At 39.0% G+C, this 288,358-nt stretch overlaps 1 protein-coding gene and 1 pseudogene across 4 annotated transcripts; one reads left to right on the top strand and one right to left on the bottom strand.

The window, feature by feature from the left end:
* Window positions 1-109,861: 109,861 nt before the first annotated feature.
* Window positions 109,862-265,894, bottom strand: AKAP7 (A-kinase anchoring protein 7). 4 transcript variants are annotated; one of them, XM_003255709.3, is made up of 8 exons: window positions 265,477-265,894; window positions 256,540-256,671; window positions 241,328-241,467; window positions 232,562-232,698; window positions 228,520-228,680; window positions 194,097-194,209; window positions 175,193-175,340; window positions 109,862-111,873 (listed from the first exon to the last, which is right to left on the bottom strand). In XM_003255709.3, the coding sequence occupies exons 1-8, from the start codon at window positions 265,742-265,744 to the stop codon at window positions 111,677-111,679; spliced, it is 1,296 nt and encodes a 431-aa protein (XP_003255757.3). In that variant the 5' UTR covers window positions 265,745-265,894; the 3' UTR covers window positions 109,862-111,676. The 4 variants fall into 4 exon arrangements, with proteins under 4 accessions (XP_003255757.3, XP_030665545.1, XP_003255756.1 ...); XM_030809685.1 differs by having other exon boundaries at window positions 109,862-111,012; XM_030809687.1 differs by lacking the exon at window positions 109,862-111,873 and adding an exon at window positions 193,183-193,345 and having other exon boundaries at window positions 175,276-175,340.
* LOC100602456 lies at window positions 212,619-213,784 on the top strand (annotated as a pseudogene).
* Window positions 265,895-288,358: the final 22,464 nt, after the last annotated feature.

Here is a 288,358-nt window from a genome sequence, read left to right as displayed (position 1 = left end):
TTTCAATGTCCATGACCTCCTGATCTAGGAAGCTTGTCTAAGACCCTTCATGAGGAGAGTGAAGTGGAGTGTTCCTGCAAGGTTCAGTTTGAGTTCTGGCAAGAAGCCCTGCCCCAGTAGCCCAGTGGTACCTGGAATCCCTTGGAGATTTGAAGGCTTTTCGACTTCACAATAATCACAATAACCCTCTGAAGTACATACTACTATTATCATCGTTTTACACATAAGGGGTTAAATAACTTGCCTAATGTGATAAGATCAGGAAGACAGAAAGCAAGAAAGGCATTTAAAGTTCCTCTGAGGCCAGCCACGGTGGCTCACACCTGTAATCCCAGAACTTTGGGAGGCCACGGCAGGAGGATTGTTTGAGCTCAGGAGTTCAAGATTAGCCTGGGCAACACAGCAAGACACTGTCTCTTCTTTTAATAAAGAATAAAAGTAAATAAAAATAAAGCTCCTCTGAGTTACAAAAAGATCAATCAGATTTGTTAAGAAAACACTTTGTGGAGGAGATGAAAGCAAGTGACAAAAGACAGTTTCTTCCCCCACTTTCCCCCAGATTCAGCTTTGAAGAATCACAGGGCAGCATAGCAAGGGATCTTTCAGAGCATCTGTCTGAACCTATTATTATTATTATTCAGCAAAGAAACTGAGTCATTATCTAATTTACCAGAATCAAGTAATGGCAAGAATACAGAGGTAGAAACTCCAGCCAGTGCTGATGTTTGGGGGTCTCAGGAGAATAAGCGCATACTTCAAAACATGGAGAAACTTTACCTTATGGTCTTTTTAGCTGAACTTTCTATAACAAGGACTCTCAGTTAACAAGGAGCATAACTACCCTTAAAATCTGAATAAAACAGATAGTAATCTAAAGAGTCTTTGTGTGTGTGTGTGTGTGTGTGTGTGTGTGTGTGTACAGATCTAGAATAGTCTTTTGCTTATGGTTGCATATTCTGCTATCTTAGCCTTTATGGTTTTCCAGCAGTAAAAATCCACTTCATCCTGATCTATAGCTTCGGATCCTGATACCTTCCTTTTCAGGAGGCTGATTCTCCCCCACCTTACCTCATCAGCTGACAATAGCTCCAGGGAAGGGAACAGGTCAAATATGACCACAGCCAGGAGGAGCATTTAATGTAGGAGAGTGTTAAGCATGAAGGAGAGAAAGCCCATCCCATCTGATTTCTGGTGACTTGTAAGAAGACAAAGAAAGGAAAAGTAAAGCAAATCTAAGGTGAGATGTGAGGCTTTGCCCACCTCTCTGGCCAAAGTCATGGAAGGAAGAGGCAGGAAAGAGGGGACATGAAGGGCAGAGGCCATTGCCCAGTTCACATTTGGAAGTGTAGGAGAGGTAATCTCAAAAGTAGTTCCCACAACCTACTGAGATTTGTAGACAATGAACTTCAGTTTGGCTCTCCTAACCCATTCTCAGTTTCTAAAATGGAATGGATGAGATCCCAGAATCTGCCGAATATCCTCAGAGGGTATTCTGAAATAAGTGAACATTTGGCTAGACATTTGCTGGAGGAGATCCCTGTTCTCATGACAAAGACTCTGTAGCAGAGGAATGCACCTTTAGAATAGGAGACAAAGCCAAATTTTGGGGGCCCACAGCATAAGCAAGGGCTAAGGAAGGTCTGGGTCAGTAGGCAGGGCTTACCAGACTAGTTTAAACCGCAAGAGAATAATCCTCAAGCTACACTAGCTGCAGGTTTTAGCAATGAGTGTCAGAAGGATGCTGAATTGATGTAAGCCCTCTAAATTCCCAGACATCATTTCGGAGAAGAGCAGTGATAGGGAGCTAATCTAAAATACTAAATCTTTCATGGTATATGAATTATGTGATCAGCAGAGATGCTTTAAACCATTGGAGGGTACTGCATGTACTGTGTATGTCTAAAATACAGTTTTCCTATTACCCAGGAGTAGGTATTCCTTTTGTAGGAAAAAGCAGATCTATTTTAAAGATGAAAAGTGTCCATGTTTTCTGCACTTATCTGACTGTAATGTTATAATTTTTTAATGTAATGACATCAGCTTAAGTGGAAAGGGAAAAAATTAAAGTGATACCTGAAAAAGCCTGGATATAGTATTTGAAGCCATCTATGCATCTACCCCTCCTCTCTCTCTAGAGATCTCTAGATCTAGGCATCTACCCCTCCTCTCTCTCTTTCTTGTCTCTCTCTCTCTCTCTCCCCAGGTCCATATGCATATGAGCATATGTGTGGCCAGCAGAGAAGAATATTATTCAATCTCAATCCCACTCCTAAATTTATTGGGTCCCAGAAAACAAATATGGCAGCTGGGGAGAGCATCTCCTGGGGGTTGTGGCATGGTTATTACAGAATTGAGATCACTATCATGCCTGTCTGTAAGTCTTTTTCTTTTTAACTTAACATTAACATTTTCCCATATCATTAACTATTTGTGAAAATATTTAATATGTGTGCTTAACAGTCTACTCTCCTCTTGTTTATGATTTAGTTTTTACCCCGATGTTTTTCTAGTATTATATAAATAATACTATGTTGAACATCTTAGACTTATTTTTGTGCCCATATATATTTCCTTAAGACAAGTTCATAGACAGGAAATTACTAATTCCTAAGGATCTGGACTTTCTAGCTGTCTAATAGTGAAAATTCTTAAACTACTACTGTTTATAAAATATCACTTATAAATACGTCATTCTTAAAACAAGAATATTCAATATATTTGTTCTCTTGCACACACACTGAAATTATTACATTAGTTAGGAAATGTAATTTAGTGCAAGTTGATATAGTTTTCTGTTTTGAATTGAATAATATTTTAGATTTGTGGTAGTGTTTTTATGACTGTAAGTATGACAAATATCAAAAGCTGAAGCCATTCGTTTACATACTTTTTTAAATATTGGAGTAAATTCTTTTCTAGACTTTGCTATAAATATCTGCAAATACAATGCCACATTAGTCTGTGACGATGCTCAGCTGAGCTTTCAGAAAGCATCTTCTGGAGTAAAGCAAATTTTGTTTAAGATGGAGTTTACAGTGCCTAAGAGAATAAATGATTCACACATTTGGAAATACAAATACTTCAAGCAAGATCTATCACAAGGCATATACAAGCCCCAAAGGCAAGCTCAGTATGTTCAGGAAGGAGAGAGCACTGCTACCAGTGGATTGTTATTCTAATGAACCACTTACTGAACAATGCTGTAATCATTTGCTGACACCTCATATTTCCCCAACTAGAGAGGCATCCTGCCTTGTCTATCTTTCTTAATCTTGCAACTAGAGTGCGAATTCAGTGTGTGTTTGTTGAACTGAATGGTAGGGCAATAAATAGATAGATCTATGAAGGGATGGTAATCATTCATGAGGACCTAGGTAGTGCTCCACAATGAGCTGGGTGGCTACTGAATTGCTCAGGTTCAGATATAGAGAGGAAACCTCGAAGAGAAAGAGGAAGTCAGTGCCACATCTTCCAAACCATTCCTTCCACCTTTGATCTCAGTGGTGGAAGCCCAGTGGATTCTTCTTACCCGCTGTACAGATAAAACCAATTCACTGCACAGATAAAAACTGAGACAGCAGTGTTACAGCAGAGAAAGAGTTTAATTACCACAAGGTAGCCCAGCAACAGGACAGGAGATTTTTCTCAAATCCACCCCCTCAAGAGATCAGAGCCTAGAGTTCTTAAAGATACTTTGGTGGGCAGTAGGTTAGAGAATGCTGCTAAGTGGTTAGGGATGAAATAGGAGTGTCCAAGCTGTCTTCCCATGCTGAGTCAGTTTCTGGGTATGAGTCATAGGTCTGGGTGGTGTCAGTTGGTCTGCCAGAATGGAAAAATCTGAAAAACATCTCAAAGACCAATCTTAAGGTTTTGACAATAGAGATGTTATCTGTAGGAGCAATTGGGGAAGTTACAGATCATGTTACCTCTGGGTACATGACTGAGCAGTAAGCTATTATAGAAAAGCAATCTAGGGGACAATGGCTGGTTATCATTTAACTAGCCTACATTTTAGCAGAATTCAGCCCTTCCCATAATCCTAACCTTGTGGCCTTTCATTAGTCTTACAAAGGCAGTTTCAGTCCCCAGAGGGGGTCAGTTTGGGGAGGGACTATTATCATCCTTGCTTCAAAGTTAAACTATAAGCTGAATTTCTCCATAGTTAACTTGGCCTACACCCAGGAATGAGCAAAGACAGCTTCTGAGGTTAGAAGCAGGATGGAGTCGGCTATGTCAGACTTCCTCTCTCAGTCATAATTTTTGCAAAGGTGGTTTCATTGGAAGAAATCAACTATGCTACTAATAGGACTGGTAGAAACTAAATTTCTCCACACCCTCTGTATATCTATTACACAGACTTACATTGTGTATTTGTTTATTTATAGTGCTGGTGAAAAAAGTCAGGCTCTGGATCCAGCAGTGTAATCTTTAACCTCTAAGGCTCTAAGCTTCATTGCAAAATGGGGATAATGGTGGCACTGACCTCAAAGTGCTCTGAAGATTGAATAGGAGAAACATATAAAGGACTCAGCTTTGTGCCAGGCCCATAGAGAGCCATCAGCAACCATCAGCCTTCATGATGTTGAGAATGTTAAAGCAACCTAAATATGGCCTGAGAAGGACTCTGTACTTCTGTATTTGAGTCCTGGTGGATGAACTGTAATCTAGCTTGATAGGCAGACAAAATTGAAAACCTAACTTAGTGGTATGCTGTAACAATAGCTATGTCTTGGCCAATCCCAGTGGCCATACTTCAATTCATATACTGCTGAGCATTCAAACTGTGTTCAAATAAGGCATACGCCAAGCTGTAACCAATCCAGCCATTCTGTACCTCACTTCCAATTTCTGTACGTCATTTCCCTTTTTCTTGTCTGTAAATCTTCTTCCACCACGTGACCGTGCTGGAGCCTCTGTGAATCTGCTATGATTCTGGGGGCTGCCCAATTCACAAATCGTTCATTGCTCAAATTAAACTCCTTTAAATTTAATTTGGCTGAAATTCTTCTTTTATCAAGAATTAATGTGGTCCTTGCTCTACCAGTTACTACACATTCAAAGTTTGTAAAATACTTTCAGCCTTTGTCAGGTTAAAATCCCATACTGACTCAACTGAAGGACATAGATCAAAAATGGAAATGTCATTTGATAAATGTGCTTGTCTAAAATTCATGAACTGCTAAAAATTAACTTCTTAAAAATCCAACATTTCTTTGTGACTAGATTCAGAAATTCACCCAAGGTAGAATAAAAACCTCTAGAAAGGTGAAGTACCCAGGGAATATTTCCTGCCCCTAAATCTTTTTTTTTCTTTTTTTCTTTTTTTTTTTTCAGACGAAGTCTCGCTCTTGTCCCCCAGGCTAGAGTGCAATGGTGCAATCTTGGCTCACTGCCACCTCCGCCTCCCGGGTTCAAGCAATTCTCCTGCCTCAGCCTCCTTTGCAGCTGGGATTACAGGCGCCTGCCACCACACCCAGCTAATTTTTATATTTGAAGTAGAGACAGGGTTTCACCATGTTGGACAGGCTTGTCTTGAACTCCTGACCCCAGGTGAGCCACCCACCTTGGCCTCCCAAAGTGCTGGGATTACAGGCATGAGCCACCGTGCCTGGCCTCCTGCCCCTAAATCTTTTGAAGAACACTGCAGCTTTCCCATTTTGTTTACACCTGTACTCCCTAATACCATTATTTGCTTGTACACATAGCTATCCTATTTTTTTTTGTAAAAAGGTAAACCTCTACTGCTCCCATATTTTAACCAATAGCTTATTGGATATTCTATGTAAAGTCTATATCAATTTCCTTCTTAATAAAATATGAATCTGGGCTTCTAAGGCAAATAGTGGTGGGCTACTCTCCTGTTAGTGGCACCTCATGGAAAAAATTTCTAAGGGCAAAGTAAATGAATCAAGGTCGTCAACAGTTTTACTGATCTTTACGCCTCTTTTGATGCCATGGACTGGTACCAAGTATGAGCTAAGCTCTTTGAATTCAACACATAACCCCAGCTATTGATTTTAATAGAGAACTAGCTCCTTATCATTAAACGAGTGAGGGTCTGTGGGAACCTTGTTTATATGGGTCTGATAACAGTGCTTACTGGAATTATAAGGGGCATACCCTGACCCCTGCACACAAAGAGTTTCAGATTACTTTTGGGTAAATTGAATGCATAAAGAAGAAAACAATAAGCATTCCTCCATGCGCAGGCAACATGATTCATCGCCACACAACAGTAATTATAACAGAGCCTGGCCTTGCTGTCTATTTATAGTACTATCAGAAATAAGAACTGGAGCTCAATGTTTTCAAAACAAAAGCTATAATTTTTGAAAATGACTTTTAACATTATATTTGAGAATACAACTTTCTTAGTTAACTAAGGGTACATTTTACAGTACCAAAAGTACTGTAAAAGAAGTTATATTAATTAGATTTTATCCTTCTGAGAGTACTTTAGTGGGAATTATTTTAATGGCATGAGAGAAATTTGCTAACACTGATTCTGAATTTTTTTTAAATGAAAATAGGTCTGGGACAGTGTTTCTCAATCTTGGGTTATGAGTAGACCATCTTTTAAAATGTGTAAACTATGTTATATTGAATACATACAAAAGAATATATATCATTTATAAGCAAGGTATGAAGTGTGTGCATGCGTGTGTGTGTGTGTGTGTGTGTGTGTTTTCAAGACAGGATCTCATTCTGTCACCCAGACTGGAATGCAGTGGTACAATCATGGAGGCTGTTCACTGCAGCCTCCAACTCCTGGGCTTAAGCAACCTTCCCCTCTCAGATTCCTGAGTAATTAGGACTACAGGCATGTGCCACCTTGCCTGGCTAATTTTTATTTTTGTAGAGATGAGGTCTCACTATGTTGCCTAGACTGGTCTCAAACTCCCCTCAAGTGATCCTCCTTTCTTGGCCTCCCAAAGTGTTGGGATTACAGGAATGAACCACCATGCCCAGCCAATGTTTTCTAAATGAAACTATCACCTAGCTTAAGAAGTAGGACATGGTCACACAATGATGAAACCCACTGTGGACTCCCTTTCTTCCATTCCAACCCCCTGAAGAATCCACTAGCCAGTTTTGAGCTTAGCTTTACTTTGTATTTCCAAAAATACTTTTACCACGTATGAACCCATCACTGAACAACATACTGTTCAAATTTACTTTATAAAAATTGCTTTATACACTCTGTAATAGTCTACAGCTTGCTTTCTTAACTCAATTTTGTTGCTATAACTCATTCCTGTTGTTCCTTATAGTTCTCATTTGCCTGTTTCAACTGCTCTATAATATTTCATTGTGTGAATATACTTCAACAGATCGAGCTAGTCTTCTGCCTACAGACATTTTGATTATTTCCTGTTTTTTTCACCGTGATGATGCTGCCAGGACCACTTTTTTCTTTTTTTTTTTTTTTTAGAATTTTTATTTTTATTTTTATTTTTTATTTTTTATTATACTTTAGGTTTTAGGGTACATGTGCACAATGTGCAGGTTTGTTACATATGTATCCATGTGCCATGTTGATTTCCTGCACCCATTAACTCGTCATTTAGCATTAGGTATATCTCCTAATGCTGTCCCTCCCCCCTCCCCCCACCCCACAACAGTCCCTGGAATGTGATGTTCCCCGTCCTGTGTCCATGAGTTCTCATTGTTCAATTCCCACCTATGAGTGAGAACATGTGGTGTTTGGTTTTTTGTCCTTGCAATAGTTTACTGAGAATGATGTTTTCCAGTTTCATCCATGTCCCTACAAAGGACACGAACTCATCATTTTTTATGGCTGCATAGTATTCCATGGTGTATATGTGCCACATTTTCTTAATCCAGTCTATCGTTGTTGGACATTTGGGTTGGTTCCAACTCTTTGCTATTGTGAATAGTGCCGCAATAAACATACGTGTGCATGTGTCTTTATGCAGCATGATTTATAGTCCTTTGGGTATATACCCAGTAATGGGATGGCTGGGTCAAATGGTATTTCTAGTTCTAGATACCTGAGGAATCGCCACACTGACTTCCACAATGGTTGAACTAGTTTACAGTCCCACCAACAGTGTAAAAGTGTTCCTATTTCTCCACATCCTCTCCAGCACCTGTTGTTTCCTGTTTTTTTAATGATGGCCATTCTAACTGGTGTGAGATGGTATCTCACTGTGGTTTTGATTTGCATTTCTCTGATGGCCAGTGATGATGAGCATTTCTTCATGTGTTTTTTGGCTGCATAAATGTCTTGTTTTGCGAAGTGTCTGTTCATGTCCTTTGCCCACCTTTTGATGGGGTTGTTTGTTTTTTTCTTGTAAATTTGTTTGAGTTCATTGTAGATTCTGGATATTAGCCCTTTGTCAGATGAGTAGGTTGCAAAAATTTTCTCCCATTCTGTAGGTTGCCTGTTCACTCTGATGGTAGTTTCTTTTGCTGTGCAGAAGCTCTTTAGTTTAATTAGATCCCATTTGTCAATTTTGGCTTTTGTTGCCATTGCTTTTGGTGTTTTAGACATGAAGTCCTTGCCCACGCCTATGTCCTGAATGGTATTGCCTAGGTTTTCTTGTAGGATTTTAATGGTTTTAGGTCTAACATTTAAGTCTTTAATCCATTTTGAATTAATTTTTGTATAAGGTATAAGGAAGGGATCCAGTTTCAGCTTTCTCCATATGGCTAGCCAGTTTTCCCAGCACCATTTATTAAATAGGGAATCCTTTCCCCATTTCTTGTTTTTGTCAGGTTTGTCAAAGATCAGATAGTTGTAGATATGCAGCATCATTTCTGAGGGCTCTGTTCTGTTCCATTGACCTATATCTGTGTTGTGGTACCAGTACCATGCTGTTTTGGTTACTGTAGCCTTGTAGTATAGTTTGAAGTCAGGTAGCGTGATGCCTCCAGCTTTGTTCTTTTGGCTTAGGATTGACTTGGCGATGCGGGCTCTTTTTTGTTTCCATATGAACTTTAAAGTAGTTTTTTCCAATTCTGTGAAGAAAGTCATTGGTAGCTTGATGGGGATGGCATTAAATCTATAAGTTACTTTGGGCAGTATGGCCATTTTCACGATATTGATTCTTCCAACCCATGAGCATGGAATGTTCTTCCATTTGTTTGTATCCTCTTTTATTTCATTGAGCAGTGGTTTGTAGTTCTCCTTGAAGAGGTGCCAGGACCACTTTTTAACAATGAAAGTTATTTTTTTCTGAGATACTTCATCAGTGCTTTAGATTTTAGCTATTTACATAGGTGTACAGTGGCATCTCATTTTTAAAAAACATGCAATTCCCAATTGACATATGAGATTGAGCTTATTTTCAGATATTTTTGCATATGCATATTTGCTACCTGAATATCTTTTTTCTTGGGGTGTCTTCTGATCTTTTGCCCATTTTTGTTAAACTGAGTATTCATTTTCTTATTGTTGAGTTTTCAGAGTTCTCTATGTGTTTTGGATACAAGTCCTACGTCACACGTGTGTTTTGCAAAGATTTTCTCCCAGTCTGTAATTTGCCTTTTCATTCTCTTAGCTGTGTCTTCCACACGGCAGAAGTTTTACATTTTAATGAAGTCCAACTTATCAGTTTTTTTTCTTTCACGGATTATGCTTTTGGCAGTATATCTAAGAACCCATTGCTAAACCCAAGTTCACCTAGATTGACTCCTATGTTACATTCCAGAGGTTTTATAGTTTTGCATTTTACATTAGGCCTATGATTCATTTTAAGCTAATGTTTGTGAAAAGTGTAAGGTCTGTGTCTGGACTCATTTTGTTGCATGCAGATGTCCAGTTGTTCCGGCACCAGTTGTTGAAAAACACTTTTTTTTTCTCAATTGAACTGTCGTTGCTCCTTTGACCAGGGTCAGTTGATTATATTTGTGTGTGTCTGTTCCTGAGCTCTCTATTCTGTTTTTTGATCTGTTTGTTTATTCTTATGCCAATATCACACTATTTTGACTACTGTGCTTTATAGTAAGTCTTGAAATCAAGTAATGCCAGTCCTCTGAGTTAGTTCTATTTCTTTAATATTATGTTGGCTATTCTGAGTGTTTTGCCTTTCCAGATAAACTTTATAATTAGTTTATCAATAACCACAAAATAACTTGCTGGGATTTTGATTTGGATTGCATCAAACCTATAAATCAAGTTGGGAAGAACTGGTATCTTAGTACTGTCAAAACTTCCCATCCATGGGCATAGAATATCTCTCTATTAATTCAGATCTTCTTTATTTTTTTAAAAATCAGAGTCCTTGTGGTTAAAATTTTGCTATGAATTCACTTTCTTTAACAGATATGGAACTATCCAGTTTATCTACTTCTTGACTGACATTTGATAGTTTCTGACTTTCTAGGGATTTATTAATTTTATATAAATTGTCAAATTTATTGGTACAAAATTGTTAATAATATTCCTTTATTATACTTTTAATATGTGCAGATTGTGTAGTGATGCCCCTTCTTTCATTCCTGATGTTGAATATTTGTGTTATCACACCCCCAACCCCTGTACTGATTAATCTATCTAGAGGTACATCAATTTTATTTATCTCCTCAATGTACCAGCTTTGTGTTGCATTTACTTTCTGTGTTGCTTATCTGTCTTCTATTTCACTGATTTCTGCTCTGATTGTTACTATTTTCTTTCTTCTGCTTACTTTGTGTTTCATTAATCTCCTTTTTCTAGTTTTTTAAGGTGAGAGCTGAGGCCATGGTTTTGAATCCTATCTTATTTTCTAACATAGGTGGTGAGTGCTGTAACGTTTCCCCTAATTATTGCTTTAGCAGAATCCCAAAACATTTGATAGGTTGTGCTTTGCTTTCCATTCAGCTTAAAATACTTACTAGGAGAAGCACTTGCAAAATGGTAAAGTTAGTACTTCTCAAAATCTGCCCCTTTGTAAAAACAATGAGATCACTGGCAAAAATTGTCAAAATTCAGAATTCTGGCAATTAACCAAAGGCTTGCAACCATTTAAGGAGTGTTTATTCAAGAACATCAGATGAACCTCAGTAAGAGCAGTGACCTTTGTGGAGTGAACCTGTCCCCATCCTTTGCTCTATAGCTCCATGGTAGCCTTGAAAACCTATAGCCTCTCACTATAGTAGCTATGAAAACCAGCAGCCTAGCAGCCACGGGAGTGGGCAGAATGGATTTGGAGCTCCCTGCAAAAGCCCTATCCCCAGAGAATTGTCATATTTGACATCTCTGGAAGCTCTCTGGAAAAGCTCCATTCTCAAAGCTTGTCTTTATTTTATCTCACTGAGAGCATGTTCCATGTAAACAATCTTTTCACCAGAGCATTTGTAAAAATCAATGAATAGCAATGGTTTAACATCACCACTGCTGGAGGCAGTATGAGGCTGACCAAAAATCTTAAAAGGAAAAACTGGGGAGTGAGATATCCATAAAGGGCTTTGAAAAATTCCAACATATTTCTGAGATTCTAGGAGGCCACACCCATGCTTAGGGTTGTGTGCATGCCCAGGAAAGAATTGAGAAGGCTCCAGTTTCTCACCTCAGGCTGATCTTGAGGCTCTGTGCAAAATTTGGTTTTAGAGATGCTAAAATTCATCTTTAGGAAGATTAAAGCAAAGTTGTAAATTGCCTGCCAGATCACTGAAGGCATGCCTCAACATACACCTTAGCCATTTGGCAAAGGTTGGAAGACTTACTGGTTCAAGTTCCTTAAGGAAATCTCTATCCAACCATTACCCAACCACTAAGCTAACTATAGAGACTTCAGTGGTTACATGCAAAAAATATAGACCTTATAGAATTATGAAGAAAAGACACTAAGCAAACAAACAGCAGCAGCAACAATAACAGCCACAAACAACCCCACACTGGGAGAAGGGGAATCTGATTACCAAAGTCGCTACATTTTATTATGTAAAATGTCCAGTTTTCAAGAACAACAAAAAATGAGCCATGAAAAGAAGCATGATGATATGGCCCCCAAAAAGGGGAAAAACAGCCAATAGAGACTGTCCCTGAGGAAACCCAGATGTTGGACTTACGAGACAAACAGTTTAAATATGTTCAAAGAACTAACGGAAACTATGTCTAAGGAATTAAAGGTAATTATGATGTCTCATCAAATATCAATACATAGAAACTATTTTAAAAACTAGCTATTTCAAAGTATAAAAAAACTGAAATTAAAATTTAGTAGAAGAGCTCAACAGCATATTGAATTAGCAGAAGAAAGAATAAGAAAAATTGAAGATATGTCAATTGAGATGATCTAGTCTAAGGTACAAGAGAAGAAAAAAAGAATAGAGAAAAAAAGACCCATGGGACACCATTAAGTTTACCAACATACACATAAAGGAAGTCACAGAGGAGAGGAGAGAGAAAGAGAAAGGAATAGAAAGATTATTTTAAAAAATAATGGCTGAAAACTATCCAAAGATAATTAAAAACAACTACACATCTAAGAAGCTCAATTAATGCCACATAAGATAAACACAAAGAGATCCCCACATAGATACATCATAGTCAAACCTTTAAAATACACAGAGAGAATGTAAATGCAACAAAAGAAAAATGAATCATCCATACAAGGGATTATAATACTAAAATTAACAGCTGACTTCTCATCAGGAACCATGGAGGCCACAAGGCCATGGGGTGACATATTTGAAGGGCTGAAAGAAAAAGAATTCACCAAGAATTCTATATTCAGAAAAACTAGCCTTCAAAAGCTAAGGGAAATTAAGCCATTTCCAGATAAACAAAAACCAAGAGAAATTACCATTAGCAGACCTGCCCTACAAAAGTACTAAAGGGAGCCATTCAGGCTGAATGAAAGAACACTAGAAAGTTACATGAAAGCACACAGGAAATAAAGAATATCAGTGAAGGCAACTGCATATGTATATATAAGAGACATCATAATGTATATTTTATGAAAATATAATTCATATGCCAAAAAATTCATTCTTTTAAAGTGTACAGTTCAGTGGTTTTTAGTACATTCAGAGAGTTGTGCAACCATCACCACTGTCTCATTTTAGAACATTTTCATCACCTTTAAATAGAAAAAAAGATGGCAACCTCCCCATGCCTTCTACTTTCATCCCCTGGCAACCAATAATCTACTTTCTGTCTCTATGGATTTGTCAATTCCTGCCATTTAATATAAATGGAATAATAAAATATACACCTTTTGGACTGACTTCTCCCACTTAGGCTAACTTTTTTAAGATTCATTTATGTTATAGCATGCATCAGTATTTCATTCCTTTTGATAGCTGAATCATATTCCATTATACAAATATACCACATTTTATCTGTTCATCAGTTGAAGGACACTTGGATTGTTTTAATTGTTTGGCTTTTATGAATAATGCTGCTATGAACATTCATGTACAAGTTTTTGTGGATGGACATATATTTGAAACTCTCTTGAGTATATACCTAGGATTAAAATTGCTAGGTCACATGGTAACTATGGTTAACTTTTTGAGAAACTGCCAAACTGTTTTCCAAATGGCTGCACCATTTTACAATCACATCAGCATGTATAAGCGTTCTAGTTTCTTCACATTCCTGTCAACACTTGTTATTGTCCATGATTTTCGCCATCCTAGTGGGTATGAAGTGTTATTTCATTGTGTTTTTTATTTGTATTTTTCTAGTGACTAATGATACTGAGTATCTTTTTCCTGTAATTATTGGTCATTTGTATATCTTCTTTGGAAAAATGTCTGTCCAAACCCTTTGTTCATTGGTAAATTGAGTTATTCTTTTTTTATTGTCAAGTTGGTAAGAGTCATTTGTATATTCTGGATACTAGACTTTTATCAGATATGTGATTTGGAAATACTTTCTCCATTCAGTGGGTTGTTTTTCACTTCTTGATAGTGTCCTTTGTTGTAAAATGAGTTTTCAATTTTGATGATGTCCAATTTATTTATTTCCATTTTGAAACTGTTTTAACTATTTTTTTCATATGCTGCATTAGTTTAGGTAGCAAGAAAGTACTTTATTTGTCAAACTTAAAAGATATAACAGATAAGACTTTTCAGTCCTCAAATTTTAAAAAAAATTCTGATTTTTTTATGCTGATTGATTTAAGTTTTTTTAAGGGCTTCAAGTTAATTTCAGTAATTTTTTTCCTAACATTTTTTATCTTAAAGGTTTTATATTTAATCATTTGTATGAATACCTAAAACTGGAGTGGCTTCTTTGTGGAATTAATCATTCTATAATTATTTATTTATTTTGCTATTCAAATTTTCTAAGCAATGCTTGTTTATTCCATAAAATATTTTTATTGATGTCTTGAGTTTCTATCAACCATACTGTAAGTAACATATATTTGTATTTAGATTTTAAAAACAATCAAATATTTTCATTGCACTATACCCTTCATGACATAGCTGTTAAATTTGCCCTAACTTCAATCATTTCATTGCATGCTCTTTATTTTTTTTATGCTGAGTAGTTGACTAGTTGACTAGTTTTTTCATCCTAGCAGTTTTATTTGCTTTCTGCCTCTTGATGTACAGACTGTATTTTACCTCCTTTTATTTTCTGCACTTTTGCTTTGCTTCTCAGCAAGTTTTCATACATTTGCTCACGGTCTCCTTGAAACTCTTGCTTCCTTCATCATCCATGAAGTGACTTTTGTCCACGTGTTTCACCTTCCCTCTAGCACTTCCTCTTCAATTCTCATAGTTGATTTCTTTCTTCTTTCCCCTTTTTTTAAAACGTTGATGTTCTTAAGAGTTCCTTTTTTCTTCTTAAGCAACTTTTCTTGGGCCATTTCATCCCCTTCCTTGGATTTAAGGATCATCCATATGTTAACAATTCCCAGCCTTTTAGGTCTATCCTAGATCTCTCTCCTGAACCCAAGCCCATAGATACAACTGACTACTAGATATCTATATTTGGATGTCTCACAGGCACATTAAACATAGCATGCTCAATATGGCACTCATCTCTTCCCAAGTAAACCTGTTCTTCTGCCAGAATCTTCCTTTCAGAAAATGACAGAATGTCAATCCGAAAGCCAGAAAATCTGGGAACATCTTTAACTTTTCCCTTTCCGTCAGCCTTTATATTTCTCATCTGCATCTTTCCATATTCTTGATTCTGTATTCTACATAGCTATGGAATTCAATTTCCTCTTCCTCTCTCCATAGCCCCTAACCCAGTGTAAGTGACCATGAGCTCTTCTCTGGAACCCGCAAAAACTGCCCAATTCATCTTCATTCTATCCTTCCTCCTGAAATTAAGGGAATCTTTCAAAATGCACATCTGATTGTGGTACTCTTCCACTTAAAACTCTTCAGGGGCTTTCCATTACCTCTAAGTCAATGTTTTCAGGCCTCCTTAATCTTGGCCCCCTCCCTTACCTCTACTGCCTCTTTCTGAGCACTCTCCATGTCTCACTGTACTCTCCAGCCATACTACATTTACTTCAGTTTCTTGAACATTCTGTGTACCCTGTGGCAGACACTGTTAATTGTCCCATTATCCATTCTGCCTTTCTTCTTTTTATTAACAGAACCCATCCCATTCTCATCCAAATTTAGTGGTACCCATGCTGCTAGATGTGACCTTGTGACTGGGTTCTCACCAATGCAATGTGAGGAGGAGTGATATATCCAACTGCAATGTTACTCCATAAAAGGAAATTGATTGTCTTTTGTTTCCTCTTTGCCCCTTCCCTATGACTGGAATGCAGATGTGGAACTAGAGCGCAATCTTTATGTGGATGAGGAAATGCACTAGGGCAATAGAAGCCTGTAAAATGTTGTTTTGGTTTATTTTTGAGACGGAGTTTCACTCTCGTCACCCAGACTGGAGTGCAATGGCACGATCACAGGTCACTGTAACCTTCATCTCCCGGGGTCACTCAATTCTCCTTCCTCAACTTCCCAAGTAGCTGAGATTTCAGGCGTGCACCACCACACCCAGCTAATTTTGTATTTTTATTAGAGACAGGGTTTTACCATGTTCTTCAGGCTGATCTCAGACTCTTGACCTCAGGTGATCCACCCGCCTCAGCCTCCCAAAGGGCTGGGATTACAGGTGTGAGCCACTGTGCCCAGCCAAAGGCTATAACATGGAAGGAACCCAGGACCCTGAATGACCATGTAGTGAACAGTATATTCTGGTTGTTCACTGCAGCAGTTTAGCCTGTGTATTGGTCAGGGTAGTCTATGTTATAGTGCAGTAATTAATAACCCCCAATGCTTAGTAGCTTAGCACAATAAGCTACTTACTTATTTTTCACTCATACTACATAGGTTCAGCACGGATCAGCAGAGTGGCTCTGCTCCTGTAGTCACTTGGGGATGTAGCCTAATGAAGAGCTTCATCTAAATATGTGTCTTATGTGTCTTAATGAGCACACAGGAGAGAAAGGGAATTGGCAAACTGTATACTGTCTTTTAAAGCTTACAGCTAGAAGTCAGCCACATCATTCCACCCACAGTCCATTAGACAAAGCCAGGTTAAGGGTTAAGGATATGTAGTCCTACATGTTCCCAGAAGGGAGAGAAAACCACCATATTTATGACTAGTCCCAAGGACTATTTCTGCGGCTTCATTAATACGTCTTAGCTTGTGTTCCCCGTAGAAAAACAACTTCTACTTGTTTTGCTCAACTGTTTGTAGGATATGTTTCAAAATTTATATTTCAAGAAATTCACAAGACCATACCTTCTCATTAATTCTTCCTGCAATCATTATCCTTGGGTTCCTAGACTAGTTCCTTTGCATAATGACTCCCAAATATGTAACTAAATACCTGAATTCTCTCCAAAGTTGCAGTACTGGATTTCCCACTGGCCACTGCATGTCAAACTTCACAAGCTAAAAAAAATTGAATGTATTACTTCCACGTCCCCCTCTTAAATCTGATCCTTTTAACTGGTTTTATATTTAATTTTGTTTCCTTTTGTTTGTATCTTTGTCCCTAGCCCCTAGAATAGTACCTAGCATGAGAAGGGGCACTATATACAAATTGAATTAATGAATTAATGCTGTCAAAATTTGATAATGGTTCCCAAAAGTGAAAAACTCCATTCCCCTCCTTACCAGCCTGCTTTAACTGTTCAGAGCCTGCTGTGTCCGCCTCTGAACTCTCTCTTGCAGATGATCCTTCTCTTTTACCTGCCACACTTGGCTGTTCAGGAGCTTATTGCCTATGAAGCAGACTCTTCTGATAGCTTTCTGACAGTTAGTCTCATTGCCAGTTTTTCTATTCTCCTGTCCATTTCACACAGCACTTCCATGTTAATTTCCTTGAAGCGTATGACTCATTTTGTCACTGTTCCACAGTCCTATAAAGGGCACATATAGTATGCAAGTGATGTGCTACATTCTGAAGAGAAAACAGGAACCAGGTACGGTCACCACCCTTGAGCAGCTCGCCACCTCGTGGGGAGACAAATGTGTCTAACAGATTCAGAGCAGAGACAGCTGTGTCAAGATGGGAGGAGCACTGACCTGGGGTGACAGAGGTGACAGATGCTGAATCAGCCACGGAGCCACACAAGAGCCGTATTTACCCCATGTCTCCACAGACAATTAGACATCTTCCAGGACCGCATTGGACAGAAATAGGAACAGATTCATCTTTGGAGTCAAGAGGAAGGAAGGAAAGGATAGGCACTCACTGAGGTTAGCTTAGAAGTGGGGACCAGGGAAGAAAATGGATGGTGATTAGATCCAAGGACTTCTGTTTTCTCTGATGGAGGAGGCGAGTTTATTCCTTGAGGAGGACAAGCACTACGCTGTGGAGTGATCCCTAAGATCTGGATGTGCTGTCAGCTGGTGGCTTTCAGTTCCCAGTCCCTGCTGGAAACCCCTACCTGTGTCCACGGCATGCAATCTAATACTACAAACATGTACTAATGTGTTGGGCATAGTGTTTAGCTATATTAGGAAGCTGCTGTTCCCCTTCTTCCTTGTAAATTTCTACCATGGAAGCCATAGTTTAGCTTTCATGACAATGCTTAGATACACACTGTTCTCCAGGGGAGGGAGCCTGAAGTCAAATGAATTGCTGCATGGATTTTGTATATTCATAGCAGACCCAATTGCTTGGAAGCCATAGTACTTTTTATTTATAAAAGCCAGGCTTTTTTGAGAGAAAAAAAATAAAAGAGCTTTTTTATTTTTTTAAGGGGAAGGGGATATTATTTTTGGAATTCTAAGAGCTTAACTTTGAATATAGAGCCAAAGCCTGGAAAATTGAAAGCATATATTTTGCAAATAAGCCACAGAAAAGGGAAAGATGACAAAATAGTTTTTGCCAGATGGCATCCTCCTCAGCACTTTCTCCACCCCCCTCATCCCCGCCCCACGCACACACTCATACCATCAAAAAGAATATCAGGCAGGATGATGCGGAGTTTTGTAATTCACTTTAAGTGCCTCTTTTGTGCAAGGCTCTTGGGGAATAAAAGACAATTCCCTTTCAGAAAAGAATCATCTAATCTGGCGAGGGTGATAGACAGGCCCTCTCCACAGACACGTGAGGAGTGTCATTTGTCTTCTTCATATTGGCCATGACTTTGCTGATTCCTGGCTCTGTGCTTGCACTTCCAGAGACCATACAGCCTCTGATAGGATCTTCTAGAAATTTCCATGCACCTTTGATGAATTTACAGGATGACTAGAGAAGCAACTTTATAGTATAGGCAGGTTGTTAAGATCACCTAAATAAGCTTGCCAATGTTGGGGCTCAGAAACCAATACCCCAGAATCTGACACTTTCCCATGCTGAACTGAAGAAGCCACAAGGTCTTTCTGACCTTCCCTCCCTCACTCACTCTCTCTCCCAAAACACTGGATGCCTTTATCTGCCTAAAGCAACCCACCAGAAGGAACAATTGTTTTTGTTTTTTCTTCCTCTCCCTGTAAAACCAAGACTGTAACTGTTACAGTAGGTAGCTAGTCAAGCACGAGTGGGGTGGGAGAGGGCTCCCCCGACCCACCAGGAATGTCACACTGCCTCTCTAAAATGGTAATTGATCAGAGCAAGTGCAGGGAGAGGCAATTTCCCAATAGACACAAACTTGAAATTGGTCATTGGCAGCTTCTAATAAAATCTCAGGAATCGGGCAAGTGGGCTCAAGCATGCCCAAGAAGAGACGAAATGGCAGTGTATGGCCTTCTGGGGGCATTTTACCAGAAAAGGGAAGAACACCACAGGTGAGCATGCATACAACTCCAGCACACACACTGCGCATGTTCACCTCCCACGTGTTAGCAGGCCACCACACACGAGGGCGGCCCACTGCAAAGAAAGAATCAGGGAAAAGGGATTCAAGACTCCAGAAGTATGCCAGCATATAAAACTCAAAAGTCAAAAGGTCAAATGCCACACTCGTCCTTCCAGTCACCCATGTGGGTCTCTTCCAAGTGTACTTTCCTTCCTTTTGTTCCCGTTCTTAAGTTTTTTTATTTTTTCCTTCTTTTTTATTTATTATTATTATTTTTTAGACAGTCTTACTCTGTTGCCCAGGCTGGAGTGCACTGGCGCCATCTCAGCTCACTGCAACCTCCACCTCCCGGGTTCAAGCAATTCTCATGCCTTAGCCTCCCAAGTAGCTGGGACTACAGGAGTGAACCACCATGCCCAGCTAATTTTTGTATTTTTAGTAGAGATGGGGTTTCACCACGTTGGCCAGGCTGGTCTCAATCTGACCTCAAGTGATCCACCTGCCTCGGCCTCCTAGAGTGCTGGGATTACAGATGTGAACCACGGCACCTGGCCACTGCTCTAAAGCTTTTTAATAACTTCCACTCCTACTCTGAAACTTGCCTCTGTCTCTTTTTCTGCTGTATGCCTGTCAGTCAAATTCTTTCTTCTGAGGAGGCAAGAATTGAGGTTGCTGCAGACAGGTACAGATTCGCTGCCAGTACCAGTAACTTGGATATTCACTGCCCCTAACATATTTTGGTGCCATGTGAATTGCACACTTTCTCCCCCTAACCTATTCACACCTGAACAGATCCATTCACAAGATAACATACAAGTTAATCTCTGCTCGCTGATCCATTCATTCTCCCCAGATTCCTTCAGCCAAATCCTCCCTGCTCCCCACCTGTTCTGCTAGGATGATACACATGCATCTGAACGACCTTGCAGGGTGGGCAGTCACTCTGGGATTCTCCCATATGCATGTTGTGTACACATTAAGTAAATCTGTATGCCTTTTCTCCAATTCATCTGCCTTTTGGGAGTTGAGTTTTTTAGTGAACTTTGTAAAGCAAAAATAAAATTCTAAGCCCCCTCCCTCCACACAACTATCTGAATGAACCCCTCCTCTCAGCCAAGGACATTCTGGAGTAAACCTGAAAATCCAGTTCAGGTCATAATGGAAGAGGGGTTTAGACATGCCTCATTGTACCCCTCCAGCATTAATAGCAACACAGACCTTAAGCCTGATAAAAAACACTTACAATCTATTTTCTCTGAAGCCAGCTACCTGGAGGCTTCATCTGCATGATAAAACCTTGGTCTCCACAACCTGTTACCTTATTTATTTATTTATTTATTTATTTATTTATTTATTTATTTATTTTTGAGATGGAGTCTCACTCTGTCACCCAGGCTGGAGTAGAGTGGCCCAGTCTCGGCTCACTGCAAGCTCCGCCTCCTGGGTTCACGCCATTCTCCTTCCTCAGCCTCCCAAGTAGCTGGGACTACAGGTGCCCACCACCACGCCCCGCTAATTTTTTGTATTTTTAGTAGAGTCGGGGTTTCACCGTGTCAGCCAGGATGGTCTCGATCTCCTGACCTCGTGATCCGCTCGCCTCAGCCTCCCAAAAGTGCTGGGATTACAGGCGTGAGCCACCGCGCCCGGCCCACAACCTGTTATCTTAATCCAGACATTTCTTTCTACTGATAATAAATCTTTCAACCAGTTGCCAATCACCTATGACCTGGAAAATCTACCTATGACCTGGAAGCCCTTCTGCCCACCCCCTTCAGGTTGTCTCTTCCTTCCAGATTGAACCAATATAAATCTTACATGTATTGATTGATGTATTATGTCTCCTTAAAACGTATAAAAGCAAGCTGTACCCCGACCACCTTGGTCACATGTCATCAGGACCTCCTGAGGCTGTGTTAAGGTCACGTCCATCACCTTGGCAAAATAAGCTTTCTAAATTGACTGAGACCTGTCTCAGATATTTTGAGTTCACAACTCTCAGAGGGGGAAGGGGAAGCTCCCCCTCAGCTCCCCTACACCAAACACCCTCAGAAATAGGGGAATGGATTAAGCTGAATTCTCCCCATCATTTGATAGATAAATAGAAAAGAGAACTGGAGGCTTTGAAAAGAGAAACCTAAGCCCTTCAAATCAAGCAGTTCTTTTGGAGGGTAAAAAATAAAAATAAATAAATAAAGTCCTTCACAGTTCTTCAGGGCACGCTTCAGAAAAGACTTCATAGCTAAATAATGATTATTAGGCAAATTAATTTTAAAAACTTTTACATTGAGAGCCACGTTATTCTATTTTACACTGAGAACTAAAAAGGATTACCTTGAAATCTCCTTGAAATAGGTCTAGAATTGCTTTATTTTTTTTAAAAAAAAAGAGTATCTGAAAGGCAGAAGGTTTTCTTTCCTTTTTTTTTTTATTTTTGTGGGCAGATTTGTGAGAAAAATGAAAGCCATGAAACTAGCTTTTTCTTCTCAAAGGATAACTAGCCCCCCTACACCTTTTTTTAAATACTGAATTTTAGTATTGCTCAAAAGGATATGGGCATGTCAAGTGCCCTTTGAAAAATCCTTCTGATAGAAAGAAAAATAATCTAGACAGACCGGAGAACATCACAATTCATTTAATCCTTAATAATTACCGGAACTGAGAGAAGAGCTTAGAGTATTATTAAAATTCCCCCAAGGAAATGTCAAGCTCTCACTAGAAAAGGCTTTTTTTAATCAACACTTAGGACTCCAAGAGAAGAAGAAACGCGAGGAATTTCATAAGCTATTTCAGTTACTTGAAATTTTGTGAGTCAAACAGAGCCAATTCTGAATACATGTGGAGTGGGTGCAGCCGGCGCCCCACCCAGATCCTCTCCATCTGGCTGCAGTTACTGTGAGTGTTGGCCCCTGACTACTCACACCGCCCCCTTCCCCAGAGCAGTGCCCTCAGCTGAATGGGAGCATCCTTGTCTGGAAGGTTGCACCCCACTCAGAGACACAGGATGGGGGCAGCTGGCAACTAATGACTGCCTGACACAGAGATACAAAAGGTTGGCCTCTGCCTCCGGATGAGACAAATTGTGGGGCGGCTATGGCCCAGAACTTCCCTGTGGGGCCTGGCTGTGGCAGAACTCATCCTTGCTTAGCTTTCGTCCCCTGTCAGATCTTGTTTTCGCAATTCCCTTTCTCCCAAGAACATGCCTTCAACAGACCTCTTCACCAGAATCCCTGTCTCAGGCTCTGTTACAGGGAACCTAATCTTAGTGCAACTCAGGAAAACCTGGGGCCCTCTTATGCCATTTTTACAACCTTCCTTCCTTCCTCAGAAAAGAGTCTAAGAGCTTCAGACAATATTTATAACATGTTAGGTCTCTCTCCTGGGGTATTTGCATTTTAACACGACACAAAGAATGTGACTGGAATTAAGAGATTCATTGTTAGTGGCTAAAGAATTTTGAGAGGGTTAACTTTTTAGCACCTAAACCAACACATCACAGGTCAGTATATACTGTGCCTAAATACAAGTTTCATCCTAATTAGAAAGTGCTAGTTTTGTTTTGTTTTTCTGTTTTTTTTTTTTTTTTTTTTTTTTTTTTTTTTTGCAAAATTATAACCTCTGCCATTGCCATAAAGACTCCAAGGGGCCCCTTCCAGCTTCTTCCATTCTCAGGAAGGCACAGAGGGGGTTCTGGAAGCAGGAGCCAGGGGTCTCTCTCTTTCTCCACTCCTGCATCTCATGGCCTCATTCTCTCTCTAGAATCTTGGAATATTAGACCTGCTGGCTCAACATTTCCCAAATAATTTTGTGTTCAAGCACCTTTGGGGAACATCATTTATCTTATCCCCATTTGGGGGGAGTCACAATATCGTTAAAATATTAAATCTAAGAAATATCAAAGTAAAGAATCCTATTTAACTTATTGAACCCAGACTTTTCTAAACTTACCCGTAGAATCCTATTTTTGTGGATCATAGTTGAGGAAACACCAATCTGGTCCAATTCCTCATTTTAACACTGGAGGCCCACGGAGATGAGCTCCTCTGGGCTGCCAACTCCCTGAGTGACAAGCCACCCCAGCTTGACAGTAATTTGTAGTATCCTAGTGACAGTGCCGCTCTCTGACTACACTAACGACATGCTGCGCACCATCCCCGGGGTTCGCTGCTTTTGCCAATCGACAGACCAGCTGCACATTCTCCCTTCGCAGGGTGACTTTTCACGGTTAACGACTCCGTGTTTGACATGCGAGCTTCAGACCTCCTGTTACATCTGTACAAATAGATAAAATTGACCCAGACCCAAGTTGACTAAACAAGAGACCTGTTTGTTTTTATTGTTTCTGTGGGGCTCAAAGCTGCCCTTTGAGGTCTTGGCGTGTGGGATCTCACCTGTTTGAATTCACGTTTGAATTCACGGTAATTCTCTGTTCCATCAGATCTCAGTGACTTTGATGACTCCAGGGCTCTGTTTCTATCTGCAATTTTTTTTTTAAGGCAATTCGTATTTTATAAACACTTAGTAATTCTAAATACTTTTCCCTCCTGGTTTAGACGATCAACAATCACTGTTTAATAACAGTTTGGCTTTTTGACCAATGAAGTCAAATGGAAAGGCTCCCATTCTATGAAAAAATGAAGTGTTTACACTCAAAATAATTTAGGCCTGTCTTTCAGTTCTAAGCATATGAAGAGGACTCACGGTTCCTCAGAGATGTGTCCTTACGTCTGTAGTCTGTATTTTTATAAATAAACTAGAGCCATGGGGTGTGTATGTATTTAGAAATAAGCCCTCAGGCTTCATGCGGCCTTTCCAGCCCAGCTGAGGGAACTAGCGAACACCCTGTAGCGCTGGAAGGAAATCAGCCATTTTATACCCGGTTTAGTGTTCAGCCTGTTATCCGGGTCTAAACATGTTTATAAAGAAACTATTAGGACAGCTTGCTTTTTCAACACTCAAATCACCCGATCAGCCAGAATGGCCCTACAATAGAGAATCCTAACAAGGTCAGTCTGCCCTACTGCTCCATTCCACTCAGAGAAGCCCTCACACACTTCACAAGTTCAAGGAGGGAAGCTAAATGTGCGTGTCTGTGTGGGCGCTAACCACGGTGCTGCAGACATCATGGCAGCTCAGCATCGGCAGCCTAAAAATCCATCTGGGAAATTAGGGCCCCTCTCCCTTCCGATATCACAAACGGGAAATCTCCTGACTTCCTGACATATCATCTTCCTGGGTTATTCTCCCTACACACTGCATGAGGAGAGAAACAAAGCAAACTGAATCTTTCCACAATTAGATGGAAAAACATAATAAACTGAAAGAGGACCTTGTGTGCTTTGCTTTTTTCTTCCAGGCAGGCATGCCGTCATCTCATCTCTCTTCCTTTGCTCCTGGAGCAAGTGTGGTTTGTAGCCATTAGCAATGCAGCCTTTCCCTTAGTACAACTTCAGGAGTTATTTCAGCCTACACACACACACAGTCTCACACACACACGCACACACACACTGACTTAGGGAGTGAGAGTGGAAGGCAGTATGACATGGAAGGGAGAATTAAGGACAGTGATGAATCCAGTCCAGAGTCGGTTGTGTGACACTTTGGGTCCAATAGGCTGCGCCAGAAGCACCATGTTTCTGTGCATGAGAGGCCACTGGCTAAGGCACAACAGGCCCAACAGGCCCCAGCTGGAGCGACAGCTGGAGTGGCTCCTCCCCTCTCCGCACTGCTGAATTTCCTTCCTGCTCCAACACAGACACGCCAACTCCCTTCACTTTTAATTACAGAAATGTAAAGTAAGTGCACAAGCATTTCAAGAAAATCGCTCAACAACTAGAGGAACAGATGTTGTAGCCTGAAAAGGAAGTCGTCATTTTGGTAAAGTAAATCTGTGTGTGTGGCCGGAGCTAATGCTCAGCAGGTGTGGGTACTGACCTCTCCAGGAAAATGTTTGTCTTCCTTGTGTGGAATTATTGATGGTTCCTGAGGAGGGAGATTCAGTTATTGGCCTGAATTTGTTTGCTCGGGTGGCCATAACAAAGGGCCACAGACTCGGGGGGTTAAGCAACAGAAATTTATTTTCTCACAATTCTGGAGGCTGGAAGTCCGAGACCAAGGTGCTGGCAGGGTTGGTTTCTTCTGAGGCCTCTCCCCTTGGCTTGTAGATGGTCATCTTTTCCCAGTCTTTTCATAGGTCTTCCCTCTGTGACTATGTGCTAATTTCCTCTTCTTATGAGGACATCAGTCTTATTGAATTAGGGCCCACTTAGTAACCTAATTTTCAATTAATTACATCTTTAAAGACTTCATCTCCAAATACAGTCATATTTGAGGTACTAAGCATTACGTCTTCAAGACATTAATTTGCGTGGGTGTACAAATCAGCTCATCATATCACCTGATAGATATCGATTGATAGGTAGATTTTTTTCAGATTTTTTCGAGAGGTAAGGAATAGGAAAGAATCCATCAAGAACTGAAGCAAAAACACAAAATAAGTTGGACCAGGCTCATGGCATCCCAACCTAACAATGAGGAAGAGAATTGATAGTCACTTCTAAATGATGGTGTTAGTCATGACCAAAATGTACTCTTGTTAGACTATTGTATTCAGAAATATTTTTCCTGTTGGGGTACATTGAGTGAGGATAACTTTAAGGGTAAAGGATGGGGATTCACCTGAAAGAATAGAATGTGCCCACTGCCAGTCATCTGAGGAAGTATTTTCTTCTAGAACATGAAATAAAATATCCAGGGAAGCAAACCACAGAGTAGGAGATTCTTATGAGAATTCAGTCTGAAATCAAGATGCAGACCAAGATTTACCACACTCCCAGGGATGAGTCAGCCCCTGCTACGTGGACACAGCCCTGTAGCATTTATGCTATTTAAGCCACTGGTTAAGAGAGCCTAGCAGCAGCTTCAATTTAGCCACTGGACGTATTTGCCCAGTTGGTAGCATGGGGTGAGCAGAGAATGAGGGATAGAGGCGGGGCTCTGGACCATGGGAATGCCAGCTCCTCTTCTTCATTTCATCCACTTTCTGAGATAACATAGCTTTTACTTATTTTTCTTAATTTTTAAACATTTTAAATTGTGACAAAATACACATAACATAAATGTTGCCATCTTAACCATTTTTTGAAAGAGACAGGGTCTTGCTATGTTGCCCAGGCTGGAGTTGAGTGGCTATTCACAGGTGCCATCACAGCACACTACATCTTTGAATTCTTGGCCTCAAGTGATTCTCCCCTCTCTTGAGTAGCTGGCATTACTGGCATATACCACTGCACTTGGCTTAACTGTCTTCAAGTATACAGTTCAGTAGTGTTAAGTATGTTCACTGTTGTACAACCAATCTCCACAACCTTTTTATCTTGCAAAACTGAAGTTCCACCCATTAACAAACACTCTCCATTTCCCTGGCCACCACCATTCTACTTTCTGTTTCCAGAAATTTGACTACTCTAGAGCTCTCATATAAGTGGAATCATATAGTATTTGTCTTTCTGTGACTGACTTGTTTCACTTAACATAATGTCCTCAAGTTTCCACCATATGTCAGAAACATATGTCAGAATTTCCTTCCTTTTCAAGGCTAATACTCCATCGTGTGTATACACCACATTTTGTTTATCCATGCATCTATCAATAGACATTAGGTTTCTTCCAGCTCTTGGCTATTGTGAATAACTCTGCTATGAACATCAGTATAGAAAATATCTCTTCAAGACCATGCTTTCAATTCTTTTGTAAATATACCCTAAAGTGGAATTGCTGGATCATATGTGTATTCATTCTCAACAGAAATAGAACCCATAGGAAGGAGGGAAAGAGATGATTGATAGACAATAGATAGATAATGGATAGGTAGATGATAGATAATGGATAGATGATTGATAGATGATAGATAGATAGATAGATAAGATGATAGATAGATAGATAGATAGATAGATAGATAGATAGATAGATAGATAGGAGATAGGTAGGCCAGGTGTGGTGGCTCACTCCTGTAATCCCAGCACTTTGGGTGGTAGAGATGGGTGGATCACTTAAGGGAGTTCAAGACCAGCCTGGCCAACATAGCGAAACCCCATGTCTACCAAAATAAGTTAGCCAGGCACGGTGGTGCATGCCTGTAATCCCAGTTTCTTGGGAGGCTGAGGCACGAGAATCACTTGAACCTGGGAGGCAGAGGCTGCAGTGAGCCGAGATGGTGCCACTGCACTCCAGCCTGGGTGACAGAGTGAAACCCTGTCTCAAAAAAAAGAAAAAAGAAAAGAAAAGACAAAAGACGAATAGATACTACAAAATCAGTTTGCATGATTATGAAGACTGAGAAGTCCCACCATCTGAGAGCTGGAGACCCAGCAAAGCCGGCGATGTGATTCTAGTCTGAATCCAAAGGCCTGAAAACCAGGGAAGCCGAGAGTACAAATCCCAGTTCAAGGGCAGGAGAAGACAAATGTTCCAGCTCAAGCAGGCAGGCACGGGGGACAAGAAAGGACACACTTCTCCTTTTCCATCTTTTTGTTCTATTCAGGCCCTCACTGGTTAGAATGATGGCCACCCACACCGAGAAGGACAATCTACTTTACGGAGTCCACCAACTCCAATGCCAGTCTTATCCGGAAACAGCCTCACAGGCTCAGCCAGAAATAATATGCAATCTAGGAACCCTGCTGCACAAATTGACACATAAAATTAACCATCACAATAAAGTAATTCTGTTTTTAATTTTTTGAGGGTATTTATTTTTTAAACCAGATAATACATTCACTTGATTCAAAAATCATAATGCTATAAAATGCTTTACTCTGAGAAGTCACAATTCATAACCTTTGCCTCATACTAATCACCAACTACAGCTAACCATACACACACACACACACACATATCTATTTCATATCTCTCAAGTGTTCCTTTATACAAATGCATACCTATATACTCTCATTTTCTGAGGCCAGAGGCCACTGTGGTAACAGGACTGGGGCCCCCGTGATCTTCACTCCTGATACCGTGCTGTGAACAGGTTATATTACCTGGCAAAATAGACATGGCAGGGGGAATTAAGGTTATGTCTCCTAAAAGAAAGAGATTATCCTGGATTAGAGTGGTAGGCACACGCCAATCACTCAGCAGAAGGAGAGGCAGGAGAGAGAAGGCAGAAGTGGAAGTTGGAGATTGAAAGCACGGCAAGGACTCAGCCCACTGTGGCTGGCTTTGAAGAAGGAGAAAGGGGAGGGTGAGCCAAAGGATGCAGTCTGCCTGCAGATGCTGGAAACAACACCCTTCACCCAGACAGCCAGCAAGGACACAGGAACCTCAGCTCCATTCATGCGTGGAACCAAATTCGGTCAACAACCTGAACGAGACTGAAAGTGGGTTCTCCCTCAGAGCTCAGATAAGAGCCCCGTCTGTCTGACTCCTTAATTTAGGCCTTGTGAGACTCAAAGCTGAAAAAACCATCTGAGCCCACCAGACATCTAACTTCTAGAACTAGCTCTGGCTACTGCAGCCTGGAAATAATTTTTTACTGTGTTTCATCTGTTTTTAACTCTGTCCATAATCCCTTTACCCGACAAACACACACACTGTGTATAGCACTCACTACTACACTCTCACAGCTTCTGCTCCCTCCAGGGAGGTCCAGGCCAGGCGCCTCTCTCCTCTGTGAGAAGCGCATGCTGTATCATCAGGCAGACGTGGCCACCATCACTTGCCTATATCCAGCCAGTTCCATGTCCGCAGCCCTCCCCAACACCTGGACTCACCTGCAGCCTTGCCCTTTCTAGATGCCATCACTTTTAGAATCAACATCAAACAGTTTAGCATTTCCTCTACTCTATACTTCTTTATGTCATTGATTTTCTTTGTCCAGTGAAATTAGGTCAATTCTTACTCTGTAGTTTGACCACCCAGAGCAACAGGCACAGGAAACACAGTGACGCATATTAGGAAGTTCACTAAACTACACCAGATTTGTCCTATCATCTTTGTCTTGGTCCTATGCTTTCCTTATTTATAAAGTAAAAACATTGGTGTAAGTAAGGGTGATCAATCATTTTTTCACCCTAATACATTTGAAGGATATGAAACAATCTCATTGACAACAATGGGAAAATATAGCATGATTGTTAATTGAAAAATTTTCAGAATCTCTGAGGAAAGGAATTACGTGACATTTGAAAAGGTCCCCCTAGACTGGGCACGGTGGCTCACACCTGTAATCCCAGCATTTTGGGAGGCCGAGGTGTGTGGATCATCTGAGGTCAGGAGTTCAAGACTAGCCTGGCCAACACGGTGAAACCTCGTCTGTACTAAAAATACAAAAATTAGCTGGGTGTGGTGGTGGGCACCTGTAATCTCAGCTACTCAGGAGGCTGAGGCAGAAGAATTGCCTGAGAGGTGGAGGTTGCAGTGAGCTGAGATAGTGCCGTTGCACTCCAGCCTGGGCAATAAGTGCAAAACTCTGTCTCAAAAAAAAAAAAAGAAAAAGAAAAAGAAAAGGTCCCCCTAATTAGGATTGCCATATAAACTGCAAGGCATACAACTAAATTTGAATTTTAGATAAACAGAAAATAATTTTTAGTGTAAATATCCTAAATATTCAATGGAACATACTTATACTAAAAAATTATTCATTGTTCAGCTGATACTCCAATTTAATTGGGCATCTAGTTTTTTTATTTGCTATGTCTGGCAACTTACCCCTATGTAACTCTAATTCTCTTTTCTTGGGATATGAATGGCTGAGAATCACTGTATGAATTTCATTCAATAAAAATATTCTGACTGCCAGGCACTGTTCTCAGGGATAGGAATAGAAATTAACAAGCAGTCCTTTCATTGTTGTTTTTAAATCTTACAGTGCTTGCATTCTCATAGGGAGCTCAGGGACACAGAGACAATCAAAAATATACATATAAAAATATATAACGTGTTATTGAGGAAAACAAAGCAGGTTATGGAAGTGCCAGTGGGCAAGAGGAGGGATGTTATTTTACATAGGGTGGCATTTGCACAGACACCGAAGGAAGGCTTATTTGGGAACCAAGATGATACTTTTTATCTCAAAGTTCTGCTCCAGTTCATTACTTAATGACTCATCAAATGTTTATTAGGTGCCCAGTGTGTATCCAGCACAAACTAAGTAGTGATGATACAGAAAAAACAATGTGACATAGGCATGGTCTCAGATCTCCTCTGTCTTTTAGGATTTTATAGACTAGAAGGGAGAGATTGGCAAATAAACAAGTAATTATCTAAGGATTTCAATGTGCTTTGGGCAGAGGTCCATAGGGGAGAAGGGATATAGAAAAAATATGATCACTCCTCTGAAAAAAATTCCCAGAAAGCATCACTGGAGCTGAGTCTCACATGAGAGTAATTGTACGCCAGGAAACGGGAATGGACATTCCCAGCTTCAGGGAGCAAACTGCTGGAGGGCCAGAAGCTGGAGTTCATTCAGCAAGGATGGGCAGGAGCTCCAGAGGGGCTGAGCCAGGGGCAGAGGCTGGTCCCCAAGTGAGAAAACTGTGTGTCACACTGAGAGTTCCAAATAACTTTAAGTGGAACAATAGGACAGTAACAATTACTCAAGCAACAAGAACGGAGGCTGGGCTGGAGGAAGCCAGAGAGCAGAACCTAAGCAGAAACTTCCCTTAGCTTGAATTGCCTCCAGATTAATAATATGGATGGAACCAAAATGTGAGACATTTATTAGCAATATTGAGAAACGATTATGTAGGGAAAAAACTGTTGAAATCCAGTGTTACAGTTTTTCTTCTTCACTTTGGCTACACAGATTTGACCAAGGATTCATTTAAATCTACAATTACCTAACATTTCCCATCACTGCCAATTATTATGTCATTACAGTTACCAAATGAGAATTCTCATGGCTTTAGTTCTCAGGTAATACTCAATGGATAGTTTCATCAACTTTGGCCTCTTCAACAAGAGATGAACGCTAAAGTGTATGACATCCATAGAAAGTAGTTAGTCATTATTTAAGGGCTTTTTCATATTGAAATGTGTCCTTTCTGGAACAATTTGCTTTGTGTCTATAAAAAGTATTAAGCATCAGTGCATTTCACACTTGATTATTGGTTTTCTCTTGGCATGACCTTCAATCTGCTACTCAGCAGAAGATACCTCCACTTTCAATTGTAAGATGATGTTAGGGACACATTTCTGCTGGAAGTGGCAGTTACAATTGTTTCCACACTACTCAACACACTGAAGCTTTGTGACAAAGAACACCATTTGCAACTTTGACTCTTACGTTAAGTTATGTTTTATGTCATTTTGTTTTCTTTCTCAGAAAGAGACTCTTTCAAAACCCATAGGTGAGCAAAGCAGGTTGAGGAATCCATGATGTGGTATACATTCAGGTATCATTGACACTTCCTACCTCTACAGATGTGAATGTGCTGAAACTAGTGTAGCTCTTGCCTGGGCCTCTCCCAAGGCCCTGTACCTAATTTTATGTTCATAATTTTCTATCCTTGATGAGGGCCTCCCAAATTGTATAATATTCAGGCTCTATAAAAGCTAGATGCATGCTTGAGCCTAAGTCAATCAGACCACAACAACCTAGGAGCAAGGGCAGAGACAAAGAGTATTTTTTTGATTCCTTGTTTTTTTGTTTGTTTGTTTGTTTTTTAGATGGAGTCTCGCTCTGTCACCCAGGCTGGAGTGCAGTGGTGCAATCTCAACTCACTGCAACCTCCACCTCCCAGGTTCAAGCAATTCTCCTTCCTCAACCTCCTGAGTAGCTGGGATTACAGGTGCACGCCACCACGCCCAGCTAATTTTTGGTTTTTTAGTAGAGACGGGGTTTCGCCATGTTGGCCAGGCTGGTCTCGAACTCCTGACCTCAGGTGATCCACCTGCCTTGGCCTCCCAAAGTGCTGGGATTACAGGCATGAGCCACCGTACTCGGCTTTCTGATTCCACAGCAACTTGTCCTGCAGTCACTCAGTCTCCCTGAAATTCCTTCCAAGTATCTCCAGGAATTCCCACAAGTATTTCATATACGTTTCCCAAGCTAATTCCCTTAGCTACGGCAGTTGTCATTTGACTCTGCCTGTTTTGCTTCACAATAGAGCAGGTCTTGTCACTGATGATAGGAAACGTTGCAACTTTGCTGTTGGGATCAGCTTCGCTGCTGACACCCACCATGCCTGAGTCAAAGCAACTAGGGCTGGTACTGAGCAGACAGACTCCAACACTGGGTGTTGCATCTTCCTACCCTTCCATCACCATCTCCTGCAACTGATAGAGGTGCAAGTGCTTCCCCTGTCGCAGCCCTTTTCAGTTTTGCAGGCAATACATTGCAGTCTGATCACCAAATGTCTAAGGCACAATGCCCCAAGGGCCAATCTGGAAGGTAATCTGAGAGACAGACCTGAGGCATTCATTTAACCAAACTCGGCTCTTCCCTCTCCTCCTTTGCCTTCTTTCTCAAGAGGACCATTAGTCCCTCAGGTAAAACACACTCTTGGAGATTCCACTTGAAGGGCGACAGGCTAGTCAGAGATGACACTGGTGGCAGCCAAGAGATCTTTATTGGAGAGGCAGAGGTCAGGTCGCACGGGGGAGAGAGAGAAGAGAAGAGAGAGAGGAGAAGAGAAGAGAGAGAGGAGAAGAGAAGAGAGACAGAGAGAGAGCTGCTGGTGTGCTGGGTTTTACATCCCTTGGGCCTACGTGGGGCGGGCCCAAGGGAAGGTGGGAGATGCTTCTTTCTGATTGGCCCTCCTTGGGCGGGTTCAGACAGTGCCCGGTCAAGGAGGGGAGAAGAACCGGGAACCGGCGCCATTAAGGCACCCCTGTTACCTAACACCACTCCAACGGACTTACCCAGACGTTCCTAGGCATGGAATCAAAGAACAAAGGAAAGCTATGAAACAACTGCAGAGCCATGCAGAGCAGTCACAGGCGAGGCAGTCTATGGTGGCCAAGAGTGCAGGCTCTGGACTCAGACTGTCTGAGATCTCACCCTGATGCCGCTATTTAATAGCTCTGAAACCTTCAGCAAGTTATTTAATCTTTCTGTGCCTCAGTTTCATCACCTGTAGAATGAGGATAATAGCAGCATTTACTACATGTGGTTGCTATAAGAACTAAATGAGTAAATGTATATAAAAGGCTGGGAAATGGTACTTTATGAAAAAGTTATAGGAATGTGGGTCACCTGGTTGAAGCATGGAATAAATGCCTATCTTGAAATGGTATCTCTGCCATTTGCTCAGTATTTATTTACTTTTTAGAGTAAAAGCAATACATACACATAAAAGAATTTAAGGCATTCAAAACATATAGAGTGATCGAAGCATCTTTTCACCCTGGCCCCCAGCCAGTCAGATCTCCTCCCCAGATGCAATGTCACCATCAGTTTCTCGTGTCCCCTTCCACGGATACACTATGTAATTGCAGGCATCTATGTAGGTTTAACTTGTTAACTGACAAACTCCGGACCTACAAAGGTGACTGAGAGGGCAGTGATCAGCTCTCCTACAACTTGCCTTTAGGGAATGGACCATCTGGAGGGGGAGCCGATGAGCAACAAAACAGGGCAGAAAGGACACACGGCCACAATGAAGGAAGCCAGAAAAAACAGAGTGGGAGGAAGCAGAAGCAATTCTGACTGGTGGAATCATTAGTGGAGAATGTCCCTGAGCCTAAACCAGTGATTACCTCCTTTTATGTGTATGTCTGTGCTAAGAAGTTTATTTAGAGTCTCATCCCAAAAGTGTAAACTTCACAAAAAGCTTTACATAGCCAATATGATGGGGCTCTATAATGTTGGGTATATGCAAGTCACTATTATTAAAATTCAAATTATTTTACTTTTCTAAACTAAATTAAATGGAGCACTGTGCCCAGAGAACGATGCCTTAAAAAAGACCCTTTGTGACTACGGTCAATAATAATTTACAGTTCATTTAAAAATAATAACTGAAAGAGTATAATCGTATTGCTCATAACACAAAAGGTAAATGATTGAGGTGACGGGTACCCCATTTACCCTGATGTGATTATTACATATTCCATGCCTGAATGAAAATTTCCCATCTACCCCATAAATATATACACCTACTATGTACCCACAAAATTTAAAAATTAAAACAGAAAAAAAAGAAAAAAAGACCTTGTTATCCAGGCTGCCACAGTCTTAGGAGATGCTCTTTGTCTTGGTCCACTTACCTGAAGCAGCCTCACTCTCTCCGGGCTCTGGGTCTTGTTCATGTCACAAACAGACCCCATACTCTATTCAGGACCCAGGCCACCCCCATCTGGGCTTCTCCCTGCACACAGAACCTGAATTCCCCCAACCTGCAAACACGCTAAAACCCTTAACCCCTTCCAGTGCAGACTTGTCTCCAGCCTTGACTCCTTCCAATCTGTTTTCCTTGTTGCAGCCAGAGTGACCGTTGTCATTTTTATTTGTCTGCTCGCTTGATCTTTAGTGAGATTTACATTAATTTAACATGGTCTCAAAATGACATTCATATTAGTTAATGCAATACAATTTATTTTAAATTACCTGTGCAGTTTGAACCAAAAGTTGTCCATTACTTTAGGTTTAAAACAAAGAGGATTTGGTGTTTGTTTCTTTTTTAATCTACGACAAATGTGTAAAACTCCTCTGTCAAATACTAAGGTAGGCAACACGAACCATGAGAAACTTACTTTTGTTTTACTTAGAAAAGAAAACTATGTAAAAACTTAAAATTGTACCAACAAAGCTATTTTGTAATGTTTCCTTGCCAGTCTAAAATATTTCAATAATTGTAGTGTAGTCTTGGAGGTGGGAGCCCATTTGCACCCTGAATTTGTTTTTCATGGCTGCCATAACAAATTACCACAAATTTGGTGCCTTAAAACACAGAAATGTGTTCTGTCTCAGTTCAGGAGCTCAGAAGTCCAAAATTGAGGTGTCAGCAGGGCCTCTCCAAAGGCTCTGGGGGAGAATCTTTCCTTGCCTTTCTCAGCTTCTGGTGCCTTCTAGCATTCCTTCACTTGCAGCAGCATCATTCCAACCTCTGCCTCTGTCTTCACACGGCCTTCTTCTGTCTGTGTCTCTCTGTGTCCTGTCTCTCCTTTCTCTTATAAAGACATCAGTCTTTGGATTTAGGGCCCACCTTAAATCCAGGATTAATTTATCTCAATATCCTTAACTAATTACATCTGCAACGACCCTATTTTCAACAACGACCTAGGAAACAGTCTCATTAGCTGACCGTCTTTAGTTAGCATTGCATGTAGAGTATGTGCCCGCCTACACCAAGATCCAAGTAATTTCCTTAATGAGTTGACACATCAGTTCATTTCATCTGCTGAGGTCAGTGAGAGAACTCAACACATTGGCTATCAATATTTCTGATTTTTATTTTTTTAAAGACATTCTTATCCTAGTTACTCCAAGTCTAGAATAGGTAATTAACTAAAGTACTAACAAGTGCAGGAGAAGTTAAAATTTACCTCTCCCAATCTTAGATCTTAGGTGGGAAAGAATCCTGTATCAAAAGACCCATTAACAAGAAAAAAACAAGTTTATTAACAAGTTTATTAGTTTATTAACATGCATTATAACACATTATTCAGGAGACACCTCAGTGAAAAGTAACTCAAAACGGTGGTTTCAAATTCCACTTATATATCATCTTCAATAAAGAAAATACATTTGTAGAAAAATAACAGGATGAAGGAAAGTGGATTTAGTCTTCCAAGGTGGGAAACTGTAGGACAGTAAACAGATGGAGAAAACTAATGCAATAAGGTTGGTTTACTGATTCCTCTGGTGCTGTCTCTGAGCTGCTAAGGGTCTACAGTTGTCTCCAGTAAAGGAGAATTTATATCCCGTCTTTAGACAAAAAAGGGGGCGTATATAGAGTGCTTTTTCTCCAGTTGCTGCTTCTTATCTTTAGCTTAAAAATTTTTTATCCCAAAGAAGCATATTTTTGGATGACATATTCTGCTTTACCTCACATGGATACCTTCTGCTTTCAAATGTGCATTGAATGGCATGCCAGGAAGTCATGGAGCCCAGGTTTCAGCTCATAAGCAGAGAATGATTGAAGGGTGGCAGAATATGCCACCTCAAGGTATGCCACTTTGGCATAAGGAATATTTTGAGCTAAAGGCACATAAAAATAAAAGCAGCAGGTACAAGAAGGATGCTCTGACCCTACCTTTTTCTTCCAAAAGCAAGAGCCAAAACCCCCATATGTGCAATTCTTATACCAGGAGAAAAATAACATTCTTATCAAGGACAGGAAGTTGAAAGTGAGGAAATTTTGTAAAACAGACCTTGTTAAACTCATTCATATCTTCCTTTAGCCTTTCCACATAGTTTAGTTATTGTTCCACAACTGCCACTTTATTCAAGCTAGTATAAAAGCATTTAGGTTTTGCACGTTGGGTTTTCATTTCCTTATGAAGCACTCCCATATCACATAAAACTTATATTAAATAAATGTGTATGCTTTTCTGTGTATCGGTCTTACGTCAGTTTAATTTGCAGGCTCAGTTGAAAAACTCTAAGAGGGTAGAGGTAAATTTGGCCTCTCCTCTAAGATCTAAAACAAGTTTGGTCCTACCACATTGCTGCAAAAACCTATTGATGACCTATAGGCTCACTGCTCATAGGACAAAGACCTAACGCTAAACCAGGACCTGCATGGTCTGGCCCTTGGGTCTGACTCTAGTCTCATTTCTGGTCACAGCCTCATTGGCTGTGTCCCAACCACCTACAGCTTGTTCCTCAAAGGTGGCATGCCATCATGCAATCCCCACCACAGGGAAACAATCACTTTTCTCTGTCAAACAAATGCTACCCCCCTACTCCTTTCTCCTTTTCCTACCCTGCAGGTCTCAATCAGTCCTCATTTTCTTGGGAGGCCTTCCCTGACCTCCCGGCCAGGCCAAATCCCTAATGACGGTTCCCACAATCTCTTGCACCCCTTCTTCATGGCCCCTCTCACAGTCATGCTTGTGTGTCCATTTGAGCAATTATCTGATTAACATCAATAAGCCCAATGAGGGTGGAGATCCCGTCTCTTTTGTCTTCCATTGTGTCTCCAGCATCCAACACAGAGTCTGACCCACAACCAATATCCAGTATACGTATTTGTTGAATAAGTTAACAAGCACAATGATCACCCTGCTCGTCTGTGCTTTTTTATCTCACTTTGTTGGGTGGTATCCATAGATACAGTCACGGGCATACCTGCATTGGATTCAGGGCAAAAATCCTTTGGTAATCTAGGCAGCTTTGTTCCCACTGAGAAAATTATAAACCTGAACAAAAGCTGAGGTTTGAGAAACGAGGACAAACACTGCTTTTCCACAGTCAATAGAGATTTTCACAGCATGTTCTCACCCTTTTTTTTTCCCCCTTTAAAAAATTAGTTCTCTGCTATTGCCCAAGTAAGAGGTATGCAATGGAGAGGAACAATGAGGAATTGGGCAGAGGGCCATGCTGAGTAGCAGGATATGATATCAGGTAACAACTTGTGAGCCATGTCCTCAGAGTCCCTCTGCCAGGCTATATCTGAATTGGTCACATCTTCTCCGAAAGCAGGCGTCCCCCTTCTGTGCACGCTGACAGAGCCTGGTGCTTTGCAGAGCGCCTGCCAACTCCCGAGGAAGGCTTTGTTGGCAGAAGCACCAGGAAGTCTTGGTTTCTTAAAGGCAAGCAACCCACTGTTGAAATTTATGTTGGCCTTCAACTGCCACAAAGACAATCTGCTGAAAAGTTTATTTCAGGTTGAAATGAAAAGGAAATGTCTTAAATGAATCCAGCTGTTTGTTTCAGTTCTCATTTTTTAACTAGTTGAGCCCAGCACATTGATTTTCAGAAAAAAATAAGATTAAAAGGCTGCAGATGTATACAGCCCAGGGTATTGATTTTGGGGGGAAATTCAGTCAAATAATCGAAACGTCATTTCTGGATAAGAGTCCCCATCTTTTTGGATTTTAACAGGAAAATAACGAAGCCCTCCAGCGGACTGGGGAGGAAATAGATGGTAATTCTGCTGCTTGTGAGCAAGTAACCCATTAGAAACTGGACGTAGAGAAACCCCTAAGGGATTTCTTGTTTTCTTCTTTGCTTGTTACTCTCCCGTGTTTTCAGTTTTGAGCTCTAGACTGAGAAGGAAAAGTAGAAACACTTTTTTCATAATATTAAAAAACTGTAATGCAATAATTCTTAAAATTCAGATTTTCAGGTCTCCAAACTATGAGACTTTGATGCAGTTGGTCTGGCATGAGAGCCAGGAGCCTGCGTTTTATTTTATTTTATTTTTTGAGATGGAGTTTTGCTCTCATCTCCCAGGCTGGAGTACAATGGCGCCATCTTGGCCCATTGCAACCTCCACCTCCCAGGTTCAAGTGATTCTCCTGCCTCAGCCTCCTAAGTAGCTGGGATTACAGGCACCCACCACCATGCCCGGCTAATTTTTGTATTTTTTTTTTAGTAGAGACCGGGTTTCCCCATGTTGGTCAGGCTAGTCTTGAATTCCTGACCTAAGGTGATCCACTGGCCTCAGACTCCCAAAGTGCTGGGATTACAGGCATGAGCCATCACACCCAGCCAGGAGCCTGCATTTTAAACTCGCACTGCACCTAGCTCTCTGAGAGCTAAGGAAGTCCTTCTGAATAGGTATCTCAATGATTCCCAAAACTTTTTCTTGCCATGGCACACATTAAAAATTATAGACTTTGCCTAGCATACTGGAGTAAACAGATGGGATAGTTTCTAAGGGTTAACTGAAGTTTTTGAAGGCCTTGATTATCATGGTAATTATACTGATAATTAACTGAATTCTACAGAGAATGAAGCAAATAGGGACTTTGCCAGAGGCCAGGACTTTGCCCCCTTCTTTCTCCACCGACTCCCTCACAGGCTTCTACACCCACAACCACCCACTAGCCAAGCACCCCTGAACTGCCGACTGAACCTGGACTAGGGCTAAAGCTGGGCCAAGAAAGGGAAGGGACTAGGCCCCCCAAGAGGAAGACAGTGAACCACCTTTTTTTTTTTTTTTTTTAATGAAATGAGATCTGGTTCTGTCACCCAGGCTGGAGTGCAGTGGCACAATCATGGCTCACTACAGCCAACCTTCTGAGCTCAAGTGATCCTGCCACCTCAGCCTTCTGAGTATCTGGGATGACAGGCATGCACCACTACACCCAACTAATTTTTTCATTTTTATTTTTGTAGAGATGGGGTCTTGTTTTGTTGCCCAGGCTCATCTCAAACTCCTTGGCTCAAGCAATCCTCCCACCTCAACCTCCCAAAGTGTGTGGGCCACCATGCCCGGCTCAACTTTTTTTGAAGGTAGACTTTTGATCACCAAGTTGTCATACAGTTACAAAGTTGTTAGCAATTTCTGAAAGGGTATTATTGCTTAAAATAAATCACTCTTACATAAATAATACCTAGTACTTAACTGGGACATATGGTATGCAGACCAGGAGCAGGCAGATGAGGGTGCACACCACTGATTCTCAACCAGGAGTGATTCTGCCTTCCCCCTGCCCCACTCAGGGGGACATCTGGCACTGTCTGGAACCATTTCGATGGTTGTTACTGGCATCCAGTGAATAAAGTTCAAGTCTGCTACTAAACACCCTTCCATGCAGACCAGCTCCCCACCACAAAGAATTATCTAGCCCAAAATGGTCACGGCGCTGGGGCTGAGAAACTCCGCCTTACATGAACGTGTGAGAGGAGAGAGTGTGTCTCAAAGGAGTTTTTCGTTTCTGTGAACGACAGTGTCTGGCTGAAGAGATCATATTTTGTTAAGGTGAAGTCTGGAAAGAAATGCAGGTTTAAATATTGTCTGTAAGTCAATGTTTACATCGGGTTTCAAGTTCAGTGCTGCTGGTAATTGTTTGGACCTCTGAATTGGTGACTGTGTCAGCCTAACTGCACACCATTCCCATGGGGACCTGAGTACAACGGCTCTTAGGGCAAAATGCAGAGCCACATGAGCAAGTGGCAGTACTGTGACAACTTTTTGTTTTTTTTTTAAGAAACAGCAGCATTTCATAGGAAATAAGCATTAAACTGGTTGGAAAGAAACTGTTTTCTTTGCACTGACTTACAACCTCATATTTATCCCACACTAGTTAGTGCTACCAAAAGACATTATGGAATTCTTTGCTTTTAGAGTGAATACATAATGACTGCAAAAGAAATTTGCCAAACAAAATCCTAGTTGCTAAATGAATTAACAAAATCAGCCATATAAATTCATGGGAGAAAGGCAAAAGCCCTCAATTAGACTTAAAATTTCCAAATCGAAACCTTGGACTCTGACCCTCGTGCATCTTCCAGGTCTTTCTGTCCACCTGGAGCACAGTTACTGAGACGCTAGCATATTCCCAGACAGGCCTCGCCCTGCCATGGGCAACCAAGGGGTCTCAGGGAGATATACTGGGTCCTTCTCTCTCTGGTGGCTAATCGCACTGTGCACTAAGCTTTTTTTTTTTTTTTTTTTTTGAGACGGAGTCTCACTCTGTCGCCCAGGCTGGAGTGCAGTGGCGCGATCTCGGCTCACTGCAAGCTCCGCCTCCCGGGTTCACGCCATTCTCCTGCCTCAGCCTCTCCGAGTAGCTGGGACTACAGGTGCCCGCCACCACGTCCGGCTAATTTTTTTGTATTTTTAGTAGAGACGGGGTTTCACCGTGGTCTCGATCTCCTGACCTCGTGATCCGCCCGCCTCGGCCTCCCAAAGTGCTGGGATTACAAGCGTGAGCCACTGCGCCCGGCCGCACCAAGCTTTTTTGACGTGGCTACTCAGCACAGGGCTGGACCAGCCTGCAGGAGAGATTTCCTTTACAGCCTGAGCATAAATAGAAGCAGAAGACCTTCTGTTGCTGGGCTCATCCACATCCCTTCCCCTTGAATAGATGCCAAAGCAGGTTGAAGGAGAAAACGTGAACTCCGCTCCTTTTCTTTGCTACCACTTCCGTTTTTCATTTTTACCCCTCAAGCCAGAAGGTGCAGGCTGTGCTTTCCTTTCCGTCTTTTTTTTTTTTTTTTTTTTTTTGGAGATGGAGTCTCACTTCTGTCCCCCAGGCTGGGGCAGGCAGTGGCACAATCTCGGCTCACTGCAAACTCCGCCACCCAGGTTCAAGCAATTCTCCTGCCTCAGTCTCCTGAGTAGCTGGGATTACAGGCGCACGCCACCATGCCCTGCTAATTTTTGTATTTTTAGTAGAGATGGGGTTCCTTTCCCTTTTCTATCCAGATGAACTTCCTCCACTAGGCCCATGCCAGGAGGACAGGCACAGTGCCTTCTTTCTTCATCACTTCAGCCTCAAGGCTAAACTTAAGGACATACACACAGTACAGGAGACAGAACTCACAAGAAGACCTAAGGAGAAAGATAATTTTTAATACTCTACTCATATTAGGTATGATCATCACCTTTTTACAGCTAGGAAATCAAAGTGAAAAAGACTTAAATTACATAGTAGGTGGTGGCAGGATTCTTTTTTTTTTTTTTTTTTTTGAGATGGAGTCTTGCTCTGTCCCCAGACTGGAGTGCAGTGGCACCATCTCGGCTCACTGCAACCTCCGTCTCCCGGGTTCAAGCAGCTCTCCTACCTCACCCTCCCGAGTAGCTGGGACTACAGGCATGCGCCACCACACTCAGCTAATTTTTGTATTTTTAGTAGAGACGAGGTTTCACCATGTTGGCCAGGCTGATCTCGAACTCCTGACCTCAGGTCACCGGCCCAACTCAGCCTCCCAGAGTGCTGGGATTACAGGCATGAGCCACTGTGCCCAGCTGAGCATGTGTTCTTCTATGGAAAAACACTAGTGGGAGAATTAGAGTCGTCCTTTCATTAACTGTGTGACCTGTCTTTGCCTCAGTGTTTTTATCTATGAAATGTAGATGATTATAATGATGCCTGCTTTCTGGGAATGGTCTAAAGATCAACTGAGTTAGTACATGACAGCATAAAAGCATGATGCAAATGTCAGGAGGAATTATTTTTGTGATAAATTTGGTACCCACCACACTGATGAGAGAACTGACTCTCATATTCAGGAACTACTGGTTTTTGTGTTTCTTTTTCTCCTTTGTTTTCAGAAATTATGCTGCCTAATTAAAATCTCCATTAACTGTGTATGAATGATTAGCCTCTGTAGTTATTACCTAAAGAGATACTGCTTTAACAACTTTGACTTTTAGACTCCAGACTGTTTGTTCAAAAAAGAATATTCATTCCTAATAGCTGCATGTTGGACTGGTCTAGTCACTGCAATTACCACTAAAAGCAAATGTCATAAAAAATTAGTCTCTGTAAGTAGAGTGTGAGTTTTCTTAAAAGGAGATTTACTTTACAATTAGGCTGTGTTTCATCTATTATTAACAGGATTTCATATTACCCTAGTATGTGTCATCACCCACCTTCTCTGGAAACTCTGATGGCAGTCCCATTATTATTCCTTTCTTTATTTTGCACTTATCATCTATATTGCAGAGTTAATACTTAGGTTACTGGCACTACCCCACATAGTGGACACCTAATAAGACCCCCTTCCTTCCTCAATACTTCTTCTATTAATAAGACACTTCTTTATCAAGGGGAATCATTTTCATGTGGTTAGAAAGGAGCTGAATCTCCAAAGAGCCAGATCCCCTTCCAACAGTGACTGGTTCAGGAACAGGCACACGGCACAACCTGGGGAATAAGGGTTTTTTCCAGAGACTTTTCTGCAAGAGCTTTCCAGGGAAACATCTCCAGTGGGTTCCTAAGTCGTAGAATGTGAGCCTTTGATTTGTGGCAGCCATCTGCCCAAGTACCTGAGGAACACCTGCCCAAAGAATGAAGCTAAGCAGAGACAAAGTGCTATGTTTTGAATGTGTCCCTTCAAAGTTTATGTAATGGAAACTTAATCCCCAGTGCAATCATCTTGAGAGATGAAACCTTTAAGAGGTGATTAGTCTGTAAGGGCAGAGAGCTCTCATGAATAGATGAATGTCATTATTGCAAGAGTGGGCTCATTATCATAAGAGTGGATTTGTTATAACAGTTTGGCCCTCTCTCTCTCTTCTCTCTCTTTCACACATGTGTGTATGCATGCTCTCTTGCTCTTCTGCCTTCCACCATCAGATGACACAGCAAGAAGACCCTTGCCAGATGCAAGCCCCTTGACCTTGGACTTACCAGGCTCCAGAATTGTAACAAATAATTTTTTAAAAATAAATCCAGAAGTTTGTGATATTCTGTTATAGCAACACAAAACAGACTAAGACACGAGGTGAGATTTAAAAATGGAACCAGATCTCTGAAAGAACATCAAAGCTCTTTGAACTCACCATTGTTAAAGCTAGCTGGCCCTCTACTTTCCAGTTACGTATCAATATGTTTTGCCCTTGCTTTTAATTTGTTTATTTTGTTATGATTTGGGTTGCGTTTCTGTCACTTGCAACTGAAAGTATCCTGACTAATTCACAGCCCAATTGAAAATTTGATTTTAATCTCTGTAAAAGTGATGTACATGTGTAAATCTTGTGCCTAATGTCACAGACATAAGTACAGGAAGTGAGATACTGTCAATGAGGATGGTCTCAATGGTTGAGGGGCTCCACAGGCTCATTACCTGCTGAAGAAGAGGCATGCTCCCTGGGATTATTAACCAGCCCTCACAGTCCTTCTTCCTCTAACTCTTTCATGGAGGCTAACCTTGGTTTCCTCTTAGATTTTGTAAGCTATTCTGCATTTTTACAGCCCATTGGAACTAGGAGACCTGAGTCTTTACTCCTAATTCTTTGTGTGATATTGGAAAAGTCACTTATTCTCTCTTGGCTTCATTTTTTTAATCTATCAAATAAAATGATGGACTAATCTCAGAAAATCACATGTAATCTTACGAAATCACTATGATTATTTTGTTGTAATTGGTCCTTACAGTTGTCTCATCTTCTTCCCACATAAATCGTAAGCTCTTCATATACAGAAATAACACTTCAGTCTTCTTTTTGTATCCTCCGCACATTTGCTTTTATGTCACTCAGAATACTTCAGTTGGCCAGATTTAAATGTTTTTGAAATAAATTTATATTTTGTTAATAAAACAATTGACAGTACAGTGATAAGAAAGTAGTGCAATTCTTCATTTCTCCCAGAGAAAAGGGAATTGAGAAATTCAGAAATCTGCAGTTAATAGAGTAAAATTTCTCAAACTGGCACTAGTAGTTGGAACAGAGATCCCATAAAAAACATAAAGGCATAAACCACAGAAGAATAATCAAGGATCATAATTTCTTAGCACAAGATTACTTAACATATTTGTTTTCAAAAACATATTCATCTTTCCTGATTATAGAATTAGCAACAATAATTTTTTTAAGGTTTGAGAAAGAAAAAAAGAAAAGAAAAATCTTTTGTAATAATTTCACACAGAAAAAATTAATAATTATATCTATTCTTTTTAGTCTTTTGAGGGATAACTACTATTTTTGGGGGGGTCCCCAAATTGGGAGCAAATGGTATGTCTACAGTTTTTTTCATTTAATATTGTGAACACTTTTTCATATCATTAAATAGCCTTTGAAATCATGATTATTGATAGTTGCAAAATATTCCACCATGTGGGCAAACCATAATTTATTAATGAAGTTAACACTTAGGTCATTTTAAATTTTTTATTATTATAAATAATACTCCATTGAACTTCCTGGTATATAAAATCTTTGTGTGCATCCTCTCTTATTTCCTCAGTTGGCATTAATTGTAAATACATTACTCATGAAAAAAATTAAGATATTTAATGGCCAAATTTCTTGAAAAGAATTTCCTAGTGAATGCAGAAACTGTATCAATGCTGTTTGTTATAAGGACCCTAATTGAAAGCCAAGTGTAGAATGTTAATGTGCAGCTTAGTTAAGGCAATTTCAAGGGAGGCATCAATGATGTATTCTTTGTCATGTACCTGAAAAGTCTGGCAGAAATATCCTAAGGATTAAATGTCAGACTGCTATGGGTGTTCAGAGGTATGCTGTCTGTTCAATGTTCATTCCTACAAAAGTTTCATCATGTGATTTTATTATCAAAAGACAATAAGTATTTCACATCTATATCTTGCTGTATAATTTACCAGGCACTTTCATATATGCTTTATGACTCCTACAACACATGTTGTAGGAGGCGTATTTTAGCTCATTCCTAAGTAAAGTAACCGAGGATCACCATTACCTTTCAGAAAAATAAATCTGATTATGTCAAATATCATCCCCTCTTTTTGAAAGTTTCTGTGATGGAACGTTGTATTGCATGTATTTTTACCTTCATCGTAAAATCTTCCTTTGGAGAAGCACTCTCCAGCAAACAGCCTAGGAACCTTCCAGAGCTGGCTCCAAGCCCTATCTCTTCCCTCTCTTCCCACCTTACCAACTTTTTCCTGCCTTCTGACCCAGCCATACTCTGAATACCACCCCATGCGCACTTCCTCATGCCTCGAAGGTCTCTCCCCGACTTGCCTGATAAACTACTACTCAGGTTTGTAGATTGTTTCAAATGGTAATACTGCAAGGAATTCTTTTGAACTCGTGAAGTCACCGTTTTTTAATTTAGAGTCTAGAGCCCTCTGTTCATATTATTCCCCTATTATAGCACCAACTATACCACCATTGTAATGTATCTGATTACCTGTACTTTTCTCTAACCAAACTAAGCCCCTTTGGAGCAAAAATCATCTCTTAATTGTCTGTAATCCCAGTACCTTGCATGCTACCTGGCACACAGTAAGTGCTTAACAAATATTTGTTGAATGAATGAGTTCAGGGACAGGCTTCATCCTCAAGGTCAGCTGATGTACTCTCGGGATCTAATAGAAGCCTCAAACCATGGCAAGAATGAAAACATCTGGAAAAAAAGCACGGATACACAAATGCACACATCCGAGTTATTCTGTTTATATTCTCCTTCCCTACTTAAAAAGTTTTATAATTTGTTTTTGTTTTGTTTTGTTTTGTTTTTTGAGATGGAGTCTTGTTCTGTCACCCAGGCTGGAGTGCAGTGGCATGATCTCGGCTCACTGCAACCTCCGCCTCCTGGGTCCAAGCAATTCCCCTGCCTCTCCCCAGTAGCTAGGAGTACGGGGCATGCCACCATGCCCGGCTAATTGATTTGCATTTTTAGTGGAGGTCGGGTTTCACCATGTTGGCCAGGCTGGTCTGGAACTCCTGGCCTCAAGTGATCCATCCACCCCTGCTTACCAAAGTGCTGGGATTGCAGGCATGAGCCATTGCGCCTGGCCCAAAAGTTTTATAATTTGAAGCAAATTTGCATTTTTATAAAGCTGAGTCTTAAAGGAATTCTCTAAAAGAATAAAACTAAAGAATAATTTCACATGACATATGGTAGAAAAAACCCTGGGCTGGAAGCTGTGACACCTGGTCTTTGTTTTGGTTCGGCCACTGTTAAGCAATCAATTAATTAATTGTCAAGCACAGCCCCTCTCTAGGCTCAGAACAAGGAGCCTGGATTAGGTGACTCTAAAATAGCTCCCAATTCTATTAACTGACTACGAAAACACCCTGATCTGTATAAAATATAAAATTGATTCATTTATATTCTTTCATGATTTGGGTTTTCTCATTACTTTTTGTCACCACAAACTTTCATTAAAATTACCTAATTCATATTTGTTAAGGGTTTTTCTAGATCTAAATGACAAAAATAAAGTATTGCTTCTTGGAGTCTCCTTCAGAATGGCTTCCTCTCTCTAAATTTCTGTCTCCAAAGCATTTCCCTCTGCTCAGGCCAGGAGTGTAGGACTTCCAGCTTAGGTGGGTGTGAAGTGGATCAGGCATGGTTTGGAAGTCCCCTAATGGACAAAGAATTCCTTGGAAAATAGTCACTTTCTCTGTGTTTTAGCCAGATTTGCCAACCTCATATGTTGTAACAGAGCCAGTTCTAGGCCAAGTTGGCTCTAGAGCTGCCTAGGGCACTGATCTACAAACGCTATTAAATCATAAATAAATTAATAACTTAAATTTAGTAAATGTAAATATGCATTGCCAGGCATCTCAAGCTCCAGACATGCTTCCCTACATACGTGAAGACATCCAAATTGGCTCTACCGTAACTTAAGTGGTCAGTGCATTTATATGAGAAAAAATAAATTGTCCACCAAGTATTTTTGCAAGGCATAAAACAGGCTGCTCTGCAGGCCTCCCCATCTGCAGGCCTCGCCATCATTGTAAGTCAGGCAGTAGACGGTTACCTGAGGTCAGCAGAGCCATACAGTTGAACTTCTGAAAGATAATAGTACATGATTCTGTACTGTTTACGAGAATGAATCACTTATTTTAATATCTCAATTTTAGACAGTTTACTATGCCCCCAGGTAGTGTGTAGTTTGGAAAGCTTGCATGTAATAAATTTATCTTGAACATTTAAAAAGTATACAACCTCAGTAAATGTAAAATTAATTTCTCTATATGTAATGGTTAATTATATCTATTGACTTGATGAGGCTATGTTCCCCAGTTGTTCTGTCAAACCCCGATCTAGATGTTGCTGTAAAGGCATCTTTCTGATGTGATTAATATTTAAATGGGTAGACCTGGAGTGAAACAGATTACACTCCATAATATGAATGGGTCTCATCCCTTAAGGTGAAGTCCAAGGAGCAAAAACTGAGGTTACCCGAAGAAAAAGGACTTTGGTCTCAAGACTAGAGCATAGAAATCCTGCCTGAGTTTACATATGCTTCCTCACTTAATTCTCACCATAGTTCCATGGGGGCAGGGGAAGCATATTATTCCATTTTTTACAAATGAAAAATCAAAACTCAAAGAGAGTTAGTAATTTGCCCTGTGATGAATATGTTGGAAGCAGCAAATCCCAGGTTCAAAACCAGGTCCCCCTGACCTCAGAGTTCATGCATTTTCCAACCACTATGTGGCTACCCTCCTACAAACAAAATGTACAGAAGAGCACATTCACAACTTACTATTTGTATTTAGTGTTCAGAAGTTTGACTAGGCTGTGTCATGGTATGGATTTCTTTGGGTTTACCCTGCTTGGAGTTTTCTCAGCTTCTGGAATCTATAGATTTATGTCTTTTGCCAAATCTGGGAAGTTTTCAGCCATTTTTTTTTTTACTATTTTTTTCAGTTTTACCCTCTCTCTCCTCTCCTTTCATACCTCCAATGGAAAAAAAAAAGTTACATCTTTTATTATAGTCTCCCAGGTTTCTGAGGCTCCTTTCAATTTTTTTTCCTATCTATTTCTGTTAATAAGACCAGGTAATTTCTATTGTCCTCTGTTTGGTTCACTGATTCTTTCCTCTGTCTTTCCCATTCTGCTGTTGAACCTATTCATTGAATTTTAAATTTCAGTTATTACATTTTTCAGTTCTAAAATTTCCATTTGATTCTTCATTATACTTGCATTGCTTTGTGGAGACTTTTATTTCTTTACAGAGACCTGCAATTTTTTCATGTTTCAAGTTTGTTCATAATTGCACTTTGAATCATTTTTATGATGGCGGCAGTATAATATTTGTCAGATAACTCTAAAATTTTTGTCATCTTGTTGTAGACATCTGTTATGGGCTGAATTGTGTCCCCCGCTTGAAAATTTTTATATTGAATTCTCAACTTCCAATACCTCAAAATGTAACGGTACATGGAGAGAGAGTCTTTAAAGAGCTAATTAAGATTAAATGAAGTCATATGGGTGGGCCCTAATCCATGTGACTGTATTTGGAGATAGGACGTTCAAAGAGGTAATTACATTCAAATTACACCAATAGGGCAGGACCCTAATCCAATATAATGGTGTCCTTGTAAGAAAAAACACATGAGGGATGCACACTCACAGAGAAAGGCTATGTGAGGGCACAGCAAGTAAGAGTCACTTGCGAGCCAAGGAGAGAGACCTCTGTAGAAACAAAATCTGCCAGTACCTTGATCTTGGATTTCCCAGCATCTAGACAGTAAAAAATGTGTTTAAGCCACCCAGTCCATGATACTTTGTTATGGCATCTCTAGCAAACTAATACACCACCTATTTATGGTCTTTCTTCATTACATTTGAGATCTTCCTAGTTTTTGGTATAATGAGTGATTATCAATTGAAATCTGGACTTTTCTGGTTTTATGTTACAGGACTCCAGATCTTAGTTAAATTTTGTATTTTAGCTTGCTTTCATTGATGCACTTCTAGCAAGGCAATGGAAGGTTCTGCCCCATTACTGCCTGGTAAGGGAGGAAGTTTAAGTTTCCTCCTTGGTCTCTGTGATAGTTGATTCTGGATGTCCATTTGACTGGATTTAGGGATACCCATATAGGTGGTAAAGCATACATTATTCTCGATGCTTCAGTAGACATTGAGCTCATCCCTCTTCTGCTGAAAGGGAAACCCAGGTGGTATGTTATTTGATTAGAATGATTGGGCTCCCCCAGGTGTGTCTGTGAGGGTGTTTCTGGAGTAGATTGGCGGGTGAGTCTGTGGACTGAGTGGAGAAGATTTACCCTCAATGTGGGTGGCCACCATCCAATCAGCTGGGGGCTCAGGTGAAACAAGAAGGCAGAGGAAAGGTGAATTCTGGCTCTCTTTTCCAAAGCTGAGATGCCCTACTTCTCCTGCCCTTGGATGTCAGAACTCCAGGTTCTCTAGCTTTTGGATTCTGGGACTTGCATCAGTGCCCCTTCACCCCAGGATCTTGGCCTTCATCCTCCCAGTGAGGTTACACCATCAGCTTCTCTGGTTCTGAGGCATCCAGCCTTGGACCAAGCCACACTACCAGCTTCCCTGGTTCTCCAGCTTGCAGATGGCCTATTGTGCGACTTCTCAGCCCCCATAATCAACTTAGCCATTCCCCTAATAAATCCCTTCTAATCTTTTTCTCTAGGATATATGTCCTAGAAGACATATGATACATATAGAGAGACAGAACATATACATATATAATCCTATATTTATATATATCCTATATTTATATATTATATATCCTATATATACTTATATAGTATAGTATTTATAAGTATATATGCAGTATATATACACTTATATATCCTATATATGATATATATACACATATATACTTAAATATATCATATGTTTATATAAAAATAGGAGATATATATATATATATAGAGAGAGAGAGAGAGGTATATAGAGAGAGACTGAACCTATAGAGATCCTATTGGTTCTGTATCTCTTTCTATATAGAGAGAGACAAGTTCTATTGGTTCTGTCTCTCTGGAGAACCCTGACTAAAACAGCCTCCATTGACATCCAAGGGGTCTCTTCGTTACTGCTGGCTGAGGCAGGAGAACTAGCTCCCCACTAGGCCTCCACAGATACTTCTGTAACTGGCAGATTTGTGTGCCTCATTACTTCTTCCCATACAGCTTCCACTGACCCCACAAGGAAGTGAGTGACCTCGTTTCCGCTGGGCCGTGGTGGAAGTCCTGTCTCTTTACCAGGCCTCCTCTGATACCACCCCAGCAGAGGCGGGTGCAGCGCCTCTTCACTGCTGGGTTGTGGTGGAAGTCTAAGCTTTCCACATGATCTTCAGGGATACTGCAGTGTGAGGGGGTCTCATTACCACACAGTGGGAATGAAAGCCTTGTTCCCTACCCAACATTCTCAGACACCACCTTGGTGAAGCGCTTGGGGTTTTGAAGATTGACAAGAGTAGAAGTCGGGATGCCCCCTTAGCCCTTTGCTGGTGTGGGTGGGGGTGTGGCCACAGATTTTTCTGTAGTGTTTGGCTGGAGTAGAGTGGACATTATGTAAATGTTTCCTGTTTTGCGAGGCTGCCCCTTTCCTGGTTCTTTGGCTAGAGAGTGTGGGCTTTTATCAGGGCTGTTTCATGTGTCCTTGCAGGCGTTTCTAAAGTGCCAGCTTCTTCCCCTTCTAGACTGGAATTTATGAAGCAAAAAGAAAACCTGAAGAACTCACCACAGTATCATTTCTTGTGTGCAGAGGTCCCTATGCAGTATGCCGCCTTCTCCCCACCTTTCACAGTCGTCTTATGCTTGTTTTATATATTAATAGAATATCCAGGGCTTTTAGTTGTACTTAGCAAGAGGAATAGGGAAAAATATGTCTACTCCATCTTCCTAAAGGCAAAATGGTTGGATCCATTTTTTGAGCACCCGAAAAGCCAATTTATCAAACAATTTTGTAAATAACTTTAAATGGAAAAATAATTACTGCAGATCTTCAAAATATTTTTCAACCCATATCTGTGGGCACTTTGACTTAACCTAATCCCAGCCTACCACCATCTTTTTGGATTTCTCTCTCTTTTTTCCACTTCTTTTCACTGGTCTTTCTCGTTCCTGTTTAGAGAAAATCCAACAAATTATCTTCCCCACACTTCCTTGAAATCTTAGTGAAGTTTATCAAGTGTCTGCCATGTGCCTAGCTTGGGAGACTGTGTCCTGCTGAAATTTTCCTTCACAGAAGGAGGGAAAGCTGCTGAGAAAACATGGAAACACAGAAAGGGGAAAGTAAAAAGTACCCAGGGAGTCTCTGAGTTTGTGTGTGCACGTGGGTGAGGTTGCCAAAGGAGAGTAAACCTCCCACTTCCTGCAGCTCAGATTACTTATCAATCAGAAGTAAATCTCGGCTCACTGCAAGCTCCTCCTCCCGGGTTCACGCCATTCTCCTGCCTCAGACTCCCGAGTAGCTGGGACTACAGGCGCCCGCCACCACGCCCAGCTCATTTTTTGTATTTTTAGTAGAGACGGGGTTTCACCGTGTTAGCCAGGATGATTTCGATCTCCTGACCTTGTGATCCGCCCGCCTCGGCCTCCCAAAGTGCTGGGATTACAGGCGTGAGCCACTGCGCCCGGCCGGATGTGACTTTTTTAACCAAAAAGAGGGTAATGCAACTCTTTAAGTATGGAAAGCCGGGCGCAGTGGCTCACGCTTGTAATCCCAGCACTTTGGGAGGCAGAGGCGGGCGGATCACGAGGTCAGGAGATCAAGACCACGGTGAAACCCCGTCTCTACTAAAAATACAAAACAATTAGCCGGGCGTGGTGGCGGCCGCCTGTAGTCCCAGCTACTCGGAGTGGCTGAGGCAGGAGAATGGCGTGAACCCGGGAGGCGGAGCTTGCAGTGAGCCGAGATTGCGCCACTGCACTCCAGCCTGGGCGACAGAGCGAGACTCCGTCTCAAAAAAAAAAAAAAAAGAATGGAAAAACATTATTCGTTGAGTGCAATGACCCTCCCATGTGACCCAACTCCTTTGTCATCCTTTCCTCAATATTAAAATCCTCATTACTAATGTGAATATGATTAGCATTTTAATTATGTACTTACCTAAAAACTGTGTTTTTCAGGGTTGGGCACAGGGGCTCATGTCTGTAATCACAACGCTTTGGGAGGCTGAGGATTACCTGAGGCTAGGAGTTCAAGACCGGCCTGGACATCATAGTGAGGTCCCCTCTCTACAAACAATTTTTTAAAACTGCCAGGTGCAGTGACTCATGCCTGAATTCCAGCACTTTGAGAGGCCGAGGCAGGAGGATCACTTAGCCCAGAAGCTTAAGGCCAGCCTGGGCAACATAGCAAGACTCCATCTCTACAAAACATTTTAATAAATTAGCCCAGCATAGTAGCGCGTGTCTGTAGCCTCAGCTGCACAGGAGGCTGAGGCAGAAGGATCACTTGAGCCCAGGAGTTCAAGGTTACAGTGAGCCATGATCGCACCACTGCACCCTAGTCTGGGTGACAGAGGGATACCCCGTCTCTAAAAAAAATTTTAAAGACCCCATTTTTCAGTTTTTCCCCATCCAGTTTTCAGTATTTAGAAATCCTGGCGCTGAGGGTCAGGCCCTGAAAACTGCTCTGGGCCCCCCACCAGCTTTATTTACAACCCCACACAGTTCCCACACAGCCACAGATGGGTCCTGAGGCCTTAGTCTACCACGGATTTCTTTCTGGAATGCATGAGGAGTGACCCAGATTTTTCAAATGCCTACAATCTCCTTTGAAATAGCAGCTGCTTCAAAGGAAAGATCTATTATAGAAAATACAAACAAATATTTCAGCTGGGTGCTACTTCGAGATTTTATAATTTGCCGCTTACTAGGATTTTTTGCATTGGCAAACAGAAGGCATTCTGCCACCGTGAAGCATTTCAATTGATTAGAGTTCAGCATCACATAGCTAAAAGGTAAAAATAATCTTACCATTCATCTAACTAAGTAGATCAGCCAGAACGCTTTACAAATACAACTCAAGAGAGCTAAGCAAGCTGTGATAGGCGATAAGACCTCTGTAACCAATTGCAAACACTGCTAATTTTTCTAAGCCTTTGGTCAAATCATTTTTTTCTAGGTATCGTATTAAAGAAAAAGCCCTATTTCTAAATTTCTTCTGGAAGTGTGATTTAAAAAAAAAAAATCCATCTTATTGAAAATTTCTTGCTGTTGTAGGCTGTTCCTGAGACACCCCCTGACTTCGAACAGAAGAATATACCCTTAAGACAGATTAATTTTATAAACTATGACTTTTTAATCTTTATATACACAACTGCACTGGGAATAGTACCTTGAATTCATTATGTTTTTCAAATTAAATTTAAATTGATGAATTTCTCATGCATGCTGCACAAAACCATCTACTCCATAATACTTATTTGTTAAATATTTGCACTGTGCTTTCTGGACATCACAAAAGGCAAGGTCGTTAGTTTTGACTGGCGCCAAAAGATTTTTTAAACGAAAAATTAAGATTTAAAGAGACCAATAGGAAAAAATAATTATTCCCATCTGGAACTCAAGTCCACAGTTGGTATGTAAACTATATTAAAATCAAAATTCAATCCATCTTTAGTATACGCACTTTCAAATTCTATTTACTATTTTATATAAATGTTAATACTTCTAACAGCTTCATTGGGGTAGAAAAAAATCCTTCCCATTATCTGGCAGTGGCAGGTAAAAAAAGCATGTAAAATTTGCATTTGAAGCATCATCTACCTGCGCACTTGGTGACTTTGCCTGGGCACTCAGCTTCATGAACACAGAGCCAGCATTTTAACCTCTGTCTGGGAATGTCACAACTTGGTTCTCCTTTCTGGCTCCCTCCTTATCTTGGCATCACCCCATCTGCTCCACTGGCTTGGCTTAGTCTTAGCCCAGTGGGCTCTCTGGTCCTCTTCAGGACAGGATGTCTAGGACACCACTCCACTCCACCCCAACTTGACCTTGACCTCAGTCCCTGGATGTATTCCCTCTCTTTCCGTCAGAGTGGGCCTCACTCAGGGCTGCAACCTCCACTCCCCTCTCTCTGCAGCCACCACCCTCACGCAATGGATAGACCACTGAGAAGCAGGTAAAATTCTAGAAAATGAACAAACAAGCACTTTAGATCAGAGAGACTGACAGGATCAGAAATCGCTGGTGTATATTTTTTTCTCTGGGATGAGAGGTGCAGATTGTTGAATTCTTCACACTCAGTTCACGACACATCATCATCAAAGATCTCTACAGGGTTCCCCTTTTGTGTTGTTAAAAAAAAGTAAATCAATTAATTACTTTTTATCTTAGTATCATAACCAACTGCTTTTCCTCCACTCCTTTATGTAAAACCATTCTGACATGTGTACACGATTTTTTTTGTTAAGTGCATTGCTACAAAATTCTCATTGGGGGGTGTGTGTGTGTGTGACAGAGAGTGTGTGGGTGTGGGTGTGTGTGTGACAGAGAGAGAGAGTGTGTGTGTGTGATAGATCTCATTCTGTTTCTTTTCTCACTTGGGATTATTTTTAAGCTTCATTATGTAGCTATGTATAACTCAATCTGTTACTTTTAACTACTGCACAATACCCCATGTGCACATTCCCCACATGGATTCTACTCACTCTCCTAGTGATGGTCACCCAGCCTGCCTAGAACTCCTGCCATCACAAATAACATTGCAAACATCCTCACGTCTCCCAAAAGAAATGTCGTGATCATTTCTTTAGGTTTATACTTGAGTGGATTTCCTGGGCCATCCTGGGGAGTAGACGCTATCAGTGCCATACCCACATCTCCTTGTCTTATTGCAGACCAGGCCTCCTTAACTGCCAACGGCGAGCACCTGCACTCTTGTTCTCAGCAGCCCTGAGCCAATCGTGAGGAGCCTTGTATATAAATACCCCAGCTCTTTCACCTCTTGGATGGGAAAATTGGGAGGCTCTTGTTCTACACCAGCTCCTGGAAGTCCCCAGTTAAGCTCCAGTGACTCACAGTAGAACTTGCTTGAAAACATGCCCTTACTGAGTGCCTTCCCTTCCTACCAGCATATCCTGGCATCATCTCCTGAATAAGCCACTTCCGCTTAAATCCTACCTAAGGAGCTGTTTCTGAGAGAACCCAAACCAAGACATAGAGGGTATGCATCTTTACCTTGACTCAGTAGTATCTGTTTGTTTAACAGAATGACTGCCCGGATCACACTCCCAAATGCAGTGAGGCGGGTGCTGCCCAAGTCCCTCATCCTGTCCAACACCAACATCATCTAGCTTCTCCATTTGTGCCCATCTAACTGGCTTACAGTGATATCTCACTATTATTTTCATTTCCATTTCTCCGATTGCAAACCCTTTTGAGCTTTTCTTTATTTGGTGTGCTTCTATCTTCACCTGTCTGTGAAACCCTTCTGCAATGGAGACAATAATAACAGTGAACACTTAGATCATCCTTGCAATACTCACACCACATTCTTTGACTCACTTAATCATAGCAACCCTAGGTACTGTTCTTATCGTCATCTGCATTTTGAAGATAAGCCAAGGCGCAGAGATGTTAAGTGACTTGCCCAAAGCCACATGGCTACTAGGCAATAGAGCTGGAGTTTAAGCCCAGATTCAGGCTGAGAGTCTGTGCTTTGAGTCTTCTCTCTCTGCTGCCTTTTCCTAAGCAATATTTGAAAAGCCTGTCCCTCTTCCATCCTTCAGAGTCTCCTATTCCCCTTCCTGGTAAATGAAGAATGCAAGGAGTGAGTCCCAGAATTGGGCACGGAACCTCTGCAACTGCACAATGCAAAGTATACCTGGTCAGCACAATCAGTACAGAAAGAAATATTCTGCTTAACTAAATACTCTGGCTAATGGAAGATGATGTGACTATCAAACTGGGATGTAAAAAATAATACCCTAAAGAGATACGGTCGATATTCATTTTCTGTTTCTGCTGTAAAAATTACCACAAATTTAGTGGCTTAAAACAACACAAATGGATTATCCCGCAATTCTTCAGGCCAGAAGTTTACATGAGCTCAATGGATTCCTCTGCCCTTGGTCCCAGAGGTTGACATCAAAGTATCAGCTGGCCCAGGCTCTCATCTGAAGGCTCTAAGGGAGAATTTGCCACCAAACTGATGCAGGTTGCTGGCAGAATCATGTTCTGAATTCTTGTTTCCCTGCTGGCTGAGTTCTGATCTTCTCACTGGCTGGGAGATGTGGCCTCTGTCAGCAACGTAAGGCCACCTACGCTACGCATCCTTCTGCAACCTCCGTCCTCAAGCCAGCAACAGTGCATCCCATCCCCCTCACACCTCTAATCTCTCTGACTTGTGCTTCTGCTGCATCTCTCCTGACTTCAGTCACAGAACGTCCTCTGTGTTTAATAGCTGTTAAACACAGCTGTTTATTAGATTGGCCCACCTCAAAAATTGATTAGATTGGGTCCACCTCAAAAATCCAGGATAAACTCCCAATTTTATGGTCGGTTACCTTAATCACAGCTGCAAAATCCCTTTGGTATGTCATATAATATATCCATAGGTCCCAAGGATTAGGACATGGACATCTTTGGAGGGCCACTGGGCCATCACAAGGTTCTAGTAGGAATCTGGGGTCACCATTCCAAATTTCAATGGGGGTAATAATAATACCTACTTAGAGGATGATTATGAGAATTAAGTAAGTTAATGTTTGTAAAGTGCTTAGAACAATGTCTAGAAAGTACTATATAAGTGCTTGTGGAATGGACACAAGGATGGATGAATGAATGAATGAAATGCTTGAATAAATAAAGTTCTGAATTTACTTTAAAGATTAGAAGTATAGGTGGCTAAGCTGAATCTTTTGTCATCTAACAGCAAAAATGGGACACATTAAGTAGCTTACAGAACTAATTTACTTTAAGGCCCAGTTAGTCAATACATCTCTGCTCTGGCATGGGCTTTGGGATAGATAATCCCACATGTCACATCATACACTGTGCGTTGTTTGAGAGCATTTACGGCCCTTGCCTTCGTATCCGTAGAAATACAGACTTCCTGGAAGTTGAGAAGTAGATACAGGCTTTTGTCTACACTTGATGGAAACTCTTAACTTCCATATTCCCATAACTTTCCACAGTCCCTTTGCTGTACTCAGGGCAGAGATAATGAACAAAGAGACCATAAACAGCAGGCTATTTTCTAGTTTCAGATTGCTTTCATCTCCTGAAGAAGCAGCATGATAAAGTGAATTTGAATCTTGCCTCTGCTATTTACTGGCTATTTGTTTTTGGAAAACTTCCACATCCTAGATGCAAAATGGAGTCAGTAATAACTGCCGCCAGCTGCTGTTAGAACTATAACCAATGTAATCTAGGTTCCTAGTGGTGCCTGGCACATGAAATAGGCACTTGGTAAATGGCTACTATTATCATAACATTATTTCTAGGCATGCCAGATAAATATATGATGTCAGTTAAATTTGAATTCTAAAGAAACAATAAATACTGTTTTGTACGTCCCAAATACTGGGTGGAATATAATTTACACTGTTTTTGTTTGCTAAATCTTGCAACTCTAATTATTTCATTTGACCCTTATGACACCATGGAAATACATATTGTTCCCACTATACAGGAGAGGAAACTGGAGCTCAGCAAAAGTGTTACAAAGTGATCACAAATACATTGAGTGATAGAACCTGTTTTGTTTTTCTTTTTAACCAAGATCTTGCCCTCCCCTCTAAAGGAGACTCTGTTGCTGTTCTCTCTTTATCTTCATCCCACCTCCAAGGTGCTTAACGCAGCCACCTAAACATAGGTGCTCCATACATAGACTGTTGACATGAACAGACAAAGGAGTAGCATGGAACTGTTGTGCTACCACAGACCCTCCCTCACTCCAGACGGGAGTGCTGCAGCCTCTCCAAACAGGAGAACTGACTTGAAACAAATGGAATGAGATGAGGTGAATGCCAAAGAAAGATGAACATTCATTCTACTCTTAGTTCATACTGATAGAGTGTTATCTTTCAGGCAATATTTATTAAGAGTCTGCTGTGTGTACCCAGAAATGCGCTTGCTCCCTGTAGGTGTGAAGTGGGTGGACAGGGAGATATCTCAGGTAGATCATTAAGATCGTCAAGGTCAGGAGCCAGGACATTTTCTTGTGTTTTGCATTGTGGCCACATATCCCCAGCTCCCACCTGCATTATCTTAACTGCATCTTGTTCCTTGTGTCTTATTAGTGTCCTCGCCAAAGAGTGCACAGAGGAGCTAAAGCTCAAACTAAGTATTGACGACTAACAAGTCATTCCGGTTGAGGTTTAGGTTGTCTGTGAGATTTCACTAAGCCAGGACAGAGTTATAATAGCCATCAAAGATTTGGCCTTATCAGTAATGATATCAAGAAGGAGGTGGAAGAACTTTAAACTCAGCTTCGAGTTACTCTCTTCTGGAGGCAAGCCAATTTAAAAGAAGTCACCATGAACCTAGAGTTCAGGGATAAATCTCTGAGATCCTATAGTAGGCAAACTGCAGGAGAGGTGTGATTTCCACCAAGTATCCTGTCTCAGGTCCTTTTTCAGTCTCTTTGGAAGAACTCAGATTTCTTATTTCTGCAATCTCACGCAAAAAAATTGTTTCCTATAGTTAAGTACATACTCAGAAAGAAGAACACACTAGGGCTGAGGGCTTCTGGAAGGTGTTAACTCACGTGGCTACAACAGGAACCCTTCCGTAAAGAGAAAGGAGGCCTTCAATTGCCACTGCCCCCAGAAGGCTTTCCCTTCTCTTTCTACCGTGCATTTTGCAGACTTTTCACAACTATTTCCACAGCCTTTTTTTTTTTTTTAACCATTGCAATGGTGCCCTTTTCTGCCTATTTTAGCTTTACTTACATTGATTTACTTGGTTTTGTGGGAAGGCTGAATTTGGAGTATTATTTTTAATCCTTATGAAAGAAAGTTCCCATTCCCCCTTTCTATGTTTATAACAGTCTGATCTGGCATCTCCTCGAGAAGGAAATCTCTGCACGGTGTGAAAGTGCTTACAGCAGCCCAAAGAGAGCCAGGCCAACTGGGCCAAAGAAACTGCTTATTGACAACACCTGTATCTCAGCTCATTTCTACACACATAGGCTGGAAACGTCTGCCATGAAATTTCAATTGTTTACTTTTTTTTTTTTTTGAGGCAGGGTGTGGCTCTATCACCCAGGCTAGAGTGAAGTGGGCATAATCATAGCTCACCATAGCCTCAAACTGCTGAGCTCAAGCGATTCTCCTGCCTCAGCATCTCAAGTAACTGAGACTACACGCATGCACCACCACACCCAGCCTCAATTGTTTACTGTCTAATAATCAGCAAATATTTAGCTCAGGAACTCAAAGTGGAGCCATGGACCACCTACATCAGATTCACCTTGGGGTTCTTACATAAAAGGCAGACTTTGGGGCTCCACTCCAGACCTACCACCAAGTCAGGCTTTTAAATTAAAAGCGAGTTTTTAAAACCTTGCCTTAGAGAAGGTATTCTAAATGTGATTCTAATTGAACTATATGACTTATTTCCTCAAGTGTCTAGCTAGTATTGTCTAGGTAATAACCACCTCTGACTATATCACTTAATTACACTCTCTGGGCCCACGTACCTAGGTCAAGAATGGATCTAGGAGCCGTATAGTGGCCACATCTGAGAGGAACCCTGGGTAATGCCAAGGATCCACCCAGGCTGGGTGGGGTCAGGCATCTGTTGCAGCACCAAGCTGCATGATCTTATGATTTCTCTATAATGTGTTCAGTACCTACAGAACCCTCTAGACTGAGACAGCCTCCATTTAATCTACTTTGGAGGAGAGAAGATAAGAATGTGTAATGCCACACAAAGGAAATGAGAATAATAGAAAGCAACTGAAGCAATTTTAGCAAGAATATATATGCTAATATACTGAAACTACAAGTTGAATCTCCTGTGGTTTTTCTATTAACTTTCAATCCCCCCTCACTGGAGATTAGTAAAATCATTAGCCGGATAGAGTGAAAGGAATTATCTTTTTTCCTGTTCTGGTCTGGATGTTCTTTCTTTGTCTAGCATCTGCATTGTGTCCTGCTTCTCTTCTGTTTAGACTGCTCTTTGCTGGAATGGTCATTCCTCATTATTTGACAATACCAGCGTTCAAACACTTCCAGACTCCCTCTAATGTTCAAAGTCCAGATCCTGCATGCTGAGATGGCATGAATTGGATTTCTGTGCTCTCTCTCACTCTCTAATCAAAGTACTTCCCCTAGAGTCCCAATCCCTCTGAAAAACATGTCTTTTCCTGGAGAAAACTACGCAGTTCTCAGTCTGCCCTTCAGCTCCGCGCCTCCTAAAGGTTTCCTGTCACTGTCACAGGAAGACTGCAGGTCTCTTCACTTTACTACGTGAGTAGACATTCTAGGTTGAGACCCTCTACTCTGAAAAAATTCCCAGTTGCACAAAAACCCTTGCATTTTATCATGTTTCCTGTTACCAAACACTCTCAAAGTCACCTGAGGTCTTTCTACCTCTGTCAGGTAGGCTATATGCCCCTGACCTGCATAACCCTCCCAACCTGTCTGCAGGTAAAAGAATGAAGTGAATTCTGCCTTCCTGAGGGGCAGAGTACACAGGTAACCAGTCTATGACATTCTCCTTTTGGGAAAAGCAGAAGTTGGTGGGAAGCTTCTTTGTCTAGTGGGTGTTCTGCCATCACAGAGCAGCCCACGAGGTGAGGCACAGGTTCATCCATGTGGTTCGTGTTACATGCAGAGATGTTCATATGTTATATGCAGAGACGATGCTGCTCCTGTTTACTGTGTGCGATAGAACAAACTCACAATCCAGGAATGTTCGTAACAGGAGCTTTGGATGCATGAGAAAGAGGCAGTAAAGTTGAAGGAGGCTCTTCTATTCTCCTCCCTTAGGGATAAGTTTAGTTAGTGCCCATCTAGTTCAAATAAAGATAATAATCATGTAAGTATTAACATTTTTATTAAAATTTGAGCTATTGTTGAAATTAGATGATAATAATAATGAGTAGAAAGAGAATTTTACTTGATGCTTTATAGGCATTGATGGACTTAAAATGAAGTCCTCTAAAGTAGAAGCTGAATTTTAAACTGTCCTTGGATTTTGTTCAAATTCAATTTTAAAAGAATGAGGTGCCACAATTTTTTAAATCACTCCAGAAGATTAGTCTTTCTCAAAAATTGACTATTCCTTAAGGAAAACATTCTATAATGAAAGGCAATAAAGATCTATAATTGCGTGAAATGAGACTTTTCTTATCAATTTGGGCAGGGAACTGAATCAACTTGAAAAACCTGGGCTGCAAATTTTTGATCCTCCAACTAAATAAAGCACCAATAGAGCCACTTATATTTGCTGTCGTTTTTTAACCAGAATTATTTTGAAAATAGAAATTACATAGGACTAAATTATCAAAATAGGCTTGATGTACTAGAACCACCTTCCTTGGGAAAGAACAAAAAGCATTATTCTTGATTTTTAAAATGGATTTAGCTGTAGAAATATCATCTCCCACTATGCAGGAAACAGAGACATACATAAGTGTGACAACGGATCCAAGACACTCATTTATTCATTCAACAGATATTCATTTGTACCGAGAACTTGTCCCGCCAACACATGTAATGGCCATTTCTTTTCTTTAGTCTTTTGGATTAGATACCAATAATACATGCTAGCAGAAACATTTCCAAAGATAAAGATGTTTATAAAGTAAAATTGTTCAGCTGGGTGCGGTGGCTCATGCCTCTAATCCCAGAACTTTGGGAAGCTGAGGCAGGCAGATCACTTGAGGTCAGGAGTTCAAGACCAGCCTGGCCAACATGGCAAAACCTTATCTCTACTAAAAACACAAATTAGCCAGGCGTGGTGGTGGGCGCCAGTAATCCCAGCTACTCAGGAGGCTGAGGTATGAGAATCACTTCAACCCTGGAGAAGGAGGTTGCAGTGAGCTGAGATTGTGCCACTGCATTCCAGCCTGGGGGATACAGCAAGACTCTGTCTCAAAAAAAAAAAAAATTGTTTTGCTTCCAATCTCACCTCAAAAGAGTGTTAACAAAGCTTTGTTAATCCCACTGAAAATTTCAAATGAATTCATCTGTTCTTCTTCATTTACTTAAAAAATCACATGAACAAATATTTTTTCATTTTCCTTATATTACATATGTTATAAACACAGGCATATATATATATATGCATATTACTCGATAACTTTTTCCACTTTATTATATGTTGATATATGATTAAGACAACATGTAGGGATATACCTTATTATTTTACTTAACTACATGATGTTCTATAGTCTAAATTTCTATAATTTAAAAAACGCATTACCTTATTGAAAGATCTTCCATTTTTTTCTTGCTTTATAAAAAAGAAAATTGCCACAATAAACATTCTTTAATATATAAATTTGTATGCCAATAATTTTTCTACAAATATATGCTCAAATATATACATAGTATATCCATTTTTAATTTTCATAAAAATGCCAGATTACTTCAGCATGAGCTATGGCAATTTATAAGCAACTCACAATGTGTGTGAGTTCTTCACATCCAAGCCAGCACTTGATATTATGAAGGAGGAAACATTTTAGGTTTTCCAGCTGGAGCACTGTAAAACTAACTGACAAAAGACAGATGAACTAGAGTAAAACAGAAGTTTATTAGCATGTGCATCACTCATACACAAGACAGCACTCAGCAATGAGTAACTCAAAGGGGTGGTTAGAACTTGGGCTTAAGTAGCATCTCAACAAAAGAAAAAAAATTTTAGAGAAGTGACAAGGAAAAGGAAAAGGAGTTTGAGTCTCCAGGACCCCAAGTGGTGGGAAGGCAAATATATGGCAGAAACAAATGGAAGATACAGACTAGTTAGTGTCATTTGTTAAGTAGATTCCCCTAATGCTCTGATAAAGGTTTAGAGTTGTCTCCAATGATTAAATTCTGTCCTTCCTGGTAGAGAGGGGCAGGAAGACACTGTGACAAATTTATATCCTGCTTTTAGGCAAATAGGGAAGGGCAGAGAGCTTTGCTTTGCTTTTTCTCAGTTGTCTTCAGCTCAAAATAATCCTTTGCCAAAGTGGCATATATTGGAGTGGCTTAGTCCACTTCAATATTAGCAATTATTTTGCCCGGGTGCAGTGGTTCATGCCTGTAATCCCAGCACTTTGGGAGGCCAAGGCTGGTGGATCACTTGAGGGCAGGAGTTCAAGACCAGCCCAGCCAACATGGCGAAACCCTGCCTGTACTAAAAATACAAAAATTAGCCAGGTTTGGTGGTGCACGTCTGTAATCCCAGCTACTTGGCAGGCTGAGGCATGAGAATCACTTGAACCTGGAAGGTGGAGATTGCAGTGAGCCAAGATCACGCCACTGCACTTTAGCCTGGACAACAGAGCAAGACTCCATCTCAAATATATGTATATATGTGTATATATAATCAATGTTTTAATGGAATGCAATCGTTTAAAATGGTAGCTTGTTTTTATTTTAATTTGCATTTTCCTGGTGACTAATAGAGTTCATATATTTACTGAACCTGACGGGGCTCAGAACACCATACCCCAGAGTATGGTGCCTTGGCATGCCAAGTATTTTGACTGAAGGAGATTGGAGGCTGCAGAAGCATGCAGGTCTCTCACCTTCTCTTGCCCTCCTTTCTCCCACCACCCTTGCTCCCCTAAAGCAAGTCATGGAAACTAAAATTCCTATCCCACAAAGTAAGCTATAAAACTTACAAAGGTCACTCTCTGATTTCCTCCTTTCACCCCTGAAGATCCTCATGTGACAGGTGTCCTGCCCCATGGGGACAAGGGATATCATACAGAGACACAGGAAAAAATCTGAATAAACAGACCTAGCTAAGTCCTCCACCCCATTCCACTCCCCTGTTTATTACTATTAGATAATATCTCTTTTTGTCCAATTATCTTTCTCCACATCTCCACAACTATCGATTTCTTTCATCAGACTAAGCATAGAAATTCAGTCTTCTCTGGGTCTTTGGGTCTTCATTTCTAAGTCTTCAGTGTCACATAAAACTTTGATTAAATAAATGTGTTATCCTTGTCTCTTGTTAATGTGTCTTGTGTTGTAGGGATGTCAAATGTGAACCTTGCGATGGGTGCAAAAAGTATTACTTTTTCTCCCCTACAGACATTTTCTCTTGTCTGTGGCCTGCCTGCTGATTTCCTTGGCTCATTTTTCTACTGAATTGTTTATAATTTGCTTGCACATTTGCTAGAAGCTCTTTGCAGTACAATCCTTTGTTATGTGTATTGCAAATGTTTTCTCTCAATCTATTTGATTGTCTTCTGTTTTTGTGTTTTCTTTTGCTGTGCTAAAGCTTTTAATTTCTGTGTAAAAAATTCTGTCAATTTGTATTATTTATGGCTTTTCTTCTGTCTTGGTTAAGAAGGTTACCCCCACTACAATCTCTATCCGAAGGAAATATAAAAATTATCTGCGTTTTGTAGTCTTTACAACTGTAGGTTCCAATATCTTTCAGAGCCAGCCTTTGCCTGTGTTTGTTTTTCTAGAACCATTTTTTTGTACACTTCTGAATAATCTCTTCCTATGCTGCATCCTCTAAATTGCCCTGGATTTAGTAACAGGGGTTTGTTTGTTTGTTTTCATTTGTTTTATGGTTTTGGTTTTGTGTCTTGTTTTTGTAGACTTGATCTGTCAAAGAAGAAATCAATATGGGAATCATTAGCAAGGGCAGCTTCATTTTCAAACGGCCTAGAGAGAAGAAAACACATGATACGACCCTCATTGCTCAACACTTCCTGCCACATATCTCTATGCCCACACATTGGCACATTACATCACCCCCATACAACATGGCAGGGCTTCAAATTCTTCTCAGTAACACACCTGTAACAGACTGTTTTTCTCAAAGACGTCTGCAACTGTACCTCCTACCCCAGGTGCTTTCTAGAACCTTGCTACTCTCTCTTTGAGAAGTGGAGTCTTATTTCCCTCCTCTTGAGTCTGAGCAGATTTGAGGCTCACTTGTAACCAGAATATAACCAGGTATAGCAGAAGCAACTCTGTTGGCCTCCCAAGATTAGGTTATGAAAAATAATGCAGCTTTTTCCTTATTACCTGAAATGCTCACTAATAAGGATAAAATACATGCCCTTGAAGTCTTTAGCTGCCAGGTAAACAGTTCAATTACCCTGAGGCCACTATGCTGTAAGGAAGGCTAGCCCTATAGAAATAATATATGTGTGTATATATATATAAATTTGTGTATATATACATATGTGTATATCTATAAATGCATATATAGAGAGATGCCAACCCCCAGCTGCTCCAGACCCCATTACACCAAACCACTGTCTGACAACTACGTAAAAGACTTTGAACCAGAATTGCCCAATTGAGCTCTTTCTGAAATCGTGACCTACAGAAACCAAGAGTGATAATAAAGTATCTACTGTTGTTTTAAGCCATGAAGTTTTGAGATATTTTGTTAGCGAGCAATAAATAATTAGAATGCCATGCTAGATAGAAACAGCCAATAGAATGGAGTTGGCCATGAGTTCAAACCTATTTACGTCCTTTGCCTAACTAGAAATGAAACTTTAGGCATCTATAAGCAAGATATGTTTCAAAAGAGGGCTTTTATAGGTTCTGAAATAACTCCATGATTTTGTTTCCTACTCGGGTATAATTCTGGTTTTGCTACCTTTCAAGAAAATTATTCCCTGCACTTCTGCAAAAAAAATTAAATAAATAAGAAAATTGTAGAGAACTGAGGAATAGGGCCACATAGAACAGCTGTCTACCACCTTCTGGTTCATTTCTGCCCCTCACTCGACATGCCTAGATAAAACTTCTTTCAGCAATTCCCAAGGGAGTGTCTGTGTTAAGATGCTCAAAAGTCTGAAGGGGAGTTAATTTCTTAATATACCTTTTGATAATCTTACAAACATTCATAAATGTGATCAAACAGATGCTTCATGTTATTTTTTCCTGATTCCCACTTGCCCTCTGCCACCTCAATTCCCCACATACACACCATCTCCAAGGTAACCCATGTCAGCAATTATATCATCCTTCCATATAATCCTATACAGCCAGACATGCATGTATATGACTGTACAAAAAAGCTGAAGCTTTTAAACTTGTCAGTCCCACAGACTGTGTTCACTGCTATGTGGCTGATAGCAAACTATGCCTCCCATGCCTTCTTCTTTGCCTCCTACTTACACCTTTATAAAATTCCCACTCCCTGATCTTCTTTCTCACAGGGATTACTTTAATTTAGATCATTTGAAGCCCTAACATTGCTGCTTATGCTTTCATCTCTCCATCCCTCTTTCTCTCCTACCATTATGTTCTTTCTAGCAATGTTTATTGCTATTCTTCTGACCTCTTCTCAGGGAATTCAGGCACTAAAACAGATGAAAGGCTGGAAATGAGCATTACTCTTGAGAAGGGTGGTTGACAAAAGCCTTGGTCCTTCTTGATTTGGAGAACAGACAATGCCTCGCCAGATGGGTTCACTGACCTCTCCCTTTACTGATCGCCTTGCTGTTGCTTCCACATCAGCTACATATTCCAGTAGGCAAGTTAGAAAAGCATTATTAGCTTTTCCAGTTATCATTCTCCTATTGTCACCATAGTGACAGATGTTATATGAAATCAACTGCTTTATTGTGAAAACAATGTCGGTTGAAAACTGGCCTTGAGGAAGTTGTGAAGATGAGATTTAATTTTGATATACTCCCTATGGGTTTTCTTTTCTATATTACTTTTTTAAAAATATACTTTATTGCAGTGTAATAATATAAAATAAAGTGAAAAGTCAAAAGGTCATCTTTTGAATTTCTTCAATGGTCCCTTGATTTAATGGTATGAGAAAAGGTCTTGGAGGAAGACTTGAAAACAAAATCAAATATGTACAAATTCACAGAACATCAGTGCAGCAAAAGAAACCATAATGAAATGTGTTGTGTATTGAACACTGGCTGGAGTAATTTTATTCTTCTGAATGTAAACATGAAATTCTATGTCTGGATCAAAATCGGGATTAAAAACACATACATTTGGAATCTGATACCTTCCCATTAACTAATTAGAACCTGATTCATTGGAAATGAGACCATTTAGAATCCAGATGGTTCCGGACAAATCAAGTTAAATAATGGCACAACTAATGTTTTAATCATAAATAAGATATATAGAAATCCAGGATGGAATACTACAATAAAGTGAAAATAAAGGAGTAAGAAGTTCATATTATTATCACCAGTTTGTGCTGACAGTGAATTTAGGAGACATGTCACCTAAGGGGCATCTTTCTACAAATGGCTGGGGAGCATCATTCATTGACTAAGCCATCAAGGTTCAAAAGACTTTGAACTAGATTTGATTTCAAAGACATATTTAAAAAATGCCTGACCCTTGGCACAAAATTACCCAGGATTCTGTCAGGCATATGACAAGTAAAGTGATATACACCAACTGCAAGAACCAGGAATTAGAATAAAATAATTAGATGGTGGATAGACACAAGTGTAGTTTCAGTGTCTAATCATGTTTTCATAACCACAAATTAGAATTTAGGTATATTGCAAGACACATTTATGAGCTTCTTTAAAACACTATGAATATCAACTTGAGTAACTGCACCATGTATTAACCTATTTCTTTGAGGCTAAACATCATAATATATAGTAATTCATATAGACAGAATTTTCAATTAGGAAATCAGAAAATTTTGAAAACTAAAGAATGAGATTTAGTTCATGTCAAGGAAAGGTATGCCTATGTTTATGTGTTTATTATACTAAATCTGGCTAAGAGGACTTTCTGGGAATAGAGGGCATTGGTATCAGAAACCTAGATCCAAACTTGGATCTGCCTCTTTCTAGCTATGTGATTTAAATGAATTCCTTAACCTCTAAACCTCAGTTTTCTCATTTGTAGTATCCACCTGGCAATGGGTTGTAAGGATTCAGTGAGTAAATGCAAAGAGCTTATTTCAACTCTTAGGATATGGAACTATTATTGTTGTTAGTATTATTCAGCTGTGCAATCCACCAATTTTAACACCTATTTTTCAAACATTAGGAGTTTAAACTAATAGTATACATTTTTAAAGCTAATTTTATTCGTGTCCTTATTGAACTGGTACAAAAAATATATCAGTTGCTCTTCACATTCACGCTGATGCTAAACAAGCCTCAAATATACATATTCCATCATCTGATATTTCTGACCAGGATTAGAAATTATATTAAGAAATACATCTGCAAACAGTTTCCCTGGAGAGTATACAATAATCAGAGCTGTCAGAATAAAATAGCCCAAGAAGTAATGAGAAGAAAGGAAATTGGAAATAAACCGATGTGCTTAAAATACTTACTGCCATGATAAATATTAGCCTTACATTTGCAGTATCACATTAAAAGATTATAAATGTCAATTTATTTGTAAACTAAGTTGCCTAGGATTCAGATCAACAAGCTAATGTCATGAGTAAATGGGCCCCTTCAGCAATCTGAGGCATAAGAAGAAAAGTAATTGGGAAACAGTGAAGGATTATACAATTATATGACATTTGTTAAATCTAGTGAATTTGGCAGATAACTATTTACCTCTGAAACTGGCTTCTGGGAAATGAAAAGAACACAGGGAACATGTAGAAAAATCAAATTAGGTTTGGATAAGAGCTTCTGAAAAGGCAGTGTACTTCTGTTCAGAAAGCTACACCTATCTTGTGCCTTGTTATTTCAGAACAAGTTGCAATATCTGAAGTAACATGATTTGGAAGCAGTGGGTCTCAGATCTTTTTAATATTACAGTTTTTTAAAGAGCTTCCTAAATGTCCTCTGCATCAAATCTCCCAAGCAAAAGAAATCATCTTTGGGCCTGCAAGGTAGCTTGTACCTTTAATCCCAGCACTTCAGGAGGCTGAGGCAAGAGGATCACTTGAGGCCAGAAGTTCAAGACCAGCCTGGGCAACATAGCAAGACCCCATCTTTACAAAAATAAAACTTAGCCAGGTGTTGTGGCACATGCCTAAAGTCTCAGCTACTCATGAGACTGAGGCAACAGAATCACTTGAGCCCAAGAGATTGAGGCTGCAGTGATCTATGTTCTCACACCTGCACTCCAGCCAGGTGACAGAGTGAGACCCTGACTCAAAAAGCATATATATGTTTTTTTTTTAGAAAAAGAAATCATCTTTGGTATTTTCTTCAGTTGTCATATCAGATCTTAAAAGCAAGAAGAGAAGACTTTTGGGGAAGAGCCTGGAGACCATGGTCCATCTCTAGCTCATGGTGATTACCCAAGATCCTTTACAGCCTCCACACGTGGTGGCCTAGGGCTGCATCTTCCCCTGGCTAGCACTGACCAGAGGCGCTCTTCTGGATTCTTGACCTCAACCTCCAACCACAGTCCTCTTCTCCACTACTTCAATCTGAAAGGTACCATTTAGTTTCCAGTTTCCTTCTGTCACGATTGTTTCTTATGACTTGGAAGGCAGTATAGTGTAAGGCAACCATGAAATTAAGTAATTGACCAACTGTGTAGAACTAAAGTTAAATCTGATGTCTGACCTAGAAGCAAACAAACTGAGAAACACATTGTAAGTGAGACAAGTGATCTCAACTTCTATCACCTCTCTCCTGGCCTAACTAACCCTAGGACAAATAACTATATTGAAAAACCCCCAGGGTACAGACTTCTTGTATATACAGTCACCCTCCGTATCCATGAGCTCCATATCTGTGGATTCAACCAACCACAGATCAAAATTACTTGGGCGGGGAGAGGTTGCCTCTGTATGAATAAGTGCAGATTTTTTTCTTGTCATTATTCCCTAAACAATACAGTGTAATAACTATTTATGTAGCATGTACATTGTATTAGGTATTCTAAGTAATCTGGAGATGCTTTAAAAGTCTAAAGAAAGAAGAAGGATGTGTACAGGTCATAGGCAAATACTACAACATTTTTTAAATCAGGGACTTGAGCATCGGCAGGTTTGGTATCTATGGGGATTTCTCCCATTCAGAGAAAGCCTCCAGGAGCCTGAGTTGACCCAGTGTCTCCTCAGAGTCTCTCTTCTTATGACCGTTGTACAGTTGTGCTTCAGGCAGGCACTTGAGTAGCAACACCCTGCAGACCCCAAACTGTCAGTGCCAGAATTTTTCTCTGGGTTTCCCAGGCCTGCCTGGCCCACCTGAGACTATATACCCAAGAGGTGGGCTGGAACACTGGGCTAGTCTGTGGGAGTGGAGAAATGAAGCATGAATAGCAGATTCCTGTGACAATGACCTTTAAGGAAATGGGATTTCCTGAAGGAAATCACATGGAGAGGCTTGGGGCATTATGCTGGGCCCCCTTTCTTCAGTTAACATGTTTTTCTTGGGAATTCAGGTTTACAGGGTACTTGCAATTAGAGCTGCTGTGGAAGGTATGACTTCCTTTTTTTCAAGTGAAAGTAAGTATATCAGGAAAGTAAAGAAAGAATGGCTACTCCACAGGCAGAGCAGCAGCATGGGCTGCCCGACTGATCACACTTACAGTTATTTCTTGATTATGTGCTGAACAAGGGGTGGATTATTCATGAGTTTTCTGGGAAAGGGGTGGGCAATTCCTGGAACAGAGGGTTCCTCCCGCCATTCTTAGACCATATTGGGTAACTTCCTGACATTGCCATGGCATCTGTAAACTGTCATGGTGGTGGTGGGAGTGTCTCTTAGCGTGCTAACACATTATAATTAGCGTATAATGAGCAGCGAGGACAACAAAAGGTCACTTTCATCACCATTGTAGTTTTGGTGGGTTTTGGCTGGTTTCTTTATCACAACCTGTTTTATCAGCAAGGTCTTTGTGACCTGTATTTGTGCTGATCTCCTTTCTCATCCTGTGACTAAGAATGCCTAGCCTCCTGGTTTTACCCAGCCCCTAGTCAAGATAGAGGCACTCTGGTTCAACCAGTTCTGACTTATTTCCCCCATCCCTTTTACAAGGGAATCCTTAATCCTAAGGATTGTAGAGGGATGAAGATCTATCTTCTGTAACTTCTTCAGGCTGAATAGGGGCAACGATAGTCCTACCTAACTATTAGGGTCTGTTGTATTCAGAGTAGAGAGAAGCTCAGTCAGAAAGCATAGGTATGTCAAGGGCCATTCATAACTCATGAGTTCCAACAAAAGGTGGTATCTGGAAGATTAATAAGTATTCAATTTAAGAAAACATTGAGTAAGCTTATCTTGCATTCCTACACTAAGAGTACAACAGCAATTACATTCCACAACAGTAAAGCAAAATAAACAAAATTATCCCAAATAAACTAAATAAGAAGACGTTTCATGAACTGATCAACTGTTGGCACCAAACTGACATGGGGTTGCTAGCTGATTCCAATACATGCCCAGAATTAGAATATCGATCCATATTTTTACATTACCCATCCCTCTTGTTTCTTCTGGGCAGCAGCCAGAGATCACTGGTTGATTGACAAGACTAAGCAGACTCAGTCTAAATTGTAGAAAAAAAACCCTCAAAAACAACTGATAAGTTTAGAATTAATAACAGGAGTACCACAGTTCTTGAAACATAATTTTTCTCTCTTAAGTCTCCTATTTTTACTAAAGACAAATCATAATAGGACCGATTTGTTTGCAAAAATAAGCTTTGGTCTTTTACTTGGCCTGATTATTTGTATAAAGTGCAGCAAGAATAACTATTTTTCACAAAGGCTTTTTAAATTGGCTTTGATGGAACTTCGTTGCATAAAAGGAATCTCAGATAAGACTTTTTTAAAGCCAAGCCCAGCCATGGTTTGTTGCCATCAAATACTTATGAGTTGGGTAAATTACTCTCCTCTTGAGGTCCCAAGATAATCTAGGGCTCCTGGGCCTGTGAGAAAGTGACATTCTTTACTTAGCATAGGTCAGCAACCTGTACTGTGACTGTGTAGGTAAGGTGTGAAGCCACTGGAAGGTATTACTTCCAAAGTCCAATGCATGTTTGCTCACCGGCCTAATCTGTTCATTAATCACATTAAAGCTATGCTCATGTGTTCTAAAATTCTGTTTTCCCATAGGGATAATGCAGATTCCCTAAACTCTCTTTGCCATTTAAGCTTTGTTCTGAACTCAATTTTAATTTCTGACTAGACTTGTCTCTTTGTCTTAAAATACTCCGATTAGAAGTAAATCTTTAATATCTCAGACCTGAGGTCTGGCGCTTTTGCCAAAGAGGATATTTTTAAGCTAATTTCCAAGAAGACCTCTTTAAGGACACCCATAACCTATGCTGAAGCAGTTAGGTTTATTAAAGTAAATGTCTGGTAAATATCCCACATCGGGATGTTTGAGTACTGAGGTTAACAATGTTGGTAACCCTTTTGTTATTGCTCACCTTAATGGTTATGAAAACCTGGAACATGTTTAAGGAATAGAAAAAAACTAAGTGCTTTTAGCGGAAATTCAGTAAACACAAAAGAATAACTCATAGTTGCTGGAATAGCATAATGAGGGTGGATTTTTTTCCAAACACAGGTCTGATATTAGGCTACAGATTTGTGGAGATGAGAGCAATGCTCCCTGGAATCTTCGGTGATCACCTGCTTACCCTGTTCCTCCTCTCTGCCTGCTTCTTACCTTCCTCGTGAATCCCAGACACTGGGGGCAATGCTGCCTAATTTACCATCAAAATCTTCTTTTTCATTTTCCTGAATGGGTTTGCTCATATTCAAGCTTAAGTATATTAATGAATTTATACCAACTTATATATATATATTCCTCCCAACTTGAGACCACCCTGAAACTAAATGGAAAGCTGAGAGGTGTTCAAGACAAGTTTTCAATGTATTGGAAATTCTTCGGTAGCATTGGAAATTCTTGAGTAGCAAGAAAAAAGACCATATTTAACTTGTTTCTGGAAGCGGCTCCCTGCATCTGCCCCTCACCCTCCCTGGCCCATCCCTCCTCTTAGTTCTTTGAACCTTAAATAGATTTCTAGTAACCCACACTTTGTCTGGACTTACTGACATCCTTCATTAAATATTAAAACAAATATATATAAAGTACTTAAAGTTTGCAAAACTAGTAGATAGCAGGAATGTTACAGGTATTGTTTTCAGTTAACTTTAAGAAATCACAAGTTTAAGGAATTTACATCTTAATGCCTTGTAAATAGAATTAAGTTGTATATGGATAAAATAAAGGAAATTACCGTGTTATATGTTTTTCAAAACACGTATTTGCTAAAATCTTTTTCAATTCACTCAGCTTTTTTTCTTTTGTAACTTGAGAAAATAAGTTTTAACTTTTATTAGAAAAATATATTTATATAAAGAAAGTTATATTAGTTAAAATTGGATAATCTCTGGGCTGTTTGTGCAAGACAATAGGTGAATATTTTCCACACTGAAATTAATGTTGTCATGCTTTATGACATAAACCTTTAATTACTCATTTATGTTTTGGGGAACCCCAGGTAAGTTTTCTGGAAAAGAAGGAAGTAAGAGAGGGAGAAAGGAAATAATCCATTGCCCCATCTTTACACAAAGCAGAATTAAACAGCCATCCGGGCACCTTAGTTAGACTTCCTAACAGTTTAAATATTGTCAGCCCTATTCAGTTTACTTTCAAATCATATGATCTCCCCTTCATATGTAATGCAATAAATTATCTCCAAATATGTTATCTTTTCTCAAAATTTCAGTTATACTTTTTCATCAATTCCTCCTTTTTTATTACCCGTGTGAGTCACTCATAATGGGAATAATCAGAAAATAAAAGAAATCTGATGAATGAAAGTGGGCATCCTTATATTCAGCTGAAGTATAAACTGACACAAACTTTCTGGAAGATACCCAAGCAAGGTCGACCTAAAGTTTTTAAAATGCGAATAGTTTTGACCCAGAAATTCCACTTGTAGTATTATAATTAAACAAATGCAAATGTTTAGCCACAAAATATTGAATATATATCATTTTTTTCTTAAAAGGAAAAAGTATTGGAACGAAACTCAATATCCTATAATGGAGGAATAACTTGAGTGAATTGTTTGTAGTTCATAAAATAGAATAATATTCAACCATTAAAAGGTTATCATGTAATATACCTAGTGTTAGAGTATGCTTTTTAAAAGGTTTAAAAAAAAAAGAACATGTGTCAAAGGTTTTGTTTAACTCATTAATTAATGAAAAAACAGTAAAACAGGTTCAAATGGCATTGGGGAAGCTAGGCATTTATAGGTAATTTAATAAATAAATGTTAGGGTGAGATTGCTGGGATAGGAGCAAAATTGGTTACTGTCAAGATGGCAATGAACTACAACCTTTAAGATTATCACCACACCACACACACACACACACACACACACACACACACACACACACACACACACATAAACCTACCGGCCCACTGACCTAATAGAAATTATCTACATCTTGACACAAATCTATGTTAACCTCTGCATCTACAGAGTAGTAAAATAGTCCAGGCAACAGAAAATCAAAGCTGCAAGCTCAGTAATGCCCTGAAAAAAAAAGCCCAGTTTTTTGTTTGTTTGTTTGTTTTGTTTTTTTACCTATTTCTACATTTCAGGTAATTTTTTCACATCTCCTAGCACTGGTATGAGAACTGTATGTGTCAGTACATGCAAAGCACATAGAAAAGTGCCTGGCGCAGAGTGATTATTATCTACCATCATCAACACATAGCTGTACTTTTGGATTTTTGTTTATTAATTAAAAATCATTTACTTACAGAAGGAAAAGAGACAAAGTGGGTGACAGAGTAGAAACTCAAGTTTTCTAGTGAAACCATGCATAATATATTGGAAGTTGAGAAAAAAAATCATCATAGACCTGGGTCTTTTCTAAGAGAGGGTATTGAAACATTCTTAAGAAATGCCATTTCACTCTATTTGTTTCTAGAACATTGTGGGCTTGGGAGGTTGAAACTGACAACTTCTAGTGTCAAAATTTAAAAGGTCTTGATCATTTGAGCCAAGAATGAGAAAAGCTAGGCAGTGGGAGGCAGGAAAGGGGGAGAGCTTTTTGGAATGCAGATTATCGCCAGCAAAGCAAAATGAATTTGAAAGGAGCTCAATGGGAAAGGATGAATATGTTTCTCTGGAGCTAGAAATAATAAATGGAAATTAATTCTATAAGGTCTTTAATTTAAAAGATGGGTTTATAAGATGTCACTTTCACTTGCTTTATTTAATGTGCTGCCCCAATTATATTGTTTTTATAAGTTAACAACTTATTATAGTCACTTTCACAGTTTCACTTGCATCCTCAATCCTCCCAACTCTGTTTTCCCATAAGGTCTTAGGTTATCAGTCATTAGTTCTTTCACTGCAATGATTTCAAGAATGGTTTGGCATTTGTACTTCAGAGTCTTTGCAAGGGATCATAGCTTTAAAATCTCTATTCCCCAATTTCCATTATAAACATTTGTTGCAAGATATGGTCCTCATGGAATCTTGGCTAACAGGCAGCCTATTTACTCCAATTGTTCATTCTAGCAAAATAGACTGCTAAGAATCTGATTCATGTTTTGGAACTCCTCCCTCAAAAATGTACATATGTTCATAGATATAATATTTTGCATATAATTTCAGGAGGGTTATTGGGCCACTGAAATCCCTCTATGGGTTGGTTGAGCCTGTATTAAGAACTACTGTTTTGGTCTTATTTGTTTGTTTAATCTTTTATTACAGAAAATTTCAAACACACCCAGGAGTAGACAAAATGATATAATGAACTCTCATGTGCACATCACCCAAACCCCACAGCCATTGATCCCATGCCAATTCTGTGCTCCTTCCATTTTAAATCTGTCCATAAATCAAGCTGGACCATCAGATAACCATACATCTGAGATAGATTATTAGTCCTAGAGGCAGCTCTCACCAAATTATCCTTAAGCGTGATCATAAGTTTGAAATGCTTTGATAAATTCTTGAAGTGATCGCTAGAAAAAAGTTGCTTTTGTACCTCTTACAAATTCATGTTGAGGGCCAGGCATGGTGGTTCATGCCTGCAATCCCAGCACTTTGGGAGGCCAAGGTGGTTGGATCACCTGAGGTCAGGAGTTTGAAACCAGCCTGGCCAAGCTGGTGAAACCCAGTCTCTAGTAAAAAAATACAAAAATTAGCTGGGCGTGGTGGCACACACCTGTAATCACAGCTACTAGAGAGGCTGAAGCAGGAGAATCACTTGAATCCAGGAGGCAAAGGTTGCAGTGAGCCGAGATAGCACCACTGCACTCCAGCCTGGGCAACAGAGTGAGACTCTCTCAAAGAAAAAAAAAAAAAAGTTCACGTTGAGGATGTTATCTACTCCATACCATTCCACCCCTCCTAGAGCTCATTGCTGGAATAATCTGCACTTCTCCTCAACTGCTTCTTTGGGGGTATCTTATGAATACTCTGAATCTCATGATTGATCATTTATTACTCAAGATTTTTGATGGATAGTTTAAATATTAATAATTATTGCAATTGTGAGTCCTACTTCTGTTTCTTTTATATTTAAACTCACTTCTGGCAAATCATTTGATTGTTTTGGTGTGATTATCATGTACCCTGCCATTTCATTGACCTTTAAAATTAATTCCTAGAATTTTTCTGTGGAGTCTCTTGAGTTGTCTGTTTATGATAATGTATGATAAGTGTGTGATAATGTCATCCAAAAATAATAAAGTTGAGACATCTTTTCTAACATGTATTTCTATTGATTCAATTTCATGTCCTATAGCATTGACCAGAAATTCTGGAGTGTGATTAAATAATAATATTGGTAAGGGATTGCCTAACATATTTCTGGTTTTAAGGGAAATATTTTTGAGTTTCAGCATTAAATAAGCTCTATGTTGTTGATTTCAAATAGATATACTTTGTCACATTAAGGGCTATTTCTTCCATTTTTACTTTAGAAAGAAATTTATTTTATTTTAAACAAAAAATGAGGAGATTCTCTCAAATACTCATGTGACCTACTTTGAAATAAACATAGCCCATTCCTAATTTATTTAATAATGTTATTTTTGTGGTGAATTTCATAATATTAGACTTAACACCATTATATTGCCAGAATAAATCCCATTGCACAGGGCAGGACATTATTTTACACACTACTAAATTCTATTCAATCCTTTGTTTATAATTTTTCATATATACATATAAGTGAGACTGTTCTATGGTATCTTGTCTGTGTCTATTTGATATTAGGGTTATATTTATTTCATAAAATGAGGTGCGCAATATATAATCTTTTTCTCTATCCCAGACTCCTTTCTATAAAATTGAATTAACTGATTCTTAAAAGAAGAATGTGGTATGAGTTTAATGTCTTTGGAGAAATATTGATAGCTTTCTCAATTCATTCCATATTTGTGTTTGCGCAATTAAAAAATACATTTTTTTAAACTTGAACTTCTATTTTATTTATTTATGTATTTATTCATTCATTAATTTATTTTGAGACAGGGTCTCACTCTGTCACCCAGGCTGGAGTACAGTGGTGCGATATCAGCTCACTGCAACTTCCACCTCCCAGGTTCAAGTGATTTTCCCACCTTCCAAGTAGCTGGAACTACAGCTGCATGCCACCACACCCAGCTAATTTTTGTATTTTTTTGGTAGAGACGGGGTTTCACCATGTTGGCCAAGCTGGTCTTGAACTCCTGACCTCAAGTGCTCCACCCATCTCGGCTTCCCAAAGTGCTGGGATTAGGGGCTGTGAGCCACCACGCCCAGCCAACTTTTATTTTAGATTCAGGAGTACATGTGCAGGTTTGTTACATGGGTATATTGCAGGATGCTGCGGGCTGGGGTATGAATGATCTCATCACCCAGGTAGTGATCATAGTACCTAATAGATAGCTTTCAATCTTTGCACCTCTTTCTCCTTCTCCCTTCTAGTAGTCCTCATTGTCTATTGTTGCCATCTTTATGTCCACATGTATCCAGTGTTTAGCTCCCACTCATAAAGTGAGAACATATAGTATTTGGTTTTCTGTTCCTGCGTTAATTCAATTAGGATAATCATCTCCAGCTGCATCCATGTTGCTGCAAAGGACTGGTATCACTTTTTTTTCTTAATCCAGTCTACTGTTGACAGGAACCTAAGTTGATTCCATGCCTTTGCTGTTGTGACTAGTGCTACAATGAACATATGAGTGCATGTGTCTTTTTGGTAGAATGACTTATTTTCTCAAAACAGTATTAATAAGTGGTTTTACCTTCTAACATTTTCATTTTTGTTAAAATATAAAGACAAATTATTTCCTTAAAATTGGTTAATTTTATAATATATAAATCATACTTCAATTTAAAAAGTGAATTTGGAGTTGGGGGGAAGGCATAGAAGGAAAAATCAGGATTCACTTGGATTTCCTAATTCTTAAAAATATTTTTAGCCCTTACATTTAAAGGTAGTTTGATGGTGTTTACAGATAGTTCATTTATCTTCTATGATTATGAGAATTCTTTTCATTTATTCACATAATTTTGGTGTCCTATTGAGGAAGTTATTATCAAAACACTGAGAAGGTTGTCAGTGGAAATAGACAACACACTGTGAATCACTCAAAGAGGAAGGACATCTGAATTTGTTCTTTCCATCATTAATGCCAAATCATGAAAAAGAGAATTGATAACCAGACTGTACAGAGAGCAGAATTCTAAATAAAATAAATTATATTAACTGTGTGCCTGGTGCAGAATTTCATATTGAGTCCCTGCTCACTCTAATAGAATCCAAGCCTCAATCATGATTTAAGGAGCCAGAGAGGAGCATTAAGAAAACATTTCAAAGATCTTTGAAGGCTTCTGAGGACTGGTCAGAGATGACCTTCAGCATCACCCAGACAGATGAACTCTTGCTGCCAGTGTAGTCTTGGTAACCGAATCGTTATAGAAAACATACTCCGTAACAGATGGAGATGTTTCCTAATCTTTGTGACATCTTTTGAAAGGCTCTCTGCTAAAAAAAAAAAAACAAACAAACAAACAAAAAAAACCCTCTACTTCCTTAACATTTTATAACTATGGCAATGCCCAACAAGATTACTCAATTTACTGAAGGGTCGTTTACACCTTAGCACAAACTTGGCATCTGAGATTAAGATCAATTGACATCAAACTTACTTGCCCAAGGATCTGGGCAAACAGGGCCCACCAGAGACCTGTATCCAAATGCAGCAGGAAAGAGCACCTCTGGGAAAAGGAAAATGAAGGTGGCTGGTTAAAAAGAGAGCATCACGTAAAAATGGGGAAAACTATAGAGGAATGATCTTTGAAACTCAGACCTTCGATGCCTTCTTCAAATCATCACGGGACACTGACCTATAATCACCGGATTAGAGGCCCCCGGTACAAGTTACCTGAGTTTTTGTAATCCTGTTGGCTTGAGCCTAATCAGTAACTGCATTTTTACCACAGAGCTACTGCAAGCTCTCTGCCCACAGTGTATTAGTCTCCAGACTAATGGAGACCAATAATGAATAAAACATTATATGTTCTGTAGAGGACAAACTATGTTAACAAATACTCAGGCTTCTCAGAGCATCACATGGATATCTGCAGTACTGCAGACTCAGTGTCTCTGGCATAATCTCACAGTTCTTGGTTGGTTTGTGACTCAAACAGGCTGTTCATGCAATCCATCCCTTTGACATCTAGGGAACCCATTTCTTTAGAGATACATTAGGAAAACCTCAGAATATCACTAACCTTCCTGTCCCCGCATAATACAGCCAGGGTTTACAGTAGAAGAGTGTCCCCTTCACCTAAGGCCAATTCATCTACTTGTGCTCCATATCCCATATGTCAACTATCAAGAATTCTATCCCTTCTCTCTTCTGCATCTTTAACCTCTCCATTTTGTCTTTTCCCATTAGGAAAGGGAAAAGAAAATCAACCAATTTCATTTCTGTCCTAGCTCTGGCTGCTAGAACAAAATACAATAAATTGGTGGCTTAAACAGCAAGCATTGATTTCTCACAGTTTTGGAAATTGGAAGTCCGAGATAAGGATGCCAGCAGGGTCAGGTTCATGGTGAGGACCCTCTTCTTGGTTTGTAAACAGCTGTCTGATTGCTGTGTCTGCTTATGAAAAGGAGAGTGAGAGAGCTCTCTGGGGTCCTTTTATGAGGGCACTAATCCCACTCATAAGGGCTCCACCCTCTGACCTAATCACCTCCCAAAGCCTCCACCTCTTAATACCATCACATTGGGGGGTAGGATATCAGCATATAAATTTTGGAGGGACTCACTCAGCCCTAAACACTCCCCATCTATTTTCCCCTCTCTTTTCTTCTTATCATAACCAAATTTCTCAAGATGGTGCTCATTCTCACCACATCTGTGGCCTCATCTCCTGGACAATTCTCCACCCACTCCGCTGTGGCTGTCACCACCACCACTCCTTGAAAGGGACCTCACTTGAGCTCCACAATGTTGCTAAACCCAAAGGACACTTTGAGACTGCATCTTACTTGCCCTCTCAGCTGTGGTCAGCCCCTGAGCCAAATCCTACCCAACCCAGCCCCTCAGTCTCTGCACTCCAATCACATTGGCTTCTTTCAGTTTCACCAGTTTTACATTTTGTACTTGCTGTCCTTCCTTGAAATAAGCCCTCTACTAAGAGGGCTTATCATTAACTTATGATAATTTTCCAAACACAACTATTTTGTTCACTCTGTACCCCTAGGCCTAGCATAGCCAAGGCATTCAATATATCTTGCTTGAACAAATATTTTAAGTTATAGCACTGTTAGCAACAGTCGTTATTCTAGCAGTAATTTCTTTGAGCACCCTCTTTGCTCATAACTCTTTGATCTCTGCAAACCCACCATCATAATTTTACATGAAATCTCAGAAAAATAGCCTTTGTGCAATTTAAAAGAGAATGGTGATTATGCAACATAGAATTACATCAAAAACTCTGAAGCTAAGAAATCCCAAGAAGCCATCTAATACAACTCACATCCCATATGAACATTATTGGTCACCTGAGGAGAATACTGAAGTCTGAAAATGTTAACTGCATTATGCACAGTCTAACAGATACTGTGTGGCTGAACTGAAGCTAGAGACCAGCTACCCACCCAGGGCTGGTTCCAACATGCACATACCTAATGATGCTATGTGGGTGATGGACCACTGGGACTGGACACTGGCACAGACATTACATTGGCAGTCACTGCTTGTTTACCCTTGGCTGCTTTGATTCAAAACTTGATCCAACTTCAATTCTGTATGAAAATGAGATTTCAAATATGAAGTCAGCCAGGTGTCATCCACAAAACACAAGCCAGACAAGAAGTCTACATTTGGCTCTTCAGCACCATTTGTTGAAAATTTTTATCTCAAGATTTTGCTGGTAAGCTGAGGAGCATTGATTTGTCTCCAGGTCTGCAGCCAAGAGCCTTAATTCTAGTTTTGCTTCACTCTGCTCTCTACGTGATTTTAGACTTATTACCACAGTTTTCATTCACCCACTCATTCTTTCACTCATGTGTTCACTTAGTCCTCTTTTGAACACTTGTATTTGCAGGACATTGTGTTGTGTGCTATGGAGGACACAATGATGTGTGGGATGTTGTTTAGTTTTCAATAAACTTGTAAAACAATTGAGAGGAAAAAATAATTTGGATACTTCAGGATGTAAATGAACAGATATCTGCAGGAAAAGGCAGTAAGGCACAGAAGAGAGGAAATCCTAAGAAAGAAGGAAAAACTACTCACTGAAATGTATTCATTCTGGATGAGTAGTTATTCCAAAGGATTGGGTCATGTTGGTGATGTGACCTGAGAGTAGTCCTTCAACTGTGTTGAAAGACAAAAAGCATGAGAAAACTAATATTGAGTGTCAGGGTTTCTGCACACTGATATTGTACCCTTTCGGTCAATCACCTAACCTCTCACAGCCTCAGTTTCTTCTGTAAAACATGGTTAATAATAAACTACTTTACAGGATTGCTGTAATATATGTGAAGCAATCTTAAAATTCAAACAAGCATGTACATGTATTATTTTACACCATACTCTACTTTCCCATAGGATATTGTTAGGGCTAACTTCCAAAGAGTCTGTTAACTACCATTCATTGATTGCTCTTACAATATGATATCTATAGTTTGAGATTCAGGAAGAGTGTGCACTGGTGTTTTATTTATTACTTAGGTGGCCTTGAATAAGGCACTAGCCTATGAGCCCCAGTTTCTTCATCTGTAAGATAAGAGTAAGAATATTTATGCTTTCAATATTATTGGCTTGACATGAGAATCAAGAAAACATATTACATATTTGGAATGCTTTAAGAGTATATAACTGTTCTTTATTAAGGAATGGAAAGAGATTCATAGACCAGGCATGGTGGCTCACACCTGTAATCCCAGCACTTTGGGAGGCCAAGGCAGGTGGATCACTTGAGCCCAGGAGTTTAAGACCAGCCTGGCCAACATAGCGAAAACCCATCTCTACCAAAAATATAAAAACTAGCTGGGCATGGTGGTGCACGCCTGCAGTCCCAGCTCCTAAGGAGGCTGAAGCAGGAGGATCGTTTGAACCAGTGGGGGCGGAGGTTTCAGTGAGCTGAGATGGCGCCACTGCACTCCAGCCTGGGTGACAGACCAAGACTCCTTTCCAAAAATAAAAAAAAAATAAGAAAGAAAGAAGGAAAGAAAGGAAGGAAGGAAGGAAGGAAGGAAGGAAGGAAGGAAGGAAGGAAGGAGTTTTATAAATCTGTCTGCGTCTAAATGAGAAATAGTTTGCTTCCAGCTCCACTCATTTTCCCCCTAGAATCCCAACACCATGACATAGTGCCATTCACACTTTCATGGCCATACTTTCATGAATCTCATTATTCTATAAAGCCCCTCACACATCCCCTCCACACACACATTTATTATTCCACATGAACGGATGTTAACAATATGTGAGGTTTCTTAAAACACAGTCACATTCTCTTCATATATGACCCTTCCCCAAGTAATCTTTCAATAGTCAACTTGGGCTGTATTGCCTCTGTTGAGCACCTCATAAACACTGCCCCACAAGGCTAAGTTTAGTCCCTACCTAAGAGGTACACAAAAAAATTTAAATGATTCCTTTCTAAATTGAAAGGCATATTATAAAATTATTTTCATTATCTATATCTAAATAATATGTGCAGACTTCACCAAAGCACATGTAATAGTATCTATATACAACCTAGGAATACATCTATCCAAGGAGATAAAAGATCACTGCAGGGAGAAGTACAAAACACTGCTAAAATAAATCATAGATGCCATAAATAAATGAAAAAAAATTCCATGCTCATGGATTGGAAGAACAAATGGTGTTAAAATGGCCCATACTGCCCAAAGCAATCTACAGTTTCAATGCTATTCCTATCAAACTACCAACATCATTTGTCACAGAACTAGAAAAAACTATTCTAAAGTTCATATGGAACCAAAAAAGAGCCCAAATAGCCAAAGCAACTGTAAGCAAAAAGAACAAGGCTGGAGGCATCACATTATCCAATATCAAATTATACTATAAGGCTACAGTAACCAAAACAGTGTGGTACTGGTGCAAAAACAGATATGTAGACCAATGGAACAGAATAGAGAACCCAGAAATAAAGCTGCACACTTAGAGCAATCTGATCTTCAACAAAGTCAGCAAAAATGCACGATGGGGAAATGACTTCTTAGTCAATAAATTGTGCTGAAATATCTGGCTAGCCATATGCAGAAGAATGAAACTAGACCCCTACCTCTCAACATATACAAAATTTAACTCAAGATGGGTTAAAGATTTAAATGTAAGACCTCAAAATATTTGCATCTAAGAAGAAGACTGAAGAAACACTATTCTGGACATCAGCCTTGGGAAAGAATTTATGACTAAGTCCTCTAAAGCAATTGCAACATATGTAAATATTGTCGAGTGGAACCTAATTAAACCATAGAGCTTCTGCACAGCAAAAGAAACTATCAACAAGTAGTTTATGAATTTTTTCTCCCATTCTGTAGGTTGTCTGTAAGCACTTTTTCCCATTCTGTAGGTTGTCTGTTTATAGAATAGGAGAAAAAATTCACAAACTACTCATTCAACAAAAGTTTAATATCCAGAATCTATAAGGAACTTAAACAATTGAATAAGCAAAAACCAAACGATCCTATCAAAAAATGGGCAAAAGACATGAACAGACATTTCTCAAAAGAAGACGTACAAGTGACCAACAAACATATGAAAAAACGCTCCACATCACTAATCACCAGAGAAATGCAAATCAAAACCACACTGAGATACCATTTCACACCAGTCAGAATGGTTATTATTAAAAAGTGAAAAATAACAGATACTGTTGAGGCTGTGAAGAAAAGGGAATGCTTATACACTGTTGGTGGGAAAGTAAATTAATTTGACCACTGTGGAAAGCAGTTTGGAGATTTCTCAAAGAACCTAGAACTATCATTTGACCCAGCATTCCCATTACCAGGTATATGTCTGAAAGAAAACAAATCATTCTACCAAAAAGACACATGCACTCACATGTTAATTGTAGCACTATTCACAGTAGCAAAGACATGGAATCAACCTAGGTGCCCATCAGTGGTGGACTGGATAAAGAAAATGTGGTACATATACACCATGGAATACTATGCAGCCATAAAAAGGAACAAAATCTGAGCAAATTGATGCAGTAATAGAAAACTAAATACTACATGTTCTCACATAAGTGGGAGCTAAACATTGGGTACTCATGGACATAAAGATGGCAACAATAGGAACTGGGGACTACTACAAAGGGGAGGGAGGAAAGGGGACAAGGGTTGAAAAACTAATTATTGGGTACTGTGCTCAGTGCTTGGGTGATGAAATGGATAATTACTATCCTAAACCTTAGCATCATACAATATACCCATGTAACAAACCTGCACATGTATCCGCTGAATCTAAAATAAAAGTTGAAAAAAAAGGTACCTATACATAGTCAAATCAAAATGTAAGGCTTGTGAAACATCAATAATATGCTAATTGAGACTAATTCTTTATGATTATCTTGTCAGAGGAAAACAGTGAATAAAACTTTTGGTGATTTTACATAATAAGTTTAAGAAGAAAAGTTGTTCCAGTGAGATTACAATACTATTGGTGACATCTCTGCAAATTCACTCTTACTCCAGAAAAAAATCTGCCAGCCCAGATTAGCTGGGAGTGGTTTTAAAGAAGAATAAATATGCTGCCCTTCTAAAATTTTAATGTACATAGGAATCCCCGGTGAATCAGGTTAAAATACAGATTCTGATTGAATTGAAGAGGGGGATGGAGATTGAGGTTCTGTATTTCTAACAGGTGTCCTGGGTTTGTCTATTTTTCTGACCTATTTTCTACCCTTTGAGAGGTAAGGCAACAAAGAATAAGAAAAGATACTGTAATTGCTGTCAACTATATTTCCAATGACAATATCCCAAGTCCTAGATCAGCATGAACTCAACCACTGCCAATTGAGACTCCAGTTATTGGACCTGTTTTGTGAAAAAGAGTAACAAAGGTATATTTTCACAATTAGTTGTAACAGCAACCCCAGATGAACTTGAAATAGCTGTGCTCAAATACTTATTACTAGTTCACACGCCCTTTTCATTTCTGGAGTGGTTTCTATGGAAAACTAATTTGAAACCAGGAAATCTCACAAAATTTAATTTTGAAATATCATCACCTTTGCTACCAAAGAAAACATCCCATCCAGACAAACATGTTTCCAGGATATGAAATTTAACGGAAGAACAAGTACAAAAAATATCATGTTCTACATGCTGCATAAACTCCAGGAAAACTGACATTCCAACTCAGCAGAACATAGGAATAAACCATCTCAAAGAGAACTCTCCCCTGGCCTAAAGTAAGAGCAAACTTTACCCGAAAGGATGCGTTGAACCCATAGATCAATTTGGAGAGAACTGACATCTGAACAATATTGAATCTTCTAATTCATTAACATAAATCTCTCTATTTATTTAGGACTTCTTTAATTTCTCTCAGTGATGTTTTAATAGCGTTCACTCTTCCAATCTTACACATTTTTTCCTGTTTTTCATGTTTTTAGATACTATTGTAGATGATTTAAAATTTTCATATTCAATTGCCATTGCAAATACATTTAAGATATAATTGAACTTTGTATACTGACCTGATATCCTATGACCTTGCTAAGCTTTTATTAGTTCTACCAATTTTTAACAGAGTCTATAGGAATTTCTTTGTATACAATTATGTCATCTGTGAATGAAACCTGTTTTAATTATTCCTCTCTTGTTTGTATTCCTTGAATTTCTTGTTCTTGCCTTATTGTACTGGCTATACCCGTGAGTAAAACATTGGATAGAAATTATGAGAATGGGCATTCTTAGCTTATTGTTGATCCTATGGTTAAAGCCTTCAGTCTTTCACCATTAAGTATGACATTAATGATAGGTTTTAAACAACACTTTTTATCAGAAAGTTCCCTGCTTTTCCTAATTTATTGAGATATTTAAAAAATGAAATGTTCTTGAATTTTGTCAAGTGTTTATGCTACATCTCTTGAAATGATCATATGGTTTTATCCTTTATTTTGATAATGTGGTAAATTACATTGATTTCTCAAATATTAAATCAAACTTTCAATCTTATGTAAACCATACTTGCTCATACTTGATACACACACAGAGACACACACACACAGAGCTAGTTTTTTATTTGCTAAGTTTTTCTTACTTATTTTTGTGACCGTTCATGAGTAATATCAGTCTGTAGTTCGGTGTTTTTTTCCTTGAATTGTCTTTTCTTTTGCTGTTAGAGTTATGCTGGCTTCGTAACATGAAGTGAAAAAACAATGTTGCCTCTCTTCTATTATCTGGAAGAGTTTGCATAAGGTTGGTATGACTTCTTTAAATATTTGTTAGAATTCAATAGTGAAGCTATCGGAGCCAGGAGTTTTCCTTGTGGGAAGGTTTTTAAATTATGAATTTAATTCTACTAATAGGTAAAGCACTATTCAGTTTTCTATTTTTTTTAATTAAGTCTGTGCTGCTAATGTGTATCTTTCAAGGAATTTGCCCATTTCATCTAAGTTTTACTTTTTTTCAATTTTCCTTTATTAGGTTTTTAATATCTGTAAGATTGTAAAGATCTCTCCTTGTTCACTTCCTGGTATTGGTAAGTTTTGTCTTCTTTCTATTATCTTGATTAGTATTTGTTGTTTTTAAAAATTTCTCAGTTTTGTGCCTATTTTTATTTCACTGACTTCTGCTCTTATCTTTATTGTTTCCTTCTACATACTTTGGGTTTAATTTCTTTCGCTTTTTTCAGCTTCTTAAAGTGGAAGCTTAGATCATTGATTTGAGATCTTTCTTTTTTCTACTATAACATTTAAAGCCATAAGTTTCCCTCCATTCAGCACTTGAGCTGTGGCTCAAATTTCAATATACTCTATTTTTATTTTCACTCATTTCCAAATAATTTATAATTGCACTTGTTGATACATGAATTACTTGCAAATCTGTGTTTAATTTCCAAATATTTAGGCATTCTCCAGATAGCTTTCTCTTATTTCTTTCTAACTTATTTTCTTTATGGTTAGAGAACATACTCTGTAATATTTCAATCCTTTTAAATTTATTGACTTATTTTATGGTCTTATAACAAAAAAAAAAAATATGGTTTGTTTTGGTGAATACTTCATATGCATTTGAATACAATGTTTATTGCATTGTTCTTGGGCAAAATTGTCTATAAATAACAATTAGGTCAAGTTGGTTGACAGTGTTATTCAGTTCTGTCAATTTTTGTTTCATGTATTTTGAAGCTACGTTATTGGGTTTATGCATAGTGAATCAGGTTAAATACACTGGGTGTATTTAATGGGTGAATTTTCCCCTTTTTCATTATGAAATAATCCATCCTATCCATGACAACCTTCCTTCTGAAGTCTACCTTGTGTCACAAAGTAGCCATGCTAGCTTTCTTAAATGTAATGTAGTGTCCACACGGTATATATTTTCCCAACCTTTTACTTTTAATGCATGTCTTTATAATTAAAGTAGGCTCCTCATAGACAATATATAATTAAGCCTTACTTTTTAAATCCAATTTAATAATATTTACCTTTTAACTGGAAAAAAATAACTTTTACGTTTACCCAGGCATTTGCCATTTTACATGTTCTTTACTCCCTTGCACAGGTCTGAATTTATATCATTTTCCTTTCACCCGAAGAATTTTATTTAACAATTCTTGTCACGCAGGTCAGCAGGCAACTAATTTTCTCAGTTTTGTTTCTGAAAAGGGTTTTTTGGTTTTGTCTTAATTTTGGAAGAACATTTTTGTTGGTTATAAAATTTTGTATTGACATATTTTTTCGGCATTTTAAAGATGCTTGTGTAGCTTGACCAGAAGTCTGCCGTCACTCTTATTTTGTAACTGGTTTTCAGAAATTTGGGTATGACTTGGTGTAGGCCTGGTTGTGTGAAGGTACAGATATGTAGATGTTTAACGTTGTTGAAATTTGTTGAGCTTCTTAGATTTTTGAGATGTAACATGTTCATCAAATTAGGAAATTTTTCAGGAACTATTTCTCCAAATATATTTTCTGTCCCTTACCCATCCACAGTATCTTTCTTGGACTCCAATTTTAAGTCTGTCAGACTCTTTGACATAGTTCCATAAGTCATTAGGGCTCTTTTCATTTTGTCTCCAATTGTTTTTCTTTCTATTTCATTTTGGATAGATTTTACTGCTATGTCTTCAATTTCACTGATCTTTTCTTCTGTGGTGTCTAATCTGCTGTAAATCCTATACAGTGAAAATTTTATTTCAGATAATTGGATTTTTCATTTCTGGAAATTCCTTTTCATCTTCCTTGTCTCTTCTCATTATTTTTGTTTTCCTTTAAACACTTTACATAGCTATAATTCCTGTTCTAACCATTTTATCTACTAATATCATCATCTCTGACATTTTGGGGTTCATTTCTTTTTGCAAATTTTCTCCTGGTCATGGGTCACATTTCCTACTTTTGATAAGCTTAGTATTATTAGGGTGTTGAGTATCTGGAGTTTGTTGCCTTTTTTAAAAAACAGCATCAGTCAGCCAGGCGCGGTGGCTCACGCTTGTAATCCCAGCACTTTGGGAGGCCGAGGCGGGCGGATCATGAGGTCAGGAGATCAAGACCACGGTGAAACCCCATCTCTACTAAAAATACAAAAAATTAGCCGGGCGTGGTGGCGGGCGCCTGTAGTCCCAGCTACTCGGAGAGGCTGAGGCAGGAGAATGGCGTGAACCCAGGAGGCGGAGCTTGCAGTGAGCAGAGATTGCACCACTGCCCTCCAGCCTGGGCAACAGAGCGAGACTCTGTCTCAAAAAAAAAACAAAAAACAGCATCAGTCTTTGTTTTGAAAGACAGCAGATCAGTTTGATGCCTTTGAGTTCTGTTTTAAGCTTTGCTAGAATGATTCTAGTGTAGCCTTCATTCAAGAGATAGTTCAGGGGCTGGGCATAGTGGCTCACGCCTGTAATCCCAGCACTTTGGGGGGCTGAGGTGGGTGGATCACTTGAAGCCAGGAGTTCAAGATCAGTCTAGTCAACATGGTGAAACCCCATTTCTACTAAACATACAACAAAAAAAAAAAAATTAGCCAGGCATTCAGGAGGCTGAGGCAGGAGAATCACCTGAACCCAGGAGGCGGAGGAGGTTGCAGTGAGCCGAGATCATGGCACGGCACTTCTCCAGCCTAGGCAACAGAGCAAGACCCTCTTTCCAAAAAAAAAAAAAAAAGATAGTTCAGATCTATTATTAAGGCAACATCACTCTGAAATCTCTCCTGGATACCTCAGAGGTCTCAGGAATCTCCACGTTGCCTGGCCAGAGTTCAGACGTCACCCTGACCTGTGTGAGCTCTGGGAATTTTTCTGCTTATGACACCCCAGGCTTTCTTTGTGTTGTGGGGTTTCACTCTGCACATGGGTGGCCTAGCACTTAACAAAGACTCAATATAACCCTCATACATATTTCTGGAATTCTTTTTATTTTTAGCATTCCCTTTTCCAGAACTCTGTCCCACAACTTCCAGTCATCTCAGCTTCCCTGAACTTTGATCTCCATCTTCAACTCAATGATGCCATGAGGGATTTGGGGGCTCCCCTACCGGTCTGGAATTGGCCTTTGGGCTGAAAGCTGAGATATTTAGGGCTTTTTCTCTTCTCTCAAGGATCACAACCTTATGCCGCCTGCTGCCCAGTGTCTGAAAACAGTTGTGTCAGTTATTTTATCCAGTTTTCTAGTTGTTTATGGAAGAAAGGGCAGTGATGCTTTTCTTTCTTTCTTTCTTTCTTTCTTTTTTTTTTTGAGGCAGAGTTTCACTCTCATTGCCCAGGCTGGAGTGCAATGGCGCGATCTCGGCTCACCACAACCTCTGCCTCCCAGGTTCAAGCAATTCTTCTGCCTCAGCCTCCCAAGTAGCTGGGATTACAGGCATGCGCCACCATGCCCGGCTAATTTTTTGTATTTTTAGTAGAGACAGAGTTTCTCCGTGTTGGTCAGGCTGGTCTCAAACTCCCGACCTCAGGGGATCCGCCCACCTCAACCTCCCAAAGTGCTGGGATTACAGGCATGAGCCACCGCGCCCGACTTGTCATTGCTTTTCTTATCATGGCCAAAAGTGGAAGTTTGTAGTAGTTTTCCATGAATGGCATTTTGAGACTAAGCCATGTGTTTAAAGGTCTAGATGATAAAATATGCCACAATACTGAAGTGAGGGGAATGCTCTCCATTTCTGTGAGGAACAATCATGGCCCTACCTAGTGAGGACTGAAGGGATGGCAGTACCATTTTGTCACCTCAATGGTTTTCTACTTTGGGGATGGAGCAAGTAATACCACCCTGCTCAGGGCAGCATTCTTCCAAAAGGGGCATGCATGGCAGAGCAGAGAAGTGAGTATTTGACTCTTAGAAGGTGATGCCTGGGCAGCGAGGGCATGAGATGCTGGATGAGGCCTTTCAGAAATTCTTGCCTGTGGAATAGGAAGGGATGACCTGGAAATGACTGGCTTATTTTTAGAGAATACCAGGTCTCCAAACCTTCATTTCCAGTGCTATAATGTATTATCTTTTAAGTCTAGAAAAGCTATGGCTCTCAATTCATAAACATTTTTTCAAAAACATTGATTGAGGCTGGGCCCGATGGCTCATGCCTGTAATCCCAACACTTTGGGAGGCCGAGGAGGGCAGATCACTTGAGGCCAGGTGTATGAGACCAGCCTGGCGAAACCCCATCTCTACTGAAAATAAAAAAATTAGCCGGGCACGATGGTGCTCGCCTATAATTCCAGCTACTCGGGAGGCTGAGGCACAAGAATTGCTTGAACCTGGGAGCTGGAGGTTGCAGTGAGCCGAAATGGTGCTGCTGTGCTCTGGCTTGGGCAGCAGAGTAAGACACCATCTTAAAAAAAGCCAAACAAATATTGGTTGAGCTCCTTTGCATACATTGAAAAAAAAAGTCCTTGTAATTGAAGTCTTCCAAGACACCTGAGGGAAAGGCAGCTGCATTAAATTAATGATTATGACTATGTTGAAGGTGTAATGAGAGCATACTCAAAGAAGAAGCATTCACTGCTGTTTGGACAGCAGCTGAACATGTACAATTCAAAACAGATCTTTCATTGTACCATTCCTGACTGCAAAAGAGGGTCTCCCAGCCAACAGAAATGTAGTCAATTTCATTTGCCCAATGAGGTATAGACAATGCTCTACTATTTTTTAGTCTTTAGTACAGTACTTTATTCTTTCTCCAGTGTGAAACACTAACCACTGGAGAGTTGTTTTTTTGTTTTTTTTTTTAGACGGAGTCTTTGCCGCCCAAGCTGGAGTGCAGTGGCATGGTCTCGGCTCACTATAGCCTCCCACCTCCCAGGTTCAAGAGAGTCTCCTGCCTCAGCCTCCCAAGTAGCTGGCATTACAGGCGCACACCCGGCTAATTTTTGTGTTTTTGTAGAGATGGGGTTTCACTATGTTATATTTTTAGTAGAGATGGGGTTTCACCATATTGGCCAGGCTGGTCTCGAACTCCTGACCTCAAATGATCCACTGGCCTCGGCCTCCCAAAATGCTGGGATTACAGGTGTGAACCACTGCACCTGGCCCCAGTGACGAGTTTTCTAGTATGCTCAGCATAACAATGATGATAGAAATATGTTTCAATGCTCGGTTTAGTTATTGGACTAGTCTGCTTCTTAATCATAAACATTTCATAATTTCAAACATTAAGTTTTTAATAAGCAAATAAAGAACATGGTCAACCTCAAAGGAAATGCAGTAGAAAATGAAAACTGAAAACAAATCCATTTGGAATTGTAACACATTTTAAAGAAAACCCTAGGAAGTACAGAACTGAGCCCACTGGCAAAGTGGATCGATTCAAATAGCTTGATATTAACCACTTGAACAAATCAAGCAAGTTCTCATTTAGGTATTATCTAGGTTCAGTGGTACATTTTATACATCCCACAACACATTTGCATACCATTAAAAATGCAACAGCAAACCAATTTGCAACTGGTTATTCTATCCAAAATTGCAAGCCACTTCTCCCCAACCCCCACACAACACATGAGTGTGAATGTATGTGTGCATGTGTGTGTGTGTGCGTGTGTGTGTGTGTAGGAGAGCTGGAAATGGGAGTCGCTGCTTTTATTTATCAACAAGTATTAAACCCTTCATCTGCTAAATATGTTCACTTCAGTGAGAATTCCAAAGCATAATATTAATTCTCTCCCTAAATAATGGTTTCCAGCATGTGAAACAGTAGAACTCTGTGCAAAGATAATATATTACTTATAATGGAAGTGGCCACACATTGCTGGAATCTGTAAATGTCCCTCAGGCAGTAAAATACAAGCCATGCCTCTTCTCACCTCCTCTAGATCCAACTCAACTCACAATACACAGCAACTCTGTATGCTGTGCAGGCAGAAAAACCCGTGCTGAATAAACCTGTGACTGTTTGGAAGGTCAGCAGTTTTCCAGCAAACGAGGCAATGTGCTGCCAAGGATTATCTCACTAGCAAGAGAAAAAGCTCAGTGCCCAACTAACAAAAAAATTTTAATTATATATGAATAATTGCGTTTCCATATGCAAAGACTCAGGAAAGTCTGTAGGGAGGTGAGTTTTCTTCCATCATGCCTCCGGAGGACATATATTTTGAACATGCTCAAAATAGAAAAGGCAAATCAGAATACATATGCTTTAAATAGAGTAAGCTCTTGTTACATGAAGGAAAACAGTGTTGCAGCCGTGCCTCATATATTTCTCCATTTCTTTTAGAATGTCAAGATGGTATCTGTGTAAGTTCTGCAGTCACTGAGTCTTTCCTGCCCTCTTCCCTTATCTTGTAGTCAGCAAAGATAAGTATTCTTTTAAAAATAAAAAAGTATATATTATGCAAGCAAAAGAACCCAGCCTCAAATATGCACATACTGTATGGATCTACTCATGTGACATTTTGGAAAAGGTGAAAATGTAGGAACAGAGGACACATAAGTGGTAGCCAGGGGTTGGGGTGGGGGAGAAAGGGTCTAAATGCACCAGGACAGGTTAAAAGTTCTCTTCAGCATGCTAAAATTGTTCTGTGTCTTGTCTATGATGGTGGTTACAAGAATCTATTTATGTATAAAATCTCATAGGATTGTACACTCCCCAAAATTGCATTTTAATTGTGTAGAAAATGTAAAAATTGATTTGATTTAAAACTTAACTAGAGTGCCTATTTTGTACCAATACAACAGTAAGATCTTCATTGCTATAATGATGCTGATATTCAGCATGTCACCCATAGTGCTAATCCGCATCATTAAAGCATTATTACTTCAGCATTGTTAGAGCATTGTTACTGCACTATTATTTCCAGCATTATTACAACATTATTACTTTAGTGTCACCTAAGCTTCCTAAGCTTCTTAACCAAGTAATATAACTCAAACTACGGGAATTAATCGTTGGTGTGAAGCATCCACCTTTCCAACTTTCTTGACTTTCATTTCATTTCTCTAGCTTTTGGGCCACTATTTTAAAATACACAATTAGCAAGGCATATAAAAAACAAGATATGTTTGTTCTGCTATGCCAAAAATCTGTGCTTCATACCACAAATTCCCTTAATTTTTCCTTCACTCTTTCTTCTTTAAAAGAATAACCAGAACTTGTACGAAAATTTTATTATTTGCTCACTTTTGAGAAGTGGTTTCTCTTGTTTTTTTTTTTGTTTGTTTTGTTTTTCAGTAGAGATGGGGTTTCACCGTGTTAGCCAGGATGGCCTTGATATCTTGACCTCGTGGTCTGCCTGCCTCGGCCTCCCAAAGTGCTGAGATTACAGGCGTGAGCCACCCCGCCGGGCCCAGAAGTGGTTTGTCTTGTAACTGGGTATCAATGATAGAGTCTAAAGAAAACTTTCATAGACTGTTCCTTCCCCCATTCTCTTTGGTTTCCTTCCCTTTTGCTATTTTCAAGCAGTTAATGGTATTTTATTTTTGAACACACACTATTGCCATATAGAGTGTTGTCTTCAAACTCAGAGGCAACATTAGAGAGTAAGGACTTCCCACTTTAGCTTATTATAGATCCAGATGTCCAGAACATTCTAATGCCTCCACCTGAAAACTGTTCCTGGAGTGAACATTTTCTATTTTGTTGCATTTCTGGAAATGGGAGTAATCCAACACCATGTCTTCCTTAATACCTGTAAATCCTATACTAACTGCAAATGCCTAACATAAACCTTAGGGGGATGTATTAGTCCATTCTTGCATAGTTCTTGCTATAAAGAACTACCTGAGGCTGGGTAACTTATAAAGAAAAGAGGTTTAATTGACTCACAGTTCTGCAGGCTGTGCAGTAAGCATGGCTGGCGAGGCCGCAGGAAACCTAAAATCACGACGGAAGGCAACAGGGAAGCAGGCACATCCTCCATGGCTGGAGCTGGGGGAAGAAAGTGAAGGGGGAGGTGCTCCATACTTTTAAATAAGCAAATCTCATGAGAACTCACTCAGTAGCATGAGAACAGCAAAGGGGATATCTGCCCTCAGGATGCAGTCACCTCCCATCAGGCCCCTCCTCCAACACTGGGGATTACAATTCCAGATGAGATTTGGGTGGGGACACAAATCCAAATCCTATCTGGGGAGAAACAATCTTCTCATTGTGTGTCTTGGGATCTCTCATTAAGGATCTCTGGACATTTGTCACAACTGGCTCTTAGTGCTTAATACTGCATCTCTATCCTTGAGAACAGTGTATTCCTACCTCTTTTCAGTTGTCCTTCATCCCCTGCTATCTTGTCTTTGTCCATCATGGTGACTCTGTTTGTCCTCTATATCAGAGATTGAACTTTTCTTGAAGGCTTCCCTGTTCTAACCTCTGTTTTCAGTTCCCTAGGCCCTGACATTGGCTGAGTCCCATGATCTGAGACTCCTCCCTGGAGACTTTGCTTACATTTCCCAGCATGCGCTAATGAAAAGTGAACCTGATTTTTCTTCCAGATCCTCAGTTACATTCTCTAGAGGAAGCATCTTCAATGATTTCTTGGGTATCCTTCCAGAACTTTCCCTGTATATACATACTCTATACACATACACCTTTCTGAAACACCCTTATGAATAGAAGCATATTATTCCTATGATCTTGTGCTTTGCATTTTGCTTTATATGCTTATTGATCTTTGTATTTCAAAATAACTACATCCACGTCATTCTTTTTAACAGCAGCATAACTGGTATGTGCCATAATTTATTAATCAAACCTTTATTGCTTGAGTATAAGTTGTTTTCTTCTTTTGTTGTTGTTGCCTTCATAAACTATGGTGCAATGAAAATCCTTGTACTTACGTTTCTGCAAACACATGCAAATATAACCATTGAAAATTTTTTTGAAATGGAATTAATTGCTGGGTCAACACCTTCATTATAGATTTCACCAAATTCTTCTCCCAAAATATGGTATAAATTCCTATTTCTACCTGTATTAGTCAGGGTTATCTAGAGGGACAGAACTAATAGGATATATAAATGTGTAAAGGGAAGTTTAGGCCAGGTGTGGTGGCTCACGCCTGTAATCCTAGCACTCTGGGAGGCTGAGGCAGGCAGATCACTGAAGTCAGGAGTTCCAGACCAGCCTGGCCAACATGGTGAAACCCCATCTCTATTAAAAGTACAAAAAATTAGCCAGGCATGGTGGCGGGCGCCTGTAATCCCAGCTACCCGGGAGGCTGAGGCAGGAGAATCGCTTGAACCCGGGAGGTGGAGGTTGCAGTCAGTCGAGATCATGCTATTGCACTCCAGCCTGGGCAACAAGAGCAAGATTCCATCTCAAAAAAAGGGGGGAGTTTATTAAGTATTAATTTACAAATAAAAAGTTCCCACAATAGGCTGTCTGCAAACTTGAGGAGCAAGGAGAGCCAGTCTGAGTCCCAAAACCGAAGAACTTGGAGTCTGATGTTCGAAGCCACGAAGCATCCAGCACGGTAGAAAGATATAGGCTAGGAGGCTAGTCAGTCTCGCCTTTTCACATTTTTCTGCCTGCCTTGTATTCGCTGGCAGCTGATTAGACTGTGCCCACCAGATTAAGGGTGGGTCTGCCTTCCCCAGCCCACTGACTCAAATGTTACTCTCCTTTGGCAGCACCCTCAGAGACACACCCAGGAACAATACTTTGCACTCTTCAGTCCAATCAAGTTGACACTCAGTATTAACCATCACACTACCAAAATGATGTGACAGCTCCTGTTTCACACACCTGCACCAAGCTCATGTATTATCACACCTTTAAATCTTTACTGCTCTGATAGGTTTTTAAAAAGCTACCTCATTATTGCTTTAACTCGTTTTATTTAATTATTAGTGAAGTCTATATATCTTCTTTTATTTATTTATTTTTTTTGAGATGGAGTCTCCCTCTGTTGCCCAGGCTGGAGTGCAATGGCACCATCTCGGCTCAGTGCAACCTCCGCCTCCCGGGTTCAAGCGATTCTCCTGCCTTAGCCTCCCGAGTAGCTGGGATTACAGGCGCCCACCACTACACCCAGCTAATTTTTGTATTTTTAGTAGAGAAGGGGTTTCACCATGTTAATCAGGCTGGTCTAAAATTCCTGACTCCGCCCGCCTCGGCCTCCCAAAGTACTGAGATTACAGGCATGAGCCACCGTGCCCGGACTGAGGTCTACATCTTTGTATGTGGTTTGGGTCCATTTTTTTTCTCTTTCTGGAAACTATGTTTTTTGCCTATTCTGTGATTGATGGAGATCATCTCTCATGGCACTTCGGGTCCTCAGAAATCTCAGCAGGCAGTGTGGCACAGGCTCTCTTCTGCCTTCTCAAGCCCCAACAAGCCCCACCACCCTTTCCGCTCTTACAGCTGACCTCCAGGATAGCAGCAAGGGTCACTTCCATCCCAGACTGGCCACCTCTCTGGCACTTCTGTTGTAGGACCCTTTCCTTAGTTCAACTAAAGATGGGGGTCCTCATCACACGACCATAAAAAATTAGGCTAGCAGAAAATTTGAAGGGTGAGAAGGGCAAGGTTTATTGGGTGAAAAGGAAAAGAGGGAATCAGGGACTCTCTGCAAGGCCAGAGTCCCTGCTAGTGCGCTTCCCGCCTCGCAGATGTAATCCCAGGTACCACACCCTGGAACAGGACAGGCCAGGCTCCTCACCACTGGAAAGGGCGTGAACTTCCCAGGGCTCCACACCAGAGCGCACTCCCCATGGTGCGCAGGTCATCAGAGGTTCTGCCAGGGAGCCCTTCCCACCTGGCTGTCTCACTTCCACCAGCAACGAGGCAAAAGATCTCTCCATTTTCAGGTTTCCCAAACTTTAAGGAGGGTGGAGAGTCCTAGTTTCGCCTCCAGCCAACTCCCCAGAGCCAGTCAGAGGAAGCATGGGAGACACAGCCCTCCCCCCATGCCTAACTCACCTCGCCAAGCTCCTCTCCTCCACTCCCTCCTAGGTTTGAGGTTCTTATCCAGCCTGGGCAGAGGCCATGGGAGGCTAATTCAGTCAGTCGTCTTGCTGTGACCAGTGTGTTGAACAAACAGGACTCGTGACGTTATCCAAATACAGCTTTGTTTATGTCTCCCTCACCTAACTTTATTCTGTGAGGATAATCTTCACCCGGATAAAAATTCTTGCAGTTCCTTGGATTTTTGGCTTTCTCTGTTGTATTATGTACATATAGTCACAAACGCCATCTGCTTTTTCGGTCATCAGAATGTCCAGTCCTGGTGACAGTCAAAACCCAACGCTGAATCCCCTCCCTGTAAGGCAGGGAGGAGACGTGAGAGGTACCGTGGTTGAGTAGCTTCAGGCTCTCAGACCTGACACTTCTTGAGAAAACAAGCAATTCAAGCGTCCCTTCTTTGTGCATGCTCCCAGAGGTCCGCTAAAGCCTTGTGGGCTCGCCCTTGTAAACCAAAAAGTATCTGAGACAGGTCTCAATCCATTTAGAAGTTTCTTTTGCCAAGGTTAAGGCCATGACCTGAAGACAGGTCTGTGTCTTTCTCCAAAGACGATTTTGAGGGCTTCAGTATTTAAAGGAGAAAAGCCGGCTGCAGCGGAAAGAGGGAAGGTGTGGTCATGTGACTCAATCCACGTGTTGCAAGGGAAAGGGAGCAGGTAGGGGAAGAGTCAATTGCGTAATTGTCGGCCGGCCACAGTGGCTCACACCTGTAATCCCAGCACTTTGGGAGGCCGAGGCAGGCGGATCACCTGAGGTCTAGGAGTTCAAGGCTAGCCTGGCCAACATGATGAAACCCCGTCTCTACTAAAAATACAAAAATTAGCCTGGCGTCGTGACGTGCTCCTGTAACCTCAGCTACTCGGGAGGCTGAGGCAGGAGAATCACTTGACCCCAGGAGGTGGAGGTTGCAGTGAGCCAAGATCCTGCCACTGCACTCCAGCCTGGGCGACACAGCGAGACTCCATCTCAAAAAAATAAATAAATAAATAAAGTTATGTATTTTTCTCATGCTCAGTAAATCGGCACTTTACATAAGATAAGGTGAACCTGTTACCTGTGGAGATATTTAACCTTTTATCTGCAGCTGTCTGTTTGGAAACAAAAGGAAAGACAGCTTTTTGCATGACTCAGCTTTCTGCTTAATTGTTTTTCCTTTTGGCAGAGCGAATTGGGGACCCAAGTTTTGATTTTCCTTTCACACACTTGACCCCAGAGGATATGGCTCTGCTACTAGGGGCCTGTGCAGTACCTCCTCAGGCCTCCCACTCTTCTGGGTGAGAACTTCTTAGGCCTCGGCCATGCCCCTGCAAGTCAGCCTCCCCTCCCCACCACAAGGGAGAGTTGTCCACTCTGCGCTGTGGGCAGGGCCCCATGCAGTAGCATCCACGCAGGCCCGAGGCCAGATTTTCAATCCCCCTAGATCCACAGGTGGGAGTGCAGCCACCACCATTCCCCTTGGCTGTCTCCCAGGCCTCAGGCATCAGTCCTCTGCATCCTTAACCACAGGAAATACAGTCCCAGGTTCTCCGTGTGGTCCTTAAAGCCTCCATCCATGAAGCTCGAGGTGAAGAGGAGGTGCTTATCAGAGATAAGCAAGGCTTGGCATTGATGAAAGTGGGAAAAGCAGGTGATGGGCTTCGGGGCATACTATCCCAAAAGGTAGTGCTTTGACATTTGAGAAAACTGCAGTAAAGGAGACTTTGTGACCTTCTCCCATGCTTCTCCCCCGAAGCAGGCATGAAAGAATTCTTCTGAACTTCCTCTGAAGTAGGTCATGAGATCCTTGCTGGAGACGTATCTTCCCCATCCTAGAAAAAACTGTCCTTGTCTCTGAAGAGATAGGGACACAGGAAGAATCTGAACACGCAGGCCTTGCTAAGTGTCCTCCAGCTAATCACTATTCCATCAGACCTTTTTTGTCCAATCATATTTTTCCTCAGTGTTCCAGGTCTCCATCAAATCTAACATAAAAATACACAGGTTTCCCTGTTTCTTTGGCTCTTCATTTCTGAAGGCTCCTATGTCATGTAAAACTTACACTGAATACATTTGTATGCTTTTCTCTTGTTAGGCTGTCTTTTGTTACAGATGCCTAAGCCTTGAGCCTAGTGATGGGAAGAAAAGATGTTTCCTTTCCCCTCCACAGGTTTTATTCAGGAAAGAGCTGAGCTCCGTTTCACTTTACACAGAAGTGCCTGGGCGTTTTAAATAGAGAGTGAAGAAGTAGGGAGGGGAACAGGCAGGGCCTTCAGTGGAGTTAGGGCAGTGAAAAATACAAAAAGCCAGAAAGAGAGTTAATTCAAAATAAATGTGTTAGGCCATCTGTGTCTGCTAACTGGCATTTATGGAATTGGGGCTTCTGCCCTCCCAAAGGGACAGGAAGACAAAAATCCTATCGTTTCTGATGATTACATTTCAAAGGAATGACTTTCAGGTCCTTGACAAAGGCGCTCTTCTGTTGTAGCAGATTTATAATACTTCTCAAAGGGACTGAGGAAGGCTTTACAGTTCTAAGCTTCCTAAAAGTAAGTGTGCTAAGAAAGGCAGGTCAAGGGCCCATGGTCAGGTGTTGGCTAGAACAAATAGTAAATTCTTTTGACAGCCTTGGCCTTTTCCCTGTGGAAACTCAAGGTGGGGGAGGGAAGGAGTTGTCTTAGGGACGTAGCCTTAGGCTGCCAGAAGCTATGGCAGAGTTTGAGCAAGTCCCCTAGTGAGGATTTGGATGGATTCCTTCCTGCTGAGAATTTTGCAGTTCTTAGCAGACACTCCCCACCATGGAGAAGGTAAGGTATAAAGCACAGCTTGCTCCAAATACAGCCTCCTCACAAAATTCTCTTTTACCCCTTTCTTGTGTTCTTGACCTCACTGAGGCATCTGGGTGTCACTCCCTCTTTCGTGTAACTGTGGCAAAGGGTCTGTCTCACACACACATCCGTGTTCTGTATCTAGCTTGCCGATGCTTCAGTGGAAGCAGAGCCCAATCCCAACATCTTGTTACATTGCAAACTGATGATCATACCAAAAGTTGGCCATTGGGAGCTCGAGAGCCAAAATATATGAAACTCAGCCTCTTTGGTCTCTCTATTTTGGTTAGTCTCTCGCAAAAGCAAAGTCTTATTTGAAATTAGAGAAGTGATGGGGCAAGCAGAGATTACAGAGAAAATAATAAATACATCTATATCAATATGCCATGTATCATTCTGATAGATGGGTCTTTTGCATACTAAGCACCTAGCCCAGTATCTGACCCATAGGAAAAATAAATGCAATGAGTGGACTCTGTTTCTGAGTGATGCAGTCTTCATGCAGTATTTATGGCTGAGATGCAATGAATTGTCTAATATCTGGCTATATTCATTTTATTTTGAAAATGTCATTTGCAGTTTGATTTATAACAGTATTTATTATGTGACATTTTGAAAATCCTAAAGTGCATAAATTAGGAAGCAAACTCACCTGTAATCCTACCACTCAGAAATCATCACTGTTAACATTTTATATGCATATAAGCATACGTTACTTAAAAACAAAAATATTAAGCTAAATTATGTAATACTAAATTTTTATGACCAAAAAATGATATGTACTCAATGGATGCTATGGCCTTTTTTTTTTTTTTTTTTTTAAGTATAACTTTGCTCACATTTACTGATTTACTGTCGTGTTTCAGTTTTCAGTTTGACTTTTAGGTCCTGCCCTACTCAGTTTTGCCACAATAATGCTACATAACAACCAACCATCATTTCCCTCTCACTCACATGTCTTCAGGGGCAGGTCTGCTAGTGACAATGCACGTGGCAGGGCCTGGCTTCTGGCTGCAGGCCTGATTCAGATCTGTTTCACATGTCTCCGTATTTCAAGTCTTTGCTTGCTTCATGTCCACTAATATCCCATTAGCCAAAGCCAGTCACATGGTCAAGCCCAACATCAACAGGGCAAAGAAATATATAGTTATCCTTTAGTATATATGGGGGATTAGTTTCAGGACCATCTGAGTATACCCAATTCTGTGCATATTCAAGTCCCACAGTTGGCCCTGCTGAACCCAGATATAGGACAAGTCGGCCCTTGCATACTCAAGTTTCACATCCCAAGAAGACTGTATTTTTTATCTGCATTTGGTCGAAAAAAATTTGTGTATAAGTGGACCTGCACAGTTCAAGCCTGTGTTGTTCAAGGGTTAACTGTGCTCTGCCTTTGGTGAGATTAACTGTAAATTACATGGAAAAGGCAGTCACATGGAAAAGGAAACACAGAGGGATAAAGAATTGGGAACAATAATCCAATCTACCTCAGGCATAAACATCCCTATTTACCATTGGTCCTCAGAATCTAGGAGTTCCACATGAATGATTCAACCAACCAACGATCAAAAATAGTTGGGGGGGGGGGGGGCGGAAAGCAAAAAAAGTTAATACAAATAAAAGACCAATACAATATCCATTTATAGCCTTTACATTGTATTAGGTAGTATAAGTAATCTAGTGATTTAAAATATACTGGGAGGATGAACATAGGTTTTATGCTAATACTGCACCATTTTATGTCAGGGACTTGAACATCCACATATTTTGGTATCCTGGGGAGGTCCTGGAACTAACCCCCCCAAAATACCAAGCGGCAACTGTGCATTGTTTTTATTGCAGTTAGGTCTAGAGTATTCACTGATTTTCATTATGCTTAACAACTAACTATAAGATTTATTTAGGATGGGCATAAAAGACATTCTGAATGCACTAAAGTCTGGTGATTTCTGTGCTAAAATAAAGTTTGAATCCTCTACATCTGTACTCAATGTGATGTGCTCACTCTCTTTTTCGTCTGCTTACTTCATTCCTTTGATTTGAATGCTCCCTTGAACTTCTCTGTATATTTCCATATATGTCAATCAGGAGTCACCTTTCTCCACGTGTTAGTACAGCCAAAATGAATAGTTCTTTCCCATTTCTATCTAAAACATTTCTATCATGATTCTCAGGGAAAATTAACATTTTTTCTTATATTAAAATACTCCTATATTTCTAACATATAACTAATATTTCTTATATTGAAATACAGTAGTCCCTCCTTACCTTTGGTTTCAGTTACTCAGTGTCAACCTGTTATCGAGCAAATGGGGCTCCCTGCCTGATGTGCTAGAAGTCAAAACTGACACCAGATTTTTTGAGAAAAGAAAAGCTTTATATTGAAAATCGACTCTCAAAGAGACAGGAGTCAAGCTGAAATCTGTCTCCCTGTGCTGGCCTTAAGGCAGTAATTTTATTAGAAAAGGTTTAAGGAGAGGATACTGGGATTAGCAGGTGGTTGGTGGAAGGAAAGGGGAAGTCTGGAAAGTCCGTAGGCATGCTCAGTTATCTCTTCATGCCACTTCATGGGTCCTGTGTGCAAATTCAGGGGGAGTTAGTATGAAACATGCAGTGGGAATTCAGGCTATGACTTCAGCAGGCTCATTCTGCACAAATGCCAGTCTGCTATCTTAGTTCAAACAGATTTCAGCCAGTTCTTTTATCTCATAAACAGAGCAAATTTCAGTGTTTCAGCAGGTTGTTTCTTATCTGCCATCATGAAAACTCAAGAATTTCTGATAGACATTGGTTGTTAGTTTCTTTTTTTTTTTTTTTTTTCGAGATAGAGTCTTGCTCTTTCGCCCAGGCTGAAGTGCAGTGGTGCGATCTCAGCTTACTACACCCTCTGCCTCCTGGGTTCCAGTGATTGTCCTGCCTCAGCCTCCCGAGTAGCTGGGATTACAGGTTAGCGCCACCATGGTCAGCTAATTTTTGTATTTTTAGTAGAGACTGGGTTTCACCATGTTGGCCGGGCTGCTCTCGAACTCCTGACCTCAGGTGATCCACCTGCCTCAGCCTCCCAAAGTGTTGGGATTACAGGCGTGAGCCACCACACCCGGCCTGTTAGTCATTGGTTTCTCTAACTCTTTGGGACACAGTTACAAACTAAGTTCTGGAAATAAGTGAGCACAGTACAATATATTCTGAGAGAGAGACCACATTCACATAACTTGTATTATAGTGTAGTATTACAATTTTCTATTTGATTATTATTGTTAATCTCTTACTGTACCTAATTTATAAATTAAACTTTATCATAGGTATATATTAGAAGTATAGAATAAACTTACCTGTGTACAGAAGAAAACAGTATATATAGGGTTTGGTACTATCCACGGTTTCAGGCAGCCACTGGGGATCTTGGAACATAACCCCCATGAATAAGGGGGGACTACTGTACATTTATTATAGACTTTTCCTCTTAAGCATATAATGTAAAATATTTTAACTTCCTTTTTTAATGAAATGAATATGAAATAGCCCTGTTCTATTAAGTGACAGCATGTTAATCATGTCATATTGTTTTAAAATTTGGAGGCCATCTTCTCTATTTCACTATCTAAGTCTACCCAGAGAATCACACAAACCAAGAAAATTCCTGCAACAATGGCATCATAACTGTCATCACAACTGATTCTTTCAGTCGTTTTCCAAGTGCAGTAACTAGGTGTTTTGATCCATGTCACATAAACTATGCCGGTGGTTTCATTTTCCTGTTTTCTATCCCAGTTCCTGATAATGTGTGTACAGAACCCCAGTGCGCATGTGCTCTTCGAGACTAAATTACTTCTTGATAATAGTGGAGGTGGGAAGGAGCACTAACTTTAACACTGCTGGGAGAGCACTATTTAATAGTGTACTCCTCAACTGGGGGTTGTGCGACCCCTGTCTGAAGGGGATTGGGAAACGTGTGGGGCACACTTTGTTGTCACAATAACAAGAATCTGCTACTGGCATTTAGTGTCTGGATTGGTAATTTACTAGGCACAGAACCATCCCACGCTACGAAGAAATCTCCAACCCAAATGCCAGTTGTGCCTTGTGTTGAAATACTGATTTAGTGAGTAGTGCCTTTATTAGTCAAGATTTTTAGCTGCAAATAACAGAACCAACTTCGGCTAGTTTAAATGGAAAGGGAACTAATTAAAGGATATTCAGTAGCTCACAGAATCCTTGGAAGGTCCAGAAAATTAGGCTGAGTGGCTAGAGCAGTAGGAATAATGCCTTCTTACACTGCCAGCTGCTCTGGGAGAATCCAGCTGGTGCTACTTTTTTACCAGCTTGCAATTCTTACACAGAATAGGGATACATGGGATGTGGGACACCCCAGCCAGGTAGGGCCTTTGCCGCTACTGCTTCTGAGAGCTAGCTATCTCTCCACCATCCCTGCCAGGATGAACTGATTCCATGCAGGGTTTCCCTGTTGCTTGGTGGAGCCCAGGTCACATATCTGAACCCCAGTGACATGGAAGGCTGAGGGTGAGTTCTTGGCCTCCACCTTGGGGCCTCTGTCCTGGGGAAGCAAGGTTCACAAGGTAAAAAGCTACACGAAAATAGGAGAGGAGTTCAAAAGATACTGGGCAGTCACCAAGTTTGACAAATGCCCACCAAATCATCAAAGGCCCTTGTTACCTCTCCCTAAAGACACTTCTTGAGCATGGACCTGGGAAAAACAGCTTCTAAATTTGTCTTCCAGAATCTTGAAAAGATATGCTTAGTATCTCCCCACTGTTGCATATTCATTCTATTTTCTCTACTTCAATTAGCATATCAGATATTCTTTGGATTCGTGCATAAGTATCATTTCGTTTCTTTCCTCAGCACTGTAATTCCTGTCCAGCTGTAAGATTAATTTCTTTGTCCTCTCACCTCCTACAACTTCATATATCCCACATTAGTGGTTTCAAAATAAGATTTTTTGAAATTATGGGTAAGATAACATATGTGGCTAAAAAAAAAATCAGTGAAGACAATGTCTTTCGTTCAAAGACATTATCATGGCAATATTGTGCCCGAGTGGTTTTGGGCTGGAAGTATCAGGAATAATTTAAAGCACTGTACCAGGCCAGGTATGGTGGCTCATGCCTGTAATCTCAACACTTCAGGAGGCCAAGGTGGGAGGATCACTTGAGGCCAGGAGTTCAAGGCCAGCTTGGGCAACAGTAAGACCCTGTCTCTACAAAAAATTTTAAAATTCACTGGGCTTGGTAGTGTGCCTCTAGTTCCAGCTACTCAGGAGGCTGACGCAGGAGGATGCCTTGAGGTCAGGAGTTGGAGGCTGCAGTGAGTTATGATCTGATTGCAGTGCTGCACTCCAGCCTGGGTGACAGAGCAAGACCTTGTCTCTAAAAATAAATAAATAAAGCATTGTACCAATTTACTGTGTTTACCCAAGAACAAGAGCTGCTTCGGCATATACCAAAAGTTGGCAGGACTGCAAGCAGGACTGTGTCACTTTTCTCAAATCAGTCAAAGAATGTAACACGTAAATATATAGGGCAGTGTCACTGAATAGTAACTTTTCAGAAATAATGTGAACCATTACAGGGAAAGCAACATAGATTTACTGAAAACAATGAATTTCTTAGTTTAATTGTTTCTTTGATGCTGTAATAGAATTTCATGGTCTTCCAATAAATGATTAAATGATGCAGAGGAGTAAATATTGCAGTTTACATTTTAAAATAATCCCAAATCACCTAACTTTATCAGTTACACTTAATGGATTCAAATAAGTAGTTTTGAGCATATCACCTTGGAGATGATAATAGCACCTTCCTCTTTAGAAGCTCTCAAATTACCTTATAAATAAGCCTTTATCCTCAAAACCGTGATGCAGAAATGAAGTGCTGTAGTTAACATCACAATTTTAAATTCACTGACTCTAAGTGAACTGCTTTAATATTCATTTTCACTGTGAATGAAATAATCTAGGGACTTGTCTCATTAGCATCTGTGCTGCTATCAAATTCATATAGGGACCTAAAAACTATTTTTTAAAGTACACCAAGTTTATTTATTTTTATATGAAGTCTATCTACCTAGGAAAACTGGAATTTAGGGTTGTATCTACAATTTGTTTAAAGTTAAAATTATTACAGGTGAGATTTGAAAGTGTTGAAAACAAGGGATGACGAAAGGTGATCTATTCATCAATTTATGTGTGGAGATACTAAAAGTTTTTATAGCATAAAATCTATAGCTTGTATAATGAAATAAATCACTATCTTGATTGTATAATGAAATAAATTCCTAATTTGTTACATGATATGATAGATGGTTTCTGCATCTGTGATCGAATGCAGAGAAGCAAACACATCTGTTTGGTCACATGCCTGAAATAATGTCCAGAACATGAAGTCAAACTGCTTTAATTACCTCCTTATGGGAGTGCCTGGCTGCTAGGATGACTGGAAGGTAACACATTTGGGGTTTTGGAATGAATAATTTGAATCTTAAAATTATTAATCTTAAAATTAAGATTTTTTGTCTCTAAAAATTATTAATCTTAAAAAAATTAAAATTTATTGAATATAAATCTAGTATATCTCGAAGGCCTATAAAAATAAATACTTCTATGCTGAGAAGTAGACTAATACAATAATAATCTAACATTTTATAAATGGGACCAAGTTCAAAGCTGACAGAATTTTGTCCTGCTGTTGAAAATACTACTTTTTCACATTCCTAATTCATGTAGGACATATTATTTTTCCAGTGACTGATTCTCAAAAATGTTGGCATTTGTTGATAAACATGAATATGTGCCACTGGGGCTTCCCTACCCGAAGCTGACAACCAACACAAGTCAAACAGAGTGTAAAGTCTTCTAGAACTCTAAGCTCTTCCTGCCAACAGATGGAACACCGTGGCCCCTTCAAGTCCTCACACAGCAGTAGCTAACTGAGACAGCGGTGTCTGCATGAGTAGCATCATGGTGTGGTCACAAAGAGCACTGTCCTAGATCCTTGAAAATCACTCGGCCAAACTCTTTCCAATTCCAGATTGGGCAGTGAGGCTCAGAAAAGTGAATTGGTTTGGTCAAGATCACGTGTCAGTGGTGGACCCAAGTCTAGAAGACACAGTCTAGAAGGCCCAAGCCAGCACTCTGCTGCCAACCATGAAGCTTCCCTGTCACAAGACAAGGCTACATAACATACAGTACCGACTCAGGACAAGTCACTCTGCCTATGTGACCCAAAGAGCACTTATTCTGTGACTGACTAATGGGAATAAAGTCACTTGGAACATTTTAGATCCCAAACATAGAGTTCTGCAAGTTAATGTCTTATTCGCTTTTAAAAATGGAAAATAAAATTTTTTATTTTATACCTTCCATTTTCTTCATGAACCTTCTTAAATGGAGATTTCATTGGTAAGGATTAGAATCCTTAATCCCTATATTAAGTATCTGGGTGATGTGTTTTTCCGTTCCATCACATCAGCTGATCACTCTCATGTAAGTTCAGAGAAATTCAGGGCTGCAAGGAAGCTGATTTAGTCAAAAGAAAGTGACTTTCCTTTTCTTACACTTTTTAATTTGTCAAATATATCATACTTGGTGGAGAGAAGAAGTGCTGCATTTTGGAAAAGTGTTGGCTTTGAATTAGAACAGATCGTAGTTTAAATTTGGCCTTACCTTTATTAGCTTTATAACCTTGGGCTATTTAACCACACAGGGCCCCTGATTCCTAATTTGTAAAAGTACTAATTACTTCCTAATAGGGTCACTGAAGGGAAGAAATTTAATCATGAGCCTAAATCACCTGGCACACAACCTGGGACTTAGTATTTAACAAAAATCATGATTTTAAACTAAAATAACGGTAAGACATGTAACCCCAGATTGCAAGAAGTATATACTATTTTAGCCTTTCAAATTATCTAGATGGATTGGGAATCGCTCCCAGAGGATATCTGTAGATACATGCTGAGAAGTGCCTTCTCTCCAGAAATACTGTTCACTTAGATTATGGGGTGGTCAGGATAACACCAGGGCATTGACATAGAGCCCTGGGTGACAGTTCAAGTCCAGTTCCCTGACAGCAGTGGGGCCCTGGATAAGGCATGCCACCATTTGGAGTCTGTTTCCTTGTTTGAAAAACAACACAAGGCCAAAACTATCTTTGCTTTCTACCTTAAGGATTTACTTAAAGAAGCCATTCACAGTCAAGCCCTCTACCACTGAAAGGGGTTTCATGGCAAACAGCTCCCAGGATTCTGCACCTGGATGGACCTCCACTTTTCATCTTTACTAGGATGTCACACCAGTGACCCATTCTTAGCTGTTTATAAGATGCTATTTAGATTTTCTTTGAATTTAAGGTTCTGTTGTTAATTCTCTGTGAAGCTGACTGATTTGATATGATTTTAAAGGGTAAAGTTGAAGGTGTTTTGACAACTGTGCTCTCTTAGCATGAAGGACGGGATCATAAATGTGAAGCAACACTGAAACTATCGGAGCTCCGATTTATGACTTCGTTACGCCAACATAGATCCAACTACTCTCAAGAGTGAAAAAAAGAAATGAGGAAAAGCAACAAGGGAAAACAATGTGTTTATTAAGAGCCATGAAAATGCATAAACTCATTTGTAAATAAATGTAGTATAATTTACCCAGTGAAAAAATAGCTAAAATCCATGAGTAAACTGGATTTTATATTTGAAATGATTTTACATATTTGATCTCCAGTGATTTCCCCTCCATCATGATCTACTGGTAGCAGCAATTTTGCAATGACTATAGAAAAAGTTGTTACCAACAATCATCATACCAGGGGAAGTTTTTCAAGAATGCTCTTTCAAACAGACGCAGTGCAAACAAGTTCAGATGACAAGGGATACGATAAGACCTGGAGCTTATCTTCGGACATGTAAAAAATAAAAATCCCAAACATGTATTCCTTAAGAAATGAAAAAGCAGAACCACATTTTGATCAGTGAAAAATATTATAAGGATATATAAAACATTCTTAACCAGTGATCGCAATAATTACATTTATAAATGTTCATTCAAGTACTATTGTTCAATAAACATTCAAATTCTCATTAAAAGTAACACTAGATGTAGACACACCTGGACAATGCTTCTTTTTATTTAGCAACAATCATGTCAACAGGCGGCAAGTGACCCTTAAAATACTGTTGTTGGCTCTGTTTTATTCTATTTGTGAAAGATTTGTTCACAGTCTGTATGTTTTTTTCTGCAAGGACCGGAGGAATATCTCACAACAGCTAATTAAGAAATCATTTCTATAAAATAACTCTCAATATTACAGAAACAGACATTCTAAAACACAAGTGTAGCTCAAAAAATAATTGGGCACAATCAGTTTTCTTTGGCAAGAAATTGCTAATTCCTCACCAAATGTTGGTTTGCTGTTGTGCAGACACTATCAGAAACTTCTTTGGTGTTTACCAAAGAGCTACTTAACAAGCTGAAAAGATTTCATAAGCTATGTTGTCACAATCGCAACGCAGAGCTTATGTCAAAGTTGTGCTGAAATCAACGTCATTTGCTGAATTACTGTTGTTAATAAGTCTTTCTTCAAAAAGCTCCCTCCTAATTTTGGCCTGAGTCTCAGGCTTTAATAAAAGTTCCTTTATCTGTTTCACTTTGGACTTCAGACCCATCGTTTCTCGATGCAAAGCTTCATTAATTAAGTCACGAATTCCAATAGGTTTCTTGCCTAAGAAAAAAAATTATATAATACATTTCATTAAATATGGCATACTGACTTATCAAAATAGGATTTTAAAAAAACTTTAAAATGTTGCCCACATTTTATAGAAAAGGTTGCATTTCACCAAAAATATATCATTTACATGAAACATAATTTACTATAAATAAAGATCACTGCATAGCAACAGCACACTTAGGACAAACGTGAAACATTATGGACTAATTGTACAGATGACAATTTCAACAGTGATTATTTTAAACTTAGCACTTGATAGCTGTGTGTGAGAGTTCTGGCCTCAGATAAAGTAGTCAAATGCCCTGCTAAGCAATATAAATGGCAGTATTCCACTGATGGCAAGGCCTCTTTCTCGGCCTTTAATTTGTGTCCAGGAGGCATAACCCAAAGTTCCCTTTCCCTTGTGCATGGCTGAGGGCGAATGAAACTTGGGCCATTCTTCTTTCATCAACTAATTTCCTCTGCCAGTCCCAGCACTCCGTTTTTCTTCTGTTGTGTTTCAGAAATGCGAACACATCGTTCATGAAAAAGTATTAGGCAATCTTCACAGATTGAACCAGAGAAACTTAAACAGCACGCTGCAAGTCAGTCCCTAGCCTCAGCAGAGAGGAGCAGGGAGGCTTTGCACAGAGACATGGGGGCCTGCGTTCCGGCCTCATTTCCTGTTGTTCTCATTGTCATTGCCATTCTGATCAGCTGCTTCGGTTTTCACAGAGCTCCCCTCCCCCGGCTTGTTTTTATTCTGTGTTTCCTCCAGATACTGCTGGACAGCCTTGAGCACCGCGTTCTCCACCAGCCTCTTACTGAGCCTTACTAGTTCAGCGTCATCGGGCTCCCCTCCGTTCTTTTCACCTACATTCCACAATAGAGAAGAGAGGTCACTGAGATCACATTGCCATAGAAACTTGGCATGCAGGGGCCGGCTAGTTCCATTAGTTAAAAAGACCAACTGTAAATTGGATCTATAAATTCAAGAACAGTGGGTTGGCTTTTCATTTGGTATTTGCGGAAGCCTGAGCCTGTCTATTCCTGAAGGCTTCAGATTGAAAAGCAGTTCATTAGTCCCAATCTAGACAAGCTCTACCTACCAATGCCGGATGTTTCCCATTTATATGTGAATTTCTGTTCTTCTCTCATCCAAGGCTAATTACTACTACTAACGTCCATGTCCCCACCACGTGGAGTCTCAGACATGTGAATTCACTAAGTAGGCCTATGTCTGCTTCTCATTCTTGAATATCAAATATCAGGTCATCAAGATTTCCCTAGCATCTCATTACTTAAGATCACTAATTTAAAAATGCTTGGCCTATAGGTTGGTTGTTAATAAATGCTCGGCGCTGCCATAAAGATAAAGGCAGTTACTACCACTAGGAATTGGTTTAAAGTAAGCTTGTAAGACTAATATTTTTTTAATCCCAGTGCCATCACTGCAATTTAAGAAATAGGAAATTCTTCAAAGAAAAATTAGGATTATGATGGTAAATTACTAGATGTAAATATTTTATGGTCATTTTACTTCCCTGAGAGTGATGATCCAGGTCTAATTATTCCATCTTTCATTTTACTCTAAAAGAGCTGGTTCCCAACTATTCTCATGCTACACATTTCCCAGTCACTCTCTTTCTTGTCTCCCTTAACTGGGAAAAGGAACTAAGAGGCTTCTTTCCCAGTTAAGGGAGACAAAGAAGAGAGTGACCATTCAGTGCTCAATCTACTCCCATCGAGCTGGGGACCCAGGAAAGAACAAGGTTGGAAGCAAAGAAGTCACAGGATGCTCGCACATTAAGATCAGCTCAGTTTTGGAAGATTACCCATGAGTTCTAGAAGGCAAAGCCAATGAGTGTTGCACTTGCATCTCTGGGTCTGGGACAGGCAGATACAAAGGGTGTGAGCTGGAAGATGGACACTGTTTCCTGTACTCACATATAATAGGGATTGAAGAACAGAAGCAGGTATGCCAAGGGTGAGAACTGGCCCCCAACCTTGCTTCAGAGCCCCCTATTTGTATGTAACACCCATCAAGACCAATTGCGCTTATAACCATCCCCATCATTCCTAGCAACATCCTAAGCAGAAGAGAGGGTGGGATAAGACCCATCTAGAAACACTAATAGTGGGAACCCTTAGCAACTGCCTTCTCCTCAAATATGGGCAATATGGCACCCCAGACCCACGATGAGATGTCCAAGATAGAACATTTGCAGTGCAAAATATGTTTAGAATTGAGTAAATGTCAACTCAGTAATAACTAAACAGAACTTACTAAATAATGATATTAAAGAAATTCATTGGTAATGTATTTAATATTAAAGTAAAGAAATTCATTGGTAATGTCATCTTGGGTGGCAAGTTAAGACTTTTTGTTTATCAGTAAGAATGAATGAATATATTGCCTAATATTCAGGGATTTTATCTCAACCTTACAACACGGTGTTTATATTCTATAGACAACATCTCCAAATGCATTACCTGGAACTGTTTGTATAATGACTCTTCCCATTTAAAAAGAAAAAATCCAACTGCAAACAAAGGAATACTTTTTAAGTACCCTCCAAAACACTGTAAATGACTGTCTATATCTGCCATCCTACTTGTGCTCTGTATCAAGGCCAGACATTGCACCCTGGGGGCTGTTCCTGAATCTAGTCAGCTTTCTCATCAGCAAGATGACAGGGTTGAATTTGAGTCTAATGAATGGCTAAACCTCCAAATCCCTTTTGGGTCTAATGTTCCATGCTTCTGTGATTTCTACTAGTCCACAGTGAAGTGTCCCTATTATCTTAAACACAAGAATCTTCCTACAAAAAGCTAATTTTGGCCAGGCGCGGTGGCTCACGCCTGTAATCCCAACACTTTGTGAGGCTGAGGCAGGTGGATCACCAGGTCAAGAGATTGAGACCATCCTGGCCAACATGGTGAAACCCCGTCTCTACTAAAAATATAAAAATTAGCTGGGCGTGGTGGCATGCACCTGTAGCCCCAGCTACTCAGGAGGCTGAGGCAGGAGAATCACTTGAACCTAGGAGGCGGAGGTTGCAGTGAGCCGAGATCATGCGACTGCACTCCAGCCTGGCGACAGAGTGAGACTCTGTCTCAAAAAAGAAGAGAAAAAAAGTGAATTTTCCCTGCTGATGTCCTATTTTTGTTTATGCTGTTACTATTATTCAAGGCAGTCAAGCTCAAAACAAGATTGTAGCCATCTTTGATGCCTTCCTTTCCCTCATTAACCCCCTTAATTACCAAGCTTTGTCAATTGTGCTTCATGATTTCTCCCGTCTTCAATGCGCCTGGTATAAAACCTTTAGTTATTATTTCTAAAACATCTGTCACTCTTCACTCTACAGGGAAACATCTGTCTGCCAAGGTTTTCCAAAATTTGCCTTTCCAGGCTGACTGCCCACCACTGCACACCTCCACTGTCAGCTTCCAACATCTCCTCAGAGGCTTCCACACCACTCCCAATTTCTAGATGACCCTCCCTCTCTTTCAGCAATTAGAATCCCATCTACTCCATGAAACCTTTTCTGATTAGCTAATATAATGTGGCTTTGTGTCCCCACCCACATCTCCTGCGGAACTGTAATCCCCAATGCCAGAGGAAGGACCTGGTGGGAGGTAACTGGATCATGGAGGTGTGTTTCCCACTTGCTGTTCTCATGATAGTGAGTGAGTTCTCATGAGATCTGGTTGTTTAAAAGTGTGTAGCACCTCCCCCCTTTTCTCCCTTCCTCCTGCTCTGGCCATGTAAGATATGCCTGCTTCCCCTTCACCTTCTGCCATGATTGTAAGTTTCCTGAGGCCTCCCCAGCCATGCTTCCTGTACAGCCTGTGGAACCATGAGCCAACTAAACCTCTTTTCTTTACAAATTATCCAGTTTCACGTATTTCTTTATAGCAGTGCAAGAATGGACTAATACCCTATCCTAGCTGGAACTGATGAGCCTCCACTGGATTCTAATAACTCTCACTGCATGCATAGTACATGGCCATTTGGTCATTCATTCAACAATTGTGTACTGAGGATCTATAAGGATATAAAGCAGTGAACAAAGCAACATCCCACTGGGTTTTTTTCTTAATTTCTTTACAAATTATGAGAATCATTTATTAATGTACTTATTCAACATTAATGATTCAGTATCTGCTCTGCTAAAGACAGTCCTAAGTACAGAAATTATATCCTCGGCTTCTCAGTTCTCTCTCCCTCTGCTAACATAGGACACCAATTATTCATCACAATAAGAGCTCAATACATATTTGTTAGTCAAGTGAATTGATGACTGAAGTCCTTGAAACCAATAGCAACATTTTAAAAATGTTTCTATCTTCCTATAAGTACACCAATGACCAGAAATTTAAATTTAATACTAAATTTAAAACAAGAGCAGAGAATTCTGGAATCATTTAAATATCCATGTGAAAAATCTACCTCCACTTCGCTTGATGAACCTGGTCAGTAAGACAAAATATCTGACCATGGGACAAATATTAGCTACTTATAATAACTAACCAACCAATCAAAACAATAAATTTAGAAGCCAATCTTCTAGATCTGTCCTGGACTCTGGCCTCCCTTTATGATTTCCACAAAGTATCCTCAGACTATGACCATTAGCCCAGGGATAAGTCTACAGGAAGGCTTATCACCGAGCCCTGCAATAATGCAGCAATTCAAAAAATAGACATTTTCCTCCCTATGAGATCTCATTTGTGTTCCCACTCCTAGCAGACTTAATTCAACTTAATTAAAAAGAGGGATCTTAAGATTAGAATTATGCTGTATTTTTCTTCTGCCAACTACCTGACAAGCATCTGTCTCTCAGTGAGCTCTCAGACAAATGGCTGCACTCATTTTAACTGTAGGTCCTTCAACAATGGCAGTTCAACATGCTGGTGCAACATACACAAACTATCTTTTGATATTCCAACAGAAGTACATATAAAAAATATTGCCAATGTAAGCAACACACACTTGATAGGAATATTCTTTTCTGGACTACAGGGTTAATTAATATTCTACCTAATAAAATGACAGATAAGCCTTTGTCTTTGACATTGTTATTTTAGAAATCCCCCAGAATATCCTTGATCAATTTCTTAGAATAGTAAAAATACAAAAGAAAAGTCATGAAAAATCTTTTAAGCACATCAAACACAGCACTGGCCCTAAAAATACAGACTTAAGAAACTTTTCAATCAACTTCAGGTAAGCAATTCCACTCTCTGTAGGAGTTGTGGCATCATTCATCCAGGGTTTGTACCTATGATTCTGTTTTGTTTATATTAACCCAAGATCTCTGACACCAAATCAGTACAGGGATAAAATTTATATCTGTGGTTATTGAAAAGAAAATAAATGACTCCTTTGTGGTAGCAAAAATATTTTACACCTACTGGGAAAACTGAAGGTCAACATTAATGTGCTTCAGCTGGTCTTAAGCGTGAGTTGACCCAACAACACCTTAACTGATGTCACATGAAGGGCTCCAGAAACCATCACCACACCCTGCCCATTGCCAATATCTAGGTGCCTATTTGTCCTGAAAATAACAAATCAGGCTAATTTTTTGGAAAAAATTTTTGGAAAAGAAAAATCTTCATTACAATACAATTTAAGATAGAGTGCAACCATGTTAAAATAATCGCATTCAAACACTAAACATGAAAACATTAAAAGTTCTCACTTGCTTACATTCTAAATATCAAAAACCTCATTTGGTATCTGAACAAAAGCTTCCTAAGCATCCTCCCCTTCACTGGAACTTCCTGTTCCCGATGCATAAGGGTGTCCTCCTTAGAAGTGGATTTTTTTTTTTTAACTGAGCTTACCTTTTCTTTTGTCCATCTAACTAAAAAGAAGCACTAAATATAGATCTGTAGGCTATTCAAAAAGTTAGGATGGCATACTCGGCTGCCTTGCACACTACCTGCAACTGATCTGTGAGGAAGGACAGGTCAGGAATCATCCTCAAGTGCACATTTAAACTGACACTGTCCTGGGACCCTTATCTGCCAAAAGTATTAGCTGCAGTACCCCAGGAAACGGAGTTCCTGCAAATACAGCTCCCCTCCTCTTGCCAAAAACCAAAACTCACCCCCAACACATACACACCAGAAAATTTTATAATTAAAACACTAAAACCGTCTTTTAAAACATTTTCTATAATGTAAATTTCAAAAGGGAAGAAACCACGCCTTTGTAAGGTTTATTCTAGATTCAGTAGCACAGAATAAATAGGAAAATGATGTTGCTGTATGTACAAAAGGACATCCCCACAGGGGTTTTGGAGACCGCTACACTGTATGTCCCTCCACCCAACTCCACCCTCATCATTTTTACACTGGGGATGGTAGGGGTGGAATGCAGCTAAACTGAAAATCAAGAGGAGCCTTGAGAGAAGAAACGAGGGGGAGACAGAGTCTCAACAGGCATTTGGCCTACAGTCTGAGTGGGCAGGGGTGGTGATTCCAGCCTCAGCCAAAGTGTCATAATGACAAAGCATTATGAACCCTTCAGGCCTTTTGTAAACACAGCAAGTGCTGGCACATTTGGAAGCTTCATTTCTTTCCGCTGTTCCCCAAGATGCTGTCTGAAGCCAGCCCCCTGATCCACACATCCTTGTAGGAATCCCCAAACCACATGGTTCAGGATGAGCCCTATGACTTGGCTCCTCATACGGTCACATCAAAGATGGCAGCAGACATGCAATGGATGTTTGTAGGCCACACAGCCCACCTAAGAACCCTCCTGCTTCCCCTTTCCTGATATCCCAGAACAGCCCCATAGAGACTTTTCTCTGTCGGTCTGTGACATCAGTTCTCTGACTCTATATAATGATTCTCACTGCTGTCTATACAATTTCTGCAGATAGCTGTCATTTCTTACTAGAAATCTTAGAAAATACTGATGGTGATATGACCGAACTCCTAATATGTGTGCAAGGAGAGAAAAGCAAAATATACATTCAAGTTTGAAGTCAAATTTTGGCATTTTCTATCTGCACAACCTTGTCTGCGACCTCTCTAAACCAAAGTTGGGGTATCATGGGGATGACAATACATACATTACATTGATGTTATAAGGATTAAAGATAATGTATGAGAAGTGCCTAAAATGGTGCCTGAAACATAGCATGCTAAAATGTAGGTTATGATTAAATCTGAGTTCAACTTATTTTAAAAATAACATGCCCAATACCTGCTAAATGCCAATTATTTGTTTATTCAATCAACACTTTAGTAAGCACCTATTATGCACCACTACTAAGTATGTAAAAATGAATAAGATACAGTCTCTGACCACACACAAGTCAGTCTAGGAGGATGACCTAGTTAATTGCAATGATGATTGCAAAACAATAGATTAAGTGCTATAACAGAATACATTCAAGGTCTAGTGAAGTTGGGATGGGATAAAAAGGTAAGTTTTAAAGGAGAGGTATTTCAGCTCAATGAATAAGAGTTTCCAGGCATGGAGACAGGGATGATGGAGGGGCAGGGAGGTTTCCAGACATAAGAAAGGCACGTGCATGTGCACAGAAGCATGAGAAAGCATGATGCATTGGTGTACTGGAAGTATTCCATATTGCCAGGATAAAGAGTTCAGAGAGTCATGGGTGAGGTGAGGATGGCTTAAGGGGAAAGAAAGCTAGAAAACAGGTGGGGATAAAGGGACCTATGTACCATGCTGTGGACTGAAAAGGGGCAAATATACAGGCAGAGAGCTGGGTGCAGTGGCATGCACCTGTAGTCCCAGCTACTCAGGAGGCTGAGGCAGGAGGATTGCTTGAGCCCATGAGCTCAAGTCCAGTCTGGGCAACATAGTGAGACCACATCTCTAAAAACAATACAGGGAGGTTTTGCAACAGACAAAAAGAGAAACAATGAGGATATGAACCATGGTAGATGCAGTAGGAAAGTGAGGTACATATTACAACAAGAGTTAAATAGGAATACTAAACCATGGCACCAATTTAATTAGGGAAGGAAGATAAGGAAAGAGAGGGGGAGTGCAGAAAACGAATGCAGAAATAATGGCCAAAAATGTTTTAAATTCCACAAAAACTACATACCCTCAAATTGAGAAGCTCAAAGAATCCCAAGAAAAGTGATTCTTGAGAAGAAATGTGAAGTACAAGAAATGTGAAGAAAATCGCACCAAGGAATATCATGATCAAATTTCTGAAAACCAGTATTAAAAGAAAATCTTAAAACAGCCAAAGAAAAAAGACGCATTATATACAGAGAAAGAAAGACAAGAATGACAGCAGATTTACTCATTAGAAACAATGCAGAAGAAAAGACAACAGTGCAACATTTTAAAGTACTAAAAGAAAAAGAAAAGGTGAGCTGAGATTGCACCACTGCACTCCAGCCTGGGCGACAGTGCGAGACTCCGTCTCAAAAAAAAGAAAAAGAAAAGGCAACATAGAATTCTTTACCCAAAAATATTATCTTTCAAAAATGAGGGTGAAGGATGACTTTTTCAGACATGCAAATGCTAAATGAATTCATCGTCAGCTGACCAGCACTAGAAGAAATGTCAAAGAAAAAACTTGAGGCAGAAGGAAAATGATACTACAGATAAATTTAGATCTACTCAGAAACAAAAAGAGAACCAAAAACTGTACATATGTAAGTAAAAATAAAAGACTTTTCTCATTCTTAATTTCTTTAAAAGAGAAAGAACTGCTTTAAGTGGGTATTATAAAATATGTAGAAATAAAAGTTATGGCAACAATAGCACACAAAGATTGGGAGAGGGAAAATGCAAATAACTGTAAGGTTCTTCTGTTAAACATGAAGTGGCATAATATTATTTGAAGGTAGATGTATATTTTAAAACCCTACAGTAACCACTAATATAAGAATAAAAAGAGGCACAGCAAATAAGCCAATAATGGAGAGAAAATGAAGTAATAAAACTCCTTAATACAAAATAAGGCAGTAAAAGAGGAGAAAAAGAAGCAAAGAGCAGATGAGACAAGCAGAAAACAACTAGCAAGGTGGGAAATTTAAACTCACCCATATTGATAATCGTATAAAACATAAGATGGTCTAGACACTCCAGTGAACAGTCAGAGATGTTGATTTGGATTAAAAAATCAGAATCAACTATGATGTCTACCAAAAACAAATCCACTTCAAATATGAAGAGACAGGAAGGTTAAAGGTAATAATAAGGAAAAAGATATGACACACTAATGCAATGGAAAGAAAGCTAAAGAATCAATATCAGGCAAAGCAGATTTCAGAAAAAGTATTACCTGGAAGAGATATTATATAATAATGAGGGAATCAATTCTTCAAGAGGGCGTAAAAATCCTAAATGCATATATGCCTCTTAACAAGAGCATCAAAGCACCTGAAGCAAAAACTGATAGAACTAAAAGGTTAATAGATGATAGACAATTACAGTTTGAGATTTCAAGACCATTCTCAAGAGCTCATAAAATAGAAATTCTGTGAAAATACAGAAGACATGAACTACAGTACTAACCAAATCCACCTAACTGAAAATTACAGAACCCTCCAGCCAACAACAGAATACACTTTCTTTTTAGTGTATAGAAAACCTTTGCCAAGAGACCACATTCTGAGCCATAAAACAAGTCTCAATAGTTAAAAATACTGAACTCATCCAATGCATGTTTTTGATCCACAATGGATTCAAATAAGAAATCAGTAACAGAAAGATACCCTGAGAATCCTTTAGTTATTTATATTTAAACAATGTTTCTAAATAATCCATGAATCAAAGATGAAATCAAAAGGGGAATTAGAAAATACCTTTAACTGAACGTAAATTAAAACAAAACATACCAAATTTGTGGAATGCAGCTAAAGCTGTATTTTATACCACTAAGTGCTTATATTAGAAAGTAAGAAAAGGTCTCAAGTCAGTTATCAAAGCTACCACATTGAGAACATAGGAAGAGAGGATCAAATTAACCCCAAATTAAGCAGAAAGAAGGAAACAATAAAAATAGTAGGAGAATGAAATAGAAAACAGATAAACAGTAGAGAACATCAGCGAAACCAAAGGGTAATCCCTTGAAAAAAAATCTATAAAATTGATATAGCTGTATCCAGACTGATCAGAAACCAAAAATACAAGATGTATATTGCCAATATCAGGAGTGGGGGCAGAAACATCACTATCGATTATACAAACATTAAGAGGATAATCAGGAAATATAAACAATTTTATGTGAAGAGATGCAACAAACTAGATGAAATGGGCAAATTCCTTAAAAAAGACACAAATTATCCAATTGCATTCAAGAAGAAATAGGTAACTTGAATAGCTCTATACTTAATTTAAAAATTGAAAGTATAGTTAAAAATCTTTCAACAAAGTAGCCCGGATGGCTTCATTATTAGTAAATTCTACCAAACATTTAGGAAGAAATTTTACCAATTCATACTCTTCCAGAAAATAGAATAGGGAACACTTCCCAATTACCTAAACCAGACAGAGTGAAAAGATAAAATTATAGACCAATATTCTTCACAGAGACACAAAAATCCTTAAGAAAGTTTTACCAAATCAATATAGCAATATATAAAAAGGATAAGACACAAACTAAGAGAGGTTTATTCTAGAAATGCAAGAATAAATTAACATTTGAAAACTGGTCTATATAATTTCTCTATCAAAAACTAAATGAGCAAATATGATCATTTAAATACATTCAGAAAAGGAATTTAACAAAATTCATACTCATGATAAACACTCTTAGCAAACTAGAAACAGAAAGAAATATCCTTAGGCCAAAAGGGCACCTATGAAAACCTACAGCTAACTGCATACTTACTGGTCAGCTAACTTCAAACTTACTGGTAAAAGTCTGAATGATTTCCCCCTAAAATCAGGAACAAGATAAAAATGTCTGTTCTCACCACTACTACTCAGCATTGTACTGAAAGTCCTAGACAGTAGAATTAGGCAAGGAAAAGAATAAAAACCTCTTGATCAAAAAGGAAGTAGTAAAATTGTCTTTATTTGCAAATGACATCTTCATCTACCTGGAAATCTAAGGATTCTACAAAAATGTGTTTAGCAAGGCCACAGGATACAGCCTGTGTATTTTTAAAACCGTATTTCCTACACTAGCCACAAATAACTGAAAACTGAAATTTAAAAAGTGATTTTAATAGCATAAAAGATTAAATACTTAGAATAATTCAATAAAATGTATGCAACACCTGTATACTGACAACTATAAAACTTCCTGAGAGAAATTAAGACCTAAACAGAGAAATAAACTATAGTCATGGATCAAAACATTCAATATTGTTAAGATGTCAGTTCTCCCCCAGTTGCTCTATAGATCCAAATCAGTATCTATTAAACCCAACAAGGCTTTTTAAAAATTGATAAGTTGACTTTAAATTTACATGAGGCTGGGTGCAGTGGCTCACACCTGTAATCCCAGAATTTTGGAAGGCCAAGGTGGGAGGATCACTTGAGGCCAAGAGTTCCAGATCGGCCTGGGCAACATAGCAAAGACCCCATCTCTACAAAAAATTAAAAAATCAGCCAGGCATGGTGGCATGCGCCTGTAGTCCCAGTTACTTGGAAGGCTGAGGCAGGAGGATCGCTTGAGCCAAAACATTTCTGAAGTTAGCCAAAATATTTCTGAGCTAAAAGATGGTGAAATGTTGAATAAATTCTTTGTGCGGAATCTGAACGCCAGTGATGAGCTATAGTGTCTGTTCTGAGGGAACCTGTGGCAGAAATGAATAGGATTTTTGATACCACATTCCAGAGTCACTGAACAAAGCCTTATGGAAGGCAGGGAAGTTCACCAGTCCTGGGGCTTTGCTCTTTCAGTGACAGGAATCAAGTCTCTCACAGATCCCTGCCTAAAAGCAATGGTTGCACTGTGGAACACTGGAACTAAATGTAATTTAATTTAGGACACATCAGACACACTACCAATGCTTTTCTACTTTTTGGTAGAGGTATATTTCAAAGTAACTGGCATTTTTTACACCGCAATGTACCTATTCATGGCCTTGTCTGACTTTAAAAGATAACTTTTTTATTCTAAACAGACTCCCTACGAATGGTTACCCTGTCATTTGACTCATGTGTCTCTACTTTTCCCTGTACTTTTCCCATTTGTAACTTGTAAAACGTTCTCTTATGATCACCATGTATTTTGTAAATAATGAATAGTATTCATTAAAAAAAAAATCAAGGCTGCAGTGAACTATGATGGCACCACTGCACTCCAGCCTGGGCAACAGAGCAAGACTCCATCTCTTTAAAAAAATAAAATTTTATGAAAATGTAAAGGAACTTGAAAAGCCAAAACAGTTAACAAGAAGAACATGATTAGAAGACTTATACTTCCTGATTTCAAGACTTACTTTGAAGCTACAGAAATAGAGACAATGTGGTATTGGCATAAGTATAGACATATAGATAATAAAACAAAACAAAAAATCCACAACTAGACTCACACACGTATGGCCAATTAATTTTCAACAAAGGAGCTAAGGCAATTAAAAAAGAATAATCTTTTCAAGGAATGGTACTAGAATAATTATATATCCATATGCAAAATAAAGAACCTCAACCCTTATCTCACACCAGTATAAAAATTAAAATGAATCACAGACCTAATATGAGAGCTTTGTAAGTATAAACTTTCTAGAAGAAAACACAGAAGAACTTCTTAGTGACCATAGATTTGGCAAAGATTTATTAAATAGGACAACAAAAGCACAAACTTTAAAAAAAGAGGTAAATTGAACTTCATCAAAATGTAAAACATTTGCTCTTTTCAGGACCCTGTTAGAACACAAAAGGCAACCCACAGACTGGGAGAACATATTTGCAAAATTTATCTATTAAAGAACTTGTAGCCAGAAAACAAAAAGAACTCTTACTACTTAATAGGAAGAAAAGCAACCAAATACAAAAATGGCCAGAATAACTGAAAAGTTTTTTTCACAAAATAAGATATACAGATGGTCAATAAACATGTAAAAAGACACTCAACATTTTTAGTCATCAGGGAAATACAAATTAAAGTCACAATGAGATACTACTACTCACCCAACAGAATGACTGTCAATTAAAAAGATAGACAATACTAAGTGTTGGTGAGGATGTGAAGCAACTGGAACTCCTATTGCTGGTGGGAATGCAAAAATGGTAATAGCCACTTGGTACAAACAGTTTAGAAATTTCTTATAAAAAGTTGACCATATTCTTACAATGCAACCCATTAATCTACTTCTAGCTAGACTTGAAATCAAATAAAATGAAAGCATATACTCACATAAACACCTATACATGAATGTTTGTAGTAGCTTTATTCATAATTATCCCAGATGAGAAACAACTCAAATACTCTTCAACTGGGGAATGAATCAATAAGCTGTGGTAAATCCATGCAATGGATTAGTACTCAGTACAAAGTAATGAAATACTGATACAGGCAACAATACAGATGAAACTAAAATATGTTGTGTGAAATAAACTAGATTCAAAGGGTTACATACTACATGATTTCATTTATATGACATTCTGGAAAAGGCAAAACTAGACTCCAAACAAACCAGTGGTTTCCAGGTGTAGCTGTAACAGGTCGGGTTGACTATAAAGGTGCATGAGAGAATTTCGGGAACCAATGAAACTGTTCACAATCTTGATTGTGGTGCTATGACTCAGTGCTGATTACAACTGACAGACTTATATACAGTGAATATTACTGTATGTAAATTATACCTCAATGAAAAACCATTATTGGGAACAATTTCTTCCCCATGATGAGGGACAAGTTCAGCCTCTATTGGGGTCAACCTGTGAACCTGATGGACTAGTGCCCTGTCACTCTGCAATTAGCATGTGGCTGGTAATGATGATGGCTTTCTCAGCCCCTCTGTTTTAGACACATCTCAACTGTAATATCTGTAATCTCTCACAGCTGCAGGCCTCAGATTCTCAGTTGCTTTCCTTCTGAATCATATTTTTCTGTGTGCTTCATACCAAAATAGGAAAAATAATTTCCACTGAAATAGACTAGGGTGGTTTCTGAGCATAAATATGACTCAAATAAATTGTTTTAATTCTCCCCTTCAGTGTATCAGACAGGTATCATCTGCTCCAATCTGCTCAGAGAGTACAAACTAAGTTGGTACCCAATATTCTGATTGACATGTCATCACCCTCTCTGTTGTTTAAATCTCTTTCAGAGGAGCACTGTGCTCATGGCAGTTTGTTTTGCTGACTGGTTTTGCTATTCCATATCATAAATTGTTCTCTACTATATGGTAACCATGGTGGTTTCCTCCCTGAATTCTGGTTCTTATATTTGTTCAGGTTAGAACGTGGGGATGCCTCAAGATCCCTGACTGGTTGCTCAAGACCACTCCAAGTCATTTTGTGCAAAACTGATTGAGAGGTGCAATTCTGAGTAGTGATAAAAGTAGTATGCATTCCAGACTGGGCGCAGTGGCTCACACCTGTAATCCCAGCACTTGGTGGATCACCTGAAGTCAGGAGTTCAAGACCAGCCTGGCCAACATGGTGAAACCTTGTCTCCACTAAAAATACAAAAATCAGCCAGGCGCGGTGGCTCATGTCTGTAATCCCAGCTACTAGGGAGGCTGAAGCAGGAGACTCACTTGAACCCAGGAGGCGAAGGCTGCAGTGAGCTGAGATCAGGCCACTACACTCCAGCCTGGGCGAAAGAGTGAGTGAGACTCTGTTTCCAAAAAAAAGTAGTATGCATTCCAAACACAATTCCTGGTCCACAGGAGTGTCAACAGAAGTATGGCTATCACTGAAAAATTATTTTTATGAAAACGAGGAAATAAATACAGTTTCGAACATGTCACAAGCATAAATTTTCAAATAATCATGCTTTAGCCTGGTAGGAAAACAAGGAAATCAGAAAATGAAGGACTCCTTAGAATCTAAATATTATTACATTCATGTAATTTCTTATCATGTATTTTAAGAGAGCATGACATAAAACTTAAAAGCATGACTAACTGGAATTAATTTTTACCTACTTGGCCAACACACCTGCTCATGAGAATAGACTTTTTTTATAGGCTGATTATCCTAGGCTAGGAATTGATATGAGCAGAAATAAGGTCACTTTCCTGTTCTGAAGGCAATGTTCACCAATGTAAGTCGGCCGAATAAATGTTGCCATTAATGTAATCTAGTAAAATAAATTATAAGTTACAAATATCACTTTACTCCTTTTATAAGCAGTAAGGACACACCAAAATCAGAAGGCTTTGTAGGCTGAGAAAATTCCCACGATGCCAGCTCACTAACAGCAGTAACAGGAACGCTTTTTTCCACTTGTTCAGGTAACACTTCATGCTTTCCAAAGTGTTTTCAGAAACACTATTTCATCTGGTTATCACAGAAACCTTAAGAGGTAAATTAAGTGTCATTCTTCCCATTTACAGGTAGAACAATGAGACTTGTATAAATTGCCTATGATCACATAGCTGTAGTGATGGAAACTGATAATTCCCTTACTAGGAATTAGGAAGCTTAGTTCATCCAAGACACCCAAACCCAGGCAGATATACTTCACAGTGCTCTCATCCTGGGAAAATGAAGGTATACAGGAGAGAAATATTATGTGAGAAACAGCACATAGTTTAATGATTGGTTAATTAGAAAACAGGAAATTTAGAAGATTTCATTCTCAGCTTAAAATGTCCAATACTAAATAATGGTATTGATTAATGCAATATAATTACTTCCTCCCTCCCTCCCTTCCTTCTAATGCAATACAAGTCCTCCCTCCCTTTCTCCCTTCTTCCCTTTCTTCCTTCCCATGATTTCATCTTTCCCCAAGTATTCATTGAGCATCCTCTTTTGTGATAAGCATCGTGCTATAAATACAGAAATGAATCTGACATGGGCCCTGCCTTAGGAAACCTGCAATTCAGTACAGGTAGAAACACATTAAATAAATAAGAGATCATGAACGCTCTGAAGGAAAGATGTGCGATATAGAAGGGTATACAAAGTAGACAGTGGTGAATTCCGTCTAGGGGAAAATAATTCAAAAAGTATCATGCAGGAGGTGATGTTTGAGCTGGATCAGACAGAATGAGTAAGTATTTCTCAGGTGGGCCAGGGAAGAAATGCCACAAGAGAGAGAGTTAAGACCAGCTTGGCTTGCTTTATAGCAGCAGAACTTGCTCTGGTTAAGTAACTGATGAGGTGGGCGGGAGGAGAATGATGAGGCTGGAAACGTATGCAAGGGAGAGATCTCTGAAGGCTCCAGGGGGACACACTGAGGAGTCTCCATATCAACTATTTCTCAAGCACCTACTGTGATCAAATTGTACTTCCAGATTCTGAGACATACACAAATTATTAAGGTTTGTCTTCAAGGTTGCTTAGTTCAACCTGTGAAGTATAACGTTAAAGAAAATTTGACTTTCAGAAAACTGCTCATGTTATAAAATGTAAGCTTCGGTATCAGAACATTCCTATTATTTTATGGGAAAACATAAGATATGTCATTAACTAGTGATGCTGTTTCATTTTATCTTTGATGCCAATATTCAGTCATTATGCTTAGTGAGAGGACCTAAAATGTAAGCAAAACTACAAAGTGACCAAGAGCATCACAAATACTTTAAACACCACAGGGCGAAAATATTATATTAAAATATTTTTTCATAATATTTTTAAAAATTATTCAAAATTAGCTCTGCAATCTTTGACTCAGCTGACTAATCCTAAATCAAATGCTTTTTGGATGAGCGAGTAGAATATGGTTTACCCTGTGAATTTTTCTATCTAATTATTCAGCTAGCAAACATATAAAATAGGTTTAACTGCCACTGTTTTTCTTTGAAGTCTGAACATGAAACTCCAGGTACACAGAAATATTTGGTCAGTACATCTTGCTTGTGAATACTAATCAATCTGTCAACCAAGTTTATCAGGAATTATAAAAGTAATAATAATGGGTCAAATAGAGAGAGTGTGACGCTAAAGAGAACTTGAAGATAAGTTGATTAATCATTAAAAAAAAATCAAGAGAAAGGGTCATCTTTGGCCAACCTTTCTAGAAATACCATAAAAATGAACAGAGAGACAGAGCACACTGTTAAAAACAAAAACAAAAATAAAAACAAAAAAAACAAAAACTCTGAAGCTTGGTGATCTCATAAATGTATTGGTTTAGCTTCACGAGGAATGACTGAAGAAAGTAATTTAGGATATTTCTTTTCTCAGTGGCCTACGATTATCAATTTGCAAGAGGCTCCAAAAGGTATTCAGACAAAAACTAAGTTGTCTTAAAGCTCTCTTTGGTGATGTCGACTTTTCATTAAGGTTCTTTGAATATGTAAATTCTTACTGTAGGAAATGAAACTAGCATTTAAACTTGCTGAGTAATAGTATACTGATGACATGTAAATATAAATTAATTTGACCCATCAGTTGACATTTGCTTCTCAAGCTCTTGATCTCCACATGTGCACGAACTGCTCCCAGGCAAAGGAATTTCAGTTCTCTGTGGGGAACAAGTGCATGTGTACCGGGGTGGACTAAGAACAGTCACTAGCATGCTGGGTTTCCCCACAGGCCACCCTAAAGGCAAGATTAATTTCTGTGGGGAAAGCAGGGAACCAACGCGATGATTAGAAGGAGGAGGTCAGAGACAATCCCAGTCTTGTCCTCTACTATGTCCCACTGTTCCTTCCTGAAGAGTAAGCCAGAGTTGGCCCCACTGCAGCTGCTGAGGGTCTCTTCCCGGGATCTCTGGAGGTGAGGGGCTGTGTTCTTTCACCACCAGCTGCTTCCAAGACCTAGTGTACTGCTCATTAAGCCCCCAAACTCTGCACACTTGTATTTTCCAACACGTATTATTTATTTACTTAGTTGTGACAATTATATTTATGGATCCTTTTAGGAATAATGAAACTTCGTCACAGTATGCATCTATTATGTGCCTGGGTTTTCCCCCCACACATTGAAGTCAAAAAGCTTGTCTATTATCACTCCTTTACAAACGAGTCAGAGAAGCCATGAGACTTGCCCAAGTTCACAAAACTAAAAATTGACAAGGTGAAATGTAGACCTCTGTGGCTCCAAAACCTCACACTTTTGCCATTATACCATAATGCTGTTCCATATCTGACATATGGAACTTTATTTCTATGATAGCTTCTGCAATTTTTTTTGTTCTAAAATGAGACTGCTAACCAGAAACTATTTATAGTGCTTTCTCTTGAGTTACAGGGTCAGGATTACCTGGGCTGGAATCCTAGCTCCCTAAGTCCCTGCTCGGTATCCCTGTGAAAGTTGCTCAGCCCCTCTATGGCCCACTTTATTTGTAAGCCAGGGAAAACAGTAGTTCTATATCACAGGGCTGCTGTGAAAATTAAGTTAAGAAAATAATACAAAGCCACCTGCAATCCCAGCACTTTGGGGAAGCCAAGGCAGGCGGATCACTTGAGGTCAGGAGTTTGAGATCAGGCTGGCCAACATGGCGAAACCCCATCTCTACTAAAAATACAAAAATTAGCTGGGTGTGGTGGCACATGCCTGTAATCCCAGTCACTGGGGAGGCTGAGGCATGAGAATCGCTTCAACTCGGGAGGCAGAGGTTGCAGTGAGCCAAAATTGTGCCACTGCACTCCATCCTGGGCAACAGAGCAAGAAAAAAAAAAGAAAGAAAATAATACAGAGCACTTAGCATCATGCTTGGCCTATAGTATAGCAATCAATAAAATGAGCTATTAATATGGTTTAGATGTTTGTCCCCTCAAAATCTCATATTGGAATATAATCCCCAGTGTTGAAGGTGGGGCCTGGTGGGAGGTATTTGGGTTATGGGGCAGATCTCTCATAAATGGCCTGGTGCTGTCCTCATGAGTGAGTTCTCACCCTAAGTTCATGTGAGATCTAGTTGTTTAAGAATGTGGCACTTCTCCCCCGTCTCTCTCTTGCTCCTGCTCTTGCCATACGATGTGCCTGCTCCCACTTCACCTTCCGCCATGAGTACAAGCTTCCTGAGGCCCTCACTAGAAGCAGATGCTAGCACCATGCTTCCTGTTCAACATGAAGAACTGTGAGCCAATGAAACCTCTTTTCTTTATAAATTACCCAGTCTCAGGTGTTCCTTAATGGCAACAAAAAAATGGCCTAACATAGCTACTATTATCACTGTTTTGATTTAAATGAAAGAGACACTGTGACCCTCTTTCAAGTTAGAAGGTTACAAGGCTATTTATTTATGATCTTCCTGATAAACATCTCTGTAAGCAAACATAATATGGGAAACCTACCCACTTTATACAATATGTTTCTTGAAACAATGTTGAAATGACTGTAAACAATAATTTTATGCACTGTTCTATATAGCTAACATTTACATTCTTTTGCTACTAAATGATATTCCATGATAGGTAAAGAGAAGAGCTACTCCTAGTTATGCTTGCAAAAGGCTTCCAGCAGACATATAAACAGACCACAGCAGAAACAGTGTGATACATACAGTTTTAGGTTTCTAGATGCACCAAACTGAATCAAGTTCAGCTTATATGCAACTTTCCAAGTACTATCTACCTGAGAACATGTGTTAAGCACATGTGGTAAACGTCGCAATCATCCAGTCTCAGCTTTGCTCTCACCTTCCTTGTACAAACAATACATACTTTCAGTCACAGGGCTGCTTTCCATCCAGTCATTCCTTTTTGGTTAAATCCCCAAAAGATTGGATATAATTAATGGCATAAAAAATAGAGCAAAAGATACACTCTCAGTAAAAATCAGGACCCAAAGGAAACATAAATTATAATAGCAAGTAAAGAATGGGGGGAAAAACAGATTATGGAGGTGCAAATCCCCATAGCCAAGTTTTGAGTTCCGAGCTTCCCAAAATTCAGAGTGAAAGGGGATGCATTGTGGTTCTCATTGGCAAGAGCCCAAAGCACACACTACAGTAGCTTAGGATCAGAGTGGCTACTCCATTGCCGCCCCACTCCAGGGCTCTAGGCCACATCCACTTTACAATGGTCTGCCCCAAATCCCTTCCTCACCTACCCTCCACCCTTCTCTTATGAAAGTATCCACTGCACCTGTCCCCTTGGTAACTGCTCCTCTCACATTCTCTCTGGCTCCAGTAGGGCTGTTGATCCAGAGCTACCACAGGTTCATATGATGCTCTGCATGGATCTTTTAAGAAGTGACCCTTCCTTAAGACACTTCATTTCCATCTTCTGGGAAATTTTCAAAACATGCTGCTTTCGTTTGTATAGAAAGGCACTTTACACCATAACACACAAATTACAACGTCTTCAATGCGTATACTGCCTCACAGGTTGTGCAGTTTACAACCTGTACCTTTCCTCAAATTTCATATATGGGAATGAGGAGAGGGAAACTCATTCTCATTGAATGTCAAGCAGTAAGAATGTTCTCCAGAAATGCTGGAAGTCATATCCCCGTCACTGAGTGAAGCCGGAGAGAGTGAGGACACAGAAGCTTCTGGAGGCCAGAGCCCTACTAGCAAGGGAACCTAACAGGCTGAGAACAGAAGCTGAAAGAAGAGATGGAGAGGTGGTGTCCGTAAGTTGGCCTCAAGGCTGATCTCTACGCCTTTCATGTTGTTTGCATAGGTGACCCATTACATTTTCCCTTCTAATAAAAACTAGAACAGATTTGCCTTGATGTATGCCACTTCCGGGCATCTATCCTCTCACTGCCTTGGCTCTACTGCCCTTTTCTGTTTCTGCTGACTAGTTCCCAGATCCTTCTAAGAATTCCTCAGATTTCAGAACATTCCAGCCACTGCTTTGGCCTTCTGACGTCTGAGCCTTTGGTCCCCTTTAAACCTGAAGCCGTGAGAACACAGCTTATTATTCTCAAATGCTAATCACTACCTGGCTGCAGGTTTAACTCCAATCTAATTTGCTATCTCCCTATATCATAGATTGACAGTGGACATCATTAATATGGATTGAGAGAACTGGCTTAGCAAAATATAAAAATACTATAACATTGCAGAACACGTGGTTAACAAACTTAGAAGAAATTATTTTTAAAGAATGTTCAAAACTATTGAAAGATTAGTTTTCAAATGATTCGTTCTTTTTAAGTTTGTTGAATTGATCTAGGTGAGAGTTTTCCTTGGAAAGGTCTTATTAACAACTAACTTGAATTATTGCAATATATATATATTTTAAATTATTTCTTTTGAAGTGGTCATATCTTTGCATACTTTCTAAAAAATTATGGAATTTTATTGTGAAAAATACATCATTTTAAAATATGGTTATTGTTTTTTTGTCCCAAAAGAAATAAGAACATTGGCATAAACAAAATGCTTACCTTGGAACAATGGGGAAAAAAGATATTGCTAAAATGTAGCCAACAACGATGTGCCAGTTATTAAACCACTGCCCCTCAGCTCCAAGCCCACCCTTCCTTACTCAGGTTTATGATAACAGAGCTGGGACTCAGCTCACTTATTCCTCCTTTGCCCGCTGGATCTGCTAAGTTCTGCCAAGAGGGGGAGGCAGAGAGAAAATGGACAGCTGCGCAAAGGGAACAGGATCTTCCCCTTGGCTATTTGTTCATTATTCTCATCAGTGTTGCCCCAACAACTGGTTCCAATAGCAGATGGCTCTAGTTTTCATCTTTTCCCTCACTCTTGGTGTCAGCCTCACTGCATTCCCTTAGAGACAATAGCAAAGTTGGCCAATGTCCCCTCCTCAAAAGCGAGAAGCCCAGCTTTGACGGTCCCTATTGTGTTCCTGGGGCACCTCCTTGGAGACAGTAACCTCTCCTCAAAGGTCTGAGTCTCGGCTATGTGGGGGTCCTTCCCACAAGTAACCCAGCCTAAAAGTTACTATCTTTTCCCTCAGTATTGCCTTTCCACCCTTTATTCCTCCAAAACTTAACTAATTCCCTACGTTAAATTCTCTCTGTTAAAACAACTGGTGTAGTTTCTATTTTCTTGGTTAGATTTTAAATGATACAAACTACTTCTTTATTTCCCCCCACAATGTTTTATTTACAGCGCACTAAGACATGAACAACAGAGGCAAAGGGTACAAAGGAACAGCTATCAGCTTGAAGTTTTTTAGAAAAAATCCATATTTCATGAACTTGATTCTCCATAAAACAATTTATGTCTTTTAATATTCAAATTTAACAGTTTTACTACATATTTTTAGGCTCTGTAAAATCTGTAAATCTGATTTTACATTGGAGGTTGAGTAGGTTAAGTACAGACAGTACTGGGTATATAACAGCATCTCAATGAATTTTTATGTTAAATTTACCAAACTAATTTTAGAGAAAATTAATTTAAAATAAACCTAAATGTGGACAAAATAGTTTCATAAAAATTTTATTTATAAAGACAATAATACAATAGACATTACACCTTAGTTTATTATCTCTAGGATTCATTGGTACCAACCGCCAGCTGTTACCACCATTAGTTCAATAATTGGTATTTTATATGGTACATAAGTGTTACAACAATGTATTTGAGCCCAAACTTGTATGTTATACTTCTATCTTAAAGCATATTTATTGGTCTTAAAGCCATTAATTTAAAATATATTTTTTTTTTTTTGAGACATAGTTTCACTCTTGTTGCCCAGGCTGCATTCGCTCTTGTTGTGCAATGGCGCAATCTCAGCTCACTGCAACTTCCACCTCCTAGGTTCAAGCGATTCTCCTGCCTCAGCCTGCTGAGTAGCTGTGATTACAGGCATGTGCCACCACGCCCAGCTAACTTTGTATTTTTAGTAGAGAAGGGGTTTCTCCATGTTGGTCAGGCTGGTCTCGAACTCCCGACCTCAGGTGATCCACCCGCCTCGGCCTCCCAAAGTGCTGGGATTACAGTCATGAGCCACTGCGCTGGGCCATTAAAATATTCATTTAATAGTAACTATAAATTAAGGAAAATAAAAAGGTAAACATTTTTTCATGAAAATTTTGGTGTTCTAAGCAAAAATTAACAAGTGGGATCTAATTAAACTAAAAAGCTTCTTCACAGCAAAAGAAACTATTATCATAGTGAATAGACAACCTAAAGAATGGGAGGAAACTTTGCAATCTATCCATCTGACCAAGGGCTAATATCCAGAATCTACAAAGAACTTAAACAAATTTACAAGAAAAAACAAAGAACCCCATTAAAAAGTGGGCAAAAGACATGAACAGACACTTCTCAAAAGAAGACATTTGTGCAGCCAACAAACATATGAAAAACAGCTCAGCATCACTGATCATTAGAGAAACGCAAATCAAAACCACAATGAGATACCATCTAATACCAGTTAGAATGGCGATTATTAAAATGTCAAGAAATAACAGATGCTGGTGAGGCTTGGAGAAACAGGAACACTTTTACACTGTTCGTGGGAATGTAAATTAGTTCAACCACTGTGGAAGACAGTGTGGAGATTCCTCAAAGACCCAGAACCAGAAATACCATTTAACCCAAGCAATCCCATTACTGGGTATATGCCCAAAAAAATATAACTCATTCTATTATAAAGATACACACACACGTATGTTTACTGCAGCATTATTCACAATAGCAAATACATGGAATCAACCCAAATGCCCATCCATGATAGACTAGATAAAGAAAATGTGGTACATATACACTATGGAATACTATGCAGCCTTAAAAAGGAACAAGATCATGTCCTTTGCAGGGACATGGATGGATATGGAAGCCACTATCCTCAGCAAACTAACAGAAGAACAGAAAAAAAAAAAAAAAACACCACATGTTCTCACTTACAAGTAGGGGCTGAACAATGACAGCACATGGACACAGGGAGGGGAACAGCATGCACTGGGTCCTGTTGGGGGGATGAGGGGTGAGAGAATATCCGGATAAATAACTAATGCATGCAAGGCTTAATACCTGGGTGATGGGTTGATGGGTGGAGCAAACCACCATGGCACACATTTACCTAACAAACCTGCACACCCTGCACAGGTATCCCAGAACTTAAAATAAAATAAAATTTTAAAAAATTTTTGGTCTTCCATTTAAATTTTTCGGTGACTTAAAATAGTTTGAAAATTCTGCCTTAAAAAATCTTCTCTCAGGCAATTTATTATGAATTACTAATACAAAATTTGACTATGATAACTTCTCTATTTTATGACCCCATTTCAGTATTTTCATTGTTTAAAACAAGATTTACTGCAAACATAATTAGAATACTACTGGGTTTAATGCATCTTTACCACTGGCTTCTAAGACCACTAAAAGAAAATGTGTTAAACTAACACTCACTGTCTTAATTCTGTTCCCCTAGAGCCATACAAAACAACTCTTCTTTTGCTTCCACATTAAAGAGCCCTCTAAATGTTCTAAGACCACGAATCCTTCTGCCTTCTCTCCTCCCAGCTAAGCTGCCTGAGTCCTTCAGCTTTCCTCTTGTGATGTGGTTTCCAGGCTCGTCACCATCCTGGCCTCCCTCAGGACACACTCCAGCTGGCCAGTACTCTAAACAACGTCTGACTACAACAGCCCTAGATAGAAAGTCTGAGATTAACAAGTCATGTGCTTGCCAGTTTATCAGCTATCAATCAAATCCTGAAAAGGCTGCATTTCACAGCTAACTTTAGCCGAACATTTAAAATGCTTAGAAAGTGTGAATTATATTTTTGCTTAAACAGTCAGATATGAGACATCAAACTGAAGCCTGATGTAATTCACATGGCAAATGCCAACAACTACTATCTGACCTCGAAGTCAGGAGAGAAGCCGGGGAGGGGCTCTGAGCCAGGTCGTTAAGAGTGAATCACCCTTTCCACCTGATTCCTTCTTCCCTCTCCCATCAGCACTATAAACTAGGTAACTAGGTGAGCTCTGACTCCCTTGGTAATATGAGATCCTCTGTCAATCCACACCAAGCATCTTGTTTGTATATCACTTCCTCCCTGGCACTACATAGATACATAATAGGTTTATTAATGTTCTTGACTAAATTCATAAGTTTTGGGGGAAAGTGTATAAATAAATGCAGAAAATTATAAGCCTCAAATATCTCTGATTTAACCTTTAATAAAATTAACAACATTTATGTTCTAGTTAGCATATAATTTAAGTTAAAGCTATACTTATTCTTTATATTTGCATCATACAGTTCCACTTTCATCTATGACTATTTGCTAAGGGCAAAGAACTTTACTATGCAACTGAAAGATTTAATAGTTTCAAGGTCTGTTAACTTGTAACTCACATTATGAATGTTAGTCACAGAAGATTTTATTTGCTAAGATGTTTGCTGTAGGAACTGTTTGTTCATGTCAAGTTGTAAATCCTGCCTGTGATAGGAGCTTAAGGTAATTTCCAATTTTGGTAGTAATTAACTCACTCTCAGTGACTTAGCTATGGAACTTCCTGGGCATGTAAGAGGCATGGCTTTGCTTGTTAGACTGAAAGCATCAATCGATATCCTTTATCTTGGCTTTTTATGTTCAAGGCATAATAAACTTTGAGATTTCACAGATTTCTTTTTACAAGGCCATGTAACTTTTTAAAGAAAGAATCCATTAGTAGGAAGCATGTGTTACTCATCATCGTACCTTCCAGAACACCTGGCTCAGAGTTTTCTGAATGATGGGTTCAACAACATTAATTGAAGTGAACCTGCTATTCTTTAACGGCAGCTCTGACTTAAGGCTACATTTCATTGCAACTAAAATGGAACATGAAGAATAAGTCAGAGAACTCTCGCTTCTTCACTAGGTTTGGTAATATTTGTTTCGGAATATACACTGGGACATGGCATCTAATAAACTCAGAAAATATAATTTCCCTGCAACAAAAAAAGTGTATTAATTGTGTAACCACAGTCACCTTAGAAGTCAGCTTGGCATAACTATGGTTTTATTTCTACTTATATACACACTGAGTGTCCCCTAAATCAAGCAAGTGTAAACAAAGAAAAAAGGGAGGATTTACTGCTTCATGTAGTGCAGAAGGTCTTGGGCATGGCTGAACTCAGAGGCTCAAACACTCATCAGGACTCTCTCCTTCCCTAGGCTTACTTTCCTCTGTGCTGGCTCCATTCTGAGAACAACTCTTCCTGACTGTACTTGCTCTACAGTACCAAGTACTGTGATCTTAGGATGACAGCTTTTCTGCTCACAACCCAAAAGGAAGACAGGCTCTCTATCAAATCTCAAGGAAGATCATGGTTGACTTTGCTGGGACCACACGTCTCTCCTGGGGCAGGAAGTAAGGCCTCATGATGGACAAGACCCCAAGAAGTGGGGGAAAGAGTTCCCCATAGGAAATTAGGCTGTGCAGATCAATGCTGCAAGTCTACTCAACAATTCAAGGTCTGACATTCCAAGTGCCTTTTTATTTCTACTGCATAAGGTAGAAATAAAAGCATAGTTCTGCCAAGCTGACTTTTTTTTTTTTTTTGAGACAAGGTCTCACTTTGTCACCCAGGCTGGAGTGCAGTGGTGCAATCATGGCACTTCAGCCTCCCGAGTAGTTGGGACTACAGGTGCACATCATCACACCCAGTTAATTTTCGCCATGTTGCCCAAGCTCAAACTGACTTCTTACTGCGGCTATGCAATTAACACACTATTTGCTGCAGAGAAATTTATATTTACCGAGTCTATTATATGCCAAGCACAGTGTTAGGAATTTTATAGGCATTAGCTTATTTAATTTTCACAATAGGTAGATACTGTTTAAGAAAATGTACAGAAAAAAGCTTACAGAAGTTAAACGGTAAATGTCAGAACCAAAAGTGCAAACTGAGCCATTTTGTCTCTAGAACCTCTATTTTTCTACCATATAGACATTGAGAATTTTGAAACTCTTTTGAGTTGGGCTGTCATCATCACTGCTTATCTTTTATTTTTTATTTCATTATTTTACTATAAATATTTCCCAAGAGCACTTGGGATAATTTGGTCTTATTAAAATGCAAATCCATGGCTGGGTGCAGTGGCTCACACCTATAATCCCAATACTCTGGGAGGCCGAGGTGGGAGGATCACTTGAGGCCAGGAGTTTGAGAACTGCCTGGGCCATCTCTTAATAATAATAATAATAATAATGTCCCAGGAAGGAGTAATTCAGATATGAAGCTTTCTTTTATTAGCCAAAAGCTTTCGGTATATCAGAGTCCTGCTTCTTCTTTCATGGTCCCCCAGGAAGATGACACAGGACAGACCACATCACACTGCTGAAGGACAGGGCTTCTGGATACAGCTTATGGCAGTCAATGGCTCTACTAGGGGCTAGGAATAATTCTACAACCTTGCTATTCCTCATGAAAATTATTCAACATTTGATGGTAGAATCCTGCAAACTCTAAAAATGTCAGAATAACAAGAAGGAATCACATAGCCTATGAATTAATAGATGGAATCAGGAAGGTAAGATAAGAATAGTAACTACTAGCATTTGCTCTAATGTTCCTTTACTTGATTTTAGAAACATAAGCCTCCTGATTACAAATTATTTAATAAAGGGAAAATCTAACCTTTAGTGACTATGATTAAATGTTTTTTTTTTACCTTGCACACCATTCCTGCTGCTACCACAATATTACCCACAGAAATCTTATGCAAAACATAGTCTTAGGTTACACACAACACCTCTGGCTTCACTGCTTCAGAAAGAGGGCAGCAGATGCCGAGCTGCCTGGGATCCCAGCCTTCTACCAGCTCTCAGCCCCATGGCACCCCGGGGGACTGTAACTGAGAAATCCCCCACACTTCTGGCTTTCAGCAACTTGCCCTCTTAAATGAGATAGGGGAGCATCTATTTTCTAACAGTTGCATTTAATAAGCAGTCTTGAACATAATCCTAGCATAGTACTTGGCACACAGTAAGCATTAAATAAATTAAGAGGAGGAGAAAGAGAAAGAGGGGAAGTCAAAGAGGAAGATTTGGAGGAGGAGGAAGAAAAAGAATTGCATCACATCTATATCACTCATTCTTTTATTCCCTAGACTCTTAGCTCTAAGGGGCAAATGGGAAAAAATGAATTAAACAAGAGTAGTTCAACCCCCACTTCCTAAATCTGAGGAACTGAAGCCCTGAGATGTTAGCAGCTTGCTTAGACAGGATGTAGTAGCAGAGCTGGGTTTCTCATCCAGCTCTCTGTCCTCCCAGGCCTGTGCTCTGTCTACAGTAACAACTGCATGCCAAGCAATGGGCCATATGTTTTCAACAGGCAGTGGCAGAACTGGAGTTATGCTGTGTCCCCTGTGGGCAAACACATTTTTACTGGCAAGGAAGAAAAATAAAGTGTCACTGTCCTTTGATGGGAGGTTCCCTATCCTCATTCCCTGGGGCCCAGAATGTAAAGTCTAAGTGTGAGCCTGTTAAAATGTTTCTCTGTTACGTTCAGTAACCAAAGCTCTTCATGGGTTCCAACATTAACCAGTTATTCCATATTCTGTCCTCTGATAAGCTGATTGACACTGAAGCTCTCTCACACTCACAAGAAATGTGTATCATTCCCTTCATCGACAAACATTTAGAACATGCCTCCTCTGGGTAACACACTATGTTAGGGTCTGGTGCTACTGAAAGATGTACGACACCTACCCTGAATACGAGGTGTTTGAAATACATGTGATAAGATAGAGCAGACATGTGAAAGGTAACCATGAAGTCAGCATATCCTAGGTGCAAATGAGAAGAGCAAAGTATAAGGCTATAGGATTTCTAGGACGACTTCTAGGTAATTGGAAAATCTAAATATAGATGTCCTTGTGTAAAATTTGATCACCTTTATGGTAATTACGGTTATATATATGTATTCACCAGACATTAAATCCACACTGCATACCTCAATTTATGGATTAATGTAATATCAGAAATTATCTCAACATTTGACTCATATTTATAAAATGAGTACTATAAATAGTCCCAGTAATTCATCCCACACAAAAAGACTACACTAATACATATTTCATGTATAAAATTAAAATGTGTCTTGTTAAAACACATACTTATTCTAATATTTTATTTTCAGCCATCACAGAATATCAGGACTAGAAAGAAACTGAGTTGTCAGTGCATTCATTCATTAGCAAGTCCATTCCCCCTTTACGACACCCCTAGAAGGTGATGTCCTTATGATGTCCTCATCCTGTCCTTGAATACTTTCAGTGACAAGAGACTGACTAACTCACGAAGTAGGTCAGTTCATCTTTACCATTCATCTATTTAATTCTACATAAAAGCAGTGTACTTCAAAATGGGAAAATGTGCAACAGGAAAAGAGAAAACAATGTTTTCTAATTAGTTACAGAGGTATCTACATAGTTATTAAGTTTTCTTGTGAGGTTTGCTTAATGAGATAGATAACCCACAGTGGTCCATATGCCTCTGCAATATTGACCACTGTGGGTTATCTGCAATGACATTTCTGTTCATGATAGACATTCCTTTCAGGCAGCTCAATATGAGAAATTAGGTAATTCAAATAAATCAAGTTCTATATAAGTAGTCAGCAAAAATTACACTGGAAAATACCTATAGTATTTGTTAAACCTATAATATTTCCAGTAATTTTTAATGTTAACAATGTTCTTGTATAGCAAGAGAAAGAGCCTAATCTTCCAAGAAACATGAATTTATTGACAGTGTATTCTACTTCCTGTGGTGAAAAATACACTTTGGAAAAATGTTTAACTTCGAAGATTTAAACAAAAAAGTGTTTTATGCTGCACTAATTAATAAATAAACCATGACAAGCTCTGCTGTATTTGACTATTCAGCCCATTAGCAAAATTTCTAGCAATCCCACTACTGGGTATCTATCCACAGAAAAGGAAATCAATGTATCAAAGGAATACCTGCACCCCAATGTTTATTGCAGCACTATTCACAAGAGCCAAATACGGAATCAACCTAACTTTCCATCAATAGATGAACGGATAATGAAAATGTGGTATATATATACTATGGAATACGATTCAGCCATAAAAAAGAATAAAATCCTGTCATTTTCAGCAACATGGATGGAAATGTAGGTCATTACGGGAAGTGAAATAAGCCAGGCACATAAAGACAAATATTGTATGTTCTCACTCCTATGTTGGAGCTAAAAAAAAAAAAAAAAAATTAGATCTCATGGAGATAGAGTGGAATGATGGTTACCAGAGGCTGGGAAGTTGTCGGGGAGAAAGATGATGAGAGGTTAATAGATACAAACACAGTTAGATAGAAGGAATTGGTTCTAATGTTTGACAGCACAGTATGGTCACTATAGTTAAAAACAATTTATTTTACATTCCAAAATAGCTGGAAGTTGAAATATTCCCTCCACAAGGAAATGATAAATGTTTGAGGTGATGGATATCCTAATTGCCCTGATTTAATCCTTACACATTGTATGCATGTACCAAAATATCACATGCCCCATAAATATGTACAACTATTATATATCAATTTAAATTGCATAAGAATATTTCTGGGTATGCATATAGTTAACTTTCTACAGCTTAGGCTCCCACATGACTAGTTGATTTAAAAAAAAAATCATCATTTACTATCAATAGACTAAAATAGTAGCATTAATAAATCAATTAAATTAGAATTATTTCTATCTACCACCACCACCAAACAGCAAAAGCAGGATAAAATAGCAGCAGGAGGGAGGGGGGGGGGTCACTTGACTCTTACCACTTGACCAACTGGTTATATCCTTGCTGTATCTCTGTAGGACTGCAGAGGATGAGCTTTCCAACTCACCTGTGTTTTGAGAATAACACCCAAAAATTTAAACTTTCACCAAAAACTCATCAAATTCTCCATAATTTGGGCTACCTTCAAGGAGGAACATTCTAGGGCCACCGCCTGTTACAGAATTAGAAGTGGGTATTCACATTTTTGTGCTCTGCTTTTAGTAGATGCTCAAGGAGTACATTGCTCAGAGTAGGCTAACAAGGCTATTAGGTGATGACACGAAGATAAATAAGACCCAGGAGGTTACTGTACAATCTAGCAGCAAGATCAGAAAAAAGCTGGACCCTCCCAAATGTCTATTATGGATTCTTTCACATTATCAGCACAACTTACAGAGTAGATACCCACAGTTTGTGCTAATTTATATGTTCCTTGAGGCACACTGAGCAATAAATTCTCTGCCACTTTTTAAATGTCCCCTTTATAAGTACTGTTAGGCACATATTACCAGAAGGACAGCGATGCCTGGCACAGAAGCCTATCTTTAGACCATCCTGTAGCAGAGAAATTAAAACACTGCATCAGGAAACAGCTCTACAATGTGCATATGTGTTTGCATGGGGTGTGTAAATGGAGTATGAAGCAGATTAGGAAGAGAAAACCAGTGAAGTAACCACAAAATCAGACAGAGGAAAGAATGATGGGCAGAAAATGGAGAGGACCCAGGGGGCCATCAGGAGTGAATGGGGGCAGGGGTGCAAATGCATTTCTTCTAACCATAATTTGCACCTCCAGACTTGGGCTTTACTTCAGATATGGAGTTCTATCTTCATTTTTTCTTAAAGTTTGGAATTTGAGACAGTAAACCCCAAAAGCAGTACATATTACTTCCTGTCCATCAATATTAGGAAGAACCGTATGTAAAACAGAAGACTGTTCTTCAACAGTCCCTGATAAGGAAGACAGAAAAGAACAAATTCCTTCTGGAGTTGAAACTTGACGGCTTCAGATGGAGCCAAAAGATGCTTACAGACAGGGGAAGAAGAGAAACAGAGCAGGAGAGCAGGCACTCCAAGGGAAAACCCTGAGAAGTGGAATAGAAAGTGAAGAGGGTGGGGAAAGAATTCACTATCCCTGCATCGGCCCATGCCGAGGTTTTTCAGAGAGGAGTGTTCCCCAAGAAAAAGATCAACCAACCCAAATCTTCAGGAACTACAAATAAATCATTCTGACAAATAACCTGAAAAGTCTTGGGCTGCCAAATGAATGCCAATGGTCTTTGTTAGAAAGTGAATGACTTTGTTGTAAGGTCATCTCAAGTTGTAAGAGCAGGATTGTCACACACTTTACAGTATCCTTTCACAAGCAAAATTTAGAGCACAGCTTATTGGGTCCTTGTTAACAATCAAATGCTCCACAGTTTCCAATGTTTAGAGACTTCAGCATTTATTCCAAAGCATTCCCCAAAGAGTTACTGTAAAAACTGTCTTATTTCCCAAGTGAACAGGTATAGCATATGTATTTTTTTTTAACAGTCCCTGGCTAGTTTCCTGAAGAACAAGCAGCAGGAAATATAAACCAGACGTACATCTTTCAGTATCTGAACCAGATATTAGGAAATTCCATGGACCTATTTAAATTAGAATCAAGCACTGATATGACACAAACGTGGCTGCAAATTTAGCACGTATGACTGGAAACATTATATCGAAAAGGAAGTAAAAATTCCCTATTTCGGGGCAACTAGGGTAAGTAAAACTCTATTCAGCATACTAATTAAAATGCCAGTATTCCATTTAACAAAGCTAAAATGTAAGTGAATATACATAAGCCAGTGAAGAACAAAATTCAGTGCAAATGTCACCACTTTAAGTTGTCTTTTCTAGGCATAAGCCGCTGTGGAATTCAACATTCATTTAGGCAGGTTCAATGGGGTTTCTGCTAGAAGCAAAGCGGCATCACTTGCTTAGAGTGGTCTCACAGGCACACTTGAATCCCTTCCAGGAAGAACAAAGCAGGGGAGATATGAAAATATCTGCAAGTGTCTAATATGTGTCATTTTAGAACAAGCTTTACCTGTTACTGTTGAGCATTGCTCTGAAAATATGCCAGTTTCAGATAAGAAAAATGAAGTCTGGCTTGTACAGTATATCAAATTGAATACAGTGATTTAAAGAAACTCAAAACTAAACTCTGACTCTAACGTAGTGTGATAAAAATGAGCTGGGAGAATACCAACAGAGGAGAATCAGAAATGAGTTTTCAGTATTTTGTATTTTTAACACAGCCCATCTACTGAGTTGCAGTACTTTTACAGTTAATTTGTAACTACACACCTACCAGTCCCTTTAAGAAACACACATTAAAAATCATAGCTGATTAGTCTGCTATCTTTCCCATTAAAAAAAGAGCAAAACTACCCCTAGAAGACAACCGCACAAAATAGTCAAGCACTTAGGATTCTGCACAGTACAAATCCCACTTACTGATTTTTCCTTCATCTCTTGAGAAAGGAAAGCAGCAAAGCTGGCCCATGGCACTGGTCCTGTATGTCTTTCCTGGTGTTCTTCTCCGTGAGGACCCCAAATAGAAATTGCAGTTTATAGCACAGTCTGAGAGCACACCCTGCCTTTTTCACTCCACAGAGCACCACAGGCAGCTTGAAGAGCCAACGCACACGCCGCCGGGGGAGAGAAAGGAGAAGGGAACTTGCTGCCGTGAGCAAAAAAGGCTCCACCTCCAGTCCTCCAGCCTAATGCAACTGCTCTGGGACTGGCATTGAGTGAAGGAAGTGGCTGTACGCTCCCGTATTCTCACAAAACTGTGAGTCCCTGGCCATAGGTCAGTGCCATGTGTACTGTCTGGCTATTTGCATATGTCTTTAAGAAAGGCAGTCGAGAAAAACCACAATGAGCCCTTTCTCCTACAGACAACTGCAGTAATTACACATGAAAATTCAAACCCGAAAAAAAACCATATTTTCTGTCTGCTACTTAAAGAGGAAGAGCCTTCTTTTATCCCTAGGAGATTGTGGTTTATGAATAGAAAACCCAACAGAGCAGAACACTGGAACCACAACTTGTATGAAGTACCATTAACTACCTAGCAAACTGCATGAACAATAGAAATGATAGACTAAGTGTGGGGAAAGAGGCTATCGACTGTTATCTGTACGGTACGGCATATCTTTTAAATTCCTGCTTTCTGATATATTGCCTTATTCCCCTAGTAAAGCAGTAATCAACAATATTAATTTTGAAATTATACCATCAAATATGTCAACAGCCTAGAAAATTACCCAAATATAGATGCATCACTGACAAAAAGATAAAAGATTAGGGCATCTGTCTGAATGAAGCCACAAGGTGATTGAGCAAATTCAGGGGCAGCAAAACAACTAATTTTAAGAAAGGCTATATTTTGAACTCTAATACATGAAATAACAGATTTCACGTAATTGTTCAAAATCTGTTATCTTATAGAGGGAATAGCCTTAGTTTATGACACTCTAGGAAAGAAAAATTGTTCATAGTGCCAGAAATTCCACCCCGATTCTTTCTTACTCCTCTATTTACTAGCTAGGCACACCTATTTCCCATGGATTAGAAGGAGAGGGAACAGGATGATATTGAACACCTCAGGTGGTTCTGAACATAGTCCACCTTCTTTCATACTCAACCAAACAAAAAGAGCCTGCAGCATGGAAAAATGAAAATTGTCAATTTTACAAATTCTATTTGTTGCATTTTTAAAAAAACAGTGAAGATGCTGACAAACACTAGTATCTGTTTTCAATGCTTTTTTTCTGAAAGATAGAATTTTGATAATTTTGATGCAAATATCAAAGAGTATTTGAGAGTGTCATCAAGGAACACAGTTGTTTTTATATGTCACAGGTACATTAATATGCACTTTGACTTCCAAATTAGAAATACTGTGAAGATCTATGGAATAAAAAGCAAAGATCTGACTGATTAAACTGGCAGGTCTATCCACATAATTAAAATTAATGTTTAGAGAATTACATGTCTTTAAATTGCTTTCACTTTTTCAGACTATTTAAAATGTAAAGATGCTTATTTTACCTTGATTTAAAGAGGACACTCCATTCTATCATACAATGAACATTACAATTTTAAGTAAAATTCCACTTTTATAACCAGTTGGGTTTCTTCACAGCTTAGTGACTTATAAATAAACAGCAACTTTAAACTCTTCCATTATTCCCCCAAATTCACCAACACATGAGTGAATACAGGTGTATGTTTTAAAATATAAAATGATTTTGTATATAAATGTAAAATAGTCCTAAAAGCAATAATATAAACCTTACTAAGACTAGAAAGCAAATAAATGGCCTGTAACCCTAAAAATGGAAACATCAGAACCTACAGCAAATTTTGAACACTGGAGACGTGACACAGAATGCAGTTCTTCCCAGCCTTAACACTGCCATTACCCAGCTAGGAAACACCAGACAAGCCCTTGGTCCTCTCGGACCTCAGTTTCTTCACCCAAAAATAAGGCAGTAGGAATATGAGGATCCTCTACAGTACTAGCATTATATGATTTTGTGATCAAAATAACAAAGAAAATAGCCGAACAACCAGTGAACAATTATCCTAAACATTACTTTTTGTGTTCAGTGAAGATGTATTTGCAGGGAACGTTCTTCACTGAGGAAAATTAGTAACTCCTGGCATTTCCCAATCACCAGCATCGGTATAGTGATAAAACCTTTAGAGTCAGGAAACCATGGGTTTGAATCCCAGATGTCAGGTATTAACAGTTATGAAACTCATGCCTCCTTGTCAGAGTTTTGATATCTTTATCTGTAATTCAGGTAAGTTCATTATAAAGCTTTTAATTTGTATTGCAAAATAGTATTTGAGGGGGAGGGGAAGAAGAGAACAGATTGTCTGATGGCTGTATTTATATGCACCTCAGTCTTTCTAGCACCAGGTAGTAATCTTGCCTCCTCCTCTTCCAAATTTTGTGCCCTACTGGCTGCCATCTTGAGTTAATGCTTATATATCTGGCCTCCAAACAAAAAGGCCCTCTACTCAAACTCAGAGCCCAGGAGGATAATGTTCGTGCAATAAATCCTACCAACTTAACTTTATTATTAACTATTCCCTGTTGGCACTGCCTCTGAAAATGTACAATTAAGAATAGGGACAGGCACCATGGCTCATGCCTATAATGCCAGCACTTTGGGGGGCCAAGGTGAGAGAATCACTTGAGGCCAAGAGTGCGAGACCAGCCTGGGTAACACAGTGAGACCCCATCTCTACAAAAAAATTTTAAAAATTAGCTAGGCATAGTGGCACATGCCTTAGTCCTAGCTACTCAGGAGGCTGAAGCAGGAGGATTGCTTGAGCCCAGGAGTTTAAGGTTATAGTGAGCTATGATCATACCACTGTACTCCAGCCTGAGTGCAGGAGTGACCGCGTGAGACCCTGTCTCTATAAAAGAAATAAAATATGGCCAGGCGCAGTGGCTCATGCCTATAATCCCAGCACTTCGGCCAAGATGGGTGGATCACGAGATCAGGAGTTCAAGACCAGCCTAACATAGTGAAACCCCGCCTCTATTAAAAATACAAAAATTAACCAGGCATGGTGGTGCACGCCTATAGTCCCAGCTACTCGGGAGGCTGAGGCAGAAGAATCACTTGAGCCTGGCAGATGGAGGTTGCAGTGAGCTGAGATCGAGCCACTGCACTCCAGCCTGGGTGACAGAGCAAGACTCGATCTCGGAAAAAAAAGAAAAGAAAAAAAAATATATATATATGAAATGTGTCGTTAACTATTTATCAAGATATTCTGCATGAATGAAGGGGAGCTAGATAATGTTAGAGGCTTTTTCACAAGCATTAAGTGAATTAACCATAATGAAAGATAGAAAACAGTGGAGAAATTCAAGATAAGAATCCTAAAACCTGAAATTTACTGGACACATAACACCAGGCACTTGAGTATACTCATTCATTTAATCTCTAAGACAGCTCTCTGAGGATGGTGGTATTACTATCCCCATTTTACAGGTGAAAAACGTAAGCTCAGCAAAGTAACTTGGGTGAAATCTTTCGGAGAGTATGTGACAATAAGGGGATCTGAACTCAATCTGTCTGGCTCTACAAACCCTAAGCATTTGATCCAGAGTTCTGTATTATTAAACACAATTTGTGTGTAGACTCAGCTATATACAATATGAAATAGCATACCACAATTTCAAAATATTATGCATAAAAATGTTATTTAACCAAGCTCTATCAAAATCTTGCCTTGGTTCCTCATGTTTTGCCATCAAATCCCTTTACTAATGCTGCTAGAGTAATATAATCCTATTTCAAAACAAAGGACCTAAAGACAGACCCTTTTCGGGGCTGGAGCCTAGCACTGTTGCCTGCCACATCTTGGAAAAATGACTCAATTGAGAGCACAGAAATAGCAGAATGGCCCCTGAACACATTCATCTTCCAGGAAAAATAGCAACTTGGACCATTCACAAACATAATCCCTGACAATATTCATGACCTTTTATTAGGGAATTAACACTCTTCTCAGTAGTATATGGAGGTCTACTATAAGACTTAAAAAAGAAGGTTAACCTTGATGAGGAAAAATATCTGATACGATACTATGTTCATAAACTTAAAACCATAACCTTTCCATGCTTTCTTTTCTCCCAGGCCTGGCTACAGACCAATCATGGTTAGGACAGTTGCCTATACTTGCTATCATATTTTGGGTTGTTTATTATAATTGTTTAAAATGGCAGCAATAAAACTAAAAAGTATGAGGTGGGTGGCAGCTGCCTCTTGTCCATGTACTTTAACTGTCAGCTCTGATTATTGTCTCTAATGGAAAAAGATAATTCTTAACTATGACCAAAAGCTCTATTCTCTGTTGGTTAGCATCTTTTTCTACCTATAACTGAACATATATATATATATATTTGGACTTCTGAGAAACCTCATGGAAAAGTCTGAGTCAAAATAAAAAGCAAACCTTGCTGTAAGATTCTGACTCTACAAAACTATACAAATTACCAATTCTTACCAAAACTGTACAAATTCCCAATCTTCTGAGGCTTCCAACTCTCTAATTAAAGGAAATTTGAGTCTGACAACTTGTAGAGACACATGAGAAGCAAAAAAATAGTAAATATCTTTTATTCAAAAGAGAGGAGAGAAAAGAGGACATTAAATGATGAAGTGTAAAGAAAGAGAAAAACCACTTCATCTTTCTAAATTTTGGAACCAAGCCTTAGGAGACGAGACATACCTTTAAGTACAAAAGAGACAATTTAGAAAGATTTCATTACACAGCAGGTAGCCCACTCATGGAAATTGTTATGCCAAGAAATGTCACAATTTCAGTGAATATGTATGTAAGTTCAAGAAGTGCTTGACAATTCATGGAAACATAACTTGTGGAAATTGGGATGTTTTGGAATATATTCCAATTTTTATGTTGCCATTGGGTACCAAAAAGACAAACAATTATTCTTGGCCTGAAGAAAATCGGATGGACATACCCAATATTACATTTTGTTTCTCTGTGTTCTTGTAGTGAAACCCTGTCTCTACTAAAAATACAAAAAAAAAAAAACAAAAACAAAAGCAAAAAAAAAAACGTAGCTGGGCATGGTGGTGGGTGCCTGTAATCCCAGCTACTTGGTACGCTGAGGCAGGAGAATTGCATGAACCTGGGAGGTGGAGGTTGCAGTGAGTCGAGATTGCACTACTGCACTCCAGCCCGAGCAACAGTGCAAGACTCTATCTCAAGGAAAAAAAAAAAAAAAGAATTCAACTCTCAATAATCAATCCACAATAGGCCAGACCCAAAAGATGCTCCTTTATTGTTTAGCCACTGCTGCATCTTTGTAGTCATTTTGTAACCAAAGAGAAAGATTCTGAAACAACATCATTAAACCACAACTGAATAAACTTTACCTATAAATCTCACTGGTTAAGTCCTGTTCTTAATTACCTGCGAAAAGAATCAGTCTTAACTGTGAAATTTGGAAGCCAAGAATCTTTTCTTTAAACCATTACTACTAACTTTAGTCATATTTTCAACAGACTTTTTACTTCTCTTTACAGTGCTTTTGTTTTTCTCTAAAACTAAAAGTTATAGGTATTTGTATTTGAAACTGCCATATGCTGTACAATTTTAATATGTATAGCAAATGGAAAGAGAATTTTTTTTCTATAAAACAGAAGAGAGAAAAGCATAAGGTGCCATATACAGCATATGTGCATTTAGGAAAGGGGGAAGAAACAAGCAGATACCAAGAGCTACTAAAGAAGTCCTTATTCTTCACCAATCCACAAGAGTCATTCCAAAATCTCTGCTGATGCATTTCTGTTTAGTGCCAATTTTCAAATGCCTACTCCATGGTTGCTACTCAGTCAGTTATTTTCTATGTGTGTGGTCCAACATTTAGCGGCATGGATAGTCAAAGCCTTTTCCTTAATTGAGAAATAAGTTAGGGGGAAAATTTATCTCCCTGCTTAGGGGACACACAGGAGTAGAGCACTGGATGTAGGAGGCTGAAAGAAGGGCTGACAAGTCCCAGCACATATCTGGACACCTCACATTTACAGCATACCCTGCTATCAGTTTAATTCCATCTACTGTTTATTGAACACATACTATGAGCCAATATGATCATCACATAAGCTCTTGTGGTAAAGTTAACTCTTGTGTCAAGGGGTGCCACCAGAGTAGGTGGGAGAGCCAGGGCCCAAGGAGGGTACGAGCTCCCCATTTGAAGTCATGGCCTTAGGGGAGCTGGAAGGAGCCCAGCATTCCCGTTGTGCCAAATCATATTGGAGTTTTATTAACCCAAAACAGTAACAGGAGAACAAAGGCCAGTAACGGTCATTTATTCTAGACAGATACTGTTCAGCCCTGCTTTTTACAGTCTGACCTTTTTTTCAAGCATTAATGAAATCACAAAAACTGACATGAGTTACTTCCTCAAAAACAAGTTAAATGTTTGGATGTTAAAACCTTATTTGAAAAAAAAAAAAGGAAAAGCAAAGAATATACTTAATCTACTGACCAGTATTTGCATTATCAGACATGGCTGCTTTCTTAGTCAAGTGCTTTTAATCTTTTAATGTCCTAGACCTTTCAGAGGACAAACCAACATCCTTCACAAGAAGAAAAGAAACGTATTTCAGAAACACCAACAGGGCCCAATGAGAAGATTTTACTTGTAGTTTAACCATGTAAACAACAGAAAACTTGGTTCTACAATTTCTAAGTCATTGGAGGTTTTTCACAGGTCCTAATTATTCTTTATGTGGAATGCTCTCAATCTATATTTAGCTCTGAAAGTGGCCCAGTGTTTGACCTTGGGCAAGACAACAGTCAGTCACATTTCCTGGTATGTCAAGCTTCAAATGAAAGGTACTTTAATAACTCGATATATTATTATTAAAGCTTTTTTTCCTCTAATAACACTTAAAGGGATAAGGAAGAATGCAAGTGAATCCTCAAAATAAAAGAAAATTTATTTATACCAGATAAAATGCTGTTAAATCAAGGTTGCTCTTGGCAGGTCTCAAAATCTGTCATGGTCCACCACAGCCCCGGCTGACATGCCTCCGATACGCCATGTCAGTATTCATTCTGATTAGTCTGTTTATAGATGCTTCTAACAACATGTGGTAACTGTCAGAACTATCGTTTAAATATCCCACTGAATCTATTTTCTGTTCATACATTTCTTAATCCACAACTGAAATGTGTATCTGTTAGGATGCACTCAGCTGCAAATACCAAAAGTTCTTGATTCATCTGGTTTAAAAATAAAGAAATGTCATTATCTCCTATAATCCTATAAGCTATGGTAGTGTCACTCTAGGGGTGGTTAATTCAGTGGCTTGACAAGATCATCACGGCTCATCCTCCTAGTGTCCCACGCTCAGCATGCATACTTACAGTCACCCAGTGTCCCCCTTGGCCAAGATGGCAGCAAAGTCTAGGCTTCACATGTACACCCAACACTTGGCAGCTAAAAAATGGTAGTCTCTTCCCTTTAAATCTCTTTTTATCAACTCGTTGGGTCCTACCGGCGTTTCTGAAATATGTTTCTTTCCTTCTTGTGAAGGACGTTGGTTTCTCCTTTGAAAGGTCTACAGCATTAACAGATTAAAGGCACTTGACTTAGAAAGCAGCCATGTCCCATAATACAAATACTAGTCAGTAGATTAAGTATAAGAAACTGCTGAGGTCCCCAGCAGACTTCTCACATATATTGAAATTGGGTCACATGCCACTTCCTTCACTAGTCACTAGGAAGAAGAATGGAGCTAATCACCTTCGGGGCAAAAGTCAGGCCCATGTGGCCTGAGGCCCACTGTATCACAGTGAAAACAAAGAAAATGGGCTCAGAATAGGCAGGCTACTAGTGTCTGCTAGTGTTCTGTGTTTACCTTTTAATAAAAATGTGTATCTGCCTTTTGGTCAATTAATATTAAGATATGATTAAAAGGGTCTATAAGTAATTATATATATATATATATAGCAAAAAAGGGGGAAAAAGCCTAAAAAGTAAATCACTGAAAAAGAGTGTCATGCTTCCACACTAACAAACAAAATTGCAATTGCTAAAATACATGGCTGGAGAACAAGTAGCAAAACTGTGAACTGCCTTTCTCTAAACCTTATTATACTAAGACTGACTGCTTAAGTAAAAGCTTCTGCTTATCATGATCCAAGTTGTTGGCAATGAACACATATGTGGTAGCTATGGTTCTTTGGTACCAAATATAAAACTGTGATGGTCAACTGCAGCTTCCTTTACTCATGGCCAGAATCAAGACAAAATACTCACCTGAATCATTACTCTAGTCAATAGATCAAACAGACCCACAATTCATGAATTGACAAACTGTTGTTTTCTCAGTTGCTCACACTCAGTGTCTTAGGCATTTTATATAAAACATATTACGGTCAGATACAATATCAAGGATCTCTGTGGGTTAATTAAAAAAGACAGAATTTAAACTTCATAAAGGGAAATAAAATATACTCTGTGTTTCTTTAGCCCTCATTATCTTCATTTCTATCAGAACAAGTTTCTCTGTAGAAGATGCAATCTTGAATCATACAGAGACATTTTTAGGTTACTGATGTTCCACAGACCAACAAGAAACAATTAACAAATCTGTCATCCTTATGGAAATAATTTCCAAAACCTTTTATCTCTATCATAGCCTCTTGTTTAAGGTCTCCATCTTTTCTGTACAATACATATCTCAGGTAACTAGCTGCAAAGCAAATCTGAAGTTCTAGGTTTCCCAGGTAACCTTCAGCTATTTCATTCATACCCATAGCTTGAACTACTAACCTAATGCTACTGAATCCTATAACTGTCATATATATATATATATATATATATATATGTGTGTGTATATATAGTCTACGTCCTGGACCTCTCTCCTCAACAAGCCCCTTGATCGGGCCACAGCTGCTTACATATGCCCAAAATTGAACTCATCATCTTCTTGTCACCAAATCTGTTTTCTCTTTTATCCTGTGCCACCAATTTGTGTACGGCACTATTGTCTACCTAGTTGTCTAAACCCCAAATCTTGGAGCCAACCTAGGGTTCTCTTCTGTTTTTCAAAATCTATTCAAAATCTTAAAATATTGATTCTCCTGCCTACTGAGATCTGCAGTGCACCCCTCCTCCTTCTCCTTCTCCATCCACTGCAAATGCCAAGTGCGCGCAATTATCATGACCTGCATAGACTACCACTCCTGCCTACTTATTGGTCTTGCTGATCAGTTTCCTGCTCGCCCTCAACCACCGTGCTTATACCGTACCAGTAGAGTGTCTTTTCTTGAACATAAATCTAATCATGTCATTTCCAGCTCCAAAAATGTTGATGGCTCCCATTCCCTACAAAACAAGATCTGGGTGGAGCCAAGATGGCCAAATAGGAACAACTCCAGTCTACAGCTCCTAGCGTGAGCGACGCAGAAGACGGGTGATTTCTGCACTTCCAACTGAGGTACTGGGTTCATCTCACTGGGGAGGGTCGGACAGTGGGTGCAGGTCAGTGGGTGCAGTGCACCGAGTGTGAGCCGAAGCAGGGCGAGGCATCGCCTCTCCTGGGAAGCGCAAGGGGTCAGGGAATTCCCTTTCCTAGTCAAAGAAAGGGGTGACAGACGGCACCTGGAAAATCGGGTCACTCCCACCCTAATACTGTGCTTTTCCAACAGTCTTAGCAAACCGCAAACCAAGAGATTATATCCCGCGCCTGGCTTGGAGGGTCCTATGCCCACGGAGCCTCGCTCATTGCTAGCACAGCAGTCTGAGATCAAACTGCAAGGTGGCAGCAAGGCTAGGGGAGGGGCACCTGCCATTGCCGAGGCTTGAGTAGGTAAACAAAGCAGCTGGGAAGCTCGAACTGGGTGGAGCCCACAGCAGCTCAAGGAGGCCTGCCTGCCTCTGTAGACTCCACCTCTGGGGGCAGGGCAAAGCCAAACAAAAGGCAGGAGAAACCTCTGCAGACTTAAATGTCCCTGTCTGACAGCTTTGAAGAGACTAGTGGTTCTCCCAGCACACAGCTGGAGATCTGAGAACGGACAGACTGCCTCCTCAAGTGGGTGCCTGACCCCCAAGTAGCCTAACTGGGAGGCAGCCCCCAGTAGGGGCAGACTGACACCTCACACGGCCAGGTACTCCTCTGAGACAAAACTTCCAGAGGAACGATCAGGCAGCAACACTTGCTGTTCACCAATATCCACTGTTCTGCAGCCTCCGCTGCTGATATCCAGGCAAACAGCAACTGGAGTGGACCTCCAGCAAACTCCAACAGACCTGCAGCTGAGGGTCCTGACTGTTAGAAGGAAAATTAACAAACAGAAAGGACATCCACACCAAAACCCCATCTGTACATCACCATTATCAAACACCAAAGGTAGATAAAACCACAAAGATGGGGAAAAAACAGAGCAGAAAAACTGGAAACTCTAAAAATCAGAGTGCCTCTCCTCCTCCAAACGAACACAGGTCCTCACCAGCAACAGAACAAAGCTGGACAGAGAATGACTTTGATGAGTTGAGAGAAGAAGGCTTCAGACAATCAAACTACTCCCAGCTAAAGGAGGAAGTTTGAACTCATGGCAAAGAAGTTAAAAACCTTGAAAAAAAATTAGATGAATGGCTAACTAGAATAACCAATGCAGAGAAGTCTTTAAAGGACCTGATGGAGCTGAAAACCAAGGCACGAGAATTACATGACGAATGCACAAGCCTCAGTAGCCTATTCGATCAACTGGAAGAAAGGGTATCAGTGACGGAAGATCAAATGAACGAAATGAAGTAAGAAGAGAAGTTTAGAGAAAAAAGAACAAAAAAAAATGAACAAAGCCTCTAACAAATATGGGACTATGTGAAAAGACCAAATCTACTTCTGACTGGTGTACCTGAAAGTGACGGGGAGAATGGAACCAAGTTGGAAAACACTCTGCAGGATATTATCCAGGAGAACTTCCCCAATCTAGCAAGGCAGGCCAATATTCAAATTCAGGAAATACAGAGAACGCCACAAAGATACTCCTCAAGAAGAGCAACTCCAAGACACATAATTGTCAGATTCCCCAAAGTTGAAATGAAGGAAAAAATGTTACGGGCAGCCAGAGAGAAAGGTCGGGTTACCCACAAAGGGAAGCCCATCAGACTAAAGCTGATCTCTTGGCAGAAACTCTACAAGCCAGAAGAGAGTGGGGGCCAATATTCAACATTCTTCAAGAAAAGAATTTTCAACCCAGAATTTCATATCCAGCCAAACTAAGATTTATAAGTGAAGGAGAAATAAAATACTTTACAGGCAAGCAAATGCTGAGAGATTCTGTCACGACCAGGCCTGCCCTAAAAGAGCTCCTGAAGGAAGCACTAAACATGGAAAGGAACAACTGGTACCAGCCACTGCAAAAACACACCAAATTGTAAAGACCAGCAAGGCTAGGAAGAAACTGCATCAACTAACAAGCAAAATAACCAGCTAACATCATAATGACAGGATCAAATTCACACATAACAATATTAACCTTAAATGTAAATGGGCTAAATGCTCCAATTAAAAGACACAGACTGGCAAACTGGATAAAGAGTCAAGACCCATCAGTGTGCTATATTCAGAAAACCCATCTCCCATGCAGAGACACACATAGGCTCAAAATAAAGGGATGGAGGAAGATCTACCAAGCAAATGGAAAACAAAAAAAGGCAGGGGTTGCAATCCTAGTCTCAGATAAAACAGACTTTAAACCAACAAAGATCAAAAGAGACAAAGAAGGCCATGACATAATGGTAAAGGGATCAATTCAACAGGAAGAGCTAACTACCCTAAATATATATGTAACCAATACAGGAGCACCCGGATTCATAAAGCAAGTCCTTAGAGACCTACAAAGGGACTTAGACTCCCACACAATAATAATGGGAGACTTTAACACCCCACTGTCAACATTAGACAGATCAACGAGACAGAAAGTTAACAAGGATACCCAGGTATTGAACTCAGCTCTGCATCAAACAGACCTAATAGACATCTACAGAACTCTCCACCCCAAATCAACAGAATATACATTCTTTTAAGCACCACACCACACTTATCCCAAAATTGAACACTTATTTGCAAGTAAAGCACTCCTCAGCAAATGTAAAAGAACAGAAATTATAACAAACTGTCTCTCAGACCACAGTGCAATCAAACTAGAACTCAGGATTAAGAAATTCACTTAAAACCGCTCAACTACATGGAAACCGAACACCTGCTCCTGAGTGACTACTGGGTACATAATGAAATGAAGGCAGAAATAAAGATGTTCTTTGAAACTAATGAGAACAAAGACACAACATACCAGAATCTCGGCGACACATTCAAAGCAGTGTGTAGAGGGAAATTCATAGCACTAAATGCCCACAAGAGAAAGCAGGAAAGATCTAAAACTGACACCCGAACATCACGATTAAAAGAATTAGAGAAGCAAGAGGAAACACATTCAAAAGCTAGCAGAAGGTAAGAAATAACTAAGACCAGAGCAGAACTGAAGGAAATAGAGACACAAAAACCCTTCAAAAAAAATCAATGAATCCAGGAGCTGGTTTTTTGAAAAGATCACCAAAATTGATAGACCGCTAGCAAGACTAATAAAGAAGAAAAGAGAGAAGAATCAAATAGACGCAATAAAAAATGATAAAGGGGATATCACCACCGATCCCACAGAAATACAAACTACCATCAGAGAACACTATAAACACCTCTATGCAAATAAACTAGAAAATCTGGAAGAAATGGATAAATTCCTCGACACATACACCCCACCAAGATTAAACCAGGAAGAAGTTGAATCTCTGAATAGACCAATAACAGGCTCTGAAATTGAGGCAATAATTAATAGTTTACCAACCAAAAAAAGTCCAGGACCAGATGGATTCACAACTGAATTCTACCAGAGGTACAAGGAGGAACTGGTACTATTCCTTCTGAAACTATTCCAATCAATAGATAAAGAGGGAATCCTCCCTAACTCACTTTATGAGGCCAGCATTATCCTGATACCAAAGCCTGGCAGAGACACAACAAAAAAAGAGAATTTTAGATCAATATCCCTGATGAACATCGACGCAAAAATCCTCAATAAAATACTGGCAAACCGAATCCAGCAGCACATCAAAAAGCTTATCCACCATAATCAAGTGGGCTTCATCCCTGAGATGCAAGGCTGGTTCAACATATGAAAATCAATAAACGTAATCCAGCATATAAACAGAACCAACGACAAAAACCACATGATTATCTCAATAGATGCAGAAAAGGCCTTTGACAAAATTCAACAACCCTTCATGCTAAAAACTCTCAATAAATTACGTATTGACGGGATGTATCTCAAAATAATAAGAGCTATCTATGACAAACCCACAGCCAATATCATACTGAATGGGCAAAAACTGGAAGCATTCCCTTTGAAAACTGGCAGAAGACAGGGATGCCCTCTCTCACCACTCCTATTCAACATAGTGTTGGAAGTTCTGGCCAGGGCAATCAGGCAGAAGGAAACAAAGGGTATTCAATTAGGAAAAGAGGAAGTCAAATTGTCCCTGTTTGCAGATGACATGATTGTATATCTAGAAAACCCATCGTCTCAGCCCAAAATCTCCTTAAACTGATAAGCAACTTCAGCAAAGTCTCAGGATACAAAATCAATGTGCAAAAATCACAAGCATTCTTATACACCAATAACAGACAAACAGAGAGCCAAATCATGAGTGAACTCCCATTCACAATTGCTTCAAAGAGAATAAAATATCTAGGAATCCAACTTACAAGGGATGTGAAGGACCTCTTCAAGGAAAACTACAAACCACTGCTCAATGAAATAAAAGAGGATACAAAAAATGGAAGAACATTCCATGCTCATGGGTAGGAAGAATCAATATCGTGAAAATGGCCGTACTGCCAAAGGTAATTTATAGATTCAATGCCACCCCCATGAAGCTAACCAATGACTTTCTTCACAGAATTAGAAAAAACTACTTTAAAGTTCATATGGAACCAAAAAAGAGCCCACATTGCCAAGACAATCCTAAGCCAAAAGAACAAAGCTGGAGGCATCATGCTACCTGACTTCAAACTATACTACAAGGCTACAGTAACCAAAACAGCATGGTACTGGTACCAAAACAGAGATATAGAACAATGGAACAGAACAGAGCCCTCAGAAATAATGCCGCATACCTACAACTATCTGATCTTTGACAAACCTGACAAAAACAAGAAATGGGGAAAGGATTCCCTATTTAATAAATGGTGCTGGGAAAACTGGCTAGCCATATGTAGAAAGCTGAAACTGGATCCCTTCCTTACACCTTATACAAAAATTAATTCAAGATGGATTAAAGACTTAAATGTTAGACCTAAAACCATAAAAACCCTAGAAGAAAACCTAGGCAATACCATTCAGGACATAGGCATGGGCAAGGACTTCATGTCTAAAACACCAAAAGCAATGTCAACAAAAGCCAAAATTGACAAATGGGATCTAATTAAACTAAAGAGCTTCTGCATAGCAAAAGAAACTACCATCAGAGTGAACAGGCAACCTACAGAATGGCAGAAAGTTTTTGCAATCTACTCATCTGACAAAGGCCAGAATCTACAATGAACTCAAACAAATTTACAAGAAAAAAACGAACAACCCCATCAAAAAGTGGGCAAAGGATATGAACAGACACTTCTCAAAAGAAGACATTTATGCAGCCAAAAGACACATGAAAAAATGCTCATTATCACTGGCCACCAGGGAAATGCAAATCAAAACCGCAATGAGATACCATCTCACACCAGTTAGAATAGCCATCATTAAAAAGTCAGGAAACAACAGGTGCTGGAGAGGATGTGGAGAAATAGGAACACTTTTACACTGTTATTGAGACTGTAAACTAGTTCAACCATTGTGGAAGTCAGTGTGGTGATTCCTCAGGGATCTAGAACTAGAAATACCATTTGACCCAGCCATCCCATTACTGGGTATATATCCAAAGGATTATAAAACATGCTGCTATAAAGACATATGCACACGTATGTTTACTGCGGCACTATTCACAATAGCAAAGACTTGGAACCAAGCCAAATGTCCAACAATGATAGACTGGATTAAGAAAATGTGGCACATATACACCATGGAATACTATGCAGCCATAAAAAATGATGAGTTCATGTCCTTTGTAGGGACATGGATGAAGCTGGAAACCATCATTCTCAGCAAACTATCGCAAGGACAAAAAACCAAACACTGCATGTTCTCACTCATAGGTGGGAATTGAACAATGAGAACACATGGACACAGGAAGGGGAACACCACACACTGGGGCCTGTTGTGGGGTGGGGGGAGGGGGGAGGGATAGCATTAGGAGATATACCTAATGTTAAATGAAGAGTTAACGGGTGCAGCACACCAACATGGCACATGTGTACATATGCAACAAACCTGCACGTTGTGCACATGTACCCTAAAACTTAGAGTATAATAAAAAAAGAAATAATAAAAATAAAATAAAATAAACCATCACTGATCATTAGACAAATGTAAATCAAAACCACATGACAAGTAGCCCAAAACTTTATAGAGTTGCCAACCAGGGTCACTGTAATGGAATTTACGGTCTTAAGAAATTACTAGTTGTATCATAAAAAAAAGACTGAATTGTAAAGTTAACTTCCAATAGCTTGCATATAAAATAAAAATGGACAGGAGAGAGAAGAAAATGGTTAACATATAGAAACAAAAGCGTACATATAAAAAGCACGTAAAAATATTTAAAACTAAAAAAAAAAAAGATCTGAACTACTTAAAGATAGGTAATTCATGTGCAGAGTGAAATAATTACACGTCCCCGCAGACTTCACTGGGTCGCTTATGCTGCTTTCTTGGCCTGGAAAATCTCTCTTTCATTTTCCTCCCTCCACACTGAACATTCTCATTTTCAGTTCAAAACTTTCCTCTTCCGTGCAGCCTGTCCTGACAATCTCTGGCAGCATTAAAAGCACCCTCACTTGGTTCCCATTAACTTCATTACAGTCATTATCACTTTAAATTTTAATTGTTTGTTTGCATGACTTCCCACTAGAAAGTAAACTCTGAGAGCACGGCTGTGTTTGCCTACCATCTTTGATCTTAAATACACATCATAATGCTTGGCACTTGGTACCCTCAATATATATCTGTTCAATAAGTTGCACAAATAAATTATAATAACCAAAATTGAACTGAAGAAGTTTTAAAGTTTTAAAGGAGAAGCCTTTATGTGCACAGTAGTCAGCAATCCTTCAAATGCCAGCAGGGAGCTATGAATGAATTGGTAACTCAAGCAATATCGATGAATCCTAAATCACTCTGCCAGTGTGACAACCAAGACCTATTTACTCGCTAATCATACTTCACTACCCCCATTCATATTTTAAGAGTAACTATATAACAATAAAGGATGCAACTGAATTAGATTTTAAAAACCTCTCTTCCAATTAATCAGAGATCCAATAGTAATCAGGGTCTAGCTGTGACAAAAACTAAAATACAATTTAATGCAAAATAGAGGTTTCGTAAATTCTAATGATAGAAGAAACTTCATGAGGTAATTCAGACCTCCAGATTAGATAACCTCATAAATGATACGCTCTTTTCCATCTTAAAAGATAGTAAAGATATTTTACAAATCCCTTAACACCTTGTTCTAGTATCTTAATCCTTTAGAGTTCAAGGTTTTTCGTAATGCCTAGAATAGTGTACTCCTAGTAAGATTAAGGAGAAATGGACATTTTCTTTTTCTTAGACTAACCCTACCATAAGTCACTCTTGAGCCTTGTTTGTCCTGGGCTTAAAAATTCTATATACAATTTGTAGCAATTCTACCACAATAATAATAGGCACCAGTTAGTGAACACTGAGTATGTCCAGGCATGATGCTAAGAGATTTTCATGCATTATCTCATTCAGTCCTCATGAAGTAACAACTATTATTATGCCCATTTTATAAATGTGGTAACTGGGCTTCGAGTCATTAAAAATGTGCAAAAAGTTGCACAGCTGGAAACTGGGAAGTGGCAGTGACCATTAGAATAAGGCCTGCCTGGTTGTAGGAACTTCTGGTCACTATGCTTTCCTCTGTAGTTTGAGCTCTTTTCCGTCCCTTTCTACTATTCTAGATCCTCTCCAATTCCTCCATGTTTCACTGAAATAGAGAAGAATTTAGTGAGTTTTACAAGTCTGTCTATTGTGATTTCACCACATTAGCAAGTATTTTTTTTAATAACACTATATTATACAGATTTGCCAACTTTGTTTTTCCAGTCAAAAAAATTAAACCAAGTTTTTATCTTCGCCTATGATATAAAATATTGTATACATAAGTTATATATATACACACACATATAAGCATCTTTACTTTTGAAATGCACCAGTGTTGATCACACGCCGATTTAAGGAAAGCATTAGGAATAATGCAAATCTTTAATAATAAATATTATTATTATAAATAATAATATTATAAACAATAATAATAAATAATAGAAAACTGATGTTCTGATGTTAGGAAAGAATATGATTGCAATAAGTATTCTATATGACTAGCAATGCTATCAATATGAATAAGTAACATTTTCTTTTTTCGAGACAGTCTTGCTTTGTCCCTCAAACTGGAGTGCAGTGGGGTGATCTCAGCTCATGCAGCCTCTGCCTCCCAGGATCAAGTGATTCTCCTGCCTCAGCCTCCCAAGTAGCTGGGATTGCCTGGCTAATTCTTTTTGTATTTTTAGTAGAGACAGGGTTTCGCCATCTTGGCCAGGCTGGTTTTTAACTCCTGACCTCGGCCTCCCAAGGTGCTGGGATTACAGGTGTGAGCCACCACCCGGCCAGTAATGATTTCATAACACTATATGTCAAGCACTGTGGTAAGCACTTTTAAAACATTAATAAACATCAATTAATGTGGTGAAAAATGTGTTCAGAGGCAATGAGGCAATGTTATGGACTAGGCAGCCATAACTTTTGGCAACTATTAATTCATTATTATGTTAATGGCTTTGTTTGACCAGACTCTGCACGCTAAGAATTTCATTCACATGGTTTTATTTTTCCTGTTTATTTGGAATTCAGTATTTACCTTCATATTTTTTAGAATAAACTTCCAACTGAAGGCTCCACAAATAACTCATGAAATACCTTACTACTGCATCATTTTAGTAGTGATGGTTAATTTTTCAGATAAACTTAGCACTGCCCCTTTAATATGCAGGGTTCCTAAGATGTCTAATATAAATCGTAAGGTTTGAAACCAACAGACGGTTGGATTTTCAAAATAGCCTGAGCCACAGCTGCCACTTTGTGTTAGCATCCAGATTAATAGCTGATATACCAGTTAAAATACAGTGAGCCATCACTAAGATTAATTTTCTCAGTTAATTATCCCAAAGCTTCATCTAACTTTGGCAGATGTAAAGAAGTAAGCTGAGAGTTCCAATTATTAGTTGCTTTTCATTTTTATTAGGGGCATATAACAACAAATTTTAAACATTTTCTTTTTAGAAGGCATGTTTCATCAGAGAAACCTATAAAGGGCACACTTAGGATACAAAAAGAAACAAGACTGGAATTAAAATAGAGTATTTAGCATGTCAAAGGTTCCACTTTTTCAAGAACATTATACTTTTTTAGGTAGGGTGACCTAAGTCCCAGTTAAGCCAGAATAGTCTTGGTTTTCTTCTTTTATCCCAGCCTAGTAAGTAACAGATCCCCTTTTACACTTACAAGTATACCATTTGGATGATAAATCATATGGTCACCCAATTTGTATGTCATAAAATAAATAAGGAAATACCTTGTAGTCAGCTCTTATTAAATAAATTACTCCATAATTTTAACAGAGAAAATTTCTAACTGCTAAATTTTCAAGTGGAAAAAAAAGTATACAGTTCTCTCAGATAATAAACTGTTTTTTCACTGTTCCCTCTTCTAAAATGCTTGAAATAAATTCACCTTAATCCCTAGTCTAAGTAGAGATGAAATTTTCTTAATCATATCCCTGTTAGCCTGTGCAAAGAAAGAAAAAAAAAGGCAAATGTTTCGGTCCTGCCTATCATACAAGAGACATTCCTGTATTACATAATATCTATTTCACATAATAATGATTTTTAAATGAGTCATTTCACATAGATATGCTCCTGTCTGTCTGGGGCATTTTTATACTTGTTACATTTTTACCACATAATGCTCAAATGGAAATTAAAGGAGGGGAAAAAAATTAGAGAGTTATCAAACCAATTCATATTTGACATGGAGATAGCTTAATAGCCATCAAAATTAATTTATGAAAGAAAGTGTTGAAAATATTGATCAAAATTAAGTTAACTATCTACAGATTACATTTTTTCATGGTTTCCTTGGACCCATGAACTAAAGCAGAGGTTTCTTTTAACCTTTTTGGCCTCAGGACTCCTTTATACTCTTCAAAATGACTGGCAACACCCCTACCCACCCACCTAGAGCTTTAGTTTATGTGGGTTATATTCATAAACATTTACTAAATTAAGATAATTGTGGATATTCTTTGATACTATACCAAAACATGACAAGTTATAGTTTCTTCAAGTTTAGTTGCAATGTAGAATCTTAAAACATACCAAGGAACTTTTTATACTCTACATTCTTGATCTATCTTGAATTTTTAATGGATCTTTTCTCCATGCATGATTTTATAGTAACATGTATACTATAAAAATCCCAGAAGAAAACCTAGGAAATACCCTTCTCGACATTGGTCTTGGCAAAGAATTTTTGGCTAAGTCCCCAAATGCAATTGCAACAAAAACAAAAATTGACAAGTGGGACCTAATTAAAGGACTTCTGCACAGCAAAAACTATCAACAGAGTAAACAGACAACCTACAGAATAGGAGAAAATATCTGCAAACTATGCATTCAACAAAGGTCTAATTTTCAGAAATTGTAAGGAACTTAAATCAACATGTAAAAGAAAAAAACTCATTAAAAAATGGGCAAAGGCCATGAACAGATACTTCTCAAAAGAAGACATACAAGTGACCAACAAATATATGAAAAAATGCTCCACATTAGTAATCATCAGAGAAATGCAAATCAAAACTGCAATGAGATATTATCTCGCACCAGTCAGAATATCTATTAATAAAAAGTCAAAAAAGAACAGATGCTGCTCAGGCTGTAGAGAAAAGGGAACACTTACATACTTTTGGTGAGAATGTGAATTAGTTTTGCCACTGTGGAAAGCAGTTTGGAGATTTCTCAAAGAATTTAAAACAGAGCTACCATTCAACCCAGAAATCCCATTACTGGGTATATACCCAAAGGAAAATAAATTGTTCTACCTAAAAGACACATGCACTCATATGTTCATCACTGTGCTTGCTATTCACAATAGCAAAGACATGGAATCAACCTAGGTACACATCAACGGTGAACTGGATTAAGAAAATGGGATACATATACATCATGCAATACTACACAGACATAAAAAAGAACAAAACCACGTCCTTTGCAGCAACATTAAAAACACATTAATTAATATCACCCCCATCTCCCTAGAAAAGTCTTTAAGCATGGCTTGGCAAGGGACGTAAGGAAATTTTGGGGAGTAATGGAAAGTTCAGCATCTTGAAGGCAATAATGGTTTCACAGGCATATGTATATATGTAAAAAGTTATCTAGTTGTATACTTTTAAGTATGTGCAGGTTTTGCATATAAGTTATACCTCACAGAGAATGTGATAGATAAAAACAAACTGGGAAGACAGGCATGGTGGCTCACACCTGTAATCCCAGCACTTTGGGAGGCCAAGGCAGGTGGATGATTTGAGGTCAGGAATTCAAGAACAGCCTGGCCAACATGGTGAAACCCTGTCTCTACCAAAAATACAAAAATTAGCCAGGTACTGTGGTAGGCACCTGTAATCCCAACTACTTGGAGGCTGAGGCAGGAGAATCGCCTGAACCCAGGAGGCAGAGGTTGCAGTAAGCCAAGATCGCGCCACTGCATTCCAGCCTGGGCAACACAACGAGACAGACTCCATCTCAAAACAAAACAAAACAAAACAAACTGAGAAAATGAAGTTCATTACCCTACTGTGTGCTCTGTCAAGCACCTGATAATATATGTGAGTTTTCCAAAATTTCTATTTTTGCTTGAAAGCTTGAATTTTATGATTAGCAGTAAATAATGTCAGTTGTTGTACTTGCTGTGACAAGTTTACTTGTTTATTTGCAAGAAAATGCCTGTCAACACCCAAATATGAAAACAAGTTTGTCCTTCAATCATTCTTCAAGAAAAAATGGTGTTCCATGGAAGAAAGGGGCTACTTTAGCTCACAGCTTAAATAATCATGCAAACACGTTTCTTTGGGTCGACCTACTTCAATATGCAGCAAAAGTGCCTCACGCATACCTCCCATTTTTGTTACACAGAACATTAAAAATACATACACTTAGAAGTTGAGATTAAATGCAATTAATAATTTTTGCTACTCAGCAAGAACACTCTTATGTGAAACTGCCTTTAAAAATTTTTTTTGGTTGCAACTGTCTAGATTCATACTGGCCATACACAGTTTTACTCACCATTGCTTTTGCATGTAAATGTTAACCCAATGGAAAAGACAAATAACGTCTTATTATTTTTATAAAAATAGTTTTGTCCTCACTGACCCCCTAAAAGTATCTAAAGGACCACCAGGGATCCATGGGCCAAATTCTAAGAACTGGTGAACCTAAAGTGTATTTTAAAAGAATTTAAAACCCAGGCCAGGCATGGTGGCTCACACCTGTAATCCCAGCACTTTGGGAGGCTGAGGCAAGAGCCCAGGAGTTTAAGACCAGCCCGGACATAGGGAGACCCCATCTCTACAAAAAAATAAAAATAAAAAATAAAGTAAAACCCAACAAAAGTAGGCCGGGCGCGGTGGCTCACGCCTGTAATCCCAGCGCTTTGGAAGGCCGAAGCGGGCGGATCACGAGGTCAGGAGATCGAGACCATCTTGGCTAACACGGTGAAACCCCGTCTCTACTAAAAATACAAAAAATTAGCCGGGCGTGGTGGCGGGTGCCTATAGTCCCAGCTACTCGGAGAGGCTGAGGCAGGAGAATGGTGTGAACCCGGGAGGCGGAGCTTGCAGTGAGCCGAGATCGCGCCACTGCACTCCAGCCTGGGCGACAGAGCAAGACTCCGTCTCAAAAAAAAAAAAAAAACCAACAAAAGTACAGCCTTGTAAATGATTAGAATACTAAATCATGTGTAAGATAAGTACAATGAGGCACATATTCCTACTGCAAAAAGCAAATTAAAAAAAAGGAAGGCATTCATGCATATATCTATCACCAATGCCCCCTCCACTGAGCATATTGCATTTAAGCAATACACACATTTTCAAATTCAACATTTTCAAATTTTATTATTTATCAAAGGTCGAGGTTTAAGGATTCTAGAAAGCTCAAAACCTTTTTTTCCTAGCTATGCCTTTCACTCAATGAAAAAATTAATTTCCTTCTCCTCCTACACCTTACTGCAGCATCAAACAATGGTTACTATCTTCCATAAAGGAGATCCCCATGCCTACATACTAAAACTGGGCAACATCCTGATGTGGGCAACTCATCTCTGCCCTGGCCCCTAAGGGTAAAGGAGCACTGAAGATAAGGATGTCAGAGTCAGAGAAGAGGGTCTCCTCAGTCAAAAGGACTCTAACCTCAGAAGCAAGGCAAAAGGTCTTTTCTTTTTGGCTGAACTACTGCCCTCATATGACTACTAGAAATCCCTGGGTCAACCACGACAAGTCTTTTAAGACTAACAAGCCTTTTAAGACTGATCTAGGCTGTCTGAGTGTCTGAAGGGTGATTCTCAAAAAGCAAGGACATCTAAATGGAATAATTCATTGACTGTACTCACTCAGAATTATCCTTAGTGTTTCAGCCCATAAAGTCTGAGCATGATATCCCATTGTTCTGGCCTATTTAGCACTGGATACATTCTGACTAAACTACAGCTATATGGCACTAACTTATCTAGAACTCTTTCCTGGTCTATCACCATGTCAATGAAGATCTTTGCTTCTTCTATTGAGTTTATGCTTGGCCCAACCCCATCCTCCTCCTGGCCTCTTATGCTACAGTCTGAAATTAATTAACGGTCTTATCTTCAGGACTCAGTCTTGTGTTGTTGAGTATTAAACATCATCCTTGTTTTAGTGTATGTACCGCTGAAGCAAGCGCAACATCACTCTTTTTATCTCACATCTGTCTACTCAGTATTACACATTCACTGCCTCAGTGTATGTAACTATGTCCATCCCCTCACCAACTCCTCATACCTGCAAACCTAGCAACCTCCCACTCTGCAGCTTCCTCAGCTAACTCAACTGCGGGTTCAATCAAAGTGTTGTCTATCACTATTAATGTCTCCACCCTGCCTCCCAATCCATTGCTTCTCTTTCATTGTATCAGGTTGGTGCAAAAGTAATTGTGGTCTTTGCCATTAAAGCAATGAAGTCAATTGCTCCAGAAAGTCTCCTTTCTCTATTAACTATCGCTCTGCTCCTCAATCTCATCCCATTCAGCTGAATTCTGCTACTCCCCATCCCCCTACTCTCCTACTAAATGGTAAAATTATAAGCTTCCACTGTGTCCTATCAAATCCCATTATTATTATAGACAAGCCCTATTCATCTATTCCTCCTCCATTTCTCAGATGTAGTCTTTGCTGTCCGGTGATTCTGTATCACTCTTAAGGACTATGTCTTATACTTCTCTGTATCACATGATACCCCAGAGAGAAGTAGGCACATCGTACACGTTCAGTAACATTCATTAATGTTGAATAATAATTATTAAGCAAAGAAACAGTGTTCCCAGAAAATAATTCTGTTTCTACCTCTGCTTGCAGAAGTTATAAATATACTGGACTGCAAACAAACAAACAAACAAACAAAAAACTTCCAGACCTTTCCAAATTCCCCACTGCCTCCTATAAGATATGTCTGACAGCTGAAAGTAAACTAGTCTTTGCAAGCACTAAATTGCTCATCAATCTTACAAAAGGTGTCATTTAGTCAATTACATTCCCAAGGGAAATATAAATGGAACATAGCTGCCTGAGAAAAATTAATTCACCCAACTCGAGTAAGTAGCTCACAGAGAACAGCTTTCATAATCCTAAAATATCTGAGCCATATTTCATTCCTGGTTTTCACCAAAAAGAAGTAGGGTTTTCACTTTTTTATTAATTATTTGAATTTTAGCTGATTAGTGCAGTGCGGTTTGCACAGTTATAGCCCAATGACAAGTAGGCACAATGTCACCCAAAGCTTTGAGTGAAACAACTAAAATGTACCTTTTCTTATATCTGAAAATATGAATGTTGCCACCATATCCTACCAAATTCTCCTAATGCTCCACATAAAGGTATACAATGGCAGAAGATTAAGAGGAAAATGTTCACCATAGAAATGTAAAGCAGGCAACAGCTGGCAGGAGGTACAAACTCAGATGCCCTCAGGAGCCAAGTAGGCAGTGTAAAGGTAAACAGATTTGTACAAGAACAACAGGGTAAGTGGGATGATAAAAGATAGCTACGCTCAAGGTCACAATGCCTATTACTCCATCCAGGAAACTGTAGTGCCATGCAAGAATGTGAGACCAATGTGGTAATGTGGGCACCTCATCTGATTGTTCAGAAGAAGGTGGAAATCCAGATTTAATATAAAATCACACTAGTATTGGCAAGTACTATTTTAATATAAAATCACACTAGTATTGGCAAGTACTATATTATAAAAAATTATAAAAAAACAAAAACCCCTGTTCAATCAAGTACATGTAAGGCTGCTAATCTGTGATTTCTGAGACACACAGTAAAAGATTTGATGGGGTGTGAAAGAAATCCTAGAAAATAATTTCTAAAACTAAATCCCTACTTCATGTGCACTAAAAATGAATAAATTAATGGATAAAATTTAAAATGCATAAAATAGAACTGGATTTATGAGTTTCTCCTGGGTGTATGAGAACCTATATTAATGATCATGTCAGGTAAATTAAAAGCCTACACGGAAAAACAAAAACAAAAAAAACTAGAAGAAAATATGAACGAATATATATCAAATCTTTGGTTTGAAGATAATGCTAATCATAATGGTCATGAAATAAATCATAAGAGAAATTTTCACCTATAATTTGATAAAACTTAACACTTAATATAAAAAATTCCTTGTCCAAAATTAAAAGCAACATAATACCTGGAAAATATTTGAAGCCAATATGGCAAACAAAAGGCTAATATCTTTACTCTCAACTCACAAATTGGTAACAGAATCCAGAAGAAGGAATCCCAACTCCTTATGGATGAGGATGATTTGTGGTTGCCAGTTCCTAACTCAGTTCAAAGCAATGTACCCTGTGGGACCAGGGCTGTGACAACCACAAAACCCACATGGGTTTCTGAGGGGAAAACATGCACAATAAGACGAGCTCCAAAAAAAACCTAAAAAGCACTAGAGGAAATTGAGGGCCACAGAAGACTAACTACAAGAATTCATTCCCAAGGAATCACAGAATTTTTTTAAATATGAAAAGAACTTTAAAAAGTGACTGTATTGAAATCCTCAAAGACATGACAGAAGAATTAATATCCATGAAGCAAAGAATAGAACAGGAAAACACGGAAGTGAATCAACTGGAGGCCAGGTGCAGTGGTTCACGTCTGTAATCCCTATACTTTGGGAGGCACAGCTGGGTGGATCACTTGAGGTCAGGAGTTCGATACCAGCCTGGCCAACATGGCAAAACCCTGTCTCTACTAAAAATATTTAAAAAAATTAGCCAGGCATGGTGGCGTGCACCTGTAGTCCCAGCTACTCGGGAGGCTGAGGCAGGAGAATCACCTAAACCCAGGAGGTGGAGGTTGTGGTAAGCCAAAATTAAGCCACTGCATTCCAGCCTGGGTGAAAGAGCAAGACTCTGTCTCAAAAAAAAAAAAAATTGAATCAACTGGAAACCTTACAAATGTAGCATATATACTCACTAATTTTTTTTTAAGATGTCTTAAATGGTATAACAGAGATGGCTGAAGAGAAAATCAGTGACTTGTAATCTAGCACTCTCCAAGAATGTACCATTAACAAAGATAGGAAATATGCAAATCTAATGAGGGCTAAATTATCTGCCCAGAAAAATTCACATATGTACCTACATACAAAGTTTTACAAACAATATCAGGAAGTTCTCAGTGTCCCTGAGGCCCAACTTCTATCCTAGAACTCTGAATAATATCTTAAGATCAGAAATCTGTCCCACGGTATTAATGTATACCATAAAATGTTGACTCAAGCCTCAAGAAATTGACATTAAATTTGAGTTAGGATCAAATCAAAGAGAAGCCAAACCAAGGTAGGCCAATTAAATCTGATTAACAAATAAAGTATCCCAAATCTAATATTGTTATAAAATATAGGCAAGATTGATAAAATCAATAATATCTATAAGCAAATGAACTCTAGTGTACATTAAACTTGGTTAATTATAACAATAAATTATCACTTTAGATGCACATATGATTTTAAAGTTTATATTGTCATCACCAAATGTGACCCACGAAAGCATTTGTAATAAGCAAAAATCATTTTTTAAAACAATGTGAAATGATTGGCATGGGGATACAAGATTGGCAGCATTTGAAAAAGGCAAAATTGTTTTGAATTAGAAAGTTTAACAGCAATAAAGAAGCTTGATGGAAAGATCTGGAGAAACTACCTCACATAAGGGGAAATTTAGAGACTATAAACTGAAAAAGAGCAATGAAAGCGAAATCTCATTGGCTTGAACACAGTGATGGGGGGTGGCAGGCTGAACAGAACTGTCCAGTGGCAATTTAGGTAATCTATGATATAAGCTTCATAATGCCAGTCCTGCAATATTTTCAGCAATATCAACATATTCCTAATTTTTTTTTAACAGGAGTGAGAGAGGTAATGAGGCACTGCAACTCTTATAAGGTTGGCCTTGTAAGAGACCTTATAAGGTTGGCAGAGAAGACAGGGGAAGCCGGCCAAAATCTGTCCTACACAAGAAGTATCTAAATTTTCCATTTACAATGAACCTAAACAGAAATGTTTGGTCCGCATCAAAACTTGGATGGAAGACAGCTCTCTTACAGAGATGCTGAAAAGATGAAAATTCTCCTTAAAATAGACTTGAGATGTTTCAGAATATAAAATTCAAACGACATACTGAATATCTTCTGTTTAAAATAGCTGAAGTCTTTGAAAGGTAAAATGAGGACCTCTGAAGATCTCTAATGAAAATTTGGAAGTAAAATTGTGTCTCTCGAACATTTTTTAAATGCTTTAATAAACGTCAGTATTAAGATTCTTTCAGGATGTATACATCCATAGGTGTTCTTCCAGCTGATTTGGAGATAAATTACCTTGGTTAAAGACCTTGCAATATTTAGCTACATATACAGGCATACCTCAGAGGTATTATGGGTTAGTTCCAGACTATTGCAATAAAGCAAACATTGCAATAATGCAAGCCACGTGAATTTTTTGGTTTCCTAGTACATATAAAATTATATTTCATTATACTGCAGTCTATTAAATATGCAATATTATATCTAAAAAATGTACACATTTTACTTTAAATACACTTTATTGCCAAAAATGCTAACAATCATCTGAGCATTAAGCAAGTCATAATCTTTTTACTGGTGGAGGGTCTTGTCTGTTGATGTTGATGGTTGCTGACTAATCAGGGTAGTACTTGCTGGAGGTTGGAGTGGTTGTAGCAATTTCTTAAAATAAGACAATAATGAAGTTTGCTGCATCAATCAACTCTTCCTTTCATGAAAGATTTCTCTGTAGCATGGAATGCTGTTTGATGACATTTTACCCACAGTAAAACTTCTTCAAAATTGGAGTTGATTCTCTCAAACCCTTTAAAGCCACTGTTTTATCAATTAAGTTAATGTAGTATTCTAAATCCTTTGTTGTCATTTCAACAATGTTTAAGGATCTTTACCAATAGTAGATTCCATCTCAAGAAACCACTTATTTTGTTCATTCATATGAAGCAACTCATCATCCACTAAAGTTTTATCATGAGATTACAGCAATTCAATCCCATCTTCAGGCTTCGCTCCTAATTTTAGTTCTCTTGCTATTTCTTTTCTTTTTTCTTTTTTTCTTTTTGAGATGGAGTCTCACGTTGTCACCCAGGCTGGAGTGCAGTGGTGTGATCTCGGCTCACTGCAAGCTCTGCCTCCTGGGTTCACACCATTCTCCTGCCTCAGCCTCCCGAGTAGCTGGGACTACAGGCGCCCGCCACCATGCCCGGCTAATATTTTTTGCATTTTTAGTAGAGACGGGGTTTCACGGTGTTAGCCAGGACGGTCTCAATCTCCTGACCTTATGATCTGCCCAGCTCGACCTCCCAAAGTACTGGGATTACAGGCGTGAGTCACCGCGCCCAGCCATTCTCTTGCTGTTTCTATCACATCTGCAGTTACTTCCTCCAATGCAGTCTTGAATCTCTTCTCAAAGTCATCCATGAGGGCTGGAATCAACTTCTGCCAAACTCCTATTAATGTTGCTATTTTGACTTCCTCCCAAGAATCGTTAAGTGTTCTTAATGACATCTAGAATGGTGAATCCTTTCCAGAAGGTTTTCAATTTGCTTTGCTCATATCTATCAGAATAATCACTATTTATGGCAGCTATAGCCTTACAAAAATATTTCTTAAATAATAAGCCTTGAAAGTCTAAATTACTCCTTGATCCATGAGCTGCAGAATGGACACCGTGTTAGCAGGCATGAAAATAACACTAAACTCCTTGTACATTTCCATCAGAGTTCTTGGGAGACAAGGTGCACTGTCAATGAGCAGTAATCATTTGAAAAGAATTTTTTTTTCTGAGCAGTAGTTAAAATATTCAGTAAACCATGCTATTAGCAGATGTGCTGTCATCCATGCTTTGTTGTTCCATTTATAAAGTACAGACAGACTGAATTTAGAATAATTCTTAAGGTCCCTAGGATTTTTGGAATGGACAATGAGCACTGGCTTCAACTTAAAAGTCACCAGCTGCATCAGCCCCTCACAAGAGAGTCGGCCAGTTCTTTGAAACTCTGAAGTCAGACATTGACTTCTCTTCTGTAGCTATGAAAATCCTAGATGCCATCTTCTTCCAATAGAAGGCTGTTTTGTCTACAATGAAAATCTGTTGCTTTGAGCAGCCACCTTCATCAACAACCTTAGCTAGATCTTCTGGATAACTGGCTGCAGCTTCTGTATCAGCACTTGCTGCTTCGCCGTGCACTTTTATGTTATGGAGACAGCTTCTCTCCTTAAACTTCATGAACCAGCCTCTGCTGGTTTCCAACTTTTCTTCTGCACCTTGCTCACCTTTCTCACCTTTCACAGAATTGAAGAGAGTTGGGGCCTTGTACTGGATCAGGCTTTGGCTTAAGGGAATGTTGCGGTTGGTTTGATCTTCTATCTAGACCACTAAAACTTTTTCCACATCAGCAATGAGGCTAATTCACTTTCTTTTGATTTGGGTGTTCACTGGAATAGCACTTTTAATTTCTTTTAAGAACTTTTCCTTGGCATTCATAACTTGGCTAACGGGTACAAGAAGCCTAGCTTTCGGATTATTTCAGCTTTTGACATGCCTTCCTCATTAAGCTTAATCATTTCTAGCTTTTTTTTTCTTGCATGTCCTTCCAATGTATCATTTCTAGCTTTTGATTTAAGGTAAGAGATGTACGACTCTCCACAGGGGAATGTCTGTTCGGTGGAGCAGTCAGAACACACACATTTATCAATTTGGTTTGCTATCTTATATGAATACAATTCATATGGCGATGCCCCAAAACAGTAACAATAATAACATCAAAGATCATTGATCACCATAACAGACATAATAATAATGAAGTCTAAAATACTGTGAGAATTACCAAAATGTAATTGACACAAAAAGAGCACATGCTGTTAGAAAAAATGGCCCAGAAAGACAATTGACACAGGGTTGCTACAAACCTTCAATTTGTTAAAAATAAATAAATAAACTGTCTTTTTGAGGCAATATCTGTGAAACACAATAAAGCAAAGCACAATAAAACAAGGTATGCATGTATTTGTCTTGAGTATTTTCATGTTACTTTAAAAGCATATAAATCAGGTTGTCTTGAAGTTCACAATTTTAAAAGAATAGTGTCTGGTTTGAAATAATAAATCTGAATCACAACAGAGCTGGCTGCTTTGAAATACGTTCACATTGCAAAAAGTGTAGTATAGCTCTATTCTGGATGAAAGATCTCCATAAGTGTACACACTTTCCACCTGGAAACACAGTTTTATATGAGTCTGTCTCATCTCATGCCATCTGACAGATGCATTTATGTATGAATCTTTGCTTCCCCTCAAAACATCTTTTTTAGAGAAGAAAGTGAAGTTTTCAATTTTTGCAGGCCACCTACATTTTCTCTTCTCAAGGTGAAACTTTCTGGCTGGAATCATTCTGTTCGTAATTACAAGCAGCAAATACAAAAATGCCAGGTGTGGAAGGTCACGGAGGCCTTCCCTGGAGAAAATGCTTTCTTCATGTTCATGAAATAAAATTAAATCGAAATGATTTCTAAATCAATCTTTCCAGACTTCATTATAATTATATTTAAAGCCAGAAGTATAAAAACTACAGGTAGTAAAGTCTTAAGTGATCAATATAAATACTAAAAATGCTCCAGAAAATTTTCAATGTATCATTGTCAAAACATAATATTTAGGAAAGTATATCATTCAGAAAAACGTATACAACTAAGTTTAAATATTTGCCAAGATAAAAGTGATGCCACAAAAATTAAAGATAATAAATAATTTTTAAATGACACTCACCAAACACAATGGAAGATTCACAGTGATAATAACCATTACTTTGTTTTTTCTTCAGCATGGAGCAAAGATCTATGCGATATAATATTTCTTCTCCAAATCTGTGACTGATAAACTTTTCATATAAATCAGGATCTATTTTTTTCACTCCCTTGAAATGAAAAAACAAATCAATCAATCAATCATTTCACCTAGGCAGCCAGTTCATAATTACATCACTTTCTTAGAACCTGATTATTACATTACTACCTTGTTACACCACTGCCTACCGACACTTGAAATGGATATACAACAATAAAATTGTTGTGAAGTTGTTTTTCAAGTCTCCCTACCTAGAAGGAGTTGTATTAAAAAACTATCAATAAAGAGTGTTAGGTTTAAATTTGGCAGTTTTCAGAACTTCATACATTTTAAGCTCCAGAAATAATAAAGTATACTGAGTTAAAATTTTGAGATACCAAGGAAAGACTAATCATCTCCAACAAAAATGGAGAAATGGATAAATTTATTTATTTATTTATTTATTTTGAAATGGAGTCTCACTCTGTCACCCAGGCCGGAGTGCAGTAGCGCGATCTCGGCTCACTGCAACCTCCGCCTCCTGGGTTCAAGTGATTCTCCTCCCTCAGGCTCCTGAGTATCTGGGACTACAGGTGCGTGTTACCACGCCTGTATTTTTTGTGTCACCACAAAAAATTTTGTATTTTTAGTAGAGACAGGGTTTCACTGTGTTAGTCAGGATGGTCTTGATCTCCGGACCTCAAGATCCACCCGCCTCAGCCTCCCAAAGTGCTGGGATTACAGACGTGGGCCACCGCGCCCAGCGAAATAGATACATTTTTTTAAAGTAAGGTAGGAAAAAATAAAATACTATAAATCTTTAAAAAGTAAGGTGGATCTTAACATTTTATAGTGGAAAAATGCCCTAATAAGATGGATGTAATTTTTAAATTCCTTATGTGAGAATCATCTGAAAGACAATTAAAGATTACTGGAATTGGAGCAGGGAAGTCAGTGGATCTTCCAAAGTCTTCTCTATCTGCTTCTCCTTATTTTCAGTGTATTTTCTTAGCAGAAACAGCTTGTTGTTGAAAAATTACAGTGGGATGCCCTTGGTACCTCTGTAGTTCCCCAAAACATGGGAAAGAATATATCTGCCTCTGCTATACTATACAATGGCCCTGCAACTCAGCCTCAGAGTCCCAAAATACAGTCCATAAGATTAAAGTAACTAGAATATATATTTTCTCTTTTCAGTGACAAAAACTTATTTAGAAAACTAGTTAATGGAAAAAATTTATAAAAGCAAAATTATTAAATCACTACAAACTGCCACTGCTATAGTTTTGTGTTTAGTTTTTCCTATGCCAATACAAAGTACATTTTTTCTCTTCTATAGAATGTGGTTGTTCCCTGAGTACTATTTGATAACCAGCTTTATATTTTCAGCAGATATGTCGTGTCAGTAAATAATATACAGATGTGCCAAATATTTTTCTCCATAGTACTTCATTGCATGAAAGTCTCATAATTTATTCATCCAATTATTTACTGTTGGACATTTAGGTTGATCTTAGTTTTTAATATCATATTAAACATGTTTCTATTGATGTATGTTTTTGTTCAGTGTCTAAAACTGGACTCCTAATCTCTCCCCCTTACCTCAAAGGGTTATGTGGACTAAGTAAGTTCATTTATAAAAGTGCTTAAAACAATGAAATATAATAAATTATACAGAAACACACACATACACACAGTTATTATCATTAGTGAACTTTATATAATAACTTTATTCGAGATAACATTTCAAGAATAAAAAACATTCTAAGTAAATGGAAAATGACCAACCATTCTTGTCTTCTAAATGCTTGTATATGTGTGTGTAGGGGTGTGCAGGTTGGAGAAAGTCATTCCTTCAGACTGGAGAGAAGGCTGGCAATAACACAGCAGACAAATAAGAACCTTCAGTTTTCAAGAAACCAATGCAGCACCGACTAGCCACTATTGCTATAATCTTCAGTTCCATTTTGTAAAATGTCATTTTTTAAAGAAATAAAACATGAGATTGACCCTAATCTTCTAGGCTTATTAATTTAATTTCAGCAAAAGGTAAATGCTAACTGTTTTGCAAGAATTTTTCACAGATGACTTCCAACATGAGTCTTTACGAGTTAATTTTTACTAGCAAGTGAAACGGAATTAATTCCTTAACTCATAATTTATAGGGAGAGCTATGGTTCAAAAAGGCATGATACCTTTTGAAGGCACCGAAATTATATGCCCTGATCAGAAAAATCTTCAGTAATAAACAACCTAGAAATAGCTAAGACTCTGCATTGTCTGATATATATTACAATTTCAACATGATCTTCATTCTCTGGAGAAATTTTTTGTGTGGCAATATATTTCTTTTTTTTTTGAAGTTTTTTTTTATTGTACTTTAAGTTTTAGGGTACATGTGCACAATGGGCAGGTTTTCTGATAAAATTTCTCTGAATTGATCTCACCATCCAGCTGCAGCACGTGGTGTTTTCTTTCATACTAAAAAAAAGGAAGACTACGATTCTGAGAAAATAAATGGGACCTCAAAAGTGGATCATTTAGGGTAAGACTAAGAAGGGCCCTATTTTCTGAATGAATCCACTGGGATGGCAAAATAGTTTCAGAAGCATCATCCTCCAAGATTATATTTTAAAGCTAAAAAGGCTGGGTGATGGCATTATTTTCAGGTTGTGGACCCCCCACATTATTCCCTGCTTCCCTTCATCATAGGCCAGACCCTTCATCATAGGCCAGACCCCAGGCACTATTACTTAACTATCAATGGAGGTATACAATGTTAGGAGGGTTCAAAAGATATCATGAAAATTGTTAAATTTGATCTATAAAGGCTAAGAGTTAGGATTATTTCATATGTAGAAGAAAAATATGTGAGGTATCTTTAACAAATCATGCTATGGGTGTTGCAACCCTGGAGTTTTGAATATGATTGGTGATGGTCTAGTCCTTAGAAGGTTATTTTTGCCTTAAACCTAACAGGGACGAGACATATTTTTAAGAGCTTCATATTTATAATTGTATCCAGTATAAGTGACATTTCAATTATGCAACGTAACATTAGAAGAGAAAATAGGAGGTTAAGTATGGAATACCAGACTTCGAAACAATAAATTAGTGGAAAGAAACGTCAAACAGAAAAAAGTTTTCGAGACTATGTTAATTAATCATTAGAAATGACTGAAGTTTTAACTTATCTTTAGCCTAGTTTCAGTCACAGTTTAGGAAAAATTATCAGTGATTTTCAAATACACTTGATAACCTTTGATACAATGTACCGGGAAACAGAAATTTCGTTCTTGGTTGTAACTTGGCAGTCAAACAGTCCACTCCAGAGAAAATGCCATTGAAAGCATGACGAGTATTTTCAGAATCATCTGATGGCTCAATCTGATAAGTAATGGAAATTATTTACTCAGGAGGCACTCACCATATCATTTACATTTGGCTAAATGATGTGCATAATTTAATATGTACCAAAGAGGGCTCAGACTTACATTACTATGCCTCTGACTCTATTTTTAATACAGGAAGTAGACAGACGGTCACAAAACATGGAAATTCACATTTGCTAATCTCAAAGTGAAAATCATTTAAGATTCTAAAAAATAAGATACATTTATTCATCTTTAATTTCTATGACAAACTTTTTGTCGTCACAATGGAAATTAATATTAAGAAGGTTGAAACATTTTTTAATAGAAAATAACTTCTTATTGTTACTTGTTATAACAATCACAACTTCCATGATGAAAATATCAACAGGCTTCATATAAGACAAAGAAATTATCTGTCCTACTGTAGTAAGCTTGGCATTCCTGGATTTGATTTCTGCTATGTTTTCCAATAGTTTATTGCTGTCATGTAAGTAGCTATAAAAGAAATACACATTTCCTGTGATAATGACTTGACAACAAAATTAAGAATGTGATTTAAGAGCCAAACTTGCTTTCCATTTTGGGCATAGGCTGGTTAAAGAAGAATAGTAATCTCTTACACTTATTTTTGTAGGTGGTAAAAAGTTACATTTGTTTAATGTTATATTGGTTAAGAAATTGAAATCACTTTTAGTGATCACTGCCCCAGTGAAAATGTACATATTGGCAATTCAAAGTTATGAAAACATTATATATTGGCATGGGGCTTATCCCTGGCAAATCTTAAAGTTCTTCATGACTCCTTCACCTCTTTGCATAACTCCATTTTTTGCTGTTATTTGCACTATTTCATTTTCACCATCCTCCTGATACAGAACACGTGGTTACCTCCTCGCCAGCCACAGCCTTCCCTCAGCTGCAGCCTTCCCTCAGCTCCTCTGAGTCAGGAGGAGGCTCAGTTCCACCCTAGCCTATTCTTGACAGGGAGGGAAAGAGATGAGGAGCTTCATTGCACCAACCAATGAGCTCCAGAATAGCACGGTGATTTTAGATCATGTCCAGCACCCAGGGTGAGAACGGCCTTGCAGCCTTCCCACCTTCTCCTCTGGCCATTCTGGGCCAGTCTACGTGGCTGGGCTCTGCTTTGGTCCCCTGGTCAAATGTGCCTGTTTCCTGTTTTGCTGAGGCCCTGACACCCCACCAGCTGCCTGTCAGTTAGTTTACAGAAGGAAATACAAGGAGTGATGAAAAATAGAAAAGTCAACAGTACTTTATGTGGCCCAATTATTGTGGCCCAATCTGAAAAAAAAACGATGCCATCTATCATCTGTATTACAGTAATGGAAAATATAAAGCATTTACTATGCACAGGCACTGTTGTAAGAACTTTTCTGAACTCATTTGATAACCACAATAACACTATTATCCACAGATAAGAAAACTAAATCACAGAGAAATGAGGTCACTTACCAAAAGACACAACTAGTAAGAGATAGAGCTTGGATATAGATTCAGAATAAGTAGAGAAAATAATATATTGAAAAGAAGAGCGGAATAATAATTTCAAGCCCTCCATTATTTACTTTAAAATATTAAAATTCTAAGAATATTAATCATTATTAAGATACAATCATATATACTATCATATTTCCAAAACCAATGTCAAAATTACTTTGGGAATCTCTAGCAGTCTAAAATACATGCCCTTAATATAGTACATGAATATTAGTAAATCAAGTGATATGCACAGGTCATAGTAAATTAATTTCAGAGAGGGAGATAAGAAAGAATTCATAGATGCTACTTATACATAGAAAAAATCATCCAAATAATCCAGCCTGCAAAAAGAATGCTTCTTATACTGCTAATTTTCCAAATAATCAGGTAAAATACTGGCACAGATGGTCTACATTTTCTGGACCAGCTATTTATTTCCATATATAATATTTCTCAATTCTTAATTTTGTTTTATGCTAAAGTGTCTATTCGGTTCACCATGGGATTTTTTTAGGCACGCCATCTCCCTAACTCCTGTATTTATCAACTTACTTTTAGCATTCCAGCCTGGTTTAATGTTCAGGCTTTACAGAAAGAAAAAGCAGAAACTCTACCCTAGTATTTTAACAAACATTTACAATATTACACCTTTCAGCAAGTAGTAGGTAGAAACACAGCTGCTAGAGCTATACATTTTAAATCTACTACTGACACCTCCTTTTACCTATCCTAAAACTTTAAGAAGCGCTGGATGCTCCTTGGTGGCATCAAGTAGCTAGGAAAGCAGTCACAGAGGGAAGATAACATGGTTCCTAATAACACAAGTAACGTCACAAAAGCCACCAAGAGAAAATGCTATGTTGCCTCCTGGTCCTACTGTGTCATTCCAGGAGGTGCTGGCATCAAACAGGCCAGAGGAAGAAACATGGCTCTGGTTCACAAACATTTGGTTCGTTTATATTGACTAAGGCCATGTTAACCAGAGAGAGAACAACAGGTCACTGGCACCCAAGAAGTTCTCAAGGTTTCAGGCTCAATACAACAAGCACAGTGCTGGAACACTGCAATGCCTTTATTTACAACACAGTCTGTTCCCACGTAAGCTCATTCTTTGTCTATTTAGCCAACCTCAATTCTTTCTTCTCAAGTCCTCCTCCTCCTCATTTCCAGCAGGAGAGGCCATATGCTGTTTGGCCACATAATTGTTTGTTATACTTGCATGTGGCTTTTCTCAGTATAATGAAACAAAGAAGGGGCTCAAAACATGAGGCATCCAAGAAAGATTCCTATATGCTCAGTCTCAGCTGAGCACTCAACTCCCTTTCATCAAACTCCAGCTGTGTTCTTGGCTTGGAACAGTCTTGTGGTCACTCGAATGTAAACAAGCTACAGCCTCCTCCTCCTTCCTATCATCTGTTTTCCTAATGTTTTGCTCTTTGGTACACGTTCTCCTGAATTTAGCAACTTAACCATTTATTTCCATACATCAAAAATAAAACAAAATCTCCCACATATACTTACAACTTAATCTATTATGTTTCCTTCTTTCAATGCAATAGCTTTTTCCTTCTAATCAGTACTTTCTAACATTAAGTAATTAATGCCAGTAAGCCACTGGTATAAAAAATTCTCAGTATAAAAAATTCACTGGTATAAAAAACGTCAACAATGAAGCAGGAGAGTGGGGCTGTTTGGTAGAAAATCATTCAGAAATAAGTTCACAGAAAAATCCTAACTTTAACTTGCCCCATAACACTGGCCTATGTATTGCAACATATTTATATCATGGTAGAATGTGTTGTGCTTTTATAGCTTACAGGTCAAAAGTATGGAACCACTCACCTCAGCTGACTATGTTATCAAAAGATAGAACTTCAGACATAACTGTACCTCAGATACCATTCAAATGAGAGCTAAATACTGTCCCTAGACAGTGTACAAGAGACTGTACACTCTCAAAACATTTTAAATGCATCCACAGACATCACTAATTGTAGCCTTGTAACTTTAAATAAGAAAGACCTAAAGCATTTTCCCAGATCCTCCTGCCCCATGTACCTGGTACTTTCTACTTTTCTCACTTTCTTATGAACTAATCAATTTCCTGGGCTCTTTTCCCATCAACATTCTTCCTTCTCGCTTTTCTCCCCCTCATTCTAACCCCCAACATCATTCTCAATAGGATACCTTACTTAACCTAACTCAGCCTCTTACTCTGCCTAACTACCCAGGAGTATTCCCTGCATACTACTTAGAAAAGATGCCCCTGTCTAACAGAGGAAGGGCTCCAACAACTGAATGTTACAAGAACTGGGTGAAGAAATGGGAAAGAAATAGGGGCATTGCAATTTACATTGACACCCCTATAACTTAGGAAATGGAACAAGGAAGAAAGGTGCTCAATGATACAAGCCTTTCACCTTATTTTGCTTAGAACTGTTCCCTGGACATCATAACAGATATAAGGGAGTCTGATAGGAAAAAAACAATAGCTAAATATGGAACAGTCATTAAACATATGACCCAAGAATCATGTGTAGCCCTTAAACCAATTTTAAAATGAATGTTTCTCTCCAGATAGAGCAAGAAATGTAAACAAAGACTTTCTAAGTATGACACACATGGCTATGTAAAATAATTTTTATATAACATTCAATTGGAACTTTGCCCACATTTCAAACTTAAACATTTAATTGTGAAATTTCCCCTCGTTTACTTTAAAATACAGATCGTCCCTGACTTAGGATGATTCAACATACAATATTTCAACTTTACAACGTGTGAAAGCAACATGCATTCAGTAGAACCTATACTTCGAGTACTAACACAACCATTGTTTTTTCACTTTCAGTGCAATATTCAATAACTTACATGAGATATGCAACACTGTACTATAAAATGGGTTTTGTGTTAGATGATTTTGCCCAATTGTAGGCTAATGTAAGTGTTCTGAGCACATTTAGGTAGGCTAGGCTATCAGGTTGGATAAGGTAAATGTATTAAATGCATTTTTAACTTATAATGTGTTCAATTTATGATGGACTTATCAGAATGTAACCCTATCATAAATTGAGGAATATCTGTATAGAATTACAGGGATTACATAAATTTTCTTTCTTTTTTTTTTTTTTTTTTTTTTGAGATGGAGTCTCATTCTGTCTCCCAGGCTGGAGTGCAGTGGCACAATCTCGGCTCACTGCAACCTCCGTCTCCTGGGTTCTTGCCATTTCCCTGCCTCAGCCTCCCAAGCAGCTGGGACTACAGGTGCCCGCCACCATACCCAGCTAATTTTTTGTATTTTTTTTTTTTTTTTTTTTTTTTTTTTTAGTAGAGACGGGGTTTCACCGTGTTAGCCAGGATGGTCTCAATCTCCTGATCTCATGATCCGCCCACCTCGGCCTCCCAAAGTGCTGGGATTACAGGCATGAGCCACTGCGCCCGTCCGGATTACATAAATTTCCTAATGCACTCAGAGTCAGCCTGTATCTATAAACATTAGATTTGCTTTTTAAAAGTACAGTTAAAATAGGCATCAGACCAGTCAGTAATTTCCACACAGCCTTTTCTTTTAGAGATTTCAAAAATTAAGAAAGAATATTTTCCAAATTTTGAGAAGCACTTCAAGACTAATAAAAAAAGCAGTGAGTGTGGCAGGAAAAGAAAAAATCGACAAAAGACAAGGAATTGGTATCTATTTTAATAGAATGCAAAAAATTATATACACTGGCATATTCCCCTTTTGCTATACCCACTGGGTGCTACCATTGCTCACATAGACCCCAGAAAGCTAAACAAGCCAAACGACACCATCCTTTCCATGTCCATCACATACCCACTTTGTACATCTTAGGTACCTGCCAATAGGGATATACGTGTGATGGAAAAGTTACCACCTGTTGAGAAGTATGTTTGATGTGATTTCCCTATCCATTCAGCTTATTCCCAAGTGACCACTCCCTGGTAAATTAAATTCTAGAGATATTTGGGCTGGAAGTCCAAGAGCACAAAGTTTACCATTTTCTGATTGTCAGGAGTAGGTCAGGGAGGGTGAACAGTAAGGTGGGATCCAAGGGGACCAAGTCATGAGACATGGAATGGGTAAGATTAGGGAGAGGCTGTTGCCAAAGGTGCAGGATCACTACAGGGAGTCACAAGGAACATTCTCCCAGGTAATGAATGGCCAATGAAAATCTCACAGTAGTGCTGGAGACCAAACTGGAAATTACTGTGAAAGAAATGTTCTGCTCTAAAAAAAGTTATACAACAAATTATTATAATCAGATCCAGTTGTGGGGAAGGCAATAGCCAAGGAAGGAAGAGAGGTAGTTTCATACTCTGGTCTTCAGCTTAGGGACAGTATAAAGATACAGTTGCACTAAAAGGCCTTAAAGATGGATCTCCAAAATGGTGTCACAAACCTGGCCAACAGTTAAATATATTGCCATCAATAGGGTTTAGAGACAGAACACCTCCTGTAGGAACCAAACTGGAATTCCTGTAGCCAAGGGTGGCTAGTCCCTAAGACGATACAAGTAAGTTTTGTTAGGTCCTCAACTACAGATAAAGTGAGGATTGGCCCTGGCAAAGAGGCCAACAACCTTTTTATCTTTTAATTTACTAGAGTAACCAATTGAAAGAGAAGTGAACTGGTTTAGTAATTTGAAGAACCAGTATTATTCTATTTTTATGGTATCTTTCCTTGAGAGAGTAAGATTCTGATGGTCAAAATAAACCAGCTCATATGTAGAAATGGAAGTATAATTCCGATACAAACTAGTTATGGTTTTAGATTGCAACCATAATTCCTTCTCATATCTGAGTCCCTCAAGAAGAATATAGCTTTACCTTCTTTCTCTATGCAGTTAATTATTTTAATAAGAGTTGGTTGGCCAATCTTTCCAGTGACAGAAAATCTTCTTGCCATCCAAATAATTCCAGCTGGTTTGCTTTTATGTGGCCATTTGAGTGGGTCAGTAATTAGCTGTCACTTAACTAAACAAGGTAAATTGTTCTGCATCAACACAATTTTGGAATAAAATCTTAGGTTTTCTTGACCATATATTCTGTTTTGTCTTTACCCATAATCAATCCACTGTGGGACTTGCCAGTTTCCTATATTTTCATGATGTTCCACTTTGTCCTTGACTAAGAAAATGAAATTAATTACCAGCCCACAGAAGTTTCAAAATGTCTAAAAATGACTCGCTGAGAAAAACATTTTTCCCATAACTAATGGTAATCTTTGAGATACAATTTTTATATTTAATATAATTAAGGCAAACACATGCAATTTTAATTAACTTGAATACTCCGATACTGCACCTTTTAATATAAGTTCTAAAACTCTGTTTCTTCAATTACACTTAAATAGGAAGTTTATTGGGCTGGGCGCCGTGGCTCACGCTTGTAATCCCAGCACTTTGGGAGGCCGAGGTGGGTGGATCACAAGGTCAGGAGATCTAGACCATCCTGGCTAACATGGTGAAATCCCGTCTCTACTAAAAATACAAAAAATTAGCCAGGCATGGTGGCGGGCACCTGTAGTCCCAGCTACTCGGGAGGCTGAGGCAGGAGAATGGCGTAAACCTGGGAGGCAGAACTTGCAATGAGCCGAGATCACACCACTGCGCTCCAGCCTGGGGGTCAGAGCGAGACTCCGTCTCAAAAAAAAAAAAAAAACATCAGAAGCTTATCTGTAGATGCAACTGCTAGAAAACAAATATGTCCACAGAATCTATATGTTTAACAAAAAAAAAATCACTTAAGCTGGAATTATCAAATTAGCATTTCCTAAGCCACGTTCTACCAAATACTAGGGCTACAAAACAGTCAGTGGAAAAAGGACTTGCTAGTCTGGTTGGGAAACAATGCTGAGTAGACTATATGACTGTTCAAAATATTTACTGCCTCTCCTGTGGTGTCCCTTCCTGGAAGTGAATTATATATCCTGCTCTGTTACACTCAGAAGGAACCATGTGACTTGCTTTGGCCAATAAAATATGATCAGAAATGATGTGTGTCACTTCTTAGCAAAAGCTTTAAGAATCAGCATGTTCACCAACTCTCTTTCCTTTTGCCAGAAGAGCAGAAAAGTCCTAGATGGAGGCTGCCCAGCCACGGTCCTGAGTAAAGACAATGTGGAGCAGAGCCAGAGGATCCATGAACATCGGAGAAAAAAAAAAAAGAATCTCTGTTGTTGTAAGCTCTCAAGATTCACAATAAGCATTTGCATTTCAGAGAACCTAAGAGTTCTGACATAAAGAATTAGATTAACTTTACTTAACCCATCATTGCTAACATTCATTGGATCACAGATCCCTGCCTCACATAAAACCCTGAGAGATATTCAGAAAGAAAAATCTCAGAAAATGCTATTGAAGATACTTGCTTCAAATCTCCTTTCCACTTTGAAGATTTAATATTAGGTTCACCAGTCATTTCTTCCAGCGTTTTCAAAGCTGTCAAAATCTCTAACAGAATCAAGATCAACCAGGAATCATTTGTAATCCTGACTTTAGTCAATTTCTAGAATTTCCCATAAAATAATTTAGCATTCTGTTTACTGTTTCTCAATTTTTAAAGACATATAAAGTACTGACAGATTCCAGATGAATGTTAAGCAGGTTTACCTTTGTAAACATCATTTCCAATTGTCAAACAATTGTAAACTTGTTTTTTTTTCAATGTACGGAAATAGACAATACAACATCATAAAGTTGAAAAATACATTAGAAACATAAGTGAAGGCACTTGTTATAAATAGCACTCTTTAACACACAGTAGATGACAATGTTGACTAATATAATCTAGAGTATCTCAGAAGAAATTACAATTCTACCTCATGAGAATTCACTGAATTTTTAGTGTTAAAAAGCCATTAAAACAAAGAGATTTGCTGTTTAATGCACTTGGAAACATAAAAAGTGACCAAAAACAACTAAAAACTGTGAGTAATTAAGCCATCTGACACCAGGAGATTCAAAAATAGTTTACAGAAACAATCTGCTTTATCTTGCACCAAAGATATTTTTAAAGTTTTGTCTGGAATAATCAAGGTTCACTGAATACCCAGGGCATCTACAAATGCCCTCTTTGAGGGATGAAGGAAGGAAGTGGCAGGGTAGTCTCCAGGCTTCTCTGTGCCTCTCCTTTGTTAGAATGAAGGAATATTTTAAAATGTAGAGCCCTTGCCTATTCTGTCTCCCAGGTCAGGAGGGCCTCTACCACCAGCCCTTCCACATAATTTGGTATTGACAGGATTTCTCTACCTCTCAGTTTCACTAAAGATGTAGTATGTGGCTGGGTACAGTCACTCACATCTGTAATCCCAACACTATGGGAGGCCAAGGTGTGAGGATCGTTTAAGGCCAGGAGTTCAAGACCAGCCTGGGTAACATAGCAACACCCCGTTTCTAAAAAAAAAAAAAAAAATTTGAATTAGCCAGGCATGGGGTGTGCACATCTGTAGTCCCAGCTACTCAGGAGGCTGAGGCAGGAGGATCATTTGAGCCCAGGATTTGGAGGCTGCAATGAGCTATGATCATGCCATGAACTCTAGGCCTGGGCAACCAAGTGAGATCCTAGTTGTTTCAAAAAAAAAAAAAAAAGATATGTAGAGTATTTTTCCCATTGTCCTTGTTGCTCCATCTGGCTTCTAGGAGGACAAGTGGAAAGACTCAGATCTAAATTGCCAGCATCTTCCTATCAGTACTTGAAGACCTTTCTTCTTTCTGTCATTCTCCTTCCATGCAGACAAGAAAGCCAATATGAGGTTAAAAAATATGTATCTGTGTGAAGCCAAATTAACCAATTTGGTCAAAGTGTTTATCTTACAGACATTTCAGGATAGCACAGGAGTCAAAAGTCCTCCTTTTACGATAAGTCAACAGAGATTGAGAGAGGTTATGTGATTTTGTCCAGGACTAAACAACAGGGCTAAAACATGAAAGCTCATGCTCCTTTAAATTTACTGCAGGGATTCCTTTAAGAAGGAATAGTCTTAATGCTCCTGAGTTTTAACATGGTTTATAAAAGCTCACTGTCATGCAGACCCCCAAAAGTGAGTGACAGTCAAATTATACCAGGCCCAGTTAACAAAATCCTGAAAAAATATGCAGAGATAGATAGATAAGTAGATAGATAGATAGATAGATAGATAGACAGATAGACAGACAGCTAGGTAGGTAGGTAGATGATAGATAGATAGATAGATAGATAGATAGATAGATAGATAGATAGATATAAATAATGGTAGTGAGTGAAGAAAGATGGCATCAGGGCTCACAGTTAGGGAGGGATGCAGAGTAAGGCTGAATTCAACCAACCTAGTATAGAAACTTTCCATTACAATTTTGGTTCTGTATATTCAATCACCAAACAATTCAGGAACTGGAATTTCCTCTTAATGGTAGCATCAGAACAAAATTTTCATCCATATGCTCTCCTTTTCCATTCCTACCAGTGACTGTCCTATATCCCCTTCTCCACTCCTCTCAACATCATCATCATCATCAGGTCCAATGATCACCCTTCAGCCCTTACTTTTTGCATATTGAATTCTGCCCTCAAAACAAACCAGTCTAAGAGAAAGTTGCTAATAATTTTCAAAGATCATTTTTTTCATTCTAAAGTACTCTCATTTTCTGACTCTAAAACACTGCTGCGAAGAGGTGTCATGTTCATAAAACATACCTTTGTCAGTTTAAGAGCTACAGTAATAATTTGAAAGAGTCGTAAATCAGGGAAGATATCTAAGAAGCCTAGAAAATAATTTGTGATTAAAAACACCTGATCTATACATTAGGCGATCACATTTATTTTTTGAGGATATCACATTTACTTTTTGAGATCTGCATTAAGATGTTTGTTTGATTTGAAATTTGTCTTCTTCTGCCATCAAGTGTTAGCACATATTTCTAACCAACCAAGATTTGCAACATTGAAATCACTGAAACCCAAGTTCATTCAATAAGAAAAATAAGTCCAAAAAGATACCCTATAAAAAGCATGAAGCTGAACAAGTTAGCAGACTAGCTATGTCAACTAAATTCTGAAAAAACTACAAATAACCTGAACTTTAGTTACTATTTCAGAGACAGTAATTTAATATGATTTTCTAAGGCTTCATTCGATGAAAAAAATCACAAAATACAATGATAATGATTCCTTTTGATGTTTTATTATGCAATATACCCACTAGAATTTCATGAAACTAAGAATATGCAAAGCTGACACACTGACTAAATGTCTCCTTGTGTTAGAAAGATACATAATTGCCAAGAAAAGCCTTATGTTTCACAGAATCTGTCCTTAGCCTCAACTCAGCTCTCTAACTTGGGAACCAGAATACCATGCTGTCACAGAAGAAGTTTCACATCAGGACATTTGAGAGAGAGTTTCTGTATTTTCAAAATTTTGAACACAATATATTGAATGTTTAGTTCCCCACTGGGCTTTTGGTTACTGCTACTACCTGCAATTACCTGCCAACAGGTGCCTACCAGAGGACAGGACCCCGGAAGACCAGGGACTTCTGCACCAAACACTGAACACCACTGGAAATCCTCACACTAGATCTGTACGACCTCCCAGGGGGTGAACACTCATCCCCTGCACCAGCCATCTGTCCACATCTTTAATGTCAATGAGATGTTTTACCTTCATAAACAGACTGATTATAGCTCTGACTTTGAATCTAATTTTTTAAGTTGACGTGGATAACAGCTTTTCAGGTCACTTTTTAAATGACAATGACTAGCTGATTAAAAAAAATCTCAATTGGGTTATCACTACAGAATATCGCATTACACCTCCTATAGACAATAATGAATGGACCAGTTTCTTACTATCTCAGAATTTTCCTATAATAATCCAGAGCATTCCTCTACACAGCACACCCCTTTTTACCAACAATCATCATGTCTACCCTGACAACAGTAGCACCAGTACTTTAGGAGTGCATCAGTATCATACACAAAATCATTTCCACACTACCCTCTAGCAGGTCAAATTGAAACATAAGGAGGACACCACCTGGCATCAGTCTTTAAAACAGAGCATCTTAACAGGAGATATCATTTAGCTCTTTTCCAGACAGTGTCACTATACACCACCCCTCCACACCAGAAACTGAAGGAACACTCCCATGATAATGGAAAATCTTCGAGTTTTCTGAATCCGGTGGCTGCCCCTCACTTCTGCATTGCCATGGGGCACCTAACTTTGCTCATCACCATTTCTTATTACACTCCACTCACCAAGGTCCCACCATTCCTCAGAACCCAAGCAAACCAAAATGGGAATCCTCAGCATGTCAAGGGGGATACACTACATTCTGAGTGACATTAAGGTCAGTTCTATTCACTGATCTACCAGAAAAAACATGGGCTAACTGTGGAAAGCCACTTTTTACCTCTAAAATGCGATGGAACACATTAAGGTGCTGGCAAGGCAAACCCAAGGAAACCATTTTATACAATTTTAATTATAGTATACATTCTATAGTATAGATTGTATATACTACATAAAGAGTATAGTATTTTATTTACCTTTGTATGCTATAATAGAATCCTTATGTCTACTTCAATAGCTGCTTATATCATTTATATGATTTACCATAATTGACTTAAACATTTCCCTATTGTTGTGGGAGTTATTTCTATTATTTCTCTGTTATTGATAATACTTCAGTAAACATCTTTATGCATAAAGAACTTCTCTTTTTAAATTATTTCTTTAGAATAATATCAGCAGCTAGGACATCTTAAAGAAAATGAGATTTTTAACATTTTTTTAATGTCAGTTGCATAATTCATAGCTCAAAGGGCCATATCAATTTTATATGACCTCTGATAGTCTTTCTACCACAAGTTTATCCTAACAAATGTTCTTCTCATACACCACGGTTGGGAGTATAAATTGCCACTTTTGCTTGACAAGGCAATCTGAGGTATTTCTGAAAGTTTATAATGTCTAATAGCCATTGCCCTTAGAATTCCACTTCAGAGAATTGTTTCTTCGAAATACTGGCATATCCACCCAAAGAAAAGTGAACAAGGAAGTTCATAACAGCATTGTTTGTGGTACCAAAGAAACAGAAATCAACCTAATTATTCATCAAGGGAAGAATGTTTAAATTATGATAAATCAAAATAATATTGAGAGTTTTATTTCTGTTTTAAAGAAACTATATGCGTGTATGTATGTCCATATATATTTGCAGTGCATAGGAAAAGGTCTGGACGGATCTACTGGCAGTGGTTACCTAGAGAGACATTCTGTTGGGAGGAAGTGGGTTGCAGGATGGTAATGAGGGAGAAACTGTACCTTTCACTCTATAGGTCTGTAAGTATTTGAATTGTTTACAGTAAGCATATATTCAGCTAATAATTTTATAATTAAAGTAACTTTTTAAATAAAAAATAACATGTGAAATGAGTCCAATCTCCTATCATGCAAGTGGATAAAAAAAAAACTACTATTTCGCCACTCCCTTCTTTTATTTCACTATCAATCTAAATAACATGGAAAGCCAGCAATACATTCCACAATCATCTTTATTTAATGGTCACTTGCTTGTGACCATTGGCTCAATGGATGGATTCAGAACAAAAATCTAGAAGAAAATTAGTGTCGAGAGAAGAAAATAGATAGCTGGAAATATAAAAACGTTAAGAATGAGACTAAGGCACCATATATTTTCAAATAATCTACATACCAAACCACGAATTATAATAAAGTAAATAAATGAAATCCTCTTGTATGTATGCCACCTTTTCATACTGGTTTTAACCTTTACAGTAGATTTGCTGCACAAGAAACTGTTGGATATTTATTTAAGCCTGCAGGTCTTAAGTATATTCCTCTGCAGATCATCTGTATCAGAACCATATATGGCATTTACTGAACATCAAAAGCTTAGGTCCTAGGTCCATCTCTAAATCTAAGGGTAGAGGGTGGAAATCTGAAGCTTCAACAAGTACCCCGGCTGACTTGTGAATCCCCATATCTAAGATCTACTTCCTTAAACTTCCAGGAATACTGACGACTATAATAGTGATGAGAATAGACTCATTCCATAAATTAAAATAAAAAATTCTTATTTGGCTTCCTGAAAATGATAAGATCATAATTTGTTTTCTAAATATTAAGCATTCTAATCTAAATAAAATGCAATCTGATTTAGATTTTATGTACCATTCAAGCAGTGACTGTTTCTATTTTGATCACCACTCTGTGCCCAGCACCCAGTGTCTGGCACATAGCAGGCAAACAATACATATTTACTTAATTAATATGATTTGGAACAGGGAGCTCCTTACACATAGAAATGACTGCGTGAACTGGAGCTGGCCAGTGGGAGGGAGGAATGTGAGACAGAATGAGATGGGATGGGTTTTTCAGGTGCAGAGACAGTGCTCTGTAACTGGTAAGACTGTGATCTCAGTTACATCACAACCATTCCAAGTCTCATATCACTTTTCTATAGGGTAAGATTGATTCTGTGAAATTAACTGCCAATAAATCATTTAAATGCAGTTTGAAATGTTGACATATATAGTTTAAGCATTTTTTTAAAATAAATGCCCTTGGGTGCTCTCATTTCAAAGTTAGTATTATAAAGACAAAGAAACATTTTGAAATGGAGATATTACCTTCACCACTGATTGTCATTCTGTGATTAAGTTTGAAACCACTTGGAAGAGGACAATCCATTTGAAAGCAAAACAAGAAAGATAACCAGTAAAGAATCAAACTGTCAGTCTACAAGTTTTGTAAATTGTTGTCATCCCAGATTTCAAAATCTATCATTTACACCAATTATTTTTACCTAACATATTCTGGAATGATACCTAATATGGATACTACTAAATTTGTGGCAATGTAATCCAAAAAACCATGCAAGATATCTTTCTGAGATTTCCAGCAATAGTTTGTAGAAAACTCTTACCTATAGGATGGTGAGTCACCTAAACCCACGATTTAAAGGACCCAAAAGACTTTTTTGAGGACAGAGACATTAAATACAAAATGTGACAAATTTAGAAAAAAAATTCTACTTACTACTACACATGGCCTTCATTTCTAGAGCTGCAAATCAGTCTTAACTGCAGCAAAGGGTCATGGAGAGCAGGGTGCGGATAGTAATCTGCATGCCCATCTCCAAAACTCTGGTATATGAGAGCAGGCCATCAGATGTCTGAATTTGCATGAGGAACCCCCTAGGCTGAAATAGGAAACAAAATGAAGGGTGGCCTTAGGATTTTAGGAGAAATGCTCATGAACCTAGACGGAGGTCAAAAGTTGCTCCAACTTATGCGGGAAGAAGGGGTGGCCTATAAAGGCAGTAAGTCATCCTGAGACAGGGGAAGTCAAAAGACTTGTCACTTGGATTGTGCCACTGGGTTGATCATCCTTAGGGAGAAGTACTTTTAAGTACCTCCAGGAAAGGGGGTCCCTCAGTTAACCTCATGCCCAGTCCCCGGTATACCTGGTTCCAAGGCCTTAATTGAGGCAACTGCTGAAAGATGGTCTTTTGGAAACCTTGAAGAGTGACGGGAAGAGGGGTAAAAAAGCTTACCCAGTTGCGGTGAGCAGCACCAGCGTACACAGGCCAGCGGAGGAAGCTTTGAGAGCAACAGGATGCAAATAACCACAAGCAAGGATAGCAGCAAAAGTGAACTCTGGCACCACCTCAAGGCTCTTCGGGATGAAGCAGGTGAGGCAACAGTGGTAGAAATGAACGATGGCCAGACTATGCAAGAACAGCCATCGTGGCAAAGGAAGGCAAAGCTGAAACAGCCTCCATGGAAGGCCAGGAGCATCCTCAGCGTCCCTGGGAATCGGAACCAACCTGACTTGGAATCCCAGAAGCAAGAGTAGTGTCAGAGACCACAGCAATGTCACTCGTGCTCCAGACCATGCTTATGGCTGGTGTGGCCTGGTAAAACAGGCTTGCAATAAGAACATGCACTCACATTCTTACGGAGCCACGGTGATTTTGACAACTTCATGAAGGTCAAATGAGGCTTAAAACTTCTGCTCTCTCCTACCAGGATGCCTTTTTCTTGAAATGTCCTATTTGCAGTCTCTGAAGAAAATAAAGAGAAACAAAGAAATGCTACTACAGTACTTTCAGTTCTCTTTAATTGAAAAAAAAACCAGTTCAAACAATCACTAATTATTTTACAGTGAAGATTACTTTATACAACCTGTTTCAGATATTTTCTTTAAAAGAGAGAAAAAAATCTACAATGTGTATGATAACAAATGCTATATGACAGTTAAATGTCCAGTGATTTCACACCTGTGGTAAAGAACACAAAAGCAATAATTTGAAAGGGATATCTAATAAATAGAATAACTGCTGGGCTGACATGATGCTGATTTTCACTGAACATCCCAGTGGTTTTCCTGAGTATAAAAAAGGACTAGCTTATCTGAAACCCTTCATATCTCAAACTTCTGCTTCCAAGATGAAGTAGCAGAAACCTTCCCTGAGCAATAAGAAATGAACAAGGTAAGCCCTTTGATTATTCCAACTTACATCCTTGAATGCCCAAGGTCTTGTGTAAGGAAGTGAAACAGATAGAGTCCAGCCCTTTCCTGGATTGAGGGAAAGGAGCTGAAAGGGACAGAATACTTGAGAAGTGAGACCTGTACCAAGAAAATTCCAGAGCTCTTCAAAGGGTTCCCCTAGAATATTCAGCTGAGTCCTGATCAGTGCATGTGTGCAAGGAAACTACCTGAGGCTGGGGAAACACATTCAAAAGGATTAGAAGGAAGAGTGTCCAGTACTCTAACAAGAAAAGGTGAGCCCTTTGATCGTCCCAGCGTATATTCTTGAGTGTCCAAGGCCTTGTATAAGGAGGAGAAACCCAGATGGAGCCTAGGAATACTGTTCCATTAGCCAGACTGGAAAACCCCAAGATTCATGAGACATCAGGTAAAAAGAACAGTCTTGCCTCAGGAGTGGGGAATTATTAACTCTGGACTGGTACTCTTCTAGTACCACCTAGGAAATCTTAGAAGCAAGACCCAAAACAAACAAACAAACAAACAAAAAAACTATTTCCAAGTAACTTAATTGTGTACCAGAACAATGCCCAAGGATATTTATAGAAATACAAAACAATTCAGCACCCAACAAGGTAAACTTCACAATGCCTGGCATCTAATCAAAAACTACCAGGCGTGCAAACCAACTGGTCAATATGGCCCTCATTTTTGAAAAGATAAATCAATTAATCAAAAGTGACTCAGAACTGACATAGAGGTCAGAATTAGTAGATAGGACATCAAAATAGTTATTGTAACTGTATGTCCTATGTTCAAAAAGTCAAGTAGATGTTGGGAGAAAAGCTGGGTGTTGGGAGGGAAGCTGAGGCAGGGCTTGCATGTCTGACATAATGTATGACATGCTCCAAGAACATGTCCAGGGTCCAGGGTCTAAAACCCCTCCTGGCCTTTGGAATATGTCTAGACTTGCTGGCTCCTTGCTTCTAGCACTCCCATTATCTCAAGTAGTCATATGTTTCAAAGAAAACGTTAAACCGTCACAGCTGTAGCTCATTCGCTTGATACACCGCTTCCTTTCAACCCCCACATCCTCACCACCTGTTTCTTTGTCTGATCACCAATAAATAGCGTGGGCTCCCACAGCTTGGGGCCTTCACAGCCTCCATACTAGCATTGGCCCCCTGGTCCTACTTTCTCCCTTAACTTGTCTTTTCTCATTCCTTTGACTCCACCGGACTTCGTAGGCCCCACTAAGAATCAGACCCACGGCCTGGTGTTGGGTCTGATCAACCCAACAAGTAGAGACATGGAAACTATTAAATCCAAATCCAAATCAAATTTATATAGAGATGGAAACGGCAATGTCTGAGAAAAATTAACTGGATGGCAATAACAGGTGAGACACAGCAGAGCAAAATATTGGTAAATTTGAAAACAATGCAATAGAAGCCAAAATAAAACACACTAAGAAAAAGAAAACATAAAGAAAAAAGAGCAGAGAATAGAATATCAGTGAGCTGTGGGGCAACTTCAAGTTGTCTAATATGTCTGTAACTGAAGTTCCTGAACAAGGGGGAAAGAGATGGAGTTAGAGAAAATATATGAAGAAATAATGGTGTTGCAGAATAAGAACTGCCACAACTACAATGGAAAATAATCTGGGTGGCAACTATTAAAATTTAGGCTATACAAGCATTTTGAGCCAGCAATTCCAATTCTAGGAAAATACGAAGAAATAAAAGCATCAGTATACAAAATTCTATGAAAAGATATTAAAGCATTATATGAATTTGCACAAACTGGAAACAACCTTCATCAATAAATAAATGGTTGATAAATAACCATATGGCCACCATGAAGATAATAAAAGGAATTAATTAGAATTACACACATAGACATGAGAAGATGGCCATGATCCATTAAGCAAAAAGAGAGAACTTATATGGTTATTACATCTATAACATGATTCTCTGGAATATAAAAGAGAGAAATAAAGAAAATAGATGATCTATATGTTTTTATTAACATGGAAAAATAGCATAGAATACCTTGGGATGTTGGTTGAAATTAAATAGAGTTAGAGGAGACTAGAGTTATAAATATAATACATATATATGGATTGAATTGTTAAAATGAGCATATATTACTTTTGAATAAAAAAATTAAAACATAAAATAAGCACAATAACAAATGCACTCACTATACATTAACAATACAACATTGCTATGATTTCACAAGCATCAAATTAGAATGCACAAAGAGGAGGATAGAATCATTTGACATATATGTGAAAAATTCATACTTTTCAAAGATCAAGGGTAAATAAATTTTCATGTGGTCTTTTTATCCAAAAACAGGTAGGGCTAATACTATTAAGCCAATTCTAAAGACAAGAAAACTGGAACATGGGAAGAACTCGGAATTTTATCAGATAAATTTAACAAAGATATTGAAATAATTAAAAAGAATCATGCAGAAATTCTAGAGTTGAAAAATGCAGGCCAAGCACAGTGTCTCATGCCTGTAATCCCAACACTTTGGGAGGCTGAGGCGGGAGGATCACCTGAGGTCAGGAGTTCGAGACCAGCCTGGCCAACATGGTGAAACCTCGTCTCTATTAAAAATACAAAAATTAGCCAGGTGTGATGGCATGCCTGTAATCCCAGCTACTCAGGAGGCAGAGGCAGGAAAATCGCTTAAACCCAGGAGGCGGAAGTTGCAGTGAGCCGAGATCGCACCATTGCACTCCAGCCTGAGTGACAGAGTGAGACTCCGTCACAAAAAAAAACAAAAAAAAAGCAACTGACATGCTGAAGAATGCATTAGAATCTCTTAATAACAGGGCCAAACAGGCAGAAGAAAGAATTAGTGAGCTTGAGGACAGGCTATTTGAAAATACGCAGTCAGAGGAGACAAAAGAAAAAAGAATATAAAACAATGAAGCCCACCTACGAGACCTAGAAGATAGTCTCAAAGGGACAAATCTCAGAGTTATTGGCCTTAAAAAGAGGTAGAGAAAGAGGTAGGGGTAGAAAGTTTATTCAAAGGGATAATATCAGAGAATTTCCCAAACCTGGAGAAAGACGTCAATATTCAAGTACAAGAAGGCTATAGAACACCATGCAGATTTAATTCAAAGAAGACTACCTAAGGACATTTAATAATCAAACGCCCAAAGGTCAAGAATAAAGAAAGGATCCTAAAAGCAGCAAGTCAGCAAGTAAAAAGAAGCAAATAACATACACTGGAGCTCCAATATGTCTGGCAGCAGACTTTTCAGAGGAAACTTTATAGGCCAGGAGAGAATATCATGACATATTTAAGATGCTGAAGGAAAAAAATATTTTACCCTAGCATAGTATATCTGATGAAAATAGCCTTCAAACATGAAAGAGAAATAAAGACTTGCCCTGAGAAATAAAAGCTGAGGGATTTTACCAACACCAGACCTGTTCTATAAGAAATGCTAAAGAGAGTTTTTCAATCTGAAAGAAAAGGACATTAATGAGCAATAAGAAATCATCTGAAGGTACAAAACTCACTAGAAATAATAGGCACAAAGAAAAACACGGAATATTGTAACACTGTAACGGTGGTGTATAGATTAGTCCTATCTTAGGAAGAAATATTAAACAATGAACCAATCAAAATAATAACTACCACAACTCTTCAAGACATAGTTCTATAAGACATAAAGAGAATAACAAAAAATTAACAAGTGAGAAGACAAAGTTAAGGTGTAAAGTTTTTATTAGTTTTCCTTTTGCTTGTTTGTTTATTCAATCAGGGTTAAGTTGTCATCACTTTAAAATAATGAGTTATAAGATAATATTTGCAATCCTCAGGGTAACCTCAAAGCAAAAAATATACAATTGATACACAAAAAATAAAAACTGAGAAATTAAGTCATACCACCAAAGAAAATCACCCTCACTAAAAAAAAGGCAAGAAGAAAGGAGGAAGAGAAGACCACAAAACAAACAGAAAACAAATAACAAATGGCAAGAATAAGTCCTTATCAATAATAACATTGAATGTAAATAGACTAAACTCTCCAATAAAAAGACATAGAGTGGCTCAATGGATTTAAAAAGACAGGATTCAATAATCTGTTGCCTGCAAGAAACACGCTTCACCTATAAAGATGCACACAAACTGGGAAAACAAGGATAGAAAAAAGAAATCCCATGCCAATGGGAACCAAAACAGAGCAGGAGTGCGTATGATTCTATCAGAGAAAATACATTTCAAGACAAAAACTGTAAGAAGAGACAAAGAAGGTCATTGTATAATGATTTAGGGGTCAATTCAGCAACAGAAATAACAATTGTAAACATATTTACACCCAACATTGGAGTACCCAGATATACAAAGGAAATATTTTTAGAGCTAAAGAGAGAGATTCCAATACAATAATAGCTGCATGCTTCCTGGATACTTCAACACCCCACTTTCAGCACTGGACATACCTTCCAGACAGAAATTCAAAAAAGAAACCTCAGACTTAATCTGCACTATAGACCAAATGGATCTAATAGATATTTACAGAATGTTTCATCCAACGGCTGCAGAATACACATTCTTTTCCTCAGTACATGAATCCTTCTCAAGAACAGACCATATGTTAGGTCACAGAACAAGTCTTAAAACATTCAAAAAACTAAAATAATATCAAGCATCTTCTCTGGCCACAGTGGAAGAAAACTACAAGTCAATAATAAGAGGAATTTGGGGAACTATACAAATACACGGAAATTAAATAATATGCTCCTGAATAACCAATGGGTCAATTAAGAAATTAAGAAGAAAACTGAAAAAATTATTGAAACAAATGATAATAGAACTACAACATACCAACAAAACCCATGGGATACAGCAAAAGCCGTGCTAAGAGGGAATTTTATTGTTTTAAGTGCCTACATCAAAAAAAAGCAAAACTTTAAATAGACAACCTAATGATGCATTCTAAAGAACTAGAAAAGCAAGAGCAAATCCAACCCAAAATTAGTAGGAGATAATAAATATCAGAGGAGAAATAAATGAAACTGAAGCAAAATACAAAAAAAATCAACAAAATGAAAAGCTGTTTTTTTGAAAAGATAAGCAAAATTGACAAACCTTTAGCCAGACTAAGAACAAAGATAGAAGAACCAAACATATAAAATAAAAACTGATAAATGAGACATTACAACTGATGCCATAGAAATTCAAAGGATCATTAGTGGCTGCTACAAGTAACTATATGACAATAAATTGGAAAATCTAGGGGACACAAAAAAATTCCTAGACACATACAATCGATGAAGATTGAACCATGAAGAAATCCAAAACCTGAACAGACCAATAACAAATGAGATAAACGTCATAATAAAACATCTCCCAGCAATGAAAAGCTTGGGACCTGATGTCTTCACTGCTGAATTCTACCAAACATTTAAAGAACTAATACCAATCCTACTCAAACTACCCCAAAAAATAGAGGGGAGGGAATACTTCCAAACTTATTCTACAAGACCAGTATTACTCTGATACCAAAACCAGACAAAGACACATCAAAGAAAGAAAACTATAGGCCAATATCTCTGATAAACACTGATGCAAAAATCACTGAATTCAACAATACACTAAAAAGATCATTTATCATGACCAAATGAGATTTATTTCAGGGATGCAAGGATGGTTCAATATATACAAACAAATCAATGTGATACATCATATCAACAGAATGAAGGACAAAAACCATATGATCATTTCAACTGATTCTGAAAAAGCATCTGATAAAATTCAACATCCCTTCATAAAAAACTCAAAGAACTATGTATAGAAGGAACATACTTCAACATAATAAAAGCTATATACAATAGATCCACATCTAGTATCATACTGAATAAGGAAAAACTGAAAGCCTTTCCTCTAACATCTGGAACATAACAAGGATACCCACTTTCGCCACTGTTATTCAACACAATAGAAGTCCTAGCTAGAGCAATCAGACAACAGAAGAAATAAAGGGCATCCAAACTGAAAAAGAAGAAGTCAAATTATCCTTGTTTGCAGATGATACGATCTTACATTTTTTAAAAACCCAGACTCCACCAAAAACTATTAGAACTGGTGAAAAAAATTCAGTAAAGTTGCAGGATACAAAATCAACATACAAAAATCAGTAGCATTTCTATATGACAATAGTGAACAACCTGAAAAAGAAATCCAAAAGGTAATCCTATTTACAATAGTCACAAACAAAATTAAACACCTAGGATTTAACCAAAGAAGCAAAAAATTTCTATAATGAAATCTATAAAACACTGATTAGATAAATTGAAGACAGCACCAAAAAAAATGTAAAGATATTCCATGTTCATGGATTGGAAGAATCAATGTTGTTAAAATGTCCATACTACCCAAAGCAATCTACAGATTCCATGCAATCCCTATCAAAATTCCAAAGACATTCTTCACAGAAATAGAAAAAACAATCCTAAAATTCACATGGAACCACAAAAGACCCGGAACAGCCAAAATTATCCTGAGAGAACAAAGCTGGAGGAATCGTATTACTTAACTTCAAATTATACTACAGGGCTACAGTAACAAAAACAGCATGGCACTGGCATAAAAACAGACATATAGATCAATGGAGCAGAATAGAGAACCCAGAAACAAATCCATACATCTACAGTGAATTCATTTTCAACAAAGGTGCCAAGAGCATACAATGTGGAAAAGACAGCTTCTTCAATAAATGGTGCTGGGAAAACTGGGTATCCATATGCAGAAGAATGAAACTAGACACCTCTCACCACATACAAAAATCAAATCAAAATGGATTAAAGACTTAAATCTAGACCTCAAAGTATGAAACTACTACAAGAAAACAGTGGAGAAACTCTCCAGGGCATTGGTCTGGGCAAAGATTTCTTGAGTTATATCTCACAAGCACAGGGAACCAAAGCAAAAACAAATAAATGAGATTACATCAAGCTTAAAAGCTTCTGGCTGGGCATGGTGGCTCACATCTGTAATCCCAGCACTTTGGGAGGCCGAGGTGGGCAAATTGCTTGAGCTCAGGAGTTTGAGACCAGCCTGGGCAACATGGCTAGACCCCGTCTCTACAAAAAGATATGAAAATTAGCCAGGCATGGTGTTGTGCACCTGTAGTCCCAGCTACTTGGAAGGATCACTTGAGCCTGGGAGGTAGAGGTTGCAGTGAGCTGGGATCGTGCCACTGCACTCCAGCCTGGGCAACAGAGACTGTTCCCCGCCACCACCCCCCCAAAAAAAAGCTTCTGCATAGCAAAGGAAACAAAACAAAGAGACAACCTATAGAAGGAGAGAAAAATTGCAAACTACCCACCTGACAAGGGATTAATAACCAGAATTATAAGGAGCTCAAACAACTATACAGGAAAAAAATATAATAATTCAATTTAAAGATCAGCAAAGACCTGAATAGACATTTCTCAAAAAAAGACACACAAATGGCACACAGGCATATGAAAAGGTGCTAAACATTACTGATCACAAGAGAAATGCAAATCAAAACTACAATGAAATATCATCTCACCTCAGTTAAAATGGCTTTATCCAAAAGACAGGCAATAACAAATGCTGATGAGGAAGTGGAGAAAAGGGAACCCTCGTATGCTGTTGGTGGGAATGTAAATTAGTGCAACCACTATGGAGAACAGTTTGAAGGTTTCCCAAAACACTAAAAATACAGGTACTATGCAATCCAGCAATCCCACTGCTGGGTATATACTCAAAAGAAAGGAAATCAGTATATCAAAGAGGTATCTGCACGCCCATGTTTTTTGCAGCACTATTCACAACAGCCAAGATTTAGAAGCAACCCTAAGTGTCTGTCCATCAACAGATCAATGGATAAAGAAAATGTGGCACATATATATATTGGAGTGCTATTCAGCCATAAAAAAGAATAAGACCCTGTCATTTGCAACAATACAGGTGGTACTAGAGGTCATTATGTTCAGTGAAATAAGCCAGGCAAAGAAAGACAAGCTTCACATATTCTTACTTACTTGTGGAAGCTAAAAATTAAAACAATTTAACTCATGGAGATAGAGCATAGAATGATGTTTACCAGAATCTAGGAAGGGTAGTAGGAGGATATGAAAGAAGTAGGGATGGTTAATGGGCACAAAAAAAAAAAAAAAAAAAAAAAAAAAAAAACAGAAAGAATAAGACCTATTATTTGATAGCACAATAGGGTGACTATAGTCAATAATTTAATTGTACATTTTAAAATAACTGGAAGGGTATAATGGGATTGGTTTTTTATTTTTATTTTTATTTCACTAGTTTTGGGGGAACAGGTGGTGTTTGGTTGCATGGAAAAGTTCTTTAGTGGTGATTTCTTAGATTCTGGTGCACTCATCACTTGAGCAATGTACAATGTACTCAATAGACAGTCCTTTATCCCTCACCCTACTAGCACCCTTCCCCCCAAGTCCATTATATCATTCTTATGCCGTTGCATCCTCATAGCTTGGCTCCCACTTACAAGTGAGAACATAAAATGTTTGGTTTTCCATTCCTGAGTTACTTCACTTAGAGTAACGGTCCAGCTCCATCTAAGTTGTTGCAAATACCATTATTTTGTTCCTTTTTATAGCTGAGTAGTATTCCATGGTGTCTATGTACCACATTTTCTTTATCCACTCATTGGCTGATGGGCATTTAGGCTGGTTCCATATTTTTGCAATTGTGAATTGTGCCACTATAAACATGAGTGTGCAAGTGTCTTTTTCATATGACTTATTTTCCTTTGGGTCCATACCTAGTAGTGGGATTGCTGAATCAAATGGTAGCTCTACTTTTAGTTCTTTAAGGAACATCCATACTGTTTTCCACAGTGATTATACTGGTTTACATTATGGGATTATTTTTAACACAAAGGATAAATACTTGAGGGGATGGATATTCCATTTACCATGATGTGATTATTATGCACTGCATACCTGTATCAAAGTATTTCATGTACCCCATAAATATATACACCTACTATGTATGCACAAAAATTTAAAAATACAATCTAAAATCTTTCTCCCTTCTATGAAACATTTTCAAACAAATGCTAAAAGTGGTGAGTTACTTTAAGAACCATACAGCGGACATGAATTCCAGTCAACAAACTCAAGTTTGATCGTTCATTTATTCAGCAAATATTTATTGAGGGCCTAACATATACCAGGTACTGTTCTACGTGCTGAATACACAGCAGTGAGCAAGACAAATTTCCTGCCCTGTGCGCCTTCCGTATTTGTTGGTGCCACAAACTAATATATAAATGAAGGTCAGGTTCTGTTAAGTGAAATAAAGAGAATGAAAGCAGGTAAGAGTACAGAAGAAACAAGGTTCCTATTTTATATAAGGTGGTCTGGGAATCCAGCCCTGAATATGTGACATTTGAGCAGACACCTGAGTGAAATGGAGAAGAGAACCATGTGTGTATCTAGGGGAAGAGTACTTGCAGCAGAAGGAACAACTTTTAAGATGAAAGAATATTGAGTAGGTCTGAAACACAATATAAAAGACAAGGTAACTAGGGCAGAGTGGGGATATGGGGAAGTGACAGGAAATAGATTTAGAGAAGCAGGCAGAGGCTGCTAAAATCTTTGGATTTTATTCTAAGTATGATTGGCAATTTTAAAGGTTTTAGGGTAATGAAACTTATCTGTGAAAGTAACTTTATTTAGTCATCTATAGTTAGTTTTGTTTTGTTTTTTGAGACAGAGTCTCACTCTGTCGCCAGGCTGGAGTGCAGTGATGTGATCTTGGCTCACTGCAACCTCTGCCTCCCGGGTTCAAGCAATTCTTCTTCCTCAGCCTCCCAAGTAGCTGGGATTACAGGCACACACCACCATGCCCAGCTAGTTTTTGTATTTTTAGTAGAGACAGGGTTTCACCATGTTGGCCAGAATGGTCCCGATCTCTTGACCTCGTGATCTGCCTCAGCTTCCCAAAGTGCTGGGATTACAGGCGTGAGCCACCGTGCCCAGTCTACTTGTTTGTTTTTTAAGATGGGGTCTCACAGTGTTGCCAATGCTCGTCTTAAACTACTGGGCTCAAATGATCCTCCTGCCTCAGCCTCCAAGTAGCTGGGACTACATGCATACATCACCACACCTGGCTAGTCAGCTATATTTCAACTAGAATATCTGTTTCTTCCTGGTGGAAAAAATTAGACGTTTTGAAAATTCTTAGTGTTCCCTGGGACTGTACCTTTGTTGAAGAAGGTAGCTAATGGAGCGTCACAGTGTTTTAGATTGGGGGAGAGACGTGGGCAGCACTTGGGTCACTATTTGGCATCTCCTAAGACATGTGCCATGCTTGATTTCTGCAGCTGGATTCTCCCTCATTCCCATATATAAGGATTCTCTGCAACTTTGGTGTCCTCCCAGATACACAAGATTTCATCCTATAGCTTACCATACCACACCAGAGCAAGCGGGAACTCACTAGGGCTGCCTGAGGCCCTTTACTGCCTTCCTGCTCCTCTTGAGCACACAGAAACAGCCGATCCTAGATCAAGGTGGAAAGGGTCCAAACAGGTCTGAACACCATGGGACCACGTGACACATGAAACCATCCTCTCTTCTGTCACCTCCAGTACACTCTGGGAGCACAGGGAATTCTGGCTTTGCTGACTGTGTGCAGACTTCTCAGGGATGGAGCAGAGGTCACTCCTGCTTTCAGACTTATGAGGATTTCTGTTGTTTCATTCATGGGATGACAGACTGGGCAAGAACACATACTCTTGCTTGGCCTCTAACTCTCCTTCACCCAACCCAGAGTATCTTTTCTAGTATCAGGACAGGAAAAAACACATCATTATGCTTAGTTGTTGAAACGCTAAAGCCTTTTCTCTACTTTTGCTGCTGTATTCCTACTCCTCTGAAACATGAGTGTTAGTCACTGCCCAGGACGGGGCAGGCAGAGAACAAGGGATACAAGAAACACAAGGAGAGAAACTCAGTGAATAACTCAAAACAGTATCTCACCACATCTTTGAGATCTTACTGTTATTTTACTTTTACTGTGTTACTTTCTTTTTTTAATTATTATTTTACTTTTTACTAAATGCTAATTAATGTGCTAAATGTGACATTTCAATCATGGTATATAAATTTGGGGCATATTCTAAAAACCCTATGCTGGTAGTCACTGCCCCCAAATAGCTTTTTGTCTCTATTCTATGCTAATAAAAAAGGTTAAGCAATAGACCATTAAAATGCCTAGAAAACACTGGTTCTCAGTTGCAAACAACAGATGGCAACTTTGGCTGAGTTGAGCAGGAAAAGAATTCATATAAGAACACTGGGAGGGCCGAATGTGGTGGCTCAATCCTATAATCCCAGCACTTTGGGAGGCCACGGTGGGTAGATTGCCTGAGCTCAGGAGTTCAAGACCAGCCTGGACAACATGGTGAAACCCCATCTCTACCAAAAATACAAAAAATTAGGCAGGCGTGGTGGAGTGCACCTGTAGTCCCAGCTACCTGGGAGGCTAAGCTGGGTGACAGAGTGAGACTAAGTCCCAAAAAAAAAAAAAAAAAAACTAACAACACCGCAAGGACCAGAGGACCAGGCTGAAAGGCCACGAAGCCAAGGAGATATGCGCTGTCCAAAGTGCTGGTGGAGCCCAGGTCCAGTACCGATACCCCAGTGAGCATTAGGTGCCAAACCACAGACAGCACACAAAGGGCCAAAACTGTTCCCACTGGCCTTGGACTGGTAGTAGCTGTCACCGATGACACACCTATCCCAAGGATGAATTCTGCATGGTCCTTTTCTTCTTCAAGTTGCTAGCTTCTGATTCAAAGTCTGCATCAGACCAAGATCATATTTTCCTTCCCTAGCAGCAAGGAAGTCTATGAAAGAATGTAACTAACACAAGAGATTGGTATAAAAAATTTAGATGCTGGGTAGCCAAAAAAAAGAAAGACAAGTCCAGCATAAGCATGTTATGAAACAGTGAGAGTGTATTCCTAACAATTATCATTGTAATTAACTTATCAACTTAGAGTTCATATAAATTACCAAAATTTATCTTTTCTCAACTACCCTGTCATAACCCAACTTTGACCCTCTCTATTTTGGCATATTCACAACTGTTTTAAAAGAACCTCATGTTGAAATATTAGGCTGAATCATATAAAACTGTCACTTTTATGGGTCAAAAACAGTCAAGTATTAGCGATGTCTTACGGTTTTACATATGTCATGATGGACTAACTTACTATGTTCCTAAGATTTGACTGATTAGAGCATAATTTCCAAGTCTTCAAATATTTGAAGAATTATCCCATATAGGAGCTTCCAATAGCAATTTAGCAACATGTTTGTATCAACCCAGAAAACAAACAGCACAAAGGTGTGGAAGCACAAATTCATTTATTACCTGCTGAGCACCCCCTGTATGTGCCAAGCACAGTATCTGCTGAAGGCTGCACAAAAGAGACTCTAATAAGTTATTTTGGTCTCCTGGGAGGTTATAGTCTCATGGGACAGATTTCAGCACAATAAAAAGAAAGACTTTCCAATCAACATCAAAAAATCAAATTTGAATTTTTGAATTTATCAAAAAATTTGATGGATATAAGAAATGGACTTTTGTTAACAGAAAATTAAAACAGTTGGCATTTGTACTGTTCTTTACTACCTAATGTTTATTTATTATCTTATTTGCTATAACAATCTTAAATCAATTGAGTCTAAAGAAAACATTTTTCTCTTTTTTTCCTTTTTTTTTTTTTTCAAGACAGAATCTCGCTCCATCACCCAGGCTGTATTGCAATGGTACAATCTCAGCTCACTGCAACCTCTACCACCTCCCAGGTTAAAGTGATACTCGTGCCTCTGCCACCTGAGTAGCTGGGATTACAGGCATCCACCACCACGCCTGGCTAATTTTTGTATTTTTAGTAGTTATGGGGTTTTGTCATGTTGGCCAATCTGATCTCGAACTCCTGGCCTTGAGTGATCTGCCCGCCTTGGCTTCCCAACCAAAGTGCTGGGATTACAGTCACGAGCCACTGTGCCCAGCCAACACTTTTCAATTTACTGATTTCAGTTACCTCAGATTTTGACCCAACAGCTCTCATTATTCACTGGGTCTGAAGAATTTTATGATATTTATTCACAATACTGTTTTAAATAATATTTGTCACAAAGAACTTTTGATTTTTATTAATGTGCTTTTTCAATAGTCTATAGGTACATAGAAGTGGGGAAAAAGAAAATGCCTTCTTTTTGAAAAGCACTTCTTAATACTGATTTTATATTCCTAACAGTAGTATAATCTATTGCTTAGGGTATTAGGTAATGGTTAGAGCAATATCATATATGGGATGAGAAAAGTTTTTACTAATATGAAACCTACATGTCATTTTTCATCTGTGTTAACAACTTACACAGAAGTTGGAAGTCCTGGAAGAGAAGCTTATGAATAATTGAGATTGCTTAATTCCTCCCAGTACCACATGCCTGTGGTACTGGGAGGAATTCCTTCAAGCACTAAACCGAATAATTCCTTCAAGCACTAAACTGAAAATCACAAAACACATACATCAGATATCCTTCAAAAAGTCAGGTAAGGATGCCTCCTAAATAATATAACTTATAACTGAAGATAAAATTGTCTGAAGAACAACTACTTAAAAATATATTTACATACAAGGACACTTTGCTATATAAAAGAATACTGAAATAAACAATTTAATAGAGAATACATTTGTAACCCTAACAAATACAGCTTTATCTGTTTTTTAGGCTTTACATTTTTTTTATATAGATTTTCTTTAGGTGGACTCTTTATGTAGCAGCAATAAATTTACATAATAATCTTAAAATGAAAAGAAGTTGCTAAAAGTTGTCTCAAAGTAAACTGTAACATCAATTTTAACAAAATCATGTTTCTATTTATATACCCTTTTTGCAAGATAAATATTTACCCCCTTTCCAAGCTTTTGCTATTTTCTCCCTTTTTCTAATATTGTTAAGGATGTTTATACGATCACATGATCTCCAATTTGAGAATAATCAAAAAGAGGTTTATTAATAAGAATAGTCTAGAATGCTAAAAGGAATTAAGTTCATTATATTACTAAACTTATACAGATAATCCTCAAACTACAAACGTTCAATTTATGATTTTTTGATTTTACAATTGCGCAGAAGCAACATGCATTCAGTAGAAACTGTACTTGTAAATTCTGAATTTTGGTCTTTTCCCAGATAGCAATATGCAGTATAATATTCTCTCTCAATGCTGGAAAGTAGCAGCGAGCTGCTTCCAGTCAGTCACACAATCACAAGGGTAACAACCAACACTCTATAGTGTGTTGTGTTGCCAGATGATTCTGCCCAGCTATAGGTTAATGTTAAGTGTTGTGGGCACATTCAAGGTAGGCTAGACTAAGCTATATTTTCAGGTAAGTTAAATGTATTCAATTCATTTTCAAGTTACAATAGGTTTATTAGGATGTAACTGCACCATAAGTCAAGTATCTCTATATATTATTTCAGTATGTGGATGTAACAAAAATGGCATGTTCAATTTTTGATTTGTGGCTAGGTGAGGTGGCTCATGCCTATAATCCCAGTACTCTGGGAGGCCAAGGAGGGAGAACTGCCTGAGCCCAGGAATTTGAGACCAGCCTGGGCAACATGGTGAAACCCTGTCTCTACAAAAAAAAAAAAAAAAAAAAAAATCAGCCAGGTGTGATGGCCCATGCCTGTAGTTCCAGCTACTTAGGAGGATGAAATGGGAGGATCACCCAAGCCCAGGGAGGTCAAGGCTGCAGTGAGCTGTGATGGTACCACTGTACTCTAGCCTGGGTGACAGAGTGAGACACGGTCTTAAAAAACAAAACAACAACAACAACAACAAAACTAATGTGTTATTAAACAATAGCAAGCATGAGTATTTTCCATGTCTTCCAATTGTAAGATACTTTCTACTACTATTGTAAGTTATACTAAAATTGTGTCACATATAGTATGAAAAATCTCAATAAAATTTTAGAATCACTTTTCGTCACCAGAAACTTTAAAGAAATAAAAGCCATAAAGCTGTTTTTGCTGTTCCTATAATATTACTATTAACATGTAAAGCATTCCTGTATCCACATACTGCTTAAACAGTTTCATTTTAGACAGTCTTAGCAAGTCACTTGAACTATATGTTTCAATATAAAGGCTGACATAATGTTGAAACCAACTTCAATTTAAAAATTTTATAGTCCTCATCTTAAATAGATATTTCCAGTTGATTACTGTGTAAAACTGACAAGTAGAATTTTTAAGTATCATTCTTAAAAGCACGTCTTTATAATACATCTTGATGCCAGAGGAATTCTACTCATTCTACCACAGCTGATAAAGAGAACCAGACTGAGCCTTCTAACTCCAACCTAGTTCTCCCATTATTTAGTTTGCGCTCCTGGACACATCACTTAACCCTGACAGTAAAAGTGATGAGACCATAATAAATTGTCTCCCAGGTCCCTTCTTATCCTAACAACCAGCAAATCCAAGTGAACTGCCACAAAGAGTTCTGGTACATCATCCTTAGGGGATTCTAGAACACCAGGACTGGTTTAATTCTCATGCAAAGATTTAGATACAAATGTAAATGAGGGAAGAGAGACTACCTAAAGTTAAATGTTCTTTCAATTAAACTTTTACGTGTGCATCAGACTTTTTTTCATTGCTTTATATATTAAAATATATTTACTGAATCTCTATTACGTGGCAGGAATTGAGGACACAAAGATGGAAGATTCCCTCAAACAGCTTTCAATTCTGGTTGGGAAAGTTAGATTTCTAAACGATTACACTAACTTGTTATAGTTTCTACAGTAGAGATATAGGGGATAAGAGGATAAAAGGATCATTTCTACTTTGGAGAAAAAAGACCTTTATTTTAAAAGTGACACTTGAAATAAGTCTCTATGAAAGGTCAATGACACAATGTGAAAGGAAATTAAGAAAACAATTGCATCAACATTATAAATAAAATTATAAAATAATTAGGAATACAAAAATTATAAAATACTTAGGAATAAACTTAACCAAGGAGGTAAAAGATGCATATTCTGAAAACTACGAAACATTGCTAAAAGAAATTAAAGAAAATACAAATAAATGAAAAGACATCCTGCCTGTTTTAATGAACCGAAGCACCACATATTGTTAAAATGCCAATACTGCTCAAAGCAATCTAATGATTTAATGTAACCCTATCAAAATCCCAATGGTATTTTCCGCAGAAATTTAAAAAAATCCATCCTAAAATTCATATTGAACCTCAAGGATCTCTGAATAGCAAAACAATCTTGATAAAGAAGATCAAAGTTAAGAGATTTTACACTTCTGATTTCAAAAGTTACTACAAATCTACAGTAAACAAGACAGTGTCATATATGCATAAAGACAAATATATAGGCTAATGAAATAGAATAGAAAGCTCAAAAATAAACCCTCACATATATGGTTGCTATGGTCTGAATGTTTGTGTCCCTCCAAAATTCTTACGTTGAGACCTAAGCCCCAAGGTAAAGGTATTAACAGGTGGGGCCTTTGGGAGCTGATTAGGTCAAGAGGTCACAAGAGGTCTGCCTTCATTAATGGGATTACTGTCCTTAAAAGAGATTTTGGGGTCTTAAAACACTTTTGTTTTTTGTCTTTGTCCCTTTTGCCCCTCCACCATATGAAGATACAGCATTCTCCCCTTCCACTAGGTGAGGATGCAGTAGCAAGGTGTCATCTGTGAAGCAGAGAGCCCTCTCCAGACACTGAATCTTCTGGTGATCTGATCTGGAACTTCTCGTTACCAGAACTGTGATGAATAAATTTCTGTTGCTTATAAATTACCCAGTCCAGGTATGTTGTTACAACAGCAGGAAAGGACTACGACAACAGTCAAATGGTTTCAACAACGGTGCCAAGATCATTCAATGAGAAATGACAGTTGTATTAAGCCATTTCTGCATTGCTATTAAAAAAAAAATACCTGAGACTGGATAACTTATAAGAAAAGAGACTTTAATTGGCTCACAGTTCTGCAGGCTGTACAGGAAGCATAATGCCAGCATCTCCTCCTGGGGAAGCCTCAGGAAGCTTACAGTCCATGGCAGAAGGCACGGGGGAGCGGGCATCTCACATGGTGGGAGCAGGAATAAGAGAGAGAGGGGAAAGTCCCACACACTTTTAAATGACCAGATCTCACAAGAACTCACTTACTAGCATGAGGACGGTACCAGGAGGATGATGATCCAATCACCTCCCACAAGGCCCCACCTCCAACATTGGGGATTACATTTCAACATACAATTTGGGAAGGGATAACACACAAACTACATCAGCAGTCTTTCAACAAATGGTGCTAGGAAAACTGGATATCCACATGCAAAAGAATGACGTTAGTCCCTTACACCTTACACCATATACAAAAATTAACTCGAAATGGATCAAAGATCTAAACATAAGAGTTAAAATTATATGACTCTTAAGAAAAAACATAGAGGAAAAGGTTCAAGACATTAGATTTGGCAATGATTTCTCAAGTGTGACACCAAAGCACAGGCAACAAAAGTAAAAACAGATAAATTGGACTACATAAAAATTTTAAACTTTTGTGCATCATAGGATATAATAGAATGAAAAGGCCACCTATGGAATGGGGGAAATATTTGCAAATCATATATCTGATAAGATATTAATATTCAGAATATAAAGAACTCCTTCAAATCAACAACAAAAGACAAACAACTTGGTTTAAAAATGGGCAAAAGACTTGAACAGGATTTCTCCATAGAAGAAACACAAATGGCAAAAAGCACAGGAAAAGATGTTCAACATCACTAATCATTAAGGAATTGCAAATCAAAACCACAAATGAAATACCACCTCATACCCATTAGAATGGCCATTATTGGAGGGAGAGAAGCAAGGAAAATGGCACCTGTGGTGGTGAATGTAATGAAGCTCCTTGGGAGCAGTACCACAAAGATGCCATGGAGCAGGGCCACAATTACAATGCCCACCTCTGTGCTGAGCACAGCGCGTGCCTGCCTTTCTTGGCCTCACAGACTGGAGTAGCCCAGAGAAATTGTTACAGCTGGATGGAGAAGTAACCGGGTTCTAGGATTGGCCTCTGGACAACTACTCCTACCCTGCCCGGCACTGGTGGAAAAAGCGGTGAGCCCACCCCCAAGAAGATCCACAACTTTCCTTCCCACCTATTAAGCCAGACACAGACCACACCCTGAAGAAGGAGGGGCTGATCTCTCAGGACAGCAGCAGTTTAGAGGTTCTGTTGCACACTGACCCCCTGGAGAAGCAAGGTGCCCCAGATCCCCGAGTTGATGATGACAGCCTGGGAAAGTTTCCTGTGACCAACAGTCAAGCACAAAAGCGGATCCTAGAACCAGATGACTTCCTGGATAACCTCGATGATGAGGACTGTGAAGAAGATGCTCCCAAGCGTCAGGGAAAGGGGTAATCCAAGGGTAAAGGTGTGGCAGTGCCCGTAAGGAGCTGGATGCTTCCAACCTGGAAGACCAGGATAAGCCCTATGCCTGTGATGTTTGTGGAAAACGTTACAAGAACCGACCAGGCCTCAGTTACCACTATGCCCACTCCCACTTGGCTGAGGAGGGCGAGGACAAAGAAGACTCCCAACCACCCACTCCTCTTTCCCAGAAGTCTGAGGAACAGAAATCCAAAAAGGGTCCTGATGGATTGGCCTTGCCCAACAACTACTGTAACTTCTGCCTGGGGAACTCAAAGATTAACAAGAAGATGGGACAACCTGAGGAGCTGGTGTCCTGTTTTGACTGTGGCTGCTCAGGGCATCCATCTTGCCTCCATTTCACCCCCATGATGATGGGACAGTGAAGACATACTGCTGGCAGTGCATCGAGTGCAAATGTTGCGACATCTGCGGCACCTCTGAGGATGATGACCAGCTGGGCTTCTGTGATGACTGCGATCATGGCTACCAAATGTACTGTCTCACTCCGTCCATATCTGAGCCCCCTGAAGGAAGTTGGAGGTGCCACCTGTGTCTGGACCTATTGAAGGAGAAAGCTTCCATCTACCAGAACCAGAACTCCTCTTGATATGGCCACCCCCCTGTTCCCCGACATATCTAAGGCTGTTTCTCTCCTCCACTTCATTTTTCATACCCACCTTTCCCTTCTTCCTCCTCTCCTTCACAAGTCCAGAGAATCTTGGGGTGGTTGTTCTAGCCTGCCTTTGGCAGCCACAAGCTGAGGTGGCAGCTCTGGCCACCTCTGGCCCTAGGCCCTCAAGGAGAAAGGAGCAACACACTGCCCCAAGGCATAACTGTGGGCCCAGTTTCTCTCTGCTTTCCATGAAATGCATTCATTCTGCTTGCCTTGGGCCCAGGCCCTGGTCATCACAGGGTTCAAACAGTGTCCTCCTAGAAAGAGTGGGAGAGTAGCTCACTTCTCTCTCTGTTCTGCCTCCACTCTGGTCTCCAGAGTTTTCCCTTCCCCCAGAGGCGAGTCAGGCCAGAGCCTCTTTGCCCGAGGCAGCTGGTAGCGAGCAGCTGAGGCCACAGCCACAAGGAGCTTTCCATATCCCTGTGTCACTTAGCCTCACCTCCTTCCTCCAGAGTGGCTCTCTGCGGCCCTCTGTTCCTGCTACGTAAGATTCTTTGCTGGAGTCAGGATGTTCTCGGTCACCCTCCTGGCTCTGCCCTGTCCCAGTCCACCCCACCCCAGGGGGAGCAGCAGCTTCACCTTGTGCTTCCCAGTGCTCTCCAGGCTCACTCTCATGGGTGGGCTCCAGTGACTAAAGCATTCCCCACCCTTGGAATGTCTCATCTTCTACCTCTCTTCTTACTCATTTTGGTTTTGTGGGGAGAAGGGAAGGATCGGGGGGCCAGGCCAGCAGCTCAAGGGCCACAGGGAGATGGATAATGTGCCCGTTTCTTTAACACAACAAAAAAGTCTACCTCCAAAATCCCCTTTTTGTTCTTCCTGGACCTGGGCATTCAGCCTCCTGCCCTGAACTGAACTGGGAACCTCTGCCACCTGCCCTGTGTATCCTGGCTCTCAGCTCATGGGAAAGCCACGCAGACATCCCTTTCTTCCCCTGCATGCTCGCTAGCAGCTGGTAAGGTCTTCACACCCTGATTCCTCAAGTTTTCTGCTTAGTGGCACTGATGTTAAATAGTGGGGGGACAGTGCATGCCAGCATACCCTGGAGTAGCCTTCCCCCTTGGCCGCAGGCAGGCCCTAATTCACTGTCACTTTGGAGTTGTCTTTTTTTTCCTTTCTTTAGCTCCTGTATTCTAAACATTAGTAAAAATAAATGTTTTTACACAGAGCCCTCTGCTGGATGGTTTATCTCCTGCCTCTCTCCATTAAGAAGGCCATTTCATCCTAAGATTTCCATGACAGTGGTTTTTTAAAACATTTTGAAATACAGCTTTTTTCCCTCAAAATTAAATTTTTTTTGTTGAACTCCAATATTTAAAGCGAATATAAAATTGGTTATTTTGCTAGTTTTAATTAGTTACATAAATTCAAGTTTACAACAATTCTTTGTTATAAAGAACAATGAAGCTGTTTTGATCAATACAAAATATGGGTTAAAAAAAAGGGCCATTATCAAACAAATAGAAAATAACAAGTATTGGAGCCCTTGTACACTGCTGGTGGGAATGTAAAATAGTCCTGCTGCTATAGAAAACATTAAGGCAGCTCCTCAAAAAATTAAAAATTAAACTACCATATGATTTAGCAATTCCACTTCTGGTTACATATCCAAAAGATCTGAACTCAAGGTCTTGAAGAGATATTTATACATCCATGTTCATAGCTGCATTATTCACAATAGCCAAGAGTCCATCAACAAACCCATCAACAGATAACAAGACAAGCAAAATGTGGTATGTACATATACCATGGAATATTATAAAGCATTAAAAAGGAAGAAAGTTCTGACATGATACAACCTGGATGAACCTTAAGGACGTTATGTTAAGTGAAATCAGTCAGTCACAAAAAGATAAATACTACATGATTTCACTTCTATAAGGCAGCTACACAGTCAAATTCATAGAGACAGAAAGAATGGTGGTCGCCAGAAGCCAGGGGAAGGAGGGAGTGAGGATTTGTTTTTCATGGGTATGGAGTTTCCATTTTGCAAGATTAAAAAGATTCTGTAGATTTGTTGCACAATAATGTGAATATACTTAACACTACTGAACTATATGTTTTAAAAAAAAGTTAAGATGGTAGATTTCATATTATGTGTATTTTACTATAGTTAAAAATTATTATTTTTTTTTAGACGGACTCTTGCTCTGTCACCCAGGCTGGAGTACATTGGTGCCATCTCAGCTCACTGCAACCGCCGCCTCTTGGGTTCATGCGATTCCCCTGCCTCAGCCTCCTGAGTAGGTGAGATCCCACGTACCCACCACCATGCCTGGCTAATGTTTTTGCATTTTTAGTAGAGATGGAGTTTCACTATGTTGGCCAGGCTGGTTTCAAACTCCTAACCTCAAGTGATCTACCTGCCTCGGTCTCCCAAAGTGCTAGGATTACAGGCATGAGCCACCACATCCGGCCAAAACTAATTTTTTTTTAAAGAAAAAAGATCAGTGGTTGTTGTCTTGATCATGTGAAGAATGGGAAAGATTCCATGGGATGGCAGCAGCGTCAGCTAAGGCATGAAGATATGACATGGCCCAGTGCCTCAGGGGACCTGTAAGTAGTTCAGCATATCTTAAACAATGGGTGCAGCGTGGACAACACAAGAAATAAGGTTAAATACACAGGCAAGAATCAAGGAGCTGAGAATCTTAAATGACACAGCAAGAAGAATAGATTTTATCCTAGATCCAACAGTAAGTCAATAAATTTTTTAAGCAGGGAGCATAAAAATGCTAGTTTCGTGCTTTAGAAAAAGAGTCTGGAAGCAAAGCGGTAGACTGTAGACCAGGAGACTATTGCAGTAGCATGGGTGAAAGATGAACAGAGCTGGAACTGAGGCACAGCAATAGGAACAGAAAGTAGGGAACGAATGGGAGTGATATTTAAGACAGAAAATTTACAGCATTTGATGACTATGAATATCTAAAATGACTGATGCTGGGGATTAAGGATGACTAGGATGACACCTACATTTCTTAATGTTCCTAGTGGAAGACTAGGGAGATTGACCATGATGGTAAATACAAAAAGAGAAGCATGGGGCCAGGCGCGGTGGCTCACACCTGTAATCCCAGCACTTTGGGAGGCCGAGGTGGGCAGATCACCTGAGGTCAGGAGTTTGATACCAGCCTGGCCAACATGGTGAAATCTTGTCTCTACTAAAGTACAAAAATTAGCCAGGCATGGTGGCAGGCACCTGTAATCCCAGCTACTCAGGAGGCTGAGGCAGGAGAATCGCTTGAACCCGGGAGGCTCAGATAGTGCCACTGCACTCCAGCCTAGGCAACACAGTGAGACTCCATTTCAAAAAAAAAAGAGAAACATAGTTAAACAGAGAGTCAGGTTCAGAAATCTAAAAATATAAATGCTTAAAGAAAAAAGAGATAAGCTAATGAAGAAAGCTGAGAAGATATATTGAGAGAAGTATAAAAAAAAATACACAAAAAAAAAAACAAAAAAAGAAAGTGGTGTCTCAGAAACCAAAAGGAGAATTTAAAGAAGGGAGTGCTCAGTTGTATGAATAAATCTAGAGCATTCACTAGATTCAGCGATTCCCAAGCTATCAGAGGCCCATGATGTGGCATGCAGTGAAGTAGGCCATAGCCTACTGACCACAGGAGGTTTAAGAAAAGGACAATAAAACTAGAGACAGAGAATATAGGCAACTCTTTTAAAGATTCTGGATAGGAAAGGTACAATGAAGATTTTTAAATTTTAAAGATTCTAGGTAGGAAAGGTACAGAGAATACAGGCAATTCTTTTAAAGATTCTGGGTAGGAAAGGTACAATGAAGAAGCTAGCAGGAGATTCAAGATCAAGAGATTTTTCTGTAGCTAATTCTTAGGGTTTTTTAACTTTGTTTTTTGTTTGTTTAGGGATAGGAAAGGTGTTATTGAGCAAGTAAAGTTGGGGTAAAGGAGGTAATAAAGACAAAGGGCTGAAAACACAGAAGCACAGGGAGGGAAGAAGTAACTGGTACAGCAAGATCCTGGTTGAGTCCAGCAGACCAAGAACACAGCTGAAGGGGTTAGTCTTAACTAGATAAAGGACACCTCTTTTCCCAAAACTGTATGAGAATTTAAAAGCCAAATGCAGTAGCAGATAGGTTCACCAAGCACAGGGACTTGAAGTGAGCAGATCCCAGCCTCAGTGCCATCTGCTGAGAGAGGGGTAGAAGGTTATAGTTGCTCCAGACAGGGGGCTGGGGCAGCAACAGTAGACATGAGAAAAACTGAGCTGAAGCAGTGGACCTGCTGAGCCAAGGCTCTGAGTGTGGAAAACATACATTTGCAGGAGAGCCAACCTACATGACTGTGTGATTTCTTCATTTTCTCATTCTTTTGATAAATACTTATTAACACCTTAATTATTTATTTATTTATTTGAGACAGGGTCTTTCTCTGTCACCCAGGCCGGAGTATGGTGGCATATTCACAGCTCGCTGCAGCCTCGCCCTCCCAGACTCAAGCAATCCTTCCACCTCAGCCACCCAAGTAGCTGGAATCAAGGCATGCACCATCATGCCCAGGTAATTTTTTTCTATCTTTTGTAGAAACAAAGTCTCACTATGTTGCCTAGGCTGGTCTTAAACCACTGAGCTCAAGCAATCCTCCCTCCTCAGGCCCCCAAAGTGCTGGGATTATGTGAGCCTTAACGCGTTTTATGTGTCACACATTATAGACGGTACTGGGTATACACTAGTGACCAAAACAGTCATGGTCCTGGCCCTGGTGGAGCCTAATCTAGCCACAAAGACAGTCAATCAAATAGACAATAACAGACCAGGCACGGTGGCTCACGCCTGTAATCCCAGCACTTTGGGAGGCCCAGGCAGGCAGATCACTTGAGGTCAGGAGTTTGAGACCAGCCTGGCCAACATGGAGAAACTCCGTCTCTACTATAAACACAAAACTTAGCTGGATGTGGTGGCAGGCACCTTGTAATCCCAGCTACTCGGGAGGCTGAGACAGGAGAATCACTTGAACCCAGGAGGCAGAGGTTGCAGTGAGCCAAGATTGTGCAACTGCACTCCAGCCTGGGTGACAGAGCGAGACTCCATCTCAAAACAAACAAACAAACAAACAAAAAAACCGAATAGATAATAATGTAATCACAACCTGTGATGAGACCTATGAGGGCATCCCACTGGGTACAGTGACAGAGAGCTTACTTATAAAAATACTCTACTCACAGTGGGCAGGGACTGTCTGAAGTGGTGACATTTGAGATCCTAAGAATGAAAAGATCTAAGCAGAAGGAACACTCAGGCATTTTCAGAAGATCTATGGCAGAAAAGACTTTGTTGAGTCCAGTACCTGTAAGAAGCAAGTTCAAGTGGAGCACAGTGGGCAGGGAGAGAGGACCATGATAAGGCAGGAGATATAGGCAGTGGACCAGAACATGGAGGATATTGTGGGCTACAGCAAGGAGGGTGGATTTTATTTTGCCCAGGTGTTGGGGCAAAAAAGCAAATGACTGGATTGGATCTGCCATCGGTGTTTCCCAGACAGGTCAGACAGAAGGAGATAGGACAATTGAAAGAGCCACCAAGAGAATGACATACCTTGAGGCCTTGTCTAGTTTAAGAATGAATACATCCATGCTGTCCTGGAAGAGGCCAAGCCTGGGTGAGGTTCCGGAGCATTAGTAGTAGTGGAAAGGAAGTAAATGGCAACTAGAATGGGAAGTTGTGGTGATAGCTATAACTAAGTTTAAGGTCTCAGAAATCTGATTATGAATGGCAGAGTGGTGTATGGGTGTAGGATGCTAATGTCAAAGAAGTCAAGGGATTTTAAGAAAAGCAACAGCTGTGATGGCAGTAGTGGGAATGGAGTATTTATCATTAATAATAATAGTTACCATCTATTTAACATTGTCTATGTGCCCAATACTGTGCTAAGCACTTCGTATAGATTATCTCACTTTATTTTCAGAACAGTTACTATTATGCCCATTGTACAAGTAAAGAAACTGAAGGATTGGGAGGTGAAGTAAATTGCTTAAAACCACTCAGCTGGTAACAGGCTGCACAGGAATGCAAATGGTTCTGACTGACTCCAAAGCTCACTTTGTGCCAGGATGGCTGGACAGATTGTGCTCGTGCTACTGAAGGACGCAAGCATTGCAATGTGAGCTATGAAACAAAATCTTCAAAATAGGAGAGGAAATATTCAGATGACAGCGAAAAGAGAGGCAGAAGTTAACAAAACCAGGTAACATGAACCACCAATAAGGAAAGGCCTTTGTGTGAGGATAGAACAGGGACAAAACAACAGAGAACTAAGAGAATGTGGATGATACCTCTGGGTCCTGTGGAATGTGGGATTGGGTGAAATGAGCAGCCTTCACCTAGAGGAAGCTGTGATTTCAATCAGATAAGAGCCGTTTCAGCTAACGCAAGAAGAGGTGTTCCTGGAAAATGTTTAGGGAGTCCAGTTGCTAATTTACAATGTAACAGACTAGCATAGTAATTAAGAGCACAGAATCTGGAATCAGACTGCTTGGATTTGAGTCCTGATGCCACTACTCACTAACAAATTACTTATTTGTGCCTCAGTTTCCCTGCCAAATAGGAGTGATGACAATGGTCTTCCTATGGTTTGGATGTGGTTTTTCCCCACCAAAACTCATGTTGAAATTTGATTCCTAACATGGTTGTGGTGGAGATGGTGCCTTGTGGGAGGTGTTTGGGTCACAGGGGTGGATCCCTCATAAATAGATGAATGCCTTACATCAGGAGCATGTTCTCACTTTCATGGGACTGGATTAGTTACTAAAGAGTACGCTCTTATAAAAGTGAATTAGGCTTCCTAGATTCTGTCTTGCTTCCTCGATCGCCATGTGATCTCTTTGCGTGTACCCACTCACTTTTCCACTTCTCTGCCATGTTTTGACCCAGCATGTGGTTGTCACCAGGAGCCAGCCAGCGCAGTGCTATGCTCTTGAACTTCCCAGCCTGCAAAATTGTGAGCTCAATAAACGTTTTTCCTTCATAAATTACCCAGCTTCAAGTATTCTGTTATAGCAACACAAAATGAACTAAGACAGCCTCTACCTCATAGGTTTGTCAGGATGAAATTAATATTTAATAAGATAATTAGAATAATGCCTGGTACAAAGTCAGTCCATTTAGAAAGTGTTTGATTGAAAATCAAGTAAATAAAAGAGGTGAGAATAAAAAGGATTAAGAGAGAGGTGAGAAAGGAGAGGAAGGATGGAGGAAGTGTGCTTGGAGGCATATGCAAATAGAGGCAGGGTATGAAACTAAGGCTCTAATGGTCTCAATGGTGCAGGTCTGTGAATGCAGCCATCCTAGCTGAGAAGACAAGTTGGTCCTCTAAGTGAAGTGTAGCTAAGTTATTTTTATGTTTCTGAAGAGAGCCTAGCCCAAGCCATTAGGGGAAGGGTTAGCAGGCTGCTGGGACACCCACCAGCCTGTGGTGGTCAGAAATCCAAGACTTCATGTAGTAATAAAGCACCCTAGAAGGGCCTAAAGATACCAGAAACTGAACAGATTCTTCACAAGGAGCAGAAAACACGGAATGTAGTCTCTCCATCTTTTGGGGGAAATGACAGTCAAAATAAAAGAAAGCATAATGTTCAAATGAACATTCTAAAAACTTTTCATTTTTTCTTGTATGAGATAAATGTACTTAGAATCTTTTTATCATGCTAACTAAGGGCACTTTTCTATTTAAAAAAAAGATTTGCAAGACTATTATAATTCTAGTGGGCTAAATTTTTAGCAATCTCTCAATCTCGCAAGCTTAACAAAATTACATATGGCTGAAAAAAATGAATGAAATCACATCCATTTCTATGCAAAAAGCTTTTCAATGCAATTTCATCACTCATTATAAAATGTGGGAACATGACATATAAATGCAAAATTTTCAATATCTTCTTAATTCTATCAGCTACTGGGTAATTCTAGGAAAGAAGGTGCTGCTTTATTCTGGAAAGAAAAAAAAAAAACAACAGGCTCACTCAAGGTCAAGCTAGGAAGCTGAGACACAGCCTCTGATGACATACACCTTACCTGCTCCCTCAAGTGGCTACCACCATAAGCCCACATGTACATGTGATGCAAAGAAGGGCTTGGTCTCTTTAGCCCACCAGCAGGTACCAAAAATAACTGTTACTAACAGCATAATTGTAATGGTGTAGGAAAAAAGAAATATCTTTTTCTCACCCATCCTACATTCATTGTTATAGGCAACTCTATAAAAAAAGACAGATTAACAAGAGACAAGCATACCAATTTATTTAATAGAAGTTTTATATGACACGGGACCTTCTGTAAGAAAATAATGACCCGAATAAACATGTAAACCTGTGTATTTTTATGCTATGTTTGATGAAGAAGTGGATAGTTGTGGAGAAGTACAATTGAATTAAAAAGTATGATCTAATGGTAATAAACTGGGGGAAACTTAGCAAGGCCTATTGACTCAGCTTCTCCTCTGTGACCCGGTGTCTTCAGAAAGGAAGATATTCCATTCCTCCAGGCATAGAGAGAGCATATCTCAAATGTGGGTCTTACAACCTGCTTCAGGGAAGGGCAGGAGGGCAGAGAGTGACTTTCCTACTTCTGCTGTTTTCTCAAATTCCTTTAGCTTAGAATATTATGGAGTAGTATATCCTGACCCCCATTAATGGTAAAAGCTCATCAATTTAGACTCTACTAGTTCAAAATGTCCAATAATTTTCTTCAATTTTACAATTTCAATTCTAAATGACTCTTTATCCTGCCAATATTTAGTAATGAGTACAAAGAGTAGTGTCTGAAATTGGTTCCTTTTTTCCTAAGAACTATGTAACCCTTTCAGAATTTATTTTTTTAACTTGTAAATCTAAAAACTCTCTCAATGAAAATTAGGTAAATCAGACTACAGCTCAACCTTTGAACAACACAGGTTTGAACTAAGCAGGTCCACTTATACATGGATATTTTTCAACAGAAGTTACACGTGTGTGCCTGCCTCTCCTGCCTCCCCGCTTCCACCTCCACCTCTTGTGCCTCTGCCACCCCTAAGACAGCAAGACTCACTCCTCCTCTTCCTCAGTCCACTCAATGTGAAAATGATGAGGTTCAAAACCTTTATGATCACCCACTTCCACTTAATCAACAGCAAACATGTATTCTCTTTCTTAGGATTCTCTTAATAGCATTTTCTTTTCTCTAAATTATTTATCATAAGAATATAGTATATATTAATAATACATGTAACATATAAAATATATTAATCAATTGTTTATGTTATCAATAAGGCTTTCAGTCAACAATAGACTATTAGTAGTAAACTTCGGGAGGAGTCAAAAGTTACATGGGCAATTTTGACTACGCAGGGTTCTGGGCACCAATCCCCACATTGTTCAAAGGTCAACTAGAATTTCTTTACAAATTATCCTGCTTTACAGTAAGTCAGTCTAGCTCTGTCTCCATTATTTTGAATGAACAAAATTTTAATATTCCTGTGTGGGCACATATATACAATTTATTACAAAGTTTTAAGAAACTTTAGTGAATGGAATATATTCTGAGAGTTGGAATACATCATTTGAACAAACAGCTTATAAAATATGATACAAAAACAAATATTAAATCATTTTACTGATACTGTTGGGTTAAAGTGGTACTAATCCTAAGGCATTCTTTTTTTGAGACGGGGTCTCACTCCGTTGCCCAGGCTAGAGTGTAGTGGCACAATCATGGCTCACTGTAACCTCCAGCCCCTGAGCTCACGTGATCCTCCTATCTCAGTCTGCTGAGTGGCTGGGATTACCAGTGCAAGCCACTGTGCCCAGCCCGAGGCATTCTTTTAAAAATATATCTAAAGAAGTAAAATATTGACAAAAATTCCATATGCTGAACATTCTGAATATCTGAACACTATGTGAATAGAGGCTATATCTAAACTTCAATGCCTGACACAGTAAGTCCCCAATAATTAATAAATACATGTTGCTTCAGTAAGTGAATAAAGTTTTCCATGTATATTCAAATATTTAGGTTTCTTATAAAAGTGCATAAAAATTATAATAAAAATAGTACAATACACACACAAAAGATTAAAAGCAAGTATAACAGTGATTGTATGAGGGGAAAAGAATGTTGTTCTCCCTCCAGCTTCTATTTTTTATAATGTTTCATTGAAACTTTTGAAAAAACGTAAATATTTTTAATCAACAGTACCTAATACCTCTGGAATCAAGAAAGGAATTACAGGAGCAGTAAAAACAAACCAACATCTTCGGGCTTATATTCATATTAAAGCTGGTGAGACTTCACATTCCTCAGCACACAATGGATCTTTCATCAATATTGGAAAATGCCTTTGTGAGAATATTTGCAAAGAATGGATGGAATTCTCAATGTTGCAAGCACCCAGTGAATTATTCAAAAGAACAATGAATGAATGAGTAATTAGAAATGTTTCTTGAGTGCAGAGATATTTATATTACTAAAGAAAAGTTCTAAGTCTAGCATGTTTTCCAGAGCAGCCAGGAAGAAAAGATTAACTGTGGGCTATCAGTCCCAAACGATTTGCCCAGGAAGAAAAGATTAACTGTGGGCATTGGTCCTGAATGATTTGCCCTCAGAACAATTAGAGTTGCCTTCTCGTTAGCCTAATGATTTTAAGTACTCCTTGACTTGTAAATATTGCTTATTTGTTTGCATGCTTGTTTACATGTTTTGCTTCACCCTATCCCTAAAAATAGGATTTAAGATAACTCCAAAGAAGTGTACACTATAATAAGTAAATTTAAAATAAAGAAAATGAGACAGAGGGAAACTAAAACTGGAAAGATAACATGAAGCCAGGTATGAGGTAAGTGCACAAAAAGAATAACATTATGTCCTATATTCTAAATTGAAGTATGCAATAAACTAGATTCTAAGTTTTCAAGTAACCAATTCTAACCCAAAGACACAAGCTAAATGTTCAACATTCATTAGGTAAAAAACAACATGTTCAAGAGAAACAGTCCTGATATTAAAAATTAAAAAGAATTTTTTCTTTATTCTTCTTTTTTTTTTTTTTTTTTTTTTTGAGATGGAGTCTCGCTCTGTCGCCTAGGCTGGAGTGCAGTGGCACGATCTCGGCTCACTGCAACCTCCGCCTCCCGGGTTCAAGTGATTCTCCTGCCTCAGCCTCTTGAGTAGCTGGGACTACAGGGGTGTGCCATCACACCCTGCTAATTTTTTGTATTTTTAGTAGGGACGGGGTTTCACCATATTGGCCAGGCTGGTCTCCACTACTGGCCACTCCTGACCTCGTGATCTGCCCACCTTGGCCTCCCAAAGTGCTGGCATTACTGGCATGAGCCGCCGCACCCAGTCAAAAAGAATTTTTTTCTAATCAACTCATGTTATTTAACAAGATATAATCAACATTTGTAATACTTAAAATAAACACAGAGAATTTCCATAAACCTGTTTCTTAGAAAATCATCAAATAATGTCAAAAGAATTATAGTAAAAGCAATTCTGTAATATCAATTCTACAAAGTTTTACACAATTTTGTCTAAGTACCTATACAATTTTTTTGATGGTCTGGCTTAGTCTAGAAATGTGTTTCTCAGTGAGAGGAACAGATGCTCTTGCAACAAATAGAAAAAGAAAGGAGGGGCTGGGCACAGTGGCTCATGCCTGTAATCCCAACACTTTATGAGGCTAAGGTGGGACAACTGCTTGGGGCCAAGATTTCAAGACCAGTCTGGGCAACATAGTGAGACCCCAACTCTTAAAAAAAAAAAATTAGCTGGCCATGGTGGCGCACACCTGTGGCTGAGGCAGGAGGATCGCTTGAGCCTAGGAGGCTCAAGGCTGCAGTGAGTCACGATTGCACCACTGCACTCCAGCCTGGGTGACAGAGCAAGACTCTGTCTTTAAAAAAGGAAAGGGGAAAAGTGTTATGATAAACATACCTAGTAAAGATATAATAGCCAAAATATTTCCTCCATAGAAGTCTTGCATATCCTTTAGTTGATTTATTCCTACATGTCTCTACTGTTCTTGTTATTAAAAATTGTGCCTCTTAAAAAAATACGTTAATTATTTATAGTTTTTTGTATACTGATCATGTACCTAGGGACTTCACTGAAGCTAGAAGTTTCTCCTATGAAAGCTAATAATTTGTCTTTCTCTTGATTTTAAAACTTCTAGCTACCATTTGTTTTTCTTTGTCTTTCTGACGTCAACAAACGAAGTTTCTTCATACTCTCTATTAACCAGAAATCTCCTCAATTCATGAAATCCAATATACTGCTCTCTGATCACACCTCCTAATTCTCCTTTCTCACTCTTGAACTTCTATTAACTCTAATCTTCAGTCCTATTACTCTATTCTCCTTCGAAATATTAGTCCCATCCAGACTTTACTGCCTTTTCTAATGTACGTCCAATAATGATCACATCAAACATTCTACCACTCTCTTGACAGTCTTGCTCCTTTGTCTTTTTACCACACCTACCATACAAGTGCTCCAGTATGGATTAATTCAGTTTCCCCTCTCCATTCTCACAGCTAAATCCTAAATAGTACTTGAAAAGATCAAAAATTAGTACCATTACAAATTTCTGCACTCATCCCAAATGCACATTCTGCATTGCTCTGCAACCCCATTACACGCTGCTTATTAAACATTCCCCTTCCATTTCCCTTGGTCACCATTCTAAACTTTCACCACTCTCCTCATGCCCTTATTTTACCTTCACTGCTCCCTTTAGCAAATGAATCTCATTTGATGGTATCTCTAGATTTGCAATTTATACTTCAGCAACACTAAACTACTTGTAGGTCCCTAAATAGGACTTGATTTATTTGCATATGCTGGTCCTTCTACCCAGAATACACTCCTCCAATTTGTCCAACCAGAAAATCTGTATTTACCCTTCAAATGTCAACTCAAACGCTATTTCTCCTATGAAATCTTCCTCAATCCGCCCCCTTCTCCTATGCGCCCACTATACTCTGTGCCTCTGCCACTAGTTACAAAAATTATTGTTATTATTATATCACACTGTAATTGCTTGCCTGTTTGTTTCTGCACAAGGCTATATGCTCCTTAAAGGAAAAGGATCTTTTTTTATTCCAGTTTTCTATCCCAAGTACCTAGTTGGCACCGGCTAATTGCATGCTAAAGGAATGAATTCTTCCTACTAAAGTATAATTCCTTGGGCCCAACATTATGTAGAAGAAATGAAATTTAGAGGTAATAAATTTATAAAAACCTTTGCTAAAATGAATGCGGCTGTGTCACTAATAACAGCAATAGTGAATTTCACATTTGCAACCCAGTTGAAATGCTGTTATGTAAAACGTATTTCAAGTACATGACAGAAATCTTCTACTATAAAGATAACTAAACAGCTCTACTTCTGATACATCTGAATGGATAATGAACTCAGCGAACTTAAACCATATACTAGACAGCACAACTGACACTATGCTAAATGTCATTCTAACAATTAATCTGTATGATAATCCAGCCCTATATAAACACTGACATTCACAAAAGTATTTATCACAAATATCTTAAGAACACAAAAGAAAAACCAACAATGAAACCTGATCCTCACTCCCTGCCAAGCGTATAGTTTTGAGTGGGCAATTATTAAACTGTAAAGAGGCAATGTAATATTAAGCGAAAAGGATGTCCCAATAGATCACATACAACAAGATGCCCTTTTTATTAAGTTAAAACCAACTAAAATGAAAATGCATATACTTTGGGAAAATAAAAGGAAGTAAACACTGACTTCAGGATGATAGTGAACTTAATTGGAGGAAGGCCAAAAGATGCATTACTGAAAGGACAATATGGTTTGATTACTACCGAAGCACTAGCTTGTTTGGGGTGGTAGATTCCCAGGTTATTATTACATTGCTTTTTAAGAGATAGAGAGAGAGAGAGAAAGGTAGATGCACAAAGAGAAGGAGGGATGGAAGCAAGAAGAGAGGGAAGAGGGGGCAGAGAAAGAAAAGCGAAGAAGGAATAATAGATAGAAAAAAAACAGATAAAAGTGGACCAAGCATAGACCAATGATGCAAGTGTGTTATGAACCAAGGATTATTGAACCTGCAATGAGATGACATGAAATGACATGACATGAAATGAAGTGAAAATCAAAATTTCTCACAGCATGTAGGCTAATACTCAACCTACTATCTCTGGATCAAACTGAAGTCACTCATCCAGGTTATGATTTTTTTCTTCTTCCAATTCCCTGACACTTTCAATTGTGCTGCACAAGGCAACATGTTCTCCAACACATATGAGGTCTTCTGCTAATACCAATGGTCCTTCTGCTCAGAGAGTAGTCCCTCCAGGGGAGTGGGTGGAGGGGAGCAGCATAAACGGAAACCTTGCTGATTCACCAACTGGCTCTCTGCAATGGGGATGACAACTCCCACAAGCCTTTGAATAGGCAATCAATGACTCCTATTCATTGATTCAGTACCTACCAAGTGCCAACTGTATGTCAAATGTTATGATAAGCACTGAAATCCTTCAGACTTACGATTGGGACAGTCCTAAAAAATACTTGAGTCTAGTCCACCACCTTTTAAAATTTAAAAATGTCAAGTCTCTGTTACAAAATTGAAAAAAACTGCTTCTCCCACAGACAAGATTTCATATGAGTGTGTTGCTGTTTTACCTGCTATCTCCAAAAGTGAGTTTACATGATCTCCTTCTGCCAGCTTCACAAATCCAACCTGATTTCCAAAAGTGCCAATCCCTTGAAAAGGCAAAGTTAAATGTTTTCCTTGGAGGAGTTCTTCTATGAATGGTTTCAATTCCAAAAGAGCATCAATACCACTAGTAAGAAATAATACATTTTTCAGTAACACATTAAGTAATAAAATATACAAAACCAAACAAGATACAAAGTACCAGTTTTAGAAAGACGAATTAATTTTGATTAATTTGTACTAATTATTTTAAGGTTCAAAATACCTTCTAAATCTAAACTTTATGATTAAAACTGATAGACAGTTTTAAACAAAAACTATGGAAGAAGAAATCTTTACCTAATAATTACTATTAAAGGCATGAAAGTAGACACTATTTTACAGTTTGCCAAAAGATTTTTAACCAAGTGAAATATTATATGAACAACTCAAAAAATTACTGAAAATATATCCCCAAAAACCGAGTACCTACAAGAGCTTACATTAGATTATGTGTCAAGTTCTAGATTCTTGATGAAAGTACTAATACTTTTACAGTACATATATTTGTGAGGCACTCTAATAAAAGTTAAAACACACTATCTCTTAAAATATAAGTCTCTATAATTAGATAATTTGCTATACTTAGACTCAAATAAAATACAAGTTTAATTATATTCCCCAATTGTAACTATGTAAGTTTGCCATATATACTTTAGCTATTTAGCCTATGCAATTATACGGCTGCACTGTGTTAGAAGTACGATATCTTTCCTTCTTCCTTCTTCTTTTCTTCTTCTTCTTTTCTCTCTCTCTCTGTCTCTTTCTGTCTCTTTCTCGCTTTTTTTTTTCAGACAGGTTCTCTGTCACCCAAGCTGGAGTGCAGTGGTGTGATCACAGCTGACTGAAGCCTTGACCTCCTGGGCTCAGGTGATCCTCCTGCCTCAGCCTCCTGGGTAGCTGGAATACACAGGTGTATGCCACCATGCCTGGCTATTTTTTTAAAACTATTTATAGAGAGGTCCCCCTATGCTGCGAAAGCTGGTCTCAAACTCCTGGGCTCAAGTGATGCTCCCGCCTTGGCCTCCCAAATTGCTGGGATTACAGGTGTGAGCCACTGCATCCAGCCACACTTTTCTTAATAAAAACAAATGTTTACAATATTATTGAATTGGACATTATGAGATTTTTGATATTTGGAAAATTAGAATTACTTCTATCCTGAAGAGAATTTTGATATAGGTACTTTGAGAAAAAAATGAAATATCACTAGAGGGCAGCAATTACTTAAGAAAGAATGAAGCACATTCATACAGGGCTTTAAAACACCCTTCCAGTGGATTGCCATTCGTTTAAATTATTTTGATCAGTGATTTCTTCAGCCAAGTGTTTGAAAAAATCAGCATTTTCCTTGATCTTTCATATTTCCAAATTAGTCTTCAGGTAAAGTTTTTAACTGATTTTCATCTATGACTTCTATACTCAGTCTCATTTCTCTGAAAAATTACATAGCTATAAGTATGGTACATTTCTCATTTCCAAAATTGTAAAGTATTGTGCATTGGTCATTTCACTTTGGAAATGACCAATGCACAATACTTTAGTATATCTATGTAAATATCAACATTTCTCATTGTACCTCCAAATCCAGTTTAAATTCACTATTACCTAACTGTAGTTATGTTCATCCAAACAGTGTACATACTTTTAAGTCAGTATTTTCCTTCACTGTGTGCTATGAATTAAAGCATGTGATAACAGAACAGCTACTCCTGGCTCATTTATAAGTTGGGGGAATTCAAGATATTTAAATGAAACTATATGTTAAAGCAGACCATGAGAAAGGTTAAGACTTTTCAGAGACAGTGAATTCTATGTCGTTATTCTTTAAAGAAATATAGATGATCTAAATTCGGTCCATTTTTCCAGTTCTCTAGTAGTATAAATCAGTAAATTTGTGCTAATAAGATGCCACCGATTCACAGAGTAAGAAGGAATCAGTGACTACTGGGAGTATCACTAACTTTCTAATTATTTTAAATAGAATATGTTTTCAAGAGGGGCTTACGAAAAGGCTTCTTTAAGGTAAAGTAAGTAAAAAGTATATGCATATAAGAAACGAAATTCTCAAACTGGAGTTCAGACCCAAAGGTTGTATTTCAAACTAAGACAGGACATTTATAAGTCTTTTCAAATCAGCAGCCGGGCTTGGCCTAATATATTTCTATTCCTTTCTTCTACACTGTAAGGATACAAAGGAGTTTAGGTGACATCTACCTCAAGAAATTAATGACTTTTTTTAAGTATCTGCACATTCCATATCCAGTCCACCGATCAGTATACAACAACTAAAACTTGATATTAGACTTTGAAAATTAGGAATCAATAGAGGACAAGAAATGGACAATCTAGATGTCTAACATATTATACAGTGTAGGATAAAAAGTTAAAAATCAGAGACTTTTAATAAATTGTTCACATAAACAATGTCTTCCCAGAAACCTCATCAATTCCATTCTAGCTGCCCCAAAGTAAGGTCACACCTTGAACCTCACCATCAATTAAAAGTTGACACCTCTGCCCCTCCAGAATAGGGCTGGACCCAAACCAATCAGCTAAAGGCCTTAATAGAAAAGACTGGAGTCCCCTAAGAAGGAATTCTGTCCCCAGACTGACTGAGGTCTTGAGACTACAATATCAACTCTTTCCTTCCAGACTGCCCTGCAGATTTCAGACCTCTCCCTCAATCATGGGAGACAATTCTTTAAAATAAATCTCTCGACATAAAGATATACATGTCTACACAGACAGATATAGATAGATATCTACATAGATACACTCCTGTTGGTGCTGTTTCTCTGGAGAATCCTGACCATTCTAACACACACAGAGCACTGCTCCCTTCTCTCAACCTTTCATTTTGCGTAGCATCTTCTTTGGATTCTCTTCTTTCAACAGCATCAGAGAACTGCTTTTTTCTTCTGACTGGCAAAGTGATCAGACAAAGTCAGGCAAGTAAAATCTCTCCTCCTCTCTGTCCTTGCAGGATGCTCAAGGCTGCTTTGGGTACATCGGCTTGGGACAGATCCTAAGACTAACCTCTAAAGACATGAGGTTCTACTGTTCAAAAGACATAACTACAATAATCATAATGGGGTTAGATATTTTGAGTTATTAATTTCTTTCATCTTATCCCTTTTATTTTACCTTTTCCTCAACCCCTTCCTAATTCAAGCCTTGCTCCTCATTCCCTCAGGAGATAAAGCTGTCAAAGTAGAAAACAAAAGCAACCGCAATTCATCCTGGCTTTGGTTTTCCATAGATCTTAGGCTTGAACTTCATACAGTGAACTATATAGGAGGTAACAGAGGAAGGGAAAATCTAAGTACAGATAAGAGAGTCCCAGAAAATTGGGGGAAGTACAAGGTTTCTTCCAGATTGGAAAGCAGTAATCAATGACTTGTCTTCAACCTTTATGGCAGAACCCTGGCATGGGGGTGGTGGAGGTGGGTAGAGTACAGTGACTCTAAAAATGACTAAGATGAAACTGAAATTGTCCAATGGCCTAGTAAAATGGCAGCTCTTATAGCTAATAATAGAGTGCCTACTATGTGCCAGGCCCTAGGCAAACAGCTCTTGCATGTATTGGTACTATTATTTTCTCCATTTACTTAGAAAGTACATGATTTGCCCAAAGTGAGGCAGATAATAAGAGGTGGTTGCGCCATGATTCCAGAATATGTATCTAGAATTTTAAGCTAAATGGTCAAGTCCAGAGTGCTTATATTATGAGCATGGACAAAACAATTACATAACCAAGGGCTACCACTTGATAACCATAACCGAGTTTAAAAGTTTAGATTAAAAAGAATATTTATACAGTTTATTCTGTATATTAACTATTAATTGGAATAAATTGTATAGAGACTACTTCTTTAAAATTTAGAATGTCTCTTTGGGTTCTGCTGTGCTTACTCATATTAAAGTAATAATTTGGAAAATTATATTTAAGAAAGATATATTACTCACGTGTTTATTTCATCTTCATTTAATAATTGCATCACCAGCAGGGTAATATGAAAGGAACCATCACTGACCATTGCTTTGGCCAGTCGCTCATCTTGTTGTATTATTGCATTTTGCAGGATCTTAATTCCTTTTATAATCTAATAACACATACACACATATAAAAAAAATTCCAGTGATTAGGTAAGCAAAATTTCTTTATGGTAAAATGTAAAATCAAGAAGAAAAATAAGCAACAACCAAAATTAGAACAACGTTAAGATTCTTCAACCAAATGAATGCTTAATTGTCTACTTGTTCTCAAACAGATAGTTGACTTGGACAGCTTAAAAGGATGTGCAAGTTTTAAAGCATGATGATTGTCTATCTTAACAGTACTGAACCCAACACCCTTATTTTTCAGATCAGATTGCTATCTGACTGGAAAAACCTCTCAATGGCCCTGCATCTTTTCAGAAATGTGTCCTTGGAATACCCAATATGACTCAATAACTATGATCTTTCCTAAGAATAAGGCTTTATTCTTGCCACAGAAAGGTCAAGCCAGCAGACAACATTCCATTTCTGTTAGAAGCAACAATTATTTGTCTCCAAGTGAATGTGTCTGTGAACCCATTCCTCACGGCCTTTAAGATTTTTCACGACAGCAATAATTTCAGTAGAAATGACTACTGTCATTTTTCCAGACCTGTGGGGAGGGGCATTACCATGAAGAGTTGCAAAGAAGTCCAAATGCACACATTAGGAAAACAGAATCTGCATCCAGGAGAAATCCCCACAGACCTGGTCCACCATCTCCCTTCCTCTCTCAGCACCTGCTCCTCTGAAACAGGGAGAGGAATGATGCATCTTCCCTCCTCCACTTCCAGTTAGATGCAATTCTAGTCAACTTCTAAATGTGAGTACATTTGAAAGTAGTTTGAATACAAAATAGCAAACCCAGAAAAAAAAACAACAGAGAAAAGAGAGCACAGAGAAGCCCTAAGGGAACAGAAGACAGAAGCCCTGAGGCAGCACAATAGAAAAAAAGGGAAAGAGTGGGGGCTGACAGTCAACGCAGAATCCATAAAAAAGCAGAGATAAGAAAAAACTGACTCATGAGCCTAGCAAACTGTTCTGATACCAAAGTAGCTGTTTTATCCTAAACAATGTTCCCATTATCTGCAGAATGTGATTGTGCAAATCATGAGATGCTGTCCTTGGATCTCACTTCCCATTGACAGACACTCTCTCCTTTGACCAAAACTTTAGTCAGGCCCCTCCGAGTCTTCTGCTTGACTAGGCCTAACCATGGGCTTCTCTCTCTGTCCTTGTCTGAATCTAGTTTGAACAAGAATGCTGCTATGTCAGTTTTAAGAAATCCCCCACCCTTGGTGTCTAACCACCCTCCATATCTGAGCTATCTTATCACCACAGCCTCCCTTCAGCAATAATCCTATCTGGTCTGTTTAGTCAGAAACCCCTCATCCTTCCTCTCAGTAATTTTCCATTCACTGACCTCCACTCTGCTCCTTGGTTATAAATCCCCATTTGTCCTTGTTGGAGTTGAGTCCAATTTCTCTCCCCAACTGAGAGACCCCATTGCAGTGATCCCTGTACCAGTCACCATGGCCCCTCTGGAATACGGTCTGTCATATCATCTTTAACAAGTGTCATGAATAACTTTTTCTTTAGCATCATGTACCTTTACAATAAATCCACATCACCCAAAATAACCTCAGCATTTCCCTGTTCCTTATAATCTGCAAGAGACCAACAGAGGAAATGGTGTTTTCTTAGTAGGAAGTTACACAATAACACCTAACATTTTCCAACACAAGATGTCATTTTTGTGACACCCAGTAAAAGAATATTCATAGCCTAATAAGTAAAATGTTCCAAACATAATGGTATACAAAAATCTTAGAGAGTCACAGTTTACTCTATACAGACAAAATGAAATTAAAAACTTCTTGAGGTCAATGTCTATCTCTTCTACACCACTGTCTCACCACAGTGCAGTGATGATAATAAAAAACAATATTTAAACAGCGGCAGCAGCAACTAACTTTTACTGTGTGCTCACTAGGTTCTAGGTATCATGGTGAATATTTTACATATATATTAGCTCAGTGTAGCCTCCCAACAGTCCTGTGAGGTAGATACTGGTATTATCTCTGTTAAAATAAACTGAAACACAGACTTTAAAAATCCCAAGGCCATATATCCACCAAAGCTAAAAATAACCTGGGAAAAGAATAAACTACATACAAAAAAGATGAGAGAGGCACCTGGAGGAAAAGATCCAGGAGGGGTGAGGAGGAGAAGTAGCTAGAAAGCAATGGAATACGGAAAAAGACCAAGAGATGTACAAGGAGTTTGTTCATTTATGAGAAGGGGAAAGGGGAGAAGCAGAAATGTGGTCATGGACTTAAGAACTGAAACATCAAGGGAAGATATTTAAGGGGATTTTCAGAAAGTCTAACCAGTGCTATGGTTTGAATGTGTCCTCCGAAGTTCATGTGCTGGAAACTAGACCCCCAGTTCACAGTGTTGTGGGGTGAGGCCTAACCAGAGGTGTTTGGGTCATGGGGGCACTGCTCTCATGAACGGGTTAATGCTGTTACTGTGGAAGTGGGCTTCTTATAGAAGGATGAGTTCAGTCCGCTCTTGAGCCTGCTCACTTGCCACTCACTCTCTCCCTGACCCTCTCGTCTTCCACCATGGGACAAGAGCAGCAAGAAGGCTCTTGCCAGATGTTGGCTGGTTCCTCAATCTTGGATTTCCCAGCTGCCAGAATTGTGAGAAATAAACTGCTCTTTATGAATTATCCAGTCTCAGGTAGCACAAAATGGACTATGTTACACTATGTAACAGAACACACTTGCTCTCAAAAAAAAGCCTTTAGTATAAGTCCACATTACTCCACAATTATTTTAAAGTTGAATTTTTGCATTGCCAAACTTACAGAGTTGCATTAAAGATCATATTAGAAAAGCTATATGAAAGTACTTTGTAAGCTCTTCACCATTTGCCAAATATATAAAGTACACAACAGCGCCAATATTATTCAAATCAGTGGTTTTCTACCAGCGCAATTTTGCCTCCCAGGGGACATTTGGCAATACCTATTTTTGGTTGTCATAATTGGATAGGGGATTGCTACTTGCACCTACTAGTAGAATATTTGCATTTGCATTTTCATACTAACTTAGTCTTCATTCTAACTTCAAATATTAATTATATGTAAATTCAGGGCAATGTTCAAAATTCCATCCATTTGTATATTCCACATTCTGGTGAAATGTCTCACACAGTAAAATAGTTTTAGACCATTAATATCTTTGAATTATACAGTAGCATATAAAACTATAAGTAAAAACTGTAAAATACTTTAAAGACTATTATTTCTCTCAAGTCACATAGTATTTATGCAAGATTAGCCTCAAACTTATAAAAATTTTAAGGTTAATCTTCAAGCAATGTATTTATAACAATGCTTTGATTCTCCAGATTAATTTATGTATTTCTTGATCTAACTGTAATATTTTTCATGCTTTTTATTCTTAATTACATTCTTAAAAAGTAAAAGAAAGACACTTTAGAGTCTTCTTTATATGTCATATTTTAAAAATACCAATGACATCAAAGGCCAAAGGAAACTAATTTTTACAACCATTATTTAAAATTCTACAAGGTCATTAAAGCTTATCTGTCACCATAATCCCCAGCCATTGGCAGTGCTGCACAAAGCACATTTTTAAAACCTAATACTATAAAGTCAAATTCAAATAAGACAGTGAAAGAAACTTGTAAAAATAAAAACTTTACTTAAATCTTAAATATTTCATTCACTAAGTAATTTGAGTTAAGAGAATAAAAGCTGATATTCATCTGCTAAATATCACCACTGTCATATTCCATATGCCTAAAAATAATGCAATTAGAAAATTTGTTTTCATATCTTTTAAGCTTTCTAATTGAATCAAATCATATATGAGTTCAAAGGAAATGCCTTAAAGTTAGCATGCCTCTACATGAGAGAGAAGAGTTACAGTCTAGGGAAAATGTCTTTGACCTCATCTTTTGATATTGTTCTTGGAATTTTCCTAAGCTGTCATTTTTTTTTAATTTTTTTTTTATTATTATACTTTAGGTTTTAGGGTACATGTGCACAATGTGCAGGTTTGTTACATGTGTATCCATGTGCCATGTTGTTTTGCTGCACCCATTAACTTGTCATTTAGCGTTAGGTATATCTCCTAATGCTGTCCCTCCCCCCTCCCCCCACCCCACAACAGTCCCCGGAGTGTGATGTTCCCCTTCCTGTGTCCTTGAGTTCTCATTGTTCAATTCCCACCTATGAGTGTTATTAACACAAATATTGTTCCCAAATTTGTTGCCTCATTAAGATTTATTAGAATTATCACACTAATTTGCTACCTAATTTTTCTTTATTTTTTTTGCCTGTCCACAACTATAAAAAGAACTTGAAAAACTGATGATATAGCAATAACTGGAGTAAAAGTAAAAAAAATCCTCAAATAATGTTCTATATCTACCAGATGCCTAACATAACCATGATGACATCAAATACTTTTACTATTATTTTCCAGAAAAGAACTGAATGCACTAATCTATGTCCATATTGTCCTAAGACCAGTAATTTTCACATTGCAAAATTATGCAATACATAAGTAAATGTAACAAATGCCTTTTAAAATCCCTGAAGAGGCTGGGCATGGTGGCTCACACCTCTAATCCCAACATTTTGGGAAGCTGAGAAGGAAGGATCACTTGAGCCCAGGCGATTAAGACCAGCCTGGGCAACATAGTGAGACTTCATCTCTATTTAAAAAAAAAGAAAAGAAAAGAAAAGAAGGAGATAAAATAAAACCGCTGAAGAAAATCTTTTTCTTCCATTAGTATATTTTTAAAACATAGGAAAGAAAGAAAGAGAAAATAAAATCGCTGAAGAAAACCTTTTTCTTCCATTAGTATATTTTTAAAACATACCAAAAAATACCAAAAAAATTAATACACTCCTAATTTCAATCAGCTTCTGACTGTTCTTTGATTTTTTCAATGTTGATTCTTACTACCTCTCAAAAGAAGGCATATAAAACAATATATGGGTAAATCCAGCTAGAATTAATTAAACAATTCTAGCCATTTAAGAAACATTTAGGATTTACTGTACCCCCATCAAAATGTTTTCTTCTTTTCTTTTTAAACTAACATGCAATTGAAAGTTAATGGAAACACATACTTTCACCAATTAGGATATTTGTATGCAGCCATCCTAATCCATTTTCCAATTCTATTGCTTAAAATATGAAATCAAGATTTTCCACTAGTAAAGAATTCCAAACTTCTAAGAATGTGTTTAAAATCAAAGACCAGTGGAATTCTGGATACTTTTTTCTTTAAAACTAGATGCCAACATGTAGAGGCCAAAAGTAGAGCAACTCATTGTGAATGTGCTAGCTTCCAAAAGCTTGTTTGCAGGTCACTTAATTGGAACTTGGAATACAGTCTTCCATTGAAACAATGTTATAAATGCTAATTCTTTTCCCAAGCCTTCCCACAAAGGCTCATAAGTAGTTTAAAAAGAAAATTAACATTAGACACTTTAAAACAAACAAAAATGTGCTCATGTAGAATATACAAAATGTAACTCCTAATCTTGCCTGATTCCTACATTTCTTCCCCATATTTGTATGTAAGCTTTCTAAGTGGTTAACTACAAATAAGTCTCTTGAAAGGGAAACATTAAATTATTTGGTTTCAAGGTCACTTGAAACCTGCATTTCCCTCTATTATAAGTTACCCTACCTCCTCCAAAACCAGTAACTGCTGTTGAACCTGTATTTTGAAACCACCATTACATTGCATTTATTATTTTTACGTGTTCTGGTTATAACTTGGAATGACAGAAACACGCTTTTGCCATGAAACAACAGCAGAGAGAGAGGAAGAGCAAGAGCGAGAGAGCGTGTGTGTATGCGCACCTACTCTTGAACAAACACCAGTCTAGGTATGGGCATGCACTAAAAATCTTGTGAGGAAGATAAGTGTCAAGTTGCAAGGATGAGAAATGACATACAGAAAGCTGTGAAAGCCTTTAGCTGACAGGAATGGGGCAAGGAAAGGGATAGTTGATCTAGACGAGGTGGTCATGGGTAGAGAGGTTTGAGATGAGATTCCAGCATTAACAAAACCAAGAGGAGCAAAGAGAAAACTCCAGCCAGAGAAGGCTTTTCCTGGGGCCGAGGGAACCTGGCAAGCCCAAGGAAGGGTAGAAGAGCTCGGGCAGGAAAAGCAAGGGCTGAAGGAGAGACGAACAACAGACAAAACCTCAGAGAACATGGAAAAGAGGTTGTCTTTATCCTATCGATGGGAAAATCCTGAAGTATATAAGCAGGTTGGTGACATGGCTAGATTTGGGTTTAGGAAATAGTCATCTGAAGGAGGTATTATCACCCACCTCATTTTACACCCGAACAAACTGAAACTTGAAAAATTTAGGTAACCTGACGTACATATGCAGCAGAGTCTGTGACTCAGCTGGTACTAACAAGTCTGTCAGACCCAAAGCCTGTACTCTTTCCAGCATTTACACAACTTTACAGGGGTAGAGAGGCAGAAACAAAGGCTACAGCAGGTTAAAGAATGAAAACTAAAAGCTGCGGACAGGACTCTCATCCCCTTTCTCCCTTCACCTTTGTGATGCAAAGCCTAGAAGTTAGTGGTGGAAGGAAAGAATTTTTCTCTCCTCCTTCCTCTCAATCCCCTTCCCCACCTTCCCTATCCCATCAGCACATCATCCCACCAGTCTTCTCCAGAAGGGGTAAGAAGCCATAACGCAGCTAGGAGGGGAGAGAGGGCAGACATGGGGGTGATGTAGAGATGCTGTTCAGTCTCCCCTAGGAGCAAGGAATACAGGTGAAGGGAGAAGCTGAAAATGAGCAGCCTATAGAAAGCAACAACCAGAGGTGTTCATCAAACACCTAGATTGAGAGACTCTGTCAAATCAAAATACAGAACCTGGATTCTCTTCCAATCACAAATCATGTGTCTGTAGGGAAGTCACTTCAACTGTCTGACATTCAGTGTCCTTAGGACCTGGCTTCTATCTGGCTGCTCATGAAAGCAGCAGCACCTTTCACTCCCTGAGCTCTTCTAATCCCCACAGGTATACGTGATCCTAAATTTCAAACCAAACAACTTGCAAGTATTTTAATAAAATGTATAATTGCTGATTACACTAATTTTGTATTGCCTAAACACTTTTAAGGAGTATTGCACTAGGACTTTTATTTTATTTTTTTTTTTTTTTTAAATACCGTCTGGCTCTGTCACCCAGGCTGGAGTGCAGTGGCACAATCTTGGCTCACTGCAACCTCTGCCTCCTGGACTCAAGCAATCCTCCCATCTCAGCCTCCCAAGTAGCTAGGACCACAGGTGTGAGCCACCATACCCGGCTAGTTTTTGTATATTTAGTAAAGACGGGGTTTTGCCATGTTGCCCAGGCTGGTCTCAAACTCCTGGGCTCGAGGGATCCATCCACCTCAGCTTCCCAAAGTGCTGAGATTACAGGCATGAGCCACCACACCTGGCCCTTATTAGGACTTTTAAGAAGTATTCCTCAACCAAAGGAACCAAATATGTATCAGTAAAATCAGAATATGATTCTTCAGTACATCAAATCTAAAAACTTATATGGCTAGGTAACTCTTCTCTCGTTACGTATATTTTCTCCCCAGCTAAACTGTGTCTCACAGACTAGATATTTCCTAGAATGACCCAACATAATTTATTTTTTCTTTTGATATTTATTTCTTTCATTTTAATTTTCATTTGATTTTTAACAATTTGGTAGCATTCCCTAGAGACATTCTAGTTAAACAAGGGGAAAGGCAATGTGGAAATGTGACTGGTCAAAGAGATTATCACCTACAACCAAACAGAAATTCAAATCTGGCTCTTAAATTGGGCCAAGGGGTAAAAACAGTCAGTCTTCCAAGTGAGGTGTTCTTTCCTGAGGGATTTTAATTCCTACCTCACCACTTCAGTAGTTGTAATGAGATGCAGTAGTTTTCTCTCTCAGGGGTTTCTCAGTATGGAGCTAACTGGCTGGTTCCATTTCCTATTATTTATTACATTAATTTTTCAGATTTTAATAGATTTTTACCAAGTTTAATGGTGCAATATTAAGTTGTTACAATACTGAGTAATTTTTTAAAGAAACTATGTTGAAATAATCACTATAATAAACAAGATTAAACAGCAAGAAACCCCAGTTTACCTTCCCAACAGAGATCTCAGAATCCTCTTTTCTCAACTGGTCACTGCTCTCTACTTCCAAAAGGTCCCTCAGATAAAATGAACAAACACTTGCAAATGACCTTGACATGCCATCTGGCAACACTTTTTCAAGTGGATTTTGCAAAATTACTGTTTAAATATGATTGTCTAAATATTTTTGGAGGCTGAGGTGGAAAGACTGCTTGAGTCCAGGAGTTCAAAGCTGCAGTGAGCTATGACTGTGCCACTGCACTCCAGCCTGGGTGCCAGGGCAAGACCCTGTCTCAGAACAATAAAAGATATTTTCCAAACTTGTTGTTTAAATACATTTCTATTACTTACATGGAAATATTCCCTGGACAGTCCTGCTAAAATGCCACCAAAGACTCTTAAAAGCTGAGAGCAAGTGGGCTCATAAGCATTTAGCGTACTTTAAATTTAGAATAAAATTTCACAGTAAAAATAGTTTTCTAAAAATAGCACCTCTTTGTTGGTGATTGGAATGGATAGGAAATAGTTGGGTTGATAATCTTTTCGTTTTTTTTTCCTCTTCTTTACTTGATCACTCTTGATCCACTCATTTTCTTGACTTCTCTTCAAATTTATTTGAGGTTCATCAGTGACTAGAGGAAAAAAGTCAAACAATACGTCTAATACATTTAAACAAAGATAATACAGTCAGAAAAAAAACAAGCAATATATAAGTAGCAATCATTCATCAGTGTCATTTTCAAATCTAAAGCAAAAGTTTGCAAACATTTCTGTAAAGGACCTCATAGTAAATAGTTTAGGCACTGCAGATGACATAGTCTCTGCCGTTAACTACTCACCTCTGCTGTAGACAAAACATAAGTGAGTGGGTATAGTTGTGTTCCTGCTTTATTTTCAAAGCAGGGTAGTTAACCAGATTTGGCCTGAGGGCCATAGTGAGCTGACTCATGATCTGAAGCACAGCTCCCGGCACCACAATGTTCATAACACTAAGAAAGATCATTTCTTCAACCATCCTGTATAGGTATGTTTGTAACTTCTAAAGTATAACCCCACTGCCACACAAAGTTTTGGTCTGGGGCCACTGTCACACTATATACTATTTGTTGCAAAAATTAAGAGAATGCTTTGGAAACTTCCATAGCAATGGGGCAGAATAATTTGGTCTGCTGAATTTTGATTCCTACTTTGTAGTCTTTTCTTTTATTTCATTTTCTAATAATTTCGCTTTTATCGTATTTTACAAAAGTATCCATTGGCAACAAACAGGAAATTTTTTTTAAAAACTGATCCTTGGCCAGGCTCAGTGGCTCACGCCTGTAATCCCAGCACTTTGGGAGGCCAAGGCGGGCGGATCACGAGGTCAGGAGATCAAGACCATCCTGGCTAATATGGTGAAACCTCGTCTCTACTAAAAATATAAAAAATTAGCCGGGTGTGCTGGCGGGCACCTGTAGTCCCAGCTACTTGGGAGGCTGAGGCAGGAGAATGGCGTGAACCCAGGAGGCGGAGCTTGCAGTGAGCCGAGATGGCGCCACTGCACTACAGCCTGGGCGACACAGGGAGACTCTGTCTCAAAAATAAAAAATAAAAATAAATAAATAAAATAAAATAAACTGATCCTTAACGAAAGGTAATTTTGAGAAGCATTTACAATACCACTTTTTAAAGTAATCCTTGTAAGACTCATTTACAACATCTAACAATTCTAATTATGAAGCATGCTCCCAGAAATAATTACTAAATCTGTGTGAAATGCCGTCATCTTTTTTTTTTTTTTAACAGATTCTATCAGGGCTTCCATATGCACGCAAAACTACAATCCATTAATTGAGCTTCCAAGCCATGTCTTCTTGAATAGTAGTTTACTGTTCAAAATAGAGTTCCTCTGCAGGGCATGGTGGCTCACGCCTGTAATCCCAGCACTTTGGGAGGCTGAAGCGGGAAGACCACTTGAGGTCAAGAGTGTGAGACCAGCCTGGGCAATAAGGTGAAACCCCATCTCCTCTAAAAATACAAAAATTAGCCAGTCATGGTAGCACATGCCTGTAGTCTCAGCTACTTGGGAGGGTGAGGCACAAAATCACTTGAACCCAGGAGGCAGAGGTTGCAGTTACCCAAGACAACGCCACTGCACTCCAGCCTGGACAATGTGTCTCCAAAAAAACAAAACAAAACAAAACAGAGTACCTCACAGAGACTTTGTGAAAATTCAGATATATTTTCTGAGGTGTTATTTTGAAAAAGGAAGGAAAGAACCACTTTACCTTACATTCAATCCTATTCGGTTGGTTTCATCTTTGGGATCAACTCTAATAGACCGCAGTAACTGCCCGCACACAATGCCTTAAGAAGGATTGTGAAAAGAAGTCTGGGCTCAACCCACAGCCCAGTGCCCAACCCACAGCCCAGTGCCTGTGTGCATATGCAACCCTGCTTTAACTGAATCCCTTATTTTACACATGATAAAACAGAAAAGCAGAAAAATTTTGCTACTGTATCAAATTGCTTCTCTACTGAAGTTCTGCACAGCTAGTTAATATTACACATAAAACCACAGAGCAAAAATAATTCTTATTCTGTTGCTCTTTGAGATAATAGTAAACAATTTTAAGTTAATGCCTCAAATAGTATTTTAATGGTAATTTCTAAGAAAAATAGTACAGGGTGTTTAAAATTAAAAAGCTAAGACTATGTAGAAATAGATGTGTTTTCTTTCCACAACATATATTTGTAAGACCTACAAAATGGGGTAAACTAAGAGCAAGGTGGCCTGGGCAATATATCTGACCATATCATTATGAATTACGGCAAAATTATCTGGTGTGTTCGTGCATCTATTTCATCACTATATCTCTCAACAATATGTCTAATGATTAATGTGGCTAATGATAGCTCTTCATGGTTAGGGGATACACATTTAAAATATAAATTATTATTAGTTTCTTTTACACACGTAAGCTTATCAGAACTTTACATATTTTATTACTAAGAAATAGTTTGTAGCATTTTTATCTGTGTTATAAGAATTATGTGAATTGTCCATTCATGATGCCATTGGGTTTTATTTCTTACATAAGAGTTTTAATACGGCAAATCAAATCAATATACTGTTGGGCTGCCTGCAACTTTACACATCTAAGAAAAGGTCCTATATCTAACTGCAGTAATATGAATATACTAATTTTAAACAGAAACTACAAAATATGCTAATGAAGAACACATATATTTTAAATCCACTTCTAAATACATTTCTAGCCCACCACCACCTAGTGTTAATAAATTAGTACTCTGAAAATTAAAGCCAATTTTAATATAGTTGGAACCAGAGCACCTGGGTTAGAATCCTGGCTCTCCCACATACTAGCTGTGTGGCTGTGTGATTTTAGACGAGCACATAAACTCTCTTTATTCAGTTTCCCTGTGTGATTTTAGAATAATAATAATAGTTACTTCATAGGATCTTTTTGAGGATTGAGTCATTTAATACATAAAAACATTTAGACCACTTCCTGGTACAAAGTAAACACTATTATTAGCTATTATAATTATTAGATAATACTCAGAACTAAACATAATTAGGAAGATAAATCTGTATCTATTAAAGAACATTTAGTAAACTCAAGGCGGGGCGCGGTGGCTCATGCCTGTAATCCCAGCACTTCGGGAGGCCGAGGTGGGTGGATCACGAGGTCAGGAGATCCAGACCATCCTGGCTAACACGGTGAAACCTCGTCTCTACTAAAAATACAAAAAAATTAGCCAGGCGTGGTGGCGGCCGCCTGTAGTCCCAGCTACTCGGGAGGCTGAGGCAGGAGAATGGCATGAACCCGGGAGGCGGAGCTTGCAGTGATCTAAGATGGCGCCACTGCACACTCCAGCCTGGGTGACAGAGCGAGACTCCAGCTCAAAAAAAAAAAAAAAAAAAAGGAAACTCCAAAAAGAAACAGATGATTTATAAACTCTCCATGGTTTTTACTCATCCAGACCACTTGCACCTTCTATGAGTATGGAAAATGAAGAGCTGCCCTGAACAGTTCTTTTTTTGTTATTGTTTTGTTTTGTTTTGAAACAGGATCTCACTCTGTCACCCAGGCTGGAGTGCAGTGATGCAATCATAGCTCACTGTAACCTTGAACTCCTTGGGCTCAAATGATCCTCCCATCTCAGCCTCTCCAAGTAGCTGGGACTACAGGTATGCACCACCACAGCTCATTAATTTTTCATTTTTTGTAGAGGTGGGGGTCTCACTATGTTGCCCAGGCTGGTCTTGAACTCCTGGGCTCAAGCAATGCTCCCACCTTGGCCTCCTAACATGCTGGGACAGGCATGAGCTACCGCACCCATCCCTGAACAGTTTTTTAAATTAAATATAATGTTGAAAAATAAATTTCAAAAGCAAGATCCCTTTTTTAAGGTAAAATTACAAATCAATTCTAAATAAGTTCCTAGCGTCCGGCCCCTTATATTTCATTGTCCAAATCACCACACAGGGCTAACCCCAAGCAACACAGGATGCTTGGATGGTGAATCTGGCAGCTATCAACCTGTACTGGGAAAAAAATACTCTACAAAAGATAGAAGGGGCAACAGCAGTTGAGAAAATGACTAGTACTGTGTTTCAATTTATAGAGGCAGCACTGGATAGTGAAAAGGCCAATGACCTGAAGACTAGATTTCCAACAAGCATCTTTTAATTAAGTAACTTAATAGGTTTATCTGAGAACTTAAAAATCTTACCAATCCTTGGAGAAAGAGCTGATTCCAGGTCTGGAGCATACAATGTACGAGAGTTCTGGAAATTCAAAGACTCCTAGGATCATATGAGAAGATCTCTAAATTCAATTTAAATGTCTTCTCATTGGCCAAAGATGGGACAATTTGGGCACCAAATAGAATAAACTTCAGTGGTGTTAAATACATCAGATATGCTTAAATCCATCCATTCTTAATGATACTAAAAAAAATTAAAGCCAAAAACTCACAGGTCACCTTTGGAGGAATCTAGAGAAACATGATTCTAAATATCTGATGATAACAGAAAAAAGTCAAGCATTTATTCCATCTTTCCTTATAACCAAACAGTCATATAGGAAATTAAATAGCTAGCTAAGGTAAAGTTCCTTATAGAAATTTCAAGCTAATTAATGCAAAAAGATAGTTAGAATATCACCATTTCAAAATGCTTAACAAAGTAATAGATCAACCCAACAACCATCAATGGATGATCCATTAGATGGAAGGCTAATGGGGAACTTTAATAATAGGTACTTTAGAGTAATAAGACCTGAAGCCACTAATCAATCTTAATGTTGCAAAAAGGCAAGACAAGCAAACATTATTTGCCTACTGATATCACACTACAGGAAATTCAAAATACTATCTTTGGCCAGGCACAGTGGCTCATGCCTGTAATCTTGGCACTTTGTGAGGCCTAGGTGGGAGGACCACTAAAGGCAGGGAATTTAAAACCAGCCTGGGCAACACAGTAAGACCCCATCTCTACAAAAAATTTAGAAATTAACCAGGCATTGTGGTATGCACCTGTAGTCCCAGCTACTTGAGTTGGGAGAATCACTTGAGCCCAGGAGTTTGAGGTTACGGTGAGCTATGATTGTGCCACTGTACTCCAGTGTGGATGACAGGGTGAGGCCCTGTCTCTCAGAAAGAAAAAAAAATACTATCTTTGGAACATTCTTGCAAATATCAGAAACTTAATTAAGCCTCTTGATCTAACTACCAGTTTACTAGAAGAGACAGAAAAAAATGTTAAATGACCAGAATATCAAAACTTCTACACAACCTGATTTCTTCAACAATAAACACACACATACACATACCCAAAAGGAAAAAAGGAGATGTATACATGAAAAGAGACTCAAGAGATGTGTCAATTAAATATAGTGCATAGATTTTGGTAACTAATTCAAATAATCCAGATTTTTTAAAATTATGACATAATCAGGGATTGTCTTGCTATTTGATGACACTAAGAATTACCAGTATTTTTTGGTATAGTAAGGGTATTTTGAATTTTTTTTAAAGATTCTTTACCTTTTAAAGAAACATACTGAAGTATTTACAGATAAAGTAATATGTCTGGGATATACCTCAAAATAATCCAGTAAAGAAGAGGTAATGAATACATGAGGCTTGTTTTCCTATTCTCTCTAATATATGCTTGAAAGTTTCTACAATGCAACATTAAAAAACAACAACAACAACAACAAAAAAAAAAAAAAAACAGGGACAGGGAGGAACGTTTAGACAATCTCTCTCTAAGGGGTCTCTTCCAGTTCTAGCTTTCTGTGATTTGTGGTAAAGGTACTAACTGTTAACACTTGCACTAATTAGGACAATTCACAGTGATATTAAATAATGGATTCAAGATTGAGACTCATAAACCTACCGTCTAGGTTATTTTTTTCCCAAATTGCAAGCATCAACCCACTAGTGGGTTATGAAATCAACTTAGAAGATAATAAAGAACACTTTTTTTTTTCTGAGGCAGGGTTTTACTCTTGTTGCCCAGGCTGGAGTGCAATGGAGCAATCTCTGCTCATTGCAACCTCTGCCTCCCAAGTTCAAGTGATTCTCCTGCCTCAGCCTCCCGAGTAACTGGGATTACAGGCGCCCACCACCATTTTTTGTATTTTTAGTAGAGACAGGTTTTCACCATATTGGCCAGGATGGTCTCGAACTCCTTACCTCAGGTGATCCACGTTCCTCAGCCTCCCAAAGTGCTGGGATTATAGGTGTGAGCCACCACATCCGGCCAATAAAGAGCACTTTTTAAAGAATGGAATGGAATGGGACAGAAGTCATGTAGATAGTATACTGCTCACAGTAAGTATAAGTATTGTTTTATGAAATTTTTATTTCCATTTTTTGCATGCACTGTTTATTGGGTGGCCATGTATAGTACATTCCTTACTGTGAAGATAAGACATATAATCATTTTTTCTGTATTTTACTCACACTCCAATATGAACAATACTAAAGAGGGGGACAGAATTAACACAATATTTCAAAGACCACTGACACTACATTGTTTTCTACCTTATCTAACACTAAACTGTCTTCCCATCCGTAGCAACTTATTTTTGCCATTCCAAACATCCTATAAATCCATTTTGCAGAAAAAAAAATCATAATCTCTCAAGGTAATGGTTATAACATATAACAACTCTGACCATTCTGGTATCAGGAGAATGACATAGTGTAAAACCCCAACCCAGAATACTTTCAGGCAAAAATAAAGTAGGACATGGTTTGTCTAAATTTATTTAGTTTTCTATAATTTTACCAATAACTATTTAACTTACCTTTGAACTGGATAATCTAAAATTTTCTTTTGTTAGGCATCACAGACAGTGTGTAGTTTTTAAATACCTAATGACAGATGGGGAAAAAAGGAATCCTGTATTTATTGCTACAGTACAGTTTTACTAACCCTTGTAATACACTTTTCTTAATTCCATGAGCCCTGCTGATTTATCATACACTTGATACACACTGAGCCCAATCTCTCTCTCTCTCTTTTTTATTTTTTATTTTTTTGAGATAGAGTCTTGCTCTGTCGTCCAGGCTGGAGTGCAGTGGCGCCATCTCGGCTCACTGCACGCTCCACCTCCTGGGTTCACGCCATTCTCCTGCCTCAGCCTCCCGAGTAGCTGGGACTACAGGCACCCGCCACTATGCCCAGCTAATTTTTTTTGTATTTTTAGTAGAGACGGGATTTCACCATGTTAGCCAAGATGGTCTCGATCTCCTGACCTCATGATCTGCCCACCTTGGCCACCCAAAGTGCTGGGATTACAGGTGTGAGCCATTGCGCCCGGCCTTTTTTTTTTTTTTTTTTTTTGAGATGGAGTCTTGCTTTGTTGCCCAGGCTGCAGTGCAGTGGTGCAATCTCAGCTCACTGCAACCTCCGCCTCCCAGGTTCAAGCGATTCTCATGCTTCAGCCTCCCAAACAGCTGGGACTACAAGCATGTACCACCACGCCCAACTAATCTTTGTATTTTTAGTAGACATGGGGTTTCACATGTTGGCCAGGCTGGTCTCGAACTCCTGACCTCAACTGATCCACCCTCCTTGGCCTCCCAAAGTGCTGAGATTACAGGTGTGAGCCACCACACCCGGCCCCAATATTTCTTCTCTCTTGTTTGCATACCATCTCTGATTTTATCTGTAAAGTTTATTTATATATGGTCAAAGTATAAAATATGTGTGCTTTTCGTTACTGAAGTCCATTTTATTTCTTACTTTGAAATTATAATGTAGGTTCTAAAATACAACTGGATATTATTCTTTATTTTTAGTTTCATATGAAAATATAAGGAACAAAATATTTATGTAATCATCTAGTTTACCAATTAGAATTTCAAAAATCAATGACCATAGAACAAAATGCAGAAAAATTTGGCCACACCCAGGACCTTTCAACTGATTATTTACAGTACCTTCACTGGTTAGCAAAAAAGTCATCAGTTGGAGTACAGCTCATAAACCCATCTTATAAATTTAATTTATTCCACTTGTTAATTTTCATAATGATTTCAGCAGCCATTTTAATGTGTTGTAATGAATCTGGTCTTGCTCACAAAGGCTGTAACTCTCTGATTCGTGTTATTTGTTTTTTTAACTGAAGCACCACGTGTCATTTTATGTAAATTATCTAATTTTTTCTCGAGTTCTATTTATTCCCTCAAAAACTACAAAGAAATGAACGATGAGAAAAATTAAGTCATCCATCCATTATTGTGGGTTCATTGTTTTCACACTTACTGTTAGCTAAAAGGCTGAGAATGAATTAGATTTGTTTTGATATTTTATTTTTTCTTGTTATTTAGGCAGCTAAAATCTTCAAAGTAACCATTCCTAAAATTCCTTAGCTATATGACTTAGAATACTATCTTCTATATTTCATAGAATATTTTTTTTGAGACTGAGTTTCACTCTTGTTGTCCAGGCTGGAGTGCAATGGCACAATCTCAACTCACTGCAACCTCCACTTCCTGGGTTCAAGTGATTCTCCTGCCTCAGCCTCCCGAGTAGCTGGGATTACAGGCACAAGCCACCATACCCAGCTAATTTTTTGTATTTTTAGTAGAGATAGGGTTTCACCATGTTGGCCAGGCTGGTCTCAAACTCCTGACCTCAGGTGATCCACCCACCTCAGCCTCCCAAAGTGCTGGGATTACAGGCGTGAGCCACCGCATCCGGCCATATATTTCATAGAATTATTCCCCTTTAGTATCTCAATAATCTTTGGTAAATTACTAAAACTTTCTAAAAAAAAAAAAAATCTCACCTTCTCCCTCTTTAAGTTTCTATGAGGATTATGCGCTGGGTGCAGTGGTTCATGCTTGTAATCCCAGCACTTTGGGAGGCTGAGGCAGGTGGATCACTTGAGCCCAGGAGTTTGAGACCAGCCTGACCAACATGATGAAACCCCGTCTCTACTAAAAATACAAAAATTAGCTGGGTGTGGTAGTGGGCACCTGTAATCCCAGCTACTCGGGAGGCTGAGGCATGAGAATCGCTTGAACCCAGGAGGCGGAGGTTGCAGTGGGCTGAGATCGCACCACTGCACTCCAGCCTGGGTGACAGAGCCAGACTACATCTCAAAAAACAAAAAAAAAGTTTCTAAGAGGATTATGTAAGAAAATGTAAAGCATTTAGCAATGTGGTGGAGGCGCTCAATATTATTATTATAAAATATTTCTCTTAAAGGGAAATGTTTTATAAATATTTAATTTAGCAAATATATGTAAGAAAAAACCTGGTGAAACTAAATTAATGAAAATGTACTGAAGCTAGTTACGTTTTAAGGACATAACCTGTATTGAGGAATTGAATCTTTCCAACAATCCTGTGAGACAGCTACCATTATTATGCCAATGTCATCGATAATGAATAAACTTGAGCCTGGAAAAAGTACACACTAGCTGAACTAACTATATCCTCAGCTCAGCACCAATAACAGTACCTGGTACATAACACACTCAATAAATATGTGTTGAATTAATTTAGTGATTGGGCTTGTTCCAATTTTTATTCATTTTCTTATTTTTTTAACAAAAGAAAAGATATCAATCATTTATGTTATTTGGGGCAGATATTTGCCTTAAGCTCTCTCATAATAACATTTGGAATATGCAGTATATGCTTCCCCAATTAATTATAGAGGACGCAGAAAACAATTTATCTTTTATTTTCTTAACTGACTCAGGGTAACCACCTATTATATCAAGTACAAAGATTCAATCTTTATTTGATACAGCATTTTTGCATAAAAAAGTTTTAGGTGAAGGTAAGTTTCAATTTATATTTTAAGATGTTTAAAATCTAAGTATTTTTTATTTATTTTTTTTTCCAGGGTAGCTTAAGCATTTGGCAAATCTAATGTATATTCAACAATAATTCCTTATTGAAATGAAATCTAACTAGAAAACTCCTAATTCAAGTAATTTTCTTTTTTTTTTATTATTATACTTTAGGTTTTAGGGTACATGTGCACAATGTGCAGGTTTGTTACATATGTATCCATGTGCCATGTTGTTTTGCTGCACCCATTAACTCGTCATTTAGCATTAGGTATATCTCCTAATGCTGTCCCTCCCCCTTCCCCCCCCCAACAACAGTCCCCAGAGTGTGATGTTCCCCTTCCTGTGTCCATGAGTTCTCATTGTTCAATTCCCACCTATGAGTGAGAACATGTGGTGTTTGGTTTTTTGTTCTTGCGATAGTTTACTGAGAATGATGGTTTCCAGCTAACAACTTGTTAGGATTAATAAGTAGCAAAATTACGATTTCCCATATCTCCAAAATCTTCAGTTATTACAGAGTAGAATTCTGTGTGAGGTAAAATAAGAATTATAAGCATTTTAATCTAAGGAGAACTGAATACCACATTTAGGGAAGACATGACACACAAAAAAAAGAAAATCAAAAGATTTGATTTAAATGTGGCTTAAGACCAGGCATAGTGGTGCATACCTGTTTTCCCAGCTACTCAAGAGACCGAGGTGGGCGGATCACTGGAGCCCAGGAGTTTGAGACTAGCCTAGGCAACACAGTGAGACCCCATCCCTAAATAAATTCAATAAATGTGGCTTGATAGTTAAGAACTGTGATTCCCTTAAGAGACTAGAATCAATTAAACTAAAACTCTCCACAAAGTCACACTGTGGGAAGCATACTAAGCTATTCCCAACAGCAGAATGACTCTCCATTCTACTTTCAGATGCAGAACAGCAGCAACCCAAATGCTTTCCTGGATGGTTTATAAAATCAACTGACCCACAACATTTCCCTTGTAAACAGCAAAGACCCCATCCAAGTCAACCAGGCACTAAGCTGGATTTTCTCCTAAAACCTAAAACGTGTCCACCCTATGGAGCCAAAGGTGTGGCACAGGTTGTACTGTCTCCTCATCATTTCTTTTTTTGTTTTGTTTCTTGAGACAGAGTCTGGCTGTGTTGCCCAGGCTGGAATGCAGTGGCACAATCTCAGCTCACTGCAACCTCTGCCTACCGGATTCAAGCAATTCTCCTGCCTCAGCCTCCCTAGTAGTTGGGATTACAGGTACGTGCCACCACGCCCCACTAATTTTTGTATTTTTAGTAGAGACAGGATTTCACCATGTTGGCCAGACTGGTTTCAAACTCCTGACCTCAAGAGATCCGCCCAACTCAGCCTCCCAAAGTGCTGGGATTACAGGTGTGAGCCATGGCACCCAGCCTCCCCATCATTTCTAAAAGATTGCCATTGTACACGCATTTGGATATTTTACTTCTAATATACTTTTATATTCTCATATTTAGTTCTAATGCATGTTATCTTCTAATTTTTAGTTATAATATTCTAAACTATAACCCTAATAAAAGTCTCTTCTTCAAAACTAACCAAAACATGTAAAGACCCATCTCACCCAACCAGACCACATGCTGCCTAATCAAGATACCACATTCGCACTGAAGGCAGCGCAGCTGACAATCGAGAGACACTAACCGTTTCAAGGGGAGTTTTCCTACTGCCAAGGATTCCCCTTCCCATGATGTTTTTGTTAGCACTACCTTCCTCATTGCTCTGCCAGGGTGTCTATTAGCAAGAATTTCTTGGCAGTTAACTCGCAATTTCCACATGCCAAAGAAAACTGAAGGAATCACAGGCAACAAACAACCTGAGAATTTTGAGGTTGCCATCTACCATGGAGCAAATGAGTAGACTGATTACTAAACGTACAAGAAAGCCAAATTCAGTCCATTCAAGCCACAAACTAATTATATTGTGTTTCAGGCACAAACACTATTATTATATCTTTCTTAAGGTTTAAGGGTTGGCAATAAAACTCCCAGTTTTTGTACATTTCTATAAAAATCTCACTTCAGAAAAACTAGTTAGTAGTTTTTGGTTTGCAAAGAATTGTACTATTTGTTCCTTAGTGTTTTAGCAAATGCTATTATAAAAATGAGAGAGTAAGTTTGTCCCCAAATAACAAAGGGGTACGTTTCAAAGGTTTTATAAATAACATTTATTCATTATTTTACATTTTTAGCTTTTTGCTTGCATACATTATCTCTCTTTAGCCAGAAAGCAACACTATGAGATAAACAGGAGGGAATTTTTATCCACACTTTAAGTGTCGAAGGTCCAAGTAGATAATGAAGTAACCAAAACGTAAAACACAAGTTTTCTGTTTTTCCCTTTGTACCACACTGCCCATGTATAAGTTGGAGCCTGGAATTTTAAATCCATTTTCCCACAAAAGTAATATAATATATGGTGGTTTGGAGTCTAGACTAACCCACAAAGACTTTTAACTCACAAAGCCTGAATTATCAAAAAGCGTATATATTAGTTAAAAGTAGACTTTTGTGGACTGGCCTGAGCCCCTAGTATACATAGATAACATCATTTCTTTGGTAAAAAATATATCATATCCTAGAGAGAAAAAATCCTGTTCATATGAAGAACGGGCCATCCTTCCAATGCACATCCTCTGAGGAAACAGCTGTTGCTTTCAGAGCAGGAATGAAATGCATGCCACAAACACATCCAGCCCCTTCCTTCTTTCTGGTCCCAGTGGCTATTAATCTCCCTACCAGTAGAGATATAAGAATATGGTGACTATAGAAACACTATTTGCTCTCTGGGATTCTGGAAGTATCTTGCTTTCCATCGCTAGTAGAAGCTATGTGTTCATATACATTAGATATATGTAAGATAGGTATAAATCAGAAGTGCCTGCAGCTGGAAGAATGAACAGACTCATCCCTTGTTCCAATCTAACTTATGCACTCCAATGGGAGTGATTCAGAGACTGGAACAAGGCTCAGAGGGAGAAACGCGGGTGAGTGAGGCCCATGGTGGGCACACAGGGCATGGCTATTCATGAGAAGCCTTCTTTATTTATATCCAAATTAGAGAAAGTAATGAAATCAGAAAGAAGTGATTGAATTTTTTAAATATATTCATTTTATTTGCTCAACAAGTAGGAAATTAAGAGGAAAACATTAAATCCTTGCTATTCTCACTTTTTTCTAAGAGTATCTTCTACTTAACAGGTATGAAAACTCTTCAGTGAAGGTTTCCCCAACAGCTGTGAAACTCACAAACATGGTTCTTCTCTACAGGGCAGTTGTAAAGGAAAATATAGGAAACACCTCTTCCTGATTCCTTCTCCCCTTGGATTATGGAATAGGAAAGACTGCTTAATAAAATACCAGAGACTTAATCGTTTTAAGTATCACATCTTCCCAAAATACAAGTCAGGTTCACTGCCTCCAGAAGACAGTGTGATAAAGAGTAGTGTGGTTTCTAAGACTGGCTGAGCATCAGAATTACTTGAGATGTTTTAAAAAACTTTTAAACAAAAAGATTCCCTGGCAGGATGCAAAGGCTGAAAAAGAAGAATCTGTGCTTTTACATCGCTCTGCAGAAAATTCTGATGGTCAGATAATTTCAAGAGCACTGAATAGTTCATACTCATCCTCCAAGCCTCTACTCTTGCCAAACACCTAGGAAGGCTTCATGGACACCCTCTCCTCCCACACCCAGGTTAGATGCCTCCCTGCACACATCCTCACGTCATGCACTTCCAGAGCAGCCTGTATGGCATTCGTCTTATGAGATGATAGCTGTCAACAGACTGGCTCCCCAGTGAAGCTGGGAGCTTCTTGACGTTCAAGACTGTCGTGTGTTTTAATATTCCCGATGTCCAGCACAATGCCTGGCTATAAATGTTCATCAAAGAAACGACTAACAAATCAGAAACCAAATTCCATAACTAGTTCTTTCCCACTGTGTGAATTTAATTTACTTAACTTCTCTAAGTCAGTTTTCTTTTCTCAAAATCAAGAGACTAAAGCAGATGATTTGTTATGCCACAGAGCCCTAGTCATGAAAAAAGCATATCAAACCACAGCAAGGCTTTATGTAAAGTTGCAAACAGTTGAATGGCGCAGAGTATGTAGTCAATAAACATTTGAATATATTGATGCTTTTCCTTATTTTCCTCCTCACAAGTAACCTGGACAATAGTCAAATCTTTAACATTTTCAGTGACGGTAAACCCAAATATCATGGACAGTATTGTTTTTACAATGACATAAAACAGATTTTTTTTAATTTATTTATTTTACTAAAATAGAGATGGGGTCTCCCAATGTTGACCAGGCTGGTCTCAAACTCCTGGCCTCAAGTGATCCTCCCGTCTCAGCCTCCCAAAGTGTTAAGAATACAGGCATGAGCCACCGCATCTGGCCATAACACAGATTTGGATATTTATGTAATTCCAGCAGTATTTCGATCAAGTAAGCATTGTTGCTTTAAAGTTTGTGAATGAAGCTCTAAAGGACTGAATCGATCCAATACATGAATATTTAATTAAAAGTTGACCTGTCCTCACTATTAGCCTGTTGAGCTCCTTTGGGGCAGTGATAACGCCCATCTTGTTCACTGATGGACCCTCCCAATGCCTAGCAAAGTGCTTAGAGGATACCAAACAGCTAGTAAACATGTGTTAGATAAATGGGTACTGCTGAAATTAGCAGTGGCTCCACAATAATCAAGGGCATTATCTAGCCCATTATTTTCAGAAGTAGCTTATAAACTAAAGAATGACCTGGCTCAACATTTTGTGAGACACGTCAATATTATCTGTGATTATTTTATCACAGATTATCATTATATATGAATATAATAATATATTATTATTATTATACCAATAGATATAGACAATTATTAAATAAAAAACAAGACTTGGCCAGGCACGATCATTCACATCTGTAATCCCAGCACTTTCGGAGGCCAAGGCAGGAGGATGGCTTGAGCCTAGGAGTTTGAGACCAGCCTGGGCAACATGGCAAGACCCCATCTCTACAAAAAAAATAAAAACGTGGCCAGATATGGTGGCACACATGCCTGTGGTCCCAGCTACCTCCCACCAGGAAGCTGAGGTGGAAGGATTACTTGAGACTGGGAGGTCAAGGCTGCAGTGAACTGTGATCACACCACTCCAGCCTAGATGACACAGCAAGACCATGTCTCAAAAAACTAGAATAAATGAAATGAAATCAAAATTAAAACTCAAAAACATAAGTATTAAAAGTGAAACAACTTATAAAGAAAAAAATATATATAACTAAATTTACTACTCATTGCTTCTAAATACATGTTTACTTAATAAAGTACTTACTTCCACAGTCATCCTGAATATCTACAGTAGCAAATGGCATGTCTACCAGAGAATCCATAGTATTGGCTTCAAATTCCTCTGACATTTTCTTTTTTCTTGATACATTTTCACACTCATTGGAATTAACTCCTCCTTTAACATATCACAAACAGAAAAAAAAGGATTATTTAGCTTGTTATTATTTAAACATATCCTAAATGAAAATAACTCAGCTCACTGAATTCAATATAAATTAACATCTGTTAAGAAATGTACTACTTGTGTTCAAATATATCATAAAGCTATTTATGTAAACATGTATACCACATTCTATATTTTTGTACACACTTATAAAGCTTTAATCATTTTCTAAAACACAGTATTCAATGTATGATTAGATGAAAACTGAGTCAATCAATAATCCTCAAGATCTTTTATACCTATATTTTAATTCTGAAACTGTGTTTTTTTCACATATCTTTTAAAACAACCAGCAAGGTTTTGTCAGTCATTCTCATTCTTATTTTTAGCAATATCACTTATGTGTTCTTATTTGTACAAGTTCTGGCCTATAATTTTTTCTTCAATAAAGACTTTTAAGTTGTTTCTCTCCATCATTACATTTAACACTGGATATTTAGTTAAAAATACATGGTTCTAAATATGCTTTTCTGAAAATTCAATTATTAAAAAGCAAATGATCTTACAGTTTCCCTAGCTCCTCTCCCATGGTCATATACTAACTTTAAAGCCATATTTCCTATTTGGTCTTTTTTTGTTTTCTTGCTATGGGTAGAACAATCATATACCTTGGGTGGAGGTAAGAGAAAGAAGGCGTATGTTTAAATTGGTAAAGTTAATTGCTAAATTTATCAGATGGTAGTCTCCCCAGTGCCATTATAACCCACGCCTTTATTGACAGACACAAATGCTGTCTGAACTAATAAGATTGAACAGAATCCTGGAATACTAATATAATTTTTACTCTACATATTTACTAAAGACTAATTTACCACTCAAGATGTTAAAGAAGTCCTTAAATTCATTCTCCTGTAATACTCTATTTTCATATACAATACCTGTAAAACATACTCCATTAAGAATATGGCTTACAATATAGCTATGATGATAGGCCACAGTTAACATACAAGCCAAAAAACACACATTTTTATTGCAATTTGATTAATCTCTACTATTGTTCACACACACACACCCCTGTTGTATTAGTCCATTCGCATTGCTGTAAAGGAATACCTGAGGCTGGGTAATTTCCAAACAAAAGAGGTTTATTTGGCTCCCAGTTCTGCAGGCTGTACACAAAGCATAGTGCCAGCATCTGCTTTGGTGAGAGCCTCGAGAAGCTTAAAATCATGGTGCAAGGCAAAGGGAAGCCAACGTGTCACATGTCAAGAAAAACAGCAAGACAGAGAGGCAGTGATGCCAGCCTCTTTTAAGCAACCAGATCTCACATGAACTCATTACCGCAGGGAGGGCACCAAGGCATTCATGAGAGATCTGCCCCCATGACCCAAACACCTCCCACCAAGCTCCATCTCCAACATTGGGGATTACATCTCAACATGGGATTTGGAGGAGACAAACATAAAAACTATTATCATTCTGCCCCTGGCCACCTAAATCTCACTGCAAAATATAATCATCTCTTCCCAATAGTCCCCCAAGGTCAACTCGTTCCAGCATTAACTCAAAAGTCCAAAGTCTCATTTGAGACTCAAGGTAAGTTTCTTCCACCTATGAGCCTGAAAAATCAAAAAGAAGTTATTCACCTCCAAGATACAAAGGTGGTGCAGGTATTGTATAAACATTCCCATTCCAAAAGAGAGAAATCCAAAAGGGGCAACAGGCTCCACACAAGTCCAAAACCTACCAGGGGAGACAATAAACCTTAAAGCTCCAAAGCTCTCCTTCAACTCCATGTCCCACATCCAGGACAGCAAGACATGGGCTCCCAAAGCCTTAGGCAGTTCTGTCCCTATGGATTTGCAAGGTGAAGCCCCTGTGGCTGCTCTCACAGGATGGAATTGAATGCCTGCAGCTTTTCCAAGCTCAGGGTGTAAGCTGCCAGTGGCAGCCCCCTTCCCACAGCTCCACTAGGCAGTGCCCTGGTGGAGACTCTGGGTGGGGGCTCCAATCCTACATTTCCCCCCAGCATTGCCCTAGGAAAGTTTCTCTGTGAGGGCTCCACCGCTGCAGCAGGCTTCTGCCTGAGCACCCAGGCTTTCTGGTACATCATCTGAAATCTAGGTGGAAGCTGCCACGCCTCCTTCACTCTTGCATTCATTCTGTGCACCTGCAGGCTTAACATCACATGGAAGCCTCCAAGGCTTACAGTGGCTTGTGCTCTCCAAAGTGACCAGAGCTGTAGTTGGGGCCTTTTGAGCCACAGCTGGAGGTGGAGAAACTGAGATGTGGGGAGCAGTGTCCCAAGGCTGCACATGGCAGCATGCCCCTGGGCTTGGCCCCTAAAACCATTCTAGGCCTCCAAGTCTGTGATAGGAGGAGCTGCCCTGGAGATTTCTGAAATCCCTTCAAGGCCTTTTTCCCGTTGTCTTGGCTATTAGGAATTGCCTCCATTTTAGTCATGCTAATCTCTCTAGCAAGTGGTTCCTTCACAGCCCACTTCAATTCCTCTCCTGAAAATGCTTTTTCCTTCTTTACCACAAGCCTAAGCTGCAAATTTTCCAAATTTTTATGCTCTGCTTCCCTTTTAATTATAAGGAAAGCAACTTTAAGTCATTCCTTTGCTTCCATATCTGATTGTAGGTCATCAGAAGCTGCCATGCCACTTCTTGAATGCTTTGCTGCTCAAAAATTTCTTCCCACTGCACTCCACCCTGGGCGACAGAGTGAGACCTTGTTGCAAAAAAAAAAGAAGAAAGAAAGAAAGAAATTTCTTCTATCAGATACTCTAAGTCATCACTTTTAAGTTCAAACTTCCACAGATCCCTAGGGCACGGACACAAGGCAGCCAAACATAGAGACGTTAACTGCAGTTCCCAATAACTTCCTCATATCCCTCTCAAACCTTGTCAGACGGGCCTTCCCTGTCCATATTTCTATCAGCATTTTGGTCACAACCACTTAACCAGTCTTTAAGAAGTTCCAAACCTTCCCTCATCTTCCTATCTTCTTCTGAGCCCTCCAAACTCTTCTAACCCCTGCCCATTACTCAGTTCCAAAGCCACTTCCACATTTTCAGGTATCTTTACAGCAACACCCTACTCTTTAGTACCAATTTTCTGTCTCAGTCCATTTGCATTGCTGTAAAGGAATACCTGAGGCTGGGTAATTACTAAAGAAAAGTTTATTTGGCCCAGAGTTCTGCAGGCTTTACACAAAGCATAGTACCAGCATCTGCTTCTGGTGAGGGCCTCAGGAAGCTTATAATCATAGTGGAAGGCAAAGGCAAGCCAAAGTGTTACATGGTGAGAAAAGGACCAAGACAGAGAGGTGGAGGTGGCAGCCTCTCTTAATCAACTAGATCTCTTCTGAACTCATTATCACAGGGAGGGCACCAAGCCATTCATGAAGGATCCACCCCATGACCCAAACACCTCCCACCAAGCCCCACCTCCAACACTGGAGATTTGGAGGGACAAATATCCAAACTATATTACTATATTCTGGATAAAAGCAAAAAACAACTTAGCCTTTTTTAATTAATTAAGTTCAATGCCAAAAAACCCTAATAGTACATTCTTAATAATGTCACTATTTACATTACAGTTCAAATTTTAGGAATTATGAATGCCTCGTACACAGGTGTTCAACAAACGTCAGTTCACTATGAGTCTGTTCATAAACTCACAAATACATGAAAAATGCGAGAACAAGTTAAATGCCTCTTTTCTATTTCTATGCTTGTGTTTTAAAAACACAAATGCAGCTTAGGCTTAAATAAAAGTTTTCATAGATGAATACACATCCTGTACCTTTGAGCACTTGCAGCTACACATAAAGGATCACCACTGACCATGTATGTTACACTTGAAAAGCTAGCAATAAAACATGCAACTAAATAGAAACAAGGGGGAATGAAAATCAGAACAAAATGAAATAAACCCAACTATTGTTTTTCTTCTATTTTATTCTCAATCTAAGAATTTAGTGATATAAAATTGACCTATTTAACACCATCATCTCACTACTAGCTTCCAAGTTCTAGTGCTACTTGGAAATATAGATTCTCAGCAATAAGTGAGGGAGAGGAAACTTAATTTTGGGCTTCAACACATTTTGAAGGCAAAAGAAAGAATACAATGATGAATTAAATTAAGTCAATTTTTAAATAAGAAAAGTTCGTGAAATCGCTTAACTTTTAGTTTCTCCTGAGCTCAATTAATCACCAACAATTAGACAGCAAGTGCTATGGATGTCATTCTGGCTATACCAAAGAGAGAATCACACGGTAACAATGGCAATAATAGTAACTGCACATTAGAATCACCTGCAGAGCTTTAAAAAAAAATCACTAGAACGCATGCGTGTCACTGCAGCCAATTAAATCAGAATCTCTGGAGATAGGCCAACCTCTGGTATTTTTTTAAACCTCTGCAGAGTAATTCTGATGTGCAAGAGTGGTTTTCCAATTGAAACCCACTGCTCCAGAAGATCCCCTTTCACTTCTTCTATACCTTGACCTCACACCAGACTAAGAGATTGTGTGAACAGTTGAGAACAATCAACTTCAAAGTAAAACCTTAGATCAGACCTCTACCGTCAGGGAAAACCTCGCAGATCCCCAGCTCAGGGCTGAGTTACGTAATCCAATCTTCTAGGCACCTAGTGCTTCCTCCAATCACTGCATGTATACATTATGTTATACATGTCCGTTTATCTGTCTTATCCATTAGATTCTAAGGTAAAGTGACCATACAATTCACCAAACCAGGACACTTTTGAAAGTGAAAGGGACAACTTTCTATAACTGCACTCCATCATGTGTGGTCACCATAGTCGAAGTTCCTTAAAAGCTTGTCTTATTCTCCTTTGATTCCTCCGTGCCTAGCACTGAGTTCAGCTCACAATAGGTGCTCAATAAGTTTTTACTGAATGAATAAATGTGATAAAGGTAAGTCCACATTTGAGAGTGGTTAATAAGTCACTAGTAACTAGTGTAGATAGCTACAATGCAATACAGCTATCTCACTGCCCATGAAAAATAATTCCTGGTATTTAGTGGCAGCCTCAGCACATCAAAGATTCTCTCATTTTCACCAGATGAATAAAGGAAAAGTACTAGTATCCCATTTGACATGAAAATAAAAATTAAAGTATAATATGACTTGTTCAACATCATTCTTAACCTTGCTAAATAAAGCATATTAAACTCAAATGCAGTGTTACATCAAAATCCACAGGAGTCTAGAACTAGAAATACAAACAACTATCTTCTCTTAAGCTATAGAATAATAGGAATTATTAACTCAACAATTTTTGAGATAGGAATTATTAACTCAAAAAAAAGGAGTGCCACTTTCAAATAAGTCTTAAAGAACTGCTGGTCATTCTATAGAACAATGTTTCTCAAACCAATATTTAGAACACTTCTTCCAGTTCTCTAAGCTCTAGTGTTTGGGCAAAGGTTGGTAGATGTGAATTAAATACATCAGTCATAACTACACTTTCTCTTATAGAAGGTATAAATATTTTGCTTTTGGAAAACTGCCTTAAAATAACCAACTCTTAAAGCATTTAAACCTTTTAAGTTCATTGGGTTGAGTACTTAAAAGTCTCCTACAATTTGTTCTAACCATAGTTAAAATTCTATCTTTTGTATAAATCCAAATAAAAGTTATGCTTCCAAATGCATTAATAACATAAAGATGAGGTGAAGCTGGTAAACTATTAATATGTCTGTTACTACTATTAACAACAGCTAACATTTAAGTGCATGCTTGAAGCCAGGCACAGCTGGAAGCACTGGGAGGAATTCATTTAATCCACATGACCACACTATGGAGAGGTATTATTATGATGCTCATTTTACAAACTAGCTGATTAAGTACTTGCTCAAGGGTAAAACTAGTGGGTCTTGGGGCTGGAACTGGAATCCAGTCACTCTATGACCATTATGCCCTTTCTGGCACCGCACACTGCCACCTTATTATACACTGACTATAGCAATGTAAACGGAGGCAATCCTTTCAGAAAGCAATCTGGCAATAGATCAGAAGCCACAAAAATATTCTTCTGATGTTATTCTTACTGCTATCTGGTTATCTATCATCCATGTTCAAAGATTCACCACAGCTTTCTTTAAACAAAAAAAGGAAAAGTGGAACAAAACTTAAATGCCTAATAACAGGGAAATGGTACAATAGCCAAGATTTGGAAGCAACTTAAGTGTTGGATAACTTAGGTTATCCAATGGAAAAAGGAAATATGGTACATATATACAATGGAGTACTATTCAGCCATACAAAAGAATAAGATCCTGTCATTTGCAACATGGATGGAACTGGAGATCCTTATGTTAAGTGAAATAAGCCAGGCATAGAAAAACAAACTTTCTATGTTCTCACTTATTTGTGGGAACTAAAATTAAAACATTTGAACTCATGGTGATAGAGAATAGAAGAATGGTTACCAGAGGCTGGGGAGGGTGGTGGAATGGGTGGGGGGGAAAATGGATGGTGACTGGGTACAATAAATAGAAACAATGAAAAAAATAGGGAAATGTTTAAACGAAGCATGCTCATGACAATGACAACTACGAACAATGACTATGAAGAATGCAATGACAGAAAAAAGCTAACAACAAACGCCAAGCTTTTAGAAAGGAAATATAAAACTGCATATGCTCTATGATTTACAATTACGTGGCCAAAGGCTAAACAGTATAAACTGCTTGTAAATGCTACCACTATGCTGAATATATTCATATGTTTCTCATTTCTGCTATTCAAACGTTTCAAAATTGAATATTACCTTTCTAAGAAAGACAATACATACATTTTAAGTATATTATAAAACCATACCTTTAAATATATGCAAATATTCAAATACAGGTGAAGCAAATGCCTTTACCAAAAATAGGCCAACAGGGCCGGGCAAGGTGGCTCACACCTGTAATCCTAGCACTTTGGGAGGCCGAGGCAGGGAGATCACGAGGTCAGGAGATAGAGACCATCCTCGCTAACACGGTGAAACCCCATCTCTACTAAAAATACAAAAAATTAGCCGGGCGTGGTGGCACACACCTATAGTCCCAGCTACTCGGGAGGCTGAGGCAGGGGAATCGCTTGAAGCTGGGAGGCGGAGGTTGCAGTGAGCCGAGATCGTGCCACTGCACTCCAGCCTGGGCGACAGAGCGAGACTCTGTCTCTAAAAAAAAAAAAGAGAGAGAGAGAGAGAGAGAGAGAGAAAGGTATGGAGAGTTCGCCCACTGTCACACAAAATGCAAGTTTCCTATCTGGATAATAAATGACTACTCAATTTTGTTAAGTAAGTCTCTCATCACTCTACTAGGTAAATAGTAAATTTATCCCAGCTGAGCACGTTGGCTCACACCTGTAATCCCAGCACTCTGAGAGAAGGACTGCTTGAGCCCAGGAGTTCAAGCCTTGGTGACATGGCAAGACCCCGTCTCTACAAAAAAAAACACAAAAATTAGTCAGGCATGTTGGCACGGACCTGTAGTCTCCGCCACTTGGGGAGGCTGAAACAGGAGGTCGGCATGATCCCAGCAGATCTAGGCTGCAGTGAGCCATGATCGCGCCAGTGCACTTCAACCTGAGCAACAGAGGAAGACCCTGTCTCTACATACATACATACATAAATAAGTTTATTCCTAAGAACAACTGGAAAGGGCCTAGGGCATCCATTCTAGTCCTGGCTTAGCTACCAAAAATAGTATTAGCATCTTACACGTTAGTAAATGTTAACAGCTGCGTAGAAATCAACAAGTTACTTGACCTCCAGGCTTTCCTTTCCTCCTCATAAAAAGGGAACAAAAGTAAAATCCAAATTATTAGGGAGAAATGGACAAAACAAGTTAATAGTGTCCGAAAATGGATGAAAGGAGGAAGTAACCTCCACAAACATCTTAAACTTTATGAGTAAGGAAAATACACAGATATGCTAACAGGATCCTGAATTGCAAAGCTACGGCACTTAAACAAGGAACTGGAGTATGGCCCTTTTCTCCTTAACAATTTCCATTCCCATGCTTTTCCTAAATGCAAAAACTCACTGTCATCATTCACTTAACAATTGTAAACATATTTACACGAGTTAACTGCTATTTATATAGCACACTTTAACGTTTTTATGCTTTTTATACTCTTGTATGAGTTTATCCTGTGAAACTCTTGCCGAGGCGCCCCTTTTCCCTAATTGGTTTGCGGACCCTTTTACTGAAAGTCCATCCCTAACTCGCTCTACTCACAAAGTTCAGTTCACAACAAACGCTGACCCAAACTGGAAATTCAGTCCGGGCGCTAGTGTAGACTTGGCGCCAGTTTTAAAAGCGGTCGTGTCCAAACCCGGCAGAAAATCCTAAATGAGACAGTATGGTGGTTCGGGTGCTTAGTATTTGTGATATAAGATAAAATCGAGATTTTACTAGGTTTTGTTTACATTTACCCACATCAACACCGTCGGAAGGAATGTGTATTGGCATGAACTTTGTGCAAAGGGTCACAGGATGAGAAAGGGAGAAAGAAAAGTGAAACTCGGGGATGGGCTCATACCCCCGCCTCCTGTCGAACCCACAATGCGTGCATTCAAACGCTTCGCTATAGGCAGCACTGGTGTACACCCCGGTTGCACCGGGCTCCTCGGTGCTACCCTGAGTCCTTTTGGGATGGAGGGAGACTCAGAGAAGGGCCGGCGCGGGTCAGGCCCTCCAAGAGGTCGAGCGCAGAGCAGGCCCAAGCCCCCACGGCTCCTGTCGCCCCCGCCCCGGCCCCGGCCCGCTGGGCAGCCCGGTCTCACCCGCTTCGGGGCGCTCCATGGTCGCGGCGCATGCGGGCGGCGCGTCTGGGCTGGCGGCAGCGACGGTGGCGGGCCGCGGCCCGGGGCTGGAGGCGAGGCCGAGGCGGAGGCCAGGGCGGGGCTCGGGGCCTGAGGGCGGTGCGCTGGGCCGAGGCGGGGTCCAGCGACAGGGTGCGGGGGCCCGGGCTGCGGAGGCCAGGCCTGCGGAAACGCGGAGTTTCCCAAGCCGCAGCCCCCGCGGCAGCAGCAGCAGCCGCAGAACCGGCATGCCAGGCCAGACGCAGGAACCAGCCGGAAGAGGCCGACCCGAGTCGCCGGTGGTACCCGGATTCGGGCGAGAGGCGCGGCCGCGCTCGGGCAGGGCGGGGGAAACTAGGACCGGCGACTGCGGCGTCACTGCAGCCCAGGTCGTCTCGACTCTGCAATGCGACGCTGGGTCTTCGCCTGCCTCCCGAGCCCCGCGGCCTCCGACGGCCTTTGGCAGCCCTCATTTATTTCCCGTGGCGCAGCCTTTCCCGTCCCACGCTTTCAAGGGCGAGATTGGGACTAGGATGAAAGAATTCTCTGGCCTGGTGTCTTTTTAGAACCCATGTGCTTAGTTTTGCAATCAGGGTTCTGATTGCAGAATATTTGGGAAGAGCGAAATGTACAAGAACGAGACCTTGTACTGCTGTATAATGAGATACTTTATTGACCTTACTTTTAAAAAATGCAAACTGTGACAAAGTCTTTAATTTTTAACAATGATATTATGTTTAGACATTAAGAGGAAACCAGTTGCTGGTTTTTGTAGTATAAGGTACTGCTGTGAGTAAATTGGGAGAAAAAGAAATTTACTTAGTTTAAAAGAATAAAAACCTTTCACTTGAAACAGAATGCTATTGGGATTGGTTTTAGTGCTAAGAAACCAGATGATAAGAACATTAGGTGCATCCGTCCACAAATTAGCGCCTTCCCTGAATAATAACACTTCGCTTATGTTGAATGCATCCTAGAATAGGGATGGAAGAAAAGAAGACCCCTACACAGCCACAACAGCTGGCGTAAAGGCTGCACACTAGAAGTCAGCAAACTAGTTACTCTGATTTTCAAATAATTCTAACACGTTGAGTTTCTGATGCCCATTTATGGGCTGGTAGGAAAGTACAACCCGTTCCCCTAATATTTATTTAATGTCTGAGCTCTGTGCTGAGGATGTGCAGGTAAGACAGGTCTTTTACTTATGGAGCTGATCATATAATAGCAGAGAAGAAACATAAGTAACAGCAGAAATAAAAGCTGCAAAAATGTGGTCCACATTCGTAGTGAAGAGGATAAGGATATGCCACCCCAAATATGCCAATTCAGCATAAGGATTATTCTTGAGCTGAAAACAAGAAACTAAAGACTCAGGAACAACTCTGACCTCCCCCTTTCTGCCTAAAAGCAGGACATAAATTTCCCTTCGTAAAGGTGACATAAATTTTTATTTTTAAAGCTTTACCAGGCTGGGCCTGGTGGCTCACGCCTGTAATCCCAACACTTTGGGAGGTCAAGGCGAGTGGATCACTTGAGTCCAGGAGTTTGAAACCAGCCTGGGCAACATAGCAAAACCCCGTCTCTACCAAAAATACAAAAATTAACCAGACATGGTGAGCCACCCCTGTAATCCCAGCTACTCCAGAGGCTGAGGTGGGAAGATCGCCTGAGCCCGGGAGGTGGAGGTTGCAGTGAACTGAGATGGTTCCACTGCACTCCAGCGTGGACAATAGAGCCAGGTCCTGTCTCAAACAAACAAACAACAAAGCTTTACCATTCACCCATACCAGAAAGAGGAGAATGAGTCTTACCTGCATAACAAACCCATACATTTTCTAGTAACCTTTCCATACTGCAAAAAGGCTAAGCTCCCTTTTCCTTTGTCTAGCCTCTCCACACTTTATCATCGTTAAAATGGTATAGAAGCCTCCAGTTCTAACTGCCTCTTTAGGTTTTTAGTTCTTTCCTGTGAAGCATCTATGTGCATGTGTAATAATCCTTTTCTCCTCTTAATCTGTCTTTTGTCAATTTAATTTACGCAGTCCAACCTACTGAACTAAATGGGCAGGAGAAACATTTTTCTTCCCCTGTGGTGTGTACCAAGAGATATATGGAAGTTTCATTCTCTTACCTAAGCAGAGGTTATCAGCCCAAATGCCACATATTTTTCACCACCAGTATTATGAATATAGAGTCTTATCAACACCTCCCATGTGGAGGAACATTTGAATTACCCAAGTCTGAAAAAGGAATTTTTCACAGAGCTTCTTTTAGAAAAACGGAAGTACAAGGTGAACCTTGGACATCTTCTTGTGCCAAAAAGCAAAGACAAATGGGGACTATCAAAAACACAAGAACTAGCTAGAAACAGCTTTCTTTGAGCAAATGGGAGATAATCTGACATCATAAAAGGTAACACCTGTAATTATTATAACATACTGAATACAAAATCTATACACCCATAATGATACTCAAAAAATTAGGAAGAAAAACTAGTAGGCCACCATTAGAGGTGACAAGTACACAATTCCTTAGTCTCCTTACTCTAAAAATTAAAGGGAAAGAAACATTTACCATGACTTTTTAGAAGTAGTAGTATAGGAAAGCTGCTTTGTACAGAAGAATTTTCAATAATAAATATAGGAGACATAAAATAATTGGAAAATTACCATTTTGCCACCACAACTGATAACTGATGCAAAGATCATCAATATATTCTAAAACCGTTACATGAAAGGTTAATGTGGACCAAGATATTTATGAGTTGCCAAAATACTACCCCCCACAAAATACTTGGTAATTGCTCAGGAAAGAGCGTATTTTTGCTCCATGTAAATAAACCTGGTTGCCACCACCTTTATCGTGATTAAACTCAGAATCATTAATGGTGGACAATCTGTGAAAGCTCCTGTAAAAGCTATAGCATCACTGCAAGGTAGTCTTGCCATAAATATTTCACCTGAAGCTGCTAAGGCTTTAAATATAATTTTCAGATTTCCAGAAATACAGGAGCTAGAGTTACAAGTAAATAACATGATGAGGAAAGAATCAGACCAATCCAGAATGTGTGACATTCTAGAAAATAATTGGCTCAGGCTTTTCAAAATCTCGGTGGGGAGTCGTGGTCCAGGAACAGTGTAGTAGCTTAAAACTAAACCCTTCCAATCCAGTTGTTTTGGCAGTGTGCCAGTGTATATTGTCCTCTGGGGAGAAAAGGGCTCTATAGTAATAGTCAGGGAGGAATGGACAGAACATACAGAGGGAGAGGGAAGTGTGGACCAGAGGATCGATGCCCTCATGAGTCATGCTGCAGGTGAACCTTTGTTAAAGCATTGGGCAACCTGGTTCTTTTTTGCTTTCATAAAACAGATTAATGCCTATGAATTCATCTTTTTTTTTCTTCTGAGATGGAGTCTCGCTCTGTCGCCCAGGCTGGAGTGCAGTGGCGCAATCTCGGCTCACTGCAAGTTCCGCCTCCCGGGTTCCCGCCATTCTCCTGCCTCTACTTCCCTGGGACTACAGGTGCCCGCCACCACACCAGGCTAATTTTTTGTATTTTTTAGTAGAGACGGGGTTTCACTATGTTAGCCAAGATGGTGTCGATCTCCTGACCTCGTGATCCGCCCGCCTGGGTCTCCCAAAGTGCTGGGATTACAGGCGTGAGCCACCACGCCCAGCCGAATTTATCTATTTAATTGATTTTCAATTATCTACTGGTTCTGTCAAGAACCAAACATCCTATATGGATTTTTAAGATTTTTAAGCCTCTATGTCAGTTTATCAATGATCTCTAACCTTAACTCATTCTCAGCACCATTTAGCAATTATTAAATAGAGTTTGTTTCCCACATCAGTATACTGAACTGTTCTACTGCTGTCACAGGGGACCGCAGCTATGGTCAAGATCAGTGGGAACTGTCAGTGACCTCGTTTGGGGAACAGTCCCTGACCTCACCCTTCTACTTGGGTTAGGTACTCCACCTGAGGGCTTTAATACTCCTTGTGCCCGCTCTGACCATCCCTTCTACCACATTTTTCTGTTTCCTACATTAGACTTTATGCCACTAGAAAGTAAAGACTATGTTTTAAAGTCTTCGTATTCCCAAATTCATAGAGATTGCTCAATGAATAGCCATTCAATGAATGAATAAAACTTTTATAAACATCAAGATCTGTCTATTAAGTACTCAGATTTGTCAAAAAATAAAGCAGCACTCCCAGATAAATTTCAAAAAAAAAAAGAAAGAAAGAGAGAAACAATATCACGGGTAATATTAATGTCCTAAAGTTTTGTCGGCAAACAGCCTGTTGCATGGCAAGAGTGGCGCCATCTTGAAGCAAAACCTCCATGAAGATCAATGTCTGGCTCCTGCATGCGAAGGTGTTCTGCAGCAAGGTTTTTAAACCATGCATCTAGCATAGACAACCCCTCATAAAGATGCTTATCTAACCTCCCCAGTGGTCATAAGTTTGAAATGGGACCAACAGCCCAAGTCTTAGAATACTTTCTGGAGGGTGGATGTGAGGATATGTCATCTCATGGCCTCTGGAGAGCCACTTTGGTTCATGAGACCCTGTTAAATATTTCTTTCTGAAAAACTGGATTTGTCAGTCACTTTCTTCAGCCTCTCAGCTCCCACAGCCTTTCAGGATAGGTTTGCGTATACCTGCTCACGCCTGAACAAGCTTCTCCAGCCTGAGGCTAAAAATTAGCCAACATTAACTTTAACATCTAAATGTTTTTTCTTTTCAAAAAATTTTTTAATTTCTATTTTTTTCTTTTTTTCCCTGCAAAGCCAACTGCAAGTATAACATTAACATCTAAATCTTAATAGCTAAATGAACCTACCAACTCATGCCAAGACGCCAGTCCTTTGTGAAATTCCTCCAAAATACTTTTGGGTTTCCAAGTGGTGTCTGGCAAAACTAATCTAATGAATCATTATAAGCTACCACCTGTTCCCAGCCCTTGCTTCACTGAGTTCCATTGGTCCAATCTTGACTCCAGAAAGTCCTCTGCCCTCGCACACATCAGCTGCCTGCTAATTCACCTGGCCACAGTGGATTCTCTCAGTCTTCATGGTGACATCTCTTGCAAATGAAAGAACAACGTCAGCTGGACACAGTGGCTCACACTTGTAATCCCAGCACTTTGGCAGGCCGAGGTGGGTGGACCACCTGAGGTCAGGAGTTTGATACCAGCCTGACCAACATGGCAAAACCCCATCTCTACTAAAAATACAAAATTAGCCAGGTGTGGTGGCACATGCCTGTAATTCCAGCTACTCAGGAGGCTGGAGCAGAGAATCGCTTGAACTCAGGAGGCAGAGGTTGCAGAGGTGCAGCGAGCCAAGATTGTGCCATTGCACTCCAGCCTGGGCAACAAGAGTGCAACTCCGCCTCAAAAAAAGAGAAAAGAACAACTTCTCCCTACACATTACACTCTGCTAAGAGTAGAGCAGGTTGAGCTGCATCACAGAAGATTTTTGGGACCTATGAGAATTATAGAATTCCTTGAGATATAGCAAGTTTCTTTACAGACACTGCCCCATTTCCCCCAGAGGGCAAGGTACAATGATTAATGAAATAATTGGATGGGAAGTGTTCAGGTTCAGATTGCCACACTGTTCCTGAACCATGACCCATTTCTGACTTTCAGGGACTACTACTAAATTGACTCATTCACCCTGCCCGACTCCTTTCTTTATAGTGAGTTCTCTCTTCAGGTCCCTCATTTCTCTTTTGTGATATGGTCCTGACCTAGTGAATTTCTACCAAAACAATTGACGCTGTTTTAATTCTTGCCCTAGGATGTTCCTTGGTCCCCATAGAAACTACAGTTGCAAATGGTTACAAAAAAGGATGACATCATGCAGTTCTACAAGACATGGCCAAATATCAGTACAAAGCTAATTGGGACCCTTGGTGACCCAAGGTAACCCCGGATGACATTTCATTTTGCTGGAAGAAGAATATGTGTTTACATGTAAGCTTTTCAATTAATGTTTGAGTATAATATTTTTAAGAAAGCACTACACCTATTTAATAATAGACTTATTTCAGTAACCAGACACAGTTGAAGGGCCTGATAATATTTAATATCAGAATGCAACATTTTAAATTATTTTAAATGTTTCTAACTACAAATCTAAAATTTTATGTAAGTAACATGTTGTTTTATGAAATTTTTAAATTCAGAAAAACTTATGGAATAAAATGTAAAATTATCTATAATTGTATCTTTTTAGACATAGATATACATACACATATAAACACATACTCCTGCAGCATATATTTTATAAAAATGAAATTATGTCACATTATGGCATTGTAAGCTACTTTTGTCCTTTACAAGATATTGCGACTAATTTATCATGTCATTAAGCATTCTTCTATATTTTATATTATTATTTCAAACATGCATTTTTTTTTTTTGACAGATTCTTGCTCTGCCACCCAGGCTAGATTGCAGTGGCATGATCTTGGCTCACTGCAACTTCTGCCTCCTGGGTTCAAGCAATTCTCCTGCGTAAGCCTCCCTGGTAGCTGGGACTACAGTCGCCTGACACCACACCTGGCTAATTTTTGTATTTTTAGTAGAGACTGGGTTTCACCATGTTGGCTAGGCTGGTCCCGAACTCCTGACATCAAGTGATCCACCCACCTTGGCCTCCCAAAGTGCTGGGATTACAGGCGTGAGTCACCGCACCCAGCTCAATCATGTATATTATATCTTTATATAAATATATCATAATGTATTTGACCAATTTCCAATATCATTGTTCAACCTCATTTAAATTCATCTCAGTTTTTCTGTATTAAAGATAATTCTATGATAAGTACATTTTTCTATAATTCATTTAAATTTTTTAATTATTTCTTTTTTTTTTTTTTTTTTTTGAGATGGAGTTTCACTCTTTTTGCCCAGGTTGGAGTGCAATGGCATGATCTCAGCTCACTGCAACCTCCATCCCCTGGGTTCAAATGAGTTTCCTGCCTCAGCCTCCTGAGTAGCTGGGATTACAGGCACATGCCACCATGCCTGGCTAATTTTGTATTTTTAGTAGAGATGGGGTTTCTCCATGTTAGCCAGGCTGATCTCAAACTTCTGACCTCAGGTGATCCACCTGCCTTGGCCTCCCAAAGTTCTGGGATTTATAGGTGTGAGCCACCACACCCAGCCTTAAATTATTTATTTAAAATAAATTCCCAGAAGGAGGTGTGAGAGGTAATAGATTCTAAATTATTACAAGCCTTTTGAAATGTGTTGCCAAATTATCCACCAAAAACCTCATGCAAATCTACATGCTTATAAGCAGTTCATGAAAGTTTATTTATTATCCATCCCACTAACCCTCATTTTCTATTTACGATGTTCAAATGGCTGTTATTTTACCTCTTATTTCTTTTATTATTAATGAATCTGCATATTATTTCATGTGTTTCATAGCCACTTGCACACCTCTCTTTATAAAGAACTTCTGCTTATTTTTCTTCTAAATCATTTATCTTTTTCTACTACTTTATAAAATCCATAATTTTATTATATTTTTAACTTTTATTTTAGGTTCAAGGGTACATGTGCAGGTTTTTATGTAGGTAAACTCATGTCACAGGAGTTTGGTGTACATATAATTTTGCCACCTTGGCACAGGGCTAGTTACTTTTTCTGATCCTCTCCCTCCATCCACCCTCCACCCTCAAAGTCCCCAGTGTCTGTTGTTTCCTTCTTTGTGTCCACTTGTTCTCATTATTTAGCTCCCACTTATAAGTGAGAACATGCAGTATTTGGTTTTCTGTTCCTATGTTAGTTTGCTAAGGGTAATGACCTCCAGCTCCATCCATATTCCTGCAAAGGACATGATTTCATTCTTTATTATGGTTGCATAGTATTCCATGGTGTATAGGTACTATATTTTCTTTATGTAGTCTACTGTTGATGGGCATTTAGGGTGATTCTATGTCTTTGCTATTGTGAATAGTGCTGCAATTAATATATACGTGTGCATGTCTTTCCAGTAGAATGAAAATCTATTACTTTAAATACTTTGTCATATATACTGAAAACATTTCCCCTAGTTATTTGTATTTTAATTCATATATAGAAGTTTATAATGTGCAGAATTTGAAACTTTGTATGTAGTCTTATGTATTAGTTTTCCTTAGTGGTTTTATTTCTTTGCTCTAATGATTTAAACGTTTTCCTTTCATTCCCTTTCATTTATTATGTTTCCTTTCCTCTATGGATTGTTTATAGTGGCTTCTACTTCGTTATTTCTGAACTTATTTGGTTGTATCTTATGAGATAGGGACTTTTTCTCTAAAGAAATCAAATGTCCAAGTGCCATCATGACATACAATCTATGGTCAAGAACTTCAGGGTCTGGGACCAGATGCAGTGGCTTACGCATGTAATCCCAGCACTTTGGGAGGCCAAGGTGGGCAGATGACTTGACGTCAGGAGTTAGAGACCAGCCTGGCCAACATCTCTACTAAAAATACAAAAAAATTAACCGGTCATGGTAGCACATGCCTGTAATCCCAGCTACTCAGGAGGCTAAGGGAGGAAAATCGCTTGAATCCAGGAGGCAGAGGTTACAGTGAGCCGAGATCGCGCCACTGCACTCCAGCCTGGGAGACAGAGCCAGACTCTGTCTCAAAAAACAAAAAAACAAAACAAAACAAAAGAAATTCCAGGTCTATTCTCCCCACAAATCTACCTGCCCTGTCTCTTTTTCAGGTCATACTTTTCATCAGTCAATCTCACAAACTAAACTATGCTCATGTACTAAGTCCCAGTGAATTATTTTGGCAAAAATAATGGCAGGAAAACACTCTGTACACCTGATATACATATGCAGGTAGCCACTTAGCCATTAAATTGCTCTGATTTCTCTTTGTTCAAACCTCAGTTCTGGTCCTTGTAACCACACCATGAGCAGGGAAGGCTAATGGAGCAGCAGAGGGAGACAAGATGCATGAATATGGAGTTCCCTAGGATTCAGGTAGTGTGGCCCATTCATGCCACGAGCATTTAATTCTAAGTATATTAATGTATGCTGCTTCTTTCCCCCGCTTCTCCATGAGGGCAGGGATTTTATAGTCTTCATCCAGAGTCTGGTATACAGGAGTTTCTAAATAAATGTTTATTGAGTTAGTTAGTTAATGCACTTTCTAGAGATTGAACCTAATCTTAAAGAGTCGACTTTAATGGAAGCCAAGGATGGAGATTTTGGAGGTTTGAAGGCCTTTTGGCTGTTGTTTTTGCCTGCTCATAAATCTAATAGTACCTGTGGACTTTTACTTCTAGCATCATAAATTTGTTACATTTGTGGATATCGACTCAACATTTGCATCGCTAATTCATTCCACAAGCATTACCCATGAAATGCAGGAATATTGTAACCAGTAATTCTTGGTACCCTGCCTATTTTCAATAAAAAGAAAAAGAAAAAAAGTAAACAAGAAAGAAAAGACAGCCAGCATATTCAATTACAGTATTGTCACATGTAAATAATCTGAGCAACCAAAAATGAGCCATAAATGTCTTGACCAAGATAAATTATTATAAACCATCTCAAGCTTCAAATTTGTCCAGAAATATAACTTATTTATTAAAGTGACTACTTATTTAATAACACAATGCCAATTGGAGAGAGGAAACCTTCATGGCACACAGAACATTTTTCTGAAATCATGTCATGTAGAAAATTATCCTAATGCCACATAGCCTTCAAGTCCACTGGCAGACAAGCTATCACAGAGATCATGGAAATGAAAGACTTCAAGACCAAATTAAACTGTTCACATCAACAGTTTATTAAATCAACTTAAAACACATAGTGAGAAATGGGGGAAAGAAGCAGCATACATTAATATACTTAGGATTGGATGCTCGTGGCATGAATGGGCCACACTACCTGAATCCTGAGGAACTCCATATTCATGCATCTTGTCTCCCTCTGCTGCTTCATTAGCCTTCCCTGCTCGTGGTGTGGTTACAAGAACCAAAATTCAGGTTTGAACAAAGGGCTCCATATATTTAAGGCTGCCTAAGCCACTTGCTCTATTGGAAGGATGCAAGGACAAGTACATCTGGCCACAGGGGCCTCATATATATGCAATGACTCATGATTATTAGGCATTTCTTTGTCATTCCGTCCTTTTTAACATGCATCTACATTTAACACATACATACATACTTTACTTACTAACCACTTATCTATGTGTAACACATCTTAGTTCATTCATTTCAGTTTTCTTCTATAACAGACCTTAATGTTCTCAAACAATATAACATGTGCATGTTACAAATCTCTAACACAATTCCCTGACTGCTTAATCTGCTGTTGTTGTACCAAACCTTTATAACTCATCTTGAATTTCAACTTGACGTGAAAATCATCCAGAAAGTTTGGCCTCAACTTTTGGTGTTCATTTATTTTTCCTAATAGTGACCAGCTCTGATTCTGATTATTTCCAAAGTAACAGTAAAAGGAAAATGCTGTTTACCTGTCCAGATTTTCCTCTCACCCTAAGATCTGCACATTTCCCACCCACTTAGATTCTTATTAAAAACTACTTTACTTGAAATGCACCTTCTTATTCATCCTTGCTCTTCTTAATTCAAAAGAAAGAAGGAAAGAAGAAAGAAAGAAAGAAGAAAGAAAGAAAGAAGAAAGAAAGAAAGAAAGAAAGAAAGAAGAAAGAAAGAAAAGAAAGAAAGAAAGAGAGAGAGAGAGGGAAAGAGAGGGAGGGAAAGAGGGAGGGAGGGAAAGAAGGAAGGAAGGAAGGAAGGAAGGAAGGAAGGAAGGAAGGAAGGAAGGAAGGAAGTCCTAAGGAAAGAAAGAAAGAGAAAGAGAAAGAAAGAGAGAGAGGGAAAGAGAGGGAGGGAAAGAGGGAGGGAGGGAGGGAAAGAAGGAAGGAAGGAAGGAAGGAAGAAAAGAAAGAAAAAGAAAGAAAGAAAGAAAGAAAGAAAGAAAGAAAGAAAGAAAGAAAGTTAGTTTATTAAGGTCTCAGCCTGGGCCTATTATTAGGTGGAACGAGTGTTCTCATTCACCTTCCTTTTCCCTCATTGGAGTTTTCTGTAGCCAATTCTGCCACAAAAATTCTGAATTTCCACAGTAGGCAACCACGAGAAAGCACTGCCTCCCTTTTCTCCCCCAGGACTTTTGCTGAATATATCACAGGCAGAGTGACCAACTGTCCTGGTTTGCCCAGGACTGTTCAGTTTTAGCACTGAACGTCCCATATCCCAGGAAACCCCTCAGAGAGCCAGGAAGGGCTTGGAAGGGGTGGTAATATTTAAGACCAGATTTGAAAATGAGTGGATTAAGGGCACAACACATTCCAGGGTTGTGAAGACAGGACTGTGCAGGTAGATGCTAAAGAGAGTGGGTCTACCAGTTTGGCTGGTTCGAGTTACAGAAGACTGGGAGACAAGGCTGGAAAATTTGGTTGGGACCAGATTATGGAAAGTCTTAAATGCCAGGCTAGGCAAACAGGACTTTATTACATCAGAACTGGAATTTGTTAAAGAACTCTGACCTTGGAACTGACATGATGAAAGATAACTCTGGAAAGACACATCTTTCAGGTCTGTGCAGGATTTATTGGAGGGGACAGAAAATCAAAGCCCCAAGACCAGTTAGTCCACTGCCATACTACAATAATCCAAGTATAAGGGACAGAAATCTAAACAACAGTGTTGGCCTAGAAATGAAATAAAAGTGATAGAGTTAAGAGTTTGCAAGACAATAGTAAGTGAAACTCAGTAACTGATAATGTGGAGAAAGCGAAAGAGTTGGCTGACACCAGAACATTAGAAGCAGAGTGAATTGGGTATTCCCAGAGAAGCCCAGAACAAAGAGGATGAGGAGTGGAAGAATGGAGACAGGGGTGAGAGCTGAGTGAGCAAGATGGCGGACAGTGTGTGCTGGGGAGTGGGATCCTTCCCTGGATCTCGGATACCTTCATTAAAGTCAATAATTAAGTTCACCACTCTTAGTTGTGAATGATTTTGTTCTGGAAACCAAGGAGATGGCTGAGGAACACAGAGCACACAAGGACCCCCTGTGCCTAGAGGCTGAAAGAGTCCTGTGATTATAAACCCCTAAGAACTGGCAGAAATCTTAGGGAGGGGCTAGACTTTCACATGCCATCAGAATTTGAGTCCCTTTAACTAGATCTTCAGAGGTGGGAGTGACATTGAGCTAAATTCTATTTAAATGCTCAAAAGGAACCAGTAAAGAGAGAGACAGTAAAGGAAAAAAACTGGCTGGGCGTGGTGGCTCGCGCCTATAATCCCAGCACTTTGGGAGGCTGAGGTGGGTGGATCATTCGAAGTCGAGAGTTCGAGACCAGCCTGACCAACATGGTGAAACCCCATCTCTACTAAAAACCCCACCAGGCATGGTGGCACACACCTGTAGTCCTGGCTGCTTGAGAGGCTGAGGCAGGAGAAGTGCTTGAACCCAGGAAGTAGAGGTTGCAGTGAGCTGAGATCGTACCACTATACACCAGCCTGGGTGATGAAGTGAGATTCTGTCTAAAAAAAAAAAACTGAATAATGGGGGTGAGAGGTATAGGGTCTGTTCAAATGAAGGCATTGATCTCACACAGGATGGAAGCAAGTTAAGGAAAGATGGGTCCTCGTAAGTATTTGGATGGGTCGTGATTAAGGGAACTACTTTCTAAAGATGTCAATTTGCTTGATGGAAATAACTGAAATCATTTGCTGGGAGGAGAGGAAGACACTGAGGAGGACTCTTGACAACTTGGAAGTTATAGGTGTACAAGTGATCATTGAAACTATGGATGTGGATGAGGTCACCAGGAGAGGGTATATAAAGTTAGAAAATTAGAGGGCTGCAGATGGAAGACCTTCACTATCTTTGTGATTAGAATCTAAATTTTTTTATACATTTCATCAGCTGCCTGAATTATTACATACTTTATACATTTCTTCTTTTCTGACCAAGAATAAGAAATAAACACTGTTGAGGACATTTATATCCAAAACATTGATTCTTTTTCTTCAGCTAAAATAAAAGGGATCATTTACTTATTATGAGGTATACACTAGCTTGTATTATTTACTCAGAAGATAATGATGTCTTATATTGTGGATTTTGAGATAATCTCTATTTTTATACACTGAAGTAGTTAGTGTTCCTGACCACATTTTGAGCAAATGCCAGATTGGCAGATTAGGCTTAACAGCTCTAATTAGGCTTCCTGAATTTGATTAGTGCTAGGGATTAGTTTCTTCTTTGATAGTTTATTTCACAAGATTTCTTAGTTTGAAACTGTGTTTTGCTGACTATTTTTGGTATCATACACATCATATAAACCATCATTATACATTCCAATAGACCATTCTCCATTGATGATTTGTTGTTGTTATTCCCTGGTAAGATTTTCTGAATACTAAAAGGAAAATATTAAGAGCGATATCAAATTTCACTTTCTGGGTCATCAGGGCTGTATATTACTATTTGTTGGTTTCATTATCCTCCTAACATGCCAGAAATTATTGATGCAGTTTATGTTCAAACTTCTCATTGTTCATTCTAAATGTGTGTTACAATTGTTGTTTTATTGTTTTTTTCAGGAAGATATTAACATAGATTACAGCAATAGGATATTAATATCTGGGCTAGCAGATTTTACATCTTATTCAAGTTAGTCATCTCATTGTTTATTTGGCATAAGTATTCCTCGTTTTTTAGTTGTGCAATTGATATTTAAAACAGGCATCACACAAGCCTTAACTGGCGATGCTAATCTTATTTGCATTCCAATTAGAGTATAATTGACAATTACACTATGAGGTTTTCTTTGAATATTGTAAGAATTAGAAGATACAAGAAATGGAAAAAGTAGAAAAAGTTTAAGAGTACTAGAGAGAAAAAGAATCAGAGTGGGAGGAAATTTGAGTCTATTCTCCCTTACACAGTAAAATATTTCCTTACAGATGGTCATCTATTTGAATACATAGTCCACCTAAAAGCTCTTTGTCTAAATATTGTGTGGTTTCAAATGACAAGTATCTTCATTGTCTATTGATCTAGTAATAGAATGAAAGACAAAATAACTATAGTCGACCAAACTGTAAAAATCCTTTTACTATAAAGTATTAGCTACCAGGCAGGCATGGTGGCTCATGCCTCTAATCCTAGCACTTTGGGGGCCAAGGCAAGTGGATCCCTTGAGCCCAGGAGTTTGAGACCAGCCTGGGCAACATGACAAATCTCATCTCTACAAAAAGTGCAAAAATTAGCCAGGCGTGGTGGTGTGCACCTGTAGTCCCAGCTGCTTAGGAGGCTGAGGTGGGAGAAGCACCTGAGCCAGGGAGGTGGAGGCTGCAGTGAGCTATGGTTGAGCCACGGCACTCCAGCCCAGGTGACAGAGTGAGACTCCATTTCAAAAAAAAAAAAAAAAGAAAGAAAGTATTAATTACCCAAGGTCCTCTGTTTTTTTCATTCTTTATCACTTTAGAGTAACAGTAAATTTTATAGACATAATTTATATATAAACAATATATAATACTGCTGTCACTTTTAATTAATATCTTTCAAATACCTATCTCAAATAGGTATTTTATATATAGAATAATTTGTATTATATTATAATGCTTTATTGTATTAATATGCAATCATTTGTTTAAACAGTCCCCAAATCTTGATCATTTCCAGTAAAATCCACTTACAAATATCCTTGGATTTTTTTCCCTTTCATTTGTATCATTTTCTTGATACATATACCAAAAGTAAATTTATCAAATTAAGAGGAATGTTCCATTTTATGGAGTTTTGGGGCTTTTTTGGTTTGTTTTTGTTGGGTTTTTTTTTTACGTAAGTAAAATATGGTAGTCATATGATGACAATCTATACAGCAATTACAGAGGATGGATTGATCTACATTAACTAACATGCACAGATCTCAAAAACATCATTAAGCAAAGAAAACAAATTGCTAAACAATTGAATACATTATTTGCATTAAACACAGAATATTTCGAGTGAGTTTATATTATGTATGTAAAAGTATTACAACAAAAGTCTAAACGGAAGTACAACAAACATAACAGCCATTAAGAGGGGAAGGGTTGGGACGGGGAGTGGTTGGTAGCAGAATGAGAGTATCTTTGTAACAATCTAATTTCTCAAAAGGAGAATGAATTCATGCATTGCTTGGGTAATAAGAATGGATTGAACTTTTGAAAGCAAAAAAGCTGGCCGGGCGCAGTGGCTCATGCCTGTAATCCCAGCACTTTGGGAGGCCAAGGTGGGCGGATCACGAGGTCAAGAGATGGAGACCATGCTGGCCAACATGGTGAAACCCTCTCTCTACTAAAAACACAAAAATTCTCCTGGCATGGTGGCACGTGCGTGTAATCCCAGCTACTCAGGAGGCTGAGGCAGGAGAATCGTTGAACCTGGGAGGTGGAGGTTGCAGTGAGCCAACATCATGCCACTGCACTCCAGCCTGGCAACAGCGTGAGACTCTGTCTCAAAACAAAAAAAAGCAAAAAAGCCATATACAGATTTGAATAAAAGTGTGATGGTGTATGTGAACAAGTGAAGGCTGAGCTCATTGCACTGGGCTTTGCTGCCTCTGCATGACCCTTCTAGCTAAAGAGGTGAGTTCCTAAAAGGAATCTCACACGTGTTAGGCTGGGATGTGGCCCAGCATACCTCTACCCTATTTCCTTACAACCCAGATTGGTGCTCAGCCACCTGGTTACCATACATGATTGAAGCTACAGGCTTCTTCAGGCCCTCCACTTACCAGGTAAACCCCATCAGTGCCCTGAAATTTTATGGTTTTTTTTTTTTTTTTTTTAAGAATAGTAGGTAGCATAAAAAGCATCTGCTTCCGCAAAGCCCTTACTACACTGGGTTTATTACTTACTTCATGTTTCCTAAATCATCAGCAATGTTGACATTTTTCTATTGGTCAAATATTTATCAAATGCCTAATAAATTGCCAAAAACTCACTGTGTCTTGTAAATAGGCATCATTTGTTCAAGAGGCAGCATGGTGAAGTGGTTAAGGGTATGACTGAAAGCCAGATTGCTAGCTGTGAAAAGCTTTAGAGGCAGGCCTCCTATACTGTTACAGTTTCCTATAAAATTAAGTATGAGCTCTTCAGCTGTGGATCTGAGGCCTGCCACAATTCATTTCTACACACCTTTTTTTTCTCATTGCTAATTATTCGCTAACATCTTTTCAATGGATCAAACAAATTAATAGTTTGTTGTTCCCTAACTATCTTTGAAAACGATGTCCAACAACTATATTCTAGTGTATGATACTCACTTCACCTAAAACGCCTTCTCTATCACCTGAAGGAAAAGTTTCAGTCCTTCCTTTTTTGACCATCTCATATGTCCCCTTCATCTGATCTTTCCAACCAAATAAGGATACTTTCTACTCTGAAAATTTCCTCTGCTTTATTTTTACCTCTTTTGGGGTAGTTAAAATATTTTAGCCTTCATTATAAGTAATTCTCTTACTAGATAGTTAGCCCTTTAAGGGAGTCTAAACTTTGCTTAGCACATAGGACAGATTTGATTTTTTTTTCCAAAATAAAAGATGAATTGATTGATCCATGCTCACACAGCGAGGCGTCATTTCATCTATGCTAAAAAAGTGAAGTGGCAAATTCAGGAAATTTCCAGATAATTAAAATTAATTGATTTTCTAGCAATTTCCTGACCAAAGTCTTTAAGAAACTACACTTTTTTTTTTTTTTTTTGAGACAGAGTCTCGCTCTGTTGCCCAGGCTGGAGTGCAGTGGCACAATTTCAGCTCACTGCAAACTTTGCATCCTGGGTTCAAGGGATTCTCATGTATCGGCCTCTAGAGTAGCTGGGACTACAAGCGTGTGCACCACACCTAGCTAATTTTTTATATTTTTAGTAGAGACAGGGTTTTGCCATGTTGGCCAGGCTGGTCTCGAACTCCTGATCTCAGGTGATCCGCCCATCTCGGCCTCCCAAAGTGCTGGGATTGCAGGTGTGAGCCACCATGCCCAGCCTACTCCTTTTTCCTAATCAATATTTGCCTCATTTTCTCTGTGGAAATGTGACTTTCATAGATCCCAGGGTTGAATCTCAAAGTATTTGTCCCCAAGACCTCGATGTAATCTGACAAAAGGAAGAAATGCATCATCAGCTTCATTCCACTGTCTGGAGGGCTTAGCACTTTATATCCCTCAACCCTGGCCTCTGGTGTACTCTCCACAATTACTGGGCTCTTGTTTGCTGACCCCTCTCCAACTTATTTGACTTATTTTGGATTGATTGAGTCCCCCCTGCAACCCCTCCATTCCATTTTTTCTCCTCTTCTAATTTGGAAGTGATATTCTCTATGTTGATTGTTTTAAAGGAGTTATCCTAAATAATTAACAGGCATACTTAAGAAAATCTAAAGTTAACGTCTTTACCCTCTCCCCAAATAACACAAGGACCTTTGAAAATTTTAACTTTGATTATTGCCCTGAACTATATGCTATTATAATCTCTCTTCTCTCTGACAATTCTTAAAAATCATCTCTTTATCTTTGGAGCTTTATAGTTTTAGCGATCTAAGCATGAATTTATTTTACTTATCCTGCTTGAAAACATTGGGCTTCCTGATTCTGAAAATTGGTATCTCTCAAAAATTGAGAAAAAGCACTCATTTTCTATTTATTATTGTCTATTTCCCCATAATCTTTTTCTTTCCTTCTTCTAGAACTCTAATTATGTTAGGAAGTCTGACTTTGTCAATTCCCTTTACTCTCTATACGGTAGTTCCCCCTTCTCCGTCGTTTCACTTTCCATGTTCAATTACTCACAGAACAGTACAAAATATCTTAATATTTTGAAAGAGGCCAGGTGTGATGGCTCACAGCTGTAATCCCAGCACTTTGGGAGGTTGAGGCAGGCACATCACTTGAGGTCAGGAGTTCAAGACCAGCCTGGCCAACATAGTGAAATATTTTCTCTACTAAAAACACAAAAATTAGCTGGGTGTGGTGGCACATGCCTATAATCCCAGCTACTTGGGAGGCTGAGGCATGAGAATCACTTGAACCCTAGAGGCAGAAGTTGCAGTGAGCCCAGATGGTGCCACTGCACTCCAGCCTGGGCAACAGAGTGAGATTCTGTCTCAAAAAACAAGAAAAAGATATTTTGAAAGAGAGGGAAAGACCACCTTCACATAATTTTTATTATAGTATATTGTTATAATTGTTCTGTTTTATTTTTAGTTATTGGTGTTAATCTCTTACTGTGCCCAATTTATAAATTAACCTTTATCATAGGTATATATGTATAGGAAAAAACAGAGTCCTATATATGTAAGATTTAGTACTATTTGCAGTTTCAGGCTTCCACTGGGGGGTCTTAGAACATATTCCCTTCAGATAAAAGGGGCCTACTGTATTTTCCATCTCTTTGTTTCTCTGAGCATAATTTTAAACAAGTCCATTAAATGTTTCCTCCAGTTCACTAATCCTTTCTTCAGCTTTGTCTAATATGCTGTTTCTCCAACTTTTGAGTTTTGAACTTCAGGTATTATATTTTTCATTCCTAGGCCATCCATTTGGTTCTTTTTTGAATCTACTTGAATTTTTTTCTAGTCTATTGTTCCTGTTTGCAGGTTTTTACTTCTTTAAACATACTAACCACATTATTTTCTAGTCTATATTTGATCATTCTAATATCTGAAATTTTTGCATATTTTATTATAAGAATCTTTCTGGCTTTATTTCTGGTTCATACTTCTTACATTACCCTTATTTCTTATATGTTTTGTGATTTTTTTTTCATTGTGAGCTTGTATTGGACCTTTATCTGAGGAAATTCTTTGAAGCCTGATTTGAAGTTGCATTCCTCCAAAAAGAATATCGTTTTATTTGTGTCACCAGGGGGCACTATTAACCTGGAACAACTTAAATTCCTTACTTAGTGTTTCATACTACATTGATAGGGTTGCCAAATAGAATACAGGGCATCCAGTTATGTTTACATTTCAAATAAACAAGAAATTATTTTTTGTGCAATATTTGGGACATACTTATACTAAAAAGTATTCATTGTTTATCTGAAATTCCAGTTTAACTATGGATGCTCTATTTTTATTTGCTAAATTTTGCAACGCTATGCATCACTAGCTTGAATCTGGCTTTAGATCCACATAAGCGCTTGGTTGAGTTTATGAATTCTCAGAGAATTTTTTTCCTGTTCTCCCAGGGCAAAAGTTGAGAGAGGCAAGTTTTCAATGTCTTCTTCTTTAGATAGACGTATTTCTTGCTCACTTGTATACTGAGAGTGTTGCCATTAGAAACTCAGCTCTATGCAGGGATCACCTATTAGATTCCTCACCATAGGCCGATCTGTTACCCTCTGCATACCATTTTTCAAAATGTAAATTCAAGGTTCCTTAGGTTGACCCTTAGGGTGAAAACGTGCCTCAGAAATCATTTACCTTTCAGGAGTCTTTTCTTTTTTTCTTTGTTGTTGTTTCCATAGATTCCTTACAGTTTTGCCTGCTATATAAAAGCATCTAATGTATTATTTATATAGTATATTCAGTACTTCGAGGTTTTTTCAGGGGGGCAGTAGGAGAGAAGGTATTGGGAGAGGGGTCATTCAGAGTATCTCAAATGCTATTCCATCAGAACTAGATATCCTTCAATCCATTCCTGCTGAATCTGCCTTCTGGTATTCTTGGTGTCTCCTTGAAGTTTCAGTGTTCCTCATCAGTACATGGGTCTATTCCAGAGTAGTTAGTATCATGTGGCTTTGCTTTCATACTCTGCAAAAACTGGTGATCTCTCCAGTGACAGAGTACTTAGACCTTGCTCTAAGTTCAGTCTAATGACTTGGGCATGGTACCACATTAATTTCCTACCGCGCTCTTTCTCTGAGGCTAGAATCTAGTTCCCTGTGACCTAAATTCTTGGGGAGTTCTACAGTGTATTAATCTAATGCTGCCACCACCACTACCTCAATACCTCAACGTGTCTTCTGAGTTAGTCCTCAGGAATCCCATTCAAATTGGTGTGTCTTAACTACAGTTTCTGGAAACACACCTAAGATTCCACATGGGATTAGCCTTAGATTAGTTTTTTAGTTTCTTTTAGGAAGATCAGTTTTCAGATCAGTATTAGATTCCACTGGGCAACTCCACCTTCATGGGTGAGTGACTAGCAGCTTCTTCCTCATCCCTATCAGTCCCAGTGTCAGAGGTTTAGTCTGTCTTTCTTCCAGGCCTACCCAGCACCATACACCTTCAGTGGTGTGCTAGGGCTGGCTTATGCCAGATTGCAAGAGTCAACTTTTAAACTTTCAGGAATCTTGAGTGCTGGTTATTAAGTCCAGCTATTATTAAAAATTAAATTAGGAAGACATAATTAAAAAAATTTTATTTAAAACAATGGTAACTATAAAGCTCTTAGAAGAAAACATAGGAGTCAATCTCTCTGCTTTGGATTAGGCAATGATTTTTTAAATATGACATGACATCAAAAGTGCAAACCACAAAAGAAAAATTAAATAGGCTGGGCGCAATGGCTCATACCTGTAATCCCAGCACTTTGGGAGGCTGAGGTGGCAGATTACTTGAGGTCGGGAGTTCGAGACCAACCTGACCAACATGGAGAAACCCCACCTCTACTAAAAATACAAAAATTAGCTGGGTATGGTGGCGCATGCCTGTAATCCCAGCTACTCAAGAGGCTGAAACAGGAGAATCGCTTGAACCCAGGAGGTGGAGATTGCAGTGAGCCGAGATTGCGCCATTGCACTCCAGCCTAGGCAATAAAAGCAAAACTCCATCTCAAAAAAAATAACTAAAACTAAAATAAATACATAAATCAAAATTTAAAAGTTTCATGCTTCAAAGGACACTATCAAGAAAGTGAAAGTACAGCCGGCATAATGGGAGAAAATATTTGCAAATCATATAAGGGCCTTCAAAAAGTTCGTGGAAAATGCATATTATGAAAAAATTATGCATGGATTTCAAGTTGTTTTTGCACCAAAATAAACTCATACTAACTTGTTATAAAACAGCTGAAGAGGATCTACATTGGGACACTAAGAAGGCTAAGACATCAGTTTGAAAAGAGCTTCTATCAGAGCAATATGACTTCTGCTAAAATTGAAGCAAGAATAAACATCAAATTTATGGTGAAATTTTGGTGAAAGAATGGTGAAATCATTAATGATTTACAAAAAGTTAACGAGAACAATTACCCAAAGAAATCAGCAGCTTACAAATGGATAACTTGGTTTAAGAAGGGATGAGACAATTTTAAAGAAAAAGCCTACAGTGGGAGACCGTCACATCAATTTTCAAGGAAAAAAATTAATCTTGCTTTTGCCCTGTCTGAAGAGGATTGACAAATAACAGCAGAAACAATATCAATACCATCGGCATCTCAATTGGTTCAGCTTACACGCTCCTGATTGAAAAATTAAAGTTGAGGGCTCGGTGGCTCATGCCTATAATCAAAGTGCTTTGGAAGCCCAAGTGGAAGCATTATTTGAGGCCAGGAGCTTGAGACCAACTTGGGCAACATGGTGAGAACCCACTGCTACAAAAACAACTTTTTTTTTTTTTTTTTTTTTTTTTTTGAGACGGAGCCTCCCTCTGTCACCCAGGCTGGAGTGCAGTGGCGCAATCTTGGCTCACTGCAATCTCTGCCTCCCGGGTTCAAGCGATTCTCCTGCCTCAGCCCCCTGAGTAGCTGGGATTACGGGCGCCTGCCACCACACCTGGCTATTTTTTTTGTTTTTTGTATTTTTAGGAGAGATGGGGTTTCACCGTATTGTTCAGGCTGGTCTCAAACCCCTGACCTCAAGTGATCCGCCCGTCTCAGCCTCTCAAAGTGCTGGGATTACAGGTGTGAGCCACCACACCCGGACAATCTCCTACTGGCTTTTATTAGTTGTATGTCTTTATGTTGTTGTTACCCAGTCTAAATTTTACAAATAAAACTTGGCTGAGTGCAGTGGCTTACACCTATAATCCCAGCACTTTAGGAGGCCGAGACGGGCGGATCACTTGAGGTCAGGAGTTCAAGACCAACCTGGTCAACATGGTGAAACCCCGTCTCTACTAAAAATACAAAAAAACTTTAGCTGGGCGTGGTGTCAGGCACCTGTAATCCCAGCTACTCAGGAGGCTGAGGCAGGAGAATTCCTTGAACCCGGGAGGCGGAGGTTGCAGTGAGCCCAGATCGCGCCACTGCACTCTAGCCTGAGCAACAGCGTGAGACTCCATCTCAAAAAAAAAAACACTTTAAAATTAGCTAGGTGTTGTGGCACACACCTATAGTCCCAGTTACTCTGGAGGCTGAGGTAAGAGGATTGCTGGAGCCCAGGAAGTTGAGATTACAGAGAGCTAAGATTGTACCACTGCACTCCAGCCTGGGTAACAGAGTGAGACCCTGTCTCTATAACTAAACAAAGCAAAACAAAAAAACCTTTAAAAGGCATCCATTTCTCTTCAGTTAATAATGTAAGAAAAACTACGTTGACATAGTTAAATTCTCAGGAATCTCAATTATTTAGAGATGGACTAAATAAGTGGCTGGCGTTTGGCTTCCAAAAGTTTCTTGACGTTGATGGAGCTGATGTTGAGAAATAAAGTTTATATTTATCATTTTTATCTTTTAATTCCATTTTTCCACGAACTTTTTTTTTTTTTTTTTTTTTTTTTGAGACAGAGTCTTGCTCTGTCGCCCAGGCTGGAGTGCAGTGGCGCGATTTCGGCTCACTGCAAGCTCCGCCTCCCGGGTTCACGCCATTCTCCTGCGTCGGCCTCACGAGTAGCTGGGACCACAGGCACTCACCACCATGCCCGG

The sequence above is a fragment of the Nomascus leucogenys genome, chromosome 3 (genome assembly GCF_006542625.1).
Source record: "Nomascus leucogenys isolate Asia chromosome 3, Asia_NLE_v1, whole genome shotgun sequence".
In the NCBI taxonomy this organism is placed as follows: domain Eukaryota; kingdom Metazoa; phylum Chordata; class Mammalia; order Primates; family Hylobatidae; genus Nomascus; species Nomascus leucogenys.
Note: the sequence above shows the minus strand (reverse complement) of the source record. Positions and strands in the feature narration are given on the sequence as shown.

What these genes read in the sequence shown, in the direction of transcription:
- AKAP7 (XM_030809685.1), bottom strand. Translation starts at nt 265,744, where the DNA reads ATGCCGGTTCTGCGGCTGCTGCTGCTGCCGCGGGGGCTGCGGCTTGGG. An exon ending in CATGGAGCGCCCCGAAGCGG is followed by an intron (nt 256,672 to 265,476) that starts GTGAGACCGGGC and finishes GATATGTTAAAG; the next exon opens with GAGGAGTTAATTCCAATGAG. An exon ending in TTCCAATCACCAACAAAGAG is followed by an intron (nt 232,699 to 241,327) that starts GTGCTATTTTTA and finishes ATGTGTTATTAG; the next exon opens with ATTATAAAAGGAATTAAGAT.